General features: G+C 39.2%; 3 protein-coding genes across 4 annotated transcripts; 1 reads left to right on the forward strand and 2 right to left on the reverse strand.

Moving 5' to 3' along the window:
- The first annotated feature begins 279 nt into the window (after positions 1 to 279).
- Positions 280 to 52,659, forward strand: AGPS (alkylglycerone phosphate synthase). The gene is made up of 20 exons (XM_072341274.1): positions 280 to 520; positions 11,119 to 11,208; positions 14,060 to 14,150; positions 17,176 to 17,296; positions 17,374 to 17,448; positions 18,362 to 18,433; positions 19,911 to 19,990; positions 21,134 to 21,214; positions 26,143 to 26,268; positions 28,278 to 28,386; positions 28,820 to 28,947; positions 30,852 to 30,903; positions 33,191 to 33,267; positions 35,958 to 36,070; positions 38,496 to 38,565; positions 39,532 to 39,593; positions 41,342 to 41,431; positions 41,892 to 41,991; positions 42,710 to 42,767; positions 49,328 to 52,659. Exons 1-20 carry the CDS (start codon positions 327 to 329, stop codon positions 49,447 to 49,449), a joined length of 1,911 nt encoding a protein of 636 aa, XP_072197375.1. The 5' UTR covers positions 280 to 326; the 3' UTR covers positions 49,450 to 52,659.
- A 33,450-nt stretch (positions 52,660 to 86,109) lies between these two features.
- On the reverse strand, positions 86,110 to 88,695 carry IFT70B (intraflagellar transport 70B). The gene has a single exon (XM_072341944.1). It carries the CDS (start codon positions 88,592 to 88,594, stop codon positions 86,600 to 86,602), a length of 1,995 nt encoding a protein of 664 aa, XP_072198045.1. The 5' UTR covers positions 88,595 to 88,695; the 3' UTR covers positions 86,110 to 86,599.
- Positions 88,696 to 94,487: 5,792 nt separating this feature from the next.
- Positions 94,488 to 213,490, reverse strand: PDE11A (phosphodiesterase 11A). 2 transcript variants are annotated; one of them, XM_072341865.1, is made up of 20 exons: positions 212,500 to 213,490; positions 196,289 to 196,447; positions 160,969 to 161,058; positions 158,181 to 158,321; positions 155,744 to 155,808; positions 151,032 to 151,167; positions 149,809 to 149,884; positions 148,288 to 148,355; positions 147,832 to 147,924; positions 144,785 to 144,835; positions 128,488 to 128,634; positions 128,275 to 128,382; positions 122,844 to 122,953; positions 120,084 to 120,174; positions 116,577 to 116,677; positions 113,258 to 113,335; positions 111,815 to 111,882; positions 108,630 to 108,700; positions 106,644 to 106,727; positions 94,488 to 95,631 (listed from the first exon to the last, which is right to left on the reverse strand). In XM_072341865.1, the coding sequence occupies exons 1-20, from the start codon at positions 213,259 to 213,261 to the stop codon at positions 95,473 to 95,475; spliced, it is 2,658 nt and encodes an 885-aa protein (XP_072197966.1). In that variant the 5' UTR covers positions 213,262 to 213,490; the 3' UTR covers positions 94,488 to 95,472. The 2 variants fall into 2 exon arrangements, with proteins under 2 accessions (XP_072197966.1, XP_072197967.1); XM_072341866.1 differs by lacking the exon at positions 94,488 to 95,631 and adding an exon at positions 105,816 to 105,956.
- Positions 213,491 to 220,358: the final 6,868 nt, after the last annotated feature.

Consider the following 220,358-nt stretch of genomic DNA (forward strand, 5'->3'; position numbering starts at 1 on the left):
CTCTGTCTCTCTCAGATAGGCTCTCGACAATCAAAGCCCAAGCTATGAAAGCCCAAAGTCTCCCGTAAGGCCTGTACTTTCCCGGCTGCTCCCAGCGACTCCTGGCACGGCTCGACGACAGCCGCAATAATGGCACGAGGGCAGCAGCGCCTTTAACCGCACGCCGCGCTCCTTCCACGCCCGCGCTACTCCCCGCTAGCGGCAGGAGGTGCCCGCCGGGTTCCCGCAGGGCAGGTCCCGGGCAGGGCTGGGGGAACGCGGGGCCGCGCCTTCCGCCCGCCTGACCCCTCACCCGGCAGCGCTCTGCGGCACAACACGGAAGTGCCATGGCGGCGGCGGCGGAGGAGGCGGCGGGAAGCGGCGGTGGGTCCCCGGCCTCCGCCCGGCGGCGGCTGCGCATCATCTCCGGGCACCTGCGGGGCTCGCCGCGGGCTGCGGGGCAGGAGGCGCTCACCCCGAGCCCCTGTAAGGCGCAGGGCGGCTCCGTCGGGCCGGCCGTCGGTTCCATCCCCAAGAAACGGTGGGTGCGGGCGGGGGCCCCGCGGGTAGCCGAGCTCGGTGGGGGCAGGCCGGGCGGCCGGGAATGGGCAGCGGGCCCGGCGTGGCTGGTAGGCGCAGGGGAAGCTCGGGGTGGGTGTCCCTTAGCTTCTGGGATGAGCAGAGTGTTAGTATGGGGAACCGCTCGTTGTCGTCCTCGGAGCTGGAGGAGAGGCTCGGTGTCTGGGAAGGACTTGAGACTGCTGTGATGAAAAAAGCAGTCTGTAAAGAGGGAGGTTGTGTGCGGGCTTTTTGCGCTCCTGGGTTCACGGGTATGTGAGATCTCCTTGTGGGTGCTACTAAAATGCACTCGTTAGTTGGGCTCTGTCTTGAATTTTTAGAGATGAGTGGGTGTAAGTATCTTTCTGTTCTCATAGCACGTAGAAGTGGAGCTTCTCATTTCACGTGAGACCAAGGGAAGACAAACAGCAGAATTACCTAGCAATAGATTGTTTCATCATCTAGTGGATTAAATGCTATAGTTACAGTACATTAATACAGTTTCAAGTAACTTATTGTTGTCAGGTCCACTTTCTGGAGGAATGGATTTGCATGTGCGTTGTGATGTCCCCATTTTCTGATGCAAATTTCCTGTGTGCATATTGCCTTGCTGTCCTGTAAGAGCAGCTCACAGCTTAGGTTATGGACAACCCGCTGCTCTCCATAAAGCAGTGCACAGGCACTGGTGTGGTATGTGAAGGTACAGAGGCGGTCAGGAGGCTGGCAGGACAAGCAGCAGGTGAGAGTCATTGATCCTGTGCAGAAAACCCATTCAGCTGGTGGTTTGCTGTACATTTACTCAGGTAAGCGCCACGTGAGGTAAAAGGAATGGTTTGAGTGATTGGAACAGACCATTTGTGGCTTGATCTGAGTTTGCCTGCTTTGAGGAGACTGAGATGTTATAGGCATGAAGCCTATATGAAGATGTACATCTACCTGAGGGTAGCCACTTTTTGTGTGGAAACATGGGCATGGTGAACTTAATCTGTTAACTTGTAGAAGAGCAAGTGTTGTTCTCCAGTATTAGTATTCACTATAGAAGCATGAAGAATTGCTACTTTTATTTTGATTAACTTGTTCTGGGGTAAGAATAAATTAAATTGCTTCAGGGATCTTATGGTCAAAGTGATACAGCCATGGGGCATTACTCTGTTCATCTATGTGGTAATTTTGCTTTGGTAGTATAAAGACGCTTGTGTAAGGCTAGGACTTATGATGAATGCTATGGGCTTTTCAGTAGAGTTCTTTGCTTTAGGCGTGGTTGGAATTCTTAGGCAGATGTGTAATTAAAAGTCATTGTTTAAGTACATGCTTTCCTTCATTCAGTAAGCCCCTAAGCAAAACCAAACACTATCCTCTGTGGTCATATATTGGGTGTGAGAGGCTGAGCCTAGAATTCCTGCAAGGATTTTTAGGCAGTAATCAGGTATAAGGAAACTTCAGGTGTCTTAAAGAGCTTGTTTGAGTGTCTGAAGGCTGTAGTAAATGTACTAGTTGTAAAAAATAATAGCTGAACTTGCATTTTAGGTTGTGATTACTGAGAGTTGCAGCATACAGGAGATTAGCTGGTTAAATGCAGTAGATTTTTGAAGTGTGAAAGTGACTCTTAGGAGGTTTGGTTCTTTGCTTAGTAACTCAGCTGGTTAAATATCTTTTGCTGACAGAGGACTATTTTGCGTTCAGTACTTGACCTACTCTGGCAGTGCTTCTTTATTTCAGTTCAAGGGTGTCTGACACCAGTGAAGCTGAGCAATCAAAGAGTGGAAGACACTGGAGTACTTTCAACTGGTCTTGGAGTAGGTTACAAGGTCGTGAAACTGCTTAAAATAAAACTTGTGTTTCTGAAAGCTTTTTTTTATCTGTATAGATATTCACACTTACCATTGTAACATGCTCTGTGCTTGAAACAAAACAATCTGTACTAAGTTTTGTGTAAATATCAAGTCAAATTGTTTAGTCTGTCCAACTTGATAGTGCTTTTGCACAAATCTTTGCATAACTGCAGCTTGAGACAGATGAAGTACTAGACTTGGCAGCCGTTTTTCCTGCTTACCAGGGAGAAGAGGAGTGTGGATTTTGGAAGTTTCTATTTTGAAACCTTCTGTTTTGTGGAGATCCTGAAGATCACGTTTTTATATATTGCTAACCAGCTTGATTTAAATAAATAAATAATTCTAGTGAGAATAACTGATTTATAAATGGTACAGTGATTGTGTGGTGTTTTTTTTTATCCCAGCAATATTAGAATAGTCCAAACCCAAATGGCTTCAATCTTTCAGTCTCCTATTAAATCTGTTTACGGTGATTCAGCTTTTCTGCTTCTTCTGAGTTATTAATATAATTCTTGCCAGCAAAGCTGCAGCTCAGGTACCTTATTAAAACATTTCCGTCTTCATTAAGCCTGTTGCATCTTTCCTCTAGTGTCTGAAATAGTCAAAGCATCTGACAGGCACTTCTACCAGATCCAGCTGCGTTCTCTTTGTGTAGTGTTTCTTCTGCAAGGGAGATGACTTGCTGTGACCAAAAAAAAAACCTTAATGCTTATGCAGTAGTCATTAGACACTGACCTGCAGAAATGCTGCTTTCTTGTTGACAGTCTAAAGGCCGTACTAGTAAGGATCTTATCCAGCCATTTTAGAGGAGAGGAAGGGGAATATGTAAAATGTACAGAATTCCTGCGAGTACTCATTGAACTGTCCCTGTTTCAAAATGCCTGTGAAGGCTAACCAGTATGTTTGCATATGGATGTGTTTAAAGACTGCAGCGTCCTTCCTGGTTTTTCATCCTTTCATAAGTCATTTTCAGAAAAGAAGAAGAAAAACAAATGCTTATCAAAAAAGATAAGCTATCTTGTGCTTAGGGCCTCATTCTCTTTAGGGGAGAATTCACTGTAGGAGTGTACTTTGTGAGTGGAGAGTCTTATGTACTATAAGAGTAGAGAGATGTTACTTCTTGGCACAGCATTTCTGTTTTGGATTGTAGGTTTTGATTCAGTGCTGAAGTGGAAGATGGAGGTCATAGTAATAAAAACATCTGTGTCTTCAAACCTTAAAAAAAAAAAGATGTGCCTCCTGAAAAACTTATTATAAGCTTGAATTGGAAAATAATTCTTCCTTGCAAGTATTTTTTCAAAACATAACATCATTCTGTTGGATTTGGTGGCTGGTTATTATTAAACTCATTTTACTGGCGAGGCTTAAGATAAAAACTTTATATGCAGTTATTCTGAAGATTAACTACATGAAGTGTACAACTTGTACTGTATCACTTAGAAAACAGCAAAGTGCTGCAATTCTTCAGGATGCAGTTATTCTGGAATAGCTTCTATGTATGCCAGAAAATAGGGGTGCCTCAGAGATGGAGCACTAGTATTAATCTAGCTGTAGTAGATTGTGTTATAACTAACTTAACAAGGGCCAAAGTTCTTCAAAGTTTAAAAGAGAGTGTTGATTGAATGTAATAAAATGTTCAGCTGTCATCTAACAAGCTTTTTGTGTCCTGGAGTAAAGAAAAAGCAGAGTAGATTTTCTCACTTTCCTGTCTTTTTGTGGGACAGTTATTTTTCTTTTCCCTGTTAGATGAAAAGATATTGTGTCTTTCTTAGTGTTATTATGGGCACACTGTTATCACTGTTAACCAGTGTAAGCCACAGGATGAGTGCATAGCCAGTCCCCCACTCTTCAGCAAGTTCAGACCCAGGTTTGATTGCTCAAGGCAGTTTATTAACATCTAACTCTAGGTCAAGCAAAACATGAGCTGGTGCCTAAAGATGCTACTTCAGAGTAACAAAAAGGGTCAAAGAGGCATCCTGTCATACCACTAATATAAAAATGCTTTTGCTGTAAAGATTTGTATAATGTAAATGTAAGTGATGTCTATGCCTCTATGCTTGTATGAATACTTGAAAATCTTATAAACACTTTTTGTATTGCTCTTTTTGTTCTCGAGTGAATTCAGGATCTGTTTAGGTTGGAGACTGGTGACTGATAACACTGGAGCTTAGGGTGAGCACCGTAGGGTGAGGAAGGTCTGGGGAGCACACGGAGTGTTTCTCAGTTAAATATGTAGAATCACAAAGGTTGGAAAAGACCTCCAAGATCATCAAGTCCAACCATCATCCTACACCCACCATGCTCACAAACCACATCCCTCAGTGCCACAACCACAGACTGCTCTCCCACTGGGATGGCTGCATGAGTTGGTACCCTCGGCCACCACATGTGAGCAAAGAAAGAGCCAACCAAGCTGAGGTAACACCTACATCAGTGAGGAGAGAAATGCAATTACTCACGGAAAAATCTTGTTGCATGAAACTGTACTCAGACGTGAGCTTTTCTTCTGTAAATACCTTGATGTTTCTCACTAAACTTAGAACTTTGAAAGGTTAGATTCCATATGTGGCTTGGTAAGTGATGGCACTAACTCTTTAGGTAATGATGTTTTTAAGCAAAAGTTGATGCTGAACTAAATCCTGGCATAGCTGACTTCTGCGTTTAAAGTAGTAGAAGCTTTAGGCAAAGAAGGAAAGAATTTTAACAAATCATAAGAGCAAGAGCATGATGCATTGAGGAAGGTGTGGCAGTTCACAGGAGGCTTTTGGGACTGCATCAAAGCAGATGATTGTCAAGGTTATTTCTTGAAGTATATGAGTAGATAAGATAAGGTTCTTACATGTAAATAGTAAAGTGATAAAAGAAAGTGCCATAATTCAAAGGCAAATGTGACTTCATATGCAACAACAATTCATATGTATTACCAAACTATAAGTAGGTAACTCATTGGACAGATGGCATGTAAGAAATGTCAGAGTTGAATTCATTCAAATAAACATGAGTTTCCTGTTAGGTCTTTTTGTGTCAAGTAAACCAAGGTGGATATATCTACTGGTTAAATTTTATTAGGGGGAAAAAAAACACAAATCTAGATACAAATATAAGTGTAAACTGCACTTAACATGTGAAATATAATATTGGTTACTGCATGAGAAGTAGTCAATGTGAAAAACTGAGTTTGTGGATCAATTTCTTGATACCTGCTAAGGTCTGAATTCTTATGTACAAGAAATTGAATGTATGCAAATTTATTTAAACTTATGATTTACTTAAGTTGAATAGAACAATCTTTGCTAATGCAAAAGACTACAATCATTACTTTTACTCCAGGCAGTAGTGGCTTTAAGGAAGTCAACCACAGACGTCTCTAGTGTGTGTAACATCCAAAAGTAGCTGCTGCATACAGGTTTTCTGGGTTGATAGTAGAAGCCAAGAAATGTTCTTCAGTGGTTATCTGATGTATTTGCTTTGGAGCATGCGAGAAGTCCTCAACGCAAATGTAAAGATCTTGTCCAGAAGCTGAGCTTATTTTACTTGAGAATATTAACAGCAGCCTGCTGATCCCTTTGTGAAATGGGATTTTTGAAGACAGCGAAGCAGACTTTCCTGACTTCACAAGCTTCCAAGAATTATTTTTTATGTGATTTGATCTTTAGTGTTTGAAAAGTGTTGAGGTGCCTGTTTCCTGACTGCCTGGAAGCAGCCATGTGCATGCATTTTTGCTGTAGAGCTGTCATTTCCAAGATAGAAACTGATACCAGTAGAATTAGTAGGCGGAATAGACATAGCTTTTTGTAAAGTACTCCCTTCCACGAGAATCATCCGTATCAGAGTATCAAAAGTGAAGGTATAGTATCTTGGCTTTCCTCTGGGTGTAGTGTTTTGTTTTTAATTCACTTAATTCACCAAATTACTTAAGCTTTCTACAAGAAAACACTGGAGAAGCACCAGTTTCCTCATTCCTCAGGGCTTTATTATTAAAATCTAAGGAAGTAGTCAAGGCTGGCATTATGTAAGAAGACTTAACGTTGTTTGTTTTTTAAACTGTTCTGATTTGAAAACAAAAGCAAATCAAACCAAAAAGAGCCACACCAAACTCTGCTCTGGTCCCATCAAGTCTTCCATGCCTTAAATTTTGTCTGCACTTGCAGCTTTCTGTAGATTGAAACTGCAAATATGAACCAAGGTTCATGTTGCTGTCGCATGTACTTGGCAAACAGAATGGCAGCTGTATTAGATGCCTGTGCAGCTGCAGGGCTTTATGTGAAAACACGGGCTGCAGAACTGGAATGTGTCTAAGTTTACTAGAGCAGGCCTCTTACTGGCCTTTAGAAGTTACTGCACTCAGGCTTGGTTTGCTGCAGGGATGTCTCCCCGTGAGGGAAGACACGTAGGGGTGACAAACATAGCAGATATTCCCGATTTCCAGATAAATTATGCTTTCATAAAGCAGATCTTGAAGGGATTTCTTGGGCTGTATTCCCTTTCCTAATTTCCGGGGACCTAATTCTAATTTACTGCTGGCTCCAGAAGCTTTCTTACCTGGTGCTGGAATGACTGTGTAGCCCATGCAGGGACTGCTGCAGCACAGCAGGAGGGGACCTCCAGGTGTCACCTAAGGGAATGGTTCTGAGTTAGTACCAGAAAGCCGGCTGAAATGAGATTTTAGGACTTACTGTATAGATAATGTTCTGGTGCAAATCCTTAGCACCATCATGCTACCTGAATCTTACTGTGTGCCTGCTCCACGTCTTGGAATAACTTCACAGCCTGTAAGACTTGTCTGCATTGTTCCATTAGACAAACAGCAGTGGTTCAGCCAATGTGCTGGCTGTTCAAAGTGCCACTTACATGTCATTTCCAAGAACATGCTGTTCTTGGGTGGCATAACGGGAGTGTCTGTTTATTTTGTGTGTGCCTTGTTTGTGGGCTAAGCACCAGCTGATGAGTGAATTAGAAGCACTGGTGGTTATTGTGAGAACACTGCCTTGAGCGTTTTGGCTCTGCTCTAGCTGGGTTGCATTGGTTCACTTGGTTGAATGGCACAGGCTTAGGGCTGCTTCCCTGAAGAAAATACAGGAAATGGCCGTTGCCCGTTTATCGAAGTTGCCCATTTGCTTCTGCTTGTGTGATGTGCTGCATTTCATGTGGTTTTGTAGAAGTGAGGGGGAAGTTATTTTAAGATTGCTGTGCTTGGATATATATCCCTGTAATGATGCAAGTAATCAATTCTACTGAGCTACAGTTCATTCATTAACTTGGTTTCTGTATTTCTCTGAACGTGGTCTTGTAACGTTATTGGAAGTGAAGAAACGACGTGCTTCTGATTTTGTAATACCAGTGTGGTTTAGACCCTGGAAGATAAAGGGCTGTGACTGCTGGAGATACTTTTCTTTTAAAATAATAGCTCTTTTTACCTGGCAGTTCTATGTACTGTGTGTGGTGATTCGGTATAGAATTGTGCCTTTCATTTTAAACTACTGGGAAAACGGTATCCATGATTTAATTTTCATGGAGACTGAACTTCTGGATGTTCAACTCTAATACCTGCAGAAGGGCCTGTGCTGCTGCGTGGATTTTCTAAGGAAAGGAAAGCAGTTGGCAGCCTGTCACTGAGCTGTGGGATGTGGAAGTGCAGGCCGTGTCTGGGTGCTGGGAGTCGGCCTGTCCCCTTGTGGACTGCCCCACCATTCTAAATACCTTCACAGGGGGCTTCAGCATACTTATTTTAGGTATACATTATCTGTCTTGTGCTGTGATCTGCGCGGCTTCCTTTAGCCAGCTCTTCAAAAAAGTGAAGAGAATTTGTACAAGAGTTTTTGCTGTAAAAATAAAAATGAGTAATTCTTATTGCATCAAGTCAAACTGTTTCAATGTGGAGCAATGTACAGGGAGGTTTGAATACGCTTAACCTCATTGCACTGTTTTCACAACACTTGCTGGTATTGTCAGTGTTTCCATGGTAACTTGCTTTCTTTCAGGTTTTTCCCTTCAGGCAATATCATTGCTTATTTTACATGCATGTGGTGTGTATGTATGTAATGTCAAAAAAATGCAAAGCAAGCTTGCTTTTAACATTTTTACATTTATCATTTCATTTCAGTACTGATTTTCTGGCTTTAAAGTTAGGAGGCAAGGTAGAACTGAGCACTTGTTAATATTTAATGCAAAAGTGGTGCTAATGAGCTTGATATTCTGTTGGAGTCACTGTACCTGGATAGAAAAGCCGTCATCTTTCAATAAGGCAGCTTAGGTACAGTACGAAACTTAGCAGCTTTGAGTTCAAAACAAGAAAAACAGCAAATGTTGGTGGCCTTGTCGCTTATGACTCAGAGCTAAATAATCGGTCATTTTATTTTATATTCTGGATGTTTTTAGGCTGTTTGTTAGGAAGCCACGTGCAGTATTTCCTCCAACTTGTTACTGTGTAGGCGGGAAGTGCTAGGAGCCGCTGTAAGTAAATCAGATAGCAGTCCCGAAGTTGGCAGTACTCCCTGCTGTGGTAGAACAAAGGAAAGAATAAATGTCAGTGGCTCATTACTAAACAGCCCTTTCTGTCTCCAAACAGAAACCTCAGAATTGCTTGGGGTAGCTTTGAATATAGAAATTAGATGTTTATAATTAACTTCCTGTTGTGCTTGCCACAAAGCCATCTTTTAGGCAGAGTGGGATTTGCCTGTCTTTGTGTTATGCGGTAGTTGAGATGTTTCAGTACCAGCTGTTCTTCTGCAAACATGTGAGCTGTTGTATTAGCATTTAAATTAATTACTCTCATCACAGCAATAATAAGAGCTGTGTTATCTTTCAGAGCGAACCATAACCATTACTTACTTATTTCATTCAGAAGTAGTTCATCCTGAAAGCTCTTAGGAAATTCGACTTCTTACCCTCTGTTCAGTGTTTTAAAACCTGAAGCACCAGCCTAGTAAAGCAGGCCTTCAGGAGGGGCCGACAACTGACAATGCAGGTGGCTTAGCAGGAGGATCCCCTTACTGAGTGTCCACTCAGTGCCTCTGCTGTGCCCCTCTGGCCTTTGGAGGACTCATCTGTCTGACTGGGCATTGGGGTGGTTGAATGTCCCAGAGCAGCACTCACTTGGTTACCCACATTCATTGGCTCCTCTAGGCTTGCCCCTTTCTGTCCCGTCCTGGCTGATCATCATCAGCCTCAGTGCTGCTTTCTCTGCCCTGTTCCACACAACACACTTAGCAGTGTTTTTTGGCACTGCCTTGAAAAGAGGAATTGCTTAAGCTTTCCTCAAATTTGGTTGCTTGATATCAAGTCTGTTCTGACTTTACATGATTGAACAAACCAGAGTCTGGATGTACAGAAGTGCTCCATGTAGTCAGCAAAAGCAGAACTGCTGCTTTGAGGAGGACTGCAGTCCTGGACAGCTGCTGATGAAGTAGCTTAATTTGGTGGCAGTGTAACAGTCAGTTCCCCAGGAACTGGTGCAGGAGCATCACGCGCTGGCTATTTCACAAATGCATCAGTTGCTAAGTGCTTGAAGTTCCTTTAAAGCTTGCCTAGGATGTGCTAAGCTTCTCGAAGGCTTGTGCAATGTCTGTGTCAAACTTCTGTAGTAGAAGTCCATTTGCTTACTTGAAGCCCTATGGACAGGCAGTCGGAAGGAACTACTTTGACTAAGTACAGCACTGCTGGTATCTCTGCAACCTGCTTTTGTGTTTTCTCTGTTACAAAGGCCTTTGGTAGTCCAGTAGCACCCAGCTATCTTGCATATGCAGCTGGAGTTATGATCACTTTCAGGCAGTAACTTTGATTTGTGAAGTCTTGAAATGATTACTGATCATTCTATTCTCGTGTTATTCTAAGATAGAAAAATGAACATTGATCATTCTCTTGTTCTTCTAGGATACACTCAAAGATCTATGTTTACTGTGTGTAGCAGAGTGAGATATATCATCTGTTCTCTAAGATGCATTTTTGTTAATTTGATTTTTACATGAGTCTTCATTTCTAATTTAAATGAATTGATTATTTTCTGAAGCAAAATTGAATTGATATGTGATTACTCTTTGTGTTTCTCTGCATCTTCAATGTGTTTACACTGATACACTGCTGATGATTTTTACTGTGATCAAGAGATCTGTTTCGGAATGGCTGTGTTTAGACAACTCAATTTTGTGATACTAGTTTGGCTATTAAGTTTTGTTGTTTGTTTGTTTGTTTTTCATATTGCCTTTCTTATGGACTCATTACATTGAGATAATTCACACTGTTTGCTATATTATTCCCACTGCTCTGTTTTTTAAGCTTTCTGATATATATTTTTAATGCAAATATCTCTCAGTGCCTCATTGAGAGAGCCCTGGCAATGTGATGGGGTTGTAGTAATGAGGTCAGGCTTAACTGCAGTTCAGTGCATTTCTTGATATCTGGAGTTACTGCGTTGTTCTCATTCTTCATCTGCTCCTGCCTGTTGGTAGTACTACTGGTAATGATGTAGAGGACTAAAGAGGAACATCTTTCAAATGTAATCTTTGCTGATTCAAAAATATTAGTTGTACAATTTATCTTTTGACTTCAACTGGTTGTTCATAAAGCATCTTGTCCTTTAAACCTTGGGTTGCAAATGATTTTTTTTGTGTGTATTAGGTTCTGTGCTTTTGATATGTATTTGACTTCTTAAATTGCTGTGTTTCCGAAGCTATGAAATCATAAATCGTACAAGCATTTTGGCCTCAAAGCGTGCTAACATTTTCAATCATGCATATTTTCCCCCTTCTAGACAAGAAATTTTGAAGTGGAATGGATGGGGATACAATGACTCCAAATTCATATTCAATAAGAAGGGTCAAGCAGAATTCACAGGAAAGAGGTAAGCTGGCAAATTATATCACTGAAGTATTTTATTAGTAATATTTCTGAGAAGAGTTCTAAAACTGCAGTGTTCAGCTAAACTGCAAGCAGCAGAACGCTGCCTGTATCTCATAGAACGGGTCATTAGTTCTGCGTGGGTTTACTGAATTCTGTATGTAGTAGTGAAACTTCCCCTGGAGTGTAGAATGAGAATCTGCAGCATCTTCTAAAGCTTTAGAAAACATGGAGCAGTTCCATAGGGTAGTTCCAGTTTTGAGAACCTCATGAGCATCAGCAAGTTGCTTTACTCAACTCTTAAATTGTTTTAGGTTTCTTAACTGTTGTGCTTGGTGTTTCTGTATGTTCTTAGCTTAAAAATTGAAATGAATTTAGTGGTGTCAACATACACCACTAATCTGTTGTCTTCTAGCTTTTTACACAGCGTATTTGTTTTTCTGAAAAATATATTTATAGTTTTTCAGCAAAGACAAGATGAATTCTTCTTCAGGATCTCTTTACTTTCTTCAGTGAGTTTCAGTCCTGTCACTCAATATCTTACTGCTCCTTTCTACCTGAAATGAAACGAGTTTTACGGTCTTAGATTTAAAAATAATATACTTTTGATAAGAGTGAAAGTGATGAGATTAATAGGAAAGAGAAATGAATTTACTGGGACGCTGTACTGAAGAAAAACTCATTTCTCTTTGTGTTTTTGCACAACTGGCATAAACTAGTTTGGGTCAAACCTGCAAAAAAATCTATCTCAAGTACTGAGCACAAATCATTCATCTTTTAACTTTCAGTCCCAGGTTAAAATGCGAAGCATTATCTTAGGCTCATGAGTTCTCTGCATACTATGTGGGGAGATCTTGGTGATCTTTCCTTTTGCTAGGATTCTGACCCTTGTTGCTTTGTCACTGAGTTTTTCATCTGATGCCTTTATCTGGGGTGGGTGAATTCAAACAAAGTACTTTGAAAGATGCAAATGCATAGTACTTTTTTTTTTTTTCCTGGGGGAAGCACTGAGGCTGCTGTTGAACTGATGAGTTCTGTTCCCTGTTCTAGAAGGGATGGGAATGATGTTTTATCATTCACCTGATTGGAGAGTCCACTGTTAAGTCCAGGTTGCTGATGAAGATGTTATGTAAAATCAGACCCAGTAGCAATGTGGCAGTTTGCGTTCCTATTTTAGACAGATTTATTTTTCTTATCTTTAAGCCTTGAGAAGAATTTTCCCATTAGTACTGTGGCAGCATATTTTCTTTAATGGCTGTTGAGGTAGAACCTCTGTGGAAACAGAGAGGGCTGTAGAATGTAATGTTCACTGCAGTCTCCTTGTTTACTTTGTTTTCACACTCTCATAGAACTCCAAGGGTTAGTGAAACAGGAATTCTCTTTATGGAAGTTGCACTGTCTCAACAGACTGTGCTTATCTACTTGTCAATTTATCTTTTTTTATTACCAACTGTACCAGAAGTAGAAGATACTTGCTTGAGTGAGCAAATAAACCTATTTTTCTAGGGAGGACAGCTCTTATTTTATTTTTTTTCTGGGACTTCTTTTGCCATCATCATATGTACAAAGCTTACCCTTGAGTAACTAGTCATAATTGCATTCTGTGCAGTAAACTCACCAATTTACTCTCTGTTTGGACTTTTGTTTGCCCTGAGTTAGTTGTTAGATTCCTGTCAGCTTTACTTTGTCCTTTGAGAAAGCTATAGCAATAGGTGGGCAATACCGAAAAGTATGTCTGGAGAGGAAAAAGCACCAAGCTGAACCAAGATGTTCTGTACCTTTGCAGATTCCCAATTTACATTAGGCTCGTATCTTAAATTTTTGTTGCTTTTTGTACTTGCCTTTCCACACAACTCATCTGTATGAATATGATGATACAATAATAGCTGTCACAGAAGGGATCACTGAACTTAGCCTTTCTAGCTGAGTTCCAATGTGTTTGTACCCTTTTATCTCTAGGAATTGAGTAGGTTTTTGTTTTATCAATGGGAGAACTAGAAGGTAGTTAAGATAGGGAAACAAAATTAATTGCTCTTTTTGCATAGTAGGTGACTTACTTGTGGCTGTGAAGCACAGGGTCATGGTTAGATATAGTAAATAAATTATCGTAGAAGAAAGATCTTTGGGGCCTAATGTAGTGACCCGTGTATAAGCTAATAGGATTTTCAACTGCTTGTGCATATATTGTAAACATATACAAAGCGTGTAAATGTACACAATTAACAAATCTCCACCTCGTTAAAGTGTGTGCCCTGCCTTGCTTGTTCTTGCGTGCAGCATGCACCATCATGACTAGCTTCTTTGTCACTTGTCTTGCAACTTCCATCTGTCATAGCTCTTGCCAACAGGTTTGTGATAGACACATCACTTGATAGGTTCGAATGCATCCTGTGGATGAGAGGAACCTTGAGCTCTGGTTTTCTTGAAACTGCGATAGGCGTATTGAGCTGGGTTTGTGTGTTTCAGACTGCTTTAGTTTGCAGTGCAGTGTGTCTGTACATACGTGCTCTCTTTCTGTAACCAGCATGTAAACTGTGACACTGCTTTCTGCGTCATTTAAAAATGAAAGTAGGGGTGGGGTATCTGAAAAGCCTTATGCCTCAGTTTCCAAAGATCATAAAGGAAAATAATGGCTGAGGTACTCACATCTGATTTGTTCTTTTGTTAAATATGGAATACTTAAATGCAATGAAACTGTGCAGTTTCATGAAAACTGAATGGGCAGAGCTTTGTAGCCTTTTAGATGAAGAACTGAATTTAAAACTTACTATTTGTGCTAATGCAGAATCAAAAGAAGTGTATCTCACGTACATTCTTTTAATTTAAAATGACACTGTGTAATGTTGACTTTCCAGGTACAGATTAGGTGGTATGGTATTACCAACTTTTAAAGAATGGATAGAAAAAACCTTTGGAGCAAGTCTGGAGCACAAAACTACCTCTAGAGTAAGTAAATAGCCAAACCAGTTCCTTTGAATGTTAGTCTTGGTGATGATCAAGACCAGATTGTTCAAGGTGATTCAGCTGTTGTTCTGAAGTTCACCTTGCACGTAATTGATTTAACCATAGCGAATTAACACCTAAAAGTTGCTGTCTGGTGTAGAACTACTATGTAAAATTTCTAGTGACTTAGCACAACTTGTAGTTCTGGGTCAACTGGTATTGCATTAATTGCGTAAAGTACCTCCCACACAGGGAAATTTTAGTCCTTGTTTGTAGGCTGTTCTTCGAGATTGTGGAAACTCATAATCTGCAGAGAATTATTATTCATGAAACTGTTATGATTGTTTGTGACAATAAAGATGGAAGATAGGGTGACACAAAATTATTCTGTGTTGGCGGTGTAATTAATGTTATCTGAGTTCTAATTTGACAGCAATACTTTTCACGTCTGACTGCTGAAAACTGGCTATCAGAATACTCAATATTGAGCTGCATGTTTTCAGGAAGAAAAACCAAGCATGTTCAGGATGTTCTGGTTTTGTGAAACATACATATTTTGCTTTTCGAGCAGAATAGCTCAAGATTGACCCACCTCATTTAAGAATAATTCATTTGAGGCTGAGGGTTCCTGAATAAATAGCTGTCAAAGCAGTGCTTAAAGGAGGTTGTTCTTGTACAGTGACTGGAGTGACACAGTTTTGGGTAACGGTTTTATTTACCCATTTCTGAAGTGAGTTCAACATTGTGTTTTCTCTGAAGCAGATAATCTCATTGGACCTGAAAAACTTGAGCACTTCAGTCTTCTGCTAGTCAATTTGTTCTTTCATCTGCTTAGTTTCTTCATGTGTTACAATATATTTTTTAGAAACTTTATCTTGATGGGTGTTTTTTCCTTGGTCTTAACTGGCAGCTGTTCACAGCAAAATTGCTTTAATTCATCATAACCAGAAGTCCTATGTGTATAGAAAATAGAAAATTAAGCAGAATTGGAGAACAAGGGCAGATTCTCAAGTGGTATTTTGATTTCACAGCCTGTCCTGAAGAGCTCATGAAAGGTATCTGCCAGCGGTGTTGCTTTTTTGTTAGGTCATATGCCTCTGTTATTGTGCTGACTATTTTGATACAGAGTAGGACTCTTTGGAGTCTCCATTGTGTATCTGTACTTTTCATAGCTATTCCCATACCAGAGGTTCTCTGCTTTCACGTCTCTCTTACAGTTCCTGATTTATATTTCAGGTTATCACACTGTATTGGTTTTCACTGTATGTTGTCATCAGAGCATAAAGGACCTCAAATACAGGAACAACAGTAGGGAAAGGACCTCTTGTTCTATTTGTCTTTATCTCTTCTTACCTTTATTCCATAGGACTGAAGGGTTCCCTGTCATGTGTAGCCTTTCTGTTGTAACTTACCCCAGTAAATGTACGCACTTTGCTCCTTAAGGCCTGATGACTTTTTTTCCTTTTTAGTTTCAACATAGAAAGGACAGCAGTTTAAACCTAGTTCGTGTATGCTTCCTGTCTAACTTTTCAGTGCACAACTAATAAATATCTCAGTCCCATAGGAAAAAAATTTTATCTGGTATCCTACGTAAGATTTATATAGATGAATATTAGCTTTCATTTTTTTCATCTTCATAATGTAAATAAATTCTTGTAGAACACAAAAAGGCCCAATATGGTTGTCTGTAAGGAATTGCTCTAGATAATTTGTCTCCATCTTACAGAGAACCAAGATCATCAAGCATTTGATGTTCATCTTGAAACAAAATGCGTTTATCTACAAAAATTTCTTAAGGAAGCTAGTTTGAAATATGAGGAGAGCTAACAGGAATCTTCTTTGAACAGAGATCTTTTATTACTTTGTTACTTAGTATATTTGTTTTTCCTTGTGTTTTCATGTTTGAGTTCTGCTCTTGAGTTCATCCAATAGCACCATGTGAATGCATGTTAATAGCAGACTAGCAAGAACTAAGAGCAGCAGCCCTCAGCTTATTATGACTAACCCCTAAAATCAGGATCTCTTAGTAGCAGTGTACCTCCTGCCTGTTCCCACCTTGATCTCCAGTTTCGGTGTTTGTAGGTGACAGTGTGAATACAATGGAGGGAAAAAACCTTTTTCTCCTATGTCTAACACCTTATTTCAGATATAGCATCATCTTTAAAAAACAAGTCAAAGCAGCACATCTTTTTTCAGAAGTAAATCATTATTAAAACTGTATTTTTGTAAGGTCAAGTGTCTTCTATGGAAAAGTATAAAACAAATAGTTAGCTACTCACTTGAGACTCTGAGCTTTTGCGAGCTATCAGTCATGAACCTACCTAAAGCAAATATTCTTTACTAAATTATCCTGTAAGTCCTCTTAATTTCTATGTAATTATGTAGTTTCTTCAAAATACGCCATAGGTCTTTGCAGTCACGTGAATACTGGTTGAAGTTGAAGTCTTCCCTTCTTCTTCGAGGCTGGATGTGACTCTGGGCAGTGTGGTGTAGTGGTTGGTGACCCTGCCTATGGTATGGGGGTTGAAAATAGGTGATCTTTGAGGTCATTCTTTGATTCTTCAGATCTCACTATTTAACATTCAAAGCAGTTCCAAGCATTACACTTATGTTCACAAAGCGAACTAAAAGGTTTAAGTATGTATTTCTTGTATTGTGTGAGAAATTTTGAACTTTATCAACAGTCTTTAGTACTGTTCAGGCAGTTGTTTCTCTTAAATCTTGAATTCCTTAAGACAAGTATTTTACCTAGTATACACTTATAAGCTTGTTCACTTCTCCAGACTTGTCAGGAAAAAAGTCAGAATTTGCTATGGGATAAAACTGTATGTGCATCTAGTCAGATGGGTACTAGGCAAGGCAAATGGATCAATGACTGAAGATAAAGCAAAGAACTTCTGTACTTCTAGTCTTAAATACCCATGTTTTGGTATTAGTTAATGGTGAACAGTTTTTTTCTTTTTTTAACTGTAAAGAAATGCTACAAGAGGCTGCTTATTTTTAATGAAAACATTTTCTTGTATTGTAGGCATCTTTAAATGTTAATGATGTACCTCCATCTATTGTAAATGAAGAATTTCTTCAGGATCTTAGAGCCACTAAAATCTCATATTCACAGGATGCTGAAGATAGGGTATTCAGAGCTCATGGTAAGAGAAGTTCATTTATATAACTGTACTTCAGATGCTTCCTGTTTGAACTTGATTACTTATTGTTTGTTTTTCAGGACACTGCCTACATGAGATATTTGTACTCAGGGAAGGAATGTTTAAGCGAATTCCTGATATAGTTGTATGGCCTGGTAAGTTTAATGTTTCTTTACTTCTTCCTACTGCTCTGTTTACTAAATTCCTGTGCTCTGTTGTTATTGAGAAGCTGTCTGGCCAGCCACGCTCATCTTAGATACCCCAAAGGATTTTTTTGGGGGATATGGTAATCGTGAGTTTGTAACATGAAGTCCTATGTCTTAATAGGGAAGTAAAATTTGTTGCTAAATATAAGTGAAATTTCAGGTGATAGCTGAATTCGTGACTTCAGTAACCACAGTATGATGTAAACTTGTATATGTACCAAGAATAGCTGTCTAAATGGCTTGTTGTTTGGGGTGTGAGATGGTAGAAGAGTGGTTAAATGTTTACATAAAAAATTTGTTCTTATGATATACTGTACTGAAAGAATATTTTAAAGGTGTAACACCTGCTAACTCCAAACAAAATACTTTATGGAGGGTGATTGACTTGAAGAAATGGCGGTGCTGGCTAGACCCATATAAAGTAGAATAATCACTAGTGTTGTAGTTTAAAACGTAGCAGAAAATAATGCTTGTTTTTATCAAGTAGAAGAATATGGAAACTTTAACCGAGAAAACTTCATTTACTTATTTGTGTGAATTTTCTAATTGAGTCATGTTTCTCAGGTATTTTCCTGGGTAACCAGCTCAATTCTTACCCTGTTTGTTAGCCCATCTTACCCTGAGAATTCCCAGTAAGTCTCAATCTGTGAGCAGGAGACCATGGCTATATAGTAAGTTTTTTAAAAGTAGAGTTGTTTTATGTCTAAAGTGTACCCTAGAGCTCTTCTTACTTTGAGTCCCGCTGCTTAGCGCCTAACTCTTTGAAACATCTTTCTTGCTCGTGTCAGAAAAGGAGCTGCTGACTATTCAGACTGATATTTAAACAACAATAACAAGCACAAATCCTGTTTAACTTTTTCAGTTTGCCATGAAGATGTAGTTAAAATTGTGGAATTAGCCTGCAAACATAATCTCTGCATAATACCATTTGGTGGTAAGTAGTGTTAAATATCAAACCTGTTTAACATCACTAGTGCAAAATTATTCTTCTTGAATTTAAGTCTGTGGTTTTAGTAATATAGTAGGAGGCATTACTTTAGGAGTAACCCTTGAATTTTAAATGTTGTGGTCCTGCAGTGTTAAAAGTTGCTGTATTTAGCTGAGCAAAAGTCAGAATGTGTAAAAACACTTTGAATGTTAAGAGTGCAAGAGAAGTGTTTACGTGAAGTTGAATCTACCTATTTTGCCTTCAAACTGTCCTAGGTCCTGAGTCCTTCTCAGTCTAGAGAACCTCTAAAGGGCTTCAGGTTATTAATTATACATACTTTTTCCTCTAAAACTTTTAGGGTAAACTGTCTCTTTTTGACTTCAACATCAGGTGACGTGAGATGTTGACTTTCATAAGCTTATTTCTGTGATTAGTGTTTTGTCAGGAACTATTAATTCAGTGCAGTAAGTTGATGCCTTGGTGCTCATCCTGCAAGCACATAGCCCCTGTAGGAAGGTTGTTTTCTGATTAATAATATAAACATGTCAGTTAACTGTTGTATCAAACTAGCAGAGTTTATTTCTCCCAGAAGTGCTTCCCAGCTACAGTTGTACGAGTATAGAGAACAGCAGTATTGACTAGTTCTTGTTCGTTGGCTGAGATACAGGAAGATCTTTAGATTTTCTTCAAGCCTGGTATATTGAACTATAGCCAACTCTTCAAATTATTTTAGGAGTTAATATTAAATGGAAACACTACCTTTCCTATCTTTAGAAACAGAATTGGCGGGTCTTGCTGCTCTTGGAGAGTGTTGGTGTTGTACTAGCCGGCACTGTGCATGTAGCTTGGTGAGGATCTCTGTAGCATTATAATCTTATTTTTTTTTCTTCCTATGGCTTTTGTAGTCTTTGAGAAGCCAAAAACTTCTTGGAGGCTGTTCTGTGATGTGCTTTAAAGATACACTAGAAACCTCCAGGGAAGTTTGATATTTGTTTTTATTCACCCATTTTTATAGTTAAACCTTTTTCAGTTTATTACTTGCTTTCAGTTAAGTATTGCATTCCTGTAGTAAGCAGATCTGTTCAGCCCACCTTCTAGGTAGAGGTACGGTGTCCTTTCCAGTGCTCTCAGTAGAGTATATAGAAACCACAGTTATCTCTGTTTCTTGAATGACTTGATTTCTTATCCTTCCCTGTTTTAAAGTTACATTCCAGACTTTACAGTGGTCAGATAAGATGGTCAGAATGTCATGATTTGTTATCAAGTGCTGTTAAGGACTTATGTCTGTTCCATCATTGCCCTGATTGCGTGAAACTCTTAATTTGGGAGCAGGGACAGTCTTAGAATACTAATTATTAGCTTTGAAAAGTGATCTTTACTAAGTTCAGTATTTGAAAGGAGAAAGAGAAGGATGGTTATGTGGAAGGTAGGGGAGAATTTACCTGAGAATTGTACAGTCACAATATTCATCCTGTATTTTCAGGAGGAACAAGTGTCTCTAGTGCTCTCGAATGCCCTGAAGAAGAAAAAAGAACAATTGTCTCTCTGGATACGTCACAAATGGTATGTACCTCTTCTAGGAAAAAAATACATTGAAATTTAAATCATCCTATGTTACTTTAGAGAAAGGAATCACTAGAGAACAACATTTCTTTGTTACAAGAATAAAGAAAAAGGTGGAAGTATTAAATTGTACTGTGATGACTAAATTAGTACTTCAGTTTAAGTGATGTTTTTGTTGAAGTTAGTGCTATACTTCATATGTATGTGTACTTTGGAAAAATCCTACTGCTGAGTCTTTGTACAGTTTTACATGAGAGAAAATCAGAGGAAGTCACCATTCTTCTATGTAGGAATTGTCTGGGTTACATGAAAGGCCAGTAGGAAGTTTTGTCCTTGTAAATTTCATTGTTTTGTTGTTGGTTTGTTTTTTTGCAGCCTTAAAATAATAATAAAAATCATATGTATCAGCCTTCACTGAAGAAATAAAAGATGGCTATGTATTTCTATATAGAACTGTACATCTGTAACTCCTTCAGATAGTATTACTCATTTTCAACAAGAATCACTAGCTTTATTTAGGGAGGACAGACACTTGGCCCATAGATTATAGAAATGAAAATAGTGTCATGTTAAGCAATGTAAATATTGCTTTTTACAATGTAGCCTTCGTTCCAGAATTTGCAAAGTAAAGGATTGTTGTATAACCCTTCCCAGTACCTTAAATTTCTTAAGTACTTAGATACTTTGACATCTTATACCATGTTTTACTTCTAATTTAGTGTGTCAAAACCCCAGAGCAGAGCTGGGATACTTCAGTGCTGTCTGTTTAACCTAAGGAATTTATACAAGAGTACTTTTCTTGGGGTGTGCCTAGTGTCCAGATATTCAGACTCAAGCACCTTAAATGGCATTCATTCTGAGAGATGCTGTATTTTAATTTCTGTAGGATTTTTGTATTAATTTGTTCTGTTTTTTCTGCTTTGTTTCTGTCAATGTTTTCAGTATGAGCTGATTAATAATGTTACTTATTGTAGAGGCTGTATAAGCTCTAGCCTGTTATCTAACTGTTGGAGGGAGTGAGGAGGCTTAGCTTCCCCTGGTCTAATAACTATAATTGTGTTAATATGACTAGATAATGTTGATAATATAGCATTAGAGAAGGAAATAAACACTGATTATTAGTTTTGATTCACTTCTTAACAGAATCGGATTCTTTGGGTAGATGAGAAGAACTTAACAGCATGTGTGGAAGCTGGCATTATCGGACAAGATTTGGAAAAACAGGTATTTTTTTACCTTCTGAGACATCTAGTATTTCTCCATGTTATTCCACGTTATTGCTCATATATTGTCTAGGCCACTCAATTCTAGCTTAGTTCTTGTGTTTTCATATGGACTCTAGTTATTATATTCTTGGTTATGAATCGCAAAGACTGCATATGGATGCTGTATTTGATGCACGTTTTTAAATGACTTCTTTTTCTAATAGCTGTACACCCAAGACTTGTAGACTTGTACACCAGTAAGTAAGCAATTTGCAGGATGTAATACTGTGCTTTCTATTTCAGGCCTTAGATATGCTGTTGTGTTTGTAAGATGTGACACTTGGTACTAAATACCAACAAAAGCTTTTGGATTCATTCTGTTGCGTGTGTTGTAGTTGTTTGGGAGAGAGGTAGTTACTTCAGAAGGGTTAAAGCTTATAACAGACTTGCTACTGTTGCTGCTACTTAAGTCTGGCTATGAAAATGTAGCATAAAGGAAGGAGGGTGGACTAAAATAAGGGTCCAATGAAAAGTTAGATCACCTTTACTACTGAGTGATCTCTAGTGACTTTTAACTGCAGTCTCTCAGATGAGTCATAGCACCCTCTCAGGGTCTTTCTCAGTGCTCCTTGATAATCAGGCAGGTTGTAGGTGTTTGTTTACTACTCTTCAAGATGTGCAGTTTTTCTTGCTTAACTTCCAAGACTCAAATATTCTGGTAGCTAATTGCTGTATAAGCTTAGTGCCTATGGGCACTTTACAGTGAGATTTACAATGCAGAGATTTGAAGGCTGTTTTTAATTTGAACAGCTTGTTTCTGAATGACTTTTTGGAAAAACAAACAAACAAACAAAAAAAAACTTGTTTAAATGACAGAGCAGTTTATTATGAGAAAGTTAGTCTTTCCTAACATTTTCTTTGTTCCTTTATATCATTCAATGTAATATTTTAACCTTTCCAGTTCTTCTACTATTAAAGCTTGAACTAAAATGAAAATGTAGTTTATTCTCTGTATAAAAGATCTTTTTACTTGTTTTCCTAGTTTATGGTATTTTGTTACTATTCTATCCTTTAAATGCTACTTCTTTTTTCTCAGAGTATAGAACAGTATTCCCTTTCTGTTTATAACTCGTATGGGTTATAATACTGCTATTGTAGTTCTCTTTGAATCCTTTTAATTGGAAAACTTAGAATCTTTCATTTGGGTTCTGTTCTATGGAAAGAATAATGATTGTCTGTTTGTTCTGTACTGGAGAATGGATGAGTTTTCTTACAAAAGGTACTGTGTGTGGAACAGCTCTTACTACTTTCAGGACTTCTGTGTGACTCTCTCAGTGAGCAAAGAATACCAAATCAGATCACCTTCTTAATGTGTACGGGCATATATTTTAAAAATTCTTATTGTACAAACTGGAAATACAGAAGTACTCAGTGGAATGTGATTACGATGAAGACTCCAGGTTAAGTTCAAATTATGCTACACAAAACAAGTACTGTTGTGATTAATGTCAGTGCAAGTGCCCACTGAAATACAGATAGAATGCCGATATACAAGAGTTGCTCTAAAGTAATGCTGTTCACTGATAGAGCAAATGCATTGCAGTGGTGGTGATTCTGTAGCTGAGAACCTTTTCTATCAAAGTGTTGTTGTTGTCTTTGTATCTGTTGTAGTTTCCATGGAAATAAATAAGAGGGAATGGTTTCAAGCTATGGCAGGGGAGATTCAGGCTGGACATTAGGAGGTATTACTTCTCAGAAAGGGTGGTCAGACACTGGAATGGACTGCCTAGGGAGGTGCTGGAGTCACCAGCCCTTGGGGTGTTCAGGGAAAGACTGGATGTTGTGTTGAGGGACATGGTTTAGTGGGAGCTATTGGTAATAGGTGAATGGTTGGACTGGATGATCTTTTAGGTCCTTTCCAGCCTTGGTGATTCTATGATTCTAAGAGGCATTAGTATTGGTGCAACCTACATACATTTGGACAGTGCAGCCAAGGGAATTTCTTTGAAAGACTGCTGGGTTTGTATCTTGCTAGTATTAAGTAAGCTTTGGATTGAAGGATTTTCATATTGCCACAGCATGAGCAAAGTAGAGATGAGCAGGGTGGGAAAAAAAAACCCTCAAAATCTGGAGTAAGAGTGAATACTGTGCACATGTGCAAGTACAGCTAAATGAAATGGGCAGGGCTTGAAGGGAGGAAATTGAGTTCTGGTGGCAAGGGGGGTAGAATGTGTGATTGGCCAGAGTCCCTGCTGAAGTGGCAGTAAAAGCTAGAGTGGAAAAGGCTTTTTTTCTCAGAGAAACCATGTTGCTGCAGTAGTAATCAAAAAGTGCAAGAGTGAGATGAATTTTGCTTTAAGGCTGCATTGTATTAACAGTAGAAATACAGGGTTTTATGTTCCATTCCTGCAAACATGCTATGAGATGGTGCTGATGTGGATTTCCTTTCCTTGGATGTTCACAGGAGTTTCAGATTCTACTGCTGCATTTGACTTTACCAGCATTATCTAGAAGCTGTGAGAAGGTGTGATGTCTCCTTGATATTTTGAGTGCTGACCTTACTTAGAAGTTTAGCTCACTCACAGTTATTGTGAACTTTACAACTGTAACTAACATCAACTGCTAAATAAACAGCAGATTTAGAAAGCTAAATGATTACTAGTCAACAGAAGAGAATCAGAGGTGATGAAGAGTAGTGAAGCTAGAACAGATTTTTTGTATTATTGTTATAATAACTATTAGCAAGCAAATTGTGAATTTTGTAGAAAAGCTAGTACATACTTGTGCATTTTGGATGAGAATGCCATGCTGGCCATCCTGTCTTGAAAGTACATAGCACAGTCTCTCTCCCCTACGCTTTAAGTGTCCTCAGCACATACCATTTATATGGTGGTGTTTGAAGAGTTTGAACCTACTGCTTTGTGCATGCCCAGTCAATTACAGGGATTCAAAAGCACCGTTGTTTGCTGTGCATTGTAGAAATAATTAAGCTGTACTGAAGCAAACTTCTTGTTCTCTTGGAGAATAAGGAGAGTGTAGGAACCCTTCCCTAATGTGATCAGTAAACATCTGAAGTCACAAGTTCTTCCAGTAAGAGGAAGGACCACGAGCTCAATAAATCACAGTTAATGTTACACAGAAATAACTTTCAATCACTGAAGTTAGAATCACTTTGCACTACAGAGTGTAGTTAATGACCCACATTAAATGTTGTACTTACAACGGTTTAGTTGGACATAGTTGTTTATTTATTTATTTCAGTTGCCCAGTGCAAATTGATAGTCTCAAACACTAACACAGTTATCAGTGTGAGAGTTCTGGGCCTTTAATTCTTTCTGCCTGACAGCTTTGGTGTTGCAATTCTAAGGGCATCCAATCAACCTCAGGTGCTGTGCAGATGGCAAAGCCAAGCTAATACAGAAAAATGAGAAACAAGTGACTACTTAATGTACAGGAATGCATGATCTGCATCACAAGTAGTTGACAGCCTTGCATACAGGAAGCCCAACCAGATGGCTGTATATTAAAACACATCACTCCTTGAGAGAATTAAGTACAGCCAATTTGCTCACATTTTCTGCAGACCTGCTGCATATCACATTAGAATGGAAAGAACAAGAGATTAAGTGCCTTATTTATTGGCCGCATTTGTGCAGAGTTGGCAGTTACTTATTTATAATTTTTTTCCATATGTATCTGAATTCTCACCTTCTTACAAACAATAGAGGTCTTGGTTTTAAAGTATGGGGGAGGAGTATTACAGACTGATGTGTAGCACAGCACATGCACAGTAGGAGCAGAATCAATTTGCATTTCATTTGTGTATCAAAGACAAAATTTGGCTAGAATAATTGGGTGAATCAACAGGATATTCCATTTCTAAGGTTGTCTAGTCCAACTGTTGAAGCATTGCCGTCCCTGCTACAACTTAAGGCCTTTACCTCTCTCCCTGTCACTAGTTACCTGGGAGAAGAGGCTGATCCCCCACCGTGCCACAACCTCTTTTCAGGTCATTGTAAAGAATGATAAATTCTCTGAATCCTCCCTTCTCTAGACTAAACAATCCCATTTCCCTCAGCTGTTCCTCATAAGGCCTCTGCTCCAGACCCTTCACCTGCTTCATTGCTCTCCTCTGGACATTCTCCAGGACGCTGATGTTTTTCATGTTGTGAGGAGCCCCAAAACTGAATACAGTACTCAATATGTGGCCTTGCCAGAGCTGCGTATGGAGGGGTGATTGGCTCCCTAGTCTTGATGATTGCACTATTTCTGATACAAGCCAGGATGCAATTGGCCTTCTTGGCTACTTGGGCACAGTAGTGAACTTGGGCTGTTGACTAACAGTGCTAGATCCTTTTCCTTCATGCAGCGTTCCAGCTGTTCTGCTCCAGGTCTGTAGCACTGCATGGGGTCACTGTGACCAAAGTGCAGAACCCAGCATTTTGTCTTGTTAAAGCTCACATAACTAGCCTCAGCTCATCAGTTCATCTAGTCCAGATCCCTCTGTAGAGCCTTCCTACCCTCAAACAGTTCAGCACTTCCACCTTGGTGTTATCTTCAAACTTAATGAGGGTGCACACAATTCCCTCATGCAGCTCATCAATAAAGATATTAAACGAGAGGTGCCCCAATACTGACCTGTGGGGAACACCACTCATGTCTGGTTGCCAGCTGGATTTAACTCTGTCTACCACCACTCTCTGGGCCTGACTGTCCAGCCATTTTTTTTTATCCAGCTAAGAGGTCATCTGTCTAAGCTATGTGTTACCAGCTTCCTCAAGAAGACACTGCGGGAAACAGGCAGATACGGAGGTCAGGCTGACAGGCCTGTAGATCCCCATACTCTCCTTCCAACCCTTCCTTTTAAAACAAGCAAGCCTAAAATACTGAGATTTTGAAGTGCTAAGCAAATGCAGACTCTGTAGAATGTGATTTTCCTTTCTTTAGCTTTCTGAAAGTGGCTTCTGTACAGGCCATGAACCAGACTCCATGGAGTTCAGCTCACTGGGAGGATGGGTAGCAACACGAGCATCAGGCATGAAGAAAAACATCTATGGAAACATTGAAGATCTGGTAAATATTTCTAATACTTGTTCTAATTAATTATTCTTCTGCTTGGAGGTTTAACTCTTGTAATAACTCATGGAAGGGAGAAGAAACTATTTCTTTTAATCAGTGATACAGTTTTGGCATCAAGTTTTGTCTGAGATTGTTGTTTGTTTTTGGTATTAGCACTAGTAAACACTGCTGCTAATTGGAAAGTTTCAGCTTTGTATTTACTAGATAGCTTAAGTAATTGTGTTGATTTGCCCTTACCCTGTTGCTTTTTTCCACTGTTCACACTGTCTGATAGTCTCAGTGTAATACTGTTAAATTTGTAGGGTTTTTCCAACAGTGCATGCTATTTTCTACTCTTTTTAAAGTTGTCTGCTGGAATCAATTCATGCTGACAGCCAACGATTAGTTCTTTCTACCATCTCACTTCCCTAATCTAAGTAGGCTTTTTTCAAATCAGTTGACCCTGTGTGCAAACAAGAGTGAACTGTAATCCTATTGCATGGTATATCGGAGCAATAAGGAAGGAAACAAGAGAATTAAGTATGGCAGTATTGTGCTATTAATTACTTAATAGTAAGTAGTAAGTAATAGTAGTAAGTACTTAATTGTTCAAAGCGTTAAAATGGTTCATCTCAATATTAATGCTAATAAATTTATTTCTAAAACATTTTTGAAATTAAATTAATTTTTCTGTTATAGTGAATATATTGAAGTCAGGTCATCACTGTTCAGATTTTCCTGCTTCTTTGCTTTGAAGTTCAACTTCAAAGCCCTTTCTTGATTTTTTTATTTTTTTTATTTTTTTTCCCCCTTTTTTCTTGCAACACTCATTTTGTAATGGATCCCCTAACACCTCGGGCTTTCTCATCATGTTATATTCAGAAACACTTTTGTTCTGTGGACAGACACGACGCTTTACTATCAGTGAACTGACTTGGCAGAAAGTACAGTTCTTATTCAGTATGTCTTGTTGAAACTGCTAGTGCTAACAAAGCTTCATCTGTACCCTACTGCCTGAAGCATTACAGTATGGTATAGTTTTGCTTTTGCAGAAAGATGTGAAGCACAGAAGGCTTTTCTATTGTGGGAGCAAAACTTCAGGCTAAAACGCAGCTTCTGAAATTTTCATTAGGGGAAAACTGTTTTCAGGGTTGATAGAGAGCAGTTAGTGAGCTTCCTGATGTCACAGGGAGAAAGTTTCTGGGGAAGTGTTCACCATCTGAGAAATTTTTATATCTAGAAGCAATATTAGGTGTGCTCCCTAAAACCCACTTGGTGCAGAATCAACAGTTTATAAAATGCGTATAATGAAGTTCTCAAACAGGATAAAAATTATGTAGTTACCCACACTTGAATGTTTTAAGGACAGAAAGGCAGTTGAAATCCCACTAATTTGTCTGTATTTGAAAGTTACACTTACACCAAGAAAGGTTTTTTTTTATTTTTCTTTTTAAAGAAAGAATTGGATAGTATGGGGTGGTTACAGATGTATTATTCTTATAGAGGACTTAATATTGACAGTGTGTTTCACAAGCGTGTTTTTTCTTCCTATTGGAAGTATTTCTGTCGCAGCTGATTTCTGAATTAGATTAGTTTCATCAAGTAGCAATTCTAATGGGAAACTTAAGCAAGAAAGAACATTCGTTCTGCTGCAAGCCCTCTCTTTTTTTTTTTTTTTCTTTTCATTTATGTTCTGAATTTAAATGCTGATATTCAAAGAGAACACTGTCTATTCCGAGGATAGAAAAACAGTCTTACCTGTCACAGTCTGCATGTGGCCAACAATTGATCTGGCATAGAATTTGGTACAGTCCGTTGTGGGGATAAACCATGCTGCATGAACAACAGTTTTGGTAGTGGTCCTCAGGTTATCCCAGAAGTCCTTGGTGCTGTCTACAGAATATATAAAACTTGCAGAGCTGAGCTGCATCAAGCATGACATGCGTCTTGCAGAAAATAAATATCATATCAAAAAATCTTTGCTTAATGCTAGTGTGTATAGTTACTGTTTATTGTTTAAACAGGTGATTCATATAAAAATGGTAACTCCAAGAGGAATAGTTGAAAAAAACTGTCAAGTACCTCGCATGTCAACAGGACCTGATATCCATCACTTTATTATGGGATCTGAAGGTAATTTCATGTAACTACACTTATTTCAGCTTCTGTTATGGCTTGCTGGTTTGAGCATCTCTAATGCTATGGTTTCCAGTGTGTCTATAGATGGTGATATGCAGGCACTATTTTTTTCTGTGTGTGTTGGGATAATACAGTGAGGCTTTTTTTTAGGACTGAAGTTAAGCAACTAAACAGTGCTTTTAACAGATCTGTGGAGTTTCTATACACATCTGGTAACAAACATCATGACTTTTTCCGACATTGTGGCTTGTCGGAATTCATCATCTAAATTAACAGGAATAAATTGTTTGTTTCTGGAATACTGAATTTTTGGGACTTCTGACTGATATTACCTGAGAACGTCTTGCTAAACAGTTGTTGGGTGATTTGCAGGAATTGCATCTCTGTAGCACTTCACGACTGTGTGCTTTTCTTTTTTTTCCTGAAGGAACTCTGGGGGTGGTTACTGAAGTTACGATAAAGATTCGTCCACTTCCTGAATACCAGAAATATGGCTCTGTGGTCTTCCCCAACTTTGAACGAGGAGTGGCCTGCCTAAGGGAAGTGGCAAAGCAGGTAAGGAGAAGCTCAGTGTTGAATTCACACAAGTACACTAGTTCTAACCTTGTCCAGGGTCTAGGACTAGGGGTGTGTTGATGCTCTAGCCTTGATTATTGATTGCTGGAAAGGAGTTGAGATAATATAAATGATTTAAGTATATATGGCCCCGAGGCTTTTTTTTTTTTTTGGTGTTAGTACATCCCAGCATGGAGATTTTGGCTTTTTATCTCCTTCAGTGGAGAGGTTTATCTGGAGAGTTATTCACAAGTATGTTGAAGTGACCAGTATTTAAAGGAATTAAGTTGCAGCAGACAAATAAAGAGTAGTTGATTTCTGATTCCAAAGTGATAAAGGAACAACAGTCATGCAGTGGAAGGATGTGGCTGTGTGTGCAAATTGTAGAGGATGCTTCTTGAACTGCAGTGTGTTCAAGTGAACTAAGGCAGAACTGCTCTTAGACATCAGTGTTTAAGTAGAGCCTTCTGAATAGCATGGTCAGACAAGAAGGAAGTGAGTTTCAGGTGGCAAAACTTGGCCATTGGTATCCAAATTGTGTAATGCTTTTCTCAATACCTGTGCTTCCAAGCAAGTCTTGCACTGGCTAGCCTTCTTTTTTACCATTCCAGACTAACTTTCCTTGGCACTGTACTAATGTACTAAATCACTTCAGTGATGGGGAGTATATATTGAGGAAGTAATATCAGAAATGTTTTAGTTAATGCCAAAATAAATACAGCTGTACATATTTCCAGTGATGGGTCTAAATTAATGACTTAATGTTCCAAGCCAGTTGTTCAAACTGGTACGTGACTGACATGTAAATGCTAGTTATCAGTTCTTGCCAGTTCTTCTGTCGTATACTTCTACTGCTGGTGCTTGTTCTTTCTATTAAAGGCATCTGAGTAACCTAGGAATGCTTAATTGTACGCATCATCAATATTTTAAGTCAATTAAGGGGCTAACATCGTTTCCTCAAGTAAGGGGATAGAGTTAAAAAAAAATACAGTATTAGCCACTTATGTCACTCAGTTACTAAGCTTCTGTTGCTACTACTGTGTCACTCTTATTTAAGTCCAAACTACTTTCTCCATTCTTCTGGTGTCTTCTTGTAGCAATTAAAGTGATCTCCTACTGAAAAGCTTGGTTGTTTTTTTTTTTGGTCTTTCTTAGTTTACTTTTAAAGTAAGAATAACCCTCCTGCATGTTGTAGGCTGGGTTGGTGTCAGTAAAACCCCTCATCCAGCATTTATTTTTTTTTTTATCAGCCTGCCTGGTAAGATTTTTTTCCTTCCTTTTTCCCTCTTTTGCAGCTGTGTGACAGATTGTGTTTGAACGATACAACACAGAGTGTACATAGGAAGTTAAGTGATAGGGGAATACTTTTACATCCACATGATTACATGAAGGTTAGCCTAAAATTCAGACTTAGTTGTATTTGCATGATTGGACACCACTGTCTGAGATTACAGGCTGTGAACATATATGTATGACCCAGAAGGTTGTTTAGTTGAAGGCAACTACTCTTACTGGTCTCCAGATTTTTGTGCAGTCCAGATTGGTTCCAGACACAGACTTTAATTGTGATCTGTTCACAGAACATTTGTATACTGAGGTTGGATGGAGTTTTTTTCCTCATAACAGCCCATATGGTAGTATTTGGATTTGTGACCAAAGCAGTTTTGATGACACACTGATGTTTTAGCTGTTGCTGAGCGGTGCACGTAATAGAACTTGCTTCTCAAAAGAAAACAAATTTAGCATCCCCACTTTTCAGTGATGATAATGGCCTTGTATCTTTGATAATAAATTTGCTCCTTGTATCCTGTTTTTAAATGATAATGTCTCTGTTGTGAGTTTCAGCATGTCTGTTCATAGACCTTTTATCCTTCATTTTTCTTATTTCCCTAACTGTCCCCAAGAGATGTGCTCCTGCATCAATTCGCCTTGTTGACAATGCACAGTTTCAATTTGGTAAGTAGATTTTCTCAGGCGAATATTTTTTCCAAGGGCTTTGTTTTTTGGTGTTTTTGTTTTGTTCTCGTTTTTGGAAAAAAGTCCGTCTTATTTGGAAATAAATTTCCTCAAAACTGGACAAAGAAGGTGATGATCTCTGCATTGAAATTCCTAATTCCTAATGTTGTCACTTGTGCTTTCAGAAACAAAAGTCTGTCTGCCTCTGGAAAAACACTGCTGACAACAGCAATCAGTAGAAAGCCAGACTGCACATATAAATGCATAAGATTTTTTGCAGTCTTTCTATTAAAAGTGCATAGCCTACTGGGAAGCTTAAAATACTGGAGATACCACCTCTATTTTACTCTAAAGGAGTAAAAATGGTAGCTTTGTACTATATTGCTTGAAGCCTTTTGTTGTGAAGAATATCAATGACAGGTCAGGTATCAGAGTAGGGTGAGAAGGCAGGTGTCTTATTTTGTAGTTAAGTTAGTTGGTTAAAGTAGGTTGGTCTAAACTTCCTAATAATATCACTGGCTGTGTACAAGTTCCTGAGAAGTGTTGTTTTATTTTGGAAATTCTCTAATATAGCAGTGATTGCTTTGAGGGGTGGAGAGGAGCAATGGAACTTGTCAAAAGTGAGGGCTTATTTTGTCGTGTTTGTTTGTTTGTTTAGATGTGTGCAAACAGATCCAAGCTATAGGCTAAAGTCAGTGAAGCTACTAGAGTGTTACAGAATCCAGAGAAATAAATAGGACAAGGTCAGACATGCAAAGCAGTCATTTGTGAGCCCTTCTTAAGGGAAACTGTCATTTTCAGCTGTAGAAACTTTGGCAAAAGATGCGTTCTGGCTGAGGACACTGATGAAGAGAACCTAAACTTCCACTACCCAAAAAGCTTGTGGTCGTGGAACCTGAAGCACTTGCTGAGGCCGTATGATTTTGATTGTGCATGGATAACAACGTGAACTTAAAATCTTCTATTAATACTTCTGAAACAGGACAGTCTTTCTGAAATGTGTTTTGGACAGAAGCCTCTGTAATGAATATTGACTTTAGCTGGCATTAGTCTGGTGATTAGAAAGCTGAACTTTGGAATGGAAATAGTCATATCTGGAAACCTGAGAGCCTAGCAAGCATTGCTGCTTGATTTGGTCATCTTTTTGTGTTGTACTCGCTCTCACAAACATGTATAATAGAAAGTGGATGCCTTTTTTTCAATTGGGAAAATGTTTGTCCAATTATAAGCTTTAAATCCAACACTGGATTAATGACTCTTCTATTTTTTGGCTTTGACCCGAGGTTGCAGTTTATGCAGTAAAAGATGCCCAAGGTGCCTCTAAATTTTTTTTGTGGTTTTATTAAGTAGAACTATTATCAGTTTTTATGGATTGTGGTTTAATAAATTAACACCCTTTTGTTTTCTGCTGCTTTTTTGTGTCCTCACTTTAGTGTGCTTAGAGGCATACTTCTTGGGCTTTACTCTTGTATTCAGTGAGAGCCCTCATTACTGAAGAGGAAAGGAGACCAATGAAGTACTGAAGTTCATGCTTTATTCAGGAGGAAGTACTTTGTGAAGTATTTTAGAAGGAAGTATCATGTAAATGGTGCATAACTTTTTTTATGAATTGGGCTCACAGCGTGAAGACCAGATGTGAGACTGTTAAAATGAAGCAGTAATGGGAGTTCAGAAGTTGCTTGAGACTGAAAACAATGGAACAAACAGTAACAGGCTTTCATCTCAATTTAACTTAGTCCTGAGGCAGAGATGTTAATTTAACAGACTCCAAGACACCATTTATGTTCCCCGGTAATTTTAGTTTTCCGTATGTGATTAAGGAAGTAATTACTAACTTTATGTAGAAAATTTCGCACAAGTGACATAACCATTAAGGAAAAAATTGCTTAACTCCTAACTTACACCATTTTTTTGGCTACTGGTTTCAATGGTTTTGGCATAACTTTGCAAAAAAGGTCAGTGGTTTTCCTTAGTTTTATAGCATGAAATAATGAAGTGCTCTTTCAAAATTTTCCATATGCAGAACACTTGCGAAGATCTAAACTAGGACAGCTTTAATTAAAGTGCCAAATGGAATATTTGTGCACAGTTGCTTGTATGCCTCTTAAAAAATTAATAAAAGCCTTTTCTTAAAGTTTCTTGAGAAAGATTGCTTTGATTATGACAGGCAAAGTTCTCCAAATGATTCTTGCAACTTTACGTTCCAAGCTATTTTTTTGCCCTTTGAAGTAAGAATTTTAAAGGGTACTGAGTGCTTTAACATGCTTTTTGCTGCTTTTTTCCAAAGGTCACGCTCTTAAACCACAAGTTGCTTCCATTTTTACATCATTTTTGGATGGATTGAAAAAGTTCTACATCACAAAGGTAACCGTTTTAGGGTTTAATATTGCTTAGAACTTTGCCTGCTATCCATAGAATTTGAGACTGCAGTGTACTGTCTCTAATGCAGCTCTGAGTTAGAGAATCTCAAGGTAGTTTAATCCAAAATAAGATGAACTGTTTGAGGAGTAGCTCCATAAGAATTGTTCTCATGGATGTTTTCACCAATTGTATCCCTAGATTGAAGTGTCTTGTCTAACAGTGAACTATTGCATTTTCACACTAAACTAGAAATTTGGAGGAACTTCACAATATTTGAACTGCCATACAAATAGGGTTCAGCACTTCCTGAAGTTCATCCCAATGAGTACCACTTTTTAGTCTGGTGTGATTTTACATAAAATTTTATGGTTTTTTTGTTTTTTTGTTTTTTTTTTTCAAAATCAGCTAGAGAATTCCTGCAAATGTGCACGTTCAAATGGTATCTTCCCGGATTTAAATGACTTTCAGGTAGAGGGAGGAGGTGAACATTGAATTCTGACCTGATGGTATTAAATGTTTTCAGGGAGTGGCCTCTCTTGAAAGCCAGTGGCTTGTGTTGATTATCTTGAGCAGTTTCTGCTTCTTTTCCTCATACTGCTGAAGTAAAGAATGCCACGAGTCTTTTGGTGACTTCCTTTTGCAAAGAGTTATCTATTATGTTTAGAGACAACCCCAAAACTATTTTGCATCTCCTCCCTAAGCTTCTGTAGTGGCAATAGAATTGCTGTCGGTTTGAAACAATCATAGTCAGTTGAACCTACTTCTTTCTCTGCAACAAGCACCACTTCTTACCAAGGCATTTGTATGTCAATTCCAGTCCTTCCAGCTCTGCTGGAGGAAAGAAACACTTTGAGAAATGAAACAAACAGTGTGTAATACTGACACAAGCTGTTACTAACACATCTGGAGCTGAGAAAGCAGTCTTACCAATCATGAGACTCATATTTACTTTATCTACAAATATATAAAAGTATTTACTTTATCTACAGATTAGTCCCTATAACTTCTGCTCCTTATGGATAGTGATAAGCTTTGTGATCTCTTGCTGTATGAAGACTTTCATTGTCTTCATACATTCATGAAGACATTCATTGACTTAGTTTCTTTCTTGAGTATGCCATTGATTACATTGGCTATGATATTTTACTTAAAGCTTCAAGAAAAAGCAAACATTAGAACATGTCAGACTCACTTCTTTCTATTGAATGAAGTAGTCCTGTGAATAACTTAAAAAAAATAGGCACAAAATCTTTCTGGTTTTTACCTTCCTACAGTTTGGGACTGTTCACTAATAAGAAGTGCTCTAGGTATTATTTGTGTCTACTAGGTCACATTGTAGCTAGTTCCTCCAATGGCTCTGCCAGAGAATTGTGAAGTGCTTCCTGAGCATAACAGAACAGAAGATACATACTAGATGAAATACAAATAGCTCTAGATTGAGAAGGGACTGTAAAATGACATTTTAACAGACCTTTATTCCCATGGTTAGAGTTACCTTCAGTTAAGTTGCAGCATAGATAATGTATTCAGCCAAGGAAGCACTAAACAGAATAGTGAGTAATGGATGTATTCGTGACCTGACTGTTGTGCACGAAGGATATTTTTTTCTTGGCTATTAATGTGTCATCCTATGATCTGCTTTGGAGCTTAAGTAACAACTTACCACAAACAGAATGGAGACTGGAAGCGATGAGCACCACTGGAAAGGGGAGGGGGATTTTAGAAAATAATAATAAAAAAAATGATTAGTTTACATACTAAGAGTCCTTTATTCCTGTTTTTTTTAACCATTTGTAAGTATGAAGAGGTCATTAAATTTTGTTGCGGCTTTATATTTATAGAATCATAGACTTGTTTGAGTTGGAAGGAACCTGTAAAGTTCATCTAGTCCAGCTCCCCTGCAGTGTGCAGGGGCATCTACAGCTAGATAAGGTTGCTCAGAGCCCTGTCCAGCCTGACCCTGAATGTCCCTATTCATTTCCTTTCCTTCAGAAACCTGCTCAGTAGTGGTAGTTTACTGGAGCAATTGATAATCAACATGTATATAGAAAATAAGGCTTTTTGGACTGGTTTTGAAAAGCTGAATTGTACCTCTTAAACTCTCACTACTGAAACAAAGTTATGCAAACATCCTAACTACATTGCACCCATAGTAGCTACAAATCTAATAGTATTCTTCTTATTTCAACTGGCCTATGCTCTCTGCCCCAAGTTTAAAAGTGGTTTTTCTTTTATAGCACTTTACCACATGTAGACATTTTGCACTGGCACACTGTTATAACAACTGTTTTGAGAACAGTGATGTTTACTGTCACCATAGTTGCCTGTGTAGTAGTTGATAGGAGTAGTTGATAAACTATAAATGTCTCCTTATTGCTGAAAGCATTTAAGAACTGTTCAGTAGTAGATAGTAAGTTGTTGCCTATTCTACCTTTTTGGACAGGAGTAAAAAAGGTGACACACCAACTCATTATCACTTCTGTAGCTCTAACTGTCTTGTCAAGAAAAAGACTTGCCTTCTTTTGGGGATAATTTTTTTTAAAGTGTGTCTTCCTGATATTTTCTCTTATTTGCAACAACAGCAAACAGTGCTTACAGACCAGAGGGTATGCTGTGTACATGGAAAGCAAAAACTTGTTGCTTGTATTCTACCACACAGGCGATGACATAACGCAAGGATTTTCTCTCTGCAGTTCAAAGGATTTGATCCCAACATACTTTGTGTAGCTACCTTGCTCTTTGAGGGTGACAGAGAGAAGGTTCTTCAGCATGAAAAGCAAGTCTATGACATTGCCACAAAATTTGGGTACGTAATTTCAAAATACTTTGAAGAACTGATGTAAGCAAATGAACATAGAAAGCTTGCTTAAAAGAGAAGTTTGTTTAGTTCGAAGAACATGCTGCATCTCTTTGTCCTACGGGCTTTTTTATTTTTATTCTTACAATAGAATGGGAAATACTTTACTGTAGTGGTAAGCTGAGCAACAATCAGGTAGTTGTGTTTTGATTACAGCAGTGATGAAAACTAGAAGTCTCATTTGTAACAATATACTTTTTAAAGAAAGTTTTTTGCCAATATTAGTTTCAACTGTTAAAATACACAGAATGTCTTACATTTCAAGGCCATCATTTCTGAAATTTGTTCCTTCATTCTACCACTCTAAGTGGGTTACAAAAATGGGATTTCACCTGAGCAACTTGCTACTTTTCAGTAATAAGAATTACATTGTTTTAAGAGTGTTTTAGCTTAATGTTGTATGCAGGAAAAGGTCTCATCTGCAGGTCTTCTATTGATATTTCTAGGTAGCATGACTACAAAGGAGAGGGAGGAACGTGATCTGTGTTAATGGCCTGTCAGGAGTTTCTGCCTGTGCTACTCAGTTCAGTCTATTAGCTAATTGGTTAATGTTTTAATTTTCTGGTTTTGTGTCTGTAAGGAGAAAATAATACAAAGATGGTAATAATGCAAGAAGGATGATGATAAATATCCAGAAGGTTATCTAAAGGAAAAACTGACCAGTATAGAAGACTTCAGGCTGGCTGGAAACCACAGAGAAGTAATCTCCAAGAGATGCTGCCTTAGTGGTGGTCAGCCCTTAAATAAAGTCTAGGAGGGGTGGAGTCAAGCTCCAACCCTTCTGGGAGCACAGCTGAATTATCCTCACCTGTGCTTTGACAGCTGACCCAACACTTGCCTCAGCTGATTAATCTGAAGTTCAGACTGTGATTAAGTTTCCCATACAGTGTCTGAAAGGTATTCAGGTTATCTTTTTTTTTCCACCCAGATAAGCCTCTCAGATTTATAGCATCATCTGGGAAGACAGGCTAAAGATAATGCTGCCCTTGTTTTCAAAAGCTAATACTTAAAAACTAACAAAAAAGACTTTTGTAATTCTCTTTATCTGATATGTTAGTACAAACAGGGCTTCCCTTTTCTTTTTAGGGTTCAATCTTTTTCATCTGTCCATCACTTAAACTTTTGGGAACTTAAGTCAGTAGTCTTGCTGTCATGAACTGCGAGAACACAAGTGTGTAACTCCAACACACGCTTAGAAACATAGTTACAGATCTTCCTGTAAATTAAGATCGTGTATGTGTTCTGTAGTTCCATTTCCTTTGCTCTTTCATCATTTTTGAAGACCACAAAAGATAAGGAAAAACTTTATTGCTAAATAGGAATCATAGGCATTCTTTTTTTCAGCTTCATTTGTTTGTAAGTTTCTGCTATAACAGATTAGTGTGAAAAAAGCCGATGTGTTCAAGCAGCAGTCTCTGATGTTCTGCCAGGTTGGGACTACTCACTAATTCCATAGTGTCAAAGTGTGGTGACTCCTTAGCACATCAGAAGGTCTACAGTGAAATAGATTGAGCTGAAACACAGAAGTAAATTCATTCTGCTTGTGTTCCTAATCTGCTTTGAAAATTCTGTAAACCTTCGTCATTAGTGTTGCTAAACTATACACTTAAAAAAGAAAAAAAATATTTGAGGATAGTTTTTTGTTTTGTTTTTTGTTTTTTAACCTAAGTGATCAGGCTAATGTTACTGTGTTAACATTTCATTCTTTGAAGAGCTTCCATGGGAATTGGTTTTGCTGATCTGAGCCAAAGATTTGTCTAGGTAAATACTGTTTGAGAGGTAGATGTTTAGCAGCAGAATGGCAGATTGTTAATGCAGTTTTCATCAGACCGCTGTTCAGTACTTCTTGAGAAGCTTTTATTTTTATGTATAGAAGTGATCTTATTATGTCTGCGGTAGATGTACTGAAATGTGAGCTGTTAATGTTCTTTTAGGTCATAAAGTTGACAAAAGCAAAGGTTGAACAACAATGTTATTCCATTTGTTTGGATACAGTGCTCTTTCTTGGCTGTTAGGCTAGAGCAGTTGCAAACAAAATGGAGAAAGTCTTTCGGATATCTTAGGAAGGAATAGTGTAAAGTGTGTCCACTTATGAGTAACTACACTACAAAGTTAGGATGAAAATTGACTGCTTTCCCTGATTATTTATTTTTTTCTTCTTTCTTTCTCTACCCAACCTCCTTCTCTCTGAGCATCTTGAAGGGCAGAAAATGTGCCTGCATTTACAAAGAGTCTGTTTACAGCTAATGTGATGCAGCTTGGAGACAGATAAACTTGCACAAATGTTTCAGAATTGAAGTGTTGGTTTTCTGGTTATTTTTTTTAAAACTTCTGAATACCGTGCTGGAAAGTTAATTAAACTCCTTAATTGCAGTGGCTTGGCAGCTGGGGAAGATAATGGACAGCGAGGATATATGCTGACGTTTGTCATTGCTTACCTTCGGGTAGGTTACCTCTTGCCTCCTACTGAAACATTTGTTAATTAATAAAACAAACCTAGAGATATCTTTGAAGATGTTTCCTGAGTTCAAAGTACAGATTGCCTTGGATGTTCTCTAAACTTCTACTTAGAGGATTCTTTTTATTTCATCTCTATCTCTGTAGTGTTTACTTGTGGAACTTAATCTGCAGAATACCTTATAAACATAAATTTGTACATTTAAACAACAAAAAAAGTTACCTATAGGGGATAACTTGTAACTGACAGTTGCTAAATAAACCAGATCGGACTTACAAATCCATTATTCTGAACTGGGAGAGTACTCACAGTATATATGTGATCACTCAGCTCTTACTCTTTGAACGTCCACTTATAGCCATAGTTTGAATGAGAATTCAAGAATTTCAGGGTGAATAAATTTCAGTCTGAACTGGTGCAGCTGCTTTTATGGACTTAAGTTGTATTGGTTTATATATATTTTTTTCAGAATATTATGGATGTCCTTAGTGCTACGTTTTGTTTGGCCTCTCTAGTTTGGGACAAATCATTGAATTTCATTTAACTCAACAGGATGTAGGTAAAATAGGCAGAATGTTTCTTGTCTTTTTGCTTCCTTGGTAGAACTTAAATCCTAGATAGAACTTTAGTTTCAAGTAACTAGTTCTATTAGATGTTACGCTAATCAGATCAGTGGATTTTTGGATTGGTGCTAGTGGCACAAATATTTGACAGTGGAAGCATACGGACACTCTGGCAAGCTGTCTTTTAGCCATGACATGAAGGTGTCAACTGCCTTAGAAGAGCTGTGCCACTTCTATAACTATAAACTAATGTCACTGGGACAGATGGCTGTTTTTGCTAAATACTTTCTTTCTTTCTTAAGCAATCCAAAGTTTCTCAGCTGCTAGCAGTGTATCCTACAGATGTTGGTGCTGAATATTACTGATAATTTCCTTTCTCTGTTTATTAGGATCTGGGCCTGGATTACTATGTAATAGGAGAATCGTTTGAGACATCTGTTCCTTGGGATAGGTAAACTGATTATTCTTCAGTATTGCTTAGAACCTTGTACCTGATTTCATTCAAACTTGTGCTTGCTCATGAGGAAACTTAATTTAATTTAAGCCTTATGTGTATCAGAGGCTCCCTGATGTGCCTCAAATCTTACAGCTGTGTTTTTGCTAAAGTTGCTGGTAAATTGCGTTTCAGGATTTTCTAAATGCATTGTAGGCAAGTATTCAGTAATATTTCTGTTTAGGTTAACTTACTGTAACAGATCCAAGATGTGAAATTATCCAGCTTCTTAGGCTGGGTGGTGGCTACAATAACAGTATTGTGTGATAAACAGCCACATGTATGAGATCGGTTTGTATTTTAAGCAGAAAAGTTTGTACTGAAGGTCGTGAAAAAAAATAAATGTATTTTTTTTCCATGCAGTAATGCGAGGAAATGGAAGGCTTTTTGTACCAAGCTTCTTTTAGCTGTAGCTGGGAAACGCAAGACCACAGTATAGTTTAAAACATAAAGTTATTTTGAATGTTTCATTCCATTTGATAAGCCAGAAACCTCTTAAAGCAGAATCTAAACTGGTTTTAGTGTGACCTTGTCACCAGTGCAAAGTGGGAAATATGGAAACTGCAATGTGAGCTGGTAACCTTGTATCTTTGCTACTAAATTTAGTGGCAGTGGTAAATTCTGGCCTCAGCTTTGAAAATTGCTAGAGTCTGTCCAAGTGAGTGGGAGAAACTTGAGAAGGATGATTTTTAAAGCAAAATTGTTGTTTATTTTACTTCAGCTTTATAAGTCTTGAAGTACACTCACTTGTTAGCTGTGAGTTAGTGTTTGTTCTACCTGAGAGAATGAGTTGTTATGTAAGAATTTCAAATATTTTTCTTAAGTTGTGATTCCCAAAGCAAATGCTTTCAAAACCATTTTGTACTTTGACTAATAAGAGCTATGCAGTTTTTCACAAATCATGTGCCCTGTACCTGACTGAACATATTTGAAAAAGATACTTTCTTGCAAATCCATTGAATAGATTATTTTCTCTCATGTATTACTGCCATCATCAAGCAAAGTAACTTTATGTCTGTGTAAAATGCCTAAAAAAATCAAGTTACACAACATGAATGGTGCTGCACAACTTATTGGGGGAATATATAATTAAATAAATTATCATTTGGAAAATATATTCTTGAATATTTTATAATGCTTTGAATGTGCCTGGGTTTGCTGAGGTGTGTATAAATTACTAAAAGCAAAGTAAATAAGGCTCATGGCAACATTTAATAACTCACTGCCATTTTAAACTGATAACATTTCAAGCTGACAGAATAGTGCACAGCTGGAGTCTCTAGTTCTTGCCTTGCAATTTACCAAAGGTATGCCAGAATGTACAAGGCTTTGGACTTCTCTAGCTTTCTGTGAGTTACGTTTGTGAGCTGTGTTAAGGCACTTTTGTTGAGGACAATAAGTTTAGACACAGAAGTGGTAACCTCTATTTCCTGTTGAATTCTTTTGACTTCAACTTTGGCTTTCATTCTGTGCTCTAATTCAGGGTAAATTTACTATTCAGGAGATGTACAAAAAGAGCAATGCTGGTGAAGTCTTAGTAGAGGACTGTTTTAAAATTAAAATCTAAAATTGGTTTTAGGAGGCAGTCTTCTTGGATTATATATATTACAAAAAAGAAGATCACTGGAGATTAATTGATGTGTTTGTGATTGTTTTGGTATAAAATCTTACCAAGACTTTACATTTCAATATGTTTTCTGTTTCAGGGTTTTAGACCTCTGTAGGAATGTGAAGGAAAGGATAGTAAGAGAATGCAAGGAAAAGGGTGTTCAATTTGCTCCCTTTTCCACCTGCAGGTAAGCCAAGGAACAACTCAAATACTTACATTTCTAGAATCTGTTATTAGTAACCCAACTAAGAGATCATTAAACTATACACCTAGTATATACCTAGTTGGCAGTCATCTGTTAATGACAGAATGAAGCCTAGTCATCTTGACTTTTCTCTTTAACCTGCAAGTAGGTTACATGTAATAGTAATTATTTCAAAAGATTAGTGGCACATCATTAGTCTTGGTGCTTCTGCTCAACTCTCTGGTGCATACTAGCAAAATAAAGCTAATTTAAGAACCTTAGCTCTCTGAAAGTCATTACTTTGTAAGAATGAATCAATGCAAGTGCAAAACCAAACTTTTTTTTCCTCTTCTAAAGTTACCCTTTAAAAATCAAGTGAGTTACTTCAAGTTGTGTAGAGTGATATAGTGGCTGATGTTACCATACCATATAGCTCTGTTTGTAATGCAGTTCTCTTCTGCAGGGTGACACAGACTTACGATGCAGGTGCATGTGTCTATTTCTACTTTGCCTTTAACTACAGAGGGATTAGTGATCCTATTCATGTCTATGAAGAAATTGAGGTAAAGTATATAAGAGCGTCAGTTAAGGAAGAGAAGCTAATATTCTGTAACATGTGCCAAACTTGTTGGCCAAGCTAATTGAGTTTTGTAGGAAAAGTCTTAATAGTGTACTTACAAGTCTTTGATCATTAGCAGCTAGAAGAAGTACATCCTAAACAGTGTACAGAGGTGCAAGGTGAGTATTTTAGCATGAAAGCGTTCAAATATTTCTTCATCGACATAGAAAACTAAATTATTCTTTAATTTTTGCCACAAGCTTCACATGCAAAAGGAAAGTTATTTCTAAAGTACCTTACTGCATCATCCACAATCTTGAAAAATCTGAATCTAAATTCCTTTCTGAATGAGAAACTTCAGTCACTCTGGGGAATTTGTTTCCTTTTCAGTGGGCACTTATCCATCTTCTAGATGAGCTTCCCAGCCCGGTAGACTAATTTAGTTTTGTCAAGGGGAGAGTGATCCGGAATATTCTGTTCTGGAACAATAGTTTTGTTATAAAATCTGTGCTTTAAAATATCTTGGCTTTTATAGGGTTTGTTTGGAAAATTCCTACTTAAATTCATTTGCAGACTTGAGATGAAATGTTCACTTTTATTGTGTACCCTATACGTTTCTAACTTCTTCTATACACCTGTTAAAGTGTTTACTAAAGCAAGCATTTGACTAAGACAAAATATCTTGTGCATTTAATGTTAAATATCTTATCTTTCCTGTCTAGAGGGCTGCTAGAGAAGAAATACTTGCCAATGGAGGAAGTCTCTCACATCACCATGGAGGTATTCTTAGTCAAATAAGTATTTGTGAATACATCAAATAGTTTTCAACAGAACATTTCATTTAATGCATTAAAAATATTTTTAAATTACTCAAAATAAATTTTATCAGTCTTTCAAGAAACTTCACACCCCTTTACCAAATATCAGCAGAAGCATCACAAGTCTTGGTTTGCTTGATGTCCAGTTGCACAGCATGATATATTTATGAATAGCAGCCTCAAAGCATTCCTTTGGTAGGAAATCTACAGGCTGTCTAAAAAGCTGAAAAGGTAGTTTATAAGTTTGTCATAAGCAGCTTCTACTGAACCTCATGAAGAGACATATTCATTTACATAAACAAGTGAAACAGCTCTAAGAGCAACTTAATGTCCCTTGCATCTAGGTGAATGCTGTTTACCCCTAATTCCAGAACATTTAGTGATAATATCTGCATAAAATTGCTTGACACTTTAGCTGAACTACGCATATTAACTGTATTTCTGTCTGTCTGCTAACGTCTGATTATTTGGTTTCCTCTCTTGTGGTTTGAAAATAATTTTTAATGTGTTACTAGTTTCTTTGCAAGCTGTTTCCGTGCCTTAATAGTAAGGTTTAGAATCAATTAAATGTGTAAATATTACCCTGATAATTTACATATGCTTTTCCCACATATTGAGGTAGCCTGACTAATTTGATGGTGTCAAATTTGATGGTATATAGTGCTGTAAACTCAAATGTCAGGAAAATTTATTCTGAATTCCTTTTGACTTGTGTAGCTTTAAACGGATTTAAAATACATTTCTTCTCTATTTTCTTGGAGCATTGCCCAGCCACGGAAATAAGAGCAAAGAGTAAGAACTCTAATGGTTTAAAATAAAATAAAAATTAGGTAATTCTAAGAAAGCTCTCTGTGGGCAGAAAAAATGAAGCGTAGAATCAGTGTTTTAAAACACATTGGTGAATTCCAGGGCTTGACACTTATGTCTAGGGCTGTCTCAGACTTACATCTTTGTGATGGAAATTGCAATATTCGAATATTGGAAAATGTGTCAATATTGAAAACATAAGTGAAAACATTTTCAATATTTTTAATATGCATTTATTGTCCTCTGATTAATTTTTTCTATAGTATTATAGTGTTAGTATTAAGTACTTAGTGTTACAGTGTATAGGCCAATCAGTTCTCAAAACATGGATGTGGAGTTACCCTCTTGATCTGCTACTGTGGTCTCTCCTGCTGTGGCAACTGTATTTTACTGTGACTAGCATTTCATCCATTAACTCAGACGCAGTTGTAGCTTGTCATAATAGAATGCATTTGCCCTCACCATCTGAAACTTTTGCTACAGCATCATGGGCAAGAAAAAATTACTTGTGTACCACTTTGATACCCTTCCATACTTGATCTTTCTGACTTCATAGGTTTAGAAAACTTGATTTCTGTTAGACTTCTCTTGTTCCTTTTAGAGCCTGACAAATCTTTTCTGCTTTAAGTCTTTGTGTCTGGCAAGACAAGATTCTTTTTTCTTTCTTTCTTTCTTTCTTTTTCTTTCTTTTTTTTTTTTTTTGTTTTTCTTTTTTTTTTTTTTTTTCCTGTTCACAGTAGATGTGCTGCTGAAAATTAGAAAATTAGCCTTATAATATCAATTTTATTTACTGACCTTCAGGCCCTGTCATTCCTAGCTCTGCTAAAATCAGTCTGTTGGGGGCAGGGGTGGTAAAAGAAAATACTGGTGCAGTTTATTTTAGTATTTGTCTTGTAATTGTGATTAATAACAGTTGTTTTCACTATCTGGAAGCAGACAGGCTGGTTTGTCTGCCTACAATCATGCTGTGATAAATGGAGCTATTTTAACTCTGGTTTTGTGTATCAAAGAAAACAGATGTAGTCTGGGACTTGAGGCTATAGGAAATACAAAGCTTGCTTAAGTCAATCTTCATCCACTCTGAGTGAAGAAGTGGTCATATATGACAGTTTGAGATGTGGAAAGCACTAAATTAGTTTACATCTGGAAAAACACTAACTGCAGGTTTGCCTGTAGCTGCCATGCACAAGGAGAACTAAAATCATAGCAGTCTTTATTTTACATTAAGAGTAATTTCGGAAAGACTTAAGTTCAGATTCTTTTTAATCCCAGCATCTATTCTCTCTTCTCCTCATGCTAACCAATATGTTTAACTTTCAGTCACTTAGCAAGGTTGTGAGAGTATTTCCTGATCCCATAGCACTTTTTGAGATTTAAACCTTAAAAGAAGCATAACTCTTTTTGGATTGCAGCTCACAGCCTTGCTTATAAGTACAGGAACTTTCCAGAAAAAGAATTGCAGAACTGTATCAATACCAGCCTCTTAAAGCAAGCATCTCATGGACACAAGAAGCTATAGGAATGCCAGACGTACATCAGTGTAATGAACTTGGCCTTTCAGTTTAACAATGGCTTGTATTTTGGGATGGAGTATGCTTTTTTGTATACATAAAATAACATTTGCTTAGGAAATATCACTAGTTAAAACTCCTAAGTGTTTATGCTTTATAGTACAGCATGAGAAGGGAGCTGGCTGGATTTGGCCTTGATCCCTTCTGTATTGCCAAGTTATGCACCCATGTAAAACTAGAAATAGGTTATTTGCATTGCAGGTGATGTTTGAACAACTGGTTACTTAAGAAAGTAATTATCAGCTTGTGGTTTGGGGCAAAATACATTCATTTAGACACATAACATCATAGAAAGAAGAAAATTAGTTCTAGACAAATTGACTAAATAAAGATTAATATAACCCAGGCTCCACAAAAATGTAAGTTATTTTACCAGTTCCCTGGCAATTTATGTAGAACAGCTCTGAAGAAAGAAAAAGGGATGTACAAAATAGATGTGCAGTCAGTTTCATGTTTGACACTGCAATTCTGTGGTATCATTAGGAAGCCATGCCTTAAGATGTACTTCGCAGTAATCCATGCAGACTACAATATCTGAAATTATTTCCTATGGGGAGTGGTAGAGTTATAATGAAAAGTCCTTGTGCAATTCTACAAGAAAAAGTGTCCTCTTATATTTAAGTTAAGGACTGGAGGCTGACCATACTTAATTTTATAAATTAAGAACTTGTTAATTAGAAGGAGGAGTTCATACTGTCAGTTTTCAGGCATCAGGAAACCCAAATTATGTGAAATAATCTGTCAGTCACATTTTCCTTCCTTAGTCTATTGATGATCACAATAGAAGTGCCATCTTTGGTATCTTTTTTCACCAAATAAATACAAAAGACTTTTTGAGTCCTTAACTTAAGTTGAAGTATTAGATTAATGCATTGACCTTTCTCAGTGAATTTCAGAACTCTCTCTAGAAGAGTAATTTTTGGGAAGCAGTTTCTAGGAGAGCAACATTGCTTCCTGCAAGAAACTACCGGCTGCAAGAAGAGCATTCTGCAGCTGGAAAAGCCCCATCCTTCTTATGACCCATGTTACTATTTCTCCTTCTGCAGAGCTATTGCTCTGCAGTAATTGCCTCTTTACACTGAAAGGACTGGAGCGGAGGAAGTGCAGTGCCACTGGAGCCTTTTTCCCCTGGGACCACACACTGCTGTAAATCTATTCTGCGCTGGGGGTAGGGCTATTCCTGGGATCCATCAGCTACACTAACTTCCCTTACAAACCTGTACATGTGTGCTCAAGTACTTGATTTTCTTAAGTGAGAAAACTGATTGCTGCCTGCTGTTTGCTGGCTCCATTCATAACTAGATTTTTAGCAGCTATGCTAAAAATCCTCAAACGTGAGCTGCCATAGCCTTCATGATTACGGACCAGCATGTATCAGAATTGTAAAAAAGCACTGTGTTTCCTTAACACATGGAATATAGTGGTAACAAAACAAAAAAACGATCATGAAATCAGGTTTTGGGCTGTCTTTCTGAGTTGCTACTGCACAACCTTGTTGGCTTTCTGGTTTGAGGTATGTGATTTGTTTGAAGCAGGCTCTTTGCCATGCTCAGGTGTTTGTACTGTGTGAAGTAAGCAGAGCTTCAAATTGAATTTGACTAGTCTTGAGTGATGGCAAATATTCCAGCTTCCTAGCAGTGAATGTTTATGGTCCTAGCATGTGTCAGGAATAGAGCAATTGCTACTTTTAAAAATTTAAAGCTTACTCTCATCATTCATTTTGGAGAATTAAAGATGCAAGGTTAGAATGAAAGAATGAGAAGTTGTATTTGTTACCAGTTGATTCCACAGGGACTGGGTGTATAATGGTGTGTATAGGACTTCTATGACCAATTTGTGGTTGACAGTGTTGTGCTGAGTTTGTAATCTTTAGTACTGTTGTGATGCAGCATATAAAATGAGATCAATTTGATCTCTTGTCAGTTATAGATAAATTACATCCTCCTGGCTTTAAAGGTAATGACCTACCTTCTGGAGGCTAGAAACTGTTTCCTCTAGTCCATGGTATGAGCAGGTTCAACTGAGACCTTTTATTGGTAGGAAAATTAAGACTTCCTTGAGCCCAAAGATGTTTTTTTTGGCTAGGCTTATCAGTATTAAGTAATTTTGCTACTTGTAGTCATTTTACATCCAAGGGAATATGTTTTAATGTTACTATATTTTTGTCTTCCATTTCTCTTCTCATCCTTGATGTTGATTGTATTGCCCTACGGAGGAAGAAGAAATATTCAAAGGGCAGAACTAACCTGAAGTGAAACAAACTATCTATATTGCTTTTCTGTGTAGTGCTGTCATCTGCACAAAGCTTTCCATAGTCTGTAGCTGAAAAATCCATGTATGTCTTATTTTCATGAACATTTTCATAGAATGTTTGTGAAGGACCACTGGTAACTAGTACAGGTTTTTTTCTTTACAGTTCACTGATCAAATGTTTGTTAGATTTATTATTGCAAAAGTATAAACCATAGAAAATTTGACAAGATAGATGTGTAAATTATCACTTTGACAGAGCTAATGATGCACTCCAAGCACCTTCTGTTTTCCAGCACTTGGTGAGCAACTTCATTAAATATGCAATGACTGTTTGGTGCAGCTCAGACAGTAGTTCAGTTCCTTGTGGAATTGCATTATTACTGGAGGTGTAAAAGAGGCAGGCATGCTAGCTGTTGGGCATCCTGCTGTGATTCTAATGTGCTCCATCTTGTTGGAGCAGTTGTTTGCAGTCTTTTCAGGACAATTACATCCATAACCACAGGACACATTCACTGAAACTATATTACAGATAACAGTTAAGAATGGTAATGACTGTTCTTCAGCTGCTTGTCTATGAGCCAGTGAGAGTGACTTGAGGTGATGGACAAACCACATCCATGCCTATTTTCTATTTTTTTGTGTGTGGTAGTTTTAGTATTAAAGTTCCCCCAGATAAAATGCAGCTACATCAGCTTGCTCTGTCAAATTGTAACAGTGGTGTGCTTGCACTCGGGTTGTTGTGCGCTTTTTTTAAGCTGGGCTACCACAGTTCCTACTGCATGAAAAATGTTTTAGTCCCTTCAGTTACGATCTTTGCTCTTTACATGAATACTGGTAATAGTTGCTTTCTATTTCTGTAGATTTCCTTCTTTCTCACGTTTGCTTTTTCAGTTGGCTTTATAACTAGCTCATTCCTTAAGGTATAAACAAGTATACTCTGTTCTCCAGAGGTGTCTCTGTAATTTATTATTCTGATGACAGTTTGATGGTTACCCTGAGAACAGGGCACAAAAGATGGCTTGGATTTAGGTTCAGATACTCTTAAAGCATCTGCCTCTCAAATCTTTACTATATCACATCATACTGACAAATGGGTTGTGACAAGGTAAGGCTGACAAGGTAAATGCTATACTGTGTTTAATGAAAGAATGGCCAATATTTTGCACGATCTGTTAAATCAGGGTCGATGACTTGGTTAATTATTGTATGAGCACTTGGCCGTTTAACAGAACCATTGTGAGAATTTAGTGAAACGAGTTCTTAAATGGCTGGTGTTTCAGCTTTGCTTTGTGTTTGGTGTAGGTTGCGAATATCCATTTTAACATGGAAAATAAGCTTTTGTGTAATGGTGTCTGCAAGTGCCAACCTGTGCAGAGGTTTTTCAATAAAACAAGATATGCTGGTGACTGATAACTAGTCTTCAAGCTTTCTCTTCAGAAAATATATATATATATTTTTTTATTTAAACCAATACTGTTTTAAGTTTGTTTCTGATTCTCGAGCACATTCTTTTTAAAGCAATCAAGAGGTGTGGAGTTCTACTTTTCAGTAATGTCTTATTTGGTTTTCTACTTTAAAAATACGCATCATTTGAAAACTTACTACCAAATCGCTGTTTTAAAAAAGAACGGGTGATTTCAGCCTAAGCTTCATCTAAATTTCATAGTTTCTAAAGAAAGTAGACAGTGTGGAACGCAGTCTTCCTCTGGGAGTATGCAGAGCTTAATGAGCTTGATAGTCTGGTGGGCTCAATAAATCAAATAAAGCAAAACATTTCTCATTTTTGAATAAAAGCATTTATCACACAGTGTTTATTCATTCATGGTCACAAGATTGATTGGCTCTTAGAATCCTGCTGTATATTGAAACTCTTTGTTTTTTGTTTTTCCAGTAGGCAAATTGCGGAAGCGCTGGATGAAGGAGAGTATCTCTGATGTTGGTCTGGGAATGCTGAAATCTGTTAAAGAATATGTGGACCCCAATAACATCTTTGGAAACAAAAATCTTTTATAAAGCCCTGCACAACATGGTGTACCGAAACTTCTTCAAAATTACCGTTGAAATTCCTCCATTTTCATTGTACTGATATCCCAGTAATCAAATATAACATAGCCTAAACTTTGAAACTAGTATCTCACATTGATTTTTGCCATCCCCTGCTCCCCAATAAAGTTTAAACATTGCTGTTAACGTTTATGGATTTTTACTTATAATGCTCTTAAACAACCCACTGGGCATAAAGTACATTACCAGCCAGGAAATGCTAATTTGATTTTCCAAGTTTGGCTAGGCAACGCAGCTGACAATATTTTCAATGCTGGATACAGCCAGCTGTTTCTTACTAAAGCATCCCCCTGCAAGGAGAACAAAGACTGACAACAGTGTTTTCTACAGAAGCAGCTGCTCAACCCAGCCTCTTGCTAAAGGAAAGCAGCTAGGAGACAGATGAGATTACACCAAGGATTACTACTCTGTGCTGAAGCATTAGGTATGTAACAGATTTGTAACCAGCGAATACTTAAAGCACAAATGTAGGCTTTGATCAAAAAAGATGCGAGTCAAACTGTTTCTAAAAAGACAGCCTCCCACCTTAATAACTATTGTAAAATTGTAAACAACTGAGCTGTTCTGAGTTGTATTTGCATTGCTGGGATTATCTTAAATTAATTGTAGGTCAGTCATTGTAAGTTTTTGTACAATGGACATTTCTCACTGTATGTTAATAACAGGTTTGTAACAAAACTTTGCCTTCATCTGTACTGCAGTCCTGGTGTGTATGGTTTTGCTCCTCTTTTTGTTTATTTTGCAGAAATGCAAAATATCTTTTTCAGTAAAAGAAAAAAAATTTTGGCTATTCAAGTGAAACTGCCCAGCACTGTCTTTTGAAACAGTCTCAATGGTTTAATAAAACTGAAGTGGACATACTATCATTCTGAAAGTGAGGTTTCCCTTTTTAGTTTTGTACAGTTTCCTATGGCCTTTATGAATCATTTATCTACTTCACTAGTAGCCGCAACTTTAATTATCCATTTAACTATAAGAAAATGAAATATTTTCTTGATCAGTATGGTATGCAAGTAAACATTTTTACATTGAAACTTGAATCTTGATCAGTAAAACAAACTAAAGGTATTTGTCAGTACTCATGATACAATTGTGAGGTGGGTTGTTTTCTTAAAGCATGTTACTAGCCTTTTTGATAATTAATGTATATGACTGCATAAGATTTAAAAACAAACAAACACAAAAACATGGACTGTCCTTTGAGGACACAGTCTCTCTAAGCCAACTGGTTCACAACGCTGTAGTGTCAGTTTGGACACCTTTTTTTATTAGCATTGCCCTTAATGAGATGGAAAAAAAAAAAAAGAGTATTTCTTGTTTTTAAACTCTTTTAGAATACTGTTTAATTAGCTCTTAGTTTTAGTAGTATACCAAAAAGAATAGAAGATGCTCAAAAAGCTGCGTATCAGACAAAACCTTGAACTTGTTTAAAAATAATTTCAATTCTGTAGTTAAAATGATGAAAACCCAAAGAATAGTTAAGAAATCACTTTAAAGTGCATGCTGTCAAGGTACTAAAGGAGAACTTTTCATGATCTGCAGAACATGAAATGGGCGGTTAATGCAATACTTGTAACACGGCTAGATTTCTTTCTGGTGGTCTTTTTCACAACAGTTTGATACGATCTGGTCTTCTCAGTTTTTGTTCTTGGCACAGAGTTTGTATTTCAGCAGTAACCAAAATAATAGGTGGAGTCTCTTTTAGGAAACTGACTTTTCACACTGTGGTTAAGTATTCTTTCATTTGTATGTACGCAGTGGTGTCTGAGCAGAGTGAATCTGTTCATGTTTATGCAGGGGAATTCCTCATCTCACATACTGCACAGTGGTGGTTACTTGACCACCGCGGGAGTCTTGCCAATGACTACTATCACTAACAGACACCTTTCTACACGTTGGTAAATATGAAGGGTGTTTTCTTATGTCCCTCAGTGAAATTATCTGTCTAGCTACGAATAATCAGTTTTGAAGGAAAGTGTGTGAAACCTTTTTGTAAAATGATGGCACAAACGTAACTAGAATCCCTTGCTTTATTAAGTTACACAGATAAAACTTACATATGCTTTCTGTTTCTAACCTTTAAGTAGCCACTGGCTGCTGAAGTTATTCAAAATGCAGTAAAGATTTTTACTGCACATCAGTTGTCCTATGGGAAGGTCAAATAACACGTTATAGGAGTCCTAAAGTTATATCATTGCATAACAGTGAGAAGATGAACTACAACTGTAAAGGATGTTTTTGCTAATGACCACCTGATCTCTGTCTTCCTAAATATTTTTTCTATCTTTGAAACTGACTCGAGGTCTGTGAAATTACAGTTAAAATATGTGTAGTACTGATGTCTTTAATTATTTCACATTTAAATTCCTAATGAAAATAGTGAAGCATCGTACAAGTTCAGGAGCCCATTTAAGAGAAATTTTCCCTTTTAGTACTACGTCTTCCACCATTCCTTCTGTATTCTTTACTTTCTTGATGAAGACTTGGTTTCCACTAGCTGCAGCCTGTTTGGAGATGAAACTTTATCCACGCAGATCAGAAGTGTGTCTTGGTATACCACGTAACTTTTCCATTTGGTTAACTATTTCAATTATATGTAAGTTACAAACAGTTTTAATCAAGATTGTCATGACATCTTGTTATGCAGCTTTGGTTCTCTTGGAAGGAAGAAAGGTGCTGAGTGAGTATGGCTTGACTACCAGATCTATTTATGTTTGCTTAGAGCTTTCTGAAAGTTTTGGAGAGAATGTAATAAAAGAGAAAAGGGAAATGAGTTAGAAATTACCACAGGCTCTACATCTTAGTCAAAGAAAAAAAATCTCTCTTCTTGACTTTACTCACAATACAGTGGTTACATTAGAGATGTCATCTTTGCCTTACAGTGAACAGAGATCAGGCCAAATAGTTCTTCCATAGCAATGTTAATTAACTTAAACCAGTTTCAGAGGCAGGGATACATTAGCACTGAAATCCAGAAAATGCAAGTCATTTCTCAAATCTTGGAAATGTGTGTTTATCAAAGTTGTAATTCAACTTTTGCAAATAAAGCCAAACAGTGTTTGTCATTTTAGTGTGAGATTAACTGTAAAATTTTCAGTTGTAATGTTAAGAGATAATAGAACCTTATATTATTAATAAAAGCAAAATGGGCCTAAACCAGTATGTGTTTCTGTGCTGAAGCTAAGCAAATATGTTCCCCAAACTTACCATTTTTGATTCATTTTAATTTGGTTCAAGCTGACCAGAGGTATAGTCATAGGAAGGTTTGAGCACTTGTAAAGATAAATAGGTTAAATTTATGAATGTATGCTAATAGAAGTTCTGCTTTTTCCTCCCATGCATTGCATAACACTTGAAAACCTTAAGCCTACATGGTTCAGAGATTTGTCTTCCTTGTTTTTCCCATTTTGAGCAACAAAGCCACCTTCTACTACTCTTATCAACATATGCAGGAGCATACCTTATCATACCTTTTGTGTTTAAACTATTGCAGTAGATGCAATCCTGTTAATATGTGCACATCTGATTTTAAAGCTACTTGGTAACAGTCTTAGAATATGATTGAAAGAATGGTATTTATGAAGCATATATGAGCAGAAGATAAGTTTCTGTTATCTGCATAGTTGCTCTAAAGCTTTTATGCCCTTTAATTTAGAATGACTGGAATTACGTCTTGCTTGTCCAGATGTGGTATCCTCTGTGCAGGATAGGCATGGACCTGTTGGAGCACATCCAGGGCAGTACCACAGAAATGATCTCAGGGGTTAAATACATTCCCTAGGAAGACAGACAGAGAGCTGGGACTCTTCAGCCTGGAGAATTGAAGGCTCCAGGGTGACCTGAGAGCAGCATTTCAGTTTCTAAAGGGGGACTGTAAGAAGGACAGGCTCCTTTTTCATGGTCTGCTGTGATAGCACAAGGGGAAATGGTTTCAAAATAAAGGAGAGGAGATTTTACAATAAGGGTGGTGAGGCACTGGAACATGTTGCCCAGAGAGGTGGTGGATGTTCTGTCCTTGGAGACATTCAAGGTCAGGTTGGATGGGGCTCCAAGAAACCTGATGGAACTGTAGGTGTCCCTGTTCACTGAAGGGGGTTGGACTAGATGGCTTTTAAAAGTTCCTAGCAACTCAAACCATTCTGTGATCTTCTGAGTTGTATTAATGTAAATTCTTCAATACTTATTATTAAAAAAGCCTGCAAGAACCACAGTACACAGGGAACAGGAGTTTTGATAGCATAGTTTATTTGTAGAACTATAACATTCCTCAATATTATCCAAAATTTCCTGTGTCCTTGCTCACAGGGAAGGGAAAAACTACCTGTCATGCACGCATTTGTATGCTTCCCTACCATTAAAGGCATAAAAACCCAGTAACTCCTATTTAGATCTAGACAGACTTAATATGAAGAAGGTCTTGTCTCTAAATGACAGCCAGATCCCATCGGTGTTCTTTAGAAAAAAATAAAAAATGAAACAATTGGACCTGGCCTGCTAGCTGTGTGGATATTAAAGGCTCACAGTTTATGGTTTCATAGTGCCTCCACTGACTCTCAGTTCATGTTACCTTTAGGAAAAGCCATCAGTTTCTGTTAGCTGCTTCCTGCAGAGAGGAATTGGCAGATGATTGCCCTGTTCATATTCAGCTTTAAGGTCTGACATGGTGCTCAAATATAGAGGTAGCTGAAGATAATCTTCAAATGTTTGACATAGCGTATCTGAAAAACACCAATTCTGTCAGTGTGAAATTAACATCTTGGTTTCAAAAGTATTTGAGATACAGATTTTTGTTTAAATCTTGTGGTAATCACCAATGTTAGTTGCAATAATACAGACATCTACTGAAATGCTGTGAAATGTTTCACTTATGAATTTGGGGGCTGGGGACTTTGGGAAAAACAAAGAATGGAACTTTTCTATGGGAAACTTTTATGTATGTTTCATTTGGATTCAGAATAAAGCTAAATTTGTTTCAATTGACAGTTCAGAAACTCCAGTATGGTATTCCTGTTTGAGGAGCGTTCAGTCTCTCTCTGCTTTTGTGGTGAAAATGGGGAACGTATAACGGCATCTAAATGAATGCACTTAGTGTAGTGCTATAGCCTTCTAGAGTATAAAATGGAAGGGCTGGTCACAGCATTGAGGGTGTGTATAGGAAAGGAGATGACAGGCAAAACACTGTACACCTAGTAATGTAAAGTACAAGCTGCTGCTGTTTTTTGAGTTTTGCATCAAATTAGAAGACTGCTTTTGCGTAAAATTAATCTAAAATTAACTTCTTTTTTTTTTTTCTTCTTTTTTTCCCTAATGATGGGGAATGTCAAATGACTTCCACAACTTTGCAGTGTGGTTCAATGCTACAAAATAAAATATAAAGTTGACACAACAAGGCCTTGTTAAAAGTATTCCTTTTTCAGGCTACTAGAAGGTCTATGCTCTGTTCCCATGGATAACACTAACACTAAGCATATGGACATCTGGCATTGCTATTGTACCAATCAGTGCTAGTTCAGTAAAGTAAGTGTTCGAAGCAGTTTGAAGACAATGAATGGTATTGATGTTATGTGCTCAAATGAAGGTCAGCAAATACTGAAAACATAAAAGGTTGATTTGGATAGATCTATGCGCAGGCAGGGCAATTTGACTAATTTAATTACTCAGAGATTGATTATTAATTGTGGCATTGATAAATGGTTGTACAGCAATCCTGACTAGCCACAAGTCTGAGGGTATGGGAATAATGAGAAGGTACAAATACAGCAGTTGACCTTTTTTCCTTCCACCCAGTGGTAGCAGCCATCACTGTTTCCTGCTTCACTCTATTACTGCTGCTGAACAGGAAATCCTGACTGCCCAGAGGCAAGGGTTAAAAGCCCTTCTGAAACATGCTCACCTAGCAAATACGTAGCAGCTGGGTAAATACATGTGGAGATGAGGCAATAAAACCCAGTCATTACAGGAAGTAAATCTGGCTAATGTTAGAAAGCAAATGTGAGGAAGGCATGGGTAAGCTGAGCACTGAATAAAAAGAAATTCAGGTCTAGAATGACATTTGTTGACAAGACTTGGGTATGATACTGACAGTGTTAGGCTTAGTGTATAGTCCTAGATATATTCAAAACTTTTCCTTGACTTTCTTGTGACAATTTTGTACTTACGTTTCCTTAAAAAACAACAACAACAACAAAAGCCAAAGCAAACAGATTTCTTCACTGCTCATTTTGCTCCTCTGTCCTCCATTCTTATCACCAAAGCTTTTGAGATTCATGGAAGTCTCCAGCAAAGCTTGAACAGGATAGAAGTCTCGATGTATCAAGTTTCTACAGTTTTGCTGGTTGGTTGGTTGGGTTTTTATTCTGTGTGTGTGGGAGAGAGAGAGAGAAATACCAACCCTACCTTTGTGCTAGCAAGAAAGAAAAGCTGAAATGTCAGATGATCGGAGTGTTCTGCTTTCTAGTTCTTCTTGAACCCTTAAATCCTTTAATGAACCACAAATCAAGCCGATCTTTCCAGTACCGCTACTTCTGGAAATACAGGACAGCACTGTTCTTCTAGTTAGCTTTTTTTTTTTAAAAATTATTATTATTTTTTGTAACAAGACAATAAGTTGTGTTTTTGCCATTCTTTGTTAATGCTTTTGTTAATGTTCTTTGTTAATGTTTTCACAAATTTGCTGTGAACAAGACCTCATTTTCAGTTTAGCATATTTTATCACAGAAACATAAATGAAGAACAGAAGCTGCTGGTTTCCTTGAGAGGACAGATCCTTTTAAAGCACAGCATTAACGTAGACTGCACGGAACAAGAACAAGCTGTGAAAAGGGGTTGCAGGGAGAGAAAAGGCATTGGAAAAGACAGCAATGAGCTGGATCTGTATGCATGTTAATAGAGTATGCATGTTAACTGTTCTGATGAAGAGTTGCTCTAGCTTTAGACGTATAGAGTCCTGTGTTGTTGCCAGCATGTAGTTAAGGAAGCAGGAATTATGGTTTTAGATGGAGGAGATGAGTGACTGCTGCACCAGAGGAGCTAGAGAAAGAAAGGCTCTTGTGTGGTAGGAAGGGTTAGCTTTGCAACCTGGAGCATGGGGGCTTTCAATCTGCAAAATTTCAGCAGACAGCACAATCCATCAGCACATGTAATAAAAATTTCTTTGTATTGCCTTACCTATCTGTCGTATGACTTATTGCTAATGAAATAGCGACCAGGAAGCAAAGAGAATTACTAATGGAAAACAGAGCAAGGGCACTGCAAGCCAGTATCTTGTGTCTGTGGCTAAATTGCCCTGAAATGAACATCTGGCAGTGGCTGCCAAGCAGAAGGGACTGTGTTGCTGTAGAGCAACAATAAATTTAGGATGGTAACAAATCTGCTGATTTAGTTACAACATAGTACATTTTTGAGGCTGATGAGTGGAAATCACTCTCTCTTCATTCATAGAGCTGTGTGCTGCTCTGCAGACATGCATAAAAATGTGACATTAATTCTTATTCTTTCTGGTAGCTCTTGTAAGGCTCCATTATGTTTCTGGGCTTGTAAGTCTCCCAGCTCAGCCATGCTATGTTGCCTTGGGTCCTTCTAACCCATGGTTTTCCTTTGCTATAGCCAAAATTATCCTTGCAGCTGTTGCAGAAATGGTAGGCTAATTTTTATCTGCTCCTTTAAAAGATAGAAGAGCAAAAGCTTTGCTTTTATGTTGTTCTCATTCTTGTTCTATTTCTTTTAACACTTCAGGCTACATTTGCAGGCTGGGCAGTACACAGCAAACGTGAACCAGTTCTGAGCAGTGGAGAACTTAGTAAAACATCTCATGGCTACTTTTATCACTTCCTGTAGTTGCAAATGCCTGTCACTTCATTCCAGCTACACTCTGCTCAGAATTTGAGTTTTGGCTCTTCACCCCCCACAAGGCTTCCTGCAGCGGGCCTGGCCCGGCACACCTGTGCCACAGGGACCTCATCAGCCCCAGCTGACAGGGCTGTGGGTGGGCTGGAGCAGCTGCCCTCCAGAACGGCGCAGCCCAGCGAGGTGAGCGGAGGTTGGAGGGTCGAGCTCGTCAAGGTAAGAAGATACGGGTTATTTTTTTCTTTCTGAAAATGTGCTGCTAACAAGCCGAGGGTTTGGAGCGAGCGCCCAGTGGAGAGAGGGAGGCACAAGGGGAGAGGCGCTTAATGGCGGCCATAGCTGGACAAACGTGGTGTCCTGAGGGGAACAGGCCTCCAGGGGGCGCCGAGGAGCACCTGTTCTGGGTTGGTGGAAACGGGTTTCCTCTCATGGCAGGGAAAATGCACGTGTGAGGAAAAACGTGAATTACACGAGGCTCGGTTGTGCTTGCCCAGCAGAAAATGCTGTTTGTGTTCCGAAATTGTTTCACGGTTATTGGAAGTAGGGTCTGAGTTTTGGCTGGCCTGTCGATACCTCAGAGAGCAGGGGGCTCCTGCCTGCCATGCTGTGCTGTGTGTGTGTGTGCGTGAAGTACTTTTGGTTTGGTTTTCAATACACCTCTCCTTTGTGTCCTGTTTCTCTTGATTTGGAGATGCATGGTGGTGAAACGTTGATGCATGCACTCACCTTTTGGATCTGAAGATCTGCTCTGTTTCATTTTTGCTGGTTTTTGGAAGAAATATGTGTGGAAGAAATAAAAAACAACATGGCGTACAACAAAAATTCTGCATGGTGGAAATTGCAATCGATTTTTTTCTTAACCACTGTATTGCTGTGACTTGGGTAGAATATGCCTGTGAAAATTCCCAGCTGCACGTGCTCCTTTCCTGTCGGAAGGCTGGTTGTAGGATAAATTAAGAGCACAGAACTGAAACCGAGATGGGAAATTAAACTTTTATTAAAGTAAATCAGGTCCTGGGTTTCTTTTACAGAGTAAGGCAATAAAAGTGAGCATATTAAAAAAGTTGCAATTTAAAATAATGTGCATTCTTTTAAGTCATTTTTCTGTTTTCAGTTTTATTGGTACAACTGAGTTATATTTACTGGAGTTGCATACCTGTGCTTTTTCCAACTGCAAGAGTGGCTTGTGCATTTTATGCTCTTAGTTTTTGGGATGCTGTGAGTAATTAGGGGAGGTTAAAGTGGCAAAAGCAAGCTGCAGAGCTCAGTACAGCTCCATGGGCTCCGTGATTCACTACTGCCTGGCATTAGTGCCATGTGGGGCTGCTCAGAGATCTCCTTGTTCCACTGCAGGAGAGAAAGCTTTAGGCTTTAGTGCACCAAAAAAATAGACTCACAGCAAACGCCAGACCCCTGCTCTGTGGCCATATGGTTGCTTACACCAGTGGTGTGTTCTAATCAGCACCAGACAGCTGGGATGCAGGAATAAAACCTGGGTGAGGTTGCTGTCTGCAGGTGCTGGGGGGAATGGGCTTAATCTGTTGCATTGGATGCGGGGCATTGGTCAGTCACTCTTGTAGATTGGGAAGGTAAAGAAGGGGTAATTTTTGATTGGAAAGGAAGATTTTCTTTCTTAAAGAATCTCATTTCTCTGAAGAAGAACATGAAAAACTAACTAGGCAGGCTCAATGTCTAGTGCTTAGTTGCTTTGTACTTCAGTAACAATGGTAGCAGAAGTGAAACTTATGAGTCATATTGATATGCAATGTGTTGCTGATATCCTTGATGTGTATCGTTTGACTCCACTGAAAGTAGAATAAAAGGGCTTCCATCTGGATCAAGGACTTAAGGGGGTGATAAACAAGAACTCTATTTCTTTCAAACTTCTTCTGAATGACTTTTCCTTGCATTGAAAAAGCAGAAAGAACATGCTGAAAGCACATTTTCCTGTGTGCTGTGCCAGGAAGGAGAGTGGGAGGCTGTGGGGGAACAGGTGTTTAAGCAGGTGATTCACATCTTGTATCCAAAAGGGTTGTTGTGTTTGCCATGGACTCAAAAGGAAGAATTGGGTGGGTGGAGCAGAAACCTTACTTTAGAAAATGCATTTTGCTCTTATCTCACTGTTTGCTCGATCTTTCCATTCCATTTGTTTGCACACCTGTGATTTCAGTCCTGCAGATCCTAATTGTGGTTGCCATCGTCTTTCAAGATGTGATAATTGTTATAAATCAAGTCTCTGTCTCACTGTCAGTCCAAAATGCTGCCCTGCCTCTGTGGTGGTGCCACCTACAGGTGGAAGGAAAAGTTCATCACTTCTTTTCCTGATGCTGGAGTTGCTCTCAAGCACAAAAGTAAAATTCTTACCTGTTTGTGTTGGTTTTGGACTGCAGTTGCAAAACACTGTCAGGCACCAGGGTAGGTTTGCACCATGTGGATATGATAGTGCATTCTTTTGAGTTACCTGTGCAGGTGCTGCTAGCAGTAAAAATAAATAAAATGTTGCACTTCTGTTGTCAGTTTTCCTTTTGAATGATGGGGACATTTAATTGGTCTGTGCTGGCAAAGGTGTGCAGTATTCCTCATGCAGGATGTTTTCCTCTATCATTGTCCCTGTTGTCATTTGACTGATTCAAATAAAAGAATTCATCCATTTTGCCTAGTTTACAAAGCTCAAGGAGGATGGTTCTGGTTGTGTCAGCTGGATGGAAGATGAGATTTCTGTTCAGATGCCCTGAGTCAGGACTGCGCATTGTAGAACACTTATGGTTTATCAGCCAGAGAAAAAACCTATGGCAGATCTGTGCTCATGTTTCCTGATTTTTCTAGTGAAGATTCTTCTCTCATTGAATTCATGATAAGCTGCATACTTGGTGGTTTTAATCCATATCAGTGTAGTCCATAAGGAGAATTAATGCACTTTAGCTAGAATAATGCAGTCGTTTTTCCTGTCTCATTCTCCATTTTACCTTGCCTCTGTGTTTAAGATGTTAAATTAACTTTCCTGGAGCTGTTGTTTCTCAAAAGCTGCACAGTTTAGCAGTAGTCTGCAAAACCGGTGTTTCCTTCTGGTGTCTGGGCATGGACAGGACTGCTGTTCTGACCAGAGCGGGGCATTCCTGCCTGCCCCGTGCCCTTCAGCTTTGAGAGAGAAGAGATTTGGGAACATATCCACTGCAGAATGGAGTGGGTGAAACTGGTGGCTTTGTTGCTGTTACCAGTGTATTGCCATCTGGAAGTCACCAAGAGCCTGTTTAATTCACTTTTATTGCTGTATATTTTAAAGACTGTCAGAGAAGCTCAGGGCTTTGGGACAGGTCTTGGTTTTAGTTTAGTCTAAATCAAAATAAATAATAAAATCCTCATGAAGATGTACAGGAACCATGAGATACTTATCCAAGCTGACAGGATGAAAAAATAAACTAATGATGTTTTATAGGCTCATGAAAAAAAGTATTTACTTTACCTCATATGAATGTGCCAATAAAGTTTTAAACAGATTAAAAGTGAAGGCAGATGCCAACATCCATACTGATCACTCTGCATCTGAAAAAACAAAACAAAAAAAAACCAACAAAGAGTCAAACACAATTATTCCAAATTTAAGCTTGCCAAATCCTATTTAAGCTCATCAGTGTCTATCGCAATATGTGCTTGTTTCTCTTTGAAGACCAAGCAGGCTTTGCTACAGACTTGGCAAGCCCCGGCAATAGCTGAAGGAGAAATGGTGCGAATGCATATTGGATACGAATTTGGATCAGAATATGCAGTTTAGGGATGCAACTAAGCTTGAAATTAAGCTATTTCTGTCTGTGCAGTGATGTTTCTAAAGATGGCTCTGATGTACCTGATACAGCAGCAGCTGTCAGAACAAGGTTTTGTTCGCCAAAACAACAGTGGTACTTGCAAACCAAGTGTGTGAACCCAGCTAAATGCTACAGTGCGTGTAGGTGCAGTTAGGTGTTTGAGCACTTCAAATAACTATATTCCGGTTGTGTAAGTGGCTAGAAATGTGCCTTGAGCAAATTCTCTACCTAATACAGTATTTGCAGAGTCTGTGCTGTTTGCCAGAAACAACTAGTTTCAGTTGTGTGTATATATATTTCTTAGACAGGAATTACTTTTGGATCAGAGCTCTGTCATGATTTCCATCCTCTGCTAACGCACTCCAGGCTTGTAGCTCTAGTACTGGAAAGATCTGGTACTGAGATTTACCACCCTCTGTGAAGTAAACACCCAAGCCTCGTCCCTACTGCACCTGCTGACCCTCTTTGGCTGCTGGGTGCTGAGCCCAGCCCAGTGAATGCAGTGACAGGGCTGGTGAGGGTTTGAGGTGGCAAAGCAGGGCAGGATTTGGGGATATTGCACTAACGCACCCACCTACATGCACTCATCTTCATAAAATGAAGCATGTGGTGAGTGGTACCAAGGAGGAACGGCTTTGTTTCAAGGTTGTGTAGTGTGTGATTAAGTTGTGTAGAACTGGCAAATTCTGCTCTAGGGTATGTTTGCGGTAGTAATTGCCATAAAAACATGTATCTTGCCTTGCAATACATGACTGCCTTTTTCTCATAGATTATGCTAAATAACTGATGAATTTCCATATGGTAACAGATCTCAGTGGCTCTGAGAAAGGACCACTGGCACTCTGCCCCATCGCTACAAGTCCTAAAGATGGACAGAATTGGTTTTTCTGTTGTTTTTTTTTCCCCTCTAGATGACAAATTGATGGTACTTTAGTATGCAGTTGTAATATCCTTGTTTTTTTGTTTTTCCGTGAACTTGGTCTCCCACCCAAGAGAATCAGTGATGTGCAAATCTCTAAAATAAGAGAGAATGCAGCATCCTGAATGAGCCTACAAAAGCTGCAGGAGTAGGGGCTGGGATTCATGGTAAGAAAGCTGTCATCTTAATGCTGGGATTACATAAGATGTGCTGATCCAGGGCTGAACCTGTATGTGAAATGAGCTTTGCTCCTCTTACCAGTGCACTCCTGAGGAGGTATATCTCAGCTCCCCAGATCTCCTCTGCATTTTAGTTCTGATGCCCCCTCATCTGATTTAGATCTGGGATGACTTTTTCATAAATCAACACAATTCCAAGAACAACAACGTTCCCCCTTCCTCCAACTTGTTTATTTTAATTTAGGCCTGCAAATAAGCTTGTAAAACAATGAGCACGAATTGCCTAACACGTTCCTGCCCATGGGATACCTGTAATTGACTTTTTTTTTTTTAATCAGATTTTAAAATGTATGCACAGCAATGAGTGTGATAAAGATTAACTGCTTTGCAAAATGACTGCTTTCATTGAGGAGGGCAGAACAGAGCTCGGCAAGAAAAAAGATGTGAGTTCTGTTAGGTGATACAAATCTGTTGTGAAGTGACTAGCAGTGCTTATGGTCTTGTCTCTATTTTTTTTAAACAAAAAAGGTGGTGGAACAGAAAGGAAAATAGAAAAGAGATGCAACAAGACGCATAGGCCTATATTGAATCAAGACAGTAAGCTCTGACCACGCCAGAGGTCAGCTTTTAAATCAATGCAATTGGCATTCAGAGTAGTATATGAACCTCTTGGTTCCCTCTGCTTTGTGTGCGTGTATCATCATTTTCTAATTGGTCACAGTGGACTGAAGTGGATGTTTCTGGCCCCTTTTCCAGGCATGTCTGTTACTCTCAGTGCTTCATGAGTCTGCAGGTTGGCCTGCATCCATCCTGAGCCTCTTTCAGAAGATGCTTTTTTATAATTTGGAGCTCCAGTAAGAGCTGTCTACATGCTCACTGGCAGAGCGATGCCATTTCCCAGCATTTGGGCTATACGCTCCTCTGACCAATACAGCTGTCTCCCCTCAGCCATGCTGGACTGATGTACAAGATGAAGAGGTCTCTGTCTCCTGTGCCCTGCAGCACTGGCCAGAAATGGTCTGAGGATACAGTAAATCTTCATTTAACTCCAGGTGGAAGATCTTGAAAGTTAATTCCCACTTTAAAGCCAGATAATGGAAGTTTGAATGCTAAGATGATATTGGAGAAAAAACAAACTACCCAGGATGATGGAGTATTTCCTCAGTTTCTGGACTTCTCTGTTCTTCTTAAGATGTGTTTGCTATTGCCACCACACAGCCAGAGGCAGACTGGTGGTATTATCTCATTTTTCTGAACGCGTTTAGATGGTGCGATTAAAACCTTTGGTTTTCAGAGTTAAGGTTTTTTGAATTTATTTTTACAGTGAATGCCTTTCAAAATTACAGCTGTCGTTTTCCCCTTGCTTGCAAACTCTTTGATGATCTTAACATTTCACAAGAAAAGCTGAGCCACCTGGTTGCTACTGCTGTCAGTGTACCCTGGAAGGGCAGTGGCTGGTTTGGCAAGCTCCTTCTGCCAGTTCTTTTACAGTGTCAGTCGTGATCTGGAGGAACCTTGGTCAGAGGAGGAAGATTCCCAGTTCATTTAACCTGTGGGCTCTATGGAAGCATAACAACAAGAATATTTATTGATGCTGTTCATTTTTAATGGCCTCGCTAAAGGCCAGCAACTCCTCAAATGTTTTGTGGGCCCCTAGCCCAGCCACGAGTAATGAACTGTCTGTGACAAACTAATGTGAATTCAGCCTGCACAGGGCAGTTTGCTATAAACCTGAATTCACTGGCTTCCCTTTTGACAGTTATCTTTCTCTCCTGCGGATTGAGCCAGGGTATCTGCTCCAAGGATCCCAGGCTGTGAGACATTTAAACCTCTGTACAAATAGTGCAGTTCAGAATTTTCTCTGCTCTGGGCAAGAGTTAGAGGTGCAATAATGAGATGCAAAACTGCAACATCAGAAAAGATCATTTTCATAGAAAACATTCAGGAAAAAAAAAACGTTCAGATGAAGAATCGGCATGTTATGTTGTTTTCCTGTCCAAGCTGAGGAAGATGTGATTCTTCTGATGAGCCCTTGGGCTTCACAGTAGTTCCAGGTCTGCTCCCCCTGTCCCTCCCCTTAGTGCAGTCCCACAGCCAGCAAGGCATACAGACCCAGAGAGATTTCCTCTTATGTGGAGCTGCCCTTCCTATGTAACAGTGGAGGTCCAAGTCAAGTAGCCAGGCTAATATTTAGCTCCGAAACAAGGACTACCAAGCAGTTTTTCTGGATTCACCTCCTCTTTTTATTACTTCCATTTTTTTTTTTTATTATTATTATTTTTTTTTTAATTGAGTTTGACTTTTACTACCGACTCTGATTTGTTTTTTGATGGTTTGGTAAACTTAGCTTGGTTTTTGTGTAGTTTTATATGAAAATTTAATTCTATGTGGGTGCTGCATTGCAGTTATGAGGTGTCAATGGGCCCTGGCTGAGCCCCCGTGCATACTGGAACACCTTAAGGGTGTTCCTGAACACATAGACCTTTATTTCATTCTCTCTAGACTACAACTTGAATATGTGCATGTTTGCTATTTGACTTCTGTCCCATCATTTTTACTGGCTTTTGTTTCTATTCTGCAAGGCCAAGAAATCTAAGGGGTTTTTTCCTTTGTTAAAAAATGACCACGTGGATCTCTGAAGCAGCATTTCTGGTAGTTTGCTGATAAACATTATGTTTCCCTAGGGAATGAGTGGGATCATTCTGCTCCTGACTTTGTTATGTATATGAATATTTTAATGCTAGTGGATTTCACAGTTTTGTTGTCCCTTCTCAGGCTACTTCTCCTTCTGTTTGTTATTATAGAGATTTGTTCAAATTTTAAAATGCTTGGGCTGTCCATAGATTCACAATTTGGCCTGGTCTGTATTGTGACGTTCTGTGATCTATGGTCCCAGGCACAAGGAGCTGGCAAGGAAGTGTCTGAAATTGCAGTTTGGCTGCAGATAGGTGGTTCAGAATTCTGTCCCTCTATTAATCTGCATTACAGACAATAGGCTAGATCGGTGCAACTCCACTGAGCTTTGATTCAGCCCAGAATTTATGCCAGCTGACAATCCTGCCCAAGGTCTTATTTATAACTGAGATAAAGTTTCCAGAGAGAGGCAGTATCTTATTAGACATCTTAATTTATTTGAGGGTAAAAAGAGAAAAAAAAAAATAAAATAGGCTTTTGAATGTGAAAGTCCTTTTACAGGGAAAAGTACCTTCATGAGAATGGCACAGGAGCTGGTATCACAGTGAAAAGACTTTTGGAAAAGGTGTGCATGAAAAAAGTATGAACATGGAGATACTGAGCTTTCTTTGCTGTTTCTCACAATCTTTGCTGTGCTGAGCCTTTCTGTTTTAACTGCCTTCATTGTTGAGGAGAAGACCTCTAGTCACTGTTCAATCTCCTTCTGGATATAACAGTCTCTTGGGAGCTGATCTGCTCCTGTGTGTGGGACTTGGCAATGCTCCCTCTGGTCCTGTGCACACAGGAGGCTTGGTCTGCCCACGGGTACACATCCTACCTCAGTCCTGGTGCTCCCTGATGTCCTGGGAGGGTGGGATGTGACAATTGCATTTCGGTGTCTTCTTGGAGTTGGCAGAGAGTGTCATAGGTGAAATGAGAGATGGATCAGACTGTGAAACAGGAGGGGATGGAGTGTAGCAGGAGGAATAAGTCCTTGTTCCCCCTTCCCAGCCAGATGTAACGTAGGCCTCTAATGATTTTCTATGGAGAACAATGTATGTTAAAGTTTCCATTTCTCTAACCATTAATCAAAAGGTATTTTGTATAAACACCACAATGCTAGCTCTAACCAGCATGGGTGGGCTGACAGACAGACCCTGCAGCTCACTGCAGAACAGTAAGCCCCATATACCTCACCTTGAAATGGGAGCCCTGAGTACTGTGCCAGCACTGGGTTGGCAATGACTGTGCCCATGGAGTTGGGCTGCAACCTGGAGATCACAAAATAGCCATGGAGGTACTTGAGGGGCTGTGTGTACAGAAGCCCAGAGTGTCCACAGCTCCCAGGAATGATTACTGATCTGCACCCATACCTTCACTAAGAGTTAAATGTGGAAGATCTGGCTTTTGTTGGCTGTTCCTGCTGAAAGAGGATGTTATTCATTGTCTCCTATTGTAAAAGATTTCTTTGAGAGGACTTGTAAAATGTGCTGGCTGCTATTCAGAGTGCTTGCAAGTGCCCAAAGTCAGTTAATGCATCAGCAGTCAGCACTGAGGGAAGTGGAGTGCTTCAGAACAGACAAACCTACTACACCTGTCTTTGTTGTCATTGTTCAGCTCCTGGCTGGCTTTTGAGGATTTCCAAAGAGTTACTGAGTACAAGTTCAGTCTTCTTGCAATCTCAAAAAGAGTGAAAATGAGCCAATGCAACAGGCCCCTGCATAACAGCTTCTTTATGCGCTATAATCTTTGTGGCATCTGCTCATTTTGTTGGATTACAAAACTGTGATGTTTCTTTTCATTGCAGCCAAAGAATTTGAAACTACATGCAAGGTGGCTTAGTGAACATTGGCAGATGACTCTTTGCCCACAATCCAACAGCTGAAAACTAGACATGAGAAGAGTATTGTGCCTTGCTGCAGGGGTTGGCAGGGAGATAGAAGCTGAGGGCTGGGTGCATTTTTTCAGGGATGGCAGGGTGCCTGGTGGCTGTGCAGTCCTTCTGTGATCTTCTGAAACCAAGCCATAGGTCTTCTCCATTGTGCAGGAGCCCCCAGGAGAGGAACATCAGCACAGATGCTCAAGCATCTTTTGCCCTGCGGTCATGGAGACATCATGCACTGCAAGGGGTCAGTCCCCTCAGGATAAGGTCAGGTTGCAGGAAGCCTGCAGGAGTGGACAGGGAGAAACAGTGACACTTCACAGCAACAGAGTTATTTCTCTAAAGGAAACCATTTTATTGTGCAGTTTTATGCTGCTATTTTGCACAGTCATTTATCTCAAAGGACACTTTCCAGGCTGCTGGTGCCAGGTGATTTGAAACTGCAGCATGGCCAGGACTCTGGTGCCAGGGTGATTCTGAACAGTGGCCAGCATGAGCAAGAAGTGCTGGGAGGGGAATAAAATGCTGCTTCTGAAGACGCTTCCAGGAATTGACAATATATTTAAATTTAAAGAAATCTGACACTTTTATGAGGGTAATTTCTAAACTTCTGGGATGGATCCAGCAACAAACAAGTGTTCTGACTCTCTTCTCCCAGAAATTTTCTTTGAGAAATTTAAAATAGCAGAATTATAGTAGGATTAGTGCAGAGATGGCGTCAGAAATGAACATCCTTATTATGGTGACAAAAATCATGCATCTTTGTTATTGCTGTCTTCAAGTACTGGGAAGGTTCCCATCAACCATGGGTTATCTCTACACTCTTGTAGTTACCAGAAGCCCATTAGGAGCAAACAAGGCTAATGTGAGGTGTGAAATATGCTGCTGGGTCAGCAGTCCTCCCCACCCCCCAGTTCCAGCTGTTGTAAAAGGTAAGTCTGGTTTGGGAGCAGTGGTTCTGATATATAATTTTCATAGTTATCACCTTAAAAGCAGTGGACAGATGGAAATGTATTCATCTGTACAGGTTCAAATTTCTTCAACACAGTTGCCCTTGAAGGTTTTCTGCATATCCTGGATGGCTTAAAAGGGTTACAGAAAACTTAAACCACATAGAGAGAGATCATCTCCAAGTAGCAATTTCAGACCCAAATCTTGACACCCTGTGGATATTTTAGATTTTGCATTTTTTATTTAGCCACTTCTATAAGTACATCCTTCCAAACTTCTTCTGGAGCCAGACATGCTTTCTTCACTATTTCAGAATTTAAGGCTGGTGACTTTGTGGAGAAAGCAGATTGATGTTTTGGTCGTCTTGAACTGATTGATTTGTAGAACATCAGATGATAGAGTCTGCCATAACAAATTGCTGGATCGATGATCAAACACAAGTATATTGTTACTGACAACAGGAGATGATTCAAAAGCAACAAACATATTTTGCTGTGCCATCTCTTAGGAGAATAATTTCTTTCTGACACTTCTAGTGATCATCTTATACCATGAAGCGTGAGATTTGATTACTGATACTTTAGCATGCATAACTACAAAGGTTGTTATTTTTAATGGAGTGGACAGCATGTCTCATGAGAATTATAAACACATCGTGTGCATTTGAAATGTGATTGTTGTGATTTGGCCGACTCTAATACAGAAGGCTTTGCATAATTAGATTAGCTGAAGGAAGCACAGTGTCACTCAACAAATCAGCAGGACTCATAGTTGATGTTATTCATGAAGTCTATATATTAAAGGCATTATTTTCCCCCCCCAGTAATATGCCAGGCTTGGGAACAGCAACAGGGAGTTGGACGTAACAGAAACATCAGTTATCACAGAATTGTGGGGGTTGGAAGGGACCTCTGGAAATCATCTAGTCCAGCCCCCTGCTAAAGCAGGTTCTCTACAGTACATTACACAGGAAAGTATCCAGGCAGCTTTGAATATCTCCAAAGAAGGAGATCCACGGCCTCTCTGGGCAGCCAGTTCCAGTGGTCTGTTACCCTAAAAGTAGAGAAATTTTTCTTCATATTCAAATGGAAGTTCCTGTGTTCCATTTTGCACCCATTTCCCCTTGTTTTGTTACTGGGCACCATCCACTTGATTCCCACACTTTAGGTATTTATAGAATCTTTTGAATTAGCAGGGACTCTTAAAAGAAGGGCCATTTAGTCCACCCCCCCTGCAGTGAACAGGGACACCTACAACTCTATCACGTTACTCAAAGCCCCATCCAGCCAGGCCTGGAAAGTCTCCAGGGATGGGGGCATCCACCTCCTGTCTGGGCAACCTGTGTGAGTGCCTTATTGTAGAAACTTTCCCCTCATATTCAGCCTAAATCTCCTTTCCTTTATTTTGAAACCATTTCCCCTTGTGCTATCACAGCAGACTCTCCTAAAGAGTCTGTCCGCTTCCTTCTTAGTGTCCCCTTTTAGATACTGAAAGGCTGCTCTCAGGTCACCCTAGAGCTTTCTCTTTTCCAGGCTGAACAGCCCCAGCTCTCTCAGTCTTTCTTCTTAGGAGAGGAGTTCCACCACTGGGATCATTTTTGTGGCCCTCCTCTGGATGTGTTCCAACAGATCCATGCCTCTCCTGTACGGGGGACACTACATCTGGATGAGATGAGGTCTTACCAGTGTAGGGCAGAAGGGCAGAATCACTTCCTCCGACTTGCTGGCCACATTTCTTTTGATGCAGCCCAGGATATGGTTGGCTTTCTGGACTGTGAGGACACATTGCTGGCTCATGTCCAGCTTCCCATCTACTAGTACCCCTCCTTTTTGACAGGGCTGTGAAGCACTGATGAGATTCCCCACTCAGTCATTTCTCCAGGCTGAACAGTCCCAGGTCTCTCAGCCTTTCTTTAGAAGTGAGAAGCTTCAGGCACCAATCATCTTTGTGGCCCTCTGCTGCACTTTCTATAGAAAATTATTGTCTTTTTTAAACCAAGGAGCCCAGAACTGGATGCAGGATTTCAGATGTCCCCTCACTAGGGCAGGGGAAGAATGCCCTCCCTTGACCTGCTGGCCATGGTCTTCTTGTGTACCCCAGGTTTGTATGTCTTGAATCATGAGCAGTGGTGTCAGTGCACTATGATTTGGAGTGACCCAGAAATTAAGTATGACTTTTCCATCACCCTTTTAGCTCTCTAATCCATGGTGGTAATTCTAGCAAACTACTTTTCAAAGTGGAGGGACTATTCCTCTAAGAACATTGCATGCTATTTGCGCCCAGTCCTCCAGCAGCCTTCAGGAGCTGACTTCAGTCTTTGGTGCACAGATGTTTCAAAAGCAGCAACAGAAGGAGATCCAACCATGCCCTCCACCAACACAGGTTTTGGGCCTTTCTATTCTGTGAAACTAAATAGAAGTTGCAAGCTGCCTACTCTTGAATATCTATGTAACAATAAAGGCATTTTCACATAATTTCACATAAATTTTCTTCCCTTTCTGTTTTGATGGCTTTCTCATTTAGTGCTTTTGGATCCACTTCCTATATTTATACATCCCGGGGAAGTACTGTACCCTTGTTCCTGCCTACCCATGCCGCCTTTTGATTTTTACAGAGACCTGTAGCAGAGACTGCATTTACAGTGCAGCAAAACAGAATTTTAAAACAAATTGAATCACACCTTGTGCTGCCACAGCTCTCCCCAAATGCTGCAAGAATGAGGACCTGAAGTTATTATGTAGAAACCCTTGTTTTCCTCAAATATGCAGACCAAATGTTTTGTGTCCGTTTCACCTTTTCTTCATTTTACCTTATTTGAAATTAGAGTGACAATGGATATACAGCATGCCTGTCCGCCTGTGTCTGGCAGGATCTCATTCATCCACAGATTTAGTTTGCTTTTTTAATATTGTTGGTAAGTGATAGCTTTATTTCTAAAATAAACATAGGGGATACAGAAGATGCATTAGACTTCCTACACAGTAATCAGGGCAGTGACTGAGCTCTCTGTGTTATGAATTTACCAGTTAACAAGAGTTGCCAAGATGTATGTAGACACTTAAGAAAAAAAAAACAACAAAAGATGTAACAAGGTTTGTTCTTTGGACTGAGCGTTAAAACCAGGCATTTATTTGTTAGAGCAGGAGAAAAGATAGGTAGGTGGTATTAAGACATGGCTTCCAATGATGTTCTGTTGCATTTTTAGTGGATGCAGTGGGTGGCCCATTAAAGAACTCTGTGCTTCATTCTTGAAAGTAGACTTCTGCCTTCTGGACCACCAGTGCAATATTGGATGGCAATTATTCTCTCTTGGTGAGAAGTGCTATCGAGAGAGTGCTAATATGAATCATCTCCCCACCATGTTATCACTCACACCTCTCCAGTTCACACCAATAAACGCACTCATACTTACGATGGCGGCTCTATCCACCACAGGGGAAAGCTGAGCTGTTTGTGTCTGAGCTCAGCTTAACAAACAGCATGCTTTTCCACCTGTGCCCAGCTGCTTTAGCTTTCAGGCTGTTTCATTAAGCATCCCTTTGCCAGCTTCTCAGCTTTAATAACAAGTAAGTTTGCAGCTGCACTGGGTGCCTCTGAAATTCTGCCTGATGCTGGGGGATCACATAGCACCTCTGCTGGATCCCTGCTATGAAATCCTTCCAGTCCCTGGTATACCAGCTGATTTGCTACAAGGTTTTCTAGTTATTTGTTTTTATGTCTTTTATTATTGCGTTATTGGCTGTTCATAATCACTCTCAGCCCTCCTAACTTGCATGCTCTGACATTTTATTGTTCTAGTTCATATTCTCTTTTTTTATTTTTATTTTTTGGAAGGCACCTGTTTGGCTTGAACAATATCTTGCTATTTAACCTTTTTATTGTCTTCCCATACTTTCCTGCCCCCCCCCCCCCATGCTCCCCTCCTTTGCACACCTCTTTTTTTGTGTGTGTGTTTCCATGATTAAAGTTTTTTAAATAGCTTCCATGCTGAGCCTAAATATTTTAATTTCCTTACTTTTGAATTTAAAGACTTTTTAATAGCTACAAGACTTAACCATGACGTTTCTTTTCCTTGCTGCCCTGTGATGGGATGAGCTATTTCCAAGGACGCCAGGTCCCCCAGCCCACCTCAGCCATTTCACGCAGGTCCATGAACGTGGTAGATAGCAAACTGCCCCGTGCAGGAAACAAAAGGGAATCTTCTGCACTACCACAGTGGAAGATGAAAACATCTTCTAAGCTCCAGGAGCAGCTGTAGGATTTGAAGTAGCTGAAGGAGACTGGGTTTTGTGTCAGGTTCCTCCATGTCTGCATGGTGCCAAAAGATGGGTGAGAAGTTGCAGGACTGTGTGATGTACCTAGAAGCAGGGTGAAGTCTTTCTTACCAAAACCTTTATTCCTTTTTAAGAGCAGCAGTCTGACTGTTGATTAGAAGCTGGAAGGTCTTCTGATATGATACTGTGTGAAAAACTACAAGCTGGCAGAGGCAGCTTCATGCTTGTCTTCAGGGATCCTGCTGCTAATTACCTGCGATATGCCCAGACCATACTGCTCTTTTATTGGGGCACAGTGAGCCAGTTGTGAGGACAGCTCTGACTAATAAAAGCATAAGGGCTCTCGGTAGATTTGCAGGCAGTCTAATTGGGTTCAGAAGACCTTAAAACAACTGCAAATGGCAACCTGTGCTGGCTTTTTGTTTTTATTTCCCTTCTCTATCAGTGTTGTCTAATTTTTGTTGCTACTGTATTGAAAGTGATTACCATCCAGGGAAAAGCTGGGTGTGCATTTTAAATCTCCTTTCATATTAGCGTTACAGTTGAAGCTGTTTCTTGAGTGTTTGTTTGTTTTTCTTTGGATCAAGATTATGTGCTCATTCAGCTGAGATTAACTCTCTCTAAACCAAAACTACACTGGGTACTGGGCAGTTTGCACCAATTTAATAAATTCTTGAAACCTGATTTCACAGAGTTAATTGATACCATGGAAACATGTCATGCTAGCATGCTACCAGATTTGTTGCCACCCCGTGTGACCATGGGCAGCTGTCTCTGGCTCCAGGTTGTCCTGGCAAAAGGGCTACTGGGAGCAAGAGGTGCAAGTTTTCCTTATCCAGTTTCCCATCTCCCTTCACGTGTACATCATTTGTGGGAACAAAAAATAGTAGAGGCTGTACCCCTATCACATAGCTAGCAGGACGAAGGCTTGTGCACTGATATTTGAGGTAAACAGAGAAACCTGCCTTATTGCTTAGGAGTAGAAGTTTCTGTTTTGTCATCAGACTTGGTGACTCCATTTGTCCTCAGTTCAGGAAAGGGATGAAAGTGGTGGCACCTGAGGAGTAGCATAACTAGTGTCAGTAGCAAATATTTTAGGGGAAAAGCTGTGGATGGTTTTTGTAGTTATCTTGGATTAGCTTTCCTCATACCCCAGGAAGGTAGATAGGTAATAAACTAGGGATTACTGATGTCTGTTGAGCTTTTGGCATGCTGCAGGCTTTGGTTGGTCTTCACAGGCATCTGAAGAGTCAGCAGACTATGAAAAGCCTCTCTGGAACATGTACATCCAGGTGGAAAAAATTTTAGGCCGTTCCTTTGCTTTTTGCTGCTGTTTGGCACACTACTGATGTTTAGTGAACAGTAAGAACTGGCACATTGAGGCAGACGACGCGAGTGTAACATGCTGGAAGAGGAGTGCTGGCTTCTACCTGAAACACTGAATGGCTTTCCATGGAAAGGAGAAGCCAATCTTTAATGTCAGTGGCATAACTCAGGGAAATTAGGAAACCTGTAAACTTGGGAGAGAGGTTGTAAAATCAAAATGAGTAAAAATTCTTTAAGACGGGCTTTAAGGCAGTCAAGTCTTTCCTATTGACTACTGAATGAAGAGACTAAAACTCCGAGCTTTGCAGAACTGAGTAAGTTCTGGCATTCCAGTTTGGCTTTGTTTTGGTGTTTTTTTTCTGCGTTGTTACCTTGACACTGGAAGTTTCAGCTGCAGAGAAATTTTTATAACCAAGTTCCAAAACCCTGGAACAAATGATTTTATTGAATGTGGTTAGGCCTTGAAGCAGAGCTGTGCCAGCAGGGGCTACACTAATGCAGGACGGCATAATGAGTGTTGCTCTCTATTCCTACCCAAAGGAAATCCAGGTTGTAGAGAAAGAGGTTTCACCAAGTGAAGTTCCCCATGACCAGTATGACTGTGTTACAAGGGTCCCTTGGCCTAGACAAATTATAGTTATTTGTCTTGATTGCTTATCAGTGCAGCAGAACTACGTCCGGTCAGGACTGGTAAAGAGTTTAGGTTACTCCCTAGTGGTGAGTTTATTTAAACAAAACACTGTGTATTTATTACCAGAGCTTCCAGGCTTTGATGTAATACCAGGCAGCACTCAGTTGGAGTTACACTGGGAGCACACAAAACAGCTTTAGTGGTTTCAGGTCCCCACATGCTGCCCCTGCTGCTCCTCCACTGCTGTCTCTCCAGAGGTGCCTCTGGGTCAGAGTTGAACTGAAAAGTCATTTCACAGGAGCACTTTAGTGTACCTCAGTCCCACAGGCAGCAGACATGGTAGCAGACTTGCCAGGCTTTAAGAACAGCTTGAGGATGGTGTGCCATAGCAAGGTTGCAGCTGGCTGCAGTCATAGCCTGTATGCTTTTCTTCACCAACACTGCTGCACGTTCAATGAAAACAAGCACTGTCTTCCAGATTTCTCCCCATAAAGGCACAAAAATGGGGCCAAACTCTTCCTTTGGTCATGCTGAAGTAAATCAGAAATAATTCCGCTGACAGCCGTGAAGGTTGCAGTGAAGTTACACCAGCAGAAGGTGGGCTGCTGCGTCTGCATGCTTGTGTAACGGTGAAACTGCTTGCCAAGCTGGAACGCTCGTTTACTGAAGCACATGGATAGCATTATTGTTGCTTGTGACTTTGTTTGAGTAGAATTCAGTGGTTAAACACCTGAAATCTCAGTAGACGAAAGAGAGCACTATAAAGTTTTATGGCTGCAGAGTAGGAGATTGCAACATGTAGGTTCCATTAAAAGAAAATCAGAAACTATGTTATATTACATACTTTAGGGGTTCTGTCACTGAGTTGATTAGTATGCCTTAGTTATTAGCTGTTACTAGGAGCTTTCTACGGAGAAATGGAATTAGAAATAACTGTTGCTGTATTTTTATTCACAGTCATGTTGAATTTGTCTTGGTCTCACAGATGGACTGAGAACCAGTTCAAAAGCTGTTTTATATGTTTAAGTATTTGCCTATTCTTTCCTTGCAGGGAAAAGAAATGCAATCTATGGAGACAAAAAACAATGTTTTGTAACAGCTGGGCCTCAGATGCACAGACGGGGCAGAAAGGGCAGAGGGCTGTCAGCCACATTTGTACTCATGCAGCTGTAATTCTGGTGACAAGGATGCTTATTTTCCCAGCATTTGTACCCTTGTGCCTAACTCTTTCCAGCATCCCTTGACCTTCTCATATCCCTCCTGCCTGAGCAATGAGAGCTGCTTTGACCTCTGGAAAAAGGCAAGGGATTCAGTGAAAAGCATTTATAAAGGACTCTGCTTTTGTCCCACATCCACCAAAACCTACAGGTAGACAAAATGTTGCTTATTTCTGAAGCATATTTAGTGCATGGTGTTCTTCCATCCAGTCCTGTACAACAAGAGGAGAAGAGATCTAGCTTCTACTTGAACCAAGTGCTGCTCGGTAAAGTTCACTGACAATGGTATTTAAAGGCAAAAAGAGCTTGTGTTTAAGCACAGGCATGGGAGATGACAATTTAAGAATTAAGCCAAGCTTTTGTCAGTGCAGCAGACCCCAGTGAGCATGACTGCTCTGCTGACTGCAGTCAGCAAGTCCTGATGTTCCTCCAGTCTCTCTTACAGCAGGCAGACAAAGCTAATGGGCCAGTTGTGGTGTGTTGTCCCAGCTACCACAGCGCTGTGCTTGCAAGTCCTTCCTTTTGACCTGATCATCAGATACCTTGATTAGAACATAAAACACTGGTAATGTGCATGGCTTTCACGTTTGTAGCTGGGCTTGGTGTCCCCAAGGGAGATACAGGGGTGTTGGGGAATCAGAAGGTAATTTTATTTAACCTGATTGAAAAGTATAGCATTGAGGATGCCTTTTCCTTTTTCCTTTTTCTTTTATTTTTCTTTTTTTTTTCCCTTTGTCATGTTTTTGCAATTGGAGAAATCCAAAGAAAAGAAATTGCTTTTGGCACATGAAATACATGATGCTGTATTTTATGTCAGGAGGAGTACATTTTATTGTGCGCCAAACCGATTTATAAATGTGATCTCTGTAACTCACAGTTTTAATTACAAGGTGAAAAACTGAATTAGTTCATTAATGCTGTGAAAGGGAGCGGTGACCTACCTGCCAAGTGGCAAGGTGGAAATAATTAATCTGGTCAATTAAAAAGAAACTGATAAATTAAAATGCAAAGCCTTCCATGTGGTGAATTAAATTAGGGAGCCATGATTTCCAGAACGTGTGGTTATTGTCAGATGGGATCCTCTTTCTCCTGCGTGCCTCAGCTCTGAGCTTGGCAGTTTCTGCTAGCAAGTTGTCTGTTGTTCAGGACTGCCATGCGTACTGAGACATCCCCGCATGATTTGCAAAAGAGAGGACGATCCAGCTCTTCATGAAATGCAGCTGATGAAATGTGTGTGCCTTGCTTTTCTCATCATATTACAAACCCACTCCTTCCCCTTGCTTGGCTTTGCTTGCTTTCCCACAGTTAAATGTCACTTGCTTTCCTTGGGCTGTGAACTGCTCATACACCGTGCTGAATTGCTGGGGTCATCTCCATCTATTTATGACCTTAAAAATCTGATCCACACAGAAACTACCGAGCTGCTGGAGCCGAACCCTAAAGTATACAGCGTATGTGCTCCACAGAACTGGAAATAGTAAAACAGTTTCTTTTCTATAAATACCAGTAACTCCTCTTGACATTTACAAGTGCGTAGTATTTTCTTTAAACACTGCACGATCTCAGAAGTGCTTAACAGATCAGTGAACTGTGCATCTGCTCAGCAAGGCAACGGCAAAGCCATTATGTGCCCTGCACCATCCCTCACAAAAGCTCAGGACATTTACATTAGCTCCTGTCCATCTCAAGGCCATAAATCGAAATAAGAAATACGGGCTACTTGCTGAATGGTTGACCAGTGCTCCGGTGCAGCCTGCAGGAGAATATGAATGTTAGTGTTTACTTTAACTGGGGCATATATCATACCAATCCAAGGTCTTCTTTGTTAGGGTGAGAAATCTGATCAGAAATACTTACTGTATGTCCTGTTGCTAGGGAAAAAAATCACTTGGAAATGCAAAAGCTAAACAGAGGACAGTCTGAATGTTTTCTGTCTGAGGTGTGAGAATTGGCAAGCACTAAAAATACAGAGAGAGTGAAGTCAGGCATTCCCATGATGTGCGAGAAATGAGCGGTGTGCGGTGCACCTCAGGAGGCGTGGGCTGCAGTGTGAGGGGGGCAGGACTGAGATGGGAGAAACAGCTGTGGCCAGAAATCATATTCTTGGCAGCTCAGCAGCTCCGCTTCTCCTGCTTCCAAACGACAAATCACCGCTGGGATTCCCCTTGCCCCAGTTCCCGCTGTAAAATCAGCAGGCAGCCCCTGCAACGTGGCTTCATCTCCTGAATACTCACATGTGTCGATGGATCTCCTTGCTAACTTCTCAGGACAGTGTGATGCAGAGGTGAAACACACTCTGTGCAGCCATGTTTCCTGCCCCAAGCAGCAAATCCATGCCAGGTTCCAGCTGAGCATTTTCTCTCTGGGAGGACATGTAAGCAGCTCTTGTTGGGGGATGCAGTAATCAGAGCAGTTTCAAAGGGAGTGGCACAGGAAAGAAATGGGTGGGGGAAAACAAAATTTATTTACTGTAAATGAGCACAGAATATGTATAACCTGTCCCATGGTAAGAAACTTGTAAAACGCTGTTAAAACCATCAGGTTTCCCAACACCTCTCTGTCAACCTCTGCTGTAACACCCTCATAAAATCTGAGAGTCATTTCTGTGTGATGACAGCTATCCCAATTTAGGAGATAACCCCTCCAAAAGCAGCTAGAATGTTGCTGAGGCCAGATTCATTTGGGAGCCACTCCTGACATAGCAAGCTATGCAGTATTGCCAGTCAGGGGAAATCCCAGTACTCCAGCAGCTGCCAGGAGCAGCTGCAATCAGTTTCAGATCTTGTCCTTTTGGCAAGCCTTGCTCTCCCCTCATCCCAGATTACCAAGGGATCCTGTTCTCAAGACCCCAGGCAGAAGGTGAACCCTCGCTGCTGGGAGGTGAGGGTTTCTGCCCTCTGACACTAGGATTCACTGGCCTGCCCTCACCCCAGCTGGGCTGAGGCTTGGAGTAGTAGTGTGCCCCTTTGCATGTATGCACATTCAGGTGGTGTCTCAGCACGTCGTGTCCCAAGGCACAGATTTCCAAAGATATTTGGAAGCCTCTTGCTGAAATGGAGAGGATGAGGTGCCTGCATGCCATCAACCCCTCAGCCCACAGGCTGCCTTGCATCCCCTGCAGTTGCCTCAGTGCTGCCCTTATGCCTGTGAGTGAGCCGATGGGCCACAGTGTGTTTTATGTCCCTATTAGCGCCTCTCCAATGCCAGAGTGAGAATACACGATGTCTGGGTTTCCCTGCAGTCAAACTTAATATCCTGATAAATGGGGAATTGTTCTGAATAGCTGCAGTGTGGGCGGTGGGGGTTCAGCAGCAACACTTTCAGCATGGCAGTGGGTGAGGCAGCATCTGACTCAGAGATGTTCCCTTTGTGTCTGTGTGTTTGGCTGGCTTGGTTTATCAGAGTAAGGTAAACATACTTTGTGTAATTCTGATATGGTGTGGCTTAGAATAGTGGGAGGTTGTGATGGGAACTCAAGACGTGTAAATATGGGTGATTCTATAGTTTAAAAAAAAATGAAAAAGGATGGTGAAAATGGATTGAATTTCATGAAAAGGGTACTCAGCCCTCTGAGTGTGATGCAAAAATACAAGAAATAGATGAAAGAAATAATCTGGAGTACATGAAATGTATGCTGGTTCTTAGCTGTTATAAATATTCATTGTTTCAGGGGAGTCAGGCTGTACAACCTCAGCCAGGGTGTTGGCTGTGTGTCACTGACATATTTCTCTCTGCATGGAGAAGAAAGGAGCTGGCTGCAGCAGTCCTTTGTTTGCAGAGCTGAAGCCAGAGAGGCACCTGGCTCAGAGTGGGGAGGCTGAGTGCCTGCAGCAGTACCACGAGGCCATCTCTGACAGCTATGTAAGCACATACTGAGCAGCAGGTCACTAACATGCAGCCATATAAGTGTGTAGTGACCCATGTGTGAGCATGGGCATACTTTGCAGGAACAAGGAGTCCTTGGGGGAAGCACTGCCAGGCTCACCACTCTGCTAGGGGTAAAAGTGCAGCTGGCTGAAATTGCGCACAGATCCTCACCAGACACAGATGTGGGTGTTGTCCATGCTATGGCAGCACCCAGGAAGGCTCCTCCAACACTGGCTCATGTTGCAGGGGCTCAAAGGTGGAAGGAGAAATTATGAAAATCTCAGTGAATCCGTCTTTGTTCAGCATCAGAAAACCAATGTCAGCTTCTCAAGAAATGGGAAGTGTGGTTGGCTGCCAAACGCAAAGAGCTTGGGAGTTCATGGGAATAATTATAACAGTGAAATATTTTCCTGACATGACCTTGGGCCATGTATTAAATGAGAAGAAGTAAGCTGAGCACTAGAAAAGCAAACTGAGCCACAGTAACTTGTATCTGCAGAGGATCCACCCTTACAGAGCTGGCTCCTCAGGGCCAGATTCTGCCAACGCTTCACCACTGTAAATCAGTGCGTTCTGCTGAATTGCATGGAGGGCCTGACGTGGGTAACAACAAATGTAATTTAGAGGCTGCTTAGGAGCACTACCTGGTGCAAAGGAGACGTCATCACTACAGATGTGGTCTGTGGGGGTAATCTGGCATGACACAGATCTGACCTGAGTCTTATCACTGCTAAACAGTAGATTTCCTCTGTCTGATACTTCTGGATATTTCTAATGTATTTATCACTGAGCTGGTCATGCTTCTTTGCTTCCTGCATCTGACCCCTCCTTAAGACCAGATGAAGAAGTGGTTATTTTTACAGGAATTAGGTCAACTTATTTTTTTTATCAGATAAAGGGATAATATATCAGATGGGAAAAGGATTTAAGGAAGGGAAATAAAACATTACAGCCCATTTTTTTGTTTATTTTTCTGCTGTAGCTACATGGCAGAAATATTAAGCAAATATTGTCATATTGATTGCCTTCCTCATCATCCTGAGCACAAAGCTGATCTCTTAGGTTAAAACTCAAAATGCAAGCAGCAGTTGTTTAGCGTTTTTGTCCAAATTTATGTCTGTTTGGCAAACAGAAATTAGAGAAATAAATTACTCCAGACTTGGTACAGTCTTAAATTATGGGAGGTTAATACAAATCCTTGGTGTTTTCAAATGCAAAAATAGGAGGTATCTATTTAATGCGTCTCCTTGGGGAAATATTACCTGCTTTCTAACATGAGAACACACCAGAGCTGAGGCAGAGACCTGCTGTTCCTCCATCATGGAATAACATGTTCCTTTGAAATCTCATCAGCTACCAAATCAATGAGTAGGGTTTCAGATTTCATAGAGGAATTTTACTGTTGGTTTTTTTTTAGGTCCAAATGATACAAATGCTATAAATTCTATCTTAGACTCTGCAGTGAAAGGTTTAAAAGATTATGTGAGTAAATCATTCATCCCTTCTGAATATCCTGCTGATAAAAGGGATCCCCTGATGTGATATGTGCTGTCAGGTCTGAATTTGAAGCAGAGAATTTCTCTCAAGTTCCCTTTAGGGAATCTGCACGTTTTACACGGAATATTAGGATCACCTCTCCAGGCACAGGGAGGGAGCCAGAATGAGACCCTAAAGCCGTAGAGAAATTATCAGAAAGAGATAAACTGGTTTCCTTTTTTATTAAATTCTTCTATAACCAGCTTTATAACCTAGCGAGTCACAAAGATTTCACAGCACATTACACACGCTCACTCGCGGGCATGTCACTACATCAGGGAGGCGTCGCGGAGTTTCTTCTCCGGAGAGAGCACAAAGGCTGAGGGCAGGGCTCTGTACCTCCATTCCCAGGGACTCCAACCGCTCTATAACAGCTTTGTATTTTCTCTCTTTGCTATTAACTCTTACTGGAATTTCAAGTTATGATTTGATTCTTGGGTAGGAGCAGGCCAAGTGCAGCATAAAAGAAGCTGCCATGATATGCCGGGAAAGGCTGCTGCCTGTCTGTCTGCACTTTCACATGGATATGCATGTTCATCAGAGCTGCTGGGGAGGTGTTCTCATGTCTGCAAACAAATGCTCCCAGTCGTAGGAGCAGCACAAGCCCCCTGAATATAGGGAGGGCAGCTCAAGGGATGCCTGTGCTCTGAGAACCTGTCCCTCAGACCTGATAGGAAAGCAGCCCTTTGGCCACACGTGGGAGCTGCGGTGATAAATCCCACTGACACTGCAGGAAAATCGGATACGCCATGTCGGGGATCCTGCATTTCTGTTTGTGTGCTGGTAGGGCAGCCATGAATCAGCGAGTGTGGGCACAAAGAGCCCTGCGAGGCACCCGATAAATGTGCTTCAGAAAAAACTGAGCTGCATTACTTTTAATTTGGAAGACGACTGTGGGACAGTCCAACCCAATGGGATCTGAGTGTTAGCCAGCTCCTTTGCCCTCTCCCACGGGAAAGAGGGCTATAAAATAAACCTGGCTCATAAAATATTGTTAGTCAACCTGTTCCTCATGTTCTTCGCTTGTGACACAGGATGGCAAAGGTCCTAAAGGCAGAGCTGGAGAGGGAGAGGGAAGGTGAGCAGCAAAAAAAATGGATGAAATTCAGAGAAGGGGTTGATTGTGTGCAATAGAGAATGAAAACACCCTGGAGAAGCCCAGCCCACTCAAAACCAGTGCATAAATTCACTCCTGAAAGTTTAAACATTCACAGTGCCAGGCGACAATTCCCATGTGTTGAAGGAGAAATCTGGAGTGCATGTTCTGATGGCAGCCAGATCCCAGACCATTGGGATGCAGTGGGACCTCTGCAGGCCTGCACCCCCCATTTTGCAACAGCCACGTTTTCCCAACATGGAGCAGTCACACCATGAAAAATGTGGGGTGTGAGATTTCCTAAGCTGTGCTTTAAGTGGATGGAAATTAGCCTTTTCTTTTTCCTTTTTTTCACTGAGCTTGACCAGGGTTCTAACATTTCAGCACCAGGCACACACTGCTCCAGGATGGCCTGGAATAGCAGTCTGTGAGAATGGGCATTTTCTCAGGTGTCAATTTAAAGCTCGCTGAAGTCAAACGGAACTTGTCATTGGCTTCACTGGGTTTTGGTTTGGGTTATGAGATCACTCAACTGAATTCAAAGAGCCCCAAAATAGAAACGTTCTGGACTGAAGCTGTTGGATTTGGCAAGGTCTGCTTGAAGATGGGGCACTGTTGCTTAAGTTCAGGCATGGTGTAGGAAAGTGTTGCTGATTGAGGTTCTTTGTGAAATGAGTCCAAATGTCTCAATTTCTATGCTTAATGGAAAAGTGTCAGCCAAGAAAAGGAGTTATTTCAGTGAGAATAAATCCCCAAAGTTTGTCAGGACCCAGTGCCTCTTTCACTTGATTTAGACCTGTTTCTCTGGGAGCCTCAGCTATGTCACGCTGCCCAAACAAGGGGCAGAGGACTGAAAACAGCTGTTTGTTGAAGCAGCTCAATCTCAGTATTTTTCTGCAGTAGAATGCATGCACACTTGGCACTCCTTCCGTTACCGGTTAGCAACAGCTTGCCCAAAGCAGGGAGAATTTCAGCCCTTCCTGCAAACCCCATAGCAGCTGGGCATACCCTCAGAGATTGACCAGGCTGTGGCACCTTTGCTGCGCTGCAAAGGTGTGCATTGTCCAAAAGGTACCTGCTCCTTACTGTATTGAGACAGAAGGATTTAGCAGAGGCCTTTAGAGAAGGTTTTATCTGCTGAAAGGCCAAAAGGAGATGAAGGAAGTGAAGCATGGGGGGAGAAGATAGATCAGCCTGGATCTGCAAACCATCAGTTAAGACTGAACTCTGCTGCCTTTGCTGGAGGCCACAGCTTCGAACTCAGGGGCCTAGGGTAGGATGCTGTAAGATACCGTGGAACAGGATACCCAAATCACCTTTTATTTTTGTGTGTAATCTGTAAAATGTAATAATAGTATTCCTCTCCCTGTCCACCTACTAATAGGGCTTGCTTACCCTGCAGAAATACCTGTATCTCTCCTGAAGTCATGCTCTTTCACAACTATACATTAAGAAGAAGTTTTTGTTTCATCTTCTATGTCTTACCATAAACTCTGCTATCCCTTTGTTCCCAATGTTTTTTCTCTGACTGCAGAGCTGACCAGAAATGGCCCCAGTACCCACTGTCTCTGCTCAGCTCAGCTCCAGGAGCTCCTTCTGGGTGGTGGCTTTTTTTTTGCAGTCTCTTAAATGGAATTAATGATTTTTGGTTAGGGATGGAAGATGAACTGTGCTAGCACAGGGTGTTAATTTAGGCAGGCATTACTATATTTCTAAGGAGCATAAACCATTATTTGGTGTCCTCCCTTCCTTACAAATAAAACTGTATATGCCTTCATTTAAAAATGTATTTTCTGTGTAAGTCATATAGGGAAACATTAAATGCAGTATAAAGATAGCAGTAAAACTGGTCGTAATGTTTATAAGTTTTTCATGACCGTGTGCTTTGTACTTAGAGGTGCCAGAACCACACGCTTTGCACAGCAAGCAGCGAGGCGCTGTGGAAGCATGAGGCTGAGCATCTCTCCTGGGCGTGGAGGGGCTGGGTGCCTGCTGTTGAGGAGCTGGCTTTGTGCTTGGGGTGGAAATGCTGCAGGTTAGAGGAGGAGATCCGGCACAAGCATTACATGAGGTCCCAACGTGGCAGCAGAGTAGGAATTGTGTCCCAGATCTGTTCTTGTCATGTCTCAGTTCTGCCTCTTCCCTCTCATTTTGGCACGGGAGACCTCCTGGCGTTTGGACTCACCACATTCAGCATCACTGAACTTGCTATGAAGTCGTGGGTTAGATCCAGGGATGACCAGCGGAAATATTGCTACCGACATTTCTCTCAGGGTTTTCCGGCGTTTGTGTTGGTCTGACAGAGCATATTCCGGAGATGCGGAGTGCCCTCTAGCTACACTTTCTGGAACAGCCGCATCCTGCACAACTGCAGAGCTCCATTTCCTTGCTTGTGTGTGTGTACTGTTTTTTTCCCCGCAAGTAGGGAAAGCCATTCATTATTATTCATTGCTGCATTTGTTTCTGTGTTGTAGCTGAGCATATTGCTTTTGTGGTCCCCAGAGTGCGTTTCACAAGCCCTGTCATCACTAGGTGTCTGTTAGAGCCACTTGCCTGAACTGCATCCCCTTCCAGGGGAGGATGTTGCTTTGTAGACTGCATTGCTGCAGGTGCTGGGGGTGCTGGTCCCCAACAATTGGGTGGAACAGGAAAGGCAAACACAGTGCAGGAAAAGCAGCTCCCTGTTGTCCCAACGGCTGAGGGTCCTGTGCCTGCAGCTGATGGGAGTAGGATGGGAGTGTGCCAGAGCTGGCTATGGATTCGTGTCTAACTTGCTTTCCATTCTGTCTGAATGTTCAGTGTTTGCACTGATATCAATCTGCAATGTGCTGGGTTTTGTTGTTGTGGTGTTTTTTGTTGTTTTTTCTTTTGTTTTTGTTTTGCTTTTGTTTTTTTTTTCTAAATGCCCTTCTAATGACTTCTAATGAATACATGCAATGAATATTAGACAAAGCTCTGGTGTTCTCTCAGCCATGGCCCACAGCTTGCACTTCATACTCTGTTACGTGGTGTGACTCTTGAGGACTTCTTTTTAAAGGTCACGCTGTTTGTGCTGTGTGATATAAAATACAGTTCCACTGTAAATTAAAAACATACTTTACAGCTTGCTGCTGTGCTTTGTGAAGGTGAACAAGATTTGAAATCACAGGTCTCCTCGGTTGTGGAAAATATTTAATATCATCCTGATAGGGCCTGGATGGCTTTATGGACTGGTAATAAGCTACAGAGGCCATTTCAGGGCACCTTGCTACATACTGCTGCCTGCTTTCTCGTCTGACCCCAGCAGAATGTTTTCCATTGTTGACACTGAAGACAACTGCGCTAGAATTGATTTTACTTTGTTATGGGAATTTTGCAGTGAACTGTAACACTGGCCAACCCACAGCCATCCCTGTTAGCTACAGAGGACATGCTCAGCCATGCTGAGTTTCTCTCTCAGGATGAAGGAGAGTTGATTTGTTATGTTTAAATGGTTCACAGGTGTGCTCAATCATTTACACCCTGGAAGAATTAAGTGTTCAATTACTTGCCAGGAGGGCAACTTTCAAGGATGTTGTCCTTTTATTCTAGGTAAACCATGGTATGGAAAATGGATTCAGAGATCTGCAATCTGATTCTGAAATTCACCCATGACAACTCTTCATGGAGCTGGGATCAAAGGTAAGCAAATGCGTTAAAGTCACGGATATTTGATTGTCATTTAAAAAAACAAAAGTGAAAGGTGTTTTGATAGGAACGTGTTTGCTCAGTTTGTGTAGAACGTGTAATGTGTGTGAAATAGGTATCGGAAGACTGGGTAAAATAAAATGTCTGAGAATAGGATGTGGTGGAGATAATAAGGAATAAATAGGATTTCAGAGAAGTATTAGAAAAGCAGGAATAGTAAGTAATACTAAGAGGAAACTGAGGAGTAGATTTCATTCATCTGAGGTTGGAAGAGATATGTTTCACATGAAATTGAAATGATGTGCTTTTTGAAAAATATGGAAAATAGTAGAGTCTTCTTTCAGATGCTGGTGTACTTTAAGAGTGATGTTTGGATCACAGGCACAGTCTAGGCTTCAAATGGAGGATTGCTTATTGAGTAAGCACGTGCTACCAAGTAGATCTGCAGGGCAACAGCTGCTGCTTGGGAGGCCCTGGCATGGGTCTGAGGAGTTACAGTAGAGGAGGGGGAGACAGGGGAGGCTAAGAGACTTACCCTCTGTTCTACTTTGGGAAATATAGGTGTGCTCTTAGAGTGCTCTCCAGCAGTCGTCTTGTGCAGCTTTTGTGGGAGAAAGACAAGGCTCAATTTTCTATAAAACTCAGCTTTCTGCTCCTACCGTATCCTCCAAATATATTCTTAGTTCCTGTATTACATATTCAGCTTGCACAAATACTCATTACAGAATTAGGAAAAAATAATTCTTGCAGGATTTTATATATGTTTTAAATTACAAAGCCATTTTTTTAATATTTGATTATACTATCAACATAATTTGCAACATGTTAAAAATATCTTGGAAAAAGCAAGAGAGAAACTTTTCACCCAGGCACAAACTAGAGAACTAAAACAACTCTGTTTCTTCAGTATCTGTGCTGGAAGAGATAGATTGTAAATTATTTTCATCTGCCAACTAATATAAACTTGGTCAAACTTTCACAGGAGTAGAATTTTCACCTATAAAATATTCTGTAGTGAAGTTCTTGATCAGCACATCTTAAGGTATATTTGACATGACTGAGAATGCCTCCAATTATTTTGTACATGTTCAATTTGAGCATATATTTAATGTTACACTGGATATTGTTAAAATACAGGATACAAATCTTTAAATGTAAGCAATCAAGATAAATATACCAGGGTGAGCATCATCTCACAAGCCTAAGTTCTTTTTTTATTGCATAGGAACATTGTTCATGCAGTCCATCCCACAATTTGATACATCAGTGCCCTCAAATGCCTGGCTTCATATGTAACTGTATTTTTCCCACTGTGCATCCTGTTCTCCTCGAGGGGCTGCTCAATGACAGCTGGGATGTTTCTTCCATACAGTTCACATTGCTTCAGAAATTGGACACATTCTTGAATGACGCTGTCACGCAGCATGATCATGTGCTTGGACATGTTCTCTAGCAAGGACAGGAAACATCTTTTGGCATAATACCACGTATCAGTGCTTAGTTTCTTGTTATATGGCTCCAGGCTTTTAATGACCCTTGAAATACCAAAGTCATAGTTTCCTTTCACACAGTAAAGGGTACCAATGACTAGATTGACAATACAAAGATGGTAGATATTTTTATCAGGATCATCATAGGACAGTTGCTCTTCACCCTTCTCAATCTTCCTCATCAGTTCCTCTGCATCTTCGTTCTGGCTTGTCAGGATGTAGGAAACACAGAGATTAGCTAACACAATGGCACTAACATTAAGGATGTTATCATAGTGCTTTTTGACTATTGGCTCATAGAAGGTAATAGCCTCTTTGTACTTGTTTTCTTGCATGAAAAGCACGTGAGCCACGTTGAGCTTCCATACCTCGTGTTCATTACAAAACTCCACTGATTTGCGGAAAATCTTTTCTACCATTGTGTAGTTCTTCATGTCCCAATAAATCTTAGCTTGGACCATCAAGACAGGTATATATTTATCCAGAGTCTCATCATACTCGTTAACAGCCTTTTTTACAGCTTCATCATCCCAGTTTTGCCTAGATTCCTGTATTTGCTTTGTGAGTTTCCTTAGCTGTTCAGTCAGCAGACCTGCTGCATCATCTAGCTTGTGGAAAGCCTCCTCAGGGGCAGTCTGACAAGTAATAACGGCATCCAAGAAGTTGTACAAGTAAGGTGTGAGCAGTTTGTAGGTTAGATGGGCATTCTCTGCCAGCACGTCAGCTGCCAAATCATAGTACTGATGCTTGCAGTAGAGGAGCAGCAAGTTTCCAAAGGTTTCTGGTGGGCAGGGGTTCTGCAGCAAAAGAAATTGCAGTTTCTCAAACCCCTCGGTGGGCTGGGTGTCCATGTTTATTAGTGCTTGGTTGTGTAGTGTGACCGGGTCCAGCTCTTCCTCAGCCCTTGGCGGCATATCGGTGAGTGCCTCCTGAGCCGCCTTCAGGTTGTGCAGCTGGTACTCGATGGCAGCCTTCAGGTTGAAGGCCTCCACCAGGGCAGTGCGGTGCAGGAGCAGGGTGTTGCCCACGCTGCGCACGTCAATGCCTTCGGTGGTCATGCCCACGCTGAGCTCAGGGTGCTGGTGGATGCCACGCTCGATGATATCGGAGATGTGCTTGAGGGCAGAAGCGTACTGCTTGGCGGCGTAGCAGCAGAGCGCCATGTTGTAGGACAGCTCCGGGCAGTAGCCCAGCACCTGCATGGCGCCCGCAAACTTCCCGCTGGCCTCCTCGTGTCGCCCCTGCCGGTACAGCAGGCAGCCCAGGTTGATCTCGGCGTCGGCCCGCTCTGAGGGCTCCTCGGCCGCCCCGGGGCCGCCGTCTGCGGCCAGCGCCTCCTCCACCAGGCTCTTGGCCGCCGCCAGGTCGCCCTGCGCGTAGTGGACGGCGGCCTGGAGGCGCAGGGCCCGGCCCTGGTAGGCGGGCTGGTCCAGCAGAGGGCTGGCGGCTCGCAGCGCCTCGGCGTACAGCCCGGCCTTGTAGAGGGCCTGCGCCAGGTACAGGCGGTACGCGTCGAGCTCGGGGTGCAGGGCCACCAGCTGCTCGTAGCACTCGGCCGCCGCGACGAAGTCCTGCAGCTGGTAGTAGCAGTAGCCCAGCAGCGAGAGGCCGCCCCTCGAGCGGCTGCTTCTCTGCAGCTCGCGGCTCAGCAGCGCCGCCGCCTCCCCGCAGCGCCCGGCACGGATGAGCCCGTACACCGCGGCCGTGTACTGTCCGTCGGGCACCGGCGCGACCTTCATGGCCGCCGCCGCGGTAACGGCCGCACCACACCGGAAGCGGGCGTTGGGCGAAGCCGCGCGGCGCCTCTCGCTGCCGTGGAGACGGCCCCCCGCGCCGGAAGTACTCCCGACGCTGTCTGCTCACCGCGCCGGAAGTGTGCTGTCGGCTAGGCGCGGGGTGCGCTGGGAGTTGTTGTGCGGCGCGCCCAGGCGGAAGCGGGGCGTTTCGCGAGGGCTGCGGAGCTCCCCGCGTGGCTCCTGGGCCGGTACCTCCTGCGGGGGCAGCTCGGAGGCCGGGCCGCCCTTCCGCCCAGTGCCCGCAGGCCGTGAATTGCCACGAGACTCTAATTGAGACAGAGCTAAAGCCTCTCCTGCTGGGATGGGCTTTCTGTACGCCCAAGCACAGCTCACGCTTCCGTTTCATGCTTCCCTTCACTTGAATTCAGCTGCTAAACAAACGTGTGCCATCTCTGGCCTCTCTGCTTTGAGGCGCAGATCTGATCACTGACTTGGAGCAGTTGCCTCCAGTCACCGCTAATCACCATCAGCTGTCACTTTGGGGAAAACAGTTGCTTCTGCTCACCCTGCCCAGCTCTCTGGAAAGGACAAAGCACCGGGGCAGCAATGGGCAGCAGCAGCGTGCTAACCGCCCTCACTGGCCTGTCTGTGCTCCCTGTACTCTGGCAGCGTGGAGTGGAAGAGATGGTTAGGACAGGGCTGCACCAGGTGTCATGTAGGCACTGCTAAATCCAGCTGTGTCCACCCCTCAGGCACACAGGCAACATGGAATGGGGCAAAGTGGATCTGAGCAGGACTTGCTGTTGTGGGATTGTTGTGCCTGGATGCTGCTGTTTTTGCTGGTGAGGGGGCTGCAGGCTGCAGCTGTGCTCTGTGCAGCACCAGGTGCATATGAGTGCTGGATGCTCGCGGCTGCATGCTCTTGTGTCCCTTCTGCCTTCCCAGCATTTCTTCTTCCTTTTCTCTCATTGTTTATCACAGTGCTTTCAAGCCTCTGTTGTGTGCTAATTACTAGTCACAGTGCTAAGTAAGTGCTCAGTGCCAGAACAAGATGGGTTTGCCATGGCTGCGTCCTTGTTTTTCTAGCAGCCGTGAAGCAAATGAGACCTTATGCCAGATAAAGAAATTGCATTATCTATATTTGCCTGCTATTTACTGTTTTCCCCTTTGTGCTTTTACCTCCCAAGCAGTAAACTAAAATGTTTAATAATAATTCCACATCAGCTAGATCTCTTGTCCTTAAAATACTGCCTAGACCCGAATATTGTCCTCAGTTCAGTATTTCCTGAAGCTGCAAAGAACAATAAGTAAAACTAAATAAATTTACTGATATATATATTTTTTCCAAATCCCTTTTTTGTAAATCTTGAGTAATAGCCTAATGTAGTTTTAAGCAGTTGTGCTGTAGGAGAAAGCCCTAAGTTAAAAATGTAACTTTGGAGCACAGGATGGGAAGTATTTTATTGATGTGCTGTACTGTGTGAATATGAACATTAAGAACCCAAGTTTGTGAGAGGTGATGGAAGGAAAGATGTTTGTATCTTAATAGAATATGACAGCTCTTATATTGCTTTATAAGAGTGGATCAGATCTTACTTTTCTGAAACTGCTTATTCCAACAGTAATTTTTCCTTGGAAGTAAGTATACATGGTGTTTCTACTGAATAACGCTACATTCAGTGTCACTGACTTGTACTAACATATATAATTGCTATGCAAATAAATAGTTCTGTTGCAGTCTTTGGCCAGATCTGGTTTCTGGTCATCCCCTAATAATGCCAAGAGCAGCAGGTGAAGTTAGCTTTCTTCCCAGGAATCACTGCTGCAAGGTCGTGTTTCAAAAGTTATATTTGAGCTGCTCTATGTGTTTTCATTGCTCTTCTATTTGTGTGATTCAGGATTCAATCCGTACAGCTCTGATTCATCCTGACAAATCAGTTTCAATGAAACAACAACAACAAAGTCAAAATCACAGAAAACATATATTTTTAGAGAGACCAATAAAACTAAGTTGTTAATTTCAAAAACATGCTTGAAAAAGCTGAATCGGTATTGTTTGATCTACTAAAGCAAAACAATGAGGGTAATAATCTCAAAATGCAAAAAGGAAAAGGAGGCAAAGATATTTATTGTGCATTTTCAAAAGCATGTAGGATGCAGTTGTGTTAGAAAATACACATACTGTTTGTGTGCATGTGTCTGTTGATGCCCATACATGAAGGTTCAAAGCTTACAGTGATGCTCTCCACACAACTGTAAGATGCAGTGTTCAATATGCTTATTAATTGGTAATTAAATACAAGGTATTCCAAGAAAGAAAAGGTAACATCCAATACACAGTATAGATTCCAATAGTGTCACATTCAGGTAATGAAAATTGCTCATTTCACCTGCTGTTTACCTCACAGTTCTGTTTTCTTGGAAACCATTTGCACGACTTTACTATTGAAACCATCCGTTTCTTTGACAAAGTCAATTTAAAAAAAAAACAACAAAAAAACAGTCTTACATTTTCTTTCCCAGAGCATTCTACGCATCAGAAGTGTCTACTAATGTTTTATATGGCCTTCAAATAAACCTGTCTAAAAATTGCACTCAATGCACAAACTGTCTATAACTCAAACTACATATTTTCCCTTCATACAATCAAACATTTGGCCTGTAGACTGAAACACTCCCATTTTTCTACTAGGATCAATTAGTCTAAATATTAAAAATTATCTTAGGCACTGCTGGTTGCAGTTTTCAAAAGCAGTTTGTAAATACTGGTATTGGCTTTGTTGCTGGTAACTACAGGCACATTACGAAGTAGCAGTGCGCCATAAGGATTAGCAAGGACACCAGTCCCAAAAATGCAGCTGCGGTACCAAGGACACCATCTGAATGAATACCTGAGCTAAAAAGAAACGCACTCATCTATGCTCTAGTTATTTTCAGCAGGGTACTAAACATACTAATGACCTTCTCAGCAAGATCCCTGGTCTGGCAAAGGAGAGCAAGCTGGCTAAGACAGAGCTGCATGGGGAGTTATATGCCTGATTGCTACGTTAGGCATCCAGATTCAACTGTCATGTGCTACTGTTGCTTAAACTTGTGTGTGATACTAAACTGCGTCCTGCCAGAAGCAGCTGTCTAGGTCTTGATCAAATTAGGAAGTTTTATTTTGCTTGTAGGTTCCAGGCTGGGAGAGAAGCCTGAACAGTGATTCAGTTTTAGGGCAAATTGCCTGATTTTACTGCCAGTACCTCTTCGTTGTCTCATTCTCAGGAGGCAGGAAATCCTTCTTCTGTCTGATCCATAGTAGAGTCTCCAGTTCAAGTTCTCTGAGCCTTGAGCAGTACTCTGTTTCCTGTTGGGTCACAGAGTTGTACTGCAAGGCTCTGCTTTAACCCAGGAGGATGCACACTGGTGCCCCTCCTGAGCTCTTCCGCCAATGCCTTTCTGCCTTGTGCAGCTCCCCAGGCATGAAGCAGGAACCACACACCTGAATGTCCCATCTCCTCGATAAGCATGTGTAAAGGGCTTTAGCAGGAGGGCTGAGACAGGCTACTCTTGTGCCTCCCCTTGGGGTGCAAGGTGTACCTGTTGTTTGATGCCTGCTGTCAACCGAACAGGATCTGAATGCCAGGTGTCTTCCTGGTGGCACTAGGGAATGCTATGGCATTTAGATCTTTTCTTCTTTGGTGAAGGAGGGTTGAGTTTTTTGGTAAGCGGTCTCACAGGTGGGAATCCTGAATGGAAATGCTGCCTGGCCTGAATTATTTTTAGTTCATAGAACTGCATTACAACTAAACTGGCTCAGAGCACCTTTGAGGAGAACGTAGCTCCTGTGGATGTGCTAACTCCATTTTAGCAGTGCAGTTGTAAATTCTTGAGTCCCCATTCCAGGCAAAATTTCCACTGACAGTAAGGGTGGAGAAGCGAAGACTCCTCTGTCACTGAGCCACTGAGTGTGGTGGGCATCTGCAGGAGAAGGCCAAGCAGCAATCTACCAGCGCTGGCCTGAGTAACAGTGGGATCTCTGTCCTCCTTGCCTTTGTCCTCGCCCTGCTGGCCCTGTGCTTTGTATGCAACCACGGAGCCTATCTGATTTCATGCGTCTTGATCTTGTGCATTGCGTAGGGAAAGGAGTAAAAGAAAAGGAATTCAGACTACATAGCCCACAGTCATCCACAGTCATCTCACCTGTGTTGTGTGTCTCTGAGGACAGTGTCAAAACTGACCGAATAATTGGAAAAATGTTTTGGTGTCAGAGATAATGACAAGCAGATACAATGTCTGTCTATAAAGCCTGTGAACACTCATTAAGAACTGTTTTCCATCCTTTTAATACGAGAAACTTGGAATATGATTCTTCTTGCTTCCATGAAGCATTTTCTTTTTCTCTCAAAAATGTGAATCTTTTGCTGCATCCTGTGTTTAAAAACAAAAAAAAGCTTTTGTAAAATAATAATATTGAAGTGTATAACTTTCAGACACCAAGTTGTGCTCTGTGATATGCTGCTGTGACCCCCTGATTTCAGCAGGGCTGCCTCATTTTGCCTGAGAACAATTTGATAAAGATCTAACTGTGCTCTCTCATTTTCTTCCTTGTGATGGAGGAACAGAACCATAACATTAGTCAGCACTTTCTGGATTTTGACCCACAATAGCCAAGCTACCGAAAGACAGGAGAAATAGATGGAGGCAATTACAAACAGTCACTTGATTGATGGTTGACATTGTTAGAGCTTCAGCTGGATGTCAGGTGGTGCGGTGCTGAATTCCCATCACTGCCGTGCGAGTTGCCATGGGCAACAGCGCACTGAAGCCAATAAAAAGGAGAGGAAACGAAGGGAAACTCAACCTTGGGGGAAGCTTCAGGGTATGCGCTGTAAATTATGTTACACGTAGAAATATGCAATATCAAAATTCAGGGAAGCTCTGTGTTTCAGCCAGCAGTACTATGTCAGTTTTCTGGTATCTGTTTCCCCCATAAAGTATGCATTACAAGTTGTATGTGTCTTGCTGCTTACTATCCTACATCTATCTTTATTCAGGGAAGAAAAAAATGGTAAAATAATAGCAGAAACATTTCCATTTCATGTGTATTTTCACTGCTGTGCCTTCTGTATTTCTGCTACTACACTGCGTCATTTGATGGAGAAAGTGATGTGGTTTGGTTGTGTGGTAACGGTTGGTTTGTAATGGTACTGAAATTTCCACCCATGACCCTGTACACGATTGGTAGCACAGAGGACTTTGTTTTAGTTTTGGTCTGTGTTTTTACTTAAGGAAGCGCTCAGCAGATCTGTTGTTTCCGTCTGATTGTTAGACAGGTATCAGCTCTTCAAAGGTGTTAAAGACTCCTTTTCACTGGGAAGCTCTTTTTGGTATTTGGTTGGTCGGGCTAGGTTCTGGTTTCTGTGAAGCTGGTGCCAGTTCAAGGTAATTCCATGGAGCAAACGGACATAATTGCAGGTGTAAAATTTAGCCAAATTCAGCTATAATTTCAGTTGCCAGACAAGCCTATATTTACTATGGCATTTTCAATGAGTACAAAGGCTTTTCTTCTCCCGTGAATGGGAACTCTTAAGCACTGCAACATGACTCCTCTTGGGTCCCACCACACAGCAGAGAAAGCACCCTCAATTCACACACCACAGCTTTGCTACACTAGAGACTAATGGAAGGAGACCAACTTTCACATAATACCAGTGCCGTCACACAGAGCTGAACACATCTGGTTTTGTGACCTATTGGTTTTGATTAAACTTTAAAGAACCCCTCCACCACAGATGTTTATGTGTGAGCCTAGCACTATGTTAGCTGTAATAACATCATCTTAAGGTGTACCGAGAGTACTGCAAGAGAAGTGAGAGGCAATCAGTTCAGGATGATAATATTCTTTCTCTTTACCATTTTAAAATATTTATTTTCACTGCAAATAATACTAGAGAGGTTCATCCGTGGTCCAGTTTTCAATTTAATACAAACCTGAAGCATAAGGCAGCAGATTTCCTTTTTATTTTTATTCTGTATTCATTGAAGCCCATTGCTTTTTCCCTTAGGGTACACTGTAATTTAGAAAAACAAAACCAAAACAAAACGTGCTAAAGGAGTATTAAAAAAACACACAAAACCCCTCTAAAATGAGCGTGCAGTATTTTGCTTTAATGCAAGCTTCCCCTTGCTGAGAAATTTACTGCATTGTTAATATGAATTTCTCAGGGAAGCAGGGACAGATTGGTATTTTTAAAGATAATAAAGTTTGTTTTTAAATGTAGCAAAGGTAGGCAATTCTAAAGGCCCTGATCAATCACTAAGAAGCGTTGTTGTAAAAAAATACTTCTTTAGAATACAAAGCAGGCTTCTCAGAACATCCAGGCATAAAAGAGGAGGGAAGAGAGGAACATCACAAAAGCAGGCATAATTGATTCATAACATGTACCGAAGAGATGCAAAACAACAATGTAATTACATACTATTCTGTTTTCCTGCAGCTCCTTGCATGTGAATTGACCAGCTTGCATCCCAGTTTTGCTCTGTATTATTAATTTTATTAAGTTGTAAGTTCTTATATTTCAGTCTGTTGTCAGTTCTACAGATTTTTACGGCAGCAGTTGAAATGTAGCAGAGCTGAATGAATGCTTGTTGTGCTAAGTCCTTTTTGTCGCTTTGGAAACCAGTGCAATCTCACTGCAGGCCTTCCCTTCAGATCCACTATGCCTGCCAGTAATAGCAAACCAGGCTGCCATCAAGATACTATCCAACCGATTAAACATATCTGTGAAAGTGTTTCTTTAAAAATAAATAAATAAATAAATAAATAAAAAATGGTGTGCCAAAGCTTTTGAAATCCTTTCAGGCAGCTCTTATCATAGACACTGACATCTGCAGGCTTAATTTATGTCTTTGAGAGACATAGTAAAGGTAGAGGGAAAGGACGAGGATGCTGCCTGAGAAGGAAGTCTTTGTTGGTGCAACTCCTCCCATTTACCTCTATTTACTGCCACAGAGTCCAGCATAGGCTTCAGTTTCACGTTCAGCTTCACAAGACACTGGAGAAAAATAGAAAGCAATAGAGAGGAAAAAATATTGTTAGTATTTCCAGTCTGCTGATGGACGGTCTAGGGAGTAATATGATAAAAGGAGCCTGATCCGCACTGTGCCCCCACCCTCCTCACATCCATCTGTAAAGTCTTTGTAGGTAAAGTTTTTCATTTCATTTGGGATTTCTTTATCTCATACTCATCTGACCTGAGGCTTTAAGTAATCCACCAAAAATGTCCAAAAAACCACCAAAAACCAAAAACAAACAAACAAAAACATAAGGTGGAGAAATTGCTGTTCAACGACATTGGCTTTCTTGTAGGCCTTACAGGTAGTCCTTCTGAAGCATCCCCGGTGTCTGGGGCTTCCTGCTTGCTGCCTATGAACTAGTCAGAAGGCAAGGTTTTTTGGTTTTTCTGCAGGCTTAACAACAACTAGTTTAAATGGCCCCCAGAGCCCAGACACCACTGAGAACTGAATGTTTTATAGCTAGCCTGCAAAGCATGGATTTTGGCTAGCTACTGAAGTAAGTCTTGCTAAATTTTTAATTGAGCTATTATATGATAATTAAGGGTTAATGGTCTGATTTTAAGATGTGCTGAAAAAGTGCAATTTCAGTTGACTTCAGTAGGAAATATGAATGCTCAGCAGTTCTGAAAAATCATGCTGTGAGTAAGTAGCTGATTTGTGTGGAAGTTGAAGCAAATTTAATTGAAATTATTTGGTGAGAATGTGGCACAGACTACACAACCCTGGGCCCAGAGTAAGAGGCAGAGCTTTCTGTGGTCTCTGCCACAGACAGTATTGCTGTTTGGTGGCATACATGATGTTTTTGGAATGGCTGTGGATAAGTAACACTCTTATCACCAAACCTCAAAGTTCCCTCTTTTGAGCGTCACGTTTCAGACTGTTATGTATTCCCCAAACCTGATTTGATTAAATCCAAAACAGAGGGGTGTAATGCATGCTAAATGCCTCTCTGAGGATCTCGCTGCTGTTGTCCTTGATGCCTGCACCGCCTCTGCCAACACTGTAGGCATTCTCATTTTGACAGCAACTTAGCAGATCCATTCTGTACATGTGCAAAGCTAGCATCTGTCTCCTAAGCTTGCAGGTAGGAGACAACAAGCCTCTGATGTGCATGTCTGCATCTCGCCCCACAACCAAGGGTGCCAGGAGGACTGTGGGAATCTGAGATTCTGAGGCCAACTGGCTATGCACTGCCTGCAGCCATAGAGACCCAGTGCCGCAGTAGAACAGAAGCAGTATAGGTCTCTACAGCTACCTGAAAAAAGATTGTGGTGAGGTGTGAGTTGATCTCTCCTCCTGTGTAACTAGTGATAAGATGAAAGGGAATAGCCTCAAGTTGTGCCAGGGGAGGTTCAGGCTGGACATTAGGAAAGATTTCTTCTCTGAAAGAGTGGTGTGGTATTGAACAGGCTGCTTAGGCAGGTAGTTGAGTCACCTTCTCTGGAAATGTTCAAGAAATGTTTAGAAGTTGTACTAAAGGACATGGTTTAGCAGTGGAAATACTGGTGGTAGGTGGGTGGTTGGACTAGATCATCTTGGAGGTGTTTTCCAACCTTGATGATTCTATGATTCTAAGCACCTGCACCCCATAATTAATGAATCTTATGAGCTGTAAAGTCCAAAACTAAATTATTTCTCAGAAATATATGCACAACCAGGTAAATAACAAGAATGGTTAACTAATAACATTAACTGTGATGAAAAGAAGTTAAGAGAAATATTTAAGAAGAAATAAACCATGTCTCTGATATTCACTTTTAGCGTAGCACAAGCAATTAATTGTATGGAATACTGACAAAATATATGGTGTAATTTTAAAAAAACTTTATTTTGTTCTACACTGATTTAGATTGGGGCTACTCAACAGTGCAGGATTTGCACTTAATCCATGAAATATCTTTATTCATACATTGATTTGATGTTCAAACCACTGCTTCTGGATTTAGTATCCTTTCACTTCAAGACTCTTTCCTTCTGATCTAGTCTTTTAATTAAACCAACTACTATAATTCCTATGGAGATTAGCTTTTTTTTTTTTTTTCCCCCCCAGTTGCCAAAGCATTTCAGTAGGACTTTTCTGATACAAAGTACACAAATTGGATTTTACTTCTGCTTGAGATGTAATTAAAAACTCATTTGATTGCTATATTTCTGGCTCTGTTTTAATTATTAAACACCAGTAATCAATTTTCTTTTATGAAGCTTCTGGGAAATTATCTCAAAAGCAGCACATTTCTCTCCCTTCTGGCAGGTTCTTGACCATTTACTGAATTACATTCATAGCACCTGCTCCTGATCTGGATTAAATCACCAATTTATTCCTAAAGCTATTTAGGTTTATTTGGCTGTAACCTAGTCAGGGTTTTCTGCCTCCTGGCTGCACTTCTTACTTTCGATTTTATTGCACAAAAGCCTCTTGATGTACTGCTCTTCCATGCCTTTATTTTTGATGCATGCCTTGTACAAACTGCTTTGCTGGTGATCTGTCTAATTTGCTACTCAGCTTCTTAAGGCCCAATTTATTATTTTCTTAATAGGAAGAGGCTTGGTCTTCAACAGCTGTCTGCTATAGGATACTTCCAAATAATGCTGTAGATTCAGAAATGCCCTCAACTCTCTGTCGTGCGGCAGGTGGGCTGTGGGACAAATCTAGAGACCCCATCCCCTGCCTGCAGGCATTCCTTCCTGTGCAGTGCAGCTGCCTTGCTACACAGTGATAAGTGTGGGATTGGAAACTTTCCCATTTCATCCCCTTTCCAGTAATAGCTGCTCATTATCACAGGTTGATAAAGCATTTTGGGAGAGCAGTCACACCAGTGGCTCCCATTCCAGCACTAGGAAGAGCTAAAGAGTTTTGCAATCCTATTCTGTAGCCATGCATTACCTCAGGTATGTGACTAAACAGTTTTTCAGGAAGTTATTGTATAGCACTGACTGACTTTTTTCTACCACCTTCAGCGATATAGGCATCTTTTTTATTATGTACTGCTTGTAGATCGTCTGCCTTCTGGGTGGTGAAGACACAGGACTGCATCAGCATCTGCTTCATCTCTGGAAAATGACATTTTCTGAACTAGCTAAGATGCAGCACGGGTGTGTCTGAAATCTGAACCGCTGCTTACACAAATACAAGGCTCTGTGCTCTTAGAATCATATGATGTCATTTTAAGGGGGAACATGGCATGCCCTAGCTTACAAATGCTGCAGGACCTCCAGAGTATTGTTTTATTTATTTATTTATTTAGGTTCTCACCCAAATATTGACCAGTTGTTTAACTTACGTGCTTTGACAAGATTATGACTCATGGAAGTATGGCTGCGGGTCTAATATTTGTAAAGTGAGTTTATGGAATGAGACCATATAAATTCAGTTTTATGACTGAGCACATATCAAAAAGTTATAGGTCGTAGTGTTCACTCTGCTTTGGAACCCAGTGGTTTCTAATGAATCACTTTTATTATGTAGGCAGTTTCTGAGTTGGAAGGGAGGGCTAGTGACCGAGGAGCCACAGGGATAAATTCAGGCCTGGTGTATAAGCACATGAAGCATTGCTGAAGTCAAGAGTGTAGTGACCAGTTACAGCAAAGCTGAATTGGACTCCTGAGTTTTGCTGAAGTGGCTTTCATGTAAGAATACGTAGGCCAAAGGTGAGCCATCTATCTGAAAATCCTTGAACTTCAGAGTAGTTCAGATAAAAGGGAACCTGTACTGCAGTCATCCAAATATTTGATCCAAATAATATACTTGATGGAAGATGCTTTGAATAACCAAAGGCATTTGTGCACATAGGCTTGTGTACTGAAACCAAAAAAGACAGCTAAAATTCTACCTTCTGTAGGCAGCATGAAACAGTATAAGCAGCAACAATTAAGTTCTAAGAACCTTTTGATGTTGTCCATGTGACTTAATTATTTGCCCTACTGATTCAGAATCATACGTATTCATTGGTTTCCAGATGAAATAGATGATATTACTGTATTTTGGAGGAGGTTTATTGATTCTCCAGTCATGTGATATGCAACGGGAGAGAAATACATAGAGTTCTTCTGGTAGCAAAATGTACTCTGACCACTATCAATACTTTGCTGTCAAAGGAAGAGACTAATATTGAGGGACTCGGTACCAACTGAAGTAGCTTGACTGATGTGTTGCTATAGTTGCAAATGATTCACATGTTTATAATAATTTGAGGTTTTACTCAGAAGAGGAAGAGTTACAGTTCCAGAAACAACTTGTTTGGCTCTGCTCTTTATGGTTTTGGTTCTACATCTGAAGCATGCAGAATGCTTTTACCTCTTCTTCATTCAACACTTTAACCAAGCAGCTGATCAGTGTCTTCTGCCATACTATTAAATGGATCACAAAAAACTTTTCAAGCTGTATCTATCTCTTATCCTTATTTAGTTCTTTGAATTTGCCTTCAGCTGGGAATTGTGCAGGCAACTGTGATTCTGTTGTGTTAAACACTTACTTGAAGTGTTTCATCCATCATCATTTCTAGTCCTTTTCTGATGCAATGTAGTTTGTGCTTCATCTTTCTTGAAAACTGAATAGCTGTTAAATTATCCATTTATCTTCTTTCAGATTTGCTGTACAATTTGAGTTCCCTCTATCTGCTGTCTCTTCTACCTTATCTGCCAACATTTTGGTTTACTTCCTCAAATCTTTATGTGCATTTCCATACATGACTGCCTGTCCTTCGCAAAACATTGAGCAGATAATCCTAAGTAAAACAGCAACACAAACTGTAGTGTTATGAATTATTCACTTTTTCTCACAGATCATGGTGAAAGCCGTTCATGAAGCCGAGCATCACTGAAGTTGGTGGCAAATATTCATTCTTGTGTGTTCTCTCAAATGTCTCAGTTATGATTTGCCCTTTCAGTTGAGATCTTTTGACATTAGGAGACAGAGAAGTAATTTGAAGTACTCTTTCTAAAGAGAAAAATGTTTCTTCTCTTTCTTCTTCCAAGCAATTTGAGAAAAATTGTAAATTCCTGAAGTGGTCAACAGTAATTAATTACTAATTACCAGAAGTTGTCATACAGTCAGAGTCCCTGAGTTTTCTGAAAAGTACAAGTGCCTTCATTCCTGGTGGCCTCACTTAGGTTCATCATTAGTGGACAATCAGGAGGGCAACAAATGTGCTGAACTGAGCTGAAATGTGCTGAAATGAGCTGCTATTTCCAGACTACAAAGAGTAAGAAAGTCTCCTTTCTCTGGGACAGACCCTTAGCCCTGAAACAATCCTTAGTTATCAACTCCCACCAGCACTGGCATTTGGCATAATTTGCCTGATTAAATTCCCTCTGAAGCAGATTTCTCACAAACAGAGCAGACTATGCTGCACCTGCTCTTTCTTGGATAATCTTACCCCCTGGATTGCAACAGAAAGTAAGGCTAATTTAATCTGCTGATGACTGTGCAGCCTCAGTCTGTATTGTATCACAGTCTGCATCCTAAACCTACCTACTTTACAAATTCTTGTCAGATGAGGAGTCCCAGGCAGCAGAGATGCTGTCCAGGTCAAGCATTGGATATAAGCCCTGCTGGAAGCGTGCATTTTCATGCACACACTGATCAAATTGCTTTCTGTTGACATGTTTTTTCTCAGCAGCTTAGACCTTACTTCCTAAACCCACTCTTGTTGTTGTTGCGATAGTTCTCAGTAACTAAGGGTAAATGTTTTGGTGAATGCCAGTCTATTACTCATAGTGAACTGCTCCCTTCAAGTGCTACCGTTGCCTTATGACTAGGTGCAAACAAATAGAGTAGTGCCACTCTGAATTTTGTGCCAACAACTTCAGTTTGAGGTGAATGCCAGGTACAGCAAGCCATTGCCAAAATGTTCACACAGATAAGATCTTCCCTGTTAAATTTTTGTATTATTATTATTTTTTAATGACTTGGTTGAGACCATATAGAGAAGACAAACATTTGAACAGAAGCACTGCTTTGGCTACATCCAGAGACTCTTGCCCGAGTCTCTGATCTCTTGATCATGGTATGACTAAGTCATACCATACTACCCATCCTGGACTTCTAGTGGAATGGTCCAAACCTTGACTTTCTTATGATATTTCCTTGTGTAAAATTGTCACTGCGAGTCTTAGGGAAAAGTATAGAGCTAGTAAATGAAGAAGGGCTGTATCACGACATGGCAGCGTAAGAGTGATTCTTAAAGCATACCTTTCCTTCTCTTCTGCAAAGGAATATTGAAATATTAATCTCTTGCCTTGTAATTTTAAGTAGAGTATAAACTTTAGGGGAAAAAAATAATCAATGTATGCATATGCAGTCCTGATTCAGGTGTCAAAGTCTAATTCTGAACTGGAGAATTTAAAGCATGGACATTGGACACATCTGTCCTTTTTTTCTGCACTTTGCAGAAGCTCTACCACTGATACTACCCTGTGCCTTTAATGTCTGCTAACGAGTAGAATAAATGTTTTTTGCAGCTATGTTACCATAGGGGAAAGAAATACCCAAAAGATGGATTTAATTACAAAGCCAGACTGTAGGAAGACAGGCATATCTAAAGCATGTGGAGTTGTAGACAAAGCAGTTAGATTTCTTGCCAAGTAATCAACCAGTGTGATAAGGGTGGGCTTTGTCCTTCCACATGAAGTCTAATACATTTAAAGTACTTGCTAGAATAAATAAATATTTTTGTTCTTTTCCGATTCTCTGTAGAATCTAGAATGAAGTAATGCAAATTCAATTTCGTATATACTATTATGTGTTTAAAAGCTCTCCATACCCAAGAAAATCCTGAATAGCACTAAAAATAGCATTAAAATGGAGCAGCTCAACTGAGCACCGAGGTAGAGGTGAGCAGGGCAACCTCAGGCACGCATAAGTTGTATAAGCCATGAGCTTCTTTATCTTCCACAAAGACATCTCCCTTAAATTTAAATAGCTGCTGTCACTGTCAGTGACTACCTGACTATGTATTTATCTGCCTAGAAGCAGAGTGCATGGCCTTTGGCCCTGCTATTCATAGCGTTACTGTCTGCTTAACAATGCTGTGAACAGAGCTGGGCTTCTCTTAGCTCTTTTCTTTGAAGTGAATCACTAACGCTTTGATGCTGTTTGTGAGGAAAAATAATGATTAAAAAGAGTAAGATCTTGACTGGACTGTCCTGCCCCATCTGTTCCCCACGGAGAAATCTAATCTGAGTTAGAAAAAATTTGCAATTGGTCCTGCATTAGGTGTGTGCAAGCCATAGAGTCCAGGGCAGGAATCTGTTGGTGTTGAAACTCTTAGCATCTTTACAGGAGGTTCAGAGAGGCAATTTGTCTTAATGACTGAAATGCTGTACATGTTACAAGAACATTTATGTCCAAATAGGTACAGAGTGCTTTCTCAGTATAGTGAATGCAGCTGTCAGTGTGTAGCCATAGAGTTTTATTTTCGGTGGGATGTGTTAGATTTTCTGCTTGAGTTGCACGTGATTCCCCTTTGTACAGTGCTCTATGGAGAATAAAAAAAAAGGTTGATTACTTCTTATTGAAGCTACACTAGTGTGTTTGAAATGCTCTACAGATTAAAAAGTATTTTTTCTTACAAATGATTATTCTAATATACTTGTTTCTCATCTGTCTACTGACAAATGCATTATTTGCTGGCAATTTTGAATGAAGAGCAAATGTGATGCAGTCAAGCATAACTAAAGCTCCTAAAATCAGAACTTCAGAGTAAATGTGTGGCTGTTCTGCTACGCAAGGCAAAAACTTTACTGTCATATAAAAATACTCTGATCAGTGATCACTACGGTAACAAAATAAAATTATAATGTCCCAAGTGTAATAAAAAGCAATGAACAAAAAATTGGGAAGCTTTTATCTTCACAGTCCCTTGATACGCAGTATGAAGGAAACAGATTTGATTACTATGGCATTTTGAAATTGGAGGTGGCCTAATTCCCAAGTCAAGCAGCATATGTGGGGCAGAGTGAGTAAGCAGAGCCACAGCTTACCTTGTGCCAAGAGCAGAGTCATGCTTACAGAGCAAATACAAAAAGGCTTTGATTTAGGCACTCTGATATGGGAAATCTGTATATAATTTTTTTTATATCCCAGTTATTATTATGTATCTACATGTATTCAGTTTCAAGCTCCACATTAACTTATATAGCACATTTTGTAGACCTTTTCATGATGCCTAGCAGTAGGTTCACAGGTCTTGAGGAATTGCTAGTTGCTTTTAAAACTTCTTACAACCCTTCCCTGTGCCCCCCGCGCCCCACCACACACACCCCCCCCCCAAAAAAAAAAAATAAGGGAAAAAAAAAGAGACCAGTTCCAGCCAGGTGAGCAAAGGTATCTATCTCCTTCTGTGTGCATGCACTAATGTGATACCCATCTCCCTAATGAAGACTTGATCATCCTTCACTTGGGAGAAAAAGTATACCTTGAAGTCAAGAGCTGCTCAAAGGAAAGGCAGAGAAGTGAGTAGATGCGTACAGAGGTGGTAGGTAGCGCCATATCTCCCTAAGAGACTGATCAAGTCCCAAAGAATCTTTCACAAAGGAGGAAAAAAGCATAAGGCAGGGGGAGGCCACAACTCTCTAGAACTCTGTAAAGTCTCTATACCAAAGGCAGTAATTATCAAATGTTCTTTGTGGGTACTCTGGGATGACTTAGCTTCTAAGCCTGGACTCCTGGAAAAGGTGCAGTTTGTTGCAGCACAGCCAATGTCACCAGAGCAGTGTCCAGGTGCTCGTGTAAGTCTGAGCTATTAAGTTCCTTCTGTATTGCACACTTCAAAAATTCAGAGCTGCCAAGAATAGCTTTCTCTTGGGGACTACTTCAGGGGCCTCCACTGATATTTTCAAAGCAAAACTCCTCTCTGACTTCAGTGGGAGTTGCCAGCATTCATGGACTGTTGAGACCACTTTTGCTGTCTGGGTGTCAAGTAAAGTGAAGCATACTATTAGGTCCTGCCTCAGCAGCTGTGTTGGTATGGATGCATGCATTTCCCTGCAGAGTTCTTGTGCCCAGGTGGATCTAGGACTTCTAACCACTTGCATAAAGTAATTACAAACAAAAGCCATAAGCTTGTTTTTTTATAGTTTAATGTTGTAATTTTGACATCAAAACAAGTGTCAAATGTTTGTCAAACATAAGCTTTTATAAGCAATATGCTAGTGAGCTATATAAGTACTGCTAAGATTTTACTAATTTGTCAGCTGCCACTCTGCCTCTTTATGTTGCATTTGTAATGATGTAACCCATTCTGTCCCCACATGCAGTCCCAACAACACATTATAGAGGCTAGGATTTTAAGGAACCTATTTAGAAAGGAAAAAATAAATTAGAATCTAGGACTTTGTCATAGTTGGAGCATGTTCAGGCAGCCCTAACCAGAAGATTTAGAATGCCTGAGTACACTGTTGATGTGATGTGCATTGAGGATTGATTAAGCTGGATATGAAAATTAAAACTTGATTTCACGTTTAAGAGAGAATCTCCCACAGTGTGATACCATGACATCAAGTTTTCTGTTTACCCCTAAGGCTGGTGCTGCAATGACTTCTAGGTTTGATGGTTGCCTCTTTTTTTAAGTTGTTGAGCAGCAGGCTAATAGCTGCACAGCATGATACAAAGACAGCAGAAAGCAGGGAAATCAGTTGTGAATATATTCCCCGGAGATCTCCTGCTAAGATGGAGCTAACTAACCAGAGCATTAGTGCTCAGTTCTAGTCTTCTCATGCAGAGGATGGTCTGATGATCAGTTCTTCCTGCTTTATTGTACTTTTTCAGATCATAAATTGTGAATTCTGATATAATACGCATTCCAGTGTAATATAAACTATTATATTGAAGGGAACATTGTTTTAAAGAGTTTTCCTTCAGTGTCAGTTCTCCCTACCAAATGGTGTCAAATATAAGCTTAGAATTTTAAAAAATGTAACTTTCTACATGTCTCCTATGCTTCCCTTGTCTTAGTTGGTTGAAACTTATGGATTTACAGCTTATTTTGTCCTGATAAAGACTGACATGAGAAAGCAACAGGATTTACCATCAAAGCATAAGCCCACTTCGCTACTGACACCAGCTCACATTCTTGCTGTCACACAACAGGAGTTGCCTTTGCTACTGGACAGCCCCTTCTTTAGTGGCAGTCGCAAATGACATGAGGTAGAGAGGGTAGGGAAAGCACATCATCTTTCTTATTAAAACGGAAGGTGGTCTGTGCAGTTTCAGTGTGTAGGGAAATTCTGGGTGACACTGTTATTGATGGTTAAGTTTCTATAGTGTCATTTTCCATTTATCATTCTGCCTGTGTAGCTCTGCTTTCTGTACAGATAAGAGAGAAAAAGTTAAAATGGTGAAGTTTATGTTACACACAAGTCAAATTCTGAAGCTAGTTTAATCCAATGAGAGAAATATTATTCTGGTCATTCAGAGCCCAACAAAGTAGTACTTGAGGGTTTATACTGCATACCAAACACCCAAGCAACCTATATAGAAACATATTTAAAAGATTAAGCTCCCAGTTAAACAGTATATAGGTTAAACCACAAATCATTTGTCATTGACCTTAAAAGCTTGGCCTACAGAGTCTTTTAACATTTTGAAAAGGAACCAGAATGGAGTGCAAAGGCTCAGCCCTGAATATCTCCTGGATCAAGTGTATTTGGATGTGTTCCCAGGCATAGGTCTGATGGCAGCGCGTGGTGAATCCATCCACCAGCACCACCCTGCTGAGCACTCCACACTTTGCCACGACAAGAATCAGTTTGTCTCAATCAAAATAAACAATTACCTTAACAGCTTTCATAACTTAGAGAAAAATTATACTTACAGGTAAAACTGCCTTCAAGGAAACTCAAGATTTCTGCATGGAGGTCAGTCTCTTGGTAAACTCAAAGAGAGATAAAGCATTCCTAGGCCCTTCAAGGCTGCACAGTAAGCTAACTCTTTTCCCTAGAGAGGCAAGAACAATCTTCTTTGGACTCTGGAGGAGCAGCAAGTAAAAATTACCTCATATAGTGGCATGCAGATGCTATCAATCCACTCAAGCTGCAACCTGGGTAGTTCATCTTTCCTGTTCCGATCAAAAATGGCCTGAATTGAGAAGGGAACAAAACTGTCATGCTTTATTACACCAGAGTATTTTACAGGCACATCATCCAGCACTTCAGAGCTATGATCCCATTCTTACAACCAGAACATTTTGTAAACCATAGTCAATCTTTGCAGTCTTTCTTATTGCTTTGTCTGGCATGAAATACAAACTGTTTATTTTGATTTCTGTTTTCAAATTTGTAGGCTGAATGTATTTGAATTTTATAAGTCCATAATGCAAAATAAATGTTCTGCAGTTGGGGCTGACCTGGAAAGAAACCTCCTGTAGAAATGTAAAGTAGATACCTTTGAGCAGAATGTTTTTTCTCACCATGAGATCTTCCAGCTCAGCAAAATGATCAGTAATAGATCTGGGCTGGCTCCCTCCCTCCCAGTTGCAGACTCATTTTGCAAAACCAGCCGTGGCCATGAAGCCAAGGCATGGGGAGTCAACAGACCAGCCTGGGGAGCAGTTATTAATTTATTCTTTTGGAAACATCCTAATTCACTAACCTTCTGCACTCCACAGAAAATTAGAGAGACCTAAGCTCAATTACTGGCTGTACGTCCCTATGAAAGCAGATGGGAGAAAATGAGTTCTCAAGGGTTTGATTGTGGGTTTCCTCGGTACCCTATTGAAGATCACTTAGTCCATCAGCTTTTCCTTCTACAGGATCTTAATCGTCCTTCTAGTGGCTTATCCATACCATTCACTGAATTTCTTCTTTTATTCACTGAAGATCCCAGATTTTTAACATTTCTGCAGTTTTCAGTGGAAAATCTGTTCTTATTCTAGGCCCATCTGCCCCCAGCTTGATGTCTCCTGAGAAAACTTGGTTTCCTTCTTTCTCTTCCACAGTCTCTAGGCTATACGTACTAAATACTTGGCTGATTTCTTCTATTTGTTGCCTGCTCTTTATGACATATAGTTATCACACAGCATATCTAGATAAAACACGGAGCTAAGATTCAAGGACTTAGTCTTGACTGAGTATCTTGTGTGTGATTTTTGGAAAACTCTTATTTCCTGTTAAAATCATTTAGAAAAAATATTGCCCTTTTCAGATCTTTACAAGGGCAATTCAATAAAAAGATGCTTGACATACAAGAGAAGAGAAAATCACATAACTGACTAACAACTCTCTGTATGAACATTTTCTACAAGTTTTTAACCTTACTTATTTCAGCACATCACCACAGGTAGTATGTTCATGTGCCAGTTATCAAACTGAGAACAAATCTGAGCCACTCGAATGACTATTTTTAGAAGCAAACGCATGTGGCTTGTAAGCTAGATTCTTTTCAAGACTTTCTTGATTCTCTTTTCCTATTTCCATTAGATAATGGCACGTAAACATTTTCAATTATTTAACCAAAGTAAAGCTTTCTCTTTAAATTGCTCACTGAACATTTGAACCATCTTTTTTTTCTTCATTCTTGTTTGCCACTTTATACCCATCTGCCTATGTATTCCAGTTAATATTAATCTAACCTTTCAATCTGTGTTGCATTTGGTTACATAGCTATAGAAATGCTTTTCAGTATTTGATATATTAAATAACACTTAGCAGACAGCAGCAGCTTCATTTCCACAAGTATCTTGTGGTTTCATTTGAATTAATCTATTAAAAATAATACTTGTTGCTTAGAAAATTGAATGACAGAGTAACTCTGTGAGAAGGTAAAGAAAATGGAGACTGGTTCAAAGGAAAAGTGACCCTGTTGCTTGTACTGCTTTTTAAGTGTGGTTTTCAGTGCATCTTCTTATTGGAGAGAAATTTAGTTTTATCCGAAGATGTTTATTTCCATACCAAAATGCAGACGTTGTTTTTTCCATGAATTCAATTCTATTTTCTTATCCTATTCGAATAATTAACTATTTCAGAAGTGATTAATACTTACTGAAGGGATGAGTTTCAGTTCAGATCTTTCTCGGTCTCCTTGTTCAAAGAACTCACTGGTTACCAGCTCAGCTGCCTAAAACACAAATCATGATAAACATTAGAGGACTTGTAACATAACTTTTAGGGTACTAAGTTCTTGCTTAGACCATTACTTCAGCCTGTGCTTTGCTGTAAAGAAGTAAATAGCCCTCGTTGCACAACTGATGTCAGGCACATGTTTGTATACATTTCAGAGCGGGGCACATAAGTGTATATAAATAGCCATAATCAGAAAGAGTCACATTTATCACTTTTCAATAGGGAATCAACTGGGGAAAGACACTGCAATGTGGAGGCAGCACTGTGCAGTTGTGCGCAACTTAGTCAAGTATTGAGAACAGAATAGAAAATGATAGCTTCTTGTTGGCATGCATAATTATGTCTGTAAAAATGCTTTGTAAAATGTGCAAGAGCTCTTTGGGTATTTACAGGCTTTTTCCCTGTATAAACAACTTCACTTGTCAAAAGAACTTAATTAACCAGTAATCTCTGTTGTCTTAATTTAATGTGAGATCATAAAGGTTTTTTCTCCACTAGACTACTTATTTTTTCAAATTTTTTCCCCCCACAACTGTCATCACTGCAGTACCTTAATATCTAAATATGAGCTCAGACTACGATTATCATATTGAATCAAAAGCAAGACGTCGTAGGTTGGAAGTTGGAACATATCTTCCTGATTTTTGTGAATGAAGATAGTTATTCTATTCAGCATAGGTTTATGCGTCTCAGAAGTATATGAGATTTAATAACAAAATGAACATTGGAAACAATAGGAATTTTAAGAAACCAAACAGTGAACAATTATGATATAACAGCTTTACTAAGTGTACTTTTCTAAATGCAGGGCTTAGATAGTTGGAGCAGGTGGCACTTGAGATGCTGGGGGGCAGAAAAAAAAAAGGAAACTTACTTAAGTCAGCATTCAGTTCCTAAAATTGCCGTCATGCCTGCTTATAGTATTCAAGTAATTTCAAGATAAGACATGATTTCAAAACAACACTGCACAACAGGGTGAACTGAGAGAGCCTGTACTTTATAAGTCTCAAAATTTCTTGGTCTAGCAATTGCACAGTATCTAACATGCACAAATCCTGAGCTTGCTAAACTTGAAATAGGGAGTACCAAAATAAATTGGAAATAGGTGAAGTGGTGTTATAAAGCACTCTTAAATCTTGAACCAGCCTATCACGCAGTTTGGAACTTTATAACGTATGTTATCCCAGTGCACTAATGACATTTCGGATCAATACTCCAGACAGAGGAATAATTTAACAACTTAACAGCAATTAAGTGTTTGCCAAGTGCATTGCATAAAAATAATCAGGATGTAGTCTCATCCCTGTCTCACTGCTATTCTGATCCTATTTTTCCTTGTCTCCCTTTCCCTCTTCTTTTGTCTGTTCTCTCTTCCTAATATTTTCCTTCCTTCCTACATTTCATCTTTATTCCTTTATTAATTTAATTCAGTTTCTTTCTCCCTTGCTTTTTATATATTTTTTTCCCCTTTAGGCACATTTGAGGTTCAACTCTATTGCCTCTACTTTCCTTCTGCACACCGATTAGCTTCTCTGCTCAACCAGCTAATGTTTCACTCAGTCTCAGATAGGGTTTTTCAATACAAAGTAAACATGTGCACCAGGCTTCAGGGGAATTTTCAAGTCCAAACCTCAGAAGTTATAAGAATAAAGAACACATTGCCAGAATGTTCAGCACTAATTGAACACCGTAACACAAAGATTCACAGCATGGGAAACAGACTCTACCTGATATTTTGGCTGTCGAGGAAAACTGAGAAGCTTATGGGGGTAAGGAAAAGTAAGGAGAGTTTGCACAGATTGCAGCAGTGGCTAGGTGGCACTTTAAGGTCTTGTGACTCATTTTCCTACTGCAGAATAAGAGCAAATTCCCTTATTTCTCTGAGAGGTGGTCACATTCTGGACAAGGAGAGTTAATAGTCTTAGAAGGAACATTGTTCTAGTCTGCTTATAAAAGCAAAAATAAGACTTATTAGGCAAAACTGCAAGCTGAGCTGAAGCCCTCACTGCATTAATGCTTTTTTATTGGGTTAATGTGCATGTTATTTTGGTACTGCTGCAAAGGAGTGCAAGTCCCTTTCATCTCCTGTTACATTCTGTGTCCCTTTTCAAGAAATCTGGCTTCTTCTACCTTGATAGCTAGCTCTCTTGTCCAGCTTCTCATCTTCATCTCATCTTTTTAGCTGTCACTTTTATATTAAGCCTGTCAAACTCACTGCAATTGCTCATCTATACCCGGTTGTACTGATGTATTTCCTATCTGCTTCATTATGTTGCATATTCCTCCAAAACCCTATCACACTACCCAACCTACTACTAATATGTTTTGGACCTTAGTGAGGGACAGAGAATTACTAGTAGGGGAAACAAGAAATATTAATGAGTGGTACAAAGTATGGGAAGATGGCTAGAAGAGGGAAAATTGTATGGTAAAGGACAAGACTATTAGAACAAGTGTTTGTTCAGTAAGCCAGACACTTGCTTAATTGTGTTGTAATTATTAGCTGTAGCCACTGTTTGGACCTGAGTTTTATGTATACATTTCTACTGGGCCTTCTCAGCAGCAAAAGCCTGAATCATTGTTCCTAAGTACAGGATGCTAAAAATGTCTTTATGCTACATTGTTTTTTTTGTTGTTGTTGTTGTTGTTTTTTTGCTTGTTCGTTTGTTTTTCCCAAAGTTGATAAAAATGAGCACATTCTCTTAAACAGAAAAAAATGATGTTAATCATTGAATCATCTTCTGATTTAGGGAATATTCTGCCATGGCCAAGGAAAACTTTAGGACAAACCAAGGAAGTGCAGCTACATGTAGCTCATGGTTTTCATTGTTTTTGTTTAATCTATCCTTTTATTGATATGGATTTAAAAGGTTAATAAGAGGAGAGATTGTAAAACCAGATCTCCTCAGGTACCAACGTGCTGCTCGCCAGCATGCATACATGGAAAGATTAAGCAATAAAGTATTTCTCGCAGAATCCCCTGCTATTTTTTATAGCATTAATACTGCTGTAAATTGATTCCAGTTTTGGTCCCTTGTAAGCCAGGGCCCTGGGAATATTGTCCCGTCAGTCCCGCCTCCTCCCAGCCCTGCTATTAATCATGACTTGCCTGTCTTGAAATCTCCCACGGTTTGGTCACAGCTCCAAGGTCACAGGCTGTCATTAGCATTGATCTGAAAAACAGAAATGAACAATACAAGCTGAATCAACCTTTGTTGGATTTCTAAGCAACTCTGCTCTGGATGCATAAATAAATAATATATATATGTATAAAATGTCAGCCCTGTTACCTTCTTTTCCTTCAAAAAAGAATGACATGTTTGAAACCCCAGCGATCAGCATGGCTTTTACATCACAATTGTGCCCGGGAAACCTAATTGTATTTCAAGTCATCAGACAATGAATTTTTGGTATTGTAAACTGCACACTAGAAAAGGAATGGCATTTCAGGGATGTAACAGCTAATTTTGCAGTGCCCCTGATACTATTTATATAAATAAATAAATATATACACCATATAAATATAAGTACCAGAAAACATGTACTTCACATGATATAAGCAAGGGCATTATTATATACTAATACCTGCAAACTGGATTAATTTATATGCCTATTTGTAAGTGACTGCTGTTGCAAGAGAACCTATAATCACAGGAGGCAACCCAGACACTGTTTAAGCAGTTTCTACTGCTCATCTACAATAAAAATTTAAGATTTACTATGAGCTATACTGTTCCACTGTAGTTTAATACCTAGCTACAACCATGTTTTATATGCATTAGAAGAAAGAAACCATTCAGCTGTAGAAAGCGTTTATGTACAGTACATGATGCAGATAAAAGTCTAAGAAAGTTTAAATGAAGAACAAGGGCACTGAAAATGAAGCATCAAATATATTGCCTGAATCTGAAATCAGGAGTGGACGAAATGATATGGAAAACAGAAAATGGCTAATTTTCTTGGTTTAAAAAAAGTACCCAGAAAGAAATAGAATTTTAATGAAATTGAGATGTACTAAGACACGCATATGCAAATATGCACACGTATGTCTCAAATGTGGGGCGCACATCCGCTATTTAAAGTATCTATAGGGTGCATACTCAGGCCATTCTTGAGTGTTGTGAGTATTGTGCATCTGCAAATTTCCAGTTATAGACAACAAGAATGGAGAGAAACAGCCTGTGAGAGAAAGCAGCTGAGAGGAGGAGGGAAGAGGAAACAGAAAAGGAAGATCTTGGGTCCTAAGGCAGAGTACTGATGCTTTTTTGAGAATGAGCAGAAAGGCTGAGCAGTAACTGGTGAGGCTGGGAGAATGGGAAGAATATGAGAAAGAGGCAGAAATAGAAATGGAGAAGGTGAAGTTGTACTGATTGTACCTCTGCTAAATTTTAGTAACATTTAGAAATCATGTGTTTCATATCAGAGATTGCATTTTTAAAGCAAGCCATCTTCTCTGATTACTGTAGTCTTTCCTCCACGACATAAGAGCCTTTAACAAATATGATTACGAGTTGAAATAAGCATAAAGCAATGAATGGCAGCACTCACCGAAATATTTCTCGATGGTTTTTAACATTCCAATCGTAACCACCCTTACTGACAAGTTCAAAGAATTCTGTCCTTCTCCTGCAACAAAAATGAGTGTCAGAAAGGGAAACAGACACTTCCTGGGCAGCACTGCAGTGGAAACGTGGTTTTGTTGAATGATACAATATCATCACACCTCATTTATATTGTTAAAGACATTACACTGACAGTCCATTTAAGCGAAACATACTAATTTCCAAACATGTTCTATAAATGTCTGTTACCAATGTCAGAGCTGCCTAGTAAAAGCAATACTGTATTTATAGCCTCTGTAGATAAGGAAATAAATGATACCATGGAAGCATGAAATGTCTGACTACAGGAGTGGACAGACAGACAATAGAAATACCCCTGAATTATGCACACACTTCACTTTACTTGTCCTTGCAAAGTGCTTTTTAACTCTTGGATTCCAGAGGGTTTTTCAGAGCTATGTAATTACTGTTATTTCCAATGCTCAAAACACTGACACTGCAGGCATTCTGAATGTGTAGTTCTCACTAACTTTAAATTAAGTATCCCTGCTGGACCTCATGCTTTGTCTTTCAGAAGATCTTGCCAGTCTCCACAAATAGGGACGTGTTAAAGCTTGCTTATTTTTTTGACTATTAAGTACCAACATTTGGACTTGTAGTCCATAATTTTGTCACAAATCACAGTGACCACACATACAATATGCAACAGATCCTGCCCCAAATATGACAGAAGGTACAGAAATACAGAGCAGCTTCCCTAGAGTGACACAACATATTAGCATCAAAGCTGGAAACCAAATACCTATGTTTGGATGACAGTCCAGTGTCCTGTCTCATGGGAGATTCCTAACTGGAGGAAGCTTACAGAGTTTCGTATTTTCCACACTTACTTCAGCTGGACTGAAATTTTCAACAGTAATTATTGAAAGCACAATCTGGATGGCATAGACTACAATTTTTATACTCAATGGGATGCACACTTTTGGGAACACTGCCCCCAGTGAATGGACGGAATTGTACAGAGGCCCTTACATAACAGATTTCATCATGGCAATTAGAACACAAATAAGATATCTTGTCCCTTATGTTTCTTGAAATAAAATATTAAGAATTTCACATTACAGGATTGATGAGTGCAAATTATTTCATTTTGAAGCATCGATTATTCTGGTCAATTCATATGTTAGTGGAAACAAAAAGTCAACAATTTTTAAAGCTGAAAAGATGAGATCCCCAAAACCTCACACATTCAAATTTGAAGTATGTGGGTTCATAAAAGCCAGAATACAAAATGTTGAGAATCTTGCTTTGACACCCTTGGAAATAGATGTAGAAGCTTCAGTCTAACACCACAAAGAATTTCTAGTATGAGAAAAGTCAATCTGAGGAAGGCATCCATGGATAAGGAAACAGTTGAGTGCTTCCTGCTGGTTGCTTAGGCACAATGTCCAACAGGAGGAGTTTTAATGCTATTAAGCATTGTAGCATGCCAGAATTTAAGAAATTTTTCAATGCTTCTGACTAATGTTGGCTCTTGTATACAGCCTGAAAGAGAAAGCTAATTTGCTATACAACAAATCAGCTGCTTTACAGTCCAGTGACTCAAGACATAATTTCTGTTGATTTCCATAAACATCATGTTGATTCAGTTCTTTTTCTTGTTGTATTATCTGCGAGTAACATTTAAAATTATCCACTAAAATTATGCATATTTTCCATTTTGAAATTCAGCTGATGTCCTCTTGGACATTATTTCTATGTATTAAAAATAGAAAAACTGCTTGACTGTGTAGTTGGTCAGCCTAAGGCAGACAGCAAAAAGAACTCCGTTGTGTCTGGTTTCCCTTCTAAGGTGCTGCTGCTGACTCTCCCCAGGGTTTGTCTTTCTGGCTCTTCCACAGGTTGCAGGGTCTCAGCCAGGGCAGCTGCCATCTAAGTCCCTTCTACTCATCCTCTCCCTGACAGCATTCTGCACTCCTGTTGTTTGTAGTTAGAAAGGAAAATCTGTACTTAAATGTCCACATGGCCCTTGTATCTCACTTAGAGCTGTCAGCAGGTTCCACTGCCATACATGACCTCTAGATCCTAGCAAGCCTAACAGACTGCCTCAAAAATTATGCGCCTAAAAGGATTTGTCTTCCTGAGGATCTTCATATCTACAAACATGGGTTAATTTTGTAAGTTATTTACAGTAAAACTATCATAAAAAGCTTAAGTACAATTTCTTTGAGAATACACTTGCAGGGAACAAAGAACATCAGTGTTTCTGCTGCCAGTATTGTTCAGAAACAGCTCTTTACATAATAACCCAGTAAATATGGCAGCATCCCAGTTAGTATTTATACAATTAACAGTTAAGGCTGCATTGTTAAACAGTTAGAATTTCTGAAGTTTTTCAGGAAAATTCATGTGGTAACTAACCACCTATCAGCACACAGTAATTGAGGAATCTATGTACACCACTCTAAAAGTTGAGGGGTACATTACCAAATGCCACCCAATAACGTATGGGAGAGGATGCTAATGGACATCCAACAAAAGTTCCTAAGGATGAAGCCTTGCCAAGTCTAGGAAGGCAGCATCCCAGAGCTGTACACCTGATAGTGCTCTCCCTGCAAGGCAGCCAGGTACATGCCAGAGAGTGGGCTCCTGCCCCATCACGTGGTGGTGGCATTGTGACTCCTCCAGCCACATGCACACTCCATTCTTACCACAAATATAACTTGGCAATAACAGCATTTGAAAAGCATCACTCAGCATTGACTTGAAGACTACTTAAGAGATCTGACATGCAGATGAGAAAAATGGAGAGTTCAACTTTCCACAGCATATTTCTCTTCTGATGCAAGTTATCTTCAAAAAGCAACGTGTATGCTTTCATTACATCAGTATCCATCTCTTTTATTAAATATAATACTTTTAGTATAGATTGTTAGAAACTCTGAAGTGGTGGAAAAGAATTCTAAAATGTCATTGATTTTCTACATGTCTGAAGAAATACCACATAAGAGACAGAAGAATTATGGCAGCAAAATGTAGGCAATTCCTGGGGTTGCTTTCAAGAATGAGCCCAGGACTTTTCCATTGCCTTTTGTTGATGTAGACATTATACATTAAAGCAAAACTTACTTAGACACTTGAGATATTTCTATTAGCCTAAAATATACAAAGTATTAGACTAAATCTTTTCAACCACATCTAAACATTAATTGCTTATATTATACATCCTTACTGGTGTTTAATAGGTCATTAGAGTATGTGCTTTGGATTTTCATTTCTCAAATACAAGAAATGCCAATACTTACTCAAAATACAGAGTGAGGTCTGTTGCTAATATCGATTGCTTTAGAAGCTGCATAAGGTCACTGTAGTCCTTAGAGGACAAGTTAGCAAAGATGTTGTGACCCTGTAATGAAAGAGATAAAGAAGGTAAAGGACTAGCAATCAATATCAGTTTTTAAAAGGTTTTCTAACTCTTTCTAACAGTCTACTGTTACTCTCTAGCAAAGGCCTTTTCTGATTCATGGCAAATCTATGACAAAATAATAATGTTAACACTGTGGAGATTACATCGGGGTGTAAGATTTGACAATTGTAATCAAGCATCTGGGATGTTTTACTAAACTCTGCTGAAATTATAGCCTCTTGAGGAAAGATTTACTCTTTACTCCTACCATGCACAGCCTCAGTTTATGGAGGAAAACTATGGATACATCTCAATCTTTCCTCTTATTAAATGTTTTTGCGAGCTGGGCATTGCAGCTTTTGAGTTGTGCTCCTAATAGATTTATCTGTGCTGCTGCTTGCAGGCACACAAACTGCTGTTAGAGCAGTCAAAGATACTAAATCAGTTTTTCATTCTAAACAGCCTGTTTGCTCGCTCTGACCCATTATTGCATTCTTACCGCATACACAAGCTTTCCCTGCACAGGCTGAAGAGTCCCAACTTTCTGTGGTTTAAATGCCCAATAGGCTACTCTAAAGGGGTCATGGGCTTCAGAATTTGAAAGGTGCTCCACAGCCAGAATGAAGGGATACAAGCTATTCATATACTGCCATTCGAGAGCAGAGAAGTATTTTGTAACTGAAATTCTGAAAACTAATTGGGACTGACATCGTACAGTTTCTCTATGAAATCACCCATAGAATCAGTGGTGTTCTTGGTAAACAGACTCTTATTTTGGTGGCATTTAGCACTGTAATGCAGACATTCAGTATGCACTGCCATATACTTCTATGAATATTAAAATGCACTTAAAACCAGGAAATTTTCTGGAGATGGGATAGTTACAGCCATGAAGGTCTGAGGACAGACAAGACAAGGTTTGGAGGGAGAGTTGGTTTTTCCTTATTTATTTAATACATTAGCTCATCGTTGGTCTAAAAAAGTATAACTTCCATACATAAAACATGGTCTTTGTGATAGTGAAATGAGTCTTTATTTTTAGCTAAGCACTGAAAAAGATTTGAAAATGTTGAACAAATTTAAAATCATAGCAATTTAAAAAATGATCATCAAAGCAAAATGTATGAGGAAAACAGCAGCTATTACAACAGGAGTAATTTACCAAGTTGTCAATCTATAATTTCCTTTTTTTTTTTTTTTTTTTTTTTTTCCCCCCCCTCTTCCAATCTGTTTCACCATGTGTAACAACACTGTGCCACCACAAAGCTCAAGATCACTTATACTGAGGTTGGTGTGACAGAAGTAGAGAATAAATAACTCGTCTGCCCACCATGCTAACAATTCAAAGTAATCATGGAGTATTCTATGTTTCATTTTAGATAGCAAAGCCAGACTAGGATATCAACATCAGTGCACAGGATATCATCTAATTTTAGCATATTTGAGGGAAGACACAAACTGCTCTGCTTGTAAAAGTTGATATGTCTATTTAAGTAGTTTGGAGGATGCAAATCTGTTTTTATTCCAAAATGAGTGGTGTTGTAATCCCATTAGCAAATAGCACCTACTGGATAAAAATCTTGTGTGATTAATTTTCTGGTCAGGAAATGAGGACAAGAAGCAGCAGCTTCTTGAGTGATTAAAGAGGAGGACATGTAGTTCAAGTAAAATTTTGTATCTGCAAAAGATCCTAGAGATTCAAGGAAGCATCCAGAAAAGAAGTAGATTCCAAGGGAAAAAAATGTAATTTAATACATTTATTGATTTCTAAGCTGGATTCTTTTTTAGAGCATCTAGTCTGACACAAACTATAAACTTGCATAGTTGTCCATGCTTTAAGACAGTCTTCAGAAGAGCATTCAGTCATGAAGACTTGAAGAACTAAGAAGGGTTCTTGGAGCAGACAGTCTCAATGGTTTAAAGGAAAAACAAAACAAAACAAAACAAAAACAAAAACAAAACAAAAACCACACACAAAAAAACCCCACAAAACAAACAAACAAACAAAAAAAAAAGAAAGGAAAAAAACCCAAAACACTAGTTATTCCCTATTCCCTGTGAACTGGTCTATTTAACCTTCAGATGCTGCTTTTTGTTATACCTTTCTCTGCTAGCTAAAGGACCATTTACTAGGGGATCATGTTTTAGATAATCAGGATAAACTGAGCAGATTGAACTGTTTAAAACTCTCCTTTACCATGTCTACATTGTAAATATTATTTTCAAAAACTGGACACAAAAACCACACAGCCAGTATCCTAAGACTGACCTCTGTGACACTGCATATGGAGTAAAGCCATTACCCAGTTCCCATTTGCCTATAATCATGGGACATCCCCATGCTCTTCAAAAGTTACTGCAGATTAGAATAGTCTCTAATTGTGCTGCATGAATAAGACTTTTTATATATACTGAATACATTTTGTAACAAGCTATCTGTAAATTAATAAAATACATCCATTTTTTTCATAAAGATTATGAGAGTGGGGCAGGTCTATTCTCACTACTGACTTGTGACAGGACGAGGGGAAATGGCCTCAAGTTGCGCCAGGGCAAGTTTAGGTTGGATATTAGAAAGAACTTCTTTACAGAAAGGGTGGTTAGGTACTGGAATGGGCTCCCCAAGGAGGTGGTTGAATCGCCATCCCTGGATGTGTTTAAGAGCCGCTTGGATGTGGTACTCAGGGATATGACTTAGAAGAGGTTTGTTGTTGTGGTATTGTTTTGTGGTTGTTTTTTAAGAGATAGGCTACTGGTTAGGCTGCGGTTGGACTTGATGATCTTCAAGGTCTTTTCCAACCTGAGTAATTCTATGATTCTATGATTCTATGTGTATATCCCTCCACTTCTTCCACTTATAACACCTCTAGAGCAGTGTAACCTGCATATTGTTGAGCATAAGGTATTCTAGGCAGGAACTGTCTTCATAGAAATCTGCACAGCAGCTGGTGTATTTTGGAAAGTGCAATATTGCTGATATTAATTTAAAAAAACTAATTCAGAACCACCATAAAAATACTGACTACAGAACAACTGTCAAAGAAATCAGGTTGGTCCAGTTAAGGATGACTGAGATACACTGAGTGCAACACAATGCTTGTGGGGAAAGGTAAGAGCATTTTATGTAACTACAAGGCTCTGAGCAGGATCTGTGCAAGACAGAAAAAGTGATAATGATGATTAGGATATATTCTCCTTGCCCTTAGCTGATTGAGACAGATATAATCTCTGGGATCTACGATCAGCATTTGTAATTGTTTAATTTTGTACTAGATGTGACCTTTGAGGTAACCAATAAATAATTCCTCAAGGAGAGGGCATTAAAAAGGTACTGTATGTGGTATTTCCTTTCTCTGGCTGAAACTGCCCAACAGCTTATAGTGAGATTAATAGTAATGCTTTGTACCTCACTTTGGAGAATCATGACAGCATGATTGAAATGGTGGTGCTCCAAGGTAGCAGAGGTGCCGTAGAGCTGAGCTAAGGCTGATCCGCTCCTGAAACAGAATGCGAGAAGTCAACAAATGCTGCTCAGCTGCTTACAAAGCAGATTTCAGAGAGAATTTAGTAATGAAAGCATGCAGCCACACTCGCTCTCACCCATGTCAGCAACCATACTTGAGAGCTGGCTAGATCAAAATAGTCATTTATAGTCAAATACATGGCATTTATATTTATGCTAAATACCATCAGCTGACTAAAGATAATTCCTGGAAGAAAGTTATGGAACACAACTTCCAAGAAGCCTTAGCAGTGCTGCAGCACAGCACACCACTGTGCAGTAAAAACAGACTGTATCATCCTTGAGCAGGGCTCACGTAACTCTTCTGTTACTTTTTATTTTCAGTTATTAGTATATATTAACAACAACAACAACAACAACAAAAAAGGCTTACAAAAAGGCTATTCTATTCCTTTAAAAACAAACAAAACAGAAACAAGTTCAAATGCGGTGAGGTTCTGTCTATATCTAAAAGCATTCACATAAAAATACTAATGCAAACAAAAAAACAGCAGCGAGAGCAGTAAATGTTAAAGTTTAGCATCTGTCTAGAATGTATTTTTTTTATCATGTGTATTATCTAAAACAAAATTAAGCTTCAAAAGGCACAGAGCAATTGGGTTTCCCAAGTTTAAAGAACAAAAACCTATGAAATACAGTTATTAAATTGAGAATTGTTGGAAGGTGCAGAGAATTGAACTGGATTGTCAGAATAGTTACTGTTCATCATTACTTCACTTCTGGGACCCAGCCTAGAGCGACAAGATGGGTTTTCTTTCCAAAGAAATGAGAACAAGAGATTATGCTAGAGACAAACAGAAAGAGTCTCCTAGGAAAATAGACTATAAAACTGCACCATACTGCTATTTAATTATCAGAAGCAGCTATATTAGAGAGAAAGATGTCCAGGAAACATCATCCCTAGAGAATGTGGTGTTGAGATATATAACAGAGCCATTCAGACAGCTGTGATATTGCCTTCATTGTGTACCTCTTGAACTTTCAGAACACAGAACAGTAGCGTTGAACACAAGATAGGAAAACGTGCTTAAATTTGTATGCCAAGTTAGAAAAATAAATCATAGCTGCTGTTATGAAAACTACAGCTTGTATTTTCAGGGATATTTTGTATGTGTGGGAATCTTTGTCTTTTGTTAAATGTCTTCAGCAATTTTGTTATGGAGTCATAAAATGGCAGTCTCCTCTTTGTACTCAGTTGTCAAGGAAGTGTAAGTGATAGCAATCTGATGCTGAAGTCTCTGCCTTTAAGTCAGCCATCTCACTGCACAAGAGATGTGGCTGTGTAATGTTAGAGAAGTGGTTAACTTAATCAGAGCCTAAAATGGCCTAGATGTAAATCTTAGGTTTCATTTTAGTAAATTAGGAACATAAACATCAATCAGCTGAGCTTCCCATTTGTCTCGTCTCTTTTGATTCTCCTCAAGACTCAGCTGCAAACAGGCACCTAGCAGTGCTTGGTAACCTTTGCACCACGAGCTCTGTCTTTCCAGCACTGCAATTGATTTTCCTTGCTATAGTGATTGAAGATACAGACAGTGTCACTGTTTCATTGAGATTGTACAGCAGCACCAAAAGCTTAGGAAGTGGCAGCTTAGCAAACAGCAGAAACATCAATATGAGTGATGTTCACTAAGGATACTAACCCCCAGAAACACAGCAGCCAGTGAACATTATGCGCTGCAGCAAACAGGCTATTCTTGCTGCCTTTCAAAAGCAGATTTTGGAAACAATCTGATCTTGGTCAACAGAGTTCTCTTACCACCACTCTACAATGTACCCTCAAGCTTTCCATTAGCCTGCTGCTATTTCAGTAATGTGTCTAAGGGTAGCAGCCTGGACGGTAAAAACAAACATGAGTCAGGGCTGCTGGATCAGGTCCTAAGCAACTTGAATAGAATGACATTCACTTTTGGAATTGAAAATGGTCTGGAGAGCAAGATTTCACTTAGGTGATGTAAGAATCTGCCTGTGAGATCCAGCCTTGTGCTGCACTGGGTGCCGACCGTGTCAAGGAGCGGCCAGCCCATCCCTGCCTGTGGCAGCAGGTCTCCAGGCGGGCTCTGAGAACTCTGGCATATGGAGCAGGCCAAGGAGGTGGCATTTCTACAAACCAGGGGCAGCCCACCCACTGCATATGATATGCATCAGAGTTCCAGCATGATGGTAGCAGTTTCATACTCCATATGCCAGGAATTATGCACTGTGCTTGCCTAAACCATTTTGAAAGTTGTTGAGAAAACAGGAATTCATTTTTACCCTTTTTATTTTTTGTTTGTAATTGCTTAACTAGGTTATGCTTAACACATTCCAGTCAGCATGAGCAACCCAGATAGATAGTATTTTCTGAGTTGAATACCAGAATTAATTATAACCAAGTCATCAAGTTTTTGCACCACATTTCAATATTTGGTGTCAGCTCACAAGGATTAACCCAATCAACAGCCTGATACAAAGGACAAGGCAGCAATTACCCCAAAGAACAGAGAATTATAAAGATGGATAGCCCCTCACTGCATACAGGAATAAGAATACTTGGCCTTGGCCTAGGAGGCCTGAAATTAATGCTTCATTCTTTATCCTGGTCACCTTTTGCTCTTCTGAGGAAGAAAAACAAATTAAAGTAATAAGAATTAGAAAACTTACTTGGCTTGGAAGGCATTGTTGGTTCCCCTGTGGTCAAGGTCATGACACAAGCATCCCACAATCAAAGCTAAAATTTCAATTTCAGTCAGAATCTCTTGAAATCCTGCTGTCTGAGAACAGGAAAAAAATAGCAGCTGTAACTATCAGTAGCAAAAGAGATAAGTAATGTTAGTCTATCAAGCAACAGCCAACTTTGTTGTGATAGCACGAACATTTCAGTAAAGAGAAGATAAATGCTTTATTGTCATATTATGTTCCCCGCTGCATGTTAGATGGTTAGCAGAATAGATTCATCCTTAGAGTGATCTGTTATTATCTCTTCATTGCATTTCCAGCACGGCATTCCCCCACTACCCAGAAAGCAGTAACGGCAAAAAGAGCTGAAAACAAACACCAGTAACTACACAGTAAGACAGGAACCAGAATCTCTTACCAGAGAAATACAAAACAGAATTGATTTCTTTTTGAAATTATTGTTCAGATAAGCACTTTAACACAGATTTCTTCAATTTTGAGGTGGCCATCTTAGTTAATCCCTACTGTCAAAGAAATCTAATTTGTTAAATCAAAAGACCCATAAAAGATGCCAGCTAAAATATACTCTATGGAACTGGTTTGAACAATGAAGAGATTTGTTATCTGGGACACATGAAATAAAGTGACATGATTTAAGGCGGAAATGTCTCAAAAGGCATAATTCTGCTGCAGATACTCACTTGCATTTGATAGAAAGTTTTGAAAATTGATGTACTGAAATCCCCCACAGCCAATTCAGACCAGATATGCCAGTGTGAAGCCTTACAACTATTTTTTGCTACTATACATCTTGTAGAGAAGATGTGCTATAGCCTGAACTGCTTTTCTGAACATGCCAGAAAAGAAACACCGCTGCTATTGCTAACCTCAAGCCCCCTGAACAGGTCATGTCTGAGGAGGTGCTGAAAGCTGTTAGGGACACTGTAGGTCTGGTGCACCTTACCCACAGCAGAAACAACATGGTTCTTCAAAACTTCAGACCCATAAGGGCATATTGCTTGCAAGAATGACTGCAATGGAAAGCCGTTAACCCTTTTCTTTCTGCAGTATCAGGCTTGAACCACATTCTCTGACTAGCCACGCGATCCAGTTAGCAGGAGAGGAAATTATACAAAAGAAACATATAATACAACATATAATACATAAAGCCTAGGTTGAACAGTATGTAAGAAATTTTGAATTCTGCTGATTTTCAGTGGAGCATAGTTTCACCCACTGGCAAGAAGGGCATTAAGTGATACAAAGACAGTGAATAACAGTGGGATTTGATGTCCTTCCACTACTGCAGCAACATACAGCCCACTCAGAGATGCCACTCATTGTTGCAATACCAAGTGAGAACTCTGCTATTCACTTGGAAGACCATAAATTGTACTTAAATAGATGTATACTTAAATGCAAATATTCTCTGCTTTCACAGTCTAAAATGTGTCTGCAGTTAATTCCTAGGCAGTACAAGAAACCAACCCTGCCCCAGGTGCTCAAGAATACATTTTAGCATGAACTACAGAAGTGCAGGGCTTGCTACAAAAGCTTTATAACAGTGCATCAAAGTTCATACATCTAAAAATATAACTAAATACGAGGAAAAAAGATTCCATTCATGTAATATCCAGTGGGGTACAGATTAACTTGAATATTACAAAAGGGCTTTTCCTGATTCCTTTTTAAATTCCAGTAGTAGATTCTCAGGCAGAGGAAGTTATTTGAAAAAATATTATTTTCTGGTTTTACTCTTTAAACATTGCTCTTGCATAATAAAAATAATAAAGGTCTATTTAGAGGGATAAAATTGAAAAGAGGATTGCATCTGACAACACACCATGTGTCAACTTTCAGTCCAGAGAAAGCATTCATGCTGCGTTAAAGCAACTTAAAACAGAAGTTTTATAATAGAGTGTTGATACTGTAATAAATAGCTTTCAGCATAACAGACACTCTGATTAAACTCAAAGACTCAGCTTGTATCATAAATGCAGAGAGACTGATGAAGGAATTTATTAACAGTAGCAATATCTTGAAAATAAATTCCACATTTAATCAAAAATATTGTCATAGAGATGTACAAGAAATATAGCGTTATCTCACTTAATAAGAACGTTCAATTTAAAACAATGTTATTGTTAGAAGATATCTTTTTTTTCTTTTTTTGCATTATGTCCAGAGCAGAGAATCATATTTCCTCATTTTTTGAACTTACAGAGAGAAAAAAATAAAATAAAATACACAGCTGTAAATGATGGCACTGTAAAATTTATTTTCACCAGCAAAAAAAATGACCCATAACTCACGAGTGGCAGAGTCTCCAGTGAGTTATGGAGGTCATTCTCTCATGTGAGGAAATGAATTGCATTCGTTTTATCTTGCGCCACGTTATATGTTTTGTTAGTAGCACACCAGATGTGATTTTAATTTTATATTACTGACGTTTTCATTTTTACTTTTTGAACCAAGTATTAATATGCATCAAAGGCATTGATTATCAAGGCTGGGCTTCATCCCATGGTTTACTCTCATGTGATGTTCCTAACTTGCAGGAGCAGCCTCACTTCAGTGCTTTTCTTTGGAATATTTGGGTGAGCCTGAAGCATAGCTCACAGGACTAGGCCTGTTATTCTCCAGTATCTTGGAGAGAAAAAAAAATCTATATTTAGACATACAGGAATATATGGTTCACACGTGGAAGGCTGACAGAGGAGTGAAACACCTGGTTTAAGCATTGCAGGATTTCTGTTGGCTTGTTAGGCCAGCTGGATTTTGCTCCTGTTTTCAAGGAGAGCATGGTTGGGCCATCAGAGACTGATCTGTTACTATGTAACCGGTTAATCTGCTAGGCTAAACCTTCAGGAAAACTCCCTAAGATAGTCCTGTTTGTTTATATTTGTGGTGCAGTTAGCATTATTGATTTTCATGGAAAAGACTATAAGGACTTCAGGAAAGGGTGTTGCATGCTGAAATATCCAAATACACAAACTCTGCAACACAGTTCTGGGCACAAATCAGTATCTCTACAAGGCAGAGAATTTTCCCTTTTTGCAGATGAAAAACAAACAATGAGGCACACGAAGTAGGACAGCTCTCCCAAGAAGAATTCAGTATGAGCAAACCTTGTGCTATTACTAGTCTCATGACTATCAATTTATGTCTTTTTTCACAAAAATCAGTCTTCCTATCTCTGAAAGCGAAAGCAGCCAAGGCAGGTCCCACACTGCCTGGCTTCTGTTTTGCACCAAAGCTGCAGCACGGTAGGGCAAGACGTGGCACAGTCCAATGGTGCAGGTGCCCTGCTGCCCACCTGGAACCGCCTGCTCAACTCACCAGAAGCCCATGTACTGAAATGATCTGAGCTTGAAAATCTTAGATCACCTCCCACAAATATCTGTGCTCCCACACTTCTTGCTTAAAAGCATCCTGAAATTAAGGTTTGATTGCGGTTGCAGTTTTCAGCCTCGTCGGCCTGCTGCTCCCTGTTCAAAAAATCGCGATCTCCCTCCTCCCCCCTGGCTGCCGATTTGCGATTTGGCCGCCTCCCGCTGAGACGGAGGTGCCCGGTAGGAAAGAGCTTTTCCCACCCAAAACAAAACCTGCCTCAAAGCCGGCCTCGGAGCTCCATCTAGAGGACGCTTTCCCCCGCAGAGGAGCTGAGGCTTTCTCGCTCCCGGGAGCGTGCGGCAGAAATTAACGTAGTTCCCAGACATTGTCTGACTTGAATCTTACTGCTCAGAGTGAAAACCCTTCTATCTTTATATAACTTAACAACAACAAGTGCGCCGTACTCATAACACATGTAGAATCTACCAATGCCCACGTTACAATGAGTTTTCATTTAAGATCAGCAAAAAGTGTCTGCATGAATACATCACTGTCTGATACCACCCGGCTGCACAATCTCACTCCCAAGAGAAGGATCTCTTATTAAAGGTCTCTGCTTTATCTCATGGTGTGTGATGCAGCTTGTTACAGCTCCCTAACTGCTCACAGAACCTAAACCAGACAACTTGCTGGACAGACCTAGCACATCATCATTTACCTGCCTGGAAACCTCATTCTCAGGTTTTTCTTGACCAAGGTACTGGTTGCGCCACAGAGATCATGCCAAACCAGGAATAACAGTTGGAAATCCACACTAGAGCCAACTGTGCCCTATGTAGAGGTAACATGCTACAGCCCATCTAATGGACATGTAATGCAGTGGAAATATTTCAGTGGCAATAGACCAATCCAGTGATGTCACTGTTGTATGAATAGTACAGGCAGCACAGGCTCCACTTATAACACACAGACTGATAGCATGCAATCGCTAGCCATGCTGGCATCTTAGCAGCAACAAGAAGGTAAAAATTCAGTAATTAAGTCAGAAGATTGCTCTTCTGTCCCTGGGAAATGTTCTTGTATTTGAAAATGCAGCCTTTTCTTTGGGGATCCTCCTTTTATTGGTTCCTCATGAAAATATTCTAAGATGCTTTTTAGTGATAAATGCTCTTCTAATTATGTAACAACAGCTTATGCATTAACTATCTTGTTAAAGTATCATCTTATAGACATCAGAGTTTTACTAAAGTCTGAAATATTCATTTCATTTGAAGTGTTATCTGGAGATATGGAAAAAGAATTAAAAAGCACAATGAAAAGTGTTGTACACACACACACATTGTTTCTCTGGTGCCATATTAAGCAGAATCTGAAACATCCAGAAACACAGTCTTTTTGCAGATACTTTTGCAAGAATTAACTATTTAAATATGCATTATTTCACATGGCAAGGTTGATGTTGGGTAGGAAATGAGAGTGTAAAAACACTGATATTTTCAAGAGAATTAAATGGTATGCTAAGAGAGGTTATATATATATATATACACTACTGACAGTGATATAATTTAGCAAAACACACCAGGATTACCATGTCAAATAAAGACAAAAGATTCACTTAGATCAGTATGGAGGAAGATTATTTAATGCTTTCAGGCAGTATTTTTCATTTCTACTTTGATGAAATGGGAGAAGAAAATATTAAATATCAACAAAATAAATAATTCTTCTAAATCTTCCATGTTTTTATGTCCCAATTTAACAGTCCAAAATAAATGTCAAATTAAAGAGTTCCAAAAAGAAAGCATTATTATAGGATGAAGAACCATAATAACAAGCTCACTCCAAGACTTCCATCTGTTTTCAGTCACTTTAATATGCCTGTGATATCACTGTCACAAAAACACTCTAAGGTTTTGCCAAACACATGCCATCTTAAGTTGAATAACCTAATTCTGTGTGCATATCTATTGCAAATGAATGAATATCATACCAACTAAAAAAACAGGTTGGAAAACATTTAGACAGGTAAAGCAATGTACCACTAAAAGATCTTACGGGATTGTGTCTGTAGCAGGATACTTACAGTTAACATGGCAAACATTAGTTGGCACACGTTGAAAGCGTGTCTCCAGTTGTGATACAAAACCATTCGATAATTCTTCCTAACTGTCAAAAGCCACCTACACAGCGTCTGAAATGAAAAGTACAAATTTTATCAGGGCTACTAAATGTGTGCAAATGGACAGAGCGGTGCCAACATGGAAGCAGCAGATATCTCTGCAGAGCAGATGGTTACCTCGTAGTCAATTTTAAATTTCTGAACCATTCCAAGTTCCATGAACATCCGCAGGGCTGCAGTAATCATGGCATCCACATCAAGTGAGAAGTCATCAAAATGGATGTCATCAATGCCAAGCTCTGACACCAGAGGGATGTTTGCTGCCTGAAAATGCCAAAGGGAAAGGGAAAGTTCTGATTCAAAACTAGGTCCTTTTATTTTTTTCTGTGTCTCTTAGAAGAAACCACCCGTACATCTGTTCTGATCTGCCAGTATGTCCCCTGCTGTATGTGAAATCCAGGCAACAAAGCCTTCATCTGAGAAATACAAACTGGTCAGGCTAACAGAGGTGGGGAACAGGGGGAAGGAGAAGAACCAGATGCAAGTGAAAAATACACTCACCATCCTAACTGTATTTAGAGCTCACATACAGTGGTTAGGCTGGAAGAGCTGACCACTTAACAGCTACTGCAGTAACACAATATATTCCAATGCAAATTACAATGCTGTAATGTGAGAAACATCTGGACAGCCAGCAGCTGTGAATTTTAATTGCTACCATTCAGAAACGCAAAGTAAATATACTGCTCTGCAGAATTTCCTCATCCAAATGTTCTTAAGTTTATAAGCATACAAGAACTGTTCGCTTTATACTGTTCACATAGAACCAAGAGTTAATACAAGGAATGCATAGCAAAAATAGTTTTCAAGGTAACAAAAAACAAAACAAAACAAAACAAAACTGAGTTAATAAGCTATAGCTACAGCTTTATATCCTCTTTCTTTCATTTGATAGCAGATTCACATTCCATTTGTAATAAAGAAACAAGCTTTTTCTGCAGACAAAAACAAATGAGGGGAGTGTGTGGGAATGGCTCATGAATAGTCGTGCGCATGGTCATGCTTTGGGTGGCCCAGTGGCAGCATCTGCAGAAGCCAGGTGGGGGGGCCAGCAGCCCCCAAGGATTTGCTTGCCCTTCCTTGTGCCCCTTCATAGCTGCCATTCATCTCCCCAGAGAAGGCAGGTGGAGGAGGCGGCCTCTGCTGAAGAAGCATCTGTTTGCCCTCTCCAGCAGCAACAAGGTGATAGGTCAGGCAGAAACCTCACAGAGGGGCTGGGTCCGCCCTACAGGCCGTGAGCTGCACCATGCTGAATTTGTTAAACTTGCCTGGAGTCAGCTAGCATGGCACATCCAACTCATCGTGTACATGTGAAAAAAAACATTTGTTCATTGCAATTTCACCTTCACAGTTACAGCTTGTACTCAATCACCTAACAGCTTACTTTTGAAAACTTGAACTTTGAAATATTGCACCATAACTATGACATGTTATTGAAAAGGAAAAAAAAAAGGTATTTATAAAGAAAATTGTCACCTCGGTTATTACCTTACACGAAGATTAAGCTGGTTCAGCCATACCATACAAGAGCAGAGTGTGCAAATGTGCTCTGAACAGTGGTAGCACTGCAGTACCAACCTAGCCGCTAGCTAGAGAAATCTCTCTTTTCAGTTCAGTGCCCATACCACAAAAAGTCACGATATTACACCACTGAGGTTAACTGATGTGGGAAATGAAACAAACCCATCAAGCCAAGAACACTGTTGAACAACCTAAGGACCATGCAGGAGAGAAGGAAGCTTGATTAACTGCATATGTACTTTGCCTGCTTTGTCAGCATACTGATCTGGATTGAACCAACTCAACATCTTTTTTGGAACAGTTGTTGAAAAATTTCAAATAGTTATTAATGATGCTGATGGGATTTATGACTTAATGTTCTTTAATATCTGAATGTCTGAAAAGATATGCATTTGATTCCAACGTAAAGAAAGAATGAAGATGCTGTTAGATGTGAAATAGGAACCCTGCCCCTAACTATGTCTCCTAGACCTGCATTGGTCTTGCAAAAATTGTGAATCCTTGTCTCCTGGTTGTTATTCAGAGTTCGGAGGATACTCAGGTTGCACACTAATCTTTATCCTACAGACACACTGTGTAGTAAGTGTACTCTATTCAAAATATCTACGATGGAAGAAAAACATTTGTCCAATTTATTTATTTCTTTGAAAGAAGCCTTAAGAGCAAATATGCTGAAACAGAACTATTCAACTGTAAGCAGCCCTGCTTAGAATTGCTTTACTGAAGCCATCATTACAAACCTACTGTTGCATTTTCATTGGCCATGAAGTGGGCTCTGATTAAAGTTTTAATGTAGGGTTTTTTTTTGCTCTCTCAAAGGAAAACAGATACTTCCCTTGCAGTTTTCCACTGGAAAAAAATCGTATTTACCAACCTGTTACAATTCAAGTGAGTACACTTGAAGCATTTGCTCAACTGCAACTGTTTTTCCTTTTGTCAAATAGTAGAGAAATAACAATATATTCCAAATCTATTACTGATTGAACAATAGGATATTAACAAAGCAAGTCAAAAACAATTTCTTCCCACGTCAGTCTGAAACTTTTAAATATTTATGAGATTTTACATCCCTAAATTTAACAGGAGTGCCATAATCCAAAATAACAGCTGAATTAATAGCCAGGAGATAACATTTGTATAAAAGAACCATTTGCTTTACAACAGCAATAAAGGAAACAACAGAATTATGAGTGTTGAGACTAATTTGAATAATGCTAAAAAAAATGCTGTGGGGCTGCAGCAATATTCTAGCTGCACCTGGCATTGTCTGTCCTGAGCTTCTTATGCTGCAAACTCAACGGTCCAGGGTTTATAAGAGATCAGTCATTAAAATGTCATTTTTTTAATTACAAAGATATAAAAAATATTCATAATACAGAATATTAAAACATATCCAGCCCTCACATTTTGCTGCACTGCAGGAGAAATTCCAGTGAATTTCTTAAAATAGACAGCAACAATAATGTTCTCTTCCAGGAAGACAGAGGGGATGAAAGTACCACGACAATAAGAGGAAGGGGCAGGCAATTAAAATTCAACTTACACTGAAATTATTTTCTAAAGCACCCCAGTGATTTAGGATCACTTAAAAGGCTTACTTCCTTTGGAATGTTTTTAAGTTCAATTTCCTCTTTCTAAAAACAATTAAGAACATTCTTAACACTGAAGTCTTTTTACCCTGTGGACCAAGCATTGTCAAGGCTATTCATTCTTGAGAAATGTTCACGTGAGTTCTATGAGCTTATGGTAAATTAAAGCTGGATGAGACTCCTCTGGTCACATCCCTGCTTTAATTCCAAGAGGTGATAATATTCATGTTGAAATGAGACATAAGCACAAGCTGGAGTTAGCTCAATGAATGTGACTGGTCTTGCCCAAAGAAGTACAAATTTAGTAGTTTCCAGGCTGGGAAACTCTTACCACTTGTAGACAGCTTGAGAAAGAGAGCATCATATCCCCACAAGAAAGTGTGGGGCCAAAGTCTGTAGCTACCCCAAAACTCAGATGTGCACAGACTGGAGTGGATATGAAAAGGGGGAAACAAATGTGCCTTTGTACTCAATTCAGAATAGAAGGCAGGTTCTCCTTTCCTCATTGCTCTGTTATCATGTAAATTGCTTCATAGGCTTGGTACATGTGAATGGTGGGGAGGGAAACAAGAGACCCATCAAATCATAACCGAAGATGCATCAACAATATTCAGCTCTTCAGTGACCACTAATGATGACTGTAGTTCCAAATACATGGAATAACTGTTAACTACAGTATCCCAGTCGTGGCCACTATCAAAGACAGCCTGTGGTTCTTGTTCAGTAATAACAAGTCTCTCTGCTGCTATGGATAAACAAAACCTAAGAAATAAAGAAAACTTTAGGAAACCAAGGAGTCCAAGTTTTAGGGAAATACTGAGAGCTGAAATACTTCCAATGATTGCTGGTGCTTACACCTTAGTGCCGCTGAAAACAGGCATTTCACAGTTTTGGAAGCATGCATACAGCATATACTGTACAAAATAGTTTCTTTATATTGTTAGCACAGAACTAGACAAGAGTGAAGTATTCATTCCCAGTCTTCCGTTCTTGAGACAGTACGTATGTGTGTGTATATGTATGTCAGAAAAATGCAGTATAATATGCACACACACACACACACTGAGCATTTTACAGTGTTCTCACTGTAAGGGCTGGATGAGGCGCTTGTGAGAAACAGCAATCAATAACCACAAGCAAAAGGGGAAACTTCTGCTGCTCTTAAAGAGCCTGTTTCCTGAGTGAGATATAGGCATTATATTCAGCTTGGTTAATGTTACTGCAAATTGCTTTCCTTTTAATTCTGCTTTCAACTTCTGTCATATACCACCTTAGTACCCTCCTAATGGCCAACAGTGCCATTGAGAAAGTATACACAAAAAATACCATTAAATGACGGCTTTTATTCATTAATGCCACTGTGGAAAAAAAAAAAAAAAGTAAACCAATTTGTAGTTATAAATGATACAAGAACAATCATTTGAGATGAGTGCGAGGACAGGCAATGAAATTTCCTCTTCTCATTCCAGCTACTCAGATGTTTGTTCAGCAGAGACCAGCAGTCCAGTCACACTTTGCCATCATAAAAAATGCACACTGGAGACAGCTCTTTGTAGAGGAATAACTATATAACCTCAGGGACAAATATGAAATGGCAGTTTGGCTAATTAGCAATCTTCGGTAGCAAAACTTGATTATGAGACAAGTCTGGATCAATGATGGAGAGAGGGCAGTTTGGTAGTTCGATTATCACAGGTCATCACAGACTGACTGGCAGCTTGAGAAGTTTCTCACACAGAATATACCCGAAGGGTGTAATTGTAAGAAGTTAAAGAAGTTAATTCAGCATTACATGTAATATATGAAAAGCCAGATTTTTATTCCATTTGGTACTGAGGACACAGGGCAAAACATGATTTGCACAATAAATGACATTGTACTAATTCTTTTAACAGCATATTCGTAGCAATCATATATTCCATATTTGATAATGTGATGAAGTCAGACTTGAGGCCCTTTTAAGTATCTCTACAGCATGACACTTGAAGATCAGGAACTAAAAAAAGCTTAAAGGTTGATCATCAAAAACTGTGCAGAAAGCTTCAAAGTGGGGAATATTTAAATATGCCTTCTTCATCTCTCACTTTATCTTCAATGAAGCTATAATGGAGACAGTAATTTCAGGTGGCACATATTTTTATTTCCAAAGGGTTCTTTTTATGTATAAAGGTCCCTAAAAATACTTATGTTTATATCTGTAGGCTTTTTAAAAAATGTATCTTTATAGTCAACTATTGGCAGTAGTGGACAAATCCATGGAGGACCAAAGCCTGTCGTGCTCCAGTCTGACACATTTCTTACTCTCTCCAAAGGGCAAGAATCAAATGCTTCAGCTCAGCAATGTTTGAATGCCCAGAGCAACCCAGATTTAAAGGCCTCCATCTGTTACTGCATGCTGCAACTGGCTGCCCTTCACAGTGCTGCATCAGCACCTCTTTTCCAATAACCAAACCAGCAGGAGCAGGACAGCAGCATTTAAATAGGAGTTTATTATATTTACAGTAAAGGGAAGTGGGTGTGGAACAGATTTAAAGCATGCGTATGTATTCTCCTGTGGACTTTAGTGTTAATGATTTTTTTAACATGACTATCACTGCTGCCTTCTGCAGTAAGATCACGTGGAGTCTGAGACATTTTCATTGGAGAGTATTTCTCAAAACCAGCCCCTTACTCAAGCAAAAAAGAGTAATACTTCACCTGCACTTCAAAAACTTTCATCAAATTTTGATTCCCCGAATGAAATCACTGTAAGAAGCAATACATGAGTGGATGAAACCAGAGACTGGAGCAAAACAGGAGTGGCATTATGGTCCCATCTGAAAGCAGGTGGATGAAAGCATGAGATAAGGAGAATTTTCCATCCTATACTCACCATTTTGCCACCACCAGATCTACAGGATTCCCATCTTTTTTGCACTGGTTGCTGTGAGTGTTTTATCCAACAACCGTTCAGTTGTAAAAGACATCAAAAGTCCCTCAAATGGCATTTAAAGATTTTAAGACCTTCCAGAGTAACCCACCAGATAAACAGTGGGTTGCAATTGTGAAAGCAAGCACTCAGGCTCTGCCCCAAATTCCACTGTGGCTGTCCGAGCCCTTTACTGGTAAAGGTCATTGTATTATGTCAAAATCTCACATCCGTAACTGAGAATAATGCTATTCTTGCATCCAGCTTTGAAATCTGCAGGTGAAGCATATATATTTGGTAGCCACTGCTTCCTCCTCAATATGCAAATTAACAGTGCAGCATGCTATTTAAACAAATACTGGAACAAAGGAAGCTGCATTTGGCCTTGTTTCAAACGTTATGTTTTCTAAGTGGTCAAATCATATATAACTACTTCTGAGCATGATTATTGCTATTTGCTTTAATTAGAAGAGAAACCTCTTGGCATTAAGAAAGCTATTAATTCTGCTCCTTCTACTGGAACAAGAAAAGTAGTCATTAAATAATATCACTAACAAATATAGCATTTGGCAAATGTTTTCATTATCACACACTGCAGTTGTGACAAAAATATGCTATTTACTTTTTGGTTTTGGTATAATGGCACATGTGCCTGAGAGGAGGCCATCCTATACTTTCATTTTTAAAAAGGCAAAGCAAGAAATGTCATTGCAGCATTTCACTTGCTGTTTTCAAAGACAAATCCTGCATTACATCTGAAAACCTGGAAGTATTTTTCGTGCTCAGCCAATCCTGCCTGAATGTGCCGCTTTCTGAAACTGAGACCCTTCAAAGGGAATAAAAAGTTTCACAAAGATAAAAATATTAAATTTAAAGTTTTGTTAAAAACTGTAATAGGAAAGAGAGAAAATACATTATTTATTTTGCTAAAAATCAATCTACAGCATTAAAGCTGTTTCTTAGTACACTGAAACAAAATATATAGCAGTCTATAAAGGCAACAAGAAAATTCTATTTTAAAAGATCAGAGACATAAAATAAAAACAATTAATGGTCTGAGTATCTATTATTCTTAAGGCCAAAGTACATAACCACAGCGGCCCAGGACTGGAGTTTTACAGGGCATGCACATTGTACACAATGATCTCCTGAGGCGCACAGGGGAGTGTTCACGTCCCTTTGGCGTATGGTGATTAGAAAATAGCCAGTGAGTCACATACTACAGGCTAGCAACTGTCTACTTTTTATGAGCATTGGTGCAGATGAGAAGCTCGTACAAAAGAGTCTATTCAGTCTCAGTCCCAGAATTTTAAACAAATGCAAGCAGCAAACCTAGGGCAAATATTTCTCTGTGATACAAACTAAGTGTCAGGCATGCAAGGCTGCCATTTCCCACAACAGCCCCATTTGGTTTGGGTAGGCAGAGTCAGCTTTGTTGCTCTCTTGAAGAGCAGAATGGGTAATGAGGACTGATCCCCTCATGCCTATAAATTTGGGAGAGTGAGAAAAGAGAGACTGAAAGGCAGCCTTCTTCACCAGAAGATCTAGGAAGGGGAAGGCAGGCTCTGGCTTCTTCCTTGAAGGCTCAGAAGAGGAACAACCTGATTAGAAGTGGAAGGAACAGGGTCAGGGTTCTCCTCACAGAGGATGTGTTATGAAGAAGCAGGGAGGAACCAGCTCTTCTGGTGGAAAACAGCCCAAGTGTGCCCTGCAATTCCAAGCAGGACACATTTGAGCTCATGAGAGAGGAAGGGAAGGCATTGCCAAGAAGAGAAACAAAAAAAAACCATCAATAAAATAAAGAAAAAAATTCCTTGCTGGTACCACAGTAGCACATGAACTGGTTTTTCTGTTTTTCCTGTCCTAGTGTACTCTGGCAGCACTCACCACTCTCAGAACCTGCAGGAGCTCTGCTCACAGGCCATTGCCATGGGAGCACTGCCCAAGCACTCGGCAATGACACTGGATGGTGTTCCTACTGGTCACTGAAGTTCTCTTTGTAAGCACATGTGACAAATAAGGCTGGCAGATCAGTGACTGGTGGAGAAAGTTATACAAAATATATGAGAGGGCTACTACATTGCTGGGAAGAAAGTTCTGTTTCAGGTCTTCTAGAGTGACAGCTATTGCAGACTTATTGCTAGGCAGACAATAAATAATGTTGAAAATACCAACAAATTTAGAACATACATTTACAGAAATATCTATTACAGCAATTGTTCTTGAAATATGTTTTATCTTCTTAGTTTTCATCAAGCTTTGATTGCAAGTTTAAAAAAAAAAAAAAAAAATCCATCTTTCCTCTTCTGGATCCATAAATCACTCCTTGAGCGCACTCAGGACTGCTCAGAAGTCCACAGCAGGGTCAGTCGAATTCCCACTCCTTGAGCCAAAACACATTCACCCCACATCCAACCTACAGAGCAGCAGGGAGCTCTGCTTTACACATCACCCACCACCTCAACACAGCATCATTGCTGAGAAAATACAAAATTTATAGATCCTGTTTTTTTTCAACAAAAATAAATAATCAGAGCTTAAACCTTGTATTTAATTAGGTCCTTATTTACTACCTAGACCTTACTAGCTTTATAAATTTCTTTAACAGTTGCCCTTCACCCATTACTATTTTGAGATGGAAGGCTGAAAGATAGCCTTAAATTCTTGTTTTGTGTTTTTCATAGAGTTCTTATGGAAGATCTTATAAATACAATTAACCAGTCCCTAATGCAGTACTAAGATATACGATGGATATTACCGCTCCTTTTCTCTCAGATCTGCCAAGTTAATGTTTTGAATATACTCACATTGTGTTCTTAGAAAGTGCTGTGGAGGGGCTGTAGCAGCAGCCACGTGAACCTTGGTGACAAGGTCTGTCTGTGTGATGTTCAGGGACACTGAGGAAAGCTGCAGAGTGCACCTAATACCTGAGCCATCACTGACTCAGAGAAACTGCTAAGATGTAGACAGGTGAGAAATGAGCCAGGCAAGGAGCTGGATGTGGGCCCATGTGGGGCCTCTTTGCTGTGCTGCACCAGAGTCTCTGCCGTGAGACCTGGGCCAGATGCTATCCACAGATCAGGTCCTCCCACAACCTGCTGAAATACTGCAGTGCTAATACTGCTTACAGCTTTTCCTTATCAGCACAGTTCTGTGCATGGCAGCATGGAAAGCAGCATTTGTTACACCACATTTAAGCATCCCAAAAAGGATGCTGTATGTGCAGGCGGATGAAAAATGTGCTGGAAAACACTGATACCTGATGTTCGCAGCTGCTTTGCGTGTACTCAGTCCGGGGTATAGCTTGTTACAAAGCAAAACATGATGGAACACTTCACAGAAATGACTTCATAAAATATTCAGTTTCCTGTTTTTGCCTGGGGTGCAATCTGCACATTTTCCATACAGTTGGACCAGGAAAGAGAAGTGCTGGAGTCTATTTTTCATGCATTTAAAGTGTTTACACTTTTAATAAAATAGACTAAAAATGCAGAACTACCAGCATCAATTTTCATGGAAGAAAACACACGTACACTGTCTGGGATTTTGCCCAGACTAAAACAAGAGACTTCTGAGACTATACCAGTTCAGGAATCCCTCAGACAGATATTGGAACAATATAATATCACCAACAAGGTTGTAGTCTCCAATAACTGCTTTACATAATATATGCTAATCACAGTCTTTGTTAGGATGATGCATTCCCATACACCCCAAATATGAGCCTATTTAGAAAGCGTGTGTATCCATGCAATTTTTTTTCTTCCAAAAATCCCAGAACTTTATCTAATATGGCACAGGAGCAGAACCACTCACACACTCCCATACCGGGATCAGGTCTCCCAGCACTGCCTCATCCTGCACCAGCTGATGGAAGAATGCACAATGAACGTGCTAGATATGAGACTGTGAACATAACATGGCTGAACCGTCAGGATACTTCTGCCAAGTCTCTCTATGGCTGTGCAAAAAGGACATGCTGTCCATACTGCTAACGTATTCCAGTACGCCCACACGCTCAAAGGTTATGATAGTGTGAAATTGCACTGGGATTACCTTTTTCAGGATTTTACCACCTAACAGAAACACTGTGAAGTGCTCAGCCTTAAAGTGGAGCAAGGATGGCACCCAGTGGCCAAACAGATTCATCTCAGAAAAATGTTTCCAGCTATTTTCCATTACTCACATTTTTGGGCTTTAATTATAAAAAACATTCTACCTCTACTGTGAGCTGGTTGACAGGTGAAAGGGCCTTTTAGGGACCCTGGCTCCTTTCTTTAAGGCACCTTTATGTTTCCTTTTGTAGTTGCTTTTTTTTAAGCCTATAGAAGTGCTACCATTAATAATTTAAAATCAATACCAGTGAACATTTGTGACAAACAGCTGTTTGCAGCCATAACCTGGTATACAGAAATAAACAAGGAAAGAATTTTGTCCCTGTGTAGAATGCATGCTGGGGAATCAAAGGAAAGATTTCTTCCTGATTTTAAAATTAATATTGCTATTAAGGAACTCGTTTAATTGCAAAATTAAAGTTGATAATATTAATGACAGACATACTATTTCTATCCAAATGGTGAAAAGCAACTTGATATTTTAACCAGAGAATTCCCACCTCTATATTAAAGTCTCCTGGGTCTGTAGAAGGAATTCAAGCCTGGTTTAATAATGTTTTTGATTGTAAAACATTATTCTGTTTTTCTGTATTTCTTTGACAAATTCTTTCCTCCATATGGGATGTGGGGAATAACTCATTCCTGACTGACAGGGAAAGAACTACAACAAACCCACAGGGAAGACCACCATAACTACCATCTTTCAATTGTCCTTCTAATTTCTCTAATGCTAATTAAGTAGACAAATCTTTGCTGCATTGACACTCCTCCTGTTTGAAAATCTTTCCAAATATAAACTCCCAAGGCTACCATGGATTCATGCATACTTAGGGGTTTCCATCAGACCATACCTGCAGTTTCAGAGATTCCTTTGCAGCATTAACATAGAGGGCTACGTCTCTTCTGGGTGACAGAGTGATATAAAAAAACAGCAGTTTGCTTTTTTTTTTTTCCTTTTCCCTCTTCTAACAACACTGATGTAAGGCACTGGTTAATAACATAACAAGGACAGTACTGTGTCAGACTAAGGTTGCTTCTAAGGCCTGTTCCTTAACTCAGAGTGACAGTCATAGGGAGCTCCTCCCAGCTTCAGCAAGCTGCACCTCGGAGATTGCCTGAGCCAGAGGCTACTGCCTTCATACATCAGCCCTCATTGCTTTTTCCTTCTGTTATCTAAAAAAAAAAAAATCTATGGCTGTAGATCCCAATTTAACCATGTTTTCCGAAGGGAGATCTTTAGTAAGATTGAAATCTATACCCCAAGAACTTCTTTAGATGCTCTTTAACCTAAACACTGTATGAGAAAAGATCACAAGCAGCCTTTCACTACTCTTCTTTACCATGCCTTTCCATTTCTTCTCTTCACTGAAATTTAAAACCGTTTTCCTATTTCACACATCTCTGAATGACAGAGCATTAGCCCCATGTCAACAGATGAGAGCTTCACATTTCAGAAACTAGAATTAAAAAGCAATACTTTATTTTTAATCACTATTTATTTGCAATCATTTTCAGTGCATTTCTGCCTTCTTGTTTCCATGACAACTGAAGACACAGGCACATGTAAAGGGTACAAAATCATGTAATACAATAAAGATCTCAGTTTCATGAATTATGAAGCTCTCAGCACTATGCTCTAGGTCTTGTCTGACATCAGCTGTACACGTGGAAAAACAGAGAAAATTCAGCTTTACATCTCCCACACATGCATTTCCCAAAGGGGAAGGTTCGCAGCTCAATAACAACACTTCAGCACCCCCAGCCTTCTCCTTATTTTACTCTTTGCTGCTATGCATAATGGGACCTGAGCCACTAGAAAGGCAATGAGGAACAGCTCTGTGTCAATCCCATCCCTCCTGCCACACCAAAGAGTAGTCAAAGTCTGTGTGACCGGTTTTGGTGAACAACCTTAAAACTACTTAAATATGTGAATAATTTCATGCACTTACTGAGCAGTGTCTGGCTCTAAACAACTCCATGTGTGTCACCACATTCACAGCCATTACAAGTCTGTGACCCAGTGTTGAATCCAAGTTACTGGGCAGATCCAAAGTGTCAACTACACAGCCAAGGGTGGGAAACCTCATCTTCCTGCTACACATTTACACACTGGGAATATTTTGTAACTGGTCCTAAACAAAAGGCAGCTTGTCTTTCTGTAATTCATTTGCCAAGTGAGACTAATGTAATTTTTATAAAAATATTACAAATGATTTAATTACCACGATATGAAAGTAATTAGTGTAGTTCTAAGTTGAAAGATGATGACACAGCAGAGAATAGTATAGCCTAGGAAAGCATTCCCCATCCTTGCAGAGTTTGGAGATAACATTGATATACAAAATCATATTTTCTGTTGTGCAGCCACTGTTCCATTTATAAGGGGGGGGGGGGGGGGTGTAAAAATTCTGACAGCATATGACACGGATACCAAATTCACTTCATCTCATGTATTTGGTGCATCTCCCAATACCAAACTCACAGAAACCAGACATTTCTCATTCATTCAGTTGTTTACAATGTCACATGAAGTAGCAGTCCTAAAAGTTGTTTCCCATTTTGGGTCAACTCTTTATTTTTTACTCAATTAATACCTATTTTTGAGAGACACACAAAAGCCTTCCTTTGTGAAGGCAATTCTTAGCTAGCTACACCTCAGGCTATGGAGTTGAGAAATACAGGGATTGTTATTAGTGCTGCATTTTGAATCAAGGCTCTAGGAAGCAGGTGATACATTATTTTCTGTTGTGCAGATCTCCCATGTGCTGTTTGACCTAAAAAAGGGAATCTCTCACAGGGCTATAAATAATGCATTATAGTCATTAAATATTGATTTGGCTCATACCATTCACAGCTGCACAATTAGGTTAGCTTTTTAAAAATAGCTTCTTGTATATTACCCATAATAGGACAGTGTTTACATATTCTCTTTGGAATCTTTATTAAATTTAAAGTGATGTGTGTTTGTGGGACTGCTTGCTGTCTAAGTCACAGGACTTGTTCATTTCTGTCTCGGAAGGCAGTAACTCCTGCTATAAATATCCTGTCCTGGACACAGCTCTGCATTCGTTACTCACGTATCTTGGCTTTCTATATTTGTCTAAAAGGTGACTATTTTTAGGCTTGGAGAGCCTGCATTTCAATGAAGAGAAACCTTGCACTGAAGAACAATGCTATAGGATATCATCAATCCTAGATTAATCAGACTTCATTAGTCCTAGATTTTCTATCCCAACACTACAAGTGCTTATATTTAAACACTAGCACTAGAACATAATGAAAATTTCTTTTTTTTCTATTTTTTTTTTAATGTTTCAGAGGATCTTCAGTTGCCATAGATTTTAAAATTATACATATATCTAGCTTCTCAAAGAATAAAAAGTAATGTTGATATGGTTATGATTCACTGGTGTTTTAATTTAATTTATCCCACCAAAATTCATTTTGAATGTAGTGCCGTTATGCTGATGGTAATGACGAGATCTATAGTTATAAATCAGGTTTAAGACTTCACTCAGTCATTATCAGATGTGCAATATCCCCAAAGAGCACTGCCTCTTATTTTATTACGTTGGCCCACAACATCAGAGGCAGGTGCGGGGGGTACAGCAGTAGAGGTTGAACCTTCCTATTAATTACTATTATTGTTTTGTTGCCTTGGGACAGGATGGCAGCAGAGGGACGGTCTGACAAAATGGTGTCTGACGTGGAAACACGGATGAAGCAAAGGTGCGTCACTGAATTCCTCCATGCAGAATAAATGACACCCACTGACCTTCATTAATACTTGCTGAACATTTATGGAGACCAAACAGTTGATGTGAGTACAGAGAAGTGGTGACAACAGTGGGTCACACCTCTACTGGTGCAGATTTTTCCATGCACAGCATGGAGGCTCTTGTTCATCTCTGATGAAAACACACATGGTGGTGACTATATTGAAACACAGTGACCTGTCTCTAAGAATTTGCTCTATCAAATAGTGTTCTCGTGCTCTTTGTATCTGTTGAAATTTCCATGGAGATAAATAGTAGGCACTACTTCCACGGTAACCGACATACATATTCACTTTTTTCATGCACCTCAAAATTCACATCCTCTTTCATATAACCTGGAAGTGCAGTGCATATCCCACATACAGATAAAATGGTAGGCATGGTGCAATTAATTCTGATTAATAATTAATTCTGATTCAATAGCTTTTTCTGGAAACTCTATCAGTTAAGCTACTGCCTGATTTTTTCCCATTTTAAAAACTTAACTACTTTCAGGAAAACACACCAATTTTATCTTGCATACCTACTCAAAATTTTATTTAAAATTTGTTTAAAACAGGCATGAAAAAAAGGACTGAAGCTTAAATTCTAACTTTCTTTTTGCCAGAAACCTTGTTCTATCAGAAAACACAGTGCAAAAGACTGACTGTATAAATAAATAAAGAGTGGGAAGACCACTATGCAGCTTTATTACAGATGCCAAACTTAGCTGAAAGGAGCAATATCTTCAGTCTGCTGAAATCAATGGCAAACCTCCCTAGGGTCAGACCATCACCTACAGAAACTAAAGGTTTGCTCAGGCTCTGAACCTAGACCTAAGCACCACCACGTCCAAATGTCTTGAGGGCCATGTCCCCCTCTCATTGCTGAAAGGAGCTCACCAGGTGATGAGTGTGCTCTTTCCATCCCACTCACTCTAGGCACTGGCAGTAGAACCCTCAGGCACCCCCTCGAGGTCAGCAGAGCTGCACCATACTGCCTCTGAGTTGCACATCAGCCTTGTGCCTCCTGAGTATCACATGCCTGCTGGCGTCAATGCTGGCAAATCCCAAAAGCTTTAATGTAAATACTGAAAAGGACTGATGACATGAATTTTTGGAATAATGATTCACATAATTAGGTATTCTTGTGAGAAAAATACCTCCATTCACTAATGGGACATTTTCTACTCATACAAGCATTTTTAAACTTGGTTTTCAGATTTTTATAATGAAAGCTACATTCTAGTAACATCAGAATTGGAATCTCTTCAGAAACACTCAAAAACATTTTGATATGAATCAGTGCTGCCACTTTTCCTTTCAGACAGTTGTAGACACCTGATATGAAACTGTCCAGTTGCATTCCATGGTCTGTTATCTTACCCTCCTTTTTCATCATCCCAAACTGTATTGGTTGTTAATATACAGATGGCAGCAAAGATGGTAACAAACGTACAGAAGTAATAAACAAAGGGAAACCTCACCAGTGGTGGTGCCTTAGCTGAAGAAGCTGGGGCGGTCCTCACTGGAGAGTGATCTCCAAGAGATGCTGCCTCAGTCAGAGTCAGCCCCTAAATGAGGTCTCAGAGGAGGTGGAGTCGAGCTCCACCCCTTCTGGGAGCACAGCTACATCACTCTCACCTGTGCTCCCACAGCTGACCCCACACTTGCCTCAGCTGATTAATCAGAGGTTCAGGCTGTGATTACCAATCTCCCATACACCAAACTAAACTACTCCCTGTACTGTCCTGCTCCACAACCAATTGTACTCCACATATTTTCCCATTCAAACAGCTGAAAAAAGGTACTTCTGTCCAAAACCAGTAGTGATCTACTAGCATTACTCTCATTTAGATGTTTCTGTCAGGAGTGTTGCTCCTGTTCTGATTGAACAAGAACATCAGGTAAATCATAACAGGCATTTTCACTGACATGTCCCAATAAATCACTGAAAGGAATGGAGACACCTTAGCCACAAACACATCCAAAGGGAGGAATTGTATACTAGCTAGCCAAGTCTGCAAGCTGACCCTCAAATAACAAAGGGCTTACGAAAAATATAACAAATCGCAAATGATGATAAAGAACAGATTTCTAGGCAGGTAGGAGACTTTAGCAGGAAGATCAGCTGCCAGAACTCTGCAGTAGGGAAGACAGAAGCAATTTTATCCCATGGATGGATGGCCTTCTCTGGGGATAAGCTCTCTGTTGAGAACCCAGAAGGCAAGCTGGTCTTCTTTCTCCCACTCTTTCTGTGAGATCGTCAGTGTAGGACACTACAAAGACTACCCAGCACTCATTTGTGGGGGGGGAAATTGGAAGCAAGACAAATAGTGTTATCACATGTCATCATGTTCAAGATTTTATTTCCACTTTTCTGTCTGACAGCCTATCGCATAATACATCCTTTCATGACATATTGCTAATTATGATTTCTACTTTTGGTACAAAATAAAACTTTAATCTGAGTGCATTTTAATTTACTATTATATTTACAGAAATAATTAAAAACTTAAATCCTTACCTTAAATTTATCAACTTCTGCCTTTGAACATGTTGCATGATAAGATAAAACCTGCCCCAGAAAAAGAAAAAATACTTTTGTAGAATCAACACAAAATAATAGGGCTCTGTGCTGCAGTCTAATCAATGATTCTAAAAACAAATTTAATATTTATGCATGATAATTCGATTCTGAATATCAACATACAAGTATTAATTGCAGGTTATCATGTGGCATTTATGTTTTAGGTAATTTGATAGGGAAACGTGGATAGTAAGTAATTCCATAAGTGCTCCTACGTTGTTATCCTGGACTTCTGCAATTAAAATAGAAAGAATTCAATGTAAAAATAACTGCAGATTTATAGACATTAAAGAATGCCTTCTGCTACGTCGCAGAGCTTCAATTCCTCTGCTAATGGCACATCATTGCATGCAAATTAGCACCTCTATGCTATTCCTGTCATTCTCTTAATTTCTGTTTTGGAGTAGAAAGCATCAAATGTAACATAAAATACTGTATAGATAGCATAACAACCTGGAAATAAGCATACATTTAAATGGCATACATTATATACTTACATGAAGCGACTAGCATTGAACAATCACTCCAGTGGACACAAAAGTTATCCTGCGCATGATAGCAGGCAATAGTCCACAGGAAAGAATGAGAAGCCAGAGTATTTCTACCAAGAATCTCCTCAACCCACAGCAACAGCTAGTCTGCTCGTATAATAAAGCTCTGATATAGAGTTCTAATTTTAAAATTACTTTCATATACAAATGTTTCTGCTACTCATACAAATAACCAAACTCTCTTACAAATGCCCTTGGCTTGCAATACCTTATAGCAATAAATCCAAGATATATTAACTCATATCAGTTTTAAAGGTGTTGACTTTTACAGTAACAGGAAATCCCTGCACTATGAAAGATTAAATTACAAATGCCAATTTACTTGTCCTGTGCCATGTTTTACTTTTCATAACTATATATCATATCCTTCCTCAAAAAGTATCGATTTCCTGCCCTAATGTAGATTCCCTTGGAAATCTGTAAAATTGGGGGGGGAAAAAGTCTTCAGCTTATGACAGATCATACTTAATAACAAAAATCTTGTCAGTCTTCTCCTTTATCTGCATTCATATCCCTGTAGATTTTTACTGTCCTTTCTAATATTCATTATTCTGATTTTTTCAATCACACACAATTTTTGAATCCTGAAATTCAGTCTTTCCTCAGCATTTATTTACTTCTTGGTTTTCTATTTATTAGTCAGTCTTACAAGAATTATATCTCTGTGATTCGGTAAGAATCTTTAAATAGTATAACTCAAATTGTTTTCATATAATAACAATGTCATGATGAAATGTCACTCATTGTCGCTGTAGCTAAATGCATATGTCTTAATAAAGTATTCTGTTACTGAGAAATGAACTCACAACACTTCAATACATACCTTTCTTTTCTGCAGTATTTTTCTGCTGTCTTATGAGTTGTTCATTTATAGACTGAATTACTCTTTTGTGAAGCATATTGGCCATTTATCAAATCTATGATGTAAATTCAAGTTATATGGCTATGAGTCATTTTATATCTAAGAAAGAAGCTGTATTATGAAGCAGGAAATTTAAATTTCCCAAATTTCAGTAGTAAATAAATTTCTATGTTAACTTTTATATTTATGTATTTAAGTGTAATGCCTGTGACTGCTTTTTTTCTTGCCAGGAAGAGTATTCAGTAATAAGCTGTTATATTGCACAAATTACTGCAGTCAGTGAGAGTTTGTAGTAATTAATGACTGTGATATGTAAAGAAGGAATCTTTGGAGCAGGCCAGCAGAGCAAAGGTTTTCACTTCCACTCCAAAATGAACACAAATAATAATCAAAATGCTACTAATGCTTAGAACATTTGCTAAAAGACTTAGCATGTTTACATGTGTTATGGGATTGATTCCTGATATGCAGACAAATACCTTGAACTCTAAAGGAAAGGAGGAAAAAAAAAATGCTATCTTAGCAATCCAGTTTGATTTGATTTTTGTTTTAACACAGAAAAATTCTTATGTCAATCAGACTGATGCTGGTGTTTTGGTTCTTATCGCAATAGTGACTACAGTGCGAATTTGAAGGAGATTCCACAGTTACAAGTGTGCCCACATCAGGGATGTCCAGATCATTTTCGTTTTACAAGATGTGAAATTTATTATAATACTAAAATCATACAAAGCTACTCTTTCATTGCAGTAATTTTATAAAAATTATGAGTCTAGGATAATGCTTCCAAAACGATATTAAATTTCATTCAAACCTCAGTTATTGATTCCGTTAGAGATCATGTAAATCTCTAAAGCTATCCTCAAAGTTCAAAGCTTTGTCCTCATGATATTTTTCCCACTATCTTATGTTTAAAATTTCCAGAATATAATAGAGAATAGAACCTCATTGTTGAATCAGCTCATATAGAAGCTACTGTTTTTCAAAATGTTCTGCATCCTAGAGTCTGTTTTACTGGAGCAGGTATGTTTTGCTCTTCATGAATGGGGGAAGAACACAGGAAAGGAAATTCTTTCAAAGTTAGTGGAGGAAAACAGTAATCAGGTTTATCTATTGAACTGCTCTGAATGTTATGTAGACAGGCAGCATGCAGGAAGACCATTGTGTATTTGCTCTGATCCACCACAGCAGAGCTTCTACCCGATCACTATTTTCCTGTTCACACTACTTTCCATTCACAACACTAGAAAAGAAAAACAACAGGGTATGTAAAACCACATTTTAAGAAGTGTCCTGTCACGGATGGAGAAGGAAAAAAGACTCATTCCTGCACCTACATCTGCAAGAAAGCAGCAGAAGGGATAGCTGTTTCCAAAAGTATGTGAAGCTGTGCATGAGCTCCACAGTTCAGTGTATTCTGAAGTTTCCCTTCATTATTTTGGTAAAAAAAATGCTCTAAGGTGCAGTAGATAAGGAAAATGATGCTAAGTACAATAAATTCAGAAGCAGTAGCTTTCTGTACATGTAACACTTACGAATCACCAAGAAGTTTCATTGAGAAGTATACATACATCAAGAGCCACAGACTGTTTTGCCCAGGATTTCTTCACTTGATCATACATAATTGTGTTGTTGATGCCCAGACCACAGAAAATAACAAAGGCCTAAAATGAGAGAAAGGTGGGAAGAAGAAGAGAGAAAAGAAAATCAATTATCATTCTGTTATAATACAAACATGAAGATGAATGCTGGCTTAACAACTGAAAAGGAATTGCCAGAAGTGTTAGGAATGTTTATACAAGTTACCTTGAGAATGAATAAGTCACTGGCCTCAATTAGACGAGAATGATCAGATGCAAGAACTATTTCAAACAGGATGCAGCTTTATCGAGTGCTTCTGAGAACTAACCACAAATACAAATAACATATTCTTCCCACCTCCCTTAAGTAGGCTGAAGGAGCATCACCCAGAAATATCAAATCCTGCTGAAAAAGTGCATTTCTGCTATGAGACCAAAGTCTCTTACCTCAAACAGTCGCTGATCAGCATCATCAAAGGGCTTCCCATCAAGTCTGTTCAACACTTGAGCTACCCCTTTAGAAAGAGTTAATATTAATTATAATTTTTATTCACTAAATTAATAATGCAGAATGCTTTATTTAGTGGTAACATTTAAAATAACATTTGTCAAACTGGAAAGCAAATTTGCAAATATTTATCAAGGAAAAATAAGCAGACATCAATATGTGGAGGTCTGTTTTGATACCGGGATTGCTTATTTCTTTCAGCTATTCATCTTTGTTCTGTAAGTATAACATTGAGGAGCCAAACAAAGTGACTGCCAGTGCTTTTCAGAAAAGGTTAAATATCTCTTTTGGAAAGGATTTAACAAATGGAGTAAGGTTAGTTGTCCTAACAATCTGAAGTCGCATCATTTACCAAAACTGACCTTCATTCCTAAAAGTCAGCTAAGTTAACAACACCTGGGTGTGTAAGACCCTTCTTTTCTCCTTCTTCTCATGGACTGGTCCACAGATTTATTAAACAATGAAAAAAATAGTTTCCTTAAACCACCTGGAAGCATTCAAAGCTCTTGGCTCTCGCTGAACAGAGTTCTACTACAACAAGCTATTTCTACTTCATTTAGCTAAACTTACCCATAAACGAACACTTTGAACTATCAGCTTCTGAGGGCTGAGTTTCCCTTCTACTTCTCGCTGGTAATACTCACTTCACAACAAATAATGAGCTGCATATTTAAAAGGCTCACTTCCCACAAAATCTCTACTGATTAAGCTCAAAGATCCTGGATTCTGCATGGCACTGAGTACCTTCAATGCAATCCTGGATCCAGCTCTCACCAACTGCCACAACATGAAAGTATTACAAGTTTAAACTCATACAGCTTTGACTTGAAATCTTCCGTGGAAAGCCGAGGGTGAAAACCAGTGCTAATTTATAAATATTATTCTTTTTTTCAGCTGAAAGCCAGTAAGAATGCAGGACCAACAGCAGGTGTATCATTGCTGGGAAGCATCCTATCAAACAGGCAATAAAACCGTGTCTGATCCTAATCCAGCACACAGGTGGATTAGGTACCTGCCACAGGGCAACCCTGACAGCTGCCTCAGACTCTCTGGTAAGTCATGCCTACCTGCGCGTTTCATCATTAAAGAGGGAGAAACTGTCTGTCAGGACTGCAGAAACAGTTGCATGAGTTATATACAAAAAAGGCGGATCCACAAAACAACTATCAAAGCACAAGAACCTTTTTTCACTAATAGCATTAGCATTTCAGTTTTCATCATGATTGTTTTCAAATTTCAATACCACATAAAACTTAACAATGATACAATGGGAAAGCTGAAAAAGTCCATACAGTATCCAAGTCAAAACATCCCTTCTTGGATACTTAGCATGCATCCTAGGTACCGTAACTTCTTAACAATATTCAGCTGGGAAAAAGAAGAAAAGGAACACAGAATTAAAACGACAGAATTCAATTTACATTAGCACAAAAACGGTGCAGCTGTGAGGAAGTTCTTACCGATTATTTGGTGGTTGCTATTCCATATAGGAACACAGAGAACAGACCTTATGTGAAAGCCAGAGATCTGGTCAGCCTAAAATGTAGAAATGAGAGCTTCCATTATGTTCCTCTTTTTTACATGTGACTATCCGTAGAAATAATTGATTGCAACAATTGAATTTAAGAATAAAACTTTCACATGAACCGACAAACAGAAAATAATTTCTGCCCTTTGTATCAAATGATATTTTTTCTATATATAAATTAGGCAGCACTTCAAATGGACTAACTGTAAACCAAATACAAGACGAATGAATTATTCAGGATATAACATACTGAAAGCACATCTGCAAACATAGCAAGGATTGGCATGCTTTATTTCAGCATATCTCTTTGGCAAGGAATAGACCCCAGGCATTAACTGTAATTCTAGAAATTCTGAATAAATTAGCATTAACACAGGTTTTTACTCTTCCACGAAATACTTCCAAGCACACTTACTGTACTGTTATGGTTTGGTAAGCTTGTCAACTGATTCATGTGCAGCCAAACTGCTGGTCAAGTCTCCTATAGCAATACTGTTTCATTGGACAGAATGCAGTGAAGACTTTATCTTTCCATATGCTTTTAACATTTGGTCAGGTGCTATGCATATATATATATATATGCAAACACATTTTTATCTTTCTAGCTGTGACTGGAACTAATATCTTAGATACATGCAAAACCTTTATTAGGAGCAATATTCATCTCAGAGAAATAGCTAGTCCAATGCGTACATTTGTTTTGTGCAAACTATCACATTAAGAGGGTAGTTGGCTAAATTAGATCACAAACATTTGTCTCTTTAGATACTGGTTCTGTTACCCTCCAAGTGCACAATCCCAGTTAACTCTGACAGCTAGGAACGACACTGCTAACATCAACAGCAGAAGTTTCAGCAACAAATATCAATTTGTGAAAAACTTGAAGTACTTGATAGTGGAAGGTATTGCTTAAATATTTACTAAAAAAGAATCACCAAGAGGCCAATAAGTGCCTACAGTCATATGCTAATTCAGTGACGTGTTTACTGTATAAAGTCACATCAATACCAGCAGGCCTGAACAAGGACATACTGGAAAGAAAATAATTCAAAACTGATACACTCAATTTTACAGTACCTTGGACATAACTATAAAACTGCATTATATTGCAATGCCAAAAATACAATGTTATGTTCACATTTCTGAAAATCTTACTTCAGCATCAAAGCGAGGATCCTGATAGGCATCACTGATATTCACCGGGAGACCCGTGGAAGCTACAAGTTCAGCAATGCTGTTGTTTATTAGCCAGTCAGAGTAAGATGGTGATTTCTCCACACCTTCTTTGAAACTATAAGAAGATATAGCGAGAGAAGGAAAGAACACAGTCAATGTTGCTTGAAAGTCCAGCACTTTTTACAGGCATTCTCATAGGAACTGCAGAACTATTCATAGTTACTAATGGTTACAAAGCATTACCTATGGAACAATAATTTGGTATTTATTGAAATAGTATATTAAAAAAGTTATCCGCTTTACACAACTTCTCTGTCTGAAAATAGCATTGATCTCCCATGTTACTTATACATTTAGCAGTGAAATCTACTGACAAATGGATCAATAACAGGATCACGTTCACATCACTGTGGGAGATAAGCCTGAAACCAGTACTATAAATTTTCTGTAAAGCTACCTGAAAGCTCGGAATTTCAGATTTTAATTTTTCAAATTAGGCTTATGACTTGGGTATTTTAATCCATACTTCCAGTGATTCTTTGTCATGTGAAATGGTTTTTGTTTTTAATTGTCATCTGCAGTGTTAGATCACAGTGGCAGTAGAAGGGACTGTGAAATGAGTCTTGAAATCAATAATGTAAGTGCATTACAGCTGGTGGATCCTGGAAGATATATAATACATGAATGTTTCCTCCTTGGCTGACCATTAGCCACAACTACTAAAGGGCTACAGAGGGGTAAGATACAAGAACTGTGTGCTCAGCACACTGCACTCCACCTCAGCTTGTGCTGAAAACTCAGTGTTTACACAGACCTTGAAGATCCTCACTCAGCAGGAAAAATTCTCACTCACTTATTGCAGACAGGTTTTTATGATTGGCAAGCAGCAGCTATTTGTATGAACATCTGTACGCATACTATCTTAGCTTTGAGATTAAAACTGATCAACGCCTGAAATATTACCTAGAAGAAAGTGACTGAAAGCTGTGGAGAAGACCACCATGGCTTGAAACTTCAAAGTAATGAATAAGATGAAGACATAAGCACAGTAAAATGCTCAGAAGACTCAATCAAAATGAAAGGATTGATTTTTATTGGCCACATTAATTTTCTGGAAGCTAATTCAACTAAGTCATTCCTTTGAAAGAAAACCCAATATTCCTAAAAGGCTATAAATAATGATAATAATAATGACTTACACAAAGAAATCTAAGTGTATCAGCTTCAATTTGAGCTAAGAATTTTGAATGACTGCAGTAAATGCTGTATACGCACTTTGACAGGAGCCTTTACTGAAAGAAAATATTTTTGAGCAAAGTAAGAAAATTTATTTGTATGATGTAAGATTTATTTCAGGACATCAATATACTTAAGAAGTGGAGAAAAAAGTTCTTTCAGGATAAGAATCTAATTTCAAATGCATAGATCCTACTACATATCTTAAAAATTTGGATGTTTTCATTATAATGTAAGACACTTAAAATTGGGATCAGAATATAACTGTTCAGCCTGCTAAGAAGTAAATAATTTCTAGTCTGGAAGAAGTTTTAAAAGTATGTTCTACTGCATCATTCCCAATCCTTGCAAGTGCTTTACAACCACACTCTGAAGAGAGACACTTGACTTTCAGCAGAGGAAATATCAATATTTAATTCTGATGCAAATCACAGCCAGCTGTCTCCCTCTCTAATCTCAGCAGCTTGGAACAATCAGAATTGCCTCTAAAAATCGCAAGCAACAATATCCTTCATACCGTGGAAAGCCACAAGCTGGACTGCTGGACAGCTGCATGCCGCTGCCTCCTGTTTTGCCTACACACAGGTAGAGGCATCGCTTGTCAGACAGGAAAGAATACTCTGCTCTCAGATCACCAAGTGGTGCTGCAGGCTTCCCTCACACAGCTGCATTCTTGTGATCTTCCCAGAGGTGATACTGTCTGACAGGGGCAGCCAGAAGCACAGCTACCTTTAGTCCTCTCTAAATTCATGTAAATCCTTCCAACTCCTAGGTCTAGAGGAACAGAAATATGCTTTAAGAAGCATAAAAACACTGCAAGGAATGAGGTAGTGCATAAGTGAGCATCATTCCTAGGGATGGCAGCAGTGAAACAGCAGTAGCGTGGATTTCTGCTCTTTCTCTGTGCCTGCCCAACTGGGAAGGAGCACAGATATTTTCTTAGCAAGCAGCTCACACTAGCAAAGGTTGCTCACCTTCTCACTGACTCTGTTATTTAAATTACTGAATAGGAATCTCAGCTACATCATCCACTAGGATGCCTTCTATGCAGGAAAGACTTGGCTCACAGCACTGCCCCCCAGTTCACCTGTATCCAAGATACATCCAAACTGAACTCAAGGCTTCAAAGATTCAGGTAGCTTTCTTTCAAAGAGAGAAAAACTTGAAAAACTACTTCAAGAATAAAATGATTGTCATAAAGGACAGTGTCTCAGTGAATCAGAACTGAACTTGATCCTGACTTGTGCTGGAATCTGTCAAACTGAACAGATAAATTGTGTGGTCTTACAAGGTATTTCTTTATAACCAGCATCAAAGACAAAAGAGATATGAGTATTAATTGTGATGTTCAAGGACCAAACTGGTGAACTTTTACCATGCAGAGATGAAAAAGGCAGAAGAAAAGCTAATTTATTCTAAAACCAAGGGAGGAAAGGTTAGAACCTAAAAAGAGATGTTTCCTTGGACTTTCTCTTACTTTCAAACAAAACTTGCAGGCTGAGAACGGTTCTAGTTATAATCTATTTGGATTTCTACTAGAATTTCAAAATAGTAATATTTATGTCCACTGGATGATGAAGAAACTCATCTTGACATCTTTTTTTCCTACACGACACTACATTAGTTAGGTCCATAGAATGTGGAATAAAAAGGGCAAAACTCACTAGAAGAAATGCTCAAATGCCAAGGGCTCCTGGCATTTTTCTGTATCGTAAATAACATTTATTTTACCACTATAGTGCCAACAACTCAAGCTGTGCCTGTGCTAGATCCAAATATGACGTCATATCTGTCAGTCTGAACTCAATCTTTGTGAAACCAATTTCTACCCCCACTGGATGGAAAAATGAATGAAAAGCAGTCTTTACATTAAAATGCACAGAATTATTCCTTTACAAATTTTACTAATGGTTTGCACATGTTTATTCTCTCTGACTGAAGTTAAAACTTAAATCTTGACTAGAAGCAGTGCGGGCTACTACAAATTGCTTTTTGTTAACATGCTAATATAACTATGGTAACAAGAAACAAGCCAGCTTGGTTATTTTGACAGCAGTCTACATTGTGCTGACTAATCTGGCTACTGATCAAGTATGACAGAAATGGGAATAACAACCACATCTCTTGATTCACACCTCTAACCCCTAACAAAAGAAATGGATTTACACCCATTTAATTGATCTAGGAGAGAGCAATTGGTACCATGATGCTCTTTCTCAAGCAGACTAAGTTATGATTCCCAGATGGAAAAATGGATTATTTATTCATATTTAAATCGTAATTTATTTTTAATTTTTTATTTTTATTATTATTTTTTTTTAACTTGCTTTAATTTCCTATTTTGTGGGTAGGGCACAAAAGAGATCTAGTTTCTGTCTGTCTCTCTGTGTGGACCTGCACTCTGCTGTCAGCTAGTAAATTTTGTAATTCCATGACATCAATCTACAAAAAACCTTAAGAAATAGGAGCTGTCATAATTTGGAGTGCAATAAGCACATTCACCTTAATGAAGTGGCAATTTCTTACCACACTGAAGGTAGATAAGAAAAGCACCAAAGGCAGCAAATTATCCATAAATATATTTCAAAAGCTGTTTGAAAAACAATGCATGTGGCCAAGGACAAAGTAATCTTCCAGCCTGCTACATATTGCAAGATGGACGGACAGGAAGTCTTACACCATTATGGTAACAATTCCACATGGGAATCATTTTATTTTGCATTCAATACGTTATACGTTAATCATTGATTTAGGGTCTTAAAAGATTGGATAAACCTTTTAACAATATCCCCGAGACTTCACCCTCTTATTTGATATTTAGGACTTTTTTTCTGAACTTCTGTGTTGCCGGTTACATTATCTTGTAGGCATTAATACAGTAATCCCACAAAAAGCTCTCTTGCTACTTACAATTAGCCCTTTACCAATGTTTAAATACAGATCCTATTAAGCAAAACACATATATTTGTTTTGACTGGACTCCCACACCAGAGTTACTCACAGGAAGGCAATTTTTAGCATATGCACTTTCTGTAAGGTTTACAACTTGACAAGAACAGAAATCAAATCTTACTGGAAACCTTTCAGTGCAACTGTGAGGAGGCATTTTGTAAAAGATCAACAAACAATTTAAAGCAGTTCTGTAATATTTACTTCAGCGCTTACCATTCAAAACAACATTTGTGTATTTTCCACAAGTTCAACAACAAAAACCATCAGTAGTTTCCTGGTTTTGAGACATTAATATAATGTTATATCAGCACGTATAGCAACATTAACAGATATTTGTTCAAGCACTTGTCCATTTGAAGAGGAATCTTGTTAAGTAAAACCAGTAGACTGACACTCTTGAAGCAAATCTGTCTAAAGTTCCATAACAAAATAAAACCACGATAAAGCAAATTTAAAACTGAAAAATAAAGCAATTCATTACCATAGGAGGCATGAGCACCAACCTGTTTTCAGTGTCAGCACTGCATTTCGGAGATAGCAGCTCAAAGGACTTTGTAAATTTCACTACCTGTCACATAAGTAAAAGAAATTTAAAATTGTTGTTAAAATTACAAGTACATAAGTAAACACTAATCTAAAGTTGCTGCATTTAAACCATGTTTTTCCCCAATGAACCTACAAGAAAGACTTGTAGGTTCTGTATTTCCTCAGTAGAGAAATCAATGTAAAAGCATACCACACTCCATTCATAAAACAAACAATACAAAATTAAATGAGAGCTTAATAAAATATGATGAATAGAAATCTTTCTGCAACAGTATGCTTCCTTTCAAAGGTCTTTGGAACATAAACTACACAGCTTTACCAACATCTGTAGGTTTTTTTTTTGTTTTTGTTTTTGTTTTTTTTAATGAGGAAGTAAACAGAAATATGCTTTTGCGGTAATTGTAACCTTTCTTCCTTGAACTTATGTGTCATCAGTACACAAACAAAGCATTTCAAGAGTAGCTGATGCAAAACAGAACACAGACAATGGTTTTAGATGCTAAAGAACATCCATCTTTCATTTGAGTTCTGTATTGTAAATGGTTTTCATGTGGTACGTGGTTGATATTTAAGACATGGCTTAGCATTAAGTTAGTCCATGGAGATCCTTTATGATACAAAGGATAACCCTTTGAAATAGGGGAAATTGGGAAAATAATTGCTTTGTCACTTGTTAAAAATATATAAATGAGCACTAAGATGCTATTCTTCTATTCCAAATTAACCTAAGTTTAATGATAATTTAGAAAAACACAAGGATTTGTTCTTTTTGGGCTTATCTGAATACTCATCTGTCTGCATTTCAGGATTCAGTATAGATGAATGAGAAAACTGTTTAGTTTGGGGAAAAAAAATCCTCCACATTCAGTGGTAGAAAAAATACTAAGAGCAGAAAAAAATGAAATGCCATCCACCGTCTGCTACAAAAACAATATATTACCACTCCACAAAAAATAGAAATGATATAATATTTGTGAACATAGGAACGTAGTAGAACTATATCATGTAATTAAAAAAAGAAATGTGGGGGAGATACTGTGAGAAGAACTAGAAACATTAAAATTATATAGCACAACATACATTAAATACAAAGCTATGTTGGGCATTCATGAATGTTAGCGTAATTTAGGGCATACTCCATGAAAAGTACTTAATTTCTATTAGTTTAAATGAAATGAGAATCATAGATTTCCTCCACAAATAAGTAGTTTTTCTGCCATAAACAGTCTAGTGATTCTCTGATAATCATTTAGACTCTCACTGATCCACAATTAATCAATTTCAGAGTCAGTGAATTTGAAGAAACTTGGATAGAAAAGAATGCTTCAATTGCTGCTTTAACTGATAGAAAGAAAGACAGATTGTGCTCAAAACACCGAATGGAGACACCAATACAAAGGTAACCACTTATTTTACTCCTGATTACAACAATCATAACAATGTTTATATTCCTAAAAGAGTCTCTCATACCCTATAAATGACAGTATTTAAAAGTGTCCTGGCAAAGGTTCATGCCAAAATAAAGCCTAACTTTGGACAGATAGTTTCATATGGCTTACCTCTATCTGCTAAACTTAAGAGCTCTGCAATTAAATACTTATTCCCTGATCAAATGGACAGAGCAATTGGAAAAAACAGGAATACTTCAGTGATGTTGAAAGTAATGTTATCACTTCACCTGCTCAATACAGAAGCTTGCTTCTACCACAAGAACAAGTGCAGTTCTAAAACTGCTTGCAGGCAAAAACTGCTTGATAAGGTATTAGCCTGAAAACATCAACTGTCATGGTTTTGTGGTGTTGCTGTCAATATTCTACATCATCACATCATGTGCAGTATGTGACATCAACAAAATCATAAGTTCCAAGTAACTGTAAACAAAGCTACAGACAGGATTTTTCTTTCCTTCTAGTGGCTATGCCATGAAAGAAAGAAGCCAAGCACATAAATAATTGATAATAAATCCGGTTCCTAGTTTTTATGAAGCAAATCCAAGAAGTACTTGCTGTCCCCTAGCTGCTCTACAGAAAGCACTAATTCCATCACACATGCAACTGTGAAGGACAGCTAAACTTCTGGGTCACAACACTGATAGATCCTTCAGTAACTTACAGGCCCCACATTAAATGACTTCAATGAACAGAAGGAATCATAAAAATACACTTCAGTTTACCTTCAAAGAATTGGTACTGGATAAAGGTAGATAAAACCTATATGTAACTTGCATTGAAGAATTATATGCTGGAAGAATTATTGCTATCCAATGCTTACAAAATATGAAACAGATTATCCAGAATAAAAAAAAATAAAAATAAAAAATAAAAATAATAAAAAAAAAGCTCTGCTAACCTCCTCATATATTAACCCTTCAACAAGAGGTGCAGATATACTTACTGGGGATTCAATATCTTCCAGAAGTAAAACTGAACACCGTTCACACTTGAGTAGAGTCTGGGCCCGATGCATAATTTTCTTGACAATTTTCTCTAAGTCAGTCTGTTCTTCGAAGAGGTCATTCACTACTTCCAGTAAAGCCTGCATGCAAGGATTGAGAACTCTTATACTGATTACAGAATACATAAATATATGGAACACTGCAAGTAGTCAATCTCCGTAGTCTTGATTTTAGTATGAGTGATACACTGAAATCTTCATTCATATAAAGTTCTTAATGACTATGGCAACAGAGTCAGTGGTGTGTGGTCAGAGGGGTATCTAGAAAAAGAAATAAGTACAGATCTCCATACTCAAAACTGACCACCACTCAACTCCTGGCAATAAAAAAGGAATGTTACTAACTTTGATTTTAGCCCAAACATGAAACAATGGCTGGAACACAATCCCCTAAGTATGCAGCATGGATTGAGTTACTTGATTTGATATACTGAATTTGCTAGTGCATTTACGCTTATTTTATTTCCCACTTTGCGTGTTCAAAATTTGAGAGAAAAGATGATAGTAATACTTCTATATTCCAACAGTGGTCTGATCCCATGTTTACCACCAACAATTTATCTGAGAACAGTGATCTAAAATGAAGAGCTCCCTTTCTCATTTCATAACCTACAGAAACAATAGGTCATGTTCTTTCTTACAAGTTCAAAAATGGTCCAAAGCTTTTTCCTTTATTCTGGCTTAAGGCACTGAAACTAAAAAACTGCCCACATAGATAAGCATGAAAACATTAGTCGTCTTAACAGTCCCAATGCAGCAGTCATCAAAATGTTGATCTCAATTACTGAAGTTGCCACTGCTCACGTCCTCATGCATGGGGAGGCCAAAATGTACATTTATCTATCGCATTTTACTTGCCAATTATTTTCAATCATGAACTAGCCAAAGCTGAAGACCATCAACAGGTCAGAAACACAAGTACAGACCTTGTACCTATATACCTGTAAAATGGCCACAAATGTTTATTATTTATCCTATGGCTGAAGCACTATGAAAAAATATCTGCATCTCTAACCCTATTTCCTAATGTGTCCACAAACCAGAGTTTACCGTTTTCTGATGACAAATGAGAACATCCAAAATACTTCTCTGCAGAAGGTCTCTCAGAAGATTAAATGCTGCTTCCTCAAAAGCCTGTCATCGTTCCCAGCAGGCTGGGAATCTGTGGCAAATTTTAAGTCTCTAAGTGCTCAAAATTTTTTGTTTCAATGTCAAACAAAGAAGAACACCACCTCCACAAACAGCGGCAGAAAAGCATGTTTTCCCAAACCTCCTCCATGTCTCCACACCAAAAATATAGTTGTCATTAGTCAGACTTGTATGAAAGATGAGCTCAAATATTTAACAATCCTTACATCTACACATTCTTAGAATAAGCTACTCTTAGTTTTCAGATGAGTGGAAATCACTGGCCTCCATACGTGAAAAGCACCGAAATCTGAGCAGTGAAAATGTTAGTGCTCAATACAAGGACCAACCCCACTGTAGTTTCCTCAGCTTTGTGAAGTAAGAGTTGTTAGACACTACAGACAGTATTTCAACTGAAAATTCAGTGTGAAATCAGGAAATTGTCATTTCATTTCTTTAAAAAATAAAAGCCGCTCCAAAAAGCAAAGGGCATGTGAGCTCAAGTGTTACTCTCACTTCCTCTGAGCCTTCTACCCCAACTCACACATGTCATCAGCAACCATGAGTAACACAAGTAACATACTATGCAGATATATGCTGTTGAAATTTTTCATATACAAATCTTTGCTTGCTTACTTTTATAAAGATGAATCTAAATTATCCACACATGAATTGAATATCACAAATCCAGCATGCCAAAGTTTTGATATTTCTGGAGTTTTACTAGAGTTTGAATCACTGCCAATGTAATTCTTTCTATTGCACTGTGTCACCAGCACAATTGTCTCAGTACTCCAGAACAAGAAACTGACATCAGGAAACAACAGATACCACTGAAAGCTTTTCCTCCCACATTCCCTGCTTGCTGCCTTATTAAAGTTTGGTATCTGCTGGAAATGCATCTTTGGAAATAAAATGTGGTTAAAACAGTCTGCTTAGCAAACAAGTACAAATAGCTGGAACCTGAAGGAACAAAAGATGAAGATTTGATACTGGTCCAGCATATGAGGGCCGCTCAAAAAAGCACTGCCTCCTATTTTATTATGTTGGTCCACGACATCAGAGGTGGACATTGCTAGTATGGCAGTAGAGTTTGAACCTTCCTGCCAGTAATCCGTTACATGTTGTTGCCGTGACAGAAGGCAGTAGATGAGCAGTCAGTTAAAATGGCATCTGAAATGGAAGTGCATTTGAAGCAAAGATGTGTCATTGAACTCTTCCTTGCAGGGGAAAAAAAAAAATAAAAATGGCACCCACTGACACTTATTGACACTTGCTGAATTGTTTATGGAGACCAAACAATGGATGTGAGCACAGTGAGGCAGTGGGTGGTACGTTTCAGCAATGGTGACAGCAGCATGAAAGACAAGCCATGTTCTGGTCAGCTATATAGATTTTTAAGAGCATAGAACGCAGGCTGTTTTTTATCACTGGCAAAAATGCATAGCTAATGGTGGTGTCTATGTTAAAAAAAATAGCCTTTTGTATCTGATAATTTGCTCAATCTAATAGTATTATTGTGCTCCTTGTAGCTAAGGTAGTTTCCCTAGAAATAAATAGGAGGCATTACTTTTGGAGCAACTTACATTTTGTTACTCACCCTGCTTCTGTCATATTCCTTCCTTGAAGCTGCAAATAGCTGGGCATTGGATATGGCAATCCCACAGAATGGGAGGTACATCTGCATCACCTAGTGCCAAAAGAAACATCCAGTATAACTGCAGTTAGACAATTGTGTTATTAACAAAGAGACAGACAAACTGAAGTGGCATCTCTCAGGAAAGTATCAAGACCACTCACTCTTTATTAGAAAACTAAATACAAGCAAAACCATCACAGACAAGGCACAGAAAATGGATGGAACAAAGATCAAATTGGAAGGAAAGAAAAATTCATTTGAGTTCACAGGTCCCTCTATAGCTTGACTGGAAAACTGTGATTTTTGAGTAGAAACATTCTTCTGAAGGTGATATTTTAATATATAGACACTGCAGCTTCTCTAACAAAAGTATTTTTCTTATTTTTCTGGACTGCCCTTGTTCTAATACCTAAAGTAAAAACTGTGAACAGCAATCTTGAGTCACATTCCTGCTGATTTTTAGAGGACACAGATTTTGCAGAATACCAGCAGAGTATAACACAGCACATCCTTCCCAAAACTCTTAGTCATAGTGCTGAAAGTCTTCTCAGAGGGGGAAGGAGATTCAAGATATGCTCAAGAAAATTCCAGAGAAGATAAATCAAAAGCAAATCACGTAGAAATGAATGAAATAAGTAAATAAAGAAATTGCAAGGTTTAGGTCTGCAAGAAAAATCATATTTGTTTAATCCTCTGAGTGGACCAAGTTGGGCCTTCAGGCATGGTCATACATTAAGAAAGACTGCACAGGAGGGACTGGGAAGTATTTTGAGATGCAATCTGACCATACCTTAGACTGTCTCTGAGTGACAAACTGTTCTACTCAAATGTCTGAGTACCTGTAGGATTGGCACTTTTCACAAGGATGTCGATACATTAAAGATAATAACATTAACATACTTAAGCTGCAGAAAAATAACAAGCCTATAGCAGACAATGCAGAGCAGATCACAGTGTAGGATGCAGATTTTATAGCTGCTGAACAGCCTTCACATTTGCCAAATCAAGGGGAGCTGGCGCACTCTGTGCTTACAGTAAGCTCCTCTGCGTACCTGAAGTGATGTGAAAGAATAGATCATTGAGTGGTTAGCAGAATGTATGGAAGGGCAAACATTAGGATTCAATAGACCTTAAAGTGTGTGGACAAAATGCTTGATGAGGCAAGCGCTGAAATGGTATTCATCAAAAGGGAAGGCATATCAGTTTGATTTTTAAAACTTATCATTTCTGTGGCACCATCATCATCTTCACATGTCACATGTATGACCTCCTCCTTTTTGGTTATCAGATACATAAATAAATGAAATTTGTAAGCGGAAGATCCTTTCCAATTAAAAAATGATAATAATGTCACAGCAGCTGACCTTCTCACCAGACTTTGTCAGCTAAGAGATCCACTGCAAGCTGTACTCTCCCGTGAGAAATTTTGGCATTGAAAAACTGGCATTTGTCTTTGAAGCTTCATTTAATTAGGAAGTTATTGCTAGCTCAGGGAAGCAGACTATTAAGACTACTTAAGGGGAAAAAAGAAAAAAAGAGAAAAACAACAACAACAAAACCAACAAATAACAGCCAAGCACTGTAATCACTCAGAAGAACCAAAACACTCTGCCACCACTTCTGTTCTACTTCATCTTCCTTAAATGCTCTGTAGGCTATGGGTCTATTCAATTTGTGTTTACATAAATGTGAGTTTTCTAAGAGGATTTTCACATCCTCTGACTTTTGCACCTCACAGCTGCCACTCTGTCAGAGTAAGTGCAGACTTCATACTGTAGCCTTTACACTACAGACACCTATACTGCTAATTTGCAAACACTTTAGTCTTCCTCCACCATGGTTCCCTCTAAAGAAGAATTATACAATTCAGATTTGACAAACCTTTACTTTTGTGGAAAGGCAGTAATTAAACTGGTAATTAAGAAGTCAACTATCACAACAGGTCTGGAGGAAAGAGTACAAGAAATGAAACAAATTATGAAACACCGTCACTGAAGGTGATTTTCTTATAAGAACTCCTCTGAGATAATATTGCCTATTTCAACTTAGATTTTACATACAAAATGAAGCAAAAACTTATCTATATCTCCTTGCAATAATACTAAACACCGCAGCCAAATAAAAGATGAGCAAGGAAGAGCTACAGTGCAGAAAAAATTTAACTGAGAAAAACCTGCCTTAATTAATACATATCATAGTGAGACTCAATATATTCTTTTAATAAAAATAAGCAAAAGTTAGTACTAATTACCATACCGTTGTTCCTCTTTCCCACTTTATGAACTGTAAGGGCAACAGCTGTCTAAGGAATCTGGCAAATTGTAACAGTATTCCAAATACTGACATTTCTGATGGTAACTGAATTTTACGTTTTTTTTTTCCCATCCAAAATTACAGAGTAGAGTAGAAGTCATTTATCACATTTTGACTTCAAGTACTCAAGATGGCTTTCTCGTTTAGTTTGCAATGTTTTAAGAGGAAGGAAGTGTTTACAAGCATCTCCAACCTACTGATGTTACAGCTGTTGGCAATCCAAACAAATTAAGTAACAATACTGAACTCTCCTCTGCCTGAGCCACAGGCACAGGTAATGAGTTATTGTTATGCTAAATTCCCTTTGAGCATTTTCCCTCAGAAGGGAACCCACAGAAAGAACCGAGGAAATAGAAAGAGCAGAGGAAATGGCACATAACACCCTTTCTTCCAGACTTGAAGTTACGGGTATGCTATTAGAGACCTTTTGGTGCTCCAACACGTTGCATTACAGAATAGCAATGCACTGTAATTTTATTTCCCTTCCTGCTGATTATTACTATGGCTCCTTAAATAGAAGCATTTTACTTATAATAACATAAAAGCACAGTCCACATGCTTTGGTAATGTAGCATTGATTTTTGATAACAGCAAATAAATTAGGTAGAAGTCTAAATCATATAGAAAAGACAGATGATAGCTGGTCGTAGATACACTGTTACACAGCACAATGCCACAATGGACACAGATAACACACATGGTCATTTTAATTTGCCTCTGAGAGATGATCTTGTCAAGTAGGAACTGTTTTCTTTTTCCCTGCCTGCAGTTCCTCCTGTGACACTGGGCAGGCCACACTAACTCTTCACAGGTTTTACCAAATTGTTTTATTATACAGTAAAGCCTAAATGACGCTGGAACTTTTAAAGGTATCACTGACAGCCACACTACAGCTGGAGTCTGCCACATGTTTCAATTATACTAATGCACAAAACGTGTATGGGATTTGTGGAAAAAACAGTTCATATTCACTTTCAAAAGACATAAAATTATTTCCCTTTGCCTAAGGGAGATTTAAAAAAAAAAAAATAAATAAAAATAAAATTGAAAGGAAAACGTTGTGTACCTGAAAGGAAATTTTCTTCCATATTTAATTTGGACTAATGAGAGGAGAAGAGCCCGCAAATTTATTAAACAAAGCAAATTGCTAAGAAAGCAAATAGAACATGAAAACATCAGGAATACAGCTTCACCAGATATATCTTGTTCATTTATTCTAGCAAATAAGATTAGCAGTAATGACTCATCACAGTACCTTGCAGCATATTAACAAACAAATCAGTAAATTTATTATAGTATATTTTATTAAAGTAATGTTCAATCCAAATAACAACCTAATTTAATGAACCACTGAGATGCTGGAAGAGACAGCTATTTGTTCTGGTGCCAAATAGAAGGCATTCAGATAACTGCAGATTAACAACATTATATTGTGAATTACTTGGGCATAGAAGGGCCAGGTAACCTGACACATTTTCTCATACTTAATAGTGCAGCAAGCACAAAACCCTCAGCAACTACAGGTGCTTCAACTGGCATACAAAAGCTAAGAAGTTGCATTCATTCACAAAATGTTCAATATTTTATCAGGGCAAGAAACCCTCTACAGAAATAGTGTAAACCAATAAGCATTAATTCAATATCTCATCCCCTCCATTTCTAAATTTTATTAGTTTGTTAAGGGATATCTTATACCAGGAGTACAAAAAACACAAATAGCAAGGGAACAAACAGCATAAGCACTGGAAGCTGCAATATTTTATTGTGCAACCAATAACATTTTTAGCCAAGGTCCAAAGACAATGCATCTTTTCTGGAAAAATAAAATGGTGAGATCAAGTGGCTGCCCTGACCACCACTACTTTTTTCTTCCTGCAGAAAAATATATTCCATATATTCCCATGGTTTTAGTATCCTCGCACATTTTTCATCTGTTGTGCCCAAAGTAACAACTATTGAAGCAATAGCTTGATATTTGGAAGCACAAAGCTTTACAAAATACTACTGTATTAACATCCATGACAAGAAGGCTGCAAATAAACGTGCACTTGCTTCATTGTTTTTTTATAGCATGAGTTCTGAAATGCAGATGAAGAGCACAATTTCCCCCTCAGAATTTCAGAATACAGTCTTTCATATGGTTCCTCTGTTCATAATCATGATTTCATAGAGCTCTATATCTGGCTTCACAATTGTCAGAGTTGGGACAGCTACCCTAATGCCTTGAGATGTAGCACTCATTCACCTTTCATCTGGCTTTTCACCGATGCCTAGGTAGAGACAGAATTTAAGTTTAGAAGATACTTAGCAATGTTTCTCTTAACTGCTAAAATAAGGAGTTCCTGTGGTAATCTGGTCTTGAGGGTCATAGTAACTCCATACATGATATAAACCTTATTATCATTAGAAACAGGCAGGACCAGGCCAAGCTCCTTCTAACAATGCCAGGGCTCAGAGCACACCAAATTATCCTTCATCAAACAGCCTGGGGAAGATGATGCCTTACTGAATGGTCATTTCCTCTTTCTGATGCCCAAGAAAATCTCTCTGCTAGCTCCTACTTTCAAAATTTGAAATAAGGCTATTTTCTAATTGGGTGCCCTGTGGGTAATGAAGTTTTGAAATGTTCAGTTCGTGAAAAGGTACAAAAAGCCTGTAGTTTCCTAACCTTGGTATTCAATTTTCTCAAAGAGTACAAGCTCTACATCAACTACAAACCAGTATGAAATGTAATTTGCAGATCTCATTGTATCTTTTTATTTTTAACAACAGAGACAAGAAAGCTGCACACATGGAGACCCGCAATGCAGAAAGTTATTTGCTAATCACGAAAAACAGCCAGTGCTGCAATGGCAGCACACTGCAGAGGTAAAAGTGCTAGCTTCATGCTGCTGTCTGGAAAGCAGCCCTGAAATCAGCTTCAGCGAAATGCAATGACATTTACCTTGCCTCCCCCACAGGCTGTTTTGCCTGCACTAAGCATTCTCAGAGAGCACCCAGTGCCATAACTACTTGATGGATACAATCTAACTCAGGAATATCAACATGCTCCATGCATCCATCTGTCTGCTATCAAAAAAGATAGCAATTTGGATATATGATGGAGATAAGAAGCCTCTCAGTAAGGCTGGAGTACTCAATCTGACACAAACTACAGGTTAAACTCTCAGTGAAGGCTTATCTGCTTCAAATTTCATCTTCAGAAATTAGAGAAGGCACTTCTTTTTATACAGTTTATTTAGTGAGGCTAAGGGGGAAGCAAGGAAATTGGGACTTCCTAGAGAAAGAAAAATATCCCTGTAAAGTAAATATTTTTACATTAAAGTTGGAAATGTTTTATGAATATACTTAAAAACAAGCCAGGGAAGCCAGCTGCCCCTTGAAACATTTCCTGAAGCGTTAAAAATAGGTTCAGCGATATTTTACTGAATTCTGAAAATGTGAAACTAAAATCAGTTGCAAAATGGTTAAGCCCAAGTGCTCAGTCAAACTCCATTGCCTTCTGCCAACTCTGCAGTGCCCGGCTACCCATACTTCTGATAAAAACCTGATCATCACCTAGGTTTTCAGCTTCCAGAAATGGTTTTCAAAATTCTTTTCCCATTCCAAGCATGGACCAAACCTTAGCTCGGTAGAGACGTCCCATGAATTATAGGCATACAAACTCAGCTCAGCTCACAAGCTCCTGTACACATCCATCAACCTACAGAGGCTCCTGAATCAATTTTCTATTACCCCAGTGTTTTTCCCTCCTTTTTAAAAATTTTTGTTCATGTGTGGCTATTTATGCAGTGCCATAAGAATGCCCTAATGCTCACAAACAGATGGCACCACCTCTGTATTGTAAAGCTGAGCATAAAAACATGGAATTGGTGGCTGAGAACAGCCTGAAAAGGAGCACAGGAGCATTTCTTCAGCACTATCTCTGTGCTTGGCTGCCTCATATAATTACTGGCACACATTCAAACTAGATAACTGCGTCACCAGACAGATTACAACACATGCTGCCTGCGGGAACAGACTTATTGCAGTTTTAAAACCTGACTTCTATGTAGGTCACCATCCTCATGAGCTGCAGCACCGGGAGACTACTGCTCACAGAGCCAAGGGTCTGGGGAGGGCACGAGCACAGCGTGGATGGGTTCGGCCTCAGCTCTGACCCTTTCCAGCCCTCCTCACAGCCTTCCAGTTTCCACAGTACAGAATTCATCTCTCTTATGCAAGGCACCTCAGATGTGAGGTGAGGAAACAAATGAACACATCTACTTTGATTTACAGTGAGACCCCTGTAAGATTACATATAGTGTCATATCTACTAATCCTATTTCATTTTTCTGGCAGATATTTTTAGGCTTTGTGTCCCAGCCATTTTGCAGCTAAATGTTATTCATACCTTCCATCGCCAGCAGGAGACAAAGCTCAAAAAAATCTAAACAACCCATACTGAATTTGCTGTCATACACACAAAAGCATTGTCAGGGTCTATTAAAACCATTCTTAGAAATATATAAGACACATTTAAACACTTAAACACTTTAACATTACACTGAATTTAGTAGTTGTTATAAAGTAGAAAAAAACCCAATAACTTGTGTTGTAAATTTCCACAGAATATCTCACATGAAACACCATTGCTGTAGATAAAACTGATCCATGAAAGTATTTCTGCTAGACTAGGGATGCCACCCAAAATTCAAACAGAACAAACAGTAAAATGGCTACTATTCTATGACCAAATCTTGTGATCTCATAGAGATCATTCTATTTTCATCAGAATTTTTTCCCTCTTTGACACCTACTACATCAGTGATGCCCAGTAATTATCTCTGTCCCAGCAAGCACTTTAAAGCTACCCTTCAGTTATTCAGTATGTGACATTAAGACAGGACTTCCATCAGGAAAATCAGGGACAAGAGGAGGATCAGAGTAAGACAAGGGAGAAAAGTGGTTCTATTAAAACTAGATGTGCAGAAAATGAGGAAGTGTAAAGGTGGCAGTCAAAGATAAAAGAGCATTGCCAGAAGGAGCACTACAGTCACAGTATAAGCACCTGTAAGCCTCATGCTTGACAAACAGCATTCAGTCCTGGAGCTTGGCAAAGGCACAGCAAACGTGAAAGCTAGATAAAAGACACCTTGTGAGCAGCCCAAGCGAGAACTGCAGAGCTAACATAATACCATCAAACCAGTGAACCTCCATACTTCTGTATTATGAAAGCCATGGAGACTACACATTGCAAGGGCTTTGGAGGGCCCCCAAATCCGGGTGGTAGGGGTATGCACCATGCATATACAACCACACAGAATTTCATTAAATCAACAGCAAAATTGTTTCCAGTGTTCCCATCCATTGGTTTTGAAAGGTGTCAGTGCATCTTCCTTTGTGGCAAAGCTTGATAAGAGAAATGCTAGGCAGATTTTATTAGTTCATATGAAATAACATGAATGAACAGCATCATGGGACAGACACAGATGTCCTCAAAATCACAATACCTACTCAGCAATTAACTTTCTGTCCTTCACAGACTGAAAGTCAGTCATCTTTGATGCACTCAAATTATTCCATCACCCTAATAAAAGTCAACAGGGTTCACAAAGAACCTTTTACCTGCTTAATGTTTTCCAAAGAGACAAGAGGGGGTGTTAGGGCCTGGCTGCTCTGTGCTGTTTGAAGATTAGCCACCAGATACTGGTCCCCAAGCGTGGGAGCTCACAGCCGTTGTGTAAGAGCACTAGCAGGCAGTTTTGCAGTGTCTTAAATCTCAGCATGTCAAAGCACTTTGGAAGACAAGCAGTCAAGTTTTACAGCAGCAATAGTATGTCATAATTTTCTTCTGGAGACAGGAAAACTGAGCCAAAGAAAGATTAACTGATTTATCTATGGGGATGAAGAAGGTCACAAAAAAAAAAAAAACCTGTAAAAATTAGGGAAAAGCTCCTGTTTCCACCATGCCTGAATCACTGGACCCCACCTGCTCAAAGCCACAGTCATAAAAGCTTTTTAAGTGCCACTGCATAAGACTAAGATGTTGGTACTGTAGAATAAGAAGCAGTGAAGACTGACAGTATCACTGTTAAAAAAAAAAAAAAAAGAGCTCCAGATCAGAACTTTAAATCCACATAGAAGGATTAATAGAAATCACTTTGAAGTTGATTTTTCATTTAACACAATTGCAGATTTCTGTTTTGCCTTGCCAGACTGCTTCATGCATCTGATCTCTGGCAGATAACTGTACATAATATCCTATAATGATAATTAAATGGTATTGGGGAAAAAAAAAAAAAAAAAAAAAGTAAATTCCACATACAATCCATACAGTCATTGAGAATGTAATTTTCAGGTTCTTACAGTTTATTTACCAACTCCAAACTCTCATAAAAAGTGAGAACTAGGTATACATGTACAGTTCTTGAAGCAGTCTCAAAGTACTGTAGTGTACACACAGGAAACCATTTCTACAGTCTGTTGGCTTTCACCAAGACTGAATAAAGATGCCTTTCACCTTTCTTACAAATTAAATTATCTTTTGAGTCAGAGTGCAGTCTCGCATTCCTGTGAGTTGTGAGCAAAACGTAATCCAATTGTTGCATGAATACCGTGTGCAGTTTAACCAAAAAAAGAACTTAGCTCATCTATATATAGCAGCCCTCACTGACATCACAGCAATATTACTCTGTTTCTATTCTTCTGTCATATACTTCAAAAGGAGTCTTGTGATTTTGGAGAAAAAGTTACACAAACAGTAATTTTTTTTCATACAAGACTTTAACAGAGATAATGTTTCTGCAAGAGCTGACTGCAGAGACCTGATCCTTTGCCACACTGAGTTCCTGCTTTAGAGAAGCATGCAGGCTCGGTGGAAGTCCTCCCTCCTGGCTGAGGTCCCAGAGGGAATACAAAAGCCTTATACAAAAACCAACCAGATTTCCTGGGTTAAATTTTAGCAGGTAGGAATTAAGTTTAGCTACCCTGACTACCCATTGTTTGAAGCATTACTCCAAAGGGGATGGAAAGGGTTGCTACTGTTTTCACAGAAGAACATTTGAAGTTTTCTTGTGAAAATGAGAGAGAAATTTGGTAAAAGCTTAAAAGACAGCAAGAGACTTAACACTAACTACATTTCCTTATGTATTCCCTTACATTACTCCTACCAACCACAGCATTTCTATTATTTTATAGGCTAAAAAGCTTTACACCCAGATGGAAAAAATGAAGTGGAAATAGCAAAAAGATCAACATACAAGCATAAGGGACCATTGCTTTTACCACACCATCTCTCTTCCCACTGAGATTCCTCTGTATTTATTCACCTTGTTGAACTTTCATGATACATAGAAGCATGACTACTAAACAAAATTACATCGTATTTTTGACATTTTACGTTATTTAAGTTCCTCCAGAACACTGGAAAATGTGCCAGTGGTATTCAATGTTTGACTTTTTTCACTTTGCGTATATCTAATGATTAATCATTGCTACTGAACATCATGGGACTTTATAATGGTGATGCTTTGCCTGCTCTCCATGTACTTATTCAGAGAAAGCTGTTCCTGTTCTTATTTCCATTGCTTAAGATAAAAAATAGTTTTAAGAAATATAGTGCATTTTCAGTCTATTTTCCTATATTGTAAAAAATGCAATATTTTTCCTGTTTGTCATAAAGTAAAAGTACTTATACTATCACACCAGAAGAACTGATTATGCACTTGGACAAACTCGACAATACTGTGATCTCAATTTGACCATGCTAATTCAATATTCTGAATTAGTTTATATTAAGGTATTTTCAGACCTAATTACTTACCATATGTAGTGTAATTTCTACCTATCACATTATGAGTGTTAACACTTCATGTGAAGTAGTGGAATAAAGTCTACAAAGCTGTCTAATAAAAGCAGCTCACACACCCTGATGTTGAGCTTGTATATGAAAAGAGAAGTGTACATTCATAACATTTCTTTAGAACAGCTTCCATCAAAAGTGGCAGAATGTTTGCTAGAAGGAAAGTATCTATAAACTCTAGACAGTATAACTTTTTGTAGTCTAAGGTTAGCAACTACTCAGGGGCAGATGAAAACTAATATACTACTGAGGCAATGGAATAATTTCTTAAATCACAAGAGGAAAAAAAAAAGCCATTTAAAATGAAGGGAGCTTTTGAAAGGCCATCACAAAGTACGCATGTATAAAAAGTTCTTTTAAAATAAAACTACTTAAATGTGTTGAGCAGTTATATTATCTGCTTTTTTTTTTTTTTTTTTCCTCATTACAAGCACAGCTTAAATAAACAGCAGAAAAGGATACAAACCAAATACAGCTCTCATCTGTATCACTTGCAGTAATACCTCTGACATTTTAACTTGGGTTTGTGTGGTTATAATTTACAGAATTTTGTCTTCTTTAACGGTGTAGAAATGTAGTTGATGCCTGAAGGACATTTTCATCAACTCAGGCAGTATCAATTTCTTAGAAGGCAGACTGACATTAAAATATATTTCACCCTTTCCAGACAGATGCCAGTCAGAAGAAGCTGAGCATAAATATTAACAGGATTTCTGTGAAGCCATGTAATCTGCTAGACAGCCTGATCACTTTGACATTTTCTGCTTTCTCTACCTGTTCAATGTCTATCAGAACACCCAAATCTCACACCTTGCTCTTTTGCCCATGCACAAGGATGTCCAATAGAAACAGGAAAGGAGGATATCATCTCTGCTTAGAACATTCAATACTAATCATAATTTCAGTGACAACAAGCAAGACAAATATATGCAAATATTTTGGTAAGATTTAAAGACAGTTGTAGAAGAAAGTGATCTAAACTCATCTGGTTTCTGGTTTGCTTTTTTTTAAACAAATCTTTACTTCAAGTGTAAAAATAAGAACACACATAGGGGGAAAAAGGATTATCTGGCAAATAGTAAAATGTGCAACTTAGGGAGATAAACTATTACTCAATTTGCAATATTGCAAACATACCCATTTCAGAATAAAACCTTGTTTTTACGTCAGAAGTAATCCATTTATCTCTTTCATCCTAGCTTAAAGCAAACCAAACAAAAACACCAACTTGAAGCCTTTTTGAATTCAATTGCCCAGAGTCCTCATTAGACGTGAGATACCAGACCAGTTTAGAGGTAAGTCAGATGAATTCCTGAATTAAATATCTTGTTTGTCTTTCTCTGATGACATCTGGAATTGTCTTTAGTAACAGCACCTTCTGACAAGTGCTTCACTGGAACTTGCTGATTTCTTCCTTATAGAATCCATTAACTTTGCAGTCAGGGAGATGAATACCATTAACTGATTCCACTATCAGCTCACAAACTTTTAAAAATAAAACAAAATAAGAGTTTGAGTAGTTCACTAATTCTTTAGAACCTAAAAGTGCAGTTTCTAATACACTGACTTACAGATCGCAGCTTTGACATCTGTTGGGCTCTTCTTCAAAAAGGCTCCAAAACACACTTATCATTTGAGTATTTTTACACCTTTTTTTTCCTGAGTTCTGTATTGAATCTTCATTCCAATGAAAGAGCATAGCTCCATCCGAGCTCTTACAAGGTTTCTGATTACTGCTGCAACATGTCTATCAAAAATGCCTGAAAATCAGCTGAGGTCAGAATTCATGATAGAAACCAAAAATGACTTTATTTTTCATTATGCTTAAAAGAAATTAGCATGTATTTAAGGATTAGTCTGGGGTTTCAGGCTAAAAAAGTTAAAATACTCACTTGCATATTTCAAATTCAAAGAAACTGTAGCAGCAATACTGATACTACAACCTGAATGTCTAATGGTATGAGTAAGATTCACAAGGAAAATTAATAGCTACCTTGCCAAATGATATAAGCTTGGATTGTAAATGTCTTCTGGCCACTAATTCAAAAGGGTTTTTTTGTTTGTTTTTTAACCTGGCAGTGATAACACTAAGAAGTCCAAAGTCTTTGTTACTGAAAAAATGTGACAAAGAATGCCATCTCTCACATTAGAAAAAATAAAAATAATCAAGAATAGGTATTTTGGAGAAGAAGGGATGTTCATCTATTCAGTTAAAATTGTGGCAATAAACTAAGACAGTAGTATACTATCTTCCAAAACTGCCTTTTGAGCACTGCTAGCTGACAGAGCATGAGGAAAAGCACCGTGTTGCCTATTACTGAATGTTTGAGTTTTAGGACTGGGTAGGCTGTAGCAGACTGACTTGAAAAATTTGATTTTTGTCTGTGCTGCAGAGTTCAAGGTGCTGATGAAAGTGCGTGGGCTGGTTTGGATGTGAGCCATGCTTATTCCACACATCATTGTGTCTCCTGCACTAATGACTCACACCTGCAAATGCTGCTATCTGATTTCTAGGCAAAGATATTTATAAACTGGGATTGTGGGACCAAATCCTGGTGGTATAACTGTACAGATCACAGTGTACCTAAAGCACCTGTCTGTGAAACATAGAGAATTCGAGGATTCCTTCAGGATGTCGTGAAAACTGGGTTTTCTCCTCTGATAAAAAAAATCTGCTGCAATATTATTTTGCAGACTGTAATCTATTTGATGTGATAAAGCACTGCTTTTCACTTGGCTGCACAAGAAACATGATCATTGATCCATGAGGTCCACTGGACGCAGAAAAGCATCCCACTATCTTCTCTCATGGTAAGTGCAGGAATTACTTGCCACAGAAGCTATTTATACCTAGAAACTTATCTGTTACAGGCTACTGCAGACAAAGGGATACTTAATTCAAGCAAAAACAGTGTTTCCCAAACCTGTGGTTACAATCTTGCCTGAAGTATCTCACTGTCTGGTTCAGAGAAGTGCACAAAGCCAATGCTCAGAGATTTTTCCTATGTAGGACTGCAGAAGCATAAGCTTTTGGTAGCATTTACATAGCCTTTCCTCAATTCTCTACAAGTGGCCTTGAGTAGTTTTACTGCATCTTCAGGTGATGCCATTTGTGTTCTATCTTTGCTACAATTTGGTGAAGTGCACAGAAGGAAAAAAAAAAAAAAAGCAAACAAAAAATAACAACAAAACAACACCCACCACCACATTTGGGAAGAACTGCCTAAATGAACTCTCTGTGAGAACAGCATCATGAACCACACACAGGGCAACATCCACAGAGAAATAAAGCAGCGATTTGCTACAGCATAAACTTTGAAAGATTTTGACCTTACACCTAAGTACACAGCATCCTGCACCCTAATGTTGAAAATCACACGGTGTTCCAAATCTCAGATGAAGGCAATTGTGTGTCTAAATAAAGCTATGTTTAAATGGAGGGGCAGAAAGGGGAAACCTTTATATACAAAACAGGCACATAAGCAAGTCTGTAACAGTTATTTATATGGATGCATTTTGCTTCCAGCAACACAAAGGTTCTTCCAAACAAGTTTATGTATACTTTGTCCTGTGCCTCAGAGGAAAAACAGTAAGCTATCAATATTAATATGGCTGTTGAACTGCAGACCAGAGGGCAATTGATTTAAGGTAGCTGAATTTTGTTCAGAATCATTATGCCATTGCCATCTTTGGTGAGAAATTACTGATGTTAAGGGCTTACTTCTGCCTATATTACAAACTATTCCATCCAGGGACTAGTTGCTGGATGCCCTGTAAATGTTTAAAACAAAACAAAACAAAGCCTCTCTTCCAGTTTCAGCCTCTAAGCAGTCAAGTTAAGGCAGAATGCACCCTGATGCTCCCCAGTAAAAACTTCACAAACTGAAAAAGGATATCTGGTCCTTATTTTATTAAGAAAGGCAGAAAGACTATTGTACTTCGATTTGATTAGGATTTGAGTAGAACCGCTTTCCTTCTTTTTGTCCATATAATTATGGACTGCAAAAGCTGTTATTAAACAAGCAGGGAAGATTAACTGAGCAGAGCTTGAATGATAAGAGATGATCCCTGTGTTTCATATGTCTGTGTGGCACTGCAGCAGAGGTGCAAAGAAAAATCCAAATTCAGCTCACTGGACATTTGCCCAACTTTGCTCTCCTGATTTTATTCCTTTTCCATATCATTTTAAATAGATCCCCAGTGCTCAGTATTTTTGTGTCAACTTTATCTGCCTAAGAACCTATCAGTCTCAGCTTAGATTTCCATCTGACAGGCATTCGATCCTCCTGCAGTCCTTACGCACACTTTCTAAGACTGTTTCATACTCTTTCCTCAGAATTCTTATTTCCAATTCCCTCTCTGCATAGGGAACAACCAGTTTTCATTTCGCTATTGTTTCCATTATTATTATTAATGCTAAAATTATAAAGATACTAAAAGAAATAGGATTGTATATGCCTGGAACTGGACCATTCCAAAAAACAATGCATGAATTCCACACCCTACCCTATCAGCTGTCTGGAAATATGACATAAGCAGGTAAATAAGATTTATTCCTATTACTTTCCACTGTAAATGATGATTTTTATTTATTTTATCAGTACCTATATGATTGTGGATTTCATGATGTTTGAGAGACTGAACTCAAAACATAAACTGATTTCACTGAAAAAGACCAATAGATGGTGCCAGCACTATCAAATCCAGACTACTAAAAAGCTCTATATCCTTGTTCATTTTGCCTGAGGCATCCAAGTGAGCCTACTGCTTTTTTTTGTTTGTTTATGTTAAGGGTTTCTTGATTTTGAAAATAGATCATTTTTAATTAGCAACTACAAATCAGACTGCAGCTTCTAAAAGAAAAACAACCACAAAAACACCCAACAAACAACCTCCTCTCCACACTCCAAAACAGCAGCTTCTCAACCTCATTTCTGAGAACCTCTGGCTTAACATGGAAACAACTAACTATTTTTAGTACTGGCATCATCACTCCTGCTTTCCCCTCTATCCACCTTCAGCTCCATGCAGATCTGCTGAAAGTCAGAGACTACATCCATCCTGATAGAAGAGCAGAAGCTCCAGAGCACACGGCTAGTAGTTTTAATTTTTTTTAACTGTGTTCATGCTTTTATTTTTACTAAATCAATTTTATACAAACAAGCTAGAGAACAACTTCTAGGAAGATAGGTTGTGGAAGTTGGCATCATTCAGCCTTAAGGAGCCTCCAGAGAAACTTTACAGCAACATTCCAGTACCAAAAGGGGTCTACAAAAAACTGGAGAGGGACTCCTCCATCAGAGAATGTAATGACAAGACAAGGAGCGATGGCTTTAAACTAAAAGAAGGGAGATTCAGATTAGATATCAAGCTGAAATTTTTCACTCAGAGGGTGATAAGGCATTGGAACAGGTTTCCCACAGAAGCTCTGGATGCCTCATCCCTGGAGGTGTTCAAGGCCAGGCTGGATGGGACTCTGAGAAACCTGATTTTGTGGGAGGTGTCTGTGCCCATGATAATGGATTTGGAGCTATATGTCTCTTAAGGTCCCTTCCAACTCAAGCCATTCTATAAATTTATGATATATTCCCTACAATCTTTAATATAGAAGTACTTACATAAGATAACTTAGCAATCTTTTATACCTTCCTAAACTCAGCTTGCTAGGAAAAAAAAAAAAAAAAAAAAGCAATGAGAACCTCAGCTAAGTGCACTAATTTTAAAAGAAATACAGACAATACATTGTGTTTTAAAATAGGATCATATTTCAAGCCATATACTAAACCGATGCTAGCAATACCGCCTCAGAAATCAGATCACTGTAGATACTTCAAGAATATAAATAATAACAAAAGAAAACTAGATTTCAGAGTTAGTCATGCCCACAAAACGTTATGTATTGATACAGAATACCTTCTTACTGCACACACAAACTGATCTAAAAAATAATTGAAAATATAATATTTCCCTGATAAACAAGTTCAGTTACACTAGGTTCTACGCTGGTCTTCAGCTAAAGTTTTATTAAGAAAGAAGATCAAATCAAAGGATCTTTTATCTCACAAATAGCATTGCAGTGCCCAAAATTCTTCCTATTTCACCTTACAGGGAATAAAAGACATTGTAAAGAAATAAACTGAGTTGCTGAGATTAAGCAATCTCACACCCAGCTCACTCTGCAAAACGTAGTAGTGTAGTTGTTTCAGAAACAAGCTGTACTCTCAACAAGGACACAGCAGGTACTATAATTAAACAAAGTATAAGCAATATAAATGACGCACATTTTCATGCTGTAGCTATGTTGTTAACACCTACTTCACATAGCAAAAGTTACAGTAATTACTTCACTAGTACTACATCAAGGAAGAATAAAAGGAAGGTCTAAACATAATTTTTTTGAATTTATACAATGAACTATTTCAGTGGAGTTCACAGATGAGTTGAATAGATTCAATGTTTGCTGTTCTGTGTTACTAAACTCTGTCCCTCTTCATACCCTTTAGTGTTAAGAAATCTTTCTTGTACTTTACTCTTGTCCTCTGCCTGATTTTACAAGTTTCTAATGGCTTTTGCTATATCAGTTCCAGAGGGCTGTCTAGGGAAAGTCAGTCAACCCCATGTCTGAAGACTGCCTCTGCCAAGAATAAAAGACTGGTAATTGTCATAGGTGACTCCTTTCTGAGGAGAGCAGGGGGCCTGATTTGCTGATCAGAATCAACTCACAAGGAAATAAACTGCCTCCCTGGGGCTCAGGTCAGTGAAGGTCCCTGGTCTGGGTTTGGCCCTCCGATTACAATACTCAGTTCTGATAGTGCAGGCTGACAGCAATGAAGTTGTGGGAGAGAAGCCGAAGGGCTAACAAAAGGGACTTTAAGGCACCAGGGTGGTTACTTGAAGGAGAAAGAGCTCAGATGGCATTTTCCTTGATCCTTTCAGAAGCAGGGAAGAATACTGATAGAAACATTACAATGTCCAAAAGAGGTCTACAAAGATGGTGAAGGATCTAGAGGGTAAGGCATATGTAGAGGAGCCAAACCCCCTTGGTTTACTCAGCCCAGAGAAGACTGAGAGAAGATCACATCATAGCCTACAGCTTCTTCAGGAGGGATGGTAGAGGGGCAGGTATTGATCTCCATCTGGTGACCAGTGATAGAACAACAGGAAAAAGCCCAAAGTTGTCACAGTGGCAGTTCAGGTTGAATATCAGGAAAAGGTTCTTCAAATGTGTGGGAGTATGGGAACAAGCATCTCCGCATTTACCAAAACATCTTTGATAGCATTGGAAAGACAATCTCGCTGCTGCACTTGAAAAGTTTTAAGTGACACACTTATGTCAACTGCAATTTAAAATGAATATCCAAAATAATAAAAGGTAAACAAGGGCAAGTTGTCAAAAAAGTATAACTTAAAGAAGCACAAAGCTAGATCAAGAAATAATCATAACATCTTCTTAAAACCCTTAGCATTCATACTTCAACAGCAGAAAGCATTACGTAGGCTGCAGTGAAGTGTCCATCATGTTGGTTGTATGATATCACAAGAAAATGCTTTAAAAAAAAAAAAAAGAACAACCACCTATGAACTTGAATGTTAGATGGCCCAAATCATTCAACAGCAATATGGACAAAAAGCAAGCAGTAAATAACTTGTTCTGGTGCTGTTTTACTATTTCAGCTTTGTAGGACCATTGCTTTCAAAGCTGATATTTATGGTTAGCTGAATATTTCAATTTAAGTGTCTGTTCACATACACACAATCATAGAAAATAAAGAATGAAACACAACTATCAGAGGCTGATTCACTTTTGAGAACACATAAGGGCAAATTCATACCTCACATAGCTTCTGTCCTGGGTTTTGAATGATTAAAAGTAAGAACGGAGCATTTCTTTTCACCTAATTTAACAGTTTCCTTATGAAAGCGGTACTTGTGTTGCTGACGTTAGGTGGTCAAAACTGATAATATCACAGTTATTTTCTCTTATTACTAGAAAACAGATTTCCAGTGGACTCTGAGTAGGAATGACAAATCTCTAATGTTTCCTCCTCAGGAGTAACATGCTACATTCAGATGATAACAGCTGCTAGGTGAAGTGCCAGAAACTCAAAGGAAACAAACCAATTGTTTCCACTCCACAGTTCTGCTCAGTATGTAGACACACACACACTGAAAGCTGAACCTTTCAGCCATCCTCCAAGTACGTGTTTGTTATGGCAAACCCTATCCTTCCTACCATAACTAAACAGCCACAGGAGCTATCTCTAGAGCTAGGAGACTTACTGCACTCAACACAAACACCCATGACGCTCCATTTTGAATATAAAAATCTATTTCCTACTGGTGTATTTAGCCTTCATTATATTCATGCCAAAAAAGTGCTATGCTTAAATTTGTAAATAATTCTTAGTTACAAAAGAAATAAAATCTCTCCCTTCCCACACACTGTATAAAAACAGACATTAGGAGCAGCATTACCGTAATACCAGTAGCAAACCAGTACTTAGGGAACACTAAGTAAGCATAAATAGCAAAAGAAATGTGAAAGTGCAGCAACCAGTCAGCTCATTTCTGAAGGTTAAAAATCAGATAATGAATGGCTACCACAGACACTTCTGCAGCTTCTAGCAACATGTCTGAATAGCTTTCTTCAAAGTGAGGAATTGAGAGCAGACCTGTTTCACTGAAAAGGAGCTGTTTCTCATCAGGAGAAAATTATACACCTAGATAGCAGGCACAGGTTTATTTTGACAGAAGTACTAATTTATTTTTTTTTAAACACCAATGCCTATCTTTTACCCACTTAGCATTTTAGGCCATATATTGTATTAGCATAATGACCAATTTTGTCCATTTAGCCCAGCTGTGACTGCAATTTGGTTTCATCAGAAGTAGAAGATAGAGCAGACTCTGCTTTGAAGCAATGTTATTTTATGTAAGCAATGCATTAGTTCACAGTTTAAACAGATTTCCCTCTGAGTTAGCCTTCAGACAAAAACCTTCCTTCTTGTCTTGCTCAGGGTCATGTTACTTCTCATTAGTACACGCCCACAGAGTTTCTCAATACAATCAGACATGTTCCATATGAACACCTCTGTTTTGCACTTCAACAAACACATGTCAGTTTGGGAACATCTGCTAACAGTCCCTTCTGTACTGTAAAGGAACATAATACCTTCAAAATGGCTATTTAAAAAAATTAAAATGAAATGCTTAACAATTAAAGCTACTAATAATAATAAGTCTAAGCCCAACACTTGACAACAGCAGTATGCACATTTATAGTGTGCATATTCCATTAACAAGTTAAAAGTACTCTCTTTGTTTTAGATACGAATAAGAACAGTGTTGTGATCATCTCCCTATGTTTTATGGTGTGAGTCATCTTGCATAAAAAGTCCCTTGATTTCACCTGCTGCAGAACACATTAATTTGCTCCCAGCTGTGTGGAAATCTGTAATCCAAGTCTGAGAGCTCTTTGGATGCAGGCTGCTGCCCATTCTGACAGCTGCTAATACGACAGTCTAATATTATTGGACACCTTTTCCACAAGTCGTAGGAGAAGAGACACCTATAGGTGGATAGCAGAAGTGCAGAGGTGAAAACTACACATTCATTACCAGGTAGTACAGAGCACAAGGTGGCAGTTGGAGCTGTTATAGACTGCAGAAACAGTCCAAAGAAGCTGCAAAAACTGGATTTGCCAAGTTTGACTGTTCTAGTGTCTACTAAAGATTGCGATTACCTCCAGACTACCAAATTGTCTTAAAAATTTAAAACAACTTCCAGGCTGATCTATTCTTTTAACAATCCCACCACATACAGTGAATTCTCAGCTACATTATACAGATTTAAGCCAAATCCTACAGCTGGTATGTGGAAGCTTTGAAGTTGGTGGAAATTTTAAGTAAATAGGCTATTTTCACAAGGTTTACAACCACCCATAAAATCATGACATGGAGAGGAATGTGTTTTTTAACCTTTGGTTCCATGATCCCTTGAATACAGTTGTAATATTAGTTACTTATTATGGCTTCATAAACGGTCTGACAGAGACAAACCTATTCATTTCCTTCACTAATTTTATTAAAGCCCAGAGTCACGGAAACTTCATGCCCAAAAGAATCCCTATGCCTCCACAGGAAAAAAGATCTACACTATGAAAATATTGTTCCCCTATGCTTGAGCATATGTTAGTACCTAAATTAATAAGTAGATGGTACACCAAGAAGAGTGTAAAAACCTTTGTTCAAGTGCACCAATCCAAACATATGAGCTGAGAACAAAAAGTTAAGGAACTTGCTACAGGAAAAAGTATTCCAAACAACTGACTTTAATATAACGTCCTGAAAGCATCGACTGTAATACAGCAAGTCTGTCAAAATAATTTAATATCCTTTTGATGCATGAAAATGTAAGGAATACACATAGTATGCTTTTGATACATTTGACAAGCAAACATGAGCACAGTGTCAGATCCTTCTAGACTATTTTAACCACTAACACACAACAGCATTAATGAAAATACACTGTCATTCTGTCCTTGCAGAGGCAAGACCAACCTCATGACCTTATGGTTCTACATTGAGATTACATGAGCCAGCCTGATCCGCAATCCTAGTCTAGTTCTGTTAAGTCAAGTTAGTTTAGTTCTAGAGGTGAAGGGTTTGCCACTTTTTCAGTTTCTTAGTTTTATATGGTTTTTTTTTGGTTTTTTTTTTTTTTTTTTGAGTTCCCTTAACATTTGTTTGTGTGGCCTTCCTTCAGATGAAGAACTTAAAAATCAAAAATTCAGCTCCCACAAAGCATACAAAAGAACTTCTGAAGCCTACTAAAAGGTCAGCATACTTGTATTTGTGACATCCAAACTGCTTGTTTTCTTTTTAATACTCCCTTATTCTCTTTGGATAAGCAGTTGCCTCCTGCTCACTGTTTGTACAGTGCCCATCACAACCATCAAAAAGCAAACAGACATGAAAACAAGATACACTCTTTCAAAAAACAAACAAACAAAAAAACAACCAAACAAAAAAAACTACTTCGGTTATTCTCTAAAGTGAGTGTCAACATTTACTTAAGTGTGTCAATGTATTACATGTGATTTCCTCAAGAGAAATCAAAACATTTAATAGAAGTTTATTTAGGACTACTCAAGAGTCATGCATGTTAATAATAACTCAAAGCACAATGTATCTTAACTTACGGGTTTGGCTTGGAACTTGCATACAAGGGAACACTCAAGGAGGAGCCGCCACACCTTCAAATGAAGCCTTACCACCTCCAGTCCAAGTGTCACCACAGTAAACTCAATTCCAAGACTCAAATCCTGTACTCAATGTTTTGCTTTGCTAGTGAATTATGTCTGGAGTACATTTTGCATGAAGCATTTTTTAGCATTCAAGAGCAGGCTAAGACTCCCATATGGACATATTGATTACATCCAAGCACAGTGTTACCTTCAGAATCTCCTTGCAGCAATCTTGTGCAAGAAGAAATACAGTGGGATTAATAGCAATAGATCAGAAGCTAAGAAACACAGGATAAACTGCCACTCTTTCAATTTCTATCTGAAAAGCAAGTACATTATAATAAGTATTTTGAAAACAATACTTCTTGTTTAAACATTTAAGACTTGAGAATACCTTTTGGATTTCATATCAGAACTATCAACTTTTATTTTGCTCCTTTACATGTGATGTAACGTATAACTTAGGTAAGCATCTCTGATTGCCTCTGAACTATTTAGTCATGCACAGATTTTGTGTTTTCCCACTCCTTTAACTCTAATTTAACCTAGTGCATGTGGCATTCCCTTCTCAACAGAAGAAAAAAAACTGGACTCCAAAGAAGGCATTAGCATTCTAGTAACCAGTTGACAGCCACATACAGAAAGACAAAAATGAAAATTCAACTTCCTACAGGATTTCACATACTTGCATGAAACATTTTTGCCACTTGTCTTGTTGCAGATAACTTGAGTGGAGTAATGAGAGGTCAGAAACCAGAACGTGTTAGAAGTTGGCTAACACACAACTTCAGAGAATAAACTACCCTGAAGCATTTTTGCACTCAGCATCATAAGGGATGCTTTCTGAAAGTGTTAGTGCTGACTAAAATATGGTGAGGAAAAAAAGTGATAGAGATACAAATGTATCCTAACCTCATTTCCAAGTATTTTCAAGAAGACTGAGACTACTGCCAATGGAACACCTTAAAATAGGCGTGAAAGCAAACTTCACTAAACACCCTGTGGCTTTGCTTATGATTTCAATACAGTTTCTCAATAACTAGTATTTCCCTAAGTACTAAAGTCAATTTATATCATTGCTGTTCTCCCCACTCCATTCTAGAAAATACAATCACACCAGCAAGAAGATAACCTGCCATCCTACGCTGCCTACCTACACTAGAGATACAGTCACACACATTCTTCACCACTGCTACTATGGTCAAATTTGCTTGCAAATTCTTGATCATTACCTGGTTTCTGCTTTTAACAGATGACTTGTATTCCTGCTTGACCTGACTTACAAAGTGCTTTACTTTGTGTTGACAAAAAAATAAAAATAAAAAAATAATTTTTTAAAAAAATCATAGAATCATAGAAATGGCCAGGTTGGAAAAGACCTTAAAAATCATCAAGTCCAACAACAACCTAATCATACTGTCCTAATTAACAACCCTCCGCTAAATCATATGCCTGAGTGCTGCATCCAAATGGTTTTTAAACACATTCAGAGATGGTGACTCAACCACCTCCCCGGGAAGCCTATTCCAGTGCTTAACAACCCCTTCTGTAAATAACTTCTTCCTGATATCCAACCTAAACCTCCCCTGGTGCAACTTGAGGCCATCTCCCCTTGTCCTGTTACCTGTCAGCACTGAGAAGAGACCAACCCTGCTCTTGCTGTAAGCACCTTTTGGATAATGGAAGAGAGCAATACGGTCTCCCCTCAGCCTTCCCTTGCCTAGATTAAATAGTCCCAGTTCCTTCAGGCGCTCCTGATAGGGTGTATTCTCCAAGCCCTTCACAAGCTTCATTGCCCTTCTTTGGACCTGATATAGCATCTGCATGTCCTTTCTCTACTGAGGTGCTCAAAACTGAACACAATACTCAAGGTGAGGCCTCACCAGTGCTGAGTACAGGGGCAGGATTGCTTCCCTAGTCCTGCTCACCATTCCTGGTGCAATCCAGGATGCCACTAGCCTCCGTGGCCACCTAGGGCACACTCTGCTGGCTCATATTCAGCCAACTGACCATCAGTACACCAAGGTCCCTTTCCAAATAATAGATAATAAAATAGGTAATACTTCCACATTTCTCATAACCTCTTAGCTTTTCTTTTAATTTTTTTTTATTTTTTATTAAAAAAAAAAAAGTGCCAGCTTGTGATAAATCACAGCAGCAGTTTTCATGGTCTGACATCTAACAGTCCTCCACACACAGGTTTCTGTAACATCAAAAGATTTTATGGAATGACCTCACCAGCCACTATCATGTTTCAGCATCTGAGCGGGAAGCGATGCATGCTGAACTTTAGCAAACAGCAAGTCTTTCAAGAACCCCACCCCTTTCACAAATGCACACATCTGAGAAAAGCATAGCAGAAAAACAGACAGAAGCTAAATTGTTGCAACAGAATAACACAAAAGGGAAAGCACTAAGGGAAAAGAGGTTTTATATACAGTACAAAGTTAAGGTACCAATCAAAAAGGGATGATACAACTGTTGCAGGAGAAATTAAGAGATACAGAGTGATCCATAAGCTAAAATGCAGAATAGCAGGGCTCCCTACCACCCACAAAACCACACTCAGAAAGCACCAGGCTACTCCCAGCATCTGTGACATTCATGCATCCAGCCACGTATACCCCAGCTTCCAGCAGGTTGATTAAAACTGTATCTGCTGCATATTTAAGAGTTAGATTTTTCCAACTTCAACATCATGGGCTACTGCAGGCATTTAACATCTAAATTTTTTTTTATATAAGCAAAAATAGATCTTAGTGTGACTTGTCATATCTATTCTCATAAAATCCACAAAGCTGACAGCAGAAGCAAAACAGAAGGCCATGCAAATTAGGGTAAATTCAATTACAATCAACAATCCAAGTTATTCATCTCAAGCTCAATTATCATTAGAAAAAAGTCTAGGTACATGATGAAACAGTAACTGAAATAAATTTTCTTAATATTCAGGATGTACCAATTCAGAATTGCATCAGTGAAGTAGACAATCATTCAATAATCTGAATGGAAAAAGTATTTCATTGATTAATACACACTAAATTCTACCTACTTCATAGTATATGGGCTTACAAAGTAATTTTTTTTTACTGTTCTATTATTTTTTCCCCTAAAAACAGATTTTTTTTTTTATTTTTTTATTTTTGGTAATGTGAGAAACAGCAACAGCTTGACAAAACAAAATTTGTCTTGATTCTTCAAAATGTAAGCATCAGTGCAGCAAACCTCCTGACAACTGAACACATGGAATGAGCTAGACCTTCCATTTCTACAGGCTGTGAAAATTTATCAGGTGTCACATCTCACATAAATGGCCTTTGCTCCTTACTTACAGTGATTTCTCAAAACCTGCTTCAGAAAAATAAAAGTCTTTCATCTGTGTATGAACGGCTTGGGCTGGCATCAACTATTGAGCTTATTGCTTAGTAATTGGGTTTTGTCAGATGTTCATGAGATCACAAAAAGAAAAAAAATCAACACAGGACATCTTTCTGCTTATAAAGGAAAATTAGTCTCTATATTGCATATTGTTCCAAATTTTCAATTAGATGCAAAATTCAATTCCTTGATTTGTTAGTGAGAAGCTTCTTGCCAGCCTGCCAGTTTAACACTTCTGTGGGCAGACTTCAGCTGTTACAGTCAAGTTCTCCAACTTTCTGAAGTTCAGAATTATTTGACACTATTTCAGAGACCATAGTTTACCATTTCTCACAACAGCAGTATAACTATAGCTATGGTTCAGTACTGTGCACATCCAGCCTAAGCCACCATTGATAACAGAAGCTTCTGGACATGCAGGATTAAAAGTTCTTGATACCTTGCACTAAAGGAGAAATTCTGCAACCCCTGGCTATTGCCATTAACAAGCCTTTGTGATTTAGGCACAAAAACAAATAGCCCTCACTAGACATGTTTTCCAGTGAGCATGACAGAAAAGGAAAATCTTGCCTTGGTGATCCCTCATCTTTCTAAGCCTCTTCTCTTAAGTAAGAAGCAGGATCAACTCACAACAGCTCTGCTCTTCTGGACTAGTCTTTAGGACTGCTCCAACTCAACAAACTTCAGATTAAGAAATGTCACTAAGACATCCTCAGGTCTCAGCCCTCCACAAGTCAGTCACTACTCCGCACTTGCCTCCGTTTGGACCACACAGCCCTATTCATCATTTCCCACCCCATGGCTCCAGTGCATTTCCACTCATCTCTTGGTGAGAAAGCATACCATAAAACCAGTGAACTACTGCCATACCAAAGAGCTGTTATCCTTGCATTTGCCTTGTAACCATGATATCAGAATAACAAAATACTGCTGGTCCATTTTTTCCACAGCAGAACTTTTTTAAACATGAAAGTAAAAATAACAAGATTTGTTTTTATCTATTCAGTGCTACAACACTGACAAGTAATTGCCAGCAAATTAACAGTGGTTGATTTCATGGCAGCTTCAGTCCCAAGACTGTAGCCTTGAAGATTTCTAGTATCAACATGGTTTTGCTAAAAACATATGGTGATAAATCATCTAAGTAAGAAGTCTCCCCCACAGACCAAGTTGACAATTAAAGTACTTACTCATGGTTTCTACAAAACACTGTTTGAGTGTTCCTCCAAGCATTACAGCCAGTGTCTCTATGCTGTTCACAGGAAATATTTTCATAAACTGTTTGCTTACTCTGATAGAGGTTACTTAAATGCATAATTTCCTTACTGAAACCCCATCACCACGTCATGATTTTAAACAATATAGATCAGTTATCGCTGATAGTGCCAACAATTGTTCTGACTGAAAAAAGGAACTGTCACAACATGGATTAACTCCAGTTTAGCATTTGCCAGCTAAGCAGAAAAGGTGAAATCAGCTCCACTCTACAACAAGAAATCATTAACCTTGTTGACTGACTTTCACTGGCAACCTGACATATTTCTTATGTTTTGTTGTAAGGTTTTTAATAATTGGACACTATCCAGCATCCACCATGACTCAGAAATTTGAGGATCTTTTTTGAGATTCTTTTTGACAAAATTAACAGTCAAACCACGCCAATCAGGTTGGATTCCTAACAAAGCCTTTTATATTCCTGTGATACAGGGGCATCAAAATGCCTATACACAAAGATCTTCCCTCGCTCTCAAAACCTAGGTATACCTGGCAGTTAGTTTTAGAACAGCAGGGAGAAAAATTCCTCATTTTTCTTTATCTGGATACAGCACACAGAAAAGTGGTTCAAATCATTTCCACTTCTCCAGACAGGGAAGTGCTGACTGTCACATCAGACTCGAGGCCCTGCCCAGGACTTAGGAACCGACGCCACTCCTGCCAAAGCAAACAGTTCAGTGCCTGGAGGAGCTGCTCCAGGTGGCAGCTTCACAGCTTTTCAAGACTGAAGACTCTTTAGAGAAAAACAATTGGCATGAAAATAGATAGGAAGCAGCTCTCCACTATGTTAACTAAATGCAAAGCAAGGAGGAATAACATGAACTTAATTCATGTCAGGTAGGGATTCTTCACACAACATGTAGAAGTTTTGTAGAAGCTAACAGTTCAGCTTACTTCAAAAAGAAATGCCTGAATAAATTTCTAAGTGCAAAGTCCTTGGGCTGGTAACGAATACAAGATACCACATCTGGTAAACCATGACATAAGAGGGGTATGCAAGAGAAATTTCACCCTATACTTACATCATCCAAGGCATTCTACTTTGAACAGCTGACAGAAAGGTCACTGAGTTACACAAATTTTTCACATATTTTTATGTTTCTACGAAGGAAAAGGACAAGAATTTTATTCACTTTATGGCCAGAGTTAACTTCCCAGATACAGAGACAACACATTCCTGTGCACTCTATATTGTTGCTTACATATTCCAACTGCTGTATTTGCAAACTTCAGTTTCTCTAGCTAGCAGTAGCAAAGACAATGAGGAGGAGGACTGAGTTCTTTCTTTTGATATACGACCAGGAGTTCACCAATTTTAGACTGGCTATACATTTAAAAACTAGTCAAGAACAGTTCACACTGATACATAAAGCTGAGCATATATATTTTCTGCAATTTTGTGTTTCCTAGCCAGATCTGTTCAGACTACAGCTGCTGCATGTAAAAAATGTATTGAGCTAATTTCAAAAGGTGGGGGGGCTTAACAAGTGGCTTAACATGAAAGGAAAAAAAAAAACCAAAAAACACCTTTCCTTTTACTGAGGTGAGAATACTTAAAATGAAAGGTCTGTGGAAACACCTAATGCCACTTTTATAATTAGACAGCCCTCTATGTGATTTGCCCAAGGACATACCGTGAGTCAGTGTCAGAATGACAGAATATTGTCTGTAATTCTTAGAAAGCCTGTAAAAACATGTTTAACATGGGTTAATATAATGATACTTTTATTTACTGCTGATTACTTCCACAATATAAAGAGGCAGTAATATCTGACGTAGACATAACTGTTCCTCCTTCTCCCCCAAGATGTTTTACCAGCTGTCTAGAGTCTGAAGTCACATCTAAATTCACAAAAAAAAAATCCACAAAGAACAATCTAACTTGAGAGAGACGCTTCTGTTTTGTCAGAATTTAAGATTCATAGAGTAAGGATCTGCATTTAGTGAAATATTCCTAAGAGGAGGGAGGTTCAAAGTTTGTCTAAAAGCCCATGAAGTCAGCAGAGGTTCTTTCATTTAGTTTGAGCTTCGAGTTGGGCTCCAAATCAAATGCTGCAAAATACATCAGCCAAATCACAGTCTCGACTTACAGAAGAAAGCACTTATTTGTCCAAATCTCTGTATAAATTATTTGAGATGACACAATTAATACAGGAATAGCAAATGGGTTCAGACTCTGACAACTACAGGTAGAATCTAGTCACCTTCCCCACACTCACTGAATGCAGCAAGCACAGAACATCAGTATCCACAAAGAAATAAAATAAATGAGATCTTCACTGAGCTGCTCAGTAGAAAAGTCCTCCCAGATGCCAAATCTGAAGGAGTTTGTTTCATGGTAGCTCCTAAAAGCCTCAAACATGATTTAGTGTACTATATACCATGAACACAAGGTAGCCCCTAAACTTAGAAAGATACATATATTTGAGAGAGAACTATTTCACTAAAATATCACAGTAAGACATTTTAAACTTGCCTCTGCTCCTTGGAGGTGAGGCTGGCAGTTAATGATCGAATTAAAAGTCTTCAAAACAGATACTGAGACATAGGTTAAAGCACATTTAGTGTTCTGTAATTGAAAAGGATTTAAGCATTCTTCATAACTTGAAGTTATGACTGAATGTCCACAAGACTGAAACAAGCCCACTGAAGTATTTGTCACTGCTGCCACTTGGCACTGTTGGTTGCAAATCAGTGATGTGAACATATCCTAATAAAACCTTTCTAGTGACAAATTGCTTTAAGCTCCCCCAGCAAAAGAACTCAGTTACTGTGATTTATTTTAATTTACATTTGTGTAGCAAGTACTTTCAAGAATAGTGCCTAATAGACCATTAGTTTTCCCAGATAGTTGTAGCGCTTCAGCACCTTCATCCTTCAAGTGTCTTTGTTATTTTCTGCCTTCTTTCAGCAAATGCATATCTTGTATTTGGATGTAAAGGCATACAGTCCTGTGAGATATCTTTGAGGATTATGCCAATTTTAAATAATAGATCTTAGAGTCACGCTGCCACACAGATTTATCAGAGAACCAAGGTAGAGGTTAGCAGGTGCATTCAAGGCCAACATTATCACATAATGAAATATATAGAACATGCAAAAAGATTATTTACCTAATTTGTTTTTCATGTTCCATTCTAGTGCACCCAAAGTAATTTTCAGATGACCTTCTCACACATTCTTTAGATTCAGAGTTGGATGCATGATTTTCACCACAGTCAGATGTTAGCATGCTCTGAATCACTCCTCCTGATACTTTTATTTACTGCTGATTACTTCCACAAGATAAAGAGGCGGTAATATCTGACTTAGAGATAACTGTCCCCCAGCATGACTCTAAGCCCATCATACAAAAAATTCACGGAAGGCAAATACAGCAAAATCTCTACAAATCATTCATCATTATAGTAATCCCAGTATAGAATGTGTTTAGGCCTTAGATGATATGAACCAGAAGAGCTTATTAAATTGGGCAATTTAGACTCACTAGAGCTGTTATTAGAAACGCAAGAAATAGAAATGATAGAGCATGCTAGATCCATACCTATAAGGTACTCCAAAATCTAAAGTTCACTGGCTGAACCCTGGAGCCTGGTTATATTGCTCTTAATAGAACCATCCATAGAGCATAGACAACCAAATCCTTCATGGAAGTGGGCTGGAAAAATGGGATCTCATTGCATTCAAGATAGTCTCTTTCTAAATCAAGCAGAACTGAATTCAAACTAGCTGATCCTGTCTAATATACCTGCAGCTGATTCACTTCCTTCAGGCTAGGAGCACGTCAGAGACAGAGTGGAAAAGGTCACGAGGTAAAGGGATGGTGAAGCTGATGATGCCACTTGTTAAGCCTCTGTGGAGGATTAGATTTGTTTTGATACCACATCTCGGAACACTCTGAAGCATCTGCAATAATCTAAACAACAGACTGTCAGACCTGTGCTAGGTAGTATCCTCACTTCTCGTGCAACACATATGACTCACCAGCAAACAGCACATATACTTAAGTGTCTCTTCAGGACAGCACTAGGAACACATAGGCTGCACCCTTCTTTTCAAGGTTTTTTGTTTGCTTTTAAGCCATCCAGATGAACTGATGTCCACCATTGTAAGAAAACTGATATTCTTCAGTGTATTCATTATATTTTTAAAAGTTCTCAACTACACAACAACGTAATGTGTTGACTGCTCAATTAATTAATACTTTTGTAATTGTCTATACCAAAAGAGATGAAGCCATTGATGCTGAGGAGGTAAAACCCATAAAGCAATTTCTGTCAAGTCTAGTTTAGCTCAAAGCAATGAAATGGCTGGATCACCCCTCATATCAAAAGGAAACAGTTTTAGCAATTGGAAACAATCATTACAAGCAGAAAATGAACTTAGTGTTGAAATTAACATCATGGCCAGTGATACAGAAGAAAAACCTGAAAGTCTGCCATGAAAGAGAACTACAAAAGCTTGGAAACCTAATTATCTACCATTTCACATATTGCAAAACATAAACTTGGTTACAGCTTGGGAGCATTTGAAACTCCCCAAATCCTAAATATTTTATTCACTCTAAATTTCAAAAAAATAACTAAAAAAATATACTAGCATCTTCTTAATTGTAATTGAAAACATTATTCTTTGTTTTCTATTGACTCAAGGCACTAGTGCCCCCAAGTGACATCTTATTATACAATAGTCTAGTAGCTTTGGAAAAAAATAAAATTAATTGCTTCACATAATGGCAAGTATAGAAAAACAATTCTAACAGAAGTCATACGTAAAGTATACCACAGTTTGTTTGAAAGGGCCTGGAGGAAGGGGTCACTTTATTACAGTTTCATTTTATAATTATTCTGAAGTTGCTACTTGTCAGAAATTGTAACATCAACATAAAAATGAGTTTGTTTGCTGGTCAGACTTTACTGCACAAAGCACCTTAACACCCAGACAGATTTTCCTTTTGCTGTTTTAGAACATACTTTCCAGATCTCTTTTTTGTCCCTAGTTTCCTCTTGCCCCCTTTCCATACAATCACCTCCTCTGATATAATCATTAAGAAAGCATTCACTAATCCTGCAAGACATTCTACTGGAAATGCATTTCTTGGCTTCCCAAAGGTATACCATGTTTTCTAGGTTATCAGTGAGGGGAAGAAGCTTAAGAGCACAGATCTAAAAACAAGATAAAAAACACACAAAAACCATAACCAAAAACAGCACAGAGTGCCAAGCCACAACCAATCCTAGACGTGCTACAAACCACAGTAATCTCTACCTTCTCACTTATTTTTCCCTTAAACAGTACATTTGAGAGCCCATTTAATATATTATTGAAGAATTATTAGAAACATATTTGTTTTTGACATCAACAATAGCGTAGATAACAAGAGAAAAAAAAAAAAGATGGCAATTAAAGTACAGGAAACTGGTTGATTATGAAAAACCTTTAGTAACCACTGAATAGAAACCAAACACTACAGCTTCAGTACTAACATCAAATATTATATTAACGTGTTTATGCTATACTCAATTGACAGCAGACAGTGGTTTTGCTAGTTGAATGTATGATATTCAAATAGTCTATCAAAGATGAAATGTATACAAGATGAAGGCAGCACTTCAAACATGGTATTTCTATAAAAGGAAGAAGGTGTACTAAAAAAGTACAGGAAAGCCTATTCAGGAAAAGTCTCATTTTACTACTTCCAATTTGTATTTGACTACCCATTATAGCATATACTGCATTAACAAACATTCAGTATTGATGTCAGGTTTGTATAAGATTTTCATGAATCAAAAGCAACTCAGAAAACTCATGGTTACACAAGTGAGAAAAAGTATGAAGAAAAGTACAGGGTCTTTTCAGATGTCTGAAGTAGCAGCAACTGAAAATGGGAGAAGTTAATTCATTCTAAGTCAACACGCACCATCAATTTTACAGATCTGTTGCAGAAATAAGTTATTTTCATGGAAAGAAAATTCTTGCAAGAGAAAAATTACCTTAATGTGGGACTAGAATAGTTGGTACTGATAAAAATGATGGTGATTTTTTTCTTGTTACTCAGCACATGGTTAGAAGAAAGCTTTAATCAGAAGAGAATATTAAATACAAATACTGCAATGAGTATTGTTCTGATAAATACCTTTTGAGTTTTCTAAAACTAGTTGTGTTTGTGTGGATGGTAGCCCCAGTTACTTAGCTTTAATAACAAAAAATTTAAAGCTCACACATAATACCTCAGAATAACCAAGTAGCTGAACTACCTGAATCGTCTGTCATACCATAGGCATTCTTCTCATTAACCTAATTTATACTTTCACTCCCTTTCACTTATTGAATGCACTTTCAATAAAGATATTACTATCCAGGTATAAGCCTAATCTTTCAATTCTGATCCAAATGGCTATATCAGTGAGAACCTGCACTTCAACTTCAGCTCAAGAGAAAAACAGATCAGATCAAAATGTTGAAACAGATGTAGGAAAAGTATCCAAAGCATATAGCAATACAGAGCAATAAAGCTGACTCTATGTGCAAGTATGTGCTGTTTAGAATAACTGCTTGAAGATCTCTACTTAACAGCAAGAAAGTGGTATATTAAATTTAAAATATTTGCTCATAGCTGTTTCCATTAAAAAGATATCCAATAACTAATAGAAGGTATAAGAATGATTAAGTCTTCTTTGCAATCTCTGCTACTTTGTAACCACTTTGTAGTATTTCACTTTGCAAGGATTTTCCTACCTGGATGGAAGGACATTCCTTTGCATAATGACGTTTCACTATAGACTTCCCATTTTGAATTACTCCCACTACACAACAAACCAGAGTATGAAGCTACTAACAGACCTTAGTCATGTGAAAATTCATACTCTCAAAACATTGTATCAAAAAGCTATGAAATGGCTCTATGCTATGAACGGAATGTACTGCCATACATATGTAACAAGTAAAAATAGCCATTTAATAACAAATTAAATGAGTATATATATACATTCATATGCTTTTTGCAGAAGATGAGTTTGATTAGTTCAATGTTTCACAACCTTGAAAAAACCAAGGTTAGTCTAGCTTTATATAGCATTTCATTTACGTCATACTGTCTTGATTCTAATCATTATTCCCATCTACTGCAGTGAACCAATGAGGCAAGATTTTCTCTTTCCAACAGACACGGCTTAACACCGCTTTTTGTCATAGCACAGGAATGTCAACATGTAATAATGCACCAACAATGGCTTTCTGTCAAGTATAACTGCTTTTGAGTCAGCTTAAGTAAGTTTCAGGGGGCAAAGTCCATCTCTACCCACACTTTTAAAAAAAATAGATTTAATACTACACTAATACAAACACAAGTGAGTGTAATTTCATAATACATGCTTGAGGAATACTCCATTTCTCTTTCCTGGATAATGTTGCTATGCAGCTTGCTGACTCTACCCATCTTCTTTCCAGTCATTTTTTGGCTTCATTCACATTCTCCCTTCGTACTCAAGTATGGGTATTCTGACTTCAATAGCATCATTTCCTATTTTCCCTAATTTTAATTCAAAAATCCTCCTTGTTGCTACCTGAACTTTCTCTAATCTCCAGATATATCTTAATGAAGAGGATAGAAAGAAGAAAATAAATGTTTATCTTTTGGTAGGGATTTGAAAGTAGCCTATGATAGCATAAATGTAAAAACCCCTAATTTAATGTTACTGTATATGCTACCAGCATATTCTATGGAGAACATTCAAAGGAGGTGATGATTTTAAGTGAGCAAGCTTAGGATTTTCTCTATGATAGTTTTCCTTTTAAACATTATTACAGGTAATTTTTCTACCAAAATAAAATGAACAAGAAAACCACAGCTAGGTTACTGTCACAGAATATTTGCTTGACAAACAAAATTCTATTTGTTCTATTTTTCTCCAAATACTTCATTGAGTGTTTATATTAAAGAATAAACTATTGCTTCAACAGCAAAAACAAAAATTAATTCTTCAAAAGATTTTATTTAGAGATTAACTCTGAAGTCTTCCCACCAGTGTTCTGCACGATAAGTCTAACAAAAACTGTGAAGTGTTAAGCTGAAGTTTAATAGTCAAGGTCTCTTGCATTTACAGAACAGATGTATGTTCTATGTAACAGCATACATTTTATATTAAGCACTTCAACACCATTAACACAAAAGGCTGTTCCCCAAACCTTAATGGTATTAAGCTCCAAAGTGCAACTGATCTTTATAAAAACAGTTACAGACTAGCAAGTCATGCAAAACTAAAGCAACAGCTTCTACCAGCTTAATTTCATTCGTAATCAGCATCTAACATATCATTTATTGATGATACAAATTCTTTATGTTTATTTTTAGTTGAAATTACCTAACTTAAAACAGAAGCTACTCAAGGTATCATTCCTATAGGGAGGGAGGCATACGCATTAATATCTGTAAAGAATACACCAGTACTAATGTTCTTAGTCTTTTCTTCTTAATGCAATTTAATCTTAATGTTTCTCTGAGCAACCCCACAATGATGGCAAACCCTTAATTTCACAGCTTCTAAACTTATCAAAGAATAGATTGTTGAAACTCTAGCTTCTGTACTGCAAGATACAATCTGCAAAAACTTAACCTATATGAAACAGTATGTCATGAAGGGTCAATATAGAAAGACACCCACACACAAACAAGGATTTTCAAACATAAGTAACAGACTGCAGACCAAATAAAGAAGCTAAAATTCTGAGTGATTAAGATTTGGCAAAAAGAAAACAAACAAACAAACAAAAAAACTAAACTAAAAAAGAACTGCAAGAAAAAAAACAATAATAGTATATCAGCTGTATGGTTTATGAAACAAGTACCAAGTTTTCTGCTTTACACCTAGTTTTCTAAGACATTAACTCAGATTTTTTTAAAAGAAAGCATTAAAAAAAAAAACAACAGATCAGTGATAGTCTTTAATAACGGTAAATATCATGGAGTGATAAAAACATATCAAGATATGAACTAAACAAAGTACTAACACAAGCTCTTCCCTCCCCTCTAATAGGTAAAAAAAGGGGAAATAAATTGTACATAAAATGCTACAGCATTTTCATACCTGAGAAACTAATTACAATCTAATTACAAAGTCTATAATATTAAAGAATAAGTCTTCTATTCTTGATATCTGCATTAAGTACTCCTAGGAAGAGTCTGTCAGGCTACATAAAAGAAAGAAAACAGAAGAAGGCAGTCTTACTTTTTCATCGTCATCAGAAAATGGGGCACCTCCAGGAGTCTTATTTATTGCTTGTGCCACACCAATAATCTCTCCATCACTGTTTCTTATGGGCATGCACAAAAGTGACTTTGTCTTGTATCCAGTGAGTTTGTCAATCTCATCATTGAAGCGGCGATCCTTCAAGAGAAAACAAGGAAATATTAACACACACATCATGCATTTGAGCTTCCTTCAGGTAGCAGGGTACTTTACTATACAAGACACTGAGGAAAATGTTGCCCGTGTTATTACCCTACTCTCTATTAGCTGTTTTTCCCCAATTAAGATACTGAGGGAAACAGTTGTCAAATTGCTGTACTCAAACTACACAAACACAAAATAACAAAAGGTTTTACAGATACCACTTAAAAGTATCAGCCACAACACCAAGACCCAATCAAATCAGCTTGCTGGCAGCATGTGGGAAAGTACTTGGGTAGACAAAGTTCCTAAAACATAGTATGCATCAGAGTACTTCTTAAATTATTCCACAGCGCTCTAACAGGAAATTTAGCACCACCACTCTAAACAGTGTTAACAGGAACACAACAACTCCACAGTGGTGAGCAGCTACGTAGAGGGATTCTATGTAGTTTTGTTCATTCTTGAAATTCTGCTGACCAAGAACTGTATCATCATCAAAAATGGCTTTATTACTGTTACACTGAATAGGAAGAGTTTTTTGTTTTTTTTTTTTTAAATGCATGACTTCATATGATTTTGTATCCACTTGCATCTAAGTTCCAGAACTGTGTAAATGCAAAGCTCAAAAATCTTTTAATGACGTTAATTAATGCATATATTAAATCTCTTACGCATGATTAAGCGTCTAGTATAATCTCATTGATAACAAAGCATCCACTTTCTCAAAAAATACAGAACATGTACTATGAGCATGTGCTTTATTACACTGCTTTCCATTCTATTCTCAAAAATCAAATCAGAATGGTGATAAAATGTTAAACATACTTCAAAGACCAACTCACCAGCAGGATTAGCAAGTATTTTAAGTGCTTTAATACTTGTAAGAAATTTCAGAATGCACTAACTGTGAAAGAATGACAAACTACCACCTTCACAAACACAGAAACAGAAAAATACACGTAGGGTGACAATACCACATCTTTAGATCAAATTATACACGGTCACTTTAAAATAAGACCCATTGCTGTAATGGAATGCTTACTGAATGATATTTTAAGACTGATATCTGGTGTTAGTTATGTAATCTTATAAACACATACATGCTGCCATTTCACATCTACATTTTGCAGATGCCCATGATTTCTGGTAAGCAGATGGAAACACTTGTTAGCTATACTTCTCTGCCTGCTACACTTTAAATTTAGTAAGTCAAATACTCCTTGCTCTAAGGATTAGTATTACACTGCAGTACAAATGTTTTTACTACAGAAATACAAGAAAACTTTGGTTCTTTCCACAGAACTAATTATCAGAAAATCTTGATTTAAAAAATCCCTTGTGCCAGTATATTTCTCAATGTATAGCTTCCTGAAGAGCAAACCGGGTAGATTGTCTGGATGTGCAATTTAAGCTTCCACTGCAGAATCCATGCAGGTGGTTATCACTGAAGAAAGATTATGATATGCACAAACAAAAGAGCTAAAAGATGTATTATACACTTTTCATACAATTTTCTAAAGTACTTTGTGAAGTACATTAACATCTGAAACTAGAAAAAAAAGCTCAGAGCATTATTCAAATCTTAGATGAAAATGACTATAAGTACAGATTGACCAAAGCTCAGGGAAACTGAACCTTTTTTTTTTTTTCATAGCATTGTGCAGAAAACTATTCTGCCATGAAACAGTACTGCTGAACTACTTCAAAGTCGCTCTCTGAGGAGGATTATCTTCAATAACTCTACCATCAGCCAGAGAAGGAGACAGCAGCTCCATTCCTACAGGACAAAGTCAACATTTAGGTTGCAACCAGTTCTGGCACTCCCAACCTAAGGTAACTAAACTCTTCTACAAATTGAAGCAAGAGTTTTGATTTTAAAGGTTTACACAATATCAGCTGCAAAATAATATCCATGCATATTTATATCCTGTGATCGAAGAACAATTCTTACATCCACATAGCCCTTAAATTAAGATAAAATTTAAATTCTGACAAGAAAATCATTAAATCTTTAATGATACTAAGCACTGACACATGTTTCAGACAATTATTCCTATACTTATCTCCCTGTTGTGATCTGTAGATAATATAGAAATATCATTGCCACTTCAAAAATAATGTGATTTAAGGGATCTGCACTCAATCAACATTAAGATTAAATAAACATTTGTGTATTTTATTCCCTTATGCAAATTTTCAGATTTCTTCACACCAATAACTAATAGCAATTGTGATATTCATCTGCAAGTTATAGCACTTTTCTGCCACAGAATACCAAGTTCTTGAATCTGTTTATTATACCATTTTTTCCTATGTTAATTCTAATTTCATTAGGGTTTGTTGTTATTCCATAGACCTATTTCTGCCTCTTGAGTGTATTAAATACTCTGGGCTTTCAAGAAGAGGAAATTACCAAGATGAAGTCTTTGATAAGACAATGAGCTTCCCATTGAAATATTTGTGTCTAACAGTTTGCTTAGGAAAAACTGAACACCCATAACAAATGATGTTTAATAATGGCATCGGGGACACAGACCAGCCTTATCTTGTAATCTTTCCACATGCTTCTGTGCACTTAGATATCACTTCATTTGAAGCAGAACTGTTGTGCATTGTAGGGCATCCTGCCTAGAAAGACACATTACTTCTACAACAGAAGTAAAATGCAGCGCAATTATTACACAGTAGGCTTTACCAATTAATAAACTGGACTTTCCCTCTGTATAGGTGACTAACACACAGATGTTAGCGAAGATGGTAGTAAATGTACAAAGGTTATAAGTGAAAGAGAAACTCACCGGTGGTGATGCCTTAGCTGAGGAAGCTGGGGCAGTCTTCACTGAAGAGCGATCTTCAAGAGATGCTGCCTCAGTGAGGGTCAGCCCTTAAATGAGGTCTCAGAGGAGGTGGAGTCGAGCTCCACCCCTTCCGGGAGCACAGCTACATCACTCTCACCTGTGCTCCCACAGCTGACCCCACACTTGCCTCAGCTGATTAATCAGAGGTTCAGGCTGTGATTACCAATCTCCCATACACTCTCTCTCCCCAATTACTCCTTGGCAGTGCTTGAACTACTATTCAGAATTCATTATTGCTACTGAAATTCTGATAAGCTTTGTGTTACTAAAGTGATATTGTCCCTGCCCTACTGCAAGTATAGAGAGCAATGCAGAACACAGGGAGACACTGAACATACAAGAAGTCTTGGCTAGTAATAGAGTTGTTGATTCACCTCTTGTGAGCCTTCTTAAAAGAAACCTTCAAGGAGGAGTTTAACTGAAAAGTGACTTGACATTTGAGTACCCTCAATAGAATAGATAGAAGAAAATAGATACATTTGTGTAAGACAAGGACTGGGATAAGAATTTTGGGAGATTTATTCATGCTTTTCTGAATGTTTCTTATTTAGCAAAGCTCATTTTAGTGGGTATTTTAATTTAACTAATTTACAATCTGACAATAAATCAAGAAAGGACACTGCTAAAAGCTTCTCCTTACTTCTAAGTTCCATAACCAAAATAAATTATACTGTATTTCTCCACCTTTACCACATCTGTGGACCTTATTCTTTAAAATAAGGAAGTGTTAAATATTAAATGTAGAACTGAACATGGAAAATTAATTATTTTACAGTTCAGATCCATGCCATGTGCAGGAAACAAAAGGCATGTGATGCCCCTTACGGAAAGGGCACAAATACTCCATATATCAAAAGTAACCCACTACATATTTGGATTCTCCCCTTCAGCTACCACTTTAATTTGGTAGTAATCTCCTGTGGCAGTACAACACAATGAAAAAACATTTTACTGCCCATGACATTAATGCTTTAATTCTCCTGTAAAAATGACCATCGACTCACTAGCCATCACTATCAGAACAAGTCTACTGGCTGCAGTCAGCCTCCTGGGATACTACATTTATTTTTATTTATGCAGAAATAAGATAAGGTCCCTAATTTCTGCCTACATATAACACAGAAGAGTAAAGCATTGCCTTTACAGCAGGCCTTAAGGATAATAAACTGTCAAAACACCATGTGATCTGCAGTGGACTGCATCATGCAACACAGAAGCTTCTGAACCTGTCCAAAACGGGATCTCTATAGTACAAGCTGCCAGTAGTGCAAACAGATGTGACAAAGATACCAGTTTTGTATTCCTTAGTGGACTCTATAGAGAACAGCAGACACAGAATGGACTAGCAATCTGGAATTAATTGCTTCTATACCACATGATATTTCGTGTGATTTAGGAAGTTTCCTGTTTGTGTTCCTTGTCATGAGCTCTACAGGAGAAGAAGGGAGGCACAAAGATCCTGGAGCAATCAGTTTCGGTCCCAGATACATAACAACCCACTCAAACGGTTTCATCATCTGATAGCAGATTACCCACTTAAATAATAACCTTCTGTAAAAGGTAGTTCAGTTCCATAGCACATCTGAAACAGTGAATAAGAGGAATATAGAGAAATGTATGCATTTATTGGGAAAAAGGAAGAGAGTAAGGCAAGCCTAATTAAAAACTCAGTAGAAACACAGAAGTAATCAAGATGCAAAGTGAAACTTTGTCTCTAACCTCTTTTTGAAATCCTTTCAGTGACATTTGCAAAAAGCAATGTAGACATAAGCAAATTTCTGCCAGCATTAATATTGTTGAGATATGCAATACACATAAGAGATAAGTGACCAGATGACCTGCATGACATCTGGTCACTTATTATGTCTCAAACCTTCCTTTTCACACCCATCCTCTCTCCTAGTTTTCTTTCATCATTTATTACATCTCCATAGGATGCACACCGTAGGATCTAGCTGAGAGATTCAGCTAAATTTAACAGCATCAATAAAAACTCAATACCCAAGTGTGAACTGTGAAGGCTGAGGAGCTTGGACAAAATTTACATCCACCTCTGCTTACAGGGTAGTGACCTTGAACACAAAGGCCTGTTTAGCAGCTGATAACAAAGCTGCTAGTCCAGAGAGAAGAATTCTGTTAGACTGCAAGCATTTTATGACAAACAACTATCCCATTTTTTAGAACAGTCTGTGGCACAAGAGGCACCTGTGCTGGGCTCCTGGCTGCTGGAGAATATCAATGTTGATGCTTTCAGGTTTCTTTATAAAAAGAAGAGTTAATCAGTAATTAGGGACAGACCAGATATAAAGTACACTTAATTTTGAGAAAAACTTCACTATAATTGCAATTCTATCAGCAATATTTTCATACAAGAACACTCAGGAAATTATGAAGTCAAGATTGTTAAAAAACACTGCTAACATAAAAAACCATTATCTGCACTGCTCTGCTTCTACATAATGAGATTGCTAGATGCCAGAGACATTCCAAATGCAATGACTTAAGCACTCTGAACTTGAATTTGAACTGCCAATGAGGAGTGGTTATTTGGGAGGATAAACCTGATATTGTCTGAAGTTGTTTATTGATTGTAAATTTATTTATTTATTGGAGAAATATTGCCCTGTAAAATTTGACAATCAATCACAGGAAGAGAGCAAGATTGATTCATCAGTCCGAGTACTGGAGCAGTAACACTAAAGTCTCAGTTCTTTTCAGATATACTTAGAGATTTTCATTAAACAATAAAAATATTTTCATGCGTTTATGCTGCAAAGCTTTTATTCTGTGAAAGGACAAATGAGCGCAGAGTGAAATCCTATAATCCTAATGTTATCGTGATTTCAACTTTCATTAATATATTATGTTTCTAGTTCCTGTAGTTGTGAGGACTAAAAGGGTGGACTAAAAGTTGATAACTGTCAGAAACACCAGAGCCTTGAACAAAAGTTGTGAGCAGTAAAAAAAAAAAGTTATCAGTGACCTTGCATATTTAAATTCACTTTTCTAGATCCCTACCCTTCATTGTTTCAGCTGAAAAGACAGAATACCGACTGTGCCCACAAGCTGTACATCAAGCCCTCTAATGACCTCTGTATTATGACTATGAAGGATATAAAGGTACTGGGCAAGGATTGAAAAAAAGTTAATTAGGTGTACTATTGACAGGATTGGAAATGGAAAATGAAAAATCTTAGGGTTTAATCCTCCTGGAGACCAGCAGCAAATTAACCATGGATCTGTAGTTACTAAACAACCTGACCATAATGAAAATGAAACAGCTACACTTAAGGGGTGAGGGTCTATAAAAACAAAATTCACGCTGGAATAAAGAAGAGGTAAAAATCTCATTAAAAGAGGGCTCGAATCCCGGGAGTTGGACTCGATGATCTCTAAGGTCCCTTCCAACTCGCACAATACTATGATACTATGATGAAAAGTCACAAATTCTGTCACTTGCTGAAAGAATCTGGACATTCTATAATGATCCCCAGATTCAGAAAAATCTTGAAAAACATTAACAACGTGAATTCTTTCACAGAAGGTCACAGAGGACCCCTGAAACTCCCATGAAATGTTTTTGTTCTTATTTTTAAGCTAACAAGATCTTCCCCTCACTCCCCAAACAATTAAAGAAATTAAATAGATTAGGGTAATAACGAAGACAGTTTCTGAACAACTGGAATTCAGGTTTGATTTTCAGTTTAAGTAGGTGTATCACAAGTTGTTAGCAAAGGTACAGTTAGTCTAAGCACAGCCCTCAGAACTTTGAAAAGATAACATGTTTTCTATATTCTTCCCAAAGCTAGTACAATTAATGCAAGCACTATCAGACTGATTTATAAGTAAAGTATGCTCCTAAAACAACTTAGTTCACAGTCAAATGACATAATGCAGGATGGAATCTTTCTGAATACATTTTCAGCAATGAGATGTCCATGAGACATTGTTTTCACTCACCAGAGTCTGTGGAGATAATGTCTAACTACAGTAAAATAAACTAGATGACACAATTGAAGTTGACAACTACAAGCAAAAGGTGTCTCTTGACAGTTCGAAAATACTACATGTTATTGATACAAAACAGAAGAATACAGGAGATATTCACAGTGGGACAGGCCTGTTTACTATTTAGTTTTTCCTTAGGAATGGCTCAAAAACATAAAAACAATTTCAAGTTCCTTTGAATATCTTGTATTTAAACTGTGGATTCACAGTTAAGTATTCAGCATCAACATTAATAGTAGAGCAAGATGTCAGATACTACTGTTAACTTCAGTAGTATTGTACTACTACACTGCATAGGATATAAAAATTTAAGGTGTTGGTTTTTTGTTTTAAACTTTACAAGAAGCTGATCCATAGGAGCACTGATATTTGTAGAAATAGAGAAACTGACAGCAAAAGACTGGCTAGATTTCTTAATCGTGCTTCCTATGAGTATAGAATAATACATAAGCTTTCATGGGAAAAGAACAATCCAAAAGACAGCATATTGTCCAGACTCAAAGCATAGTATAAAAAGGCCAAAATACAAGTAAATGAAGGCATCTGTTCTGGATACTCCTCTCAGGCAAAAAAAAAAAAAAAAAAAAAAAAAAAAAAAGTTTAAGAAACCCACAAACAGCACAAGTTACACTGCACATGAACAAGGAGCAAAAATAAAGCAATGAGCCACAACAGTAGATATAGGCAAAACCTTGCCGAAAAACTTGCACACAAGGACCAACCAAGTAAACCAATCTTTTAAGCATCTTCGATGTAAGCATTGTTGCAACCATTCCTTTCAACTTCTGCAGTGTCTCTAAAAGCCCCAGAGACACAAGGCAGCAGGAGAACAAAGCAGCACCATTCCCCAGCATCTAAAATCTAATTCTTCCAATAAACACATTTATCTAGTGACAATCAGCGACAGCAATATTTCTTATAAGATAAAATGAGTAAAACAGATGAAGCACAGAACATCTCAGCCAACTCCATTTCTTCAGTCCCATAACAATTCTTCAGAAGAGCAGGGAACACTGACACTCAAAATCATAAACTTCCAGATTTAAAAACAGGTCTGTATCTACTTTGAGCTAAAAAAAGATAACTTGAATGATAACATCTCATTCTTCATATTCAGACCTGATCAACAGTGGGATTGAGATCCCTCTGCAGGACAACACTCCCCAGATCATTACAAAATGGTTTTCTTCTTCATCCTTCAAAACAAACTACCAATAGAGTGCTGATCCCAGCACAGTAAATTAAGTAGTAATCTAATTGTTTATGGCACCTTGTGTGCATTTCTACTCTGCTCATGTACTTATCAAAGAAAATAAATAGGAGTTGTTTTTTCCACTAGTTTTAAATATTTAGAGATCACATCCACTACTGTTTGCCCCATCACAGTGTCCCTAGGCCCTTTGGTAGCAGGCATCCAGAAGTGCTGCTGGGAACCAGCCACAAATATCCTCTCATGTTCCCATTTCATACCAAACCCACTCTCAACCACTTAATTGCTGTCCTCCTAAACTCAGTGTTTTGTTTGATTGTTTTTAAGCCATGCAATGCTTCATATAAAATTAAATATAAACATATATATTTGATACTTCCCTGAGAAAAACAACCCAGCAGAACTCCTGTGTCCCTCAGTAAAAGTTTATCTACAGGTTAGCCTAGCTCCTGCAAGCAATTGCATATGAGCAACAGGTGGCTTCAAGTGTTACAGAAGTATAAAATCATTGAATAATAAATTTTAAATGTTATTGAGATAAACCAGTAGCTATTAATCTTAGCCATTCTAATTTTTAAAAGGTGCACTTTGGACACATTAAACCCAGATTGCAGACAGTTATTATCCTGCAAACACACTCTGCTGAATCATTAGCTCAAGCTGTTTATTTCATAGTTAGTCAATAGGGTTGTCATAGGAAAGTAAAACAAATTAACTTGTGTAATGATGTATGCGTACTTTTTTCTTTTGAATTGTACTATTCTATAGAAAAAGAATACAACATAAAATTGTAAATAACTAAAAGTAACATCCAGTTGTTTTGGAAAACCTAAAACCATTCAAACATACCAGCAAGATCCTTCACAAAGCAAATCCACAGTTTTATTCAGTCTTGTTCTTATATGAAATGGGATTTCTGCTAAAATTAGAACTGCAGGTTTAGGTACTTCATTCTCACAGCCACTGAAATACTCTAATCAAATATGTAATTGAACTATATTATGCTACACTGTCACAATGCAGCATGCCATGTAAGTAGAAAGTATTCCCCTTCTGTCCTTGGAGTTTATTATATTAAAACATTCTAAATTATATTCCCTCCTAACACCTCCTGATATTGTCTTCCATACCATCTTCCTAGTTAAATTCATTCATTACACCAAATGTGTAGACAGGCACACGAAAGACGAAGCCAAGCACCAAATATACTTACATAAGTGAATATCTACTGTAGGTATAGGTTTATATGAGTGTAATGGAAGCCAGATATGTCTAACAGATTTTCAGTGGAGTCAGCTAAACGAGCATAAAGTATTGATTTAAATTTGTCTTTCAGACTTAAAACTTCCTATTGCTCTCACTGGCCCAACTAGCAAAATTCTCATAAGGTGAAAAGTAATGATTTCAGGTTTTTTCCCCCCCCCCACTCATCTTCTGAACTCACTTTTCATTAGATTTTATATATATATTTATATTTAATATAGATATTTTAGAAATGTTTGCCATTTTATATTTAGTTTCTTTATATCCTCATCTTTAGTTCTTATTTGACCCCCATTCTTCTACTAGTGAGTTACCTTCTCATTCTGGATGTGGTCATAAATACATATATTTTTTTTTCATGTGAAAGCAATTCCATAGCATAATAAGAACATGAAAATAATAGTAGGAAAAGGGGGGAAAAAAATTAAGCACCTGGCATACATAAGTGAACTATATTAATGGGAATGAAATCAAATCTACTTTTTCCTTTGGCTGCTGTTCATGCTTAGTGTTCTAAAAACAAACAAACAAAACAACAATAATAACAAAAAAAACAGAAAAAACCCACAACCAGCAAACAACACATAAGGTGGCCTGTGATGAAGTAACCCAGACACATCAGGAGAGGGAAAAAACTTAAAACCCCTTATATCTTCAAATATAACATGAGCTGTATCATATATAACACCACAGCATAAAGCTGAAGCTCTTAACTTCTCTGACTGCATTTCTACATATTCAAACACCTGAGTATTTAAAATTCAAGATTCCCACAATATCTATATAAGAAAAACCCAAATTCTTAAACTAAATAAAGGACAGCAGCTCTGAATTAACTGATGGCAAACAGCCTCATCAGTTTTACCACGGAGTGCAGGATAAATACTCCTTACCCTTTCACAAGCCTGGATTTTTCCAGTTAAGCAGAGCCAAATGAAGCTCACCAGCAGAAATGTCACTCAGAGCTGGCGCAGACAAGTAGAAGCAGGTTAATTTGCTGCATCAAATACAAAATGGCAGCCTTTTCAAGAGTAGGGCTTCCAGCAGTGCCTGCTCTCCTATCCCCAAACAAATGTTAACTTCACTCCAGTAAAACAGAAAACTAACACACAAACACACACAAAAGCCACACTGAAGAAATCCTGACCCTGTCTCTACCTGAGACTGTAAGCTTCATCTAGACAAAAAGAAGAACATTGCAGAACAGGGTGCAGATAACCATACATGGAATAATCCAGATTGAGACCCTTTCTGTATCTTACCAGTACTACCAGTACACCACTTAGACTTGTATTCAGTTACCCACAAATGGTTTTGTTGCTATTGGTTTCTAGAATACATTCCTAAAAAAAAAACTAAAACAGTGTAATGAAGCCTGTATTGTGTGCCCATGCAAACTACCTGGGGCAAAGTAAAGTAAGACGCAAGCACTTCCATCTCCATCAATCACCACAGACTCAGACAAGTTGAGAGATGCAAGCAGGCATTCTTTTTTCCCCTCCTAAAGCATCCCTAATTTCATTTTTCCACCATAAAAACTGGTGAGGACAAAAATAAACCAGCTCAAAAGGCTTTGGTCTTCAAAGCATACCATCATACTTCTCCAACACCAAGACAGCAAAAGAGAACTAAGAGCCTCCTCTCCTCATAGCTGCTTGGGGAGTTAGAGACCAGGGAGGGCCCACTTTCCCACCTACAACATGAGGAAGTTCCAGCAGGGATCATGGGTTTAAAAAAAAAAAAAAAAAAAAGAAAAGAAAAAAGAAAAGAAAGAAAGAAAGAAAAAGAAACAAACCATTTCAGACAGACCAGCTAATTGATAAACCAGCAAAGTCTGACAACTCGATAAAAGCAGACCTTACAAGAGAACAGGAAATCTAGCCCAGGGTTCTGCTGTGGGAAGGAGACATGAAAAACAAGCCCCAACCATCAAAGCTTTTTTCATAGCCAAGGGTTGGGATGCTGAATACCTACTCCATCAAGACAACAAAAAAAAAATAGACAAAAAATCTTTTGAGAAGGAAAAAGATACCAACCTATTAATTTGCTGACAACTTCTGCACTCACTTATGAAGCTGCATTCATCACACCAGCAACACACTCTACTTCAGCACTCCCTACAAGTACCACACCCCATTGCTTAAAATAACTCAGAAACATCAAATTATCCCCAAAATCCTTACACCTGAGCAGGGTTGAACTTCAGACTCGGCTTTCCTGCAAACACAGGCCACCTGGGCACCCTTCTCCAAACAGCAAATCAGGCACACTCAGGTGCTGGGTAGTCATGAGGTGGTAGCCTGAGTGAGAGCAGATGGACCTGTTGTGGTAGACAGGTCATTGTGGCCTGGCCACGAGGTAGCCTGGCTTCTCTCACAGTATACCTTCCATCAGCAATATGGTGAATTGCACAGCCTAGGAAGGCCCTAAGATGCTTTAAACTTCACTCAGGATCTACTCTCTGTGAAGCAGGTTCTAGGGCTAAGGCAGTTACAGGAGGCACAGGGGTATAAGTGTCCTATATGGGCCATAATAGTGTCTTCCTACCTCCATGGCTCTCTGCCACAGAGAGCGGGAGGCTGCTTTCTAGGGACTCACAAGTTTAATTGTTTTGAATTGTTGTATGACAGATTGGAGTGCTATTTCCTGGAAAACACACTGGAGCAATTTAGTTCTTTACTGTTGCAATTATCTCTTGTGTTTCCCATGATGCTTCCTAGTCATGTTTAAAACATGGCAGAAGTTGTTCAAACTCATTTTTTTCTGTTTTACATGGAACTTTTTTTGTTAGATTATTGCTTACTCTGCTTGCCATGTTTCAAGCTATCAAGAGCAGCCTCTGTCCACACTGGGAGCCAGCACAGAGATGCATGCAGGAGTTGCTGGTGCCAGTAGCTGAACAAGGCAGCTCATAAATGCTTCCTACCCACAGGACTAGATCTCTCAGGACCTGGGATTTTAATGTTGTAACTGCTTTTTAAAATGGAAACAAACACACTGTTAATATTGATGGTAATGAGTAGTTATCACATGTAATAAAATGTGGTTCCTATCTGTTTATTACTGCCTACATCAAGAGGCCTTCCCCTGGAAGGAGAATCTTTTCCTCTCTGTGTCTGCAGAAGTAGTACTCTACTAGGCTTAAAAGTGACAGAGTCCAGAACAAGGAGGTATTAAGGCCATTCATTTTGTTTTTTATTTTAATTCCAGTAAGGTAGTTTAATATTCTTTTCATAGACTTGAGCTGTCCCAAAAAATCATTTCTGATCATCTTTTACTGCCCTTTCTCCAGCATCCAAGAACTCACGCCTTAGCATAACTCCTTTTCATATTTCTTCTCTCTTTTCTCCTTACTTTATTAAAATATCAATCTGGGGAGCCATTTTATCTCTAAGGCTATTTTTTAAATTCCAAATTTAACATCAGATGTACAAAAAACTTTTTTTCAGCTGATGCTGGCAAATGGCCAGACATATTTTTTCAGTACTTTTCTGATGTATACTTGCTATTCTGAAGAACGAGATTTTTTCAGTAGTCAGAAGGATGTGGGATGCTATTAAATTAAATCCAAACTTTTTGCGCATCTTAAACTACAGCAGTAACTAAGCATTCCTTGTGATTTAAAATGTAGTTATTTAAATGCCACTCTAAAAGATGGAACAAAATAGAAATGATCGGGCATCTCAGCTGGATGTCATAGAAGATCTGCAAGAAGGAGGGATTACATGAAAAATCCATAGCTTTAATTAACAGGAAAAAAAGTAAAATTTTTAAAGAACTTATAGGATCTCTGGATAAAGATTTAAAACCTCTTCTGTCTCCTTCCAATATATTTAATATGTTACATACTTGTGCAAAAACTACATCTATGCTTTGTTAAAGGGAGCTCCAAAGAACACTTAAGTCCTTCCTTCCTTGCTAATATGAACCGATTCTTTGAACACAATTGCTCAAGACTTCCTGGATTATTTGCATAATAAGGAGTCAATAAAGCTTCACAGAATTAATACAGGAAAAGGATCCAAGGCCGTATTTCAAAACCTAAACTTACTAGGACTCCAACTTATTACTCAACAGGATTATTTCCAGGATAAAGTGTTTAAGACACACTCCAAAATGCAAAGAAAGTGTCTAAGTCCACTCCTGTTCTGAAAATTCTGTAGGACTCTGATGAATTAAATTACAGACTTTGCAAATGTTTATACAGTTATAAAACCCCACTTTAATCACACGATAGTGCAGGTAATAGAACTTTTAATGTCATGAATGAATTCTGTACCTGTTGACTCAGTAATATACCATTCACCTAAACCTTTCCATAAATTAAATATTTCTCAAATTCTCTGATGTGGTGAACTTCCAAAGTGTTTATTCAGTCACTTACTTCATATCAAGTTTATAAATCAGACTACAGTGAGATATCCATAGTTGTTGCTTATTACAGTCATTTCAGCTTGTATTTGATCAGGCTTTAAGAAAATAAAGGTGATTGCATGATCATAAAATACAATTTCCAATATTGCAAATGAGGTAACTAGTGCTGTGGAGGTATTTTTACCTCTTTATAAACAAGTTTGCTAATTTAACAAGAAGCAAAAAGCCATTACATTAACCTAGAGAAGTGGTCTGACCTAATACAATGAAAGAAAGGCCTTTCCTTACCAAATGAGTAGCATCACTGTAAACATTCTTTTCAGCAGACAAAATGGTGCTGCTCTCTCACCTCTTTTTCTCTGTCTTCATCTGTCACCCTGACAAAGTTTCCTGGTGGTGCTGTTTTTTTTTTTTTTAATCTGATGGTTGATGAAACGCTTCCATCATCAGTGGCGATGCTGACAAAAATTGTATCATTGCATTTGTTAATTTTTAAAGAGTGATACTGTGAGCACCACAGCCACCTCAGATGGAACAGCTGTCACTTTGTGCACATGTATCTGGCCTTCCTTAAGGCTCTTTATTCTATTAAATTAGAAAGGTCTCCTTTTAATGATGCACAATGGGTATATACCTGCCAGGTAAAAGAGTGAACTGCATTAAGCTGGAACGTAATAGAAAGCAGATCCCTGTTTTATAATGAAGCAAAAGTTTCATTAAAGCTACAGTGTCTAAAGTTTCTGTTGCACTAGAGCTAATCAGATGTAACTCCACAAAAAGCAGTGAAGTTGCAATTGATATAATTGCAGGATAAACTTGGCTGAGAACTTTATTCTCTTCTAAGGTACAATAAACTGTTGAAAGTAGCTGGACTTTTCCACAGGAAAGTAAATATAAAATGAACAAACACTTGAGAAAAAATAATACAGTCCCTTATGACTAGGAAAACACCTGCCTTTCCAGTGGCGTTCTCACCTCCAAAAGAAGAGGTGTTCAGGGCCATCTGGAGCTAAAAGAGAGGACCAATCTCTTTTCTGGCTAAATTCAGATATTCCCAATCTGTTTATTCACTTGAGAATATTGAGAATATCTTCTGCTTGACCCCAAGCAGCATACATTTTGGGCAGGGTACAGTTCTAGAAAGGAAAGTTATAAATAATAATCAGATCGTAAGAGAAAGCCGATAATTGGCATAAAGAAGAAAGGAAGAAAGCAAGCTTAGATTTTTAGAAAGGTTATCCAATAAACAGTCATTTTAGACTGAATATTACAGCCTTTTTACCAAGTTCTGTTCTTTCCCTTCGAACTCTGTGGGCTACAAACCTCTCTTAATGCGTACCTGTGAGGAGCTCTGTCTTTTTCACTGCTTGACAAAAATGCAAATATTCAGACTCAAATACATTTAGCCTGGCTCTCCTGTAATTAAAACAAAAACTCCAATATTCTTTTTCTAAGTTCCTTCCTTAGATGGTTTGTTACAAAGCATCAAGCATCATCATTCCCCCCCCCATGCTGTTGTTATTATTCTTGAGAAAAAAATGACATTGGACAGTGGTTATTACCAGAATTCTTAAAGACATACATCTCTCACCTTTCTAACTCTTTCCAAGATCCTCGTTTAGAAAGTGTTCTCTGGTTCTTAATTTTTTTAAAGACTGACACTGCTGGCAGTGCCTCACGCTCAGACGTAATCAGAATCAACACCCAGGACTGCGGGAGCTAGCAAAGTGAATACACTGTTTTACATGAACACGCTCGGGACTTCAGCCCATGTTGAAGCCTGAGAATTTTTGCCCCAAAAACAGAACTACGTTTCACGATTTAAACTGAAGCTTCCATAAAACGTGGAGAAACTCCTTGTAAGTAAATAACAGGGATGGATATAACACTCCTAGAAAAGGGTCTGCAAACGCATGCCATGCTGTCTGAGCGGGCATAAGCAAAGGTGGAAATACACGTTTCTTTGAAGGCAGAGAGATTAGGTTAGCAGCGGGCAGGCGGGGAACGCTACATGAGACCGAGATTTGAGGAGATGATTACTGGGACCGTCACGACCATCTCCTTCAACTTTTCTTCAGCGAATTCCAGAACACTTTCGGGAAACGCGCGGAGCTACCCAGCACTCCCGAGAAAGCCGGCAGCACAGTTGTAGTGCTTTGCCGCCAGCCGAGCCCCGTTGTCTCCCCCGAGGTGCCTTTCTCGATACCCCCGAAACCATCCCCGGGAGGCCTATCCAGGTGCACCCAGGGGGAGGCAGGGCCGGGGGCGGGCGGCGGAGCCCCGCGCCAAGGGAGCCGGGGGCGGCGGAGCGCCGGGTCCCGCCCGGCTCCTACCTGGTAGGCGTCGGGGATGTTGACCGTTTCTCCGTGCTCCGCCACGTAGCCGATGATGCCCTTGCCCCAGGGCACCTGCACCTCGCTGCTGTTCTCGGTGGAGCCGCAGGGCAGCAGCGGGGTGCCGGCGTGCACGTCGAAGAACTTAGAGACCAGGCTCTTCTTGCCAGCGGCCGCCCCCTCCACGAGGAAGAGCGAGCCCCGGTCGGCGTCCACCATGAGGCAGACGAAGATGAGAATCTTGTAGCTGAGGCTGGTGAGATCCAGGTCGTTGGAGATGTCCTTGACCAGCTCCAGGAAGAACTGCCGTTCGTTATGCTCCTTGAGGTAGCGCTTGTAGTCCAGGGCCGGGGGCGGGTACTGGGGCAGGCTGACGCGGGACTCCAGCAGGGCGCTGAGGATGTGCGCGGTGGTGGGGGGCAAGGAGCTAGCCTTCCGCAGCAGCGCCCGCCGCCGTACGCTGCTTAGCGGCTCCTGCGCCCGGGCGTGCACGTGTTCGTCGTAGGTGAGGTTGACGTGGATGGCCTTGGAGCGGGCGAAGCTCTTCCGCAGCTCCTTCTGGGATGCCCTCCGCTGCAGCCCCCCGGCTCCGGGCCCTCCCGCGCCGCCCCAGCCGCCGCCGACCCGCCGCTCCTCCGACGGTCCGCCGGCTGGCGTCTTGGGAAGCGAGTTTCTCCTCTTCAGCCACCTCTCCACCAGCTCGGGGTGCCTGTCCAGGAAACTTTCCACGGCCGCCACGTCGAGGCCGCCGTCGGCCGCCATGGTACGGGGAGCGGGGGCGTTTCACGCCATACCCCGACGGGAGCCGCTCCTGTCCCGCGGCCGGGTCGGGCCGCCCCTTCTCGTCCCCCAGCTGTCCACGCGCCCTCCTTCTCCTGCCACCTACTCTTTATTATTACTATCCGCCTTATTCCAGGTATTCTTTCCTCTGCCCGCCTCCCGCTCCTCCTCTGCTGCTCGGTCCCGGGCTGCCGCCGCGCCTCTGGAGATGCTCGGGCAAACCCCTCCCGCACGGCGCTGTCAGCGCTGGCGGCGGCGGCTGCGTAACCCAGGCGGCGGCCCACTAGCGAGGGGGGAGGCGGGGAGGGAGGGGAGGGCGGCGGCAGGACGCGTGAGCAGCACGGGGGGGCGGCGGGAGAAGGCAGCGCCGGAGAGCCCGGCTGCGGGGGGGAGGGAGGAGAGCGGGGACGTATGGGGCCGGGAGGGCCCGGGGCGAGGAGAACGCGATCTGCGCTCGGGGATTTCAGGGAGATTTCGGGGCGGGGAGGGGTCCTTTTGTCTGCCACGTGTGTGCGGGGAAGGGGCATCCCGGCGCTGCGGGGAGAGATAGCGCCAGTGTTGCTGTCGGAACGGGTTAATTCATAGCATCATCTGCCAGGCTTGAGCACTTCAGGGGACAAACGGAACGAACGGACTCCGTTCAGACCGAGTGGATTCTTAGGTCCCCGAGCGGAGGTGCCTGCACCTCCCCGTGCGGTGCCCGCCCGTGCCCCGCTGGTCCGGGGCCGAGTCGGGGGACCGCTGCGGGGCCGCCGCCGCCCGGGGTTCCCAGCGGGGGTATATCGCCTTCCACCGAGGCCAGGCCCCCGGCCAGCGCCGCATTCACTGAGGCAGGCGGTGCGGGGTTATTCCCGTGCGCACGTGGAGCACGTTTCAGCGCTCCATCGATGCCTACGCAGGAGCGATTGAAAAAAAGAAAAAACACGGAGTCATGGAGCCTAACACGTGAAAAATGTCTTTCATGCGCTAGGTAAAGACTGAATGAAGGCGGCTTCAGAAATTCATGAATGAGAGTTGGGCTGGCTGGGAAAACACGGGCAAATCCGAGATCGGAGGAGATTCCCGGCCGCCGGAGCCCCCGTCCCTACGGCGGTCCGTGCGGCGCGCAGCCCGGACATCCTCCGGAGCGGGGCTCGCGGGGACACTCGGGGCTCTCCGCCGCAGCCGCAAGTCGCAAGAGGTCGGGCGAGTGCTGCTGGCACCGCGACCCGGAGACCGCTCAGGGAGCGTCAGACAAAGAAGCTCTCCGACCGCCTCACTACGGCCCCGAGCCGCCGGGGCTCCGCGCTCCTCGGCGGGCACCGCTTCGCCACGGCTCGCCCCCCCGCACGGGGCGGCTGCGGCAGAAGGACGGCGCTCCATTGATAAACCGCCGGTGGCTCCGCTCCTCAATGGGGCTGAGAGGGGCGCGCAGGCGCGGGCTGTCGGGGCGGGGAAGGGGAGCAGAGCCGCGCCCCGGCTGCCCAGGCGTGCACGGCTGCGGAGCCGCGGGGAGCGCGCGGTGGGGCCGCGGGGTGACGCGCTGCAAAGGGGCTCCCCCGAGCTGTCCGCGGGCCGAGACGCTGTCAGGGCTGGGGAACGGGAATCGCTGCCCCTCAGCCTCTGTCACAGCATGGGAGAAGGACGCCGCTGAGATGCCGGTCTCGCCGCCCGCGGCCGCTGTGTAAGCATCGCCCTCGGGGGGCACCTGCTCGCCCGCAGACGCCGATTCCCGCCCGGCCTTTCCGCTGGCATTTACTTTTTGCAGCGCTGGCACAAACATGCCGCCTGCGCAAAGAAACAGCTTTAAGCTGCTGAGCGCCTGGCAGGCATGCACCTCGATCTCTCAGCAGAGGCCCTTTATGCATCTCCATACGGTTGAAATAATTGTGTGTAAACAGGTTTTTTTTTTTTTTTGCCATCTCATACCAGTGTTTTAATACAAAATGGGTACTGTGCAGCAATTCTGCGTGCGGACACAAGGCAATGCAGTGTTTCTATAAGTTTAGGCATAAAGCATTTCCCTAGGCTATTCTGTGAATTGTTGCAGTAAAGCCCTCCTTAGAAGCCTGACCTGTTGTTTCAGTGGATATTAGGAGATAATTTGGGTTTGCCTGCAGCCTGTCAGGATGCCTCTGTTTGCAGCGTGAGTACACTGAGCACACGGTACTCTGGGCTGCAGCTTCATGTGTGGGCCTGAGATAGATAGATAAACTACAGCTTTTATTGGGAGAGACAAAAAGGCACATGGATTTCATCAGCTCCATGGTTTTGTTGCGCACTATTATAATTCTACGGGTATGCTGCAGTGAACTACAGACAGCATACAGCTGGTGCATGTCATGTATGGTGCACCAATTGTTGGTATGGATTTATGATGCCAACTCTGACAGCATGGCAGCTTTGTAGCCTGGTCTCCTAAGGTACAAAGCATACCTTACAAAGATGCTTTAACAGAATGACAAGCAGGAGCATCAGTGCATTTGTCAGTCTGATTCTCTATTGAGAAAAGCAGGGAGGGGCATAGCACTCTTCAAAATGCAATGGAGGAAAGTGTCTGTGGAAACTTTTGTCATTCAGGCAGGTGCTTTACTTTAATTGACTATAAACAGTCAATAGCACTAGTCCTAAATATTATACTTGAAAGTATCTTATAGCTACAGGACACAAGGAAAGTAAAGCAGATACTCATTCACTTGTGTCATAGAATGTTTTATCACTTACTGTCTTTGCTAAATACAGAATTCAGCGCTTTGGAGCTCTTTAAGACAATTAATTGAAACCCCTACTTGGCAAGCACTGGAACAATACTGATGAGTACCTGGGAACAGATAAGACAGCAAATTAATTTTGTACCAATGCTCCTTTTTATGATGACATAAGGAAACCTCGCTAGAGTGGGATACATTTAAATCATTTTAACATCATTTGTGTAAACAGATAATTACACTGTAAATCTTGATTCAAATGGCAAAGGAGAGTTCGTGAAGTTTTAGCAGGAGCATAATCACTTTCATCAACATCCCACTGTTAGTGAAAATATTATTACTAATTTCAGTTGCCCAAGTTGGTCAGCCCTCAATCATTCTACATGTTAGAGGAAACCTCAGTATATTAGCATCAAGTGGAGAAAAAAATCCACAACTCTGAAAGATAGCTGCATAGATTATTATACCATTTTAATACATGAAGGAACACTGACAATACAATGAGCAAAAATAAAGCCTTATCCAAAAGAAAAACTTTATTTAGTTGTCCAGCACAATACTGGGGTCTTCCTATTTGCTTAGCTATAACAAAATAGCAACAGTTTCAGTGGGTCTTTGAATAACTAGCTGGAGAATTGCACTCTCTGCTCAGGGAAAGGAACAATATTTTCTGTCACGTACTCCATAACAATGTATGAAATTCATGACACAGTGTAAATAATGCTCACCTCTTGAAGCTGTTTATGAGGATACAGCACCTTGAACCATGCTTTTATTTGATTTTAAGGCTTTAATGAACAATAACTCTCAAAACACTAGAACCTGAAATAGCAGCTCATCAAAATTCAGAATGTTTTTTTTCCATTGTCATTACAGCTACAGCAGCAATGGTTCACAAAGAAGTTGCTTCCCCCCCCCCCCCCCAAGTATGTAATAAGATTGGCTCTTTCATTCTGCTTTTTGATTCCAGCAAACATCTTTTTTGTACCAGGAATGTATTTCTTAGGGTTTTCCAATACTCCATCAGTGCGCTCTCACTCCAGGTGAAACAAAACAAGAAAACAACAGAAGAAAAACAGCAAAATGCAAGACTAGTCTAATATAGCATGGTTCTGGTAGTTACTAAGAGTCTCAAGGTGTGGTTGTGCTCCTGAGCATGATGTGCCCACAATCCAAGAGGGATCTGAACATGAGCAATGCACAATATAAGGTGCAGAAAGTGCAGATAATCTTTGAGTCACTTCACTAATTCAAACATAAATCCTTATCTGTATCATTGACAGTTGCAGTTCTTTGTGCCAGTTCACATAAAGAACACAGTGCCTTTGAACTATGTAAATATCTTCATCATTGCAGTATTTAGAAGGCCCAACTGCAAATGAGCGTATACAGATTGTCACCAAATTAACGAAAGCTGTGGTCTGCAAATGGACCTTAGAAAAAGTTACCAATGTCCACTTCTGGATTGTTGCAAGAGAATTTGAAAAAGCATTAATTTTTCCTTTCAACTCTGCTAAATTCTGCCTATCAACGGAAGCCTACTGTTGTACAGGAGACTACTAAGTACCTAATGATAACGATCTGTTCACACTCATGCACAATTGACTCAGATATCATTTGGTTGGTTTTCTTTTAGAACTTTGTTCTAATGTTCCTATCATTTGTTCACTAAATTTTCAGTCATTTATTACATGTTGAAGTATACTTTATATGAAGGAAGTCTCACCATAAAGCAAATGTCAAAAGGCATATCCCAGAAACCACGGGAAAATTAAAAAAAACAAAAAATAAATCAGCAAATTCTAAACCACTCTGTAACCAAAGAAGAATAAAAAACCCCTTAGGACTTTTTTGTAGTTACTTCATTTGAATAAGGTTTAGATCAAAACAATATCCATTCAAAATGAAAACCTGAAAAAGAATACACAGACTTTTATTTTCCATTTGTAGGTGTTGTGTTGCCTTTCAAGACTGTACTAAAATACACGGGGCAAGTCATTGCTTACTGGTAGGTGATGGTGTTTAGTCAAGTATTGCTGAGTAAAACAAATGCAGCACACCACGATGCCAGTAGAGGGTGGTGACGAGCAAACAAAAGCCAGAAGCGCCCTTAACAGAAATGAACATTTGCCCATAGATACTGCGCAGTTCTGGGAAAGCTGACCTGGCGTAATGAATAGTGGCAAGATTTCTTTGTAATTTATAGGCTGAGTAATTTTGCTTCTGAAACTGCAGTTCAGATTCATTTCACATTTGTGCATTGCGGATGCTATGAGAGTAACTCACTGTGAATGAGCATCACTGTTGTACCTCTAAAGAAAACGTGTTTGTTTTCTTTTCCCATTTATGTCCCATGCAGCACTGCACCACATGTCACGTTCGCTTTACCTTTCTTCTTGTTTGCCTCTGAGTAGGAAAACCCTGCACTTGTCCTGTTCTGCAACCAAATAAACCCCAAAGATTTGGTCCTGTCTTGTGCTTTCCGCCTTTTTCAACTGTATGGCACTAAGGACATCTCTGAATAAAGATCTTCTTGTCTTTTTCAACATCACCCATTTTGATCTACGTAAAAAAAATAAAAATAGAATGATATTATAGAGAAGTAGTTTGCTGTTACTGGCAACATTTATCATCATCTACAGTTTTAAACAATGTCGTGCACATCTTAACTATTCCTGTGTCTTTATAACAGTGTAAACATAAGTATATATTCAGTTAAACAATATAAATAGTCTTGAGATTCAAATACAACAATATCCTGAAAAATGTATATTAGATAAGAAAATATTGTAATAAAAAAAATGCAGAACATGATGAAAACTGTTTTCACAAATATGCGATTGTAAATCTGCTTCAGTAAATTACAGCTACATCCTTATGCACTACATGTTTGAAATCAGAGGACTGGACAAAAAAAATTATAAAGAACAAAACTGAGCCAAAGTAAAAAAAAGAATAACCCAACAGCAATAACCACACCACAGTTCTAATGGGTTATTTTACCTGAACTCTGTCTTTACCACAGACACTTTTGTACACCAATACAAAATGTGTTGTGATACCCTTTCAAAAAAGTCCAAACAGGTTAATTTAAAAGAAAGTCTTAATTGATAAAGCAATACCAGAAGGGCCTGAAAAAGACAAGGTCTAATCAGTGTGGATATACAATTAAAGTTTGTAAGGTGGAATGATACAAAGATGGTAACAAAGATGATAACACATATTCAAAAGGTGATTTATGAGGGAAATACTCACCTATATGGAAACCTTCACTGGGAAACACTGAGACAATCTCCACCAAGGAACAATCTCCAAGAGAGGCTGCCTTAGTGGTGGTCAGCCCTTAAATGAGGTCTAGAAGAGGTGGAGTCAAGCTCCACCCCTTCTGGGAGCACAGCTAAATTACTCTCACCTGTGCTCCCATGGCTGACCTGACACTTGCCTCAGCTGATTAATCAGAGGTTCAGGCTGCAATTACCAATTTCCCATACAAAGTTATAGGGCACTTGAGAATACAGTCAATAAAACTTCTAAATAATGCAGTTAGAAGCAAGATATCTGAAGTATCATAAAGCAAAAATGGAACAATGTTTTGCTGTATTCGGGATAACTTAAGAATTGTATTGATGATGGCATGCCAACTGGGAAGCGCTCAAGTAGAGCATCCAAAGATGCAGAATCAATGTTATCAAATCACTCTATGACATAAGCTCATTAAAGTATGGATATAAAAGGGAGCTGTGGATTTAGCCAAGCAGATAGTTGTGTTTCCTGGTGTTCTGCTTGGTGTACAGAACAACGTTGGTTTATTTTATTTATTTATTTATAGTCTAGAGAGCATCTTCAAAAAGTCTGCAACTACCACTCCAGCACCAGGGTTTTGCCATTTATCTTAGTAAAAGTTAGCCTTTCAAAAAATGCTCTTCTGAGGTAACGCTTCTTCCCCAAAGTTCCTCCGAGTTCTTCTCCTGCTCTGTACACATTCCCAGGATTGCCCCAACTCAACATCACACACTTGGCATTGTGGAACCTGGTCAGATTCTTGAGTGCACATTTTTGCAGCCCGTCCAGGTCCCTCTGCACCCCCCAGGTCTCCCATTTCTATTGTGTCTGTGGTGCCACTCAGCTTGCTGGCATCTGCAAACTTGCTGAGGTCGCACTCAATCCCATATTCTGTGTTGATGATAAATATGTTATGGAGTACTGGTCTCAAAACTGACCCCTGTGGGATGCCTCTCATCACCAGCCTCCGTTTGGACATAAAACCACCGAGCACAACCCTCAGGCTGCAACCACCCAGCCAATTCCTTATCCACCAAACAGCCTGCAAATCCACATCTCTCCAGCTTAGAGATAAAGACGTGATGTGGGACCACATCAAATGCCCTGCAC

Source organism: Excalfactoria chinensis, chromosome 7, assembly GCF_039878825.1.
Source record: "Excalfactoria chinensis isolate bCotChi1 chromosome 7, bCotChi1.hap2, whole genome shotgun sequence".
In the NCBI taxonomy this organism is placed as follows: Eukaryota; Metazoa; Chordata; class Aves; order Galliformes; family Phasianidae; genus Excalfactoria; species Excalfactoria chinensis.

Coding starts and splice junctions, on each gene's coding strand:
- AGPS (XM_072341274.1), top strand. CDS start 327: ATGGCGGCGGCGGCGGAGGAGGCGGCGGGAAGCGGCGGTGGGTCCCCG. Junction 36,071..38,495: donor GACATTGCCACAAAATTTGG/GTACGTAATTTC, acceptor CCTTAATTGCAG/TGGCTTGGCAGCTGGGGAAG. Junction 41,432..41,891: donor GCTCCCTTTTCCACCTGCAG/GTAAGCCAAGGA, acceptor TCTCTTCTGCAG/GGTGACACAGACTTACGATG.
- PDE11A (XM_072341865.1), bottom strand. CDS start 213,261: ATGGCGGCCGACGGCGGCCTCGACGTGGCGGCCGTGGAAAGTTTCCTG. Junction 155,809..158,180: donor TGGAAGATATTGAATCCCCA/GTAAGTATATCT, acceptor CTTATGTGACAG/GTAGTGAAATTTACAAAGTC. Junction 106,728..108,629: donor AACTGAAACTCATCCCTTCA/GTAAGTATTAAT, acceptor TTCTCAATTCAG/GCCATTTTTGATCGGAACAG.
- IFT70B (XM_072341944.1), bottom strand. CDS start 88,594: ATGAAGGTCGCGCCGGTGCCCGACGGACAGTACACGGCCGCGGTGTAC.